Raw genomic sequence first — 288,358 nt, forward strand, 5'->3', positions numbered from 1 at the left:
GTCAGAGGGCCTTTGAAATTAATTAAAGGAAATTTGACAGCACCAAAGTCGGAGATCTCACACTTAGATTATGTATTGGAGGTAAGGGAGAAATTAAATTGGGTAGGGGAGTTAGCCACACAGGACTTAGAGGGCACAGTATAGAATGAAACAGGTGGCAGATCAAAGCTCTGAGACTCAGACTTTTTCCCAAGGGGATAACGTGTTAGTACTGTTAGGAGTGATAGGTGATCCCTTCAAATCCAGGTTTAGTCGCCCCTATCAAATTAAGGAAAAGCTGAGTCAGGTAAACTCAGATTAAAGTTATCGGTATGTTAGGTAATGTGTTTAAAGAATAGACAAAAAATGAAGCCATCTTTGCATTATGATAGTTCATTTCTTTCTTAAGGAGGGAGGTGCTATGAAGAAGTGGGTGTGCTGTACTTTAAGAGAGCTAAAAGCTAGCAGAACTACCTAACAGCACCAAGTGTTCTGAACAAAATTTAATATAATATGTTGTCTGGCTGCAAGGGTAGCTGGTTGCCTGGAGACAAAAACAAATTTGAATTAGGCCAATCAATTTAAATTATACCCAAAAAAATACCAAACTCCAATCAAGATTGAATTTAGTATTTTGACAATCTTAAAAACCAATGTCACAATCCAATGCTTTGGGGTATAAATCCAGGGAAAATTGAACAGTTGAAGGAGAACTGCCATGCCACCAGCATGTAGAGACTGCCCACGAAATAGCTCTCTCTTAACAGTACCTTTAACGATCAGAGACTTGTTAAATAGAAATCCCTAAGAAGGAAAGAAGACCAAGGATGAGAAGATTTGATGTCTGGCTGGTTTTGAAAACTTGAATTTTTGGTAAACCTTAATCTGGGGTGGGGGGAGTTATCGGACTAGCATTGTAGAGGGTGAAGGTAAAAGATAGGTTAGAGGAAGGAGTTGTAAATAGTTGTTAGTTAATTATTCTCTGTTAAACCTTAAGAAGTAAAGTTGTTAATTTTTTCTTTAAATAAGCTCTTGTCCTCTCAAATTTTCACAGATTACTGCACAGGATAAATCTTTTCTGTGTTGCTGGTTCAAATTAAGCAGGAGGGTTTACCCCGTGACATAACAGTAAGATGTTCCAAAGGCTGTTGCTCTGATGTGCTTGGGTCACTGATCATGCACAGTTGCCTCTGGGGTCTTGCAGACACAGCTTGCTGAGGAATACAACCTTGAGATGTTCTCAATCACTCTTTCAAAAGAACAAATCGGTTTCACCCTGAAGCGATTTAAAGAATTTTCTTATCAGTAATGGGAGAGGTCAGCTCTGCACCTTGTTCATTACACGTTTCCCTCAGACTCAACGTGTTCTTAGCTTCTCTCCAAGTCAACTAGATAAAACAAAAATCTCTCCAAATAACATCCCCAAGTAGAGTATATATCAAAGCAAGCAGTCATGTGATATACAGGAAACCGTGTTTGGGGTAAAAAAGGTCCCAGTGACCTTTTAAAGAAACTATTTGGGAATGCCCACAAAATTTGGGGCGGCACGGTGGCTCAGTGGTTTGCTGTGTTGCCTCACAGCACCAGGGACCTGAGTTCGCTTCTAGCCTCGGGCAACTGTCTGTGTGGAGTTTGCACATTCTCCCCATGTATGTATGAGTTTCCTCTGATTTCCTCCCACAGTCCAAAGATGTGTAGGTCAGATGAATTGGCTAAATTGCCAATAGTGTTAGGTGCATCAGTCAGAGGGAAATGGGTCTGGGTGGGTAAGTCTTCAGAGGGCCGGTGTGAACTTGTTGGGCCGAAGGGTCTGTTTCTACACTGTAGGGAATCTAATCTAAATTCCCCTTTCAATTATCCTTCATTACCTAAGTCCTTCTTACAACATTAATTTTAAAACATTTATGTAACAGCAAAGATTTGCAGCCTTCATCTTTCTGTTGATCACATCAACTGCAGCCTTTGCCTGTGTGAGACCTCTCCTGTCCCTTTCTGTGCAAGAGTATGGAGAGCAAAAGCATGTCCACTGTTAGCATAGCTGTTCCTGCCTTTGTTTTCAGATGTGAATGCTTTGTACCTTTCTCCCACTAAGTCTCAAACTGCATTCCCTTGTCTCATCATTAACCTGGTCATCCTGGCTTGTTGATGAGCAGAAATTGAAGCAGACAACGTGACTCTCTTCATTCCTCCATTTTGTGTTGAATTAAAGAGATGGGTATAAACATAATAGTCGAATAAAACTTTATTTGTGTATTTGTAAGGGCATCAATTGGCATGGAGTGGGAAGGCCATCCCTGAGCGTTCTGTCTAGAATGAATTGTGCCAAAGACAGAGAGATGATTGGATCCTCACCCAGCACACCCCCAAGTTGATTAAATCTCTCATCCACTTCCAAACCTATCTTACGCATAGGGCATTGAGTTCTACACCATGTTTTAGGAAAATAGATAACAGTGTTATGTTGGCACTACTGATTGAATGGTTGCCTTTGAATGGGGAGGCATTATGTACAATCTCCATTGCAGATTCTGAGCATGCAATCCAATGACACCTGTACAGTACAGAGAAAAAAAGTGCTACCTTTTGAATATAACTGTTTCATAAGCAGATGTAAACAATTGCAAATCTGCCTTCTATGTGAACATTGTTCTCGCAATCATCATTACCAAAATTAATCATTTATCTGTCTGTTTTGTAGGAAAGAGTGCCTGGCTAATTTGTCTACACAGAACTGTATTAGCACCTTGAAGCACCAAATATCAAATAAAGTGCTTTGATATGTAGTAAGGTAGAGGATACATGTTGGCTTGTATAAATTGAAGTCTTTATTTATTTACTATATATTGGTTCCTCTTGGACTCTATACAGAGAGTAAAGCAATTTGAGTCAGCCTTTGTTATGCATTTGCAACTTCAGCATAAAATGGAAAGCAAAGAATGATTGATATGCACTGTAAACCTGTTTTACTAGTTCCTTTGGGAACTGCTGAGGCATTTGAAATGTTTTTTTGATGATGTGGGTTGACTTGCCAGAACAAGGAATGAATAGAGTGCCCAACCTGCATTTGTCCCTAACTTCCCAACATGTCCAAGTCTGCATATTCCGGGTAGTGACAGTATAGCAGGGAGGTGGCCACAAAACCACCTGCAATGTTCGTTTGCATAAACTGGGTGGGCTACTGCACTATCAATTATGCTTCTTGAGGGTGGATGTATCATTCCTGATGAGAAACCACCCATCATGTTGGATCTAGTAAACCAATACTAAAGCCCACTTTGGAAAGGTGATAAAAGAGCAGAGAGCTGTCTTTTTAATAGGATTGGTAAAAATGGTCACTTTTTTCTATCTATGAGAATCTATTACAAAGGTATGTGACACACATACACACACACAAACCACATAGAACATTTGCTCAGTCCGAACAAATGCATAAAATTAGTCCGTAGGAATATTAACTCTGATTCCTCTCCACAGATGCTGCCAGAAATGTTGAACTTTTCTAGCGATTTCTGTTTTTGTTTCTGATTTACAGCTTTCACAGTTCTTTCAGTTTTTTTCATCTCATTTCATGCTGCATGGGTAATGATTCTTCAGTGGATGAAGCCTCATCTCTTCCAGTGGAAACAGTTTGCATAACAAAGATCTTTCTCAGTTGAGTTAGGACAAAGCACAAATCTTGGAGGTTTGGCCTAGCAGGGGAGTGTAGCTATATCATCTCGCTTAGACCGGCAGAGCGGTCCTCTTTGAGGGGGTCATCCTCTGCAACCGAGTGCTGAGCTTCAGGAGGGACACACATGGAGCTGTGAGGGAAGGGGGACGCCCACCTAGCCAGCCAGATCAGCCGAATCAACTGTAGCGATCAAAAGAGTGACAGATGTCGCAGTCAGACCGGGTATTTTAGGTGCTGGAGGTGATTTCCTCGAATTCCAGGAGCAGCAATTACTGTTTTATATGCTGTTGCATTGTTTTGGAACTTTGGAAAATAAAAATCAAAACAACAGCAGTTTTAAAAGGGAGAAGAGCAGACAAAGGAAGCAAATGGTGAGGATGGAATGAGCTGCCAGAGGAAGTGGTGGAGGCTGGAACAATTGCAACATTTAAGAGGCATTTGGATGGGTATATGAATAGGCAGGGTTTGGAGGGATATGGGCCGGATGCTGGCAGGTGGGAGTAGATTGGGTTGGGATATCTGTTCGGCATGGACGGGTTGGACCGAAGGGTCTGTTTCTGTGCTGCACATCTCTATGACCCTAAAGCACAAGGCGTTTAGTATGCTTTCCTTTATTGGTCAGAGTATTGAGTACAGGAGTTGGGAGGTCATGTTGCGGCTGTACAGGACATTGGTTAGGCCACTGTTGGAATATTGCGTGCAATTCTGGTCTCCTTCCTATCGAAAAGATGTTGTGAAACTTGAAAGGGTTCAGAAAAGATTTACAAGGATGTTGCCAGGGCTGGAGGATTTGTGCTATAGGGAGAGGCTGTACAGGCTGGGGCTGATTTCCCTAGAGGCTGATGGGTGACCTTATAGAGGTTTACAAAATTATGACTGGCATGGATAGGGTAAATAGACAAAGTCTTTTTCCTGGGGTCGGGGAGTCCAGAACTAGAGGGCATAGGTTTATGGTGAGAGGGGAAAAATATAAAAGAGACCTAAGGGGAAACTTTTTCACACCGAGGGTGGTACGTGTATGGAATGAGCTGCCAGAGGATGTGGTGGAGGCTGGTACAATTGCAACATTTAAGAGGCATTTGGATGGGTATATGAATAGGAAGGGTTTGGAGGGATATGGGCCGGGTGCTGGCAGGTGGGACTAGATTGGGTTGGGATAGCTGGTCAGCATGAACAAGTTGGACCGAAGGGTCTGTTTCTGTGGTGTACATCTCTATGACTCTGACTTCAAATTGCTGCAAAAATGTCTATTATTTATCATTCTTCTATTACACTGTAACTTGCATGTTTTGCTCTTCAAAGTTTGTGCGAAGATTTATAGCTCGGGTGCTCGTTGTTGTGGTTCTGTTCGCCGAGCTGGGAATTTGTGTTGCAGACGTTTCGTCCCCTGTCTAGGTGATATCCTCAGTGCTTGGGAGCCTCCTGTGAAGCGCTTCTGTGATCTTTCCTCCGGCATTTATAGTGGTTTGTCTCTGCCGCTTCCAGTTGTCAGTTCCAGCTGTCCGCTGCAGTGGCTGGTATATTGGGTCCAGGTCAATGTGCTTGTTGATAGAATCTGTGGATGAGTGTCATGCCTCTAGGAATTCCCTGGCTGTTCTCTGTTTGGCTTGTCCTATAATAGTAGTGTTGTCCCAGTCGAACTCATGTTGCTTGTCATCTGCGTGTGTGGCTACTAAGGATAGCTGGTCGTGTCGTTTCGTGGCTAGTTGGTGTTCATGGATGCGGATCGTTAGCTGTCTTCCTGTTTGTCCTATGTAGTGTTTTGTGCAGTCCTTGCATGGGATTTTGTACACTACATTAGTTTTGCTCATGCTGGTATCGGGTCCTTTTTCCTGGTGAGTTGTCTGAGTGTGGCTGTTGGTTTGTGTGCTGTTATGAGTCCTAGTGGTCGTAGTAGTCTGGCTGTCATTTCAGAGATGTTCTTGATGTATGGTAACGTGGCTAGTCCTTTGGGTTGTGGCATGTCCTCGTTCCGTTGTCTTTCCCTTAGGCATCTGTTGATGAAATTGCAGGGGTATCCGTTTTTGGCGGGAAAGTGAGGTCTGCAGATGCTGGAGATCAGAGCTGGAAATGTGTTGCTGGAAAAGCGCAGCAGGTCAGGCAGCATCCAGGGAACAGGAGAATCGACGTTTCGGGCATAAGCCCTTCTTCAGGAATCCGTTTTTGGCAAATACATTGTAGAGGTGTTCTTCTTCCTCTTTTTGCAGTTCTGGTGTACTGCAGTGTGTTATGGCACTTTTGAACAGTGTCTTGATGCAACTTCTTTTGTGTGTGTTGGGGTGGTTGCTTTCATAGTTCAGGACTTGGTCTGTGTGTGTAGTTTTCCTGTATACCTTTTGCACTTCTTATGCACTTTATGCTGTGTAAAATTATATAGTTTGTGCTGTCCATGTAGCACCCTTGGTCCTGGAGGAAGGGAGAAGAGGAGGAACAACGTTAAGATGACAGCAGTGGGAACAGCATTCTCTTCACACCAAAGGACAGAGAGGATGAACATCAATAGCCAGATCCCAGGAGGTAATACCCACACTGCAGGGCTTTCTGGACATGACTGAACTGTGACTTTCTCAGTGGGGGGCTGCAGACATCTTTTGGAGAAGGTATTCTGCATAGGGGAGCAGAGTGAACACTGATTGCAAATTGGTACTCAAGGTACACACAGCCCTCAATCTCTTCTTCTCCTGCTCTTTCCAGGAATCTGCTTTTGGTATTGATAAAGCTTTACAATGTGCTGCCCACAGGTCCAGCTCCATCTTTGCTAAGGCTGCTATTAACATTCACTTTGCAATCACTAATGACCCAGTCAGACTAAGAAGTCGCTGTGGCTGGATTTCCAGTTGAGGGAGTCCTATAGCTGTTCTCCTGTTCCCTGGATGCTGCCTGACCTGCTGCGCTTTTCCAGCAACACATTTTCAGCTCCTATAGCGTACCCTTGTGGCAATCAGGGGCACTGCAGACAAACTGGGAGAGTTTGTCAACCAAATTGATGTGTTCCACATTGGGTTACAAAGTAGCTAGTCTTCTGGGACGTCCTATTGAAGTGTTTGTATCTGATCTGTGCAAACTGCACATGAACCACGAATCCCCCAGCATTCATGTAGTGTGCATTCATGCAGCGGCTAATGGACTGGTGCAGAGCCAACAACCTGTCTCTGAATGTGGAAAAAAAAACCAAAAGAGATGGTTGTTGACTTCAGGAGGGCATGGAGCCACCATTCTCCACTGGACATTGATAGCTTCCCCGTGAAGATCGTGAAGATCCACCTGGTCTTTTCCATCCACCTGGTGGAGAATCTCACCTGGACCCTCAACACCAGCTCCATAGCCAGGAAAGCCCAGCAGTGTCTCTACTTTCTGCACAGGTTGAGGAAAGCCCATCTCCCACCCCCATCCTCACCGCATTCTACAGAGGGCTCATTGAGAGTACCCTCAGCTGCTGCATCACTGCATGGCTCGAGAATTGCACCGTCTTGGATCATACAAACCCACATTGGATAGTGAGGACAGCTGAGAGGATCATCGGGGTCTCTCTTCTCTCCATTACAGATGTTTACACCACACGCTGCATCTGAAAGGCTAAGAGCATTGTGGAAGACCCCACACCCCCCTCACTCAAACTCTTCTCCCTCCTGCCATCTGGAAAAAGCATTCGGGCTCTCACGGCCAGACTGTGCAACAGTTTCTTCCCCCAGGCCATAAGGCTCCTTAACATTGTATGATCAGACTCTATTCCAACTGAAATCTTTGCATGACTTTGAATTGCTGCTACAAAAATGTATTATTAATTATCATTCTTTTATTTCACTCTAATTTGTGCACCATCGTGCCTGTTGTCTTGACGTGTCAGGAATTTCTGTGCTGTCTTGTGATTTTTGCGCTTCTTACGCACATTATGCCGCCCTGTGTATGATCGTGTAGTTTGTGCTGTCCATGTAGCACTCTCGGTCCTGGAGGAACAGTCTCATTTTTTTACTGTTTCAGTTGTAAATGGTAGAAGTGACATACAAAGCTATTCTTTACCTTCGACTGATGGTAAGCTGATAGACAGTCAGGTCTGTGCAAGAAAGCCATAAATGTGCCAAAATGGCTTCATTCTGTACCCAGTGAACATTTCCACAGATTTGCAAAGAAGTTGCACCTTGGGATAAGGAGGAAGCAGCAAGGTGGGAAATCCAACTGCTGTTGCCTAAGGAATGGTACAACAGGAGTATGGAAATGGTTATTGAGCAAGCCATTGGACTAAGGGAGATGTGGTTCAGCTGTCTGGGCTGATCTGGGAGCCCCCTTCATTACGCACTGGCAAGAGTGTCCCGAATGATGTCAGTGTGCTGTGCATTAGTCAATGTTGTACAACAGAGAGGACTGAAGAGACAGCAGGAAGATAATGATGAGTGTATGTGCAGAAGAAGAGGATGACCATAAGCAAGCACAGCTCAACATGCATGAGTCAGCAAGCTTAAGCATTATGATGCCCACCCCCCCCCTCCCCACCCCACACCCTCTCACCCCTCAGCCATAAGCAATATTATAGTCTGTTGGATCATTTACCTCAAGGTTGATGCTCATTTGTGGCATGTATGAAGAAACAATGGAGATGACTGGACAATGGGGACTTGAAATAAAGCTAATGATGTTTGATAAATACAGAAGTGCATGGTCTCATGAACAGTCATTTAAACCCTCAAACAATTTTCTTTGTACAACCTCAAATCTTTATCTACCTTCTTCCACCAATTCACTTTGGTGCAATTACCGTGGTTCGATCAGAGCCGCTGTTAGGCTGCTGAAGTCCCTGCTCCAGTTGCTCAAGTATATGTGGTGCGTGTCCTCTGGATTCCTGAGCCTAGGAAAGCCTCACCTTGGTTGACATGCAGGAACGTGCTCTCCCAGTCCTTGGCTGGCAACAAGATAAGATTCTCTACAAGAGGGAGGATGGAGTGAGGCCAGTGGAAGGATGACTCTGCTGAAGCTGCTTATGGTCCACCCCCATTGTACCCATTCCCCAGGCAGAGCCTCATACATTGCCTCTTGCTATGACTGCCCTGGCACTGCCTTGGTAGGCTCAGGAATCCAGAGGTCACTCACCACATATACTGATGATCATCTTTCCATTGCAGGTGATAACATGTCAATTTGAATGCACCCATATAGCGATGTGATCCAATTCTGTACTGAGTAATTGGGAGACCCATGTCCCTTAAATTCCAGTGCATAGGTAATTTGTTGATTTCCAAAGCCCTTTCCTCCACAGTACTCAGGATGGCAATGATAGGAGAAAGTGACACTTACCCCTTACCTCTCTCCCAGTTCTCTGCGTCTCCCTGGAGTTCAACCTCCTCTGGAGAGTTATGCATGTCAGGAATGGTTACTACAGAGAGGGAGGAATGACAACAGTAGTGGATGGTGAGTTTCACTGTTGGTTGTTTAATGAGGGTATGAGGAGATGTCTAGGGAAGCAGGAATGAGTGGAGTTACAAGTTGTGCTTGTCCGAGGACTCTTAATGCAGCATGAAGCTGATGGTGGCAGAGTGTGGAGATTGGCAATTGAAGTTGGCCCACTGCCCACCACTTCAGCCCCAGTGAGGTTGGGGAAGCACATTCCAGCTGCTCACTTCCTCCGTGACTTCCTGCCAGATCTTTTTGCCCCCTAGTGCTGACCTCCTCCTTCCATCCCCTGAATAGCATATCTCTCCTGTCCTGTAACAGGCAGCTATGCTGGAACCGAAGGGGGAGTGTGAACTTCCCACGACGGGCAATACACCAAGTCCCCTGCCTGGTCTCTGCCACTGAAAGTGGATGAATTTTAAACTCCACTTCAGTTCCTTTAAATAGACATTCTTTGATATGTGTAAGTTACCATCTTACACTGAACAGTTGCAAGACCCAGAAGCCGAATGCTAATACTGTGGCTGAGCTAAAGGGCCCACTCTAAATCTTTCAAGTTCCCGACCTACTGCCAGCCTTTGCTATTGTGGGCGGGTCTAAGTTTTCAATTTCACCCCTTTACCTATGCACCTGGACAGTTGATTGTGGAAGAGCCATGAAATGCTGGAAGAGCAGTTTCAATGGGATTTACATAATTGAGTTTCATTCACGGGTTTCCCAAAGTGTGGGTTTGTGAGCTTTTTCTCCTCCAAAACAGCAAGGGTAACTATGGGAACTGAGACTCCGCTGGAACAGTCCTCACACTGACTCGGAGGCTCCTTGCTTGCAAAATGATGGGTAACAAATTATATCACTGTCTCATCTCTAACACATTGCAGGATACACGTATTCCCAGAATATCATGTGGCTTCTGGCTTTCTACTGCCCCTTTCCGAGACACCTGCCCTTAATCTCCCAGTGAGGTTACTCTGCCCCAAACCCCATGCCCAGGCCCAAGCCCAAGCCTGTGTTATTTCAGCCCTGAGTGTCGCTTCTGCCCTGCATCCCACTTGGAAATGGGAGGCCACTTGGTGAGAATCACCCTGGCCATCCTGGGAAAGCACCTCACCCCCATCATGCTCTTCTTTCACAGCTCATAATTTCCCCCTTGCTGCACAACCCATCTCCCAACCTCCTTTTTCAAAAAACCCTTTCGACTGCACAATGACACCCCCTGTCCCATCACAACACTCCCTCTCATTTTCACAACATCTTCCTCTGCACTCTCACAATTGATAGATAGACTCCTGGCCAGTTGAAGTAGAAACATTCCTCTGTCTCCTACATTCACATCTCCTCTTCATAAGACCATCCTCCCACACACATAATTTAGCCCCTTTACCCTACACTCATAATTCCACCCTTTCCGCCTCACACCCCTACTCACATAACAAAATGCCTCCCCCTCACAACCCCCACTCTCATAACATCAGCCCCTCCACCTCACATTCCCTCACTCTCAAAAATTCACCCTCTCCCTCTCACACATCCCCACTCTCATAGCATCATCCCCTTGCCCTCACAACCCTCTCAAAACATCACACCCTCCCCCTCACATGCTCCCAACTCTCATAACATCACACCCTTCCCTCCCCTCACCCACCACCCTCATAGTATCACCCTCTCCCCCTCACATCCCACTCACCCTGATAACATCATCCCTGAACCTCACACCCCCACCCTCATGGCATTAACCCATACCCCTCACACCCTCATAACATAATCCCCTTCCACCCCCTCATCCCCCACCCTCATAACATCACCCCCTTCTCCTCACATCCCACCCACCCTCATAACATCAACCCCTCCCCCTCACACCCTACCACCCTCATAACATCACCCCCTCCCCCTCACATCCCACCCTCCCGCATAAAATCAACCCCTCCTCCTTACACGCCCTCACCCTTATAACACCACCCCTCCCCCTCAAACTCCCCCACCCTCAAAACATCAACCCTTCCCTCTCACACTACCACATCCTCTTAACATCAACCCCTCCCCATCACACCCCACCACCCTCATAACATCAACCCCTCCCCCTCACATTCCCCCACTCTCATAACACCACTCTTCCCCTTCACATCCCACCAGCCATCATAACATCAACCCCTCCTCCTCACACCCCCTCACCCTTGTAACACCACCCCTCCCCTCAAACTCCCCAACCCTTCTAACATCAACCCCTCCCCCTCACAACCCCCCACTCTCATAACATCAACCCCTCCCCCTCACACGCCCTCACTCTCGTAATACCACCCCTCCCCTCAAATACCCCCAACCTTCCTAACATCAACCCCTCCCCCTCGCACCTCCTCCCATCCTTCATAACATTACCCCTCCTCCTCACATTCCCCCCACTCTCATTACATCACACCTTCCCCTTCACAACACCTCCTGCTCCTTCACTGTCACTACTCCATCCTCTCTGCCTCATGAACCCCATGCCATTCTCATAACTCCATCCCTTCCCCCCACAACGAGCTCCCCCGCCCCTCCACCTTCTTTTATTCTGGGGCCAAAGCAAACTTCATGCTTCAAAATTGGCTCCATGGGAAAAAAATGTTTTGAAACAGTAGCACAGTTATTTCTTGTAGTTAGCTGTCCCTACAATCATAAGCATTTTCATAAACATTTTAATGACAGATTGGAATCAAATGAGTTACTGAGAGCAGAGATTTCCTCAGTATTAAACTGGAAAAGTCCTGTTTAGTTAACTTGATATGAAACATGAAGATATCCATCTTGGTTGTAAACATATGCAGTCTGAAAGGAACCCTACAGTTTTACTTGTCAGGCACATCGTTCAATGAGATTAATCAGCATCACAACCACAGTTATTTTCTTCTTCCATCATTGAATATCAGGTTTAATCTAGTGACATTCCTAATCATTTGACCATTACAGTGTAACCAGTACCAGACATTCGGGAAACAGACCAGTTTGAATATATTATGGTCCCCTCTAGATAAGATAGAACAAATGTCTTTAAATAGTTTGTAGACTACAGTCAATAATATCTTGACTTGGGTGATGCAATTTTAATGCCTATGCAGTAAGGTGTATTGTTGACACTGTCTTTCACTGTTCACTAACATGAGTAGTTGCACCTTCCACAGACATGTGTTATAACATGCCCAAACAGGTTGACCAAAAAACTAACCAAAAACCACCTACAAACTGAACCCACCACCAGAGATATATTTCGCTCCCCACCCCTATCCACTTTCCATAAAGACCGTTCCCTCCACAACTCCCTCATCAGGTCCATACACCCCCACCAACCCACCCTCCCCTCCTGGCACTGTCCCCTGCCACCGCAGGAATTGCAAAACCTGCGCCCACATCCCTACCACCCCCCCCACCACCATCACCCCTGCCCCATCACTGTCCAAGGCCCCAGAGGAGTCTTCCACATCCATCAAAGTTTCACCTGTGCTTCCATATGTCATTTACTGTATCCGTTGCTCCCAATGCGGTCTCCTCTACATTGGGGCGATAGGATGCCGACTTGCAGAGCGCTTTAGAGAACATCTCTGGGATACCCGCACCAACCAACTTCACCACTGCATGGCTGATCACTTCAACTCCCCCTCCCACAGCACCAAGAACATGCAGGTCCTGGGCCTCCTCCATCGCCACTCCCTTACCACCTGACGCCTGAGGAAGAACGCCTCATCTTCTGCCTTGGGACCCTCCAACCCCATGGCATCAATATGGATTTCACCAGTTTCCACATTTTCCCTCCCCCTACTTTATCCCAGTTTCAACCCTCCAACTCATCATTACCCTCATGACCTATCCTACCTGTCCATCTTCCTTTCCACCTATGCGCTCCACCCTCCCCCCGACCTATCACCGTTACCCCCACCTTCAGCTATCTAGTGCACTCTGAGCTACCTTCTCCCCAGCCCCAACCCCCTCCCATTTATCTGTCCACACCCGAGGCTCCCAGCCTCATTCCTGATGGAGGGCCTTTGCCCGAAACATCGATTTTCCTGCTCCTTGGATGCTGCCTGACTTGCTGTGCTTTTACAGCACCACTCTCTTGACTCTAATCTCCAGCATCTGCAGTCCTCACTTTTGCCAAAAACTAACTTGTTTCGCTGTAGGCAGCACACTTCCTGTCCTGGCTGGATGTAGATTAGATTAGATTACAGTGTGGAAACAGGCCCTTCGGCCCAACAAGTTCACACTGACCCGCCGAAGCGAAACCCACCCATACCCCTACATTTACCCCTTACCTAACACTACGGGCAATTTAGTATGGCCAATTCACCTGATCCTGCACATCTTTGGACTGTGGAGGAAACCGGAGCACCCGGAGGAAACCCACGCAGACACGGGGAGAACGTGCAAACTCCACACAGTCAGTCGCCTGAGGCGGGAATTGAACCCGGGTCTCTGGCGCTGTGAGGCAGCAGTGCTAACCACTGTGCCACCGTGCCGCCCACACGGTAGACCCTGCACAGTCCATAACTTTCAAAAGATACCCAAAAAATGGTTCTAATGAATGTTCAATTGGCATGGCCGCTGAGATTCAAAAAGTCCTTGGCAATCTTAACAAAATCTTACATCCGGTAATCCAGCCTAGTAAGCAAAGGTGAATAAAAGACTTCCTTGGTGGATACAACACAACATCAGGTTACACATACACACAGGAGCACACACACTCTTACATACTCACGCACTCACACAGACCCTCTCCCATATACGTGCTCTCTCAGACACACACTGTCACACAAACACACACACACATATACACACACACACACACACATACACCTCCACCCCACGCCCCACGTATGTGCATACCCTCTCACAGACATACTCCATCACACCCACACACACTCTATCAAGTGCACATGCGCACACATGCACACACGGACACGCACACAAGCACTATATCTCTCTCTTTCTCTCTCTCTCTCTCTCCCCCCCCCTTTCAGGCATGCACACATGCATATAAGTCGATGGGGTGAATTTGCAATTGCAGATTTGTATTTGCAGACACATTCTGTTTTTTTTTCAAAAGGCACACAATCTGTAGGCAGTCAATATATTTTATAATCCATGTGACATTTTATAAACTCTCACTTTGGAAATAGTCTGACTCAAGATTGGAATACATACAGACTCTAACATCACCTTTAATGCATTGCCTGTGCTGAGATGTCAACTTTTTTTATAAAACCTTAAGTTAAGAATTCTAACAGATTTGTCAGGCACGACCTCCACTTACTAAATCCATGTTGACTTGTTCTAATCCGACCCTGCACTTCCAAGAACTTAGAAATTTCATTCTTAACAATGGATTCCAGAAATTTACCTACAACCGAAGTTATGCTAATCGGCCTATAATTTTCCATATTTTGTCTTGATCTTTTCTTGAACAAGGGGGTTACAACTGTGATTTTGCAATCATCTGGGACTTTCCCCAACTCCAGTGACTTGAAAGATTACAACCAACGCCTCCGCTATTTCTTCAGCCACCTCCCTCAGAACTCTGGATGTAGCCCATCTGGGCCAGGAGATTTATCAATTTTTAGACCCTTTAGCTTATCAAGTACTTTCTACTTTGTTATGGCCATCATCCTCAACTCTGCCCCTTGACTCTTCATAATTGTTGGGATATTACTCACGTCTTCCACTATGAAATATTTATTAAGTTCTTAGCTATTTCCTTATCTCCCATCACTAGCCTTCCTGCATCAGTTTGGAGTGGCCCAATCTCTACTTTTGCCTCTCGTTTGTTTCTTATGTATTGAAAGAAATTTTTAGTATCATTTCTAATATTGCTGACTAGCCTACCTTCATATTTGATCCTCTCCTCCTTATTCTCTCTTTGTTATCCTCCGTTTGTTTTTGTAATCTTCCCAATCTTCTGATTTCCCAGTTCTCTGGGCCACTTAATAAGCTCTCTCTTCTTCTTTGATAGATTTCCTGACCCCCTTTGTCAGCCATGGCTGTGTACTCCACCCCCCTGGGGTAATCTTTTTTTTCAATGGGATGAACCTCTGTACTGTATCCTCAATTACACCCAGAAACTCCTGCCATTGTTGCTCTACTGTCTTCCCCACTAGGCTCTGCTTCCAGTCGATTTTCATCAGTTCCTCTCTCTTGCCCAATAACTACCTTTATTTAACTGTAACACAATTAAATCTGATTTTGCCTCTCTCTTTCGAACTGCAGACTGAACTGTACCATATTACGATCGTTGCCACCTAAGTATTCCCTGACTTTGAGATCTTTTATAAAGTCTGGCTCATTACATAACACTGTTCAGAATAGCCTGCTCCCTTGTGGGCTCTATCACAAGCTGTTCCAAAAAGTCATCCTGTAAGCATTCCATGATTTCCCTTTCTTTAGATCCACCGGAAACATAATTCACCCAGTCCATTTGCATATTGAAGTCCCCCATGATCACCGTGACCTTGCCTTTCTGACATGCCCTATCTATTTCCTGGTACATCTTGTACCCCTGGTCCTGACCACTATTGGGAGGTCTGTACATAACTCCCATTATGGTTTTTTTGCCTTTGTGGTTCCACCCTCACAGATTCCACATCATCTGACCCAATATCATTTAATGCTGTAGATTTAATTTTATTCTTAACTAAGTGGGCAACCCCGTCCTCTCTGCCCACCTCCTTATCTTTTTGATAAGTTCTTTGTCAGAATGGCAGCTGGTGACAAGTGGAGTCCCGCAGCTGGTGACAAGTCGGTGTGTTGGGCTGCAGCTGTTCACTTTATATATTAATGATCTGGACAAAGAGACTGGGGTATTCTGGCAAAGTTCGCCGCTGATACAAAGTTAGGTGGACAGGCAGGTAGTGCTGAAGGTGGGGAGGCTGCAGAAAGATTTAGACAGTATATGAAAATGGTCCAGGAAATGGCTGATGAAATTCAATGTGAGCAAATGCGAAGTCTTCCACTTTGGGGAAAAAAGAATACAGGCATGGACTATTTTCTAAACTGTGAGAAAATTCATAAAGCCAAAGTACAAAGAGATCTGGGAGTGCTAGACCAGGATTCTCTAAAGGTTGACTTGCAGGTCGAGTCCGTGGTTAAGAAAGCAAATGTAATGTTGTCATTTATCTCAAGAGGGTTGGAATGTAAAAGCAGTGATGTGCTACTGAGACTTTATAAAGCTCTGGTTAGGCCCCATTTAGAATACTGTGTCCAGTTTGCGCCCCACACCTCAGGAAGGATGTACTAGCACTGGAGCATGTCCAGTGGAGATTCACATGGATGATCCCTGGAATGGTAAGCCTAACGTAGGATGAATGGCTAAAGACCCTGGGATTGTATTCCCTACAGTTTAGAAGGTTGAGGGGAGATCTAATAGAAACTTACAAGATAATGCATGGCTTAGAAAGGGTGGATGCTGGGAAATTGTTTCCGTCAGGCAGGGATACTAGGACCTGTGGACACAGCCTTAGAATTAGAGGGGGTCAATTTAGAATGGAAATGAGGAGACATAGTGGCGAATGTTGTGCCCCTGTTCAAAAAAGGGAATAGGGATAACCCCGGGAATTACAGGCCAGTTAGTCTTACTTCGGTGGTAGGTAAAGTAATGGAAAGGGTACTGAGGGATAGGATTTATGAGTATCTGGAAAGGCACTGCTTGATTAGGGACAGCCAGCACGGATTTGTGAAGGGTCGGTCTTGCCTTACAAGTCTGATTGAATTCTTTGAGGAGGTGACCAAGCATGTGGATGAGGGTAGAGCAGTGGATGTAGTATACATGGATTTTAGTAAGGCATTTGATAAGATTCCCCATGGTAGGCTTATGCGGAAAGTCAGGAGGCATGGGATAGAGGGAAATTTGGCCAAGTAGATAGAAAACTGGCTAACCGGTCGAAGTCAGAGAGTGGTGGTAGATGGTAAATATTCAGCCTGGAGCCCAGTTACAAGTGGAGTTCTGCAGGGATCAGTTCTGGGTCCTCTGCTGTTCGTAATTTTTATTAATGACTTGGATGAGGGAGTCGAAGGGTGGGTCAGTAAATTTGCAGATGATACAAAGATTGGTGGAGTTGTGGATAGTGAGGAGGGCTCTTGTCGGCTGCAAAGGGACTTGGATATGATGCAGAGCTGGGCTGAGGAGTGGCAGATGGAGTTCAACCCTGCAAATTGTGAGGTTGTCCATTTTGGAAAGACAAGTAAGAATGCGGAATACAGGGTTAACGGTAGGGTTCTTAGTGTGGTGGAGGAACAGAGGGATCTTGGGGTCTATGTTCATAGGTCTTTAAAAGTTGCCACTCAGGTGGATAGAGCTTGTAAGAAGGCCTATGGTGTATTAGCGTTCATTAGCAGAGGGATTGAATTCAAGAGTCATGAAGTGATGTTGCAACTGTACAGGACTTTGGTTAGGCCACATTTGGAGTAGTGTGTGCAGTTCTGGTCGCCTCACTTCAGGAAAGATGTGGAAGCTTTGGAGAGGGTGCAGAGAAGATTTACCAGGATGTTGCCTGGAATGGAGAATAGGTCATACGAGGATAGGTTGAGAGTGCTAGGCCTTTTCCCATTGGAACGGCGAAGGATGAGGGGTGACTTGATAGAGGTTTATAAGATGATCAGAGGAATAGATAGAGTAGACAGTCAGAAACTTTTTCCCCGGGTACAACAGTGTTACAAGGGGACATAAATTTAAGGTGAAGGGTGGAAGGTATAGGGGAGATGTCAGGGGTGGGTTCTTTACCCAGAGAGTGGTGGGGGCATGGAATGCGCTGCCTGTGGGAGTGGTAGAGTCAGAATCTTTGGTGACCTTTAAGCGGCAATTGGATAGGTACATGGATGGGTGCTTAAGCTAGGACAAATGTTCGGCACAACATCGTGGGCCGAAGGGCCTGTTCTGTGCTGTATTGTTCTATGTTCTATGTTCTATGTTCTAGTCTGTATGGTTGTGTTGGACCATATGTTCTATTTCTTCAGCCAGAGAGTGGTGGGCCTGTGAAATTCATTGTCACGGAACGTATTGGAGGTCGGGACGTTAAATGTCTTCAAGGCAGAGATTGATAAATTCTTAATCTTACAAGGAATTAATGGATACGGGGAGGGTGCGAGTAAGTGGCATTGAAATGCCCATCAGCCATGATTGAATGGCGGAATGGACGCGATGGGCCAAATGGCCTGACTTCCACTCCTATTTCTTATGGTCTTACCTTGGGAATGTGGCTTGAAAGAAGTTTTGGGATTCACATATTAATGAATCAAAACCTGTAACCCATTGTAAAAGATGAAAGTCTTGTCAGCAATCGAGGTTTGTCCAATATATTGCATCAGTTGTATGGCACTATAATCTTTTACTATAAATTCTGTGCCTATGATCCTGCCCCACTAGTACCTGACGAAGGAGGAGCGCTCTGAAAGCTAGTACTTCCAAATAAATCTGTTGAACAAGAACCTAGTGTTGTGTGATTTTTATTTTGTCCACCCCAGTCCAACACCGGCACCTTCACATCTTAGCAGAGATGAGCACTGGAACAAAATTAAACAGCGATGATGAACTAAAGCTGCAAACGTCACTGACCTTCACTCTCCGACACTTTAGAAATGATCTAAAGACTTCGCAACCAGATTAATTCAATGGCAAGAGCAATTTAAAAGGGGATCGGTGCCCCTAATGTATCCTTTTAAAAAGGGGTAATCAGCAATGGGTTTAAAGGAGCGTGCCCAAAATAAGTCAATGACAAAGGGTTAACATTAATAAAGGAGAGAAACTCCAATTGAAAAGGAGAACGTGAGAGCAAATGATGGTCGAAGGAGGCCAAATTAAAAAGGTGTACCGAGGGGGATTAAAAATGAGAAGGGAGCATTAGAGAGTAACAAAATCCATAAAGTAACTCAACAAATTTCTTTTAAAATTAAATTAAAAAGTGGCAGAGGAGACCAGACTAAGGAGCAATCAAGGTGTAAAGTATGATAGGAGGATATTTATGAATGAGAAAGCCATGTGCAATAAGCAGCTGCTGATCGGTATCCGGAAGAGTTCTGCATTAGAGAACAAGGTACAGATATTTACATACTCAAACAGAAAGGACAGATGTAGATAATGAACAGATTGGTAATTGGATCATCACATGACAATAAACTGGCTAGGCTAATGCTAGACTTTGCACAATGATGGTAAAGCAGAATTAGATTGCAGCTAAATATCATTGATTCCTCACTAGTATGAGCAAATCCCTGGGCATTTTTCCCAGTGCTACCTCATCCCAAATTATTCCATCCAGTGCAATGCAAATTCAGGTTCACTTCAGTGCCACACAGCTCAAACTATCTCCAAGAAAATCCATTCTCTGGCACTACCTTATTAAATTCTAAGCATCTACCTCCAACACACAGCTTGTATGTCACTCTGCTGCAGTTTAAAAGCAGTAAGCCCTAAGTATAGACTAAAATCACTAAATCATGCACAATAATAGGGGTGGCAGAATTCAATAATATAGTGCCTGTAATAATCTCAGGATACTTGCTAATAATAATTGAGTTTGACTTATTTTGGCCACGTTAAATCAATAACCCTTATTTCAATTGCTGTAAAAAATATTATGAAACAGCATATCCTCTGATCACTGTGAGAAATGCAACACTAAATCTGCTAGTGATAAATAAAAAGCAATGAATTGGCAGTGAGCAGTGAACACAAATACATTCGCATTTATCCATGAAAATACTTTACGGGTTTTTGAACTGCTCTTTATTAGAGATAGCAGCACCATCTACAGACCATCTGCTACCTGTGTTAACAGGATAAGCAATAATATTGCCTTAACCAAACAGATTAGAGCAATATTATTTGCTGTGCAGCCTGAACCAAGAAGTGCCGGTTAGCGAAATTAATTCAATGTCACGCTATGATGGAATGTAAAATAAAGAGGATAGGAAGATTAAATTACGGGAGATAAAATAGAAAATAAATCAAATTAAACCTCCAGTAATAATCAAAATCTGAGGGGATGAGCATTTAGACTTGTCCATTAATTTTCAGTGCCAGAGAAGTTATTTGGTGCTAATTACGATAATCACACCATTAAAAGTTGACTGAAAATGGCATTGATAAGGGCCATCTTTTCTGTTCAGTTTCATGTGTATATTTATCAAGTATATATAGCAACTTCTTGTCATTCCTTGTACTTCAAAAGAGAGCCTCTTGGCAAGATACATTTCTCACACGATCTTTGGAGGGAAAGGCAGCCAAGATAGAAGAGTGTTGGTTGTGAGATTGCATAGTTCTGTCTATATCATGAAGTTTCCACAGTTTCGCTTGCAATTAGTTTTTTGTTTGTCCCTCATCTTTGTGTTTGTCTGAAACTGCTCCTGATATGCTCTCTGGATTCCTCATGGAACCAGGATTGATCCACGTGAGGAATACATCAGGAATTCTAAGGATGTTGATGGCCCACAGTGCCTCGTGGATGGACAATTTTGAGTTCTAGATCTATTCTGAATCCATTTGTCATTCATCAGAGTAATAGTACTATCCAGCACAGTGGAGGGTACCTTCAGAGTGAAGTCACAAAGTAATGCAAATTTAATGTGCTTTCCATATAGGGTAGTCGGTTTGGTATTGTCTGGCTTTTTGTTGCTATGGATGCCATTTTGGTCCCAAAGTAGCACACGCACCTCACATGTGATCTTCTGGTGTCAGAAACGCTGAATGACATTTTGAGGAAATCAGCAGTGTGGGAGGTGAGTGTACATTGGAAGTGTGCAGAGTTAGCAGATAGTGGCATCAGTCAGTGTGTAAAACTGATTTGGCACCAGGGCTTTATAGGCCTGAAAAACAAAACAAGTGCCTCCTAGCACATACACTAACCATGTGTTCCAAGCAACAGCTTCTCCCTCCAACCTCGCCAGTCAACATTATTAAAGTGATCATCAACCACTCTCAGGTTAGCTGCTAAATCATTTTCATTCACAGGATATGAGCATCTCTAATTACGCAGAGGGCAGTTAAGAGTCAACAACATTGCTGTGAGTTTAGAGTCATACATAAGAGTGATTTGGATACTTAGATATAGTTGGTAAAGTTCACTGGAGGTACTGCAGCACACAGAGCGACCTTGCTCTTGACTTTAAAGTGTTGGTCAAATCATTTACTCTGAGGCATGAATAGTATAGTTGCCATTCGTCTTGACCCACAGGGCAAGACAGAAATGGAACTGAGGCAGCATGAAGATCACAAACTGCTTACTAAGGGAAGGAAGAGGAGAGGAAAGAATTACTTCATCAGACAGGATCTTCTCTTATCACAACATAAGCCCAGAGCAACATGTGCATCAGTTCTGTTTTACAAAGGTGGTGCTGACAGCAATCTGCCATCACTTATAAATTTGGAAGAATGAGACATCAGCAGAATGTGCAATGATGAGTGTATATAATGATGGTGTCAGTGACAAATCAATAACTGAGAGACAATGATGGAGAAATACAACTGTTCTGGCAGCATCTGTGGTGAGGAAATCATTGTTAACATTTTGACCAATACCCACACTTTTTCAAAGTTTCTAAGGAATGACATTGGACTTGAAACATTAACTCTGTTTATTTCTCCACAGGCATGCTGCCAGACCTGCAGAGTTTCCCCAGCACATTCTGTTTTTATTTAAGATCACCAGTGTAACCAGTATTTTGGTTTAGTTATGTAGAGGCATCTGGAAGGAACCATAAGTTCTACTAGAGACTCAGAGAATATGTGCATCCATAATTTTGTAAATAAAGAGTTTTAAGAAAGCACCTTGGATATAAGAAGCAATAATTGGGAGATTCCATATAAAGGCAAGTCACAATAGGCTTACCAGGTCATAGGGCTGCTTTCTCGTTAACCTGAGGGTACCACACCTCAGATGAGGTTGAGAAGGACCTCAGCCACTGCAGGAATTGAACCCAGACTGCTAGTGTCACTCTACATTGAAAAACAGCCAACTGAGCTAAACTGATCTTCATGTACCTGATAAAACAATAGGCAAACCTTTAATCTCAGAGGAGGGTGAGGATGATACTCGAAGTGTAAAACTGACCATGCCCTTAAAGTTTATCGCACTGAGATCCTTCCAGGCTGGAGTAGTTTGCTGGTCATTGTTGTGTCAGAGAAGTGGCTGAGATTCCTTGTGCCAGGAGAGAGGAGGATGTCTTCTGTCAGATCAGATTGCATCATTGTAATAAACAGGCAGCACAAAACCTGCGTTAAATTGAACGGGCACAGGTTAATTGCCATCCTTACACTAGTATTCATTATCGGGCCTTATCCAAATTTTTCATAGTCCTTTATCCTCTTTGAGTTTCTTTGGGCTTAATTTATTTTGTATTTGATCTAGGCTTTTTATTCCGCAGATCACCAGATTCTGTTTTCCATAGTTCTGGTCAGACTCCACCATTAATCGAGTTCAACAAAGCCTTCATTCTCTCCTTTATATTATTGACTAATCTACTTTTCTCTACAGTATTTTGATGCAAACAATTTTTCCCCTGCATTGGACAATATTCAAGATTCCTTTGATACTTTGAAACTTTATAGTTAAAGTTTAAATGAATGTGAAAAAAAAACAATGCACAACCATTGGCATAAGAGACAAGATGTTACTGTCAAAACTAATTGTTTTGCAATTTGGAATTAAACAAGTTAATCATTACTTATTTTCTTTTCACCAAAGTCTGAGTAGTGCTTAAGTAAATAGTCACTTCTGCTCAGAATGTATTGAACTGGATGAAACTGGCTGTATGTCAGGTGATTGCGTGAGTTTGTTTTTTAAAATATATGTGGCAGTCATTTGGAAGGGAGAGGAATCGGTTTTCCCTGTGAACTGCGACTGATGCCATGTTTTGTTGCATGTTATTGATTGTGGAATTCAGTGCTAGTTTAACAATGCCATATTTAGTCACTAGTTGCCAGGTTGTCTGAAATTGGGTATGTATTCTAAAAAGATTGTTTCACTATATAGTTGGTCTTCCACTCTGTAAACTGTTGCAACAACAGAATTACTCAAATAAACGTGGATGAAATCTAATGTTGTTTTGCTGCCATTTTTCTGTTCCTTGTTCATGTTATAGATCTTAATAACTGAAAATCTATTCCCACAGGATTGTATTTCTTTTCATAATTGTGCCCATGAAGCTATTCTGCCTATATATACGAGACAGCTGATCATATTCTATTGTCCAGGTACCAATGTACTTTGCAACAGAGGTCTGTGAATAGCATGGAAGATTGAGGGATGATTTAATTGAAGAGATTAGAGTGCTAAAAGGATTCAGGTAGATGTAGGAAAACTATTTTCTCTGGTGGGTGTGTTGAGATGAAGGAGTGTAATAAACAAAAGGAAAGTCATAAAACACCTTTCGTGCAAAGGCTAGTCGAAATCTGAAATTATTTGCCCCAAGAGACTTTGATGACTGGATCAGATCAAGCTGGATCAGATCATAACCAGCAAAAACTGAGGATCAGTAGATTTTTATTAAAGCAAATTACTGCAGATGCTGGAGGTCTGAAATAAAAACAGAAATGACTCTCAACAGCACTTGTGGAGAGAGAAACAGAGTTAACTTTTTCACTCCAGAATGACCCTTCTTCGGAACTCATTTCCGGAACTAAGTTCCAAAAAGAGTCATGTTGAACCCAAAACTTTAACTCTGTTTCCTTCTCCAGACCTGTTGAGTTTCTCCAGCAGTTTCTATTTATATATTAATAGATTGTTATTAGGTAAGTGGATGAACAAATTTGGAGCTAACGTAGGTTAATGATGGACAGGCCAGCCATAATTTATTTGATTGGTGGAACAGAACTGGAGAGGCTAAATGGCCTCTTTCCACATGACTGAAGGATGACGATTCCTGAGCAGGCTTTCTTTGCTTACTAATGGCACTACTATTAATGTTACTGCGGCTCAATTAAAATAATGACCTATTTGTGATTCTAATATTACATATTAGATCTTTCCAATCTTCAAAATTAAGCATCAACACATTCACAGGACACCCTTATTTGGTCTTTCTTCAAATGAAAGGAAATAAAGTTCCCAGAACTCAAAGAATCATCTTTCTCAATCACGTTTAGGAAGCCAATATTTATTAAGCTAAACGATCAAAACGAATCGAAAGGATGACATTTTTTGACAAACACTGAAGACTAATTTTCTTAAAATATATAATTCTGACATTAATCTAAATTTTCCAATTGGTTATCTTTGATTTATGGAAATCAAGTGGTCATAACCAGCAAACAAAATGTAAAAATGCATTATACCAAATTATGTGCCTTTAGTTTTCCATCTAATGCTCTTCAGTTTTGTTTTGAGACTTGTAAGAACGTGAGGTCACCATAATGACATTTATATGTACACACAAATTCCCCTGGCCTCTGCCAATTTAACAGTTAATTACCCCTTACCTACATGAACTGGCTGCTTTGTATGTGTTGCCTACTTTTACTTTTCCCTCTCAGGTATTCAGGAAACATTACTCAGCATTTCTCTTTCTTGATCTTTCCATGATATTGGGGAAAGAAAAAACAAGTTCCTCAGTGTGAGTTATCTTTTGGGATCACCCTTCATTCTTTTTTACAAGGAGGAATGCTAGAAATAGCCCTGTCCATCTACCTACACCCTGTCACATATGCAGGGACAGCTCTACCTGCCATGCACCATCAACCTGGCACTGTCTATAGCTCACTTCCTCTTCCTCATGCGTCTTTACAGGCATGTTGGAACATTCCCCTGTAGGGAAAGTCTCCTGCACTGACAGGGCAGAACAGCAGGTTTGAACTTGGGCTGTACAATGCCCCGAGTGCCACAGCCCTGTGGAGAACCCAAACACAAACCAATGCTGAGTAGAAAGCTTCTGTCAATGTCCTGACTGAAAAGGCACTACCGTGTCTTTTGTGTTGCAAATGTGATTATTGAGAAGCCTGTGATGGCGAGCACACTCAAAGCTGATATGATGCATGACCTGTCACTGAGAACAAATAGGTCAAAGTGGTACTGGGATCTTAATTTCTTCGAGATGAACTACCATGAATTTTCAGATGAATTGCTGGGATAGAGTCAGTCAGAGTACTGTGCTCTGTGTTTTTGGAGGGGATTTGCTAAATTTTGGGATTTTCAAAGTGGTAACGTCCAGAATCTAAATAAGGAAATCAGGCAAGTTGCTTGGACTGTGAGTAATGCTTCACTGCTGGGGGTTATAGATGTAGTTCCTGTTAGGCTGCAACCTGAAATGGAAATAGGGTAGAAGCAGGAGAGAGGGGAGCAGTGCACTGGGGACATAGACACTCATTAGAAGGTGATACTAAAGGGTCTAAGAAGAACTTTTCCATCTCCACCTCCATCAAGTGTTACATCCGAGGCTCCTGCATTTCAATAGGAAGCAGTCACTGATAATGCCAGCTGCACATTAGGGTGAAGGTGGCTCTGTCAAGGTTACCATTGTCCCTAATTCCTACTCCATTGAATCTTTCTTGACAACATTAGCAACACTTCATAGTTCAACGTCCATCACTGTGCCAAGGAGGTGGGCAGAAGCTTCGTGTATCAGAAGAAACTTAATTGTCCTCTCACTGAACTTTAGAGGGCAGGAGAAATGAGCAGATGGCATTGCCAGGCTGGTAGGATTCTGAATTGTTCAACTGACAACATGCATGTGACTCTGGAGACCCCATCTGTTACTGAGATGCTGCTGGTTAACCATGAGGGCTACCACTCCATCAAGGCCCAGCTGAGGGAGAAGAGGTTTCAAACACAGAAGCAGGGATGTGTTGTTTTAATTGTACAGGGCCTTAGTGAGGCCACACCTAGAATATTATGTGCAGGTCTGGTCTCCTTTTCTGAGGAAGGATGCTCTTACTCTCGAGGGAGAGCAGCGAAGGTTTACCAGGCTGATTCCAGGGATGGCGGGACTGATGTATGAGGAGAGATTGACTCGGTCAGAATTGCTTTTACTGGGGTTCGGACGAGTGCGGGGGGAGGTGACATAGATTCTTAAAAAATTCTAACAGGACTAAACAGGATAGATGCAGGGAGGATGTACCAATGGCGGGTGTGTCCAGAAGCAAGGGTCACAGTCTAAGGATTCAAGGTGGACCAGTTATGGCGGAGATGAGGAGATACCTCTTCACCTAAAGAGTGGTGCACCTGTGAAATTCATTACCATAGGAAGTAGTTGATGCCAAAACATTGAATGTATGCAAGGGGCAGCTATATATAGCACTTGGGGCAAATGGGACCAAAGGTTATGGGGAGAAAGCAGGATTAGGTAATTGAGTTGGATAAGCAGCCACGATCGTGATGAATGGCAGAGCAGGCTCAAAGGACAGAATGGCCTCCTTCTGTTCCCATCTTCTACTTGTCTATGATTCAAGTTGAACTGATCCTTTCAGTGAACATCAGTTATCCTGGCAGCAGCTACTATGTCTTTATCCTGCAGCTTTTTGGGGAAATGGATTTGTAAGAGTACTATATTCTGTGTCTTGTTAAGTCATGCAACCTCTGTTTTCCATTAAAGGAGAGCCTATACATGGAACAACAGCAGACAGTCATACCCACCATCCTTAAGCCACCACAACAACCAAATGCACCCATGTGCACAATTCTAATCTGTCATCAGAACATTCAAGGACATTGTGCCGTCGGGATCCTTATAGAGCGAACTGTCATGATCCTGAAGCAATATTCTGCTGCATGGACCTTTTGTGGCATAATACATCGCCAAGTGTATGGTGGTCTGCTGTGAAGCCACAGGCCCTGCTATCAGGTTTTCCAAAGCCATCTTGGAAGGAAGAGGGGTGGGAGGCAATGGGACACCTCCATTTTGGATGAATTATCTGTGGCCCAATACTCATATTCTGGTCCCCACATTGCAGTTGTTCCACAATTTCCTATCTTTCAATCCATCTTTACATCACAACATCCAGTTGGTCATATTCCTGAAATAAAAGCCGTCATAAACTTTCCACTTGATGATTTATTCCTGTGCTGCAGTGGAGCCTGAGACTGTGAGCTCCAGACGCTGTAAGGCTATTGGGTCCACAAGTGTTGTTTTGCAGTTGGCCACCCGCCTTCCACACTCCAAATTCCACGCGAAGCCTGGCATTGAACTGAAGCAGACTTCCTGTGAGAGTTGCGAGAGGATGCCTGGAAGCAATATCAAGCCAACATACATCTTGGTGCACAGCTCATCATCGTTCTCATTTAGGGCAATGTATCAAAGACTCTTCATCCTCTGTGGCACAATGTATCTACAACAATGCCCTCTGGTGAGCTGGCACACGAATGTTCTTTCCTCTTGTGGCTTGCTTGTGCTCAGTGTCCCACTATGTGCTGACCTTGACTCTGTACCATCCTCTAAATGCAATGCCCAGGACCCGAGCTTGTGGCTGTGCAGATGGTGCTCATCTTACAAATCAGAGTTGTGATCTGGCTTTTACCCTTCAAGATGAGGCAGCAGGGCTTGCCCAGAGAGCAGGCCTTGAGTCAAAACCAGAAATTGCTGTAGAAATGCAGTGGGTCTGGGGCATCTGTGGGCAGAAAGCAGAGTTAATGTTTCAAGTCCGTGACCCTTCTTCAGAACACAGAGTAGAGTTAGATGATCTGAAAGCACAATTTCAGAAGGGGAAGGTTGGAGTTAGACAAAGAACATGATATATCAAGTGTGAGAGGACTATGGTCACATACCTGCAGCTTGCGTCCTCTGGTAGATACTAAAATGAGGGCATCCTGGAATTTGAGATAAGGTGGTGAGAGGTGGTCACTCTGAATGATACACTGCCATAAGTCCCTCAAAACTCATGTGCAACATGGTCTTCTTGTGAAGGTGCAGTCAAAGCCTATCCCTCATCGGATTCTCTGCTGCGCTCTGTTGTTATGGCCCACCTTGTCCTGCCAGAATGATAGAGAGAAGAGGAATGTCAGTAATTGTATTGTGTTTAGGTGATGTACCTGTCATATCCAAATAGGTGAATCAGCATAGGGAGGCTGATAGCATGTCGTATGTGTGTGATGGTGCAGTGGAGTGGTTAAATGTTGGGCATGGATCCTGACTGCTACATATTGCTGATGGGTGAGTGATGGGATTGTGCTGCATCGAGCAGTGTGAGAGGCTGGTGGTGTGGTGATAAGGGAGTGTCACTGTCCTTGGTCGCTTGTGTGAACAGGGTATTTCAGCCTGTAGCCAGGTCCTTTCAGCTTGAATCACAGAGCTGACTTCCTCTGTCAGCATGAACATAGCGTCCTTGCTGCTTTCCATCTCTATCAATAATGTCTGCAACACCAGAGTAAACCTGGGAACCCTCTCTCTTGCCTGTTAATCCATTTTTTGAGCTTTTATTTCCAGTTCCTGGGGTGAGAGGGTTTCTAATAAAGACATGTTGACCCCATATCCATTGGAATTTAAAAGCGTGAAAGGTGAACTTATTGAAACATGGACAATCCTGAGATGACTTGACAGGGCAGATGTCGAAAGACCATTGACCCTATGGGAGAGACGAGAACTAGGGAACACCTTTAAAAATTAGAGAAGATGTAGATGAGGACAATTTGTTTCTCTCAGGGGGTCATCAGTCTGTGGACTTTTCATCCCCGAGATCAACCTTTTTGCTGAGTTGAATATATACAGAGGAACCTCGATTATCCGAATATCAAATATTCAAATATTGGATTATCCAAAGGGGATCTCAAGGTCCCGATAGAAACACTACTTCAAAGAGCTGTTTCAACCCTGATTACATCTTTTGTTTACAGGTATAATGATTAAAAACAAACTCTGTTCACTGAAATGCTGGCGTCTCTAAATGGCTGACCCCCTGTTGTCTCTCTTCCCCACCCCCACACTTTTCCTGGAGTTCTACACAGGGGTGAACCCTAAACCCCCCTTCCCCAGGTAATCTCTCCAACATTATCCTGTACAGGGCAAAGGTGGAACCTGTCAAAAAGTTGCAGTAAAAAAGGTGTGTCTGTGTGTGTGTGTGTGTGGCGCTATTTGGAGACTTACCCTACAAAGGCAGCAGCAGCCTTACTGTTGGTGTACAGTCTGGCTGCCCCAGTGGGGCGGGAGGGGGGTGTTGCAGGGTGACCGGGGGTGCGGGTCAGCCGGAGGGCAGGTTGGAGATGGACAGGGTTGGGGGGTGGGCGGTGTACGGGTAGATGGAGCTTGGGGTGTGGGGTTGGGGTTGCAGGCAGGGGGTGGGAGTGGGGGCTCGTGCATGGTGAGCAGGGAGCAGACTTCACAGAAAACTCCAAGCCCCAGAGGAAATCTATTAACCAAATAATCGATTATCCGAATGAAATAGTGCCTGCCCATCTTGTTCGGATAATCGAGGTTCCTCTGTACTTGTTGGACAAAGGAAACAATGGGTCTAGAGAGTAGAGAGGAAAACAAAGGCCACAATCAGATCAACCATGGTCAGTCAAATGGTGGAGCAGGTTTAAGGGGCTGGATAACTTGCCTCTGCTCTGAATACATATATTGGTTTGTTAGTTTATGTTGCTTGAATAAAGCTTCTCTTTAAAAAGGTCAGGCTGCCTTAAAGAGGCCCAGATAGGAGTGGGACATACTGGCCTTTCAAGCTGCTGGTCTCCTATTGAGTGTATAGCCAGTCTGTAATACTGAGCTGAATGCTGGATTAATTCAATGAGCAGCTGGCACTACCTTTGAGTGTTGCCTGGATTGATGGCGCCAGACACACAGCAATCACATATCATGATTCGTTTATCCACTTTTACCCTCCACTGTCTCTGGTCCTACTTCATTTTACACCACATCTATTCTGTCACTTGACAACAGACTTAGTTTCTGATTTCCATGTATGTGCTGCCAACTATTAACTTTTTTCAAGAATGTTTTGCTCCCAAATTTATTTTGTAAAGGCTGAAAAAGACATTAAAAGAGATTATTTACTCCCACATATGGCCACTTACTTCCAACATCTCCATCACTTTAAATTGACTTGGTATCCCTTGTGAGCAGCAATTTGTGTTTCTGACTTCCTTCCCTTTACCACCCCCACCACATACCCCATTCAGAGTGCCCAATGTCAGTTCCACCATAGACTTGGGGCACATTCACATTAAAGCCATCAAACCAGGCAGATTAACAGTTTGAGGCCTACAATAACATTTCTTTGGAAATCCCATCCCATTTATGCAGGGGTGTGGTTTTATAGTAGTAATGTCACTAGACCGACAAATCCACAGGCCTAGTCTAACAGCCTATGTTCAAACGCCATGATGGAATTTGGATTCAATTAATAAATCTGGAATTATGAAATAGTCTTTGTCATGTAATCGTGAAATCATTGTTGTAAAAATCTGCTTGGTTTAGGGTTGGAAATCTGCCATCCTTACATGGTTTGTCCTACTCTAAATTCACACCACTGTTGTCACCTCTGAAATTACTTGGCTAGCCACTCAGTTTTACCGGATTGTTGTAGCGCCTAAAAAATAACAAAGGATCTTTAACAGTGATGGCAGGCCTGCTACATTACAAAGCATCTACATGTACATGTCCATTAGCCTTTTTCAATATTATGCCTTTTTGAAGTTCTTCCTTGTGTCTGCTGCAACAGAACTCATGTACAACCTTATTACCTGTACTATCATTTCATTCACCCTGACTAATCACATGAAACACTGAACGTTTTAGCAGCCCTACCCAGAACTAGACTGCTGGCATTCCCAATATTCTCATTTTGTCCTCATTCACATTGTAGTGTCTTCCTGGATGATCTCCTACCCCCTCTGAGGGAAGACAATCTCCTCCTGTCCACTTTCTGCAGCAAGTCCTCCAGTGCTGTGGCCTATTGCATTGCTTTCCAAGGTTCATCTTGCTCATTAACTTCACTTGCACCATTTCCAGCCCTTTCTGCAGCCAGAACACACCTCACCTTTGAGAGATGCAGGCTATCTTTAAGTTCTACAGGCTATCTTTCAGCACTGCAAGAAGCAATAGTGTCCCAAAAACTCACACCTTCTGCTCAGTGTGTAATCACCGTTTAGCACTGGGCTACAGACTGTCATCATTAGAATTAGTGGGCACAACAAAACATTTGTGTTGTGAGCAGCCAAGGGTTCACCGTGCTGGTTTTTGGGGCAATATTTGATTTTGCATCTGTTAACTCTGTCACCCAGTATTTCACTTAAGTAGTTGTAGTGCTGGCTAGAGATTTGTCAGGAGTGGGACTCTTACTGATGTCCCTTTTTAACAACTGAAGGGAAATGAAGTCAATTGTAGAAACCTAATTATTGCTTTATTTAAGTTCAGTTTAAACACCACAAGTTAAAGATTAAACCTGGGATTTTCTGGTCCACAGAACCATGTCTCTAGATTTATGCACCAACCAAGAGAGCTATTAAATCAACTTGAACACATGAAAGTCCAATAATGAAAGTCTTATAATATGGGAAAATGTATGGGAGGTTCCTGATATTATTCAAAACTTACCTTTTTATGGTAAGGTTTATCAATTACAGTTATTTAAGCGTCACACAGTATGCATGCTTATCGAGAGATTTTTTTTGCAAATACATTAAGACAATTTTAATGACGTCTAGAAATATTCTGTTTAAGTATTCATAGCATAAAACATCTGAGGAGTTAGGTACTGGCTCACTTCCCAGAATGTAATTGCAATCCTGGTTACACATTCATTCTAACTCATGCTCTGTTAAATTGCAATGCTGACTCAGTTAGTATGTATTTATCAGCCATCATGATGAGATGCCACAAACATGTTATTGAGCTTTATGTTTAAAAGTCACTCATGCTGCTTCTTGCTTCAGGAACAAAGACTAAAAATTAAATTGTTTATGGCAAGAACAGGCTTCAAACTGCAAGCACTTCAAACATGAATATTCTTTTTTATCTTTCTCAATTTTGTCCCATCCTCTCAGGATATCGTAGCTGGAGGGATGGTTTCCATGGGCACAAACAGCCAAGTTGCTATTTCTTCACGTGTGATCCCATATCAGAAACATTTGCAAGCCACCAGAACTCAATTGAGAAACTGGATGGACCATCTGGCATCAACTTAAACACCGGAAATTACAATGGCAAACCCATCTCCACTGGTCCTGCCAAAATTAGGAAAACTGTTGCACTGACTAGTCAAGGAAGATGCTGCTCTAGTCATACTCAAGGGTCATATCTTACAGTGTTCCAGACGTCTTCATCACCGTCTGTGGTATGCCCAGGCCCAGCAGCTGGGCAGATCGAGAAGCAATGGCAGCACAGTGCTTTACAGTCAGGAGGGAGTTACCCTGGGAGTCTTTAACATTAACAGTGGAGCCCAAAGAGTCTTGTGGCATCAGGACAAATATAAACAAGGAAAACCCTTGCTGATTATCCCCTATCTCTCACCTTGAGAGATGAATCAGTTCTCTTCCACATTGAACCCCCACTTGAAAGAGATACTGACTGAGGTAAGAGCACAGAACATACTCTGGATGGGTAACTTCAATGTCTACCATCAAAGGTGGCTTAGCAGCAAGTGCACTGTACTTTCATTTCCATCATCCAATTCATTAATACATCTTGTAAACAGGTGTGGCCCCAACACTGATCCCTGTGACACTATTAATTACAGGTTGCTACCTAGAAAATGCCCCACTTCTCCCAGCTCTCTGTTTTCTATTAGTTAGCCAATCCCAAATGCATGTAAATATATTACCTCCAACACTATGGGCTTTTATCTTATGAAGTAATCTTATTACAAAACCTATCAAACACCTTTTGGAAATCCAAATATATTAAACTACAGCTTCCTTTTTTTTATCTATCCTGTTTGTTACCTCCTCAAAGAACTCTCACAAATTTGTTAGACACGATTTCCCTTCATGAAGCCATGTTGACTCCGCTGATTATATTATGTATTTCTAAATGCTCTGTTATTACATCCTTAATAACAGCCCTTAACGTTTTCCCAATGACAGACGTTGAGCTAACTGACCTATAGTTGTATGTTTTTGTTACCCTCTTTATGTGAATAAGAGTGTTACATTGGCAGTTTTCCAATCTTCTGTGATTTTTGCAGAATGCAAGGTTTCTTGTAAGATTACTACCCGTCCATCTACCATCTCGATAGCTACTTTCTTTAATATCCCAGGATGCTGCCCATTAGGTCCATAGCATTATTGGCTTATAGCCCTATTCATTTTCCGAGTATCTACTCATAAAATCATAGAACATAGAACAATACAGCACAGAACAGGCCCTTCTGCCCACGATGTTGTGCCGAACATTTGACCTAGCTTAAGCACCCATCCATGTACCTATCCAATTGCCGCTTAAAGGTCGCCAATGATTCTGACTCTGCCACTCCTAAAGGCAGCGCATTCCATGCCCCCACCACTCTCTGGGTAAAGAACCTACCCCTGACATCTCCCCTTTACCTTCCACCCTTCACCTTAAATTTATGTCCCCTTGTAACACTCTGTTGTACCCGGGGAAAAAGTTTCTGACTGTCTACTCTATCTATTCCTCTGATCATCTTATAAACCTCTATCAAGTCACCCCTCATCCTTCGCCGTTCCAATGAGAAAAGGCCTAGCACTCTCAACCTATCCTCGTAAGACCTATTCTCCATTCCAGGCAACATCCTGGTAAATCTTCTCTGCACCCTCTCCAAAGCTTCCACATCTTTCCTAAAGTGAGGCGACCAGAACTGCACACAGTACTCCAAATGTGGCCTAACCAAAGTCCTGTACAGTTGCAACATCACTTCACGACTCTTGAATTCAATCCCTCTCATAGAGTCCTTACAGTGTGGAAACAGGCTATTTGACCCAACAGTCCACACGGATTCTCTGAAGAGTAACCCACCCAGATCCATTCCCTTACCCTATTACTCTACACTTCCCCTGACTAATGCACCTAACCTACACATCCCTGATCACTATGGGCAATTTAGCATGGCCAATTCACCCGACCTGTACATCTTTGGACTGTGGGAGGAAACCGGAGCAAACCCACACAGACTTGGGGAGAATGTGCAAACTCCATACAGTCAATCGCTGGACGCTGGAATCAAACACGGGTCCCTAGCGCTGTGAGGCAGCAGTGCTAACCACTGAGTCAAGGTGGCTCTATTCTTTTCTCTACTGATAGCTGCTGTACCTATTTCCTACCCATCACCTTTTCCCCCTTGATTATTTTGTATTTTTGGAATGTTATTAGTCCTATTATGAAGATAGCTGCAAAGAATTTATTCAACTCGCTGACATTTCCTGGTTCCTTATTATTTTTTCCTGAACCTCATTGTCTAAGGGGCCTTTGTTTACTTTGACCTCTCTCCTCTTTGTTATACTTTTAAAGAAGTTCTTAACCTTTTTTTTAATCTTACTAGCAAGTTTTCGGTCAAGGTTCATTTTCTCCTGTCTACATGAGGACACTGGTTATGTAATGTTTCAAGTGAAACCCATCCCACTGGAATCGCTCCTACCTACTCTAGTACTGGTGCAGGTGCCCCATGTGTTGAAACTCATTCCTCACACACTAAAGATTAATCCACACATTTAGCTTTATTTATCCTATGCCAGTTTATTCATGGCTGTGGTCATTAACCAGAGAGTATTACCGTGTAGGTAATGCTTTTTAATTTAGCTTCTAACTAAATCTTTTAGCAGAACCTCATTCCTTGTTCTATCACTGTCATTGGTACCCATGTGGATGACAACAACTGATCTCTCCTCTCCCATTACAACAACTTCTCCAGCACCTGGTATTGGTCAGGCGACACAGCCATTTTGACCCCTGCTCATGGTGCAGAGAACAGTATTGATCACCTTGATTATATTGCCTGCTACCACTACTACATTGCTATATCTTTCCACCACTTGAATGGCTGTCTGTACCAATTTGCCAAGGCTAAAACATGCATCCTCCCTTCTGTCCCCATTCTCATCTATACACCTCACAACTGGTAGACAATTGTAAGGGTCAAAGCTCCTTGAACACCATCCTCAGGAGATTGACCTGCAGTCACACCTTCCTATCTCTGATCAAAAGCCAAATTGGAATTGCCTAGAGCAAACTGTCCACGTGATGCTCTCCCTCCCTGTTGTGATGCAAAGTCTACTGCTTGGAATCCAGTTTCTCAACTCAAAACTGACGTTCCTTGAGCTACAACCATCTACTACAGATGGTTTTGCTCTGAATCACCTTGGTTCCCAGTAGCTCCCACATGCTGCAGCAGGGACATACCCCCGGTCTGAAATCATTATCACACTTTAATGAATTAATTACTGTCGTACCTTGGTCATAACACGTGAAGAAACCTTCACTCTTAACACAATTATAATAATTCTTTTCCTTCATTAAAACAAGTTATTTTAAGAAAGAGAAAAAAAGACTGAAGACATAAGCACAAACTAAAGCCCTTACTTTTACTTTAAAGACTAGAAATACTAAAAGAAGCCATACATCCCCTTTTCTTCCTCGGCTTAATATTTTGATGCATTCAACTCCAGTATTCTATTGTAAGTTGCATTCTCAAGTGCTAAGTTACACTAGCCTGGCTACTTATATATACTTACAACACAAAAAAGGGAGTCACATAATAGGGATCTAGTTTCAGCTGGTTCGTCATTCAATTTTCTTTTCACTGGGATCCTTGAAATGAAAAACCTTTTTAAGGCTAGCAACTACAAGTTGTACGCTGTCGATTTCAGTTTAATTCTGACAATAAACTAAATTAAATTAGGTTTGTACATTATAAAAGCTTAGGCTTTATCATCAACAATTCATATTCTGCTGCCAACATTGGCCAGAAACTGGTCCAGACCAGCAATGCAAATAAAATGGCTACACGAGCAGTTTTTGAGACAAGGATATCGTTGGTGAGTAACGTATTGTCTGTCTCCCCACTGCTTGTCCACCGCTAACAAAGTACAAGTCAAGAACTTGATGGAATACTCACCATTTGCCTGGGAGCAGCTCCAACAACTCTCAAGAAGTTCACTGCCATTCAAGAAAAAGCTGTCCATTCAATATGCCAGTCCATCCACTACTTTCAGCATCCATTTTCTTACCCACTGATGCACAATGGTAGCAATGTGTACTGGCTACAAGGTTCACTGCAGGAACTTATCTAGGGTCCTCCAATTCATCCACCTAGAACATCAAGGGAAAAAGGTACATGCAAATGCTACCACACGTGGCATTATTATCAAGTTCAAAATGCTGAATGATTGGACTTCATTGCTTAGATTAGGTAGAAATAAAGAAATGATACTATGGTATAGTTGTGTATGTGATTTGATTCAGTATTTATAACACACGATTGTTATTCAAGTCCAATATATAAAATGCTATAAAGAGAAGCAAAATTCTGTTAAATTATTTGCTGTTACTGTGTAACAAGCATATCAACATTTCAATTTACGCTGGCTTCACAAAGCAAAGCAAACCATTCAGCTCAGATGATTTGTGCCAATATTCGCCATTCTCCCATGAATGGATTAAACCTACCCTTTAAGTATGCCAACACTCTCAATTTCAACAACTCCAGGTAGTAGCAAGTACCAGATAACAGTATGACAACAGAATTCTTTAAAGAGATTCCATCCTTTCGTTGTTTGATATGTTAGTGTCTCTGATATTTAGGTTCCCTCGTTCTTCACCCATACACAAATAGAAACAGCTTTTTCACATCATCCCAAACAAAACCCCTTCAAGTTTATATCAGATTTCTTCTGCTTGAGAAAAGATCTGCAGCTCAATCATTTCTCCCATTCTGGTAATATCCTTATAAATCTTTTCTGTGCTTTCTTCAATATTTCACTGATTAACAAAATGAGAACTATGCACATTGCTCCAAACTACTATTAGCTCCTTCACTAGGACATATTGCTATCCAGTTGCACTATACTGTTCTAATTGTATCAGTGCTGAAGTCCTAAAGAAGGGTTACACCTGAAACATCGACTTCTACACCTCTTGATGTTGCATGGCTTGCTATTTTCTTCTAGCCTCCTGCTTGACGACTTAATCATATCAGTGAGCAGGCAGACCCTTCTATTCACAGTAATAGTTAAGCAATGCCCAGTTGCTAAGTGAACAGAAGCCTGTTGCTGAGCAGGCATAAGTGAACTCAGAGAAAAAGGCAGAGTGGGTGCTCCCAGGGTAACTACAATAATGAATCTGCCTCACAAACGGCTTACAGCAAGAATTCATTTCCCAGCATTAAGAGGAACATACTATATCATAAGATCATTCATTTCAAAATGACTCCAGCAGAATTTGCAAAGAATTTTGTTTTCAATTAATTGCTGCTACAAGAGTTTATTTTAAACACCAATTGTCTTCTTTCCCCCAGTAGGGGGTGACAGGAATGCAGCCACAGAACATTAGGAAGCCAGAGGAGATGACCTGCTTATTTTCTTTTGATGGCTATAAACAAGCTGAGCCTGGAAAAGCAAAGTCTGGCGCTAGAGTCTGCACAAGCCGTTGTCCACTTCTAGTGTGGAATGAATTAATTTCTCCTCAGGCCCGGTTGGCAGGGCTGCCATCTGGCTTGGAGCGGTGTTGGTGAATTCCTGCTCACACATTGTGCCACTTGCATCGATCATCATCTCGCGCTCCTCACTCGTCATGATTGAGGTTGTGGGTTTTCATTTCTCTTTTGACAGCATCCTTGAGTCAGAGTTTTGGTGAGCCTGCTGGTCTCTTGGCAAGGACTACCTGCCTGCCTGTACGGGTATATCCCTGGGGAATGTGGTTATCATCCGTCTTGTACATTTGCCTAAGCTAGCAAAGATTTCTTTGCTTGAATAGTGTTAGAATGATTTTTGAGTTATGCCTCACAGTTGCTATGACAGTACACCTTCATGAGACGTGCTCACGATATTATCAACGTGTCATCGAATGTGATCTGAGGGTTTACAGGTCTCATATTCCATCTTATCTTGGGATCAATTATGGCATGAGCTGAAAATGTGTTGCTGGAAAAGCGCAGCAGGTCAGGCAGCATCCAAGGAGCAGGAGAATCGACGTTTCGGGCATAAGCCCTTCTTCAGGAATGAGGAAAATGTGTCCAGCAGGCTCAGATAAAAGGTAGGGAGGAGGAACTTGGGGGAGGGGTGTTGGAAACGCGATAGGTGGAAGGAGGTCAAGGTGAGGGTGATAGGCCAGAGTGGGGGTGGGGGCGGAGAAGTCAGGAAGAAGATTGCAGATTAGGAAGGCGGTGCTGAGTTCGAGGGATTTGACTGAGACAAGGTGGGGGGAGAGGAAATGAGGAAACTGAAGAAATCTGAGTTTATCCCCTGTGGTTGGAGGGTTCCTAGGCGGAAGATGAGGCACTCTTCCTCCAACTGTCGTGTTGCTATGGTCTGGCGATGGAGGAGTTCAAGGACCTGCATGTCCTTGGTGGAGTGGGAGGGGGAGTTGAAGTGTTTAACCACAGGGTGGTTGGGTTGGTTGGTCCGGGTGTCCCAGAGGAGTTCTCTGAAATGTTCCGCAAGTAGGTGGCCTGTCTCCCCAATTCAGAGGAGGCCACATCGGGTGCAGTGGATGCAATAAATGATGTGTGCGGAGGTGCAGGTGAATTTGTGGCGGATATGGAAGGATCCCTTGGGGCCTTGGAGGGAAATAAGGGGGGAGGTGTGGGCGCAAGTTTTGCATTTCTTGCGGTTGCAGGGGAAGGTGCCGGGAGTGGAGGTTGGGTTGGTGGGGGGTGTGGATCTGACGAGGGAGTCACGGAGGGAGTGGTCTTTTCAGAACACTGATAGGGGAGGGGAGGGAAATATATCCGTGGTGGTGGGGTCCGTTTGGAGGTGGCGGAAATGACGGCGGATGATACACTGTATATGGAGGTTGGTGGGGTGGTAAGTGAGGACCAGTGGGGTTCTGTCCTGGTGGCGGTTGGAGGGGCGGGGCTCAAGGGCGGAGGAGCGGGAAGTGGAGGAGATGGGGTGGAGGGCATCATCGATCACGTCTGGGGGGAACTTGCAGTCTTTGAAGAAGGAGGCCATCTGGGTTGTACGGTATTGGAACTGGTCCTCCTGGGAGCAGATGCGGCGAAGACGAAGGAATTGGGAATATGGGATGGCGTTTTTGCAGGGGGCAGGGTGGGAGGAGGTGTAATCTAGGTAGCTGTGGGAGTCGGTCGGTTTATAGTAAATGTCCGTGTTGATTCGGTCGCCCAAGATAGAAATGGAAAGGTCTAGGAAGGGGAGGGAGGAGTCTGAGACGGTCCAGGTGAACATGAGGTTGGGGTGGAAGGTATTGGTAAAGTGGATGAACTGTTCAACCTCCTCATGGGAGCACGAGGCAGCGCCGATACAGTCATTGATGTAGCGAAGGAAAAGGTGGGGGGTGGTGCCAGTGCAGCTGCGGAAGATGGACTGTTCCACATATCCTACGAAGAGGCAGGCATAGCTGGGGCCCATGCGGGTGCCCATGGCTACTCCTTTGGTTTGGAGGAAGTGGGAGGATTGGAAAGAGAAGTTGTTCAGGGTGAGGACCAGTTCAGTCAGTCGAAGGAAGGTGTCAGTAGAAGGGTACTGGTTGGTTCGGCGGGAAAGGAAGAAGCGGAGGGCTTTGAGTCCTTCGTGATGGGGGATGGAGGTGTACAGGGACTGGATGTCCATGGTGAAAATAAGGCGTTGGGGAACGGGGAAGCGAAAATCATGGAGGAGGTGGAGGGCGTGGGTGGGGTCCCGAACGTAGGTGTGGAGTTCTTGGACTAAGGGGACAGGACCGTGTCGAGGAATGCAGAGATGAGTTCGGTGGGGCAGGTGCAGGCTGAGACAATGGGTTGGCCGGGGCAGTCAGGTTTGTGGATTTTGGGCAGGAGGTAGAAACGGGCGGTGCGGGGTTGTGGGACTATGAGATTGGAGGCGGTAGATGGGAGATCCCCCGAGGTGATGAGGTTATGGACGGTCTGGGAGATGATGGTTTGGTGGTGGGAGGTGGGGTCATGGTCAAGGGGGCAGTAGGAGGAGGTGTCCACGAGCTGGCGATTAGCCTCTGCGGTGTAAAGGTCAGTGCACCAAACTACTACCGCGCCTCCCTAGTCTGCCGGTTTGATAGTGAGATTGGGGTTGGAATGGAGGGAGTGGAGGGCTGCACGTTACAAGGGTGAGAGGTTGGAGTGGGTGAGAGGGGTGGAGAAGTTGAGGTGGTTAATGTCGCGGCGGCAGTTGGCTATGAAGAGATCGAGGGCGGGTAAGAGGCCAGCACGAGGTGTCCAGGTGGATGGGGTGTGTTGGAGGTGGGAGAAGGGGTCGTCAGAGGGTGGGCGAGAATCCTGTTTGAAGAAGTAGGCACGGAGGCGAAGGCGGCGGAAGAATTGTTCAATGTCACGCCGCGTGTTGAACCCGTTAATCCGGGAGCGTAGGGGAATGAAGGTGAGGCCTCTGCTGTGGCATGCCAAGCCTACTCTATTGAAACATAACAGATTAATGTTAGCCTGCCTGTGCATGTAATGCTTATACATAATAGTCAGTTGTAATAATAGTGAATTGTAATAATTTTTGGATTCTTCAATACTGCAATATCCACACCTAGTTTCTTGTGTTACATGGAATAACATAAGAATTGCTGGGTGCAAAAGACCCCACTGTATGCAAAACCTGTAAACGACTTTGCCTTTTAATGTGATGCCAAGGCCATGTCATATCATTCAGGATGGAAGGTGTTTAAGCCTTGCTTTTAGTAGCTGTAAGTTGCTCAAAACTTCACCGCCATTCAACAACATACTGAGAATACAGACCTTATATATGCATCGTGGTCTGCAGCTCAATTTGTTACTTTTCTATCCCACTTTAAACAGCAACTTCCAATCATTCATAGACATAATACGTTCATTTTCCCATGAAGCCTCACCTTGATAGCAGAGAGGAAACGCACACACTGTTATCAATATAAATCTTGCAACTCTAACCATTGTTCTTGCTGCTCAGTGAAGAATAACATGATTAGCACGATATGCATTGGGTACTGTTAGTGAAGCTTCCAATATGTTTGGAATATTTAAAATTGTTCAATTATTAACATTTCTCATTCACAATTCTGACAGTGGTTCAATTGACAGCAGTAGGTGAACTTAGCTCTCGGGAAATAAAGGCTGTGTGTTGGAAACTCGGGCAGTGGTTTTTACCAGTTCCTACATCAAATACAAAAGACTTTTTTCTGCACTCAAAATCCTGATATTTTTTCAGTACTCCAGTTACACACAGACTCTGTCTGAGTGGGCCTGGAGCCCTCAGGTATGCGAACAGCAGGATGCAAAATTGTGTGTGTTCTGGTGGACAGAACATACTCCTTTTCCCTCATAAAAGCGAACACCATAGATTTCTTGAGCTTTTATTGAACAACCTCCAGCATTGCCTTTAAAGGTCACCAATTAAGCTGCTTAATACCTGGTACAACTGCATGGAGCAAATTCTATACAGTATTGGGTGGCACAGTGGCTCAGTGGTTAACCCTGCTACCACACAGTGCCAGGGACCTGGGTTTGATTTCAACCTTGGGTGACTGTCTGTGTGGAGTTTGCACATTCTCCTCATGACTGCGTGGGCTTCCTCCAGGTGCTCCAGTTTCCTCCCAACATCCAAAGATGTGCAGGTTAGGAGGATTAGCCATGTTAAATTGCCCCATGGTGTTCAGGGATGTGTAGGTTTGATGCATTAGTTAGGGAAATGGGCCTGGGTGGGTTACTCTTTGGAGAGTTGGTGTAGGCTTTTTGGGCCAAATGGCCTGCTTCTGAACTGTAGGGATTCTATTAACACCTAGTCACATGTTCAGGGTTTATAAGTGGAAAGCACCCATGGTTTTCATTTTGAGGAACCTCTACCTCCTGTTTGAGGAAGGTGTCCTGGACAACTGAATGGTGCCAATTGGAATGTGGAGCACCCTCAGCCACATTGGGTGAGGCAGACCGCAACTTAACACTGGAAGGTTTTAGCCCACTTTTAAATAGATGGATTTCTCTTCAGAATAGATGGGTTTTAAACAGCAATCCTTCAATCATTAACACATCAGGGTCAATTTTAATTCCATCAGGATGGGGTGGGGGTTGGGTGATTAACTTGTGTAAAAGCCCCAGCAGATCGGTAATTATAATAGAAATGAAGTCCCATGCTCAAATGCTATTGTCATTTAGATTCAGTGACACTAACATGGATTTTCCAGGACTTGGGGAATCTCTCAACTAAAGCAGCAGCGTTGCCGAATCCAGCAGTGCCCGTGGGCCAGGAGGAGCAGCGATGCTCCACACCCCACCACCACCACTCCCCCAATCCCAACGTTCCTTATTTTGTGATGTCTTATCCACAATCTCTTTCCCCCTGACCCATTGGTCTCCGTTTTGCTGTGAAACTTCCATCCATGCTGTCCATCAGGCTCCGTACCCCTCAGACTGCCACAAGCCTGATTGCCTAAGGACAGTCCGTAGTGATTCTGAGCCACAGCTTTGACCTTTCTCTCCCTCTCAGCTGGCCAACCTTCCAGCTGGCTGGCTGCCCGGACAACAATGAAGAAAAAGATTTTTGCTCCTGATAGATTTCAGTGTTCCTAGTATTTGTGGCTTCTGAAAGCAATATCCCAGCTCCCTCCCCACGCCCCTGTAAATATTGAAACCAACATGTTTACAGTGCACTGATGAACAAGTATGATTCCCATTACCTTCAATACACAGATATTGTAATATCTTTCTAAATTTCTAATATACAGAATAGTAAAAAAAAAGCCATTTTGAAATAATTGCTACAAAGACAGATCAGAAAGCAGCAGCTGTAACAATAGATCACAGTAAATGGAGCTGGCATAGGTACAACTTTATTATCTTTTCCTGCTGCCATTTATAGACTAGTGGCGCATCCGTCAGGAAGAGTTAGCAGACAGCAGTTACAACAAGTCAGTGTCGTAAAAATCAGGAAAAAGTATTACCAAGTCACCGGTAGGTCATGCATTAAAGTTTAATGGCTCCAGCAAACCCAGACCTGTAACATTATGATCACTGTGTGAGCTACTGAGAAAGGATGGGAAATGTCGGGACAGTTTTTGAATAATTTATTTCATAACACTTCTTAATGTCAGTGATTTACATTTTTGATTATCCAGTAATTCCTCCTGAATGTTATAGCTAAAGGTGCAGTAGCTTACAAAGATCTGACAGCTCACTTTAGCAGGTTTGGTGAAGAAATGCAATATATTTATTTTCTACAATCTGAGACAAATTCTGCCTAATATGAAACAAATTGCCGATATAGCATTAGTGTCAAGGTAACCATTCTTGATCTGTACTTTCTTGGGAAGGTCTTCTGACTTTTTTTAAGAGCCAGTCCATCACTCCAAACACTATGAAAGAGCATATAATTAAATTATCACTTCCGTTGTTTTACGTGCTAACTAGGGTCAAGAGTGTGGCACTAGAAAAGCACAGCAGGTCAGGCATTATCCGAGGAGCAGGAGAATCGACATTGTTTGGCATATGATTGTTGAGGCAGCATCATGCGGGGGAGTGTAAAAATGTTAATATGTTCCTCATTCCTTCTTTCTGTAGAAGGTCAGGTGTGGAACTCTCTGAGTCAGTTTTCTCAATTCGATGGTATGGGATTCATAATATCGCAACCGTTAGAATATTCCTTTAAAATCCTTATCCTTGGTCGAACAGGAACTTTCTGAGAATTCTTGCCTCTCTTGGAACACTGAGGTTTCAACCATGGAGAATATTTGTCTTTTGTCGCTAGACAAATTCAAATTGATACGTTCTCCCTTCACTCACTAATCTTATTTACTATTGAATCAATAGCAGTAATTTTTTGGGTTTTATTGCAAATAGATGCCCCAAGGGAATATAAACATTTTGTTGCAGGGCTATTATTCTCACACATCACTACAATTTACTGCAATATTTCTTAACTTCAAAGCATACCTGTCATCAATCGCATTCACTTTGATTAAAGGTCCAACTTATTCTTGTTTCTTGATAATCATCCAATTGAAATATTTCATTAACCCATGTACTGAAGTCTTTGGAATCTGATATAATAAGTGAACAGTCTGCACAGTTATATTCTGAAAAATCTTGCAGATACCATGATACTGCTGCAACATGTTGGAATATTTCCCGGATGTTGTGTCTGCTTTGGTCTTAAATCTGTGGAATGATAGTTTAAATCACAAACGAAACAGATATCTCAAAGGTAGAGTGCCTGATGGCTCTCTGACAATCATTGCAAATGTTTCCAGGAAAACATAAAATTCTGAATCATAGTTGACTTTGCCATCAGTCTTGTTGAATAGAATAGCAAGTGATAAAATAGTTACTTTCATATGTCTTTATCTGACTTCCATCTCCCTCAGCTGGTAAAGAAATCAACTCCTCACCAACACCTCGAATCCATATTTTCCCTGAGATTAAATTAGGTTTTAATTCTTCCTGTTTTCAATTTTAAAGGTTATGGCATGATGAAGAGTTGTTATTTACAACAACATTTTTGTGAACATTTAGTTGATGGTTGTGGGTATTAACTCAAGATATGTACTACATTCACATGTTGTTGAATCCTGACAAATATAGCTCACAAACTTGAAATAATTTCAGTGAGACAATCCCACTTACAATGAAATTCTGTCTTGTCCAAGACTCTACAATTCAAAGCAATCAGGTTCTAATCATTTACAACAATATGCCCCAAACCAACTGAAATCTGTTGAAGAACTGTTGAAAATCTAGAAACATTCCATTCAGGATAAAGGTATGGTATGTCTCAGGGTGCAGTGTATGCCTCAAGTGGTATTCCAGGGAGCTCCTGATCCTGGAGGGGATGCAGCAAGGTAGATGCAAAACACACAAATAGAAAATCTCAACTTCAAAGAAGTGGTGAATATAGACTGTAAAAGCGCACTTGCCTTCCATGTCTGCCTAAATCTACCATTCAACTTGAGGAACATTCTGGATTGTTCCCCTCGGCTGAGTTAAGCCATTTGGCATTAACCTGATCCTCATTAGATTATACATAACCGACTGTGTGAATAAATTAACCATTACAAAGGAGGCACCAGAATGGTGATTTTATCTTTGGACAAATAACCCAGAGCCACAGGCTAATGGTCTAGGATCATGAGTTCAAATCCCATTGCAGCAGATGGTAAAATTTGAATTGAATGAAAAAAATGTGGAAATTAAAAGCTAATCAAATGATGACCAGGTCACCATTGCAGATTATTGGAAAACCTTTATAAATTGTTTATTAATGTCTTTAAGTGAATGAAATTTGTATTTCTTATAGCTGTCCTCTGAAACGGCCTAGCAAGGTACTCAGTTACACAAACCGCTACAAAGTCTAAGGTAAGAAATAAACTGGATGGACCATCTCAACTCTCGAGCGAAGACTGGAAATAACAGTGGCAAACTCAGCCTTGATAACCCTGAGAAGTCCTCCTTACTAACACCTGAGAGCTGGTGCCCAATTTGTAAGGGCTGTCTCATAGAGTAGACAAGAAACAGCCTGTTACTCATGGAATCATGAATTAGAGAAAACATCCCAGCCATCCCCATCACTGTCCCTGGCTACCTCCTGATCCAGTGATGTGACAGATCCACATTGGTACAAAAAGAGTGGCCTTCAGAGTCTTAAACACTGCCTCCTAACAGCACAAAGTCTTATAGCATCAGGTCAAACATGGATAAGGAATCCTCCTGCTGATTATCACCTTCTGACCTGTTCTCATTCTCCTCAATGTTGAAAACCCACTTGGAGGAATCACTGAGAGTAACAAGGGGTCAAAATGAAATCTGAATGGGTGAACATCAAAGTCCAATAGTGTTTCAGCAAGTCTACCACTGACTGAGCTGGATAAGTCCTAAAGGTCACTGCAGTAATACTGGGAGGGAGTTCTCAAGGATATAATGGTTTAGAGAAGATAAGGGAGAAAGATGTGAGTCCATGGCTAGAGGGTGGGGGAGGGAGGTATTTCTTGACTTGTGGCCAAGAGTGAGGGATGAGGGGACAGAGGAAGGGATGTGGCACTGAGAGAAATGTTTGTTTATGAGGTCAAAGTTTGAGACCCCCTCGATGATCAGCAAGATTTAAAAGAATTCATTTGGGGGTTGTGGATGTCACTGGCTCAGCCAGTGTTTATTGTCCATCCCTTGAGAAGGTGGTGGTGAGCTGTCTTCCTTAATTATTGCCCCCCATGTAGTGTAGGGATACCCATAATGCTATTAGTGAGGGAGTTCCAGCATTTTGACCGAGCGACATTGTTATCTATTTCCAAGTCAGGAGAAGCCTTGAAGGGAAACCTGCAGGAGCTGATACTCCCATGTATCTGGTGCCCTTGCCTGTCTAAGTAGTAGAGTCATAGAGTCATAGAGACGTACAGCATGGAAACAGACCCTTCAGTCCAACCCGTCCATGCCGACCAGATATCCCAACCCAATCTAGTCCCACCTGCCAGCACCCGGCCCATATCCCTCCAAACCCTTCCTATTCATATACCCATCCAAATGGCTCTTAAATGTTGCAATTGTACCATCCTCTGGCAGCACATTCCATACACATACCACCCTCTGCATGAAAAAGTTGCCCCATATGTCTCTTTTATATTTTTCGCCTCTCACCCTAAACCTATGCCCTCTAGTTCTGGACTCTCTGACCCCAGGGAAAAGACTGTCTATTTATCCTATCCATGCTCCTCATAATTTTGTAAACCTCTATAAGGTCACCCCTCAGCCTCCGACACTCCAGGGAAAACAGCCCCAGCCTGTTCAGCCTCTCCCTATAGCTCAAATCCTCCAAACCTGGCAACATCCTTGAACATGTTTTCTGAACCCGTTCAAGTTTCACAACATCTTTCCAATAGGAAGGAGACCAGAATTGCATGAAATATTCCAACAGTGGCCTAACCAATGTCCTGTACAGCCGCAACATGACCTCCCAACTCCTACACTCAATACTCTGACTAATAAAGGAAAGCATACCAAGCACCTTCTTCACTATCCTATCTACCTGCGACTCCACTTTCAAGGAGCTATGAACCTGCACTCCAAGGTCTCTTTGTTTAGCAACATTCCCAAGGACCTTACCATTAAGTGTATAAGTCCTGCTAAGATTTGCTTTCCCAAAATGCAGCACCTCGCATTTATCTGAATTAAATTCCATCTGCCACTTCTCAGCCCATTGACCCATTTGGTCCAGATCCTGTTGTAATCTGAGGTAACCATCTTCGCTGTCCACTACACCATCAATTTTGGTGTCATCTGCAAACTTATTAACTGTACCTCTTATGCTCGCATCCAAATCATTTATGTAAATAACAAAAAGTAGAAGACCCAGCACTGATCCTTGTGGCACTCCACTGGTCACAGGCCTCCAGTCTCATAAACAACCCTCCACCACCACTCTCTGTCTTCTACCTTTGAGCCAGTTCTGTATCCAAATGGCTAGTTCTCCCTGTATTCCATGAGATCTAACCTTGCTAATCAGTCTCCCATGGGGAACCTTGTCAAACACCTTACTGAAGTCCATATAGATCACATCTACTGCTCTGCCCTCATCAATCTTCTTTGTTACTTCATCAAAAAACTCAATCAAGTTTGTGAGACATGATTTCTCACGCACAAAGTCATGTTGACTATCCCGAATCAGTCCTTGCCTTTCCAAATACATGTATATCCTGTCCCTCAGGATTCCCTCCAACAACTTACCCACCATTGACACCAGGCTCACTGGTCTATAGTTCCCTGGCTTGTTTTTACCGCCCTTCTTAAACAGTGGCATCACATTTGCCAACTCCAGTCTTCTGGCACCTCACATGTGACTATCGATGATACAAATATCTCAGCAAGAGGTCCAGCAATCACTTCTCTAGCTTCCCACAGAGTTCTTGGGTACACCTGATCAGGTCCTGGGGATTTATCCACCTTTAACCGTTTCAAGACATCCAGCACTTCCTCTTCTGTAATCTGGACATATTGCAAGATGTCACCATCTATTTCCCTGCAGTCTATATCTTCCATATCCTTTTCCACAGTAAATACTGATGCAAAATATTCATTTAGTATCTCCCCCATTTTCTGTGGCTCCACACAAAGGCCACCTTACTGATCTTTGAGGGGCCCTATTCTCTCCCTAATTACCCTTTTGTACTTAATGTATTTGTAAAAACCCTTTGGATTCTCCTTAATTCTATTTACCGAAGCTATCTCATGTCCCCGTTTTGCCCTCCTGATTTCCCTCTTAAGTATACTCCTACTTTCTTTATACTCTTCTAAGGATTCACTCGATCTATCCTGTCTGTACCTGATGAATGCTTCCTTCTTTTTCTTAACCAAGCCCTCAATTTCTTTAGTCATCCAGCATTCCCTATACCTACCAGCCTTCCCTTTCACCCTGACAGGAATATACTTTCTCTGGATTCTTGTTATCTCATTTCTGAAGGCTTCCCATTTTCCAGCCGTCCCTTTACCTGCGAACATCTGCCTCTAATCAGCTTTTGAAAGTTCTTGCCCAATACTGTGAAAAATGGCCTTTATCCAATTTAGAACTTCAACTTTTCGATGTGATCTATCCTTTTCCATCACTATTTTGAAACGAATAAAATTACGGTTACTGGCCCCAAAGTGCTCCCCCACTGACACCTCAATCACCTGCCCTGCCTTATTTCTCAAGAGTAGGTCAAGTTTTGCACCTTCTCTAGCAGATACATCCACATACTGAATCAGAAAATTGTCTTGTACGCACTTAAGAAATTCCTCTCCATCTAAACCTTTAACACTATGGCAGTCCCAGTTGATGTTTGGAAAGTTAAAATCCCCTACCATAACTACCCTATTATTCTTACAGATAGCTGAGATCTCCTTACAAGTTTGTTTCTCTATTTCCCTCTAACTATTGGGGTGGTTTATAATACAATCCCAATAAGGTGATCATCCCTTTCTTATTTCTCAGTTCCACCCAAATAACTTCCCTGGATGTATTTCCCTCAGCACAGCTGTAATGCTATCCCTTATCAAAAATGCCACTCCCCCTCCTCTTTTGCCTCCCTTTCTATCCTTCCTGTAGCATTTGTATCCTGGAACATTCAGCTGCCAGTCCTGCCCATCCCTGAGCCATGTCTCTGTAATTGCTATGATATCCCAGTCCCATGTTCCTAACCATGCCCTGAGTTCATCTGCCTTCCCTGTTAGACCCCTTGCATTGAAATAAATGCAGTTTAACTTATTAGTCCTGCCTTGTCCCTGCCTGCCCTGACTGTTTGACTCGCTTCTGTTCTCAACTGTACTAGTCTCAGATTGATCTCTTTCCTCACTGTCTCCCTGGGTCCCACCCCCCACCTTACTAGTTTAAATCCTCCCAAGCAGTTCTAGCAAATTTCCCTGCCAGTACATTAGTCCCCTTCCAATTTAGGTGCAATCCGTCCTTCTTGTACAGGTCACTTCTACCCCAAAAGAGATTCCAATGATCCAAAAATGTGAATCCCATACACCAGCTCCTCAGCCATACATTCATCTGCTCTATCCTCCTATTCCTGCCCTCACTAGCTCATAGCACTGGGAGTAATCCAGATATTACTACCCTAGAGGACCTCCCTTTTAAAATTCTACCTAACTCTCTGTAATCTCCCTTCAGAATCTCAACTTTTTCCCTTCCTTTTTTGTTGGTTCCAATGTGGAAAATGACCTCTTTGCTGGCCTCTCTCCCCCGTGAGAACATTCTGCACCCTCTCTGAGACATCCTTGATCCTGGCACCAGAGAAACAACACACCATTCTGCTTTTCCTCTGCTGGCCACAGAAATCTCTGTCTGTACCTCGGACTACAGAATCCGCTAACACAATTGATCTCTTGGAAGTTGACGTACCCCTCGTTGCATTAGAGCCAGTCTCAATACCAGAAACTTGGCTGTTCGTGCTACGTTCCTCTGAGAATCCATCACCCCTACATTTTCCAAAACAGCATACCTGTTTGAAATGGGCATATCCACAAAAGACTCCTACACTAGCTGCCTACCTCTCTTACCCTTCCTGGAGTTAACCCATCTATGTGACTGTATCTGAGACTTTCCCCCCTTCCTATAACTGCCATCCATCACATACTGTTGCTGTTGCAAATTCCTCATCGCTTCTATCGGTCTCTCCAACCGATCCACTCGATTTGATAAGATTCGCAGCCAACAGCATTTATGGCACATATAATCCGCAGTAACCCTTAAAGTCTGTTTAAACTCCCCCATCTGACAAGAAGTACATATCACTGCAAAGGCCATTTTTGCTCCTTCACAATCTACAGACGCAGAAAATAACACCGTCTTATTCCTCTACAAAACACTGCACCAGGTTAAATTAATAGCTATGGCTTATATTTTAAGTTTAATCAAGAGACTTATCTCCAAAAACATATAATCAAGAAAGAATCCACTGTACCCACTACTGCAGCCTTTCTCTTGGACAGACTTAAAACAACAATTAACTTATCTGATTCTGTTTGTGAAGTTCGCCCAAACTGGTTCCTCCAAGATTAGTTGTGAAATTCACTGTTTGTTAATATTCCCAGATGCACTCCGATGTCCAGTGACACATAAATTCAAAAACAGCAAAGGCGGTAACTGCGCAGGTTCTCTCTCTCTCTCTCTCCTGCACTGTCCTCACCATTTGCTTCCTTTGTCTGTTCTTCTCCCTTTTAAAATTTCTGTTGTTTTGACTTTTTTTTTCCAAAGTTACAAAACAATGCAACAGCATATAAAACAGTAATTGTTGCTCCTGGAATTCGAGGAAATCACCTCCAGCACCTAAAATACCTCAAAAAAAGGAGCAGCTCTCACAGCCTGAAATTCTTCCCGTCCTCCATCTTGGATTACCCAGAATCCGGGCTGTGAGTTTTGAAGGTGCTTTCAGAGGAGCCTCTCCTTATGTCGTGATCACATCAAATCTATCATTCCCACCTCCTTCTCATCCTTGCCTCCTCTGTCCCTGCAAGCTACTTGCTAATCTCCAATCTCTCTTTTTGCTGGAAAGTGCTAGAAGGTTTTTTTTGACAATTCCCAAATCTATCCCCACATTTATATGATTGGATTTCTGCACTTGCTTCAGCTTTCAAGCATCCCTAATCAATCACAGTGTTGCTAACTGTGACTGTGCTAAACGTGAGCTGTTCATTCCTCTCAACATCTTTGACATGACCAAACCATCTTCTCCCAGCATTTTTACTTCATTATCCAACCGAGTAGAACTGTTTCTGTCTGGTATCAAACTTATCATTTATCCAAGCATAGCCAGAGAATTAACAGCGATGGTCTCTTGTTACTCGAGAACTGTGATTTATGGTGTGTGTCCCGGTGCTTTATCTCCGGCTTCCTCTGCATACTGGCACCTTAGGGCATTATCCAACATTGTGTCAGATTCCAGCTGAAAGTTAATAACACTTAATTCCAACTCATAACCACTTCTCTCAAGTGCTGTCCTGCCTCTGCATAGTTCCATTCTTCTTTGCTAATGTGTAGAATTAAAAAGCTAATTAAATGGTGACCATTGTTGATTATTAAAAAATCTAATCCTGGGTGAACCATGCTGTGGTTTTGTAGCTGCCGCATCTAAACAGAGAAATGTAGACAAACTATGGAGGTTTTCACTCTCTCAGTTGGTATGTAACCTTACACAGTATACCTTGCAAGAGAATGCCCTGAATCCTGGTAGCTGCCTACTTTTAGCATGCACTATCTTGGCTTCTCGTGACTGCCCTTCTCTACATCTTCACCCTTGGCAGGGACTGCAATGGTTTTGGTGTTGGAGGGTGTAGCCTTATGCAAGCTCTGCTCAGCTGGACAAGAATGATGCATCCTGGGAGTCTTCATGGAAATGGAGAATTATTGGAGAGCATGGGGCTCAGTGGTTAGCACTGCTGCCTCACAGCACCATGGACCCAGGATCCATTCCACCCTCGGGCCATTGTCTGTGCAGAGTTTGCACATTCTCCCTGTGTCTGCACAGATTTCCTCCAGGAGCTCTGATTTCCTGCCACAGTCCAAAGATGGGCAGATTGAGCGGATTGGCCATGGGAAATTGCCTGTAGTATCCAGGGATGTGCAGGCTAGTTGGATTTTAGCCATTGGAAATGCAGAATTACAGGGATTGGGGTGGGTCTGGGAGAGATGCCCTTTGGACTTCACTCTTTGGAGGATTAGTGTGGACTTGATGGGCTGAATGCCCAGCTTCCACACTGTAAGGATTCTACAATTGAGAAGCAGCATCCAAACACACTGATCATAATTAGGGAGGGCATGAAGGAATCTGCCTCAATCCTGCCAGGTCTGATAACATAGCTCATTCAGGTGATCATGTCCTTCCATGGGTGGAGTGGTCAACATCATGTGACATCGAATGAGCCCATGCAAGTCCTGACCATGGTGATAGGTGCCAGTATGTCTGTCAACTTAAACAGGTTGACAAGGAGTTTTCTTTGGCATAACCAGGCTACATTGATCAAACAGAGGTATTCTCCAGCACAGGGCTAGAAGTTAAGGCTGTGAGAGGGATGATGGCAAAGAGATCATCAAACTGGAGACTTCACTCTAATGCTGCCCACTCCATTGTGCTGATGCTGGAGGAGCAATCCTTGATTAGGCCTCATGGGCTGCATGACCCAAAGGATGTTATCGAACAGCTGGGATGACAGTGACCTGTTTCTACCTCTGCATAAGCCAAAGTGGTTGAACCATGTAGAAATTTATAGGAAAAAAAGGTTTTGAAGTTACGCAAGGCTATGCAAATGGACATATGAGAAAACATTGTGCTGCTCAATTTCTGTCCTTTATATAACTGATGTAAAGATTACTCCTTTGCATCTTTAAGCTCATTCAATAAGTTAACAAGGACCAATTGAGTTGTAATTGGTTGTGTATAGCGCTCCTCAGTTGTGGGAAGCATGAACTGGGGGTGTGGGGAGGTACAGTGACAAATAAATGTGCTTGCAATATGGATCCATCGGTGCATCTGGAGTGAACCTTGCACCCAGAGCATTGCAAGCAGCAACGTGCATAGGAGCATGCTTCAGTATCTATCTCTGATGCACCTTCTTCCTCCTCCCAACATTCTTCTAGGAGGCTGCAGATGGCTACCACCATCTGTCTTAATAAGCTGAGCCTCCTGAGATACTATAGCTTGGATCATGTCAAGGAAACAGTACCTCGACCTGAGGACCTGGGGAGTGCCTCCAGTGAGCTACAACCTTTTTTACTAATGCTCTCTCTCTCTCTCTCCTCAGCAGCTACTGTTCCATGCCCAAGAGGCTCCTGTTGCTGCTCCAGAACACCTTCCTCCTCAGTTGATGTCCAGTGAATGTTCAACAAATTGACAATCAATCCTGGTATGATAGAACAAAGGTCCTAAGCAAACTGTCAGCAAAAGCATTGTGAACAGGTGAGAAAGCAACTATAAGTACTGAGCTGAAATTGGCATGTTTACCAAAAGTTGATACAATCTCCTCAAAGTTTACTCTGGACTTGCCTTGCCTTCATGGAGGAGTTTCAGGAAGTTTGGGGAATGTGGGAACCTGACTTTAAAGTCAAACATCTGGTTAAGCAGCATTTTAATTGAGAAAATTACCACTCTGGTCTCCTGATCATAGATTTATCCTTCTCAATTGGTACAGCAGAGTTCATGGTGTTGTCTCAATCTGAGATATGCAAGATTATTCCTGGGAAATCTGTATGGTGAACCTCCAACTTTCATCACAGTAGTTCATCCAATATTGATTCTCTCTGTGTAGCATTAACTTTGCTTCCATTCTCAGGAACTTAACTCCAGCATGCTGAATAATTCACCTATCTCTGGCTATTGGTGTTCTTCAGACTTTGAGCTCCCAAATGCTTCCTTTTCATCATTTTTGTGACTTCTCAACTTCTCTCCCCTTTCCCCATTTATTTCTACATTGGCTCATTGGAGTGATTTGGATTACAGCAAAGATCCTTGGTGACAATGCTGTCAGTATAACAAGGTTGTTTTGTCCTTGGGGTTTTTTCAAGAGAGGTTATAAAGGCAGAGTTGCTGAAATGGCTGGTTTAACAATGGCAGAGGAGTGGCCAGCTCTCCCAGTTCAGGTTTTTTTTCTAGTTTGCTTTAGTTGTAGCAGAAGCTGCTGCAGTTCGAAAAGGTTCCATGTTTCACCAGATGATCCCTGGCTGACGTTTCTCTCTGAAACCTCCCTGCCTGTAAGAACCTATGTTTGACTTTTGCCACAGGATGTGATTATGGGATGTTACGGGAATCGGAACAGCTCATTAGTTAAGTTGCTGTATCGAGTCAGTTATGTTTTCCAAGAGTTAAGTTATTCTAAATTCTGCTTCCTTTTGTTCGTATTTCAACTGTGGGGTGTAAATAAGTTCTGTTTTGCTTAAAGCTGAGTGGTTTGACGAGCTGCATCACACCTGGAATATCCACTTCACATCTGCCATTAAAGCAAGAAAAGGTTAGGGTCTGGGCTACCTTCTTAAAATATTGTGAATTGGGGTCTGGCATGGTCCATAACACCTTGCTTGTTAATACTACCTTAGGTACATACTGAAGATTAATAATAAACATATTTTTAGTTTCTTGAGAAAAACCAGGTTGTTCATTAGGTTGTAACATCTTTTACGTTGACTGTTAATGGTATTGGTCAGCTTGTTAAGGACATGTCGACTCCTGCTCATGACAAACGTTGCTGCTTCTATCCTCTTTCAGTGTAAGCCACTAGGGATTCTGGGTAATCCAAGATGGAGGACGGGAAGAATTTCTGGCTGTGAGAGCTGCTCCTTTTTTTGAGGCATTTTAGGTGTTGGAGGTGATTTCCTCGAATTCCAAGAGCAGCAATTCCTGTTTTATATGCTGTTGCATTGTTTTGGAACTTTGGAAAAAAAAAGTCAAAACAACAGCAGTTTAAAAGGGAGAAGAACAGACAAAGGAAGCACATGGTGAGGACAGTGCAGGAGGGAGAGAGGGAGAGAACCTACAGTTACCACCTTTGCTGTTTGAATTCGTGTATCGCTGGTCATTGGAGTGCATCTGGGAAAATTAACAAACGGTGAAATTCACAACTAATCTTGGAGGAACTGTTGGGCGAAGTTCACAGCACAGAATCAGATAAGTTAATTGTTGTTTTAAGTCTGTCCAATAGAAAGGCTGCAGTAGTGGGTACAGTGGATTCTTTCTTGATTATATGTTTTTGGAGATAAGTCTCTTGATTAAACTTAAAATATAAGCCATAGCTATTAATTTAACCTGGGGCAGTGTTTGTAGAGGAACAAGACGGTGTTATTTTCTGGGTCTGTTGATGATGAAGGAGCAAAAATGGCCTTTGCAGTGATATGTACTTCTTGTCAGATGGGGGAGTTTAAGGGTTACTGCGGATTATATCTGCCATAAATACTGTTGGATGCGAATCTGGTCAGATCAAGTGGATCGGTTGGAGAGACAGATAGAAGCGATGAGGAATTTGTAACAGCTACAATATGTGATGGATGGCATTTATAGAAGGGGGGAAGTCTCAGATACAGTTACATAGATGGGTTAACTTCAGGAAAGGTAAGAGAGGTAGGCAGCTAGTGCAGGAGTCTTTTGTGGATATACCCATTTCAAACAGGTCTGCTGTTTTGGAAAACGTAGGGGGTGATGGATTCTCAGGGGATCGTAGCACGAACAGCCAAGTTTCTGGTATTGAGACTGGCTCTAATGCAACGAGGGGTATGTTGGCTTCCAAGAGATCAATTGTGTTAGCGGATTCTGTAGTCCGAGGTATAGACAGACGTTTCTTTGGCCAGCAGAGAAAAAGCAGAATGGTGTGTTGTTTCCCTGGTGCCAGGATCAAGGATGTCTCAGAGAGGGTGCAGAATGTTCTCACGGGGGAGAGGGGCCAGCAGGAGGTTATTGTCCACATTGGAACCAATGACATTGGAAGGGAAAAGGTTAAGACTCTGAAGGGAGATTACAGAGAGTTAGGTAGAATTTTAAAAAGGTCCTCAAGGGTAGTAATATCTGGATTACTCCCAGTGCTACGAGCTAGTGAGGGCAGGAATAGGAGGATAGAGCAGATGAATGCATGGCTGAGAAGCTGGTGTATGGGAGAAGGATTCACATTTTTGGATCATTGGAATCTCTTTTGGGGTAGAAGTGACCTGTACAAGAAGGATGGATTGCACCTAAATTGGAAGGGGACTAATATACTGGCAGGGAAATTTGCTTGGGAGGATTTAAACTAGTAAGGTGGAGGGGGGGGGGGGGAGAGGTGGGACCCAGGGAGATAGTGAGGAAAGAGATCGATTTGAGACGGGTACAGCTGAGAACAGAAGTGAGTCAAACAGTCAGGGCAGGCAGGGACAAGGTAGGACTAATAAATTAAATTATATTTATTTCAATGCAAGGGGCCTAACAGGGAAGGCAGATGAACTCAGGGCATGGTTAGGAACATGGGACTGGGATATCATAGCAATAACAGAAACATGGCTCAGGGATGGGCAGGACTGGCAGCTGAATGTTCCAGGATACAAATGCTACAGGAAGGATTGAAAGGGAGGCAAAAGAGGAGGGGGAGTGGCATTTTTGATAAGGGATAACATTGCAGCTGTGCTGAGGGAGGATATTCCTGGAAATACATCCAGGGAAGTTATTTGGGTGGAATTGAGAAATAAGAAAGGGATGATCACCTTATTGGGATTGTATTATAGACCCCCCCAATAGTCAGAGGGAAATTGAGAAACAAACTTGTAAAGAGATCTCAGCTAACTGTAAGAATAATAGGATGATTATGGTATGGGATTTTAACTTTCCAAACATAGACTGGGACTGCCATAGTGTTAAAGGTTTAGATGGAGAGGAATTTCTTAAGTGTGTATAAGACAATTTTCTGATTCAGTATGTGGATGTACCTACTAGAGAAGGTGCAAAACTTGACCTACTCTTGAAAAATAAGGCAGGGCAGGTGACTGAGGTGTCAGTGAGGGAGCACTTTAGGGCCAGTGACCATAATTCTATTTGTTTTAAAATAGCGATGGAAAAGGATATACCAGACCTAAAAGTTGAAATTCTAAATTGGATAAAGGCCATTTTTCACAGTATTAGGCAAGAACTTTCAAAAGCTGATTGGAGGCAGATGTTCACAGGTAAAGGGACGGCTGGAAAATGGGAAGCCTTCAGAAATGAGATAACAAGAATCCAGAGAAAGTATATTCCTGTCAGGGTGAAAGGAAAGGCTGGTGGGTATAGGGAATGCTGGATGACTAAAGAAATTGAGGGTTTGGTTAAGAAAAAGAAGGAAGAATATGTCAGGTATAGACAGGATAGATTGAGTGAATCCTTAGAGTATAAAGGAAGTAGGAGTATAATAAGAGGGAAATCAGGAGGGCAAAACGGGGACATGAGATAACTTTGGCAAATAGAATTAAGGAGAATCCAAAGGGGTTTTACAAATATATTAAGGCCAAAAGGATAACTAGCGAGAGAATAGGGCCCCTCAAAAATCAGCAAGGCGTCCTTTGTGTGGAACCACAGAAAAGGGGGGGAGATACTAAATGAATATTTTGCATCAGTATTTACTGTGGAAAAGGATATGGAAGATATAGACTGTAGGGAAATAGATGGTGACATCTTGCAAAATGTCCAGATTACAGAGGAGGAAGTGCTGGATGTCTTGAAACGGTTAAAAGTGGATAAATCCCCAGGACCTGATCAGGTGTATCCCAGAACTCTGTGGGAAGCTAGAGAAGTGATTGCTGGGCCTCTTGCTGAAATATTTGTATCATCGATAGTCACAGGTGAGGTGCCGGAATACTGGTGGTTGGCAAACGTGGTGCCACTGTTTAAGAAGGATGGTAAAAACAAGCCAGGGAACTATAGACCAATGAGCCTGACCTCAGTGGTGGGCAAGTTGTTGGAGGGAATCCTGAGGGACAGGATGTACATGTATTTGGAAAGGCAAGGACTGATTCGGGATAGTCAACATGACTTTGTGCGTGAGAAATCATGTCTCACAAACTTGATTGAGTTTTTTGATGAAGTAACAAAGAAGATTGATGAGGGCAGAGCAGTAGATGTGATCTATATGGACTTCAGTAAGGCATTCGACAAGGTTCCTCATGGGAGACTGATTAGCAAGGTTAGATCTCATGGAATACAGGGAGGACTAGCCATTTGGATACAGAACTGGCTCAAAGGTAGAAGACAGAGGGTGGTGGTGGAGGGTTGTTTTTCAGACTGGAGGCCTGTGACCAGTGGAGTGCCACAAGGATCGGTGCTAGACCCTCTACTTTTTGTCATTTACATAAATGATTTGGATGCGAGCATAAGAGATACAGTTAATAAGTTTGCAGATGACACCAAAATTGGAGGTGTAGTGGACAGCAAAGAGGGTTACCTTAGATTACAACAGGATCTTGATCAGATGGGCCAATGGGCTGAAAAGTGGCAGATGGAGTTTAATTCAGATAAATGCGAGGTGCTGCATTTTGGGAAAGCAAATCTTAGCAGGACTTATACACTTAATGGTAAGGTCCTAGGGAGTGTTGCTGAACAAAGAGACCTTGGAGTGCAGGTTCATAGCTCCTTGAAAGTGGAGTCTCAGGTAGATAGGATAGTGAAGAAGGCATTTGGTATGCTTTCCTTTATTGGTCAAAGTATTGAGTACAGGAGTTGGGAGGTCATGTTGCGGCTGTACAGGACATTGGTTAGGCCACTGTTGGAATATTGCGTGCAATTCTGGTCTCCTTCCTATCGGAAAGATGTTGTGAAACTTGAAAGGGTTCAGAAAAGATTTACAAGGATGTTGCCAGGGTTGGAGGATCTGATCTATAGGGAGAGGCTGAACAGGCTGGGGCTGTTTTCCCTGGAGCGTCGGAGACTGAGGGGTGACCTTATAGAGGTTTACAAAATTATGACAGGCATGGATAGGATAAATAAACAAAGTCTTTTCCCTGGGGTCAGGGAGTCCAGAACTAGAGGGCATAGGTTTAGGGTGAGAGGGGAAAGATATAAAAGAGACCTAAGTGGTACGTATATGGAATGAGCTGCCAGAGGATGTGGTGGAGGCTGGTACAATTGCAACATTTAAGAGGCATTTGGATGGGTATATGAATAGGAATGGTTTGGAGGGATATGAGCTGGGTGCTGGCAGGTGGGACTAGATATCTGGTCGGCTTGGACGGGTTGGACCGAAGGGTCTGATTCCATGCTGTTCATCTGTATGACTCTATGACTCTACAGGACCTGCTTGATCAGGTGTGATGAGGAAAACCACTGCTGATCTAACTAGAACAGTATCACTTCTTAAAGACCCTGGGCTGTTGTGCCCACATCATCCTAATGGAAAGTGTTTATGGCAGTCCCTAGTGTGAACCCTATCAGACCCATTTACAACATATTCCCCAAGATTTTAGTTTATATATTAGTTTTTAAAAATTACATTTACTATTGCCCCTTCTTCCCCTAAATCTCTGGCTTTACAAGTTCAGATAATCCAGAGATTTCACTGCTCTCCCAGAACACCAGAGTGGGAAACCTACTAGCTTGTTGGGTGGAGAACCTTTTCCTTAACTCTCTGTCTGACAGACTGAGCTCTGCAGTTCCCTTTAAACTCTAGGCCCTTGAATTTCTTGGATTCCCTTCACAGAAGGTGTTCTCTGTGCTGACACAGGCAAGTATTTTGTTTCAGAATCCTGAATCACTGAAACAGGCAATTTCTTCCTTCTAATGTTTTAACTCATTGAACATTGGCCATTCTTTCTCAGTGGTGGCTTTCATGGAGTTGTATGAACCATATCTTCAGTCCATGTCGGTAGATTTTTATCCCAATCCATCTGTAGATTTGTATTGAAGGATGTAAACCCTTTACTTCATGCTCTATAAATAGGATCCATAGCCTCTGGATCTTTGAAGAATATTAGGTGACACAAGAGTTTGAAAATGCCGAGGGAGACACCAAGAGACTGATCCCTAGCTGGAGAGCCTGCAGCAAGGAGAACACCCTAAGGATGAGGGGCTGATTACTTAAGACCATTAGGAGAAATGTTTTCTCCCAGAGGCTTATGAATCTTTGGCATTTTCCATCTTAGAATGCTCCATCATTGAATATGATAGCAGCTGAGATTTAAGGAGCAGGCAGAACAGTAGACCAGGCAGCAGTGTATGACTTGATCACTTGAAATGGGGGAGCAGCTTTCAGGGACTTAGTGGCTTATTTCTGTTCCAATTCCTAATATTCTTGCTACAGAAGTCCTAGGATGAGGAATAGAAGATCACAGAACTAGCAGCAGAAGAGTGAATTGACTCCTCCTTTGTGATCCTCCATTAACCAGTGGCAAGTCCAAGAACATGTGTGCCCTCTTACCTGGTCCCGACACCACCCGAACTGTGCTGCTCCAGCTATATTTCACCTTCAGTGGAATAGTGTGTTTAAATTTCAGAGACTGTATGCTACTCCATAAAACTGGAGTTCATTACCACCTGAAACATAAACTTGCAGGTTTAGCATTGTTATGGGATCATCATGTGGTGCAAAAGAGCAGTGCAAGGTGCAGGAGTCAATATTCAGAAATGTGAGACAAGCTTTCGAATTTGATCATGCAACTGCTGTGCAGCCTGACAGATATGGCTTTGAGCAGGAGCTCCAGTCCGGGCCTAGTTGAGCAGCAAGTGATAGCTGAGATTGAGCTAACACGGGAGGTTGCTGAGTAAGGTGAGGGCCCATGGTGTTCGAGGTGAGCTACTGGCATGGATTGAGGCTTGGCTGTCTGACAGAAGGCAGAGAGTTGGGATAAAAGGTTCTTTTTCAGAATGGCAGCTGGTGACAAGTGGTTCCCGCAGGGTTCAGTGTTGGGGCCACAGCTGTTCACTTTATATATTAATGATCTGGATGAAGGGATTGGGGGCATTCTGGCGAAGTTCGCCAATGATATGAAGTTAGGCGGACAGGCAGGTAGTACTGAGGAGGTGGGGAGGCTGCAGAAAGATTTAGACAGTTGAGGAGACTGATCCAAGAAATGGCTGATGAAATTCAACGTGAGCAAATGCGAGGTCTTGCACTTTGGAAAAAAGAAAACAGGCATGGACTATTTTATAAACGGTGAGAAAATTCATAAAGCCAAAGTACAAAGGGATTTGGGAGTGCTAGTTGAGGATTCTCTAAAGGTTGACATGCAGGTTGAGTCCGTGGTTAAGAAAGCGAATGTAATGTTGTCATTTATCTCAAGAGGGTTGGAATGTAAAAGCAGCAACATGCTTCTGAGACTTTATAAAGCTCTGATTAGGCCCTATTTTGAATGCTATGTCTAGTTTTGGGCCCCACACCCCTGGAAGGACATACTGGCACTAGAGAGTGTCTAGCGGAGATTCACATAGATGATCCTTAGGATGGTAGGCCTAACATACGATGAACAGTTGAGGATCCTGGGATTGTATTCCTTAGAGTTTAGAAGGTTGAGGGGAGATCTAATAGAAACTTACAAGAGCTTTGACAAAGGGTCAGTTAGATTCGAAATTTCAGCTCTTTTCTTTCCTTACAGATGCTGCCAGACCTGCTGAGATTTTCCAGCATTTTCTCTTTTGGTTTCAGATTCCAGCATCCAGTAATTTGCTTTTATTTCTTACAAGATAATACATGGCTTAGAAAGGGTGGACCCTGGGAAATTATTTCCGTCAGGCGGGGATACTAGGACTTGTGGGCACAGCCTTAGAATTAGAGGGGGTCAATTTAGAACGGAAGTGAGGAGACAATTCTTCAGCCAGAGAGTAGTGGGCCTGTGGAATTCATTGCCACGGAGCGCAGTGGAGACGGGATGTTAAATGTCTTCAAGGTAGAGATTGATAAATTCTTAATCTCACAAGGAATTAATGGAGAGTGCAGGTAAGTGGCATTGAAATGCCAATCATCCATGAATGAATGGCGAAGTGGACTCGATGGGCTGAGTGGCCTTACTTCCACTTCTATTTCTTATGGTCTTATAGAGCCCAGAGCCTGAGGGTGAATGGCACTGTATTGACTTGCTTTTGAGAGGCAGGCTTGGCAGAGAGAGAGACTTGCACAAATCACGTTCTGGGCCTCAGCCGAATGGTTGCTGAAAATGGAGGGTTCCCTGAGACTCACCGTTATTCTCATCTGATGCCCCTTCACAACTTAACTCGGACTGACAGAGTTTACATATCCAACGGCAAAACTTGGAGATAGCCATTATTTAAAACTGAAAAAGGGGATAAATATTGAATTTTCGGGAGCAGCTGATCAGGAAAAGGCTGGAGAAGGTGGTGTAGGGATCCCAGACTGCTGATACTTTTCACTCTCTTGCTCTGACCTGCAGGACCTTCCATTTTTGAAATCCTGTGTGGCCTCCCACTTTGCCAACACTAAGGATTTGACTCTATCTCACTTCATTTATCCATGACTGATGGCCTCTCACTTAGCCGCAGAACATCTCTCCATCCACTCTGCTTTAAAATTAACTCCCTAACACATTATCTTTTTATCATGCTCTTCATTTCCCGAAGTACTTTTTACTTTCAAACTTCCCCTTCCTGCTGAATATCTATTCTTTTACACTCCTCAATGTAAAGCCCTTTGAGACACATGTAAACAGACACTCACACACACCCTTACAGAAACACACATTCTCACACTCACACATGCATCCTCTCAGAGACTTAGACCACTCTACACTCACGCACACACATATACACTCTCCCTCACAGACACTCACAATCCCCCACCCAAGACACACACACACACACACACTCCCACACACACACATGCACCCCCTCACAGATTGAGACACTCTACACTCACATACACATATATATATACCCTCTCTCTCACACTCACAACCCCCCAACCCAGACAGACAGACAGACACACACACACAGACACAAAGACCCACATTCACACATATACATATATTTTGTGGGGTGAATTAGTACTTGCAGAGTTACATTGTACTTTGCTCAAAAACTGCATGAATTCATGTAAAATTCTGTTATCTCACTTTTTAGATTAGAATCAATCTAAACATCATGGCATAGACAGAGAACACAGGGGGCTAACACCTTCAACATATTGTCTAACTAACGCCCATTGTTATAGCTAACCTGAGAATACAACTTTTTTTAAAAAAGGTTTTGTGATTTACACAGGAAAGGAGTGAAACTGTCATGGTATTCGAACAGATAAAAGACTTAACAGACAATCAGGGTATTTTTCAATGTATAATTTCAGTTACATCACACTGTAAATTCTTGCTATAAATTCTGTGCCTTACAATTGTGTCCTCCACAGCCACCTGATGAAGGAGCAGCGCTCCGAAAGCTAGTGCTTCCAATTAAACCTGTTGGACAATAACCTGGTGTTGTGTGATGTTTAACTTTGTACACCCCAGTTCAACACCGGCATCTCCAAATCAGAAATGCAAATTGTTATCAAAAGAGTGGCATGTCTGTACAATTCACTAAGCATCTATTATTCTCCATATGAATATGTTTTATTACATTAGTTCAAAATATTGCAGATGAAGATCATGTCAAAAAATTGCCATTAAAATCTTCACAGTTTATGGATGAGTATGTATAAAGTGAAGCATAAAGGTACTGCAATTGTGTGGCATAGGCTGCATAGACTAAAGGATCCTTACTTGTAATAATCATTGATATGTTTCTATTAACTACCAATATGGCATTCTGAAAAAACTCAGATTTGGAGATCATAATAGTCAATCCTTTGTAGATAAAGGTATTTAAATAATATATTAAACTGGATTATGTGGGTTAGGAGTTATCCCAAAAAGGAGGCAAATATTTCAGCCAATGGTGACTGTGGTGAGAGGGTGAATTTTCTTAATAAGTGTGGGACAGTACTTAACGTTTTTGAAACACTAGTGCAGAAATATTTCAGGTGCTGTAATATATTTTTTATGAAGAGCTCAGACCTGTTTGAGATTCAATAAGACACCAATGCTATTTTTAAACACCTACCAATCGATACTGAAATATGCTTAACAAAAGAGATTTTTATACTAGATTTCTTGGTTTCTTTAATGATTTATGAGTTAGGGGTCACTTGGCCTTGCACTTAGACCAATCTAGGAACTTCTTGCTTTAGTCAACTAAATCATAGACTCTCTAAAGTGTGGATATAGGTTATTCGGCCCATCAAGTCCACACCAGCCTTCTGAAGAGCATTCCATCCCAACTTACCCCATCCCTCTAACCCTGTATTTCCCACAGCTAATCCACCTAACCTGCACACCCTTGACACTATGGGCACGGTCAATCCAGCTAACATGTACATCTTTGGACTGTGGGAGGAAACTGGAGCACCCAGAGGAAATCCATGCAGACATGGGGAGAACATGCAAACTCCACACAGACAGTCGCCCAAGGCTGGAATTGAACCTGGGTCCCTGGCGTTGTGAGACAGCTGTGCTAACCACTGAGCCTTGTGCCACCCAAAACAGAAATCTCAATGCAATTTTGACAAAAACCTGATGTGTTTAAATTGAATGTAAAACAATCGCTAACTGTGAAAGGTCCTCTTGTATTCAGGTTGGAAAACTCAAGTGGCAACCCCACCTTCAGTAGTGTTTTTGTCAGAATATTTTTTTAAAAATTCATTCTCTGACTAGGCCAGCATTTCTTGCCAATCCCTAATTGCTCTTGAGTAGGTGATGATGAGCTGCCTTCTTAAAATGGCGATGTGGTGTCGGGATACCCACAGTGCTGTTCAGGAAGGAGTTCCAGGGTTTTAACCCACCAACTGAAGAAAGGATGCTACAGTTCCGTGTTTGAATAGTTTTGGCTTGAGAGAACTTGTGGGTAGCATTTAAATGGATCTGCTGCTCTTGTCTTTTGAGGTAATAGAGCCCATGGGTTTGGAAGTTGCTGTTGAAGGAGCACTGGTAGATTGTTGGAATGCATCTTTACACATTGTTGCCATTAGGTGGGGTGCCCATCAAGCAGAATGCTTTCATAGAATCATAGGGTCCCTACAGTGGGGAAATAGACCATTTGACGCATCAAGTCCACACTGACCCTAAGAAGAGTATCTCACCCAACCCCGTTCCCCTGCCCTATTGCTCTACATTTCCCATCACTAATGTACCTAACCTATGCATTCTTGAACACTATGGGTAATTTAGCATGGCCAATCTACCTAACCTGCATATCTTTGGACTGTGGGAGGAAACTGGAGCATCCAGAGGAAATCCATGAAGACACGGGGAGAATGTGTAAACTCCACAAAGACAGTTGCCTGAGACTGGAATCGAACCCGTGTCCCTGCCACTGTGAGGCAGCAGTGCTAACCACTGAGCCACTGTGCTGCCCAACATGTTTCTTTGTTCTGGATGGTATTGAAATTCTTGAGTATTGATGGATTTGCTCTCATCCAGAATACTCAATGATTTCACATGGTTAGTGAAGGGTCAAAGGTGGTGGATGGTACTAATGCACTAAGTTGGCATCAAGATATAAGGGCTAATGGGTCCTGGCAGACAGAACTAGGTTGCATGGGTAGGGCATGGAGACTTTGTAGAGACGAGGGGGTGTGAGTTGGGCATAAGGGTCAAAGGAATGTTTTCTGTTTCAGCCTTTTGAAGAGGAAAGATTCCCTTTTGGATTTGATCCCAGGACACCTTTCATGGAGGTAAAGCATTAGTGCTATAAAGGGCCATGGGAATGATTGAGGGCATATGGAGTTTGAGGAGCCATAGAAGGTGGATTGATTGGTCTGGGGTTGGGGAGGGGGTAACATTTGAGGGGCCATGGGGCTGGGTAGATGTTGATTGGCCTGGGGTGGGGGACGTTTGAGGGGCCATGGGGCTGAGTAGATGTTGATTGGTCTGGGGTTGGGGGGGTGATGTTTGAGGGTCCATGGGGCTGGGTAGATGTTGATTGGTCTGGGGTTGGGGGGTGATGTTTGAGGGTCCATGGGGCTGGGTAGATGTTGATTAGTCTGGGGTGGATGTTGGCGGGTGATTTTGAGGGGCCATGAGGCTGGGTAGATGTTGATTGGTCTGGGTAAGGGGGATGTTTGAGGGGCCATGAGGGTGGGTTAGTGTTGATTGGTCTGGGGTGGGGGGGGTGATGTTTGAGAGTCCATGGGGCTAAGTAGATGTTAATTGGTCTGGATTGGTGGGGGCAGGGAATGTTCGAGGCTCCATAGGGCTGAGTAGATGTTGATTGGTCTGGGGTTGGGGGGTTTGAGAGTCCATGGGGCTATGTGGATGTTGATTAGTCTGGGGTGGGCGTTGGAAGGTTACGTTTGAGGGGCCATGAGGGTGGGTAGATGTTGATTGGTCTGGGTAGGGGAGATGTTTGAGGGGCCATGAGGCTGGGTAGGTATTGATTAGTCTGGGGTGGGGGCAGGGAATGTTTGAGGCTCCATAGGGCTGAGTAGATGTTGATTGGTCTGGGTGGGTGGGTGGGGGAGATGTCTGAGGGCCCTGGGGCTGGGTAGATATTGATTGGTCTGGGGTGAGCAATGGTGTGACGTTGACGAAGGGTCATGAGGCTGGGTATGATGGGCACAGTGAGTTGGGGGCCTTGGCATGTGGGTTAGGGGCACAGGTAAATATAGATCGACTGTGGCCAGGACAGGTAGGTTGTGCTTATTTTTAAACTTTGAATACAGTCTCCAGGCAGTGTCTCCATAGGCTGGCCAGGCACGAGCAATGTCTTGGGTTCTTCCAAGGCTGCCTGGCCCAACTCCAAACCCAGCCCTCAACACTACCCTACTGAAAACTGGAAATGTCAGTGCCCATTCTTTGTGGAAACAGGATTTCTCCCAAGTCTGACCCCTGACCCAGGAACAAAAGCCAGGCCATATGTGAAACTACCCAAAGATATTCACAGCCCAGAGATACTGAGGAGAGGTACCTGAATATGTTAGTAGCAGTGTTAGCCTTCAGCATAGAATAAAGCATTGTCCAGCAGGAATCTCTCTCACACAGTGAGTAAAAAAGAAACGCCAAAGTAAGAGGCACAGGAATTTACTATCCAGACGTCTACAGGTTTATGAAAGCTGTTGGCTATTTACTCAGACAAATGATTGCAAACCATCTGTCATCGGTGCTTACTGGGGCCAATGTGTTTATCTTGTAAATATCTGAATCATTTTCAAGTTTCCAAGGACTAATTAGTATTGTCATTAATTTTTTTAACTAAATTGCTAATTACTTTGTATGAAAACCATGAGTAGGAGAAAACACACAGGAAACTCAATGCAACCAATAACAGTATCTTGTACATCTAATTCCAGACTGACTGAGATCATTTAATTGCAGGCATTGCTTTTGTAAGTCCCTCCAGTAAATGCAATTATAAGTGTTGCTGTTCTGTTTCGTTTCCTGTTTTGACAGATGATGTTGAACAACAGGCACCGCAGTTTGTCATTCGATTGCATTCTGATAGCCCAGCATCACCTTCTCAAGGGCAATTAGGGATTGGCAATAAATGCTGGCCGAGCCAGAATTTGAATTGGCCTTTTTTTTTGACATCCAGATGCTCCCTTGTGTAATCACCAGCTCCAACCAAGCTGATCTAAAGCCTGTAAAATTTCAGCATCACAGTCTCCCTGGAACCAACCACCCCTTTCCTGTTTAATTTTTGTTTTCTCTTATCCAGTTTTAAGGATACAACATTCAATCTTGGACGTTCCTATTTATTTGCTACTTTAACTATTCTTGTTTTATGTCATCCACCACACTGCTGAGCAGGCAGATGACCTGCTCCCAGGCCTCTGTTTATGGGGATGGTCACAAGACTGACCATTAGGTGGACAATCCCAGTTTAGAGTCACTTTCCTGCCTATGCCACAGCTTGACAGCAGCCTGTTAGTGAGGACTCTTTTTCCTGGAATGCTTTCCCTACCTTTGAGGAACACAGCTGATCGTTCCTTGCTGGGAGTGAGTGGGTGGATGGAGGCCTTTCTATTAGCTGTTTCTAGAAACATACAGAGTAGAAGTGGTCCATTCAGGCCTTCGAGCCACTACACAATGAGCACTACTCTGATCTCTAACCCAGCTCGATTTATCTATCCTGGTTTCACCTTCCTTAATACCAATTCAACAAAAATCCATTCATCTCATAGAAGATAGGAGCGGGAGTCGACTATTCAAGCCGTCAAACCTATTCGTTATTCAATAAGATCATGGCTGGTCATTAAATACCCTAATCCTGCCCTTTCCCTCTTATCTTTGATCCCTTTTTGGAACTTTTAACTTTGACAGTGTTTTGACAAAGTTCCAGTTGTCTACTACCCAGAAATGCTTTCTCACATCACCCCTGAACAGTTTAATTCTAAGTATACATTTATATCCCTTTGTTTTGGACCCCATCACTAGAGTTTCTTTCTATCTACCCTATCAAATCCTTTAATAACCTCAATTGTTCAAAGAAATACAGTCTGTTCTTGACTTCAACCCTTTTAGCTCCAGTATCATTTCAATGAATCCATCTTGGACACATCCAGTGCAGTAATGTCTGGATCTGAATGCAATACTTGGGGTGCAGTCAGATTAGAGCTTTATACAATTGATGTAACCTCCTGTCTTTGTGCTCCATCCAACTTTAGATTCTAAACTCATTCATTAGCTGTTTAAATGACTTTTTCTCAACCTGATTATTGGTGTATAATGATATCCCCCCAGGTCTTTCTGCTGATCCATAGCTCCTAGCTTGTTCACTACCACCTTCTCCAGGGTAACTAAGAATGGAGAAGACATGCTGACATAACCAGGTGTGCTCACATCTCATGAATGAATAAAAGGCTGTTCTTGGTGCCACCTGCTTTACAGGTGTCAATAAAAGCTGGACAGACTTTAGACTAACATGGCAAACTGCATTTGTTGCAGATCTTATTACTTTGGTGTGCTTTTCTGACTACACCTAAAGAACGTAATGGTTCTTGGCCTGCCACTATGTCTTCTTATTTGCAATGTCCCTGGAATAATGCATGAATGGTATGGTTCTTTCTGTTGCCTTTCTTCCTGAAGGCTTTAATTGGTGTGGAGGTGGCCACAAATTCAATGAACCTCTCTGACCGTTTCTCTTCAGAAAAATCTTACCCGTGTCCTTTGCTGTGGCATCTCCTGATAAACTGGTCAATAAGCTCTTCAGGGCGCTGACTGAATAAGGTGGGTTAATTTTTACCTTGAGCTGGCCTTTTGAGACCTTTCTAGATTTTCCCTAGCCTGTCTGTTTTGTGGCAAGTATTTGTTCTGTGAAGCCCATCTTTGTCAATGTTAGCAAGATTCTGAGAGTTTTTTTTTGGGATCATCTAGCATTTAATCTGGAAGATAAAACTGCAAATGTTTGCACAGTTGTAATTCAGTAACAGTATCATTGGATGCCTAGCCCATAATAAGTTTTTTTAGATTAGATTCCCTACAGTATGGAAATAGGCCATTTTGGCCCAACAAGTCCACATCGACCCTCCAAAGAGTGACCCACGCAGACACATTTCCCTACATTTATCCCTGACTAATGCACCTAACACTACAGGCAATTTAGCATGGCCAATTGACCTAACCTACACATCTTTGGATTGTGAAAGGAAACCAGAGCAAACCCACACAGATATGGGCAAAATGTGGAAACTCCACACAGACAGTTACCCGAGGCAGAAATGGAACCTGGGTCCCTGGCACTGGGAGGCAGTAGTGCTAACCACTGTACCACCCCCCAGTGTATCAGTGGTTGGCACTGCTGCATGTTATCTTACATGTTTCTTTCCAGATCTTTGTCTTTTTTTCCCCAAAGTCGAGTGTAGTACAGTGTTTGTTTATTTCTTTTACTGGTTTTGTTTCTCCCACTTTTATGAATTTATTTTTGTATCAGCTTCTTGCTGTTGCTCCTTTACTGGACTCCAGTTCCTTTGATGATTGATGTTTTGAGAACCAGAGGCTGGTAGTTGCAGCTTTCAGCTTCCAGCTGGCTTTTGCACCAAATAAGGAGCAATGATTCCTTTTTAACTTTTGGCATTGATTTGCAGAAAAAAAACAGTGAATTCAATAGAGCTCTGGAGAGAGGTAAGCCTTCTTTGTGCATAACACTGATTCTTTACTGTTCTCAAAGCAGTATTTCCTTTTAGCTGAACAATGTTTTTACAACTTTATGGCTGCCTTTATTTTAAAATGGAATTTGAACTGCAGAATCTTCAATAGATTTTTTTTAAAAAAGATAGATAACTTACTGAGTAGCCTTTAACTTTGCACATACTTTAGCACTTTTCTATATTAATGCACTGTTAAAAAAATACTGTCCAGTCGGTTCTGCTATACCACGGCAGCTCCGTTTTTGTGCAAACCTGTGTTGTAAGAAAATCGTGTTACAGCAGCGCTAATTAAACTAACGAGGCTAGAATCACGTTATAACCAATACACGCTTTAAAAGTTCGCACTTTAGAAACAGTGTCCCCAATTCACTTAACCTACACATCTTTGGATTGTGAGAGGAAACCAGAGCAAACCCACACAGATATGGGCAAAATGTGCAAACTCCACACAGTCACCCAAGGCTGACTGAATAAGGGGAGTTGGGATCTGTTAATTTTTACCTTGAGCTTGTTATAGCGAATTCACATTAATGAAAGGCACATTATAGCGGAATGATCTTTATTTGAAAGAACTTAAGCAAAAGTGAGGCCTGCAGATGCTGGAGATTAGAGTCGAGAGTGTGGTGCTGGAAAAGTACAACAGGTCAGGCAGCATCCGAAGAGCAGGAGAATTGACGTTTCGGGCAAAGGCCCTTCATCAGGAATGAGACTGGGAGCCTTGGGGGTAGAGAGATAAATGGGAGGGTGCTTGGGCTGGGGGGAGGGTAGCTGAGAGTGCAATAGGTGGATGGAGGTGGGGGTAAAGGTGATAGGTCGGAGAGGAGGGTGGAGCAGATAGGTGGGAAAATGGACAGATAGGAGGGCGGTGCTGAGCTGGAAGGTTGGAACTGGGTTGGGGGGGGGAGGGGGTGAAAATGAGGGAACGATGAACTCCACATTGATGCTGTGTGGTTGGAGGTTCCCGAGTCGGAAGATGAGGCATTCTTCCTCCAGCCATTGGGTGGTTAGGGAGCGGCGATGGATGCAGCCCAGGACCTGCATGTCCTTGGCAGAGTGGGAGGGGGAGTTGAAATGTTTGGCGATGGGGCACTGGGGTTGATTGGTGCAGGTGTCCTGGAGATGTTCCCTGAAGAACTGTGCGAGGAGGCATCCAATCTCCCCAATGTATAGGAGACCGCATCGGGAGCAACAGATACAGGAAATTAGGTGTGTGGATGTGCAGGTAAAACTCTGATGGATGTGGAAGGCTCCTTTGGGGCCTTGGACAGAGGTGAGGGGGAAGGTGTGGGCACAGGTTTTGCAATTCCTGCGGTGGCAAGGGAAGGTGAAAGGAGGGGAGGGTGGGTTGGTGGGGGTGTGTGGACTTGACCAGGTAGTCATGAAGGGAATGGTCTTTATGGTAAGTGCATAAGATTGGGGGGGGGGAAATATATCTCTGGTGCAGGGGTCAGTTTGTAGTTGACGGAAATGTCGGCGGATGAGGCGGTTTATGCAGAGGTTGGTGGGGTGGAAGGTGAGGACTAGGGGCGTTCTCTCCTTGTTGCGTGATGGAGGGTTGGGGTTCGGGGGCGGAGGTGTGGGAAGTGGATGAGATGCGCTGGAGAGCATCATCAACCACGTGGGAGGGGAAATCGCAGTCTCTAAAGAAGGAGGCCATCTGGTGTGTTCTGTGGTGGAACTGGCCCTCCTGGGAGCAGATGCGGCAGAAGCGGAGGAAATGGGAATAAGGGATAGTATTTTTTTTACAGGAGGTGGAGTTGGGGGAGGTGTAGTCCAGGTAGCTGTGGGAGTCGGTGCATTTGTAGAAGATGTCAGTGTTGAGTCGGTCATCGTTGATGGAGATGGAGAGGGAGAGGTCCAGGAAGGGGAGAGAGGTGTCAGAGATAGTCTAGGTGAATTTAAGGTCGGGGTGGAATGAGTTGGTGAAGGTGAAGAACTGATCAACCTCCTCGTGGGAGCACGAGGTGGTGCCGATACAGTCATCAATGTAGCAGAGGAAAAGGTGGGGAATGGTGCCCGTGTAACTATGGAAGATGGACTGTTCCACGTAACTGACAAAGAGACAGGCATAGCTGGGGGTGCCCATGACTACCCCTTTGGTCTGAAGTAAGTGGGAGGATTCAAAGGAGAAATTGTTGAGGGTGAGGACCAGTTCAACCAACCGAATGAATGTGTCAGTGGGAGGGTACTGGTGGGGACATTGGGAGAGGACGAAACGGAGGAGTTGGAGGCCCTCGTGATGGTGGATGGAGGTGTATCGGGACTGTATGTCCATGGTGAAGATGAAGTATTGGAGGCCAGGGAAGCTAATGTCTTGGAGGAGTTGGAGGGCGTGGGTGGTGTCCCAAACATATGTGGAGAGTTCCTGGACCGGGGGAATAGAACAGTGTCAAGATATGTGGAGGTGAGTTCGGTGTGGCAGGAGCAGGCCGAGATGAAGGGTTGGCCTGGGTAGTTGGGCTTGTGGATCTTGGGTAGGAGGTAGAACTGGGTGGTGTGGGATTCCAGGACTATGAGGTTGGAAGCTGTAGGTGGGAGATCCCCTGAGGTGATGAGGTTGTGGATGGTCTGGGAAATGACAGTTTGGCTAATTTGTTAGCTAATTTGTTTCTGATTAAAATGTCTTCTTGCTCATCAATATCTGAATGATGGATCTGTATAGATGTCTTTATTCACAGAAGCTGACTTCTTTGAGTCCCAGGAATGCTGTCTATATGATCCTTAATTAGTTTTCCAAAACCCTACCACCCAGATCTGAGTCTTTTCTTCATATGCAGTCACTGTTACGAATAACAACATGGGTTTGATCTCTAGCAGTGTATCTTTACTGTTTTGGTAATGCTTGTGTTATCCCTCACAACTTGAGAAATTAGGCATGGATAATGTGGTATTGAAAGGTCTAACAGATTTTTTTTAAACATAAGTGCCTGGGCTTTTGGAAGGAGTGGGTGCAGAAAAGTTTTACCAGGACTGGAGGGTTTGTGATATAGTGAGAGGCTGAATACACTGGGGATTTTTTTCTCTGGAGCATCAGAAGCTGAGGGGTAACTTTATAAAATCATGAGAGGCACGGATAGGTTGAATAGCCAAAGTCTTTTTTTCTAAGGTGTGGGAGTCCAAAACTAGAGATCGTAGGTTCAAAAAGGGAAAGATTTAAAAAGAACCCGAGAGGTAACTTTTTCTCGTAGAGTGTGGTATGTATGGAATGAGCTGCCAGAGGAAGTGGTGGAGGTGGTACAATCACAACATTTAAAAGGCATCTAGATGAGGAGGGTTTGGAGGGATAGGAGTCAAAATGGGACTAGATCAGATTGGAATGTCTTGTCAGTACAGATGAGTTATACCAAAGAGTATTTTTCCATCCTTACGACTCTACTCCAAGTAGCATATCATTTTTCAAGTGATCTCCAATAAGATGGAATCAGAGACCTTTACACCATTAGTTCATATTATGGTACACTGAAGCCACCACAAGCATTTTTCTTAAGGGTATACTGACATACCAACTATAAGACAGAACATCCCATGTGTTTTCCCATTCCATCGGTCTGTCCATATCTTCAATGCCTATCATCATCCTTGCAGTTCATAAAATATCTCCACGTTCTGTGCCATTTGCAAACTTTAACAATTATGCCTTGTACCCACACCTGAGTCATTGATATAGAGCAACAAAAAACAATGTTCTTACACCAACCCTGGGAACCCCTTTCCTCGCCCAAAAGCGACTATTGCCGCTCAGACTACTGTCGCCTCACAACTTTGTTTCCATGTCGCCATTATCTCTTTTATTCCATGGGTTTGAATTTTGATGACAAGTAAATTATGTGCAAATTTAGCAAACACCTTACACATTGCATTAACCACATTATCTTCACCAACAATTTTTGATTTCATCAGAAGTCTCAAATAAATTATTTGATCGTGATTCACGTTTTCTAAACCAAAATTGTCCTTTCTTAACCATTCCAATTGCCTGCTAAATTTACTCTGGATTAGCTATATCAGAAGCTATCTTCCCAGATTATGCTGACAAACCTGTTGTTGGTAGGTTTACCTAGTTTTTGGGATATTCTGATATTGTGAAGCCTCAGTATCCTATTAAAAGGCACATCCTGACAGCTGGGGTAAAAAAAAATCTACACTTAATCATTCTCTATTTCCTATTTCCAAATCAATCCCTTACTCATTTCAGAAGATCACCTCCAACATAAATGGTTTTACTTCAGTGAAGACCTGGTCTTATCAGCCAGGATACAGATCGCTGCAGTGTGATTGGGTTGAACATAAGGACAAGCCAAAATTGGCTAGAATTCTTACTAGTGTTAAAAATACCGATGTTGAACACTAGGTGGCACACCTCATCATCCATTTCCTCTGTCGCTATTTCGGGGAAATGTTGACAATGAGCACTAGATGGCCTTCACAGACTAGACTTTGTACCCAGCTTATCAAGAAGCTGCAGCTGGAAGAGGCAGGGACTGAGCTTATGCACCTGACCCACATGAACACTTTTATTTTTGGAAACCAACAGACAAGCAGAATTAGGGCAGGATGATACATTTTGGTGAAGGCTAGTTTTTCCTGATTGCACATTTTAAAGGGAAGTGCTGACCATAAGTGTGGAGCTCAGTCCTTGGTATTACAAATAAAGCATTTGGCGGAGATGACAAAGGTCTGTGGATGTGAGTGAATTATATTTTAGAAAGAGTCAGTGCCATGAAAAGTGGAGGGTGGGTGCTGAGGGCAGAAACTGAACAACACACACAAGATTCAGCCACCATTCCAAGCTTACAGAATTTTTATATAAACGGATTGTCTCATACAAATAGTAAGCTCCAATCTAAGGGGTTGTACATTCAGTTAGCACATACTGTAGCTGAGATACAGCCCTTCCAACTCATCAGCTGCATTGGAAATTTGATGGTTTAACATGGATAACCAAAGCCCCAGTGGGAATGGTGGAAGCCACAAGTTCTGGTGCTATTGCAGTCTCCTGGTTAGGTCAATGGAGTGGCATTACCTACACTGGCAGGTCGAGTTGGGAAGGAACTGTTAGGGAACAAACTGTTTGAGACACTGCACCGAATATTTTAGTTTTCCCTCGGTTCTTCACTAGGAGATCGAGTCTCAATTTCCAGAGACTCCAGGATAGAACACTGTTCATAAACTATTAGCGAGAACCTAGCCATCTGCTCCATAAACTCAAGCACAACTCTGTTTAATATAGCTCATAGCTCTTAATGATTACTTTACTCTGTTCGCCGAGCTGGGAATTGGTGTTGCAGACGTTTCGTCCCCTGTCTAGGTGACATCGTCAGTGCTTGGGAGCCTCCTGAGAAGCGCTTCTGTGATCTTTTCTCTGGCATTTATAGTGGTTTGAATCTGCCGCTTCCGGTTGTCTGTTCCAGCTGTCTGCTGCAGTGGCTGGTATATTGGGTCCAGATTGATGTGCTTATGATTGAATCAGTGGATGAGTGCCATGCCTCTAGGAATTCCCTGGCTGTTCTCTGTTTGGCTTGTCCTATAATAGTAGTGTTGTCCCAGTCAAACTCATGTTGCTTGTCATCTGCGTGTGTGGCTACTAAGGATAGCTGGTCGTGTCGTTTCGTGGCTAGTTGGTGTTCATGGATGTGGATCGTTAGCTGTCTTCCTGTTTGTCCTATGTAGTGTTTTGTGCAGTCCTTGCAAAAAGAGGAAGAAGAACACCTCTACAATGTATTCGGCAAAAACGGATACCCCTGCAATTTCATCAACAGATGCCTAAGGGAAAGACAACGGAATGAGGACATGCCACACCCAAAGGACTGGCCACTTTACCATACATCAAGAACATTTCTGAACTCACAGCCAGACTACTACGACCACTAGGACTCCTAACAGCACACAAACCAACAGCCACTCTCAGACAACAACTCACCAGAACGAAGGACCCGATACCCAGCATGAGCAAAACCAATGTAGTGTACAAAATCCCATGCAAGGACTGCACAAAACACTATACAGGACAAACAGGAAGACAGCTAACGATCCGCATTCATGAACATCAACTAGCCACGAAACGACACGACCAGCTATCCTTAGTAGCCACATACGCAGATGACAAGTAACATGAGTTTGACTGGGACAACACTACTATTATAGGACAAGCCAAACAGAGAACAGCCAGGGAATTCCTAGAGGCATGGCACTCATCCACAGATTCAATCAATAAGCACATCGACCTGGACCCAATATACCGACCACTGCAATGGACAGCTGGAACTGACAACCGAAGGGGCAGGTACAAACCAGAATAAATGCCGGAGGAAAGATCACAGAAGCGCTTCACAGGAGGCTTCCAAGCACTGGGGATGTCACCTAGACAGGGGACAAAACGTCTGCAACACAAATTCCCAGCTCGGCGAACAGAACCACAACAACGAGCACCCGAGCTACAAATCTTCTCACAAACTTTGATTACTTTACTCATTCTACATTTTGGTTCCCAAGACGGTTGGAAAGGGTTGGTCTTAGCATAATGTATAGATCAGAAAAAAAAAATCAAGATCCATTGAATGATCAGCTATTGGAGGTAGGCATGAATGGGAACAGATTTAAACTTCATAAACAAGCCACTATGCATTCACCTCCCAAAACCTATAGAAACAGGACTGGTTTGTGAACAGTATTTACAAGCAGCACTAATATTAAAGATGAAAAAGACACACTGCTCAATGCCCCCTAAACTCTCAAAAATGTCAGACAGGTAAAGCAAGCATTGTATGACTTTGGAAATCTCCACCTCAGAAAGTGGTGGGAGATATTTTTTTAATGCAGATGTTGATCGATTCCCTGGTTTGCTGAGAATCTAAGAATACTGGGGGTGGAAGGGAATGGAAAATTCAGAACACAAACAATTTAGCCATGATTGTATTGAATGGTACGGCTGCCGAATGGCTGCTTTCTGCACCTATTTTGTTAGTTTCTGGATAACTATTCCCCCACAGGATACCTTTGTGCTCTGTATCCGTACGGTGAGCAAATGGCTGATTTACAAAATTGTTGATAAGGCCCACCTCAGTGCAAGATATGTAGGTAACGCTTACCATAGACATCAGTGAGGTAACCAACTGCCACGTTCTCAACTAGGATGTAGAGAAAAGGCAGTGTATTCGAGCTGTTCCATCATCACCTCTGGAGTTTAAAACTGCCCAGTCTACCTCAAAATACTCTGGAAAGGCAAAGTATCCCAAAACATTTCAGCAACAATTTCAAGAATATTTGAAGTGCAAACTCTCCTCAACAAGCCTGAATTTAAAAAAAATTATTAACCTATTTTTCTTAATCAAACGCCTCTAGAGCAGGTGGGACTTGAACCCAGATCTCTCAGTGCATGGGGGTAGGGATATTACCACTGTGCCACAGAAGTGCCCTCAACTAACCTGTATTTTGCTCCATACTTTTTTCAATTAAATTCACATTTTGCATTCTGCTATGGGATTTAAACCCTCAGCTCCAGAATATTAGCCTGACATTCCAGATTATTAGCCCAGTGACACTATCATTACCTCACCATCTCCTGGAGGATGGAGGATTCCTGGTGAAGGGCTTTTGCCCAAAACGTCAATTTTCCTGCTCCTTGGGTGCTGTCTGACCGGGTGTGCTTTTCCAGCACCACACTAATCTCGACTCAGTTTGGGGTGCCTATCGTTCACTGTCGCTTTCACCATCACAGCATCGTGGCTAATCGGAGTTATTTGCCACCCAATTAACATCTTTCTCTCCTGTAAAATGAACTGCGATGGCTTGATATTTGTGTTTGTCCTGATGAGTCCAAGATCTAAATCTTCAGCAACACTGTTATCAGCCCCTAGCTTTTCTGTTTTAATAAGCCTGTAAGGTCAACACTTCCTCCATGGATTAACACCAGTGTTCTGCAAGGCTGTATACTCAGCCCCTTCCTATACTCCTTGTACACTCCTCACTGTGTGGCCAAATTCTGCTCTAACTCCATTTACAAGCATCTTGGAGCCACCACATAGCAAGTTGAAATTTACATTCTCATTCACGGATATCTCAGTTACTGAGACGGAAAGAACAACCCTTTCATCGCAGTCCTAAAACAGCAACCCCTCATTTTAAAACATTGTCCCCGAGTTCTGCACTCACCCACAAGAGGAGACATCATTTCCATTTTGTCCAGCTGATTCAGAACCTTATATACCGCAATGACATCATCTGTCACTCTCCTAAACTGCAATGGAAGCAAGCTCAGTCTCTCCAACCTGCTGAGTGCAGGTATCAATCTAGTTCTTAGGCCTAAAGGAATCAAAGAGTACGGGTAGAAAGCAGGAACAGAGTACCATGTTGGATGATCAGCCTTGATCAGATTGAATGGCAGAGCAGCTCAAATGGCTGAATGGACTATTTAGAGACATAGAGACGTACAGCACGGAAACAGACTCTTCGGCCCAATTTGTCCATGCCAACCAGATATCCCAGAATCTCGTTCCACCTGCCAGCACCCAGCCCATATCCCTCCAAACCCTTCCTATTCATAAACCATCCAGATGCCTTTTAGATGTTGCAAATGTACTAGCCTCCACCACTTCCTCTAGCAGCTCATTCCACACACACATGACCCTCTGCGTGAAAAAGTTGCCCCTCAGGTCTTTTTTCTATCTTTCCCCTCTCATCCTAAACCTATGCCCTCTACTTCTGGACTCACCCACCCCAGGGAAAAGACTTTGTCTATTTACCCTATCCAGGCCCCTCATAATTTTGTAAACCTCTATAAGGTCACCCCTCAGCCTCCGACACTCCAAGGAAAACAGCCTCAGCCTTTTCAACCTCTCTCTGTAGCTCAAATCCTCCAACCCTGGCAACATCCTTTTTCTGAACCCTTTCAAGTTTCACAACATCTTTCCGATAGGAAGGAGACCAGAAGTACATGCAATATTCCAAAAGTGGCCTTTAACCAATATCCTGACCTCCCAACTTCTGTATGCAATACTCTGACCAATACAGCAAAGCATACCAAACGCCTTCTTCACTATCCTATCTACCTGGAACTCCACTTTCAAGGAGCTATGAACCTGCAGTCCAAGGTCTCTTTTTTCAGCAACACTCCCGAGGACCTTACCATTAAGTGCATAAGTCCTGCTAAGATTTGCTTTCTCATAATGCAGCACTTCACATTTATCTAAATTAAACTCCATCTGCAACTTTTTAGCCCATTGTCCCATCTGATCAAGATCCTATTCTAATCTGAGGTAACCTTCTTCGATGTCAACAACTCCTCCAATTTTGGTGTCATCTGCAAATTTACTTACTATTCCTCTTATGCTCATATCCAAATCATTTATATAAATGATGAAAAATGGTGGACCCAACACCGATCCTTGTGGCAATCCACTGGTCACAGGCCTCCAGTCTGAAAAACAACCCTCCACCACCACCACCACCACCCTCTGTCTTCTACTTTTGAGCCAGTTCTGTATCCAAATGGCAATTTCTCCTTGTATTCCATGAGATCTAACCTTGCTAATCAGTCTCCCATGGGGAACCTAGTCGAATGGCCTACTGAAGTCCACGAAGATCACATCTACCACTCTGCCCTCATCAATCCTGTTCATCACTTCTGCAAATAACTCAATCAAGTTGTGAGACATGATATCCCACGCACAAAGCTATGTTAACTATCCCTAATCAGTCCATACCTTTCCAAATACGGGTGCATCCCATCCCTCAGGATTCCCTCCAACAACTTGCCCACCACTGACATCAGGCTCACAGGTCTATAGTTCCCCGGATTGTCCTTACCACCTTTTTGAAACAGTGGCACGTTAGCCAACCTCCAGCCTTCCGGCACCTCACCTGTGACTATCGATGATACAAATATCACAGCAAAAGGCCCAGCAATCACTTTCCTAGCTTCCCACAGAGTTCTAGGGTACACCTGATCAGGTCCTGGGGATTTATCCACTTTTGTGTGTTTCAAGACATCCAGCACTCCCTCCTCTGTAATATGGACATTTTTCAAGATGTCACCATTTATTTCCCTACATTCTATATCTTCCATGCCCTTTTCCACAATAAACACTGATGCAAAATTTTACAATTATATATCACGGAAACAGATCCTTCTGTCCAACTCGCCCAAGCCGATTACACATCGCAATCTGACCTTGTCCCTATGCCAGCATTTGGCCCATATCCCTCTAAATCCTTCACATTCATATACCCATTCAGCTGCCTTTTAAACGTACCAGCCTCCACCAGTATCATTTGCAGCTCATTCCATAAATGCCCCACTCTCTGCGTGAAAAAGTTAGGTGCATCCACGAACCACCTTCAAAACATTTACATCCATCCTTAAATAAGATGTCCGAAACTGCACACAGTATTCTGGTTTTAGTGCCAATTCCACCACTGGGCAAAGATGACTTGAAGAATCTCGGAGCTGTTATATTTTGAGTGTTTGGATGAGGATAAGAATTGTAGCTCCTGCAAGGGACAGCCATTCATCTACCTCCTTGTCCAATCTTACTTCCCTAACAATTTTGTCAGTATTCACTGTGAAAGCAAACTTAAAGACTGAAGTCAACAAAACAAAATCAATAGGGAAAAGTTAGCAGGATCTGTTTGAACATTTTTATGTCATAGTGTTTCACTGCTGATCTCAGTATCCCTGAGCTCAGGTGGGGAAAGAATAGCCAGAGTTCTTGTTCCTCACTACTGTGCAATGATCAATGTTGGAAATTGTGGGCATGCATGATCAAACAGCCTATCACCATTTGCTAGGTACAAAGGATGCCCATGGAAACTCACACTAATATGAACCATGAGAAAGGAAACAAATAACATGAAACCAGCAAGTTAAAAGAGGATATTTTTACTCTTGTTAGTGCAAGCTCTCTTAAATAAAAATAAGTCTGCTGACTTTTACGGGCTAAAGCAATAAACTTGCTGTTTTACATGATAAAACAACATTTATAATACAGGCAAGGATATATAGCAATCTCATATGAAGTCAGTTGTCTTAAGAATGTATTGATCAATCAGATGTTCTTAAGTGAAGACTTAAGTAGGATCTACTGTTCATTAATATCCATGGCTCTTGTGATATTAAATCCATTGAACAGTTTACAATTGCAAATACCATAAGCCCCATAAGGCTGCACATTCGTAGAAAATACACAAATAGCCTCTATTGAATGGGCCTATTAACAACTATTGCAGAATGTAATGAAAATAAGCAAAGGACTCCTTCAAACAAATATTTTCATTAACAAAGTGCCTGCTAACTTGTCTTTACTGAGCTTATTTGTTGCAACTTATTTCTACGGAACAGTATGTGTGGTAGGGCATGCATCTTTAATGAAGTAAAATAAAATGGTGACTGGCTAGAATAAAGTCTTGTCAAAATCTAACTAACCACTGTAGGGTCAACAATGACATCAAGACTCCATCAACCACTCTACAGATGGCACCCTGACAAACCAGGAGGGTTCCAGGGTTTGATCACCAGTCTCAGTTGTATTAAATGATCTTGACGGGTGTAATGGTGCCCACTTGGGTTTGATACTCATTAGTTTCTGTTCCTGACTACCATTGATACCCAGTGAGTGTGTGCTGTGATTGATGATAATGCCAGAGGCTGCTTTGTACTCAGAAAACGGTCAACATTTTCAGGCAGTACAGCATGGTGGGAGGTGGACAGGGGATAAAATGGTTAAAACATGAATACACTGTTCTAGACATTCCTACTTATAACCTTTACAAACAATTGGTGATGAGGCAAGAAAAACATTCTGAATGCACCATCTCCAAGGATGAGTTGGTAAAGAGCTCTGCTCCCCACCACCACTGAGCTAATGAACTTAACTCTTGCTTCAGTAACTCCTTACTGGTTGGCCCACCAGACTTTATACTTGATTGTGTTTAGGTCTCCTTTATTGCTTTGTGTTGGATAAACTATCCAGTAATGATTGATATATTAGTCTTTGACTTTAGGGATGGTTGAGCAGGGTAAAAATGGACTGAAGCATTTCTCGTTGCTTGTCCTGGAGAAACTCCGTGTGGGGATTTTTTAAATCCAGCTTTTCTCAGCCCCTACTCTTCAGTTACATTCAATTTATAAAGTGCTTTCTATCAGAGGTATCCCATGTAAAATCCAACAGCACTTAAACAGGGAATCTTCTGCACTTTAAACTGCAGCATCAGAATGAGAAGAGCACAGCAAATCATCAAGCAGTGTCAACAGGAGAACCTGACTTCTTGTAAATGGAAACATCAGTGCTCTTGCCAACAACTTTTAAACACTTTTGTTACTAAATGTATGGCTCTCTCTGAAATTTGAATCAAGCTCCCTTTTATGTTGCTCTCACAGATCTATTGGTCCCATTCGTGTACCAGGTAATGCAAATCATGATACTGAGCCCAGGCAGCACTGGTCAAATTCTCAAAAGGTTAACAGCTCTGATATCTCCCAATGGAAGGTTTCTTTAGATACTGTTCAGTATTTTTAAATCAGAGAGTCAGCAGGCTTTTCTTTTCTCAATAGTCACGATTTACACAATAGATTTATCCAGATGAAATGCCTGTTTAAAGATGAAACTTAAAATTATTCTACAAATCACAAGCGTTAAAAAAAATCTACAAATTATAAGTCCAATGTGCAAATCATTGAAAACTATGAGAAAAATGAAGTACATGAGGAAATCTTGTGTAATTTTCAATGGGTAAAGGAAGGTGACTTGTGAAAGCATTTGGTCACAAAATGTTTCAATTGGGAAACACCAATTAGACTATTGTTTTGAAATACAAACTGAACTGTGAACACTGTTTTACAATGAAGACTTCATTATGTGTGGTTCATTCTTAACTGCCCTTTGGAATGGTCAAGTAAACTACACAGCTCAGGGACGGTTAGGGATGGGCAATAAATGCTGGCCTGATCAGCATCGCTCACATGCCAAGAAAGAACAAAAGAAATTAAACTATTCCGCTGCTTAACGTCCACTGCTCTGTTTCTCTGTAAATCTGTCAAAAACTGAAATTGCAGCAAAAACACAGAGCCAGAAAAAGCAATAACTGAGAATAATCTAATATGATTTGAGTCTGTGCACTGCAGAAATATGTCTGTGGTCTTTTGCTCTGCAAAGCTACAGATTCATGGAGTGTTAAGATGGGAGAAATGGCGAAACCAGGAATTTGTCTCTTTCTGTTGGTTTTGGCTGGGTTTTACATATACAGTAGTGCCTTGACATACGAAAAACCCCGTTCACGAACAAATCGGTTTATGAACAGGATTGTACGTAACTTTTGCTTCAACGTACGTACAAAATTCAAGGTACGAACGAAGGTACGAACGCAAAAAGCCCGTGTGCGACCACGTGGTTTCATTGTTCTGCTTTGCTATGCGCTTGTTGAATGCAAAAGCTCTCGGGCCCCGCGTGATCTCATTCAATTCGTCTTTGGCGCGTGCGCTGTGAACAGCTGTCCAAGCATTCTTACGCTATCCGAACAATGGGAAAAATTGATTCAGTTCGCGAACCGGGTCCCGGAATGGATTAAGTTCGCAAGTCGAGGCGCTACTGTATTACAAATTTGCTGTAGACATTAGGTGTTGCTGGTTTTAACAATGGTCCATACTTTGAATTCAACTTGTGTATCAGAAATCTTCTCCTTCAGTTTGACAAATTTAAAAACACTTCAACATCTAATAACTGGCACTGCAACAGTGACAGCTTGGCTGTGGTTGTGGGGGCTTTCCTTTATTGCGTCACTGCATTACTGGTTTTGCTGTTCTTAATGTCACACCACACTTTGTCTGCTCAACTCTCTGTTGTATGTTGGCGTCTCGGAACATCTGTGACCGAAGTCGAGAAAAATCCCCTCAGAGTCTGTACCCACTGATTCCAAAGTATTGTCTCCTGTGCTTTCAGGACTGGACGATGCCGCAGGTGTCATGGAAGGGCTACTCGATAACTTAAAGGCATCGTCTTGGTCACCTCTCGGGGCCTGAACGAGGAAACAATCCTGTTGCTGGCTGATGATGGGCTCACTCATCGTTTTGCACTGGAGAAGTTCATTAATGGTTCGTATGCTCGCTCGCTCTTGCTCTCCAGGCAAGTGATTCTGTGCTGCGGCGGCAGTGTTGACGGACATTGGGTCTACAATGGGGGTTGTGACGCAGGGACTGAGATTTAAATAGCCATCAGACTCAATGCAAGTTGTCATTTCTGATACGGAGTGCCTTCTGATACTTGTGCCATTGACCAGACTTCCTTCGCTTTCGTATTCTGCGACTGGGGTTAACATCGGATTGTTGTAGCTCTTGGAGCGCACCACTGGGTTCTTGGTCAGAATTTCATTTGACTTGGAACAGCGGGGAAGCAATCGTTTCTCTGCTGAAGAGAAATACACAATTGATTCTTTTAGCAACAACAACCTAAAAAAAATCAGCAATGTGGAAAACAAGGCCATTGCCAAGACTGAGATTGCAGAAGGAAAATAAACAGCAAACCTGACTACACACTCACTCAAGCTTACATAGTTGTGCCTTTTGAAACACATCATTACTGACAACCACAATGAATGAATGAATTCCAGTTCAAAACGGGAGAGGCTTCACAGAGCTCAGACTGTGGAACACACTTCAGGTTTCACTGAGGCATCTCTATGAAATCACACCTGTAGGTTTGGATGGAGCCTGGTCCAATGAAATAATAATTGCACTGAACAACAACGTTAAAGATTTTCATAAGAAATTTGCCATCTTTGGTATCATCACCAATTCACTTTTCCTTGGGCCTCCTCAAATCAGGTGCCAACTTTCAGTTTTTTTAAAAAAAGAAACAACATCCTATTTCTCTTTTCCCAAAACCTTGCTCTACTTGGTTGCTAAGTTATCCAGAAAACTTAACCTCCATTTCTTCTGTCCTTCCCACTGTAAAAACCCTTCCCATCCATTTTACAGTTAAGAATAATTCAATTGTAATATACAGCTAACAGTTAACATGACCTACCCATAACATCCCCGCTCTTAGTATTTTTATATGGAATTCACAAACTGTGCTCAATCAACTGTTTGTTTAACTAATCTTTGTAGACAGCTTTATTTTCCTAAACTTCCTTTTAATTGCTTTTTTACTTGTGCAAAAATTGTGGAGAGCAGCTCGAAAAGCACCAGATAGATTGAGGCCCACAAGGTAGGATTTGTTATGGAGCCTGTTGAGGGTGAGGCTACAGTGAGAGAAGGCACAGGAGATGAGAGACCGACTCTGAGGGAAGGAGGTAGAGGCGGAACACCTTGGAAGAGGAGTCTGATGACTTGAGTGACCACCAAGGCAGAACTGCTGGTCAGCATCTTGGCTCAGATAGGGAGTGGCCATCAGTCTGCTCAGATGGAAAAACAACCTGGGGCAGTACAGAAAACAAAAAAATTTGTGGTACAGAGCAACCTGCAGCTCAGAACATTTATTTGGGCAAGATCCGAGGCAAATGGTAATCAATGACAACTTAATGAGGATTGAATAAGGGCAGAAGGCAAGATAGGAAGAAACATACAAAATGTGGAGGGAAGCTTAGCTGACGGACAGCAGTCATTCTATTGAGAGTGGCGACAGAAACAACACAAGCCTAGAATAGATTGCTAGATCACTCTCGAATAGAAAATGCAATGTTGCCTGACATGAATAAATAAAATGATTTACGGATAGATACTGTCAAAATGTTCAAAAAGGACACAAATCAATGAAAAGGACATGATTAACATTTAAACCTAGCAGCAAGGTTACATTCAGACTTTCAGCCCTCGAGTCTAGAGTTGAATTCAACTTCATAAGAAAATTTTAAACTACAAACACCAATAAGGAAAACATATGCATTTTTTGAGGAAGGGTTAGGACCAAAGGATAATTTTATCTTTCTTAAGGTCACATACCTATCCATGAGAAGTCACCACAGTCTCAGAGGACTATAGGGCTGCTCTCTCATTACAGCGAGGGTCTGGTAATGAATTTAACCTGAGGGTCACCACAGCTCAGGAGTGGGACAAGGTTGATAAGTTGGGACTTGCACAGTTGCTGCGGGAATGAAACCAGAATGGTTGGTATTACTCTGCATCACAAACCATCCATTCTACCGACTGAGCTCACCAAGCCCCAACATACATATCACATGCACATACAGATCATTCTCAATCCTGACCATCCACACACTTCTGAAGTGTTGTGACCAAAGGAACCCAATCAACCTTGAGTTCAGGAAGTTGCAAAACACAGTGCAACACATATCCAAAGGACCAAGTATATTTAAAAATGTCAGGTCTAACATGCAGGAGCAATAGGTGGACTATTGGAAAGGGGACATCAGATGAGGCCTATGTTTGCTGAGTTTTGGAAGATGTCAGAGGCCAGATTACAGTAAGCAACACATGTCACATGTTTCACTATTAGCATTCTAACAGATTAGCATAACATAGAACGAGTTCCACCCAAAAGGTGTGTAACACCATCATGCCCTAATTGTTCAAAAAGCTATCAATATCCTTTATCCAGTGAACAGCCTTACACATATTTGGGATTTCTCTTCTAAACTTCATCTATTCCAATCATGTTCAATGAAACCTTTCTACAAATTACTTCACCCCCTCTCAATGATTTATAGTTTGTAATTAGTTATGAGAAATTAGTTCTGTATGTTCTTACCCAGAAGGCACGCGGAGTGTGTAGCTTGTTCATCCACCGTGTGCACTCCGTACGTTCCCAGGTATGGAGAAACCACCTTCTGTATCAGCAACTCGAGCCGGAGGTAATCCCCTGTCACACCCTTAGATTCGTGAACTCCCTGAAATAGAAGAAATCAGTTTACTAGCCTGCTCACGTTGTGAAGTTATCACTCACCATCCGAACTGGAGAGAGAGAGAGAGAGAGAGCGAGAGAGAGAGAGAGAGCGAGAGAGAGAGAGAGAGCGAGAGAGAGCGAGACAGCGAGAGAGAGCGAGACAGCGAGAGAGAGCGAGACAGAGAGAGAGAGCGAGACAGAGAGAGAGAGCGAGACAGAGAGAGAGAGCGCGAGACAGAGAGAGAGAGCGCGAGACAGAGAGAGAGAGAGCGAGACAGAGAGAGAGAGCGCGAGACAGAGAGAGAGAGCGCGAGACAGAGAGAGAGAGCGAGACAGAGAGAGAGAGAGTGAGACAGAGAGAGAGAGAGCGAGACAGAGAGAGAGAGAGCGAGACAGAGAGAGGGAGAGCGAGACAGAGGGAGAGCGAGACAGAGGGAGAGCGAGACAGAGGGAGAGCGAGACAGAGGGAGAGCGAGACAGAGGGAGAGCGAGACAGAGGGAGAGCGAGACAGAGGGAGAGCGAGACAGAGGGAGAGCGAGACAGAGGGAGAGCGAGACAGAGACACACAGAGAGGGAGGGACAGAGACACACAGAGAGGGAGGGACAGAGACACACACACACAGAGTGGGAGAGAGTGTGTGTGAAGGGGGGGACGAATGAGGAGGGAAAGAGGGAGAGGGAGAGGGGGAGAAGGACAGGATAGAGAGGGGAGAGAGAGAGAGGGCAAGGGGAAGACAGACGAGGGGAAAAAGAGAGTGGGGAGAGAAGGGGAAAGAGAGAAAGAGAGAGAGGGAGTGGGGAGAGAGAGGCGGGCAGAAGAGACAGAGAGGGAGGGGGAAAGAGAGTACTTGAAATGAGGCCTTCCACAGTGTATAATTAAGTTAGCTACTGTTCTTCGGACATTAGGAGAAGCTCATTGTACAAAAAGACTCTAGGCCTTCAAAAACAATGCTGTTTCATATTTCTGTACATATTTATCATAGCCACGTTCACACTGGGAATTCTCAATTTAATCCACGTTTCATCCAAAGAAAGTGAATGTCAGTTGCATATTTAAGTCGAAGACTGGAATTTGCAGCCACATACTCTACGCTTGTGATGTTTGAGGGCATATTTAATAAGGAGCCAGACATGTGGCTTATATTATTTTCACCTGTAATGGATTAGTCTGACTGAGATGGATGACAGCAACTCTCTGCAATGCTCAAAGACTGCAAGAGAAGGGTTTAGTATGGTCAGTTCTTTGCAATATTCATGAACAGTGCAGAAGGAAATACATCCTCAATGCAGGCTGTGCTTATAGTGGCTAAAGAAACTGAGGCAAAATGTGTCCAGTCACAACACAGAAAACTGCCACACTCTCACATCGGAGTAGCAGCTGACAAGAGGCTGAATAAAGTCAAATTAAGTTGTTAACATTTATGCGACTGCTATACAAAGAGTGCAATATCATTGTAAAGCCTCAATTCTATTTAAAAGCATCTACTTTTGTAAAACTCTAGTTTAGAAATACCGTGACAATGGGAGAAAAGTTACAATACATTGAAGGATTACAATAGCACCTCCAAGAATTGTAGTGTTTTAATTTGGAAGCAGCATGTCTAATAGGGTACAATTGACCATAATACAATTTCCGCTTTGCATTTCTGAAGAAGTCATATTAGACTTAAAACATTAATTCTGCTTTTCTTCCAAGGATGTGGCGATACCTGTCGAGTTTCTCTAGCATTCTGTGCTTGTTTATGGTGTATTTGAATGGATTTTCCCTATCTGTCTCTGGTGCATCATGTCAACACATATCTTTTTAGATTAGATTAGATTACTTACAGTGTGGAAACAGGCCCTTCGGCCCAACAAGTCCACACCGACCCTCCGAAGAGCAACCCACCCAGAACCCATTCCCCCACATTTACCCCTTCACCTAACACTACGGGCAATTTAGCATGGCCAATTCACCTAACCTGCACATTTTTTGGACTGTGGGAGGAAACCGGAGCACCCGGAGGAAACCCACGCAGACACAGGGAGAACATGCAAACTCCACACAGACAGTTGCCTGAGGCGGGAATTGAACCCGGGGTCTCTGGCACTGTGAGGCAGCAGTGCTAACCACTGTCCTTTACATCTGTAGCTCACACAGTAAATCTATATCTTTCATCATTTCTTTATGTTTGCATTTTTCAGTTTAGACGCCAGTGAACATTCACAGAGTTTGCAGAGTGAAACATTGTACCAGTTTCCCATTAAATTGCACAATCTCTCTTCCATATTGAAATGTCCTGCATGTACAGGAGAAAGCATATTTTAGATTGTGGGTCCATTTTTGATATGCAGAAGTAGTTTTACATTTGGGCCATTAACAGAGGTCAGCACTGTGGGCAAAAGTTGGCAAACAGTTGGCACTTATGAAAACTGAACTTCCAAACAGCCAAAGAACAAGCTGCTATAAATTCGACTGGTAAATAAATTGAGAGTTGCTCTGCTAAGTAGTTTATAAATATTTTTCTAATGATATTATGCAGTTTTAAAATGATCAGGGCATAGTGATAGAATCTTTCTCCTTTGAAATCAGTCTCCAAATCTAGCATTCTGGGGCCAAATTTAACATAACTCACATAAATTTCAAATGAGCCTCACAGACATATCCAAACTGTAGGTCCAGATACCTCACGTGTTTTTTTGAACTTCTGGAACATTTCCAACATAAGCCATCCTTGACGCCTGAATAATGGCTCTTTGTCGCTTCATGAAAATTACAACATTGAAAATTACTTGCACAAGTTTCACTGAGCGCTGCAAACCTTACAAAACTGGATAAACTAATTTCATGCAATTTCATTTCAGTGAGACCATCTTCAATCTCAGGCACACAGCTGAAATCCTCATTCCTTACAGTAGATGTACCCTTTGTGCGGGCGCAAACGTGACAAAGAATGACATTGGTGATCGTTTTTCTGAATCTCCTCCCACTTTCTCAGTCCAGACATCAAAAACACAACTGATTTTATTGCATCAGAATTCAAGATGGCTTTTAAAAAGAAACTTTGATTACTCAAAATGTTGAGGGAGTCCAATTGCAAATCTTAAGAAAACTAGAGTCTAGATATATTTGCGACAGAACATTACACAAGTTAAGCTTTTGTTTTGTCTCCTGCAAAAACCAGACACCAAAGAAACAAACCCCGTCATATCTGATCTCTACAACAGATGAGAATGAAGATCTTATAAATCATGAGAGTTTTTAAGTCACAACTAACCACTAGCTACTGGCTTCTAGACAGTAACCACACTTCGTTGGCACCTTGTTTGACAGAGTCTTCAGCTTGAAATGGCTCTCTTGACTTCAAACATGAATATCATTCATCATGCCAACTGACATAGTAATGAAAAGGAAGGACAGCACTTTTTCTTTACAATTACTTTAAGTACAGCCTCAGTGGCACTTTGCAAATGATGGTCCTACTCTACTGGAATATTTTCATTCATACAATTCTCCTCAGGAATACTGTACTCTCTCCTATTGCTGTAAAGCTTTAGAACCATAACTGACAAAATTGTGAAGTAACCAAACAGTAATTGAATTGAAATAGGAACTGGCTCCTTTACAGGTCAAGAGGACAATTATCCTCCAGTATGTGTGTTGTACACCAAAATGTCAGGAAAGCAGCTGCTGAAATCTCAGTGGCTCAATTTGTAACTGGCATTATATATTAGCTAAGAAAGCAAAGAAAACAGACTAACTGCCCCTGTTGTATTAGATACACTGAGAAAATTGAAGAAAAAAAAGAGAATTACTGAGAAACTCAGCAAGTCTGGCAGCATCTGCAGAGAGAGAAGCAGAGTTAGCATTTCATGTTTGATATGAATTCCTCAGAGGTTCTCAAGCATTTCCTGTGCTTGTTTCAGATTTCCAGCAGCTGCAGTATTTTGCTTTTATATTGAGAAAATAGTTGCTTTAACTAAACTCTAGGTGCATTTGTGGAAACCATTGATCGTGCTGATATTCTGAAAGACTAGTGGGAAGTTGTCATACGGCAGTGTACAGAAACTGTGAACAGCCAACTTAAACTTTAAGGTCACACAGAAACTGCCCATGAAGGTTGCTGTTTAAATTATCGCGAGCTTACCCAAGTATACTTATATCACGAAGTGTATTTCGTTTTTACAGTAGGTACATCTCACAAACAAAGGAGCACACTGATTAACAGTATAGTGTGATACAAGATAAAGAAAATCCTTGAATAGAGATGACATTTTGAAATCAGTAACTTTACTGATTACCCTTCATTTATGTAAACAAGTGTTTACTTATTCACTCTGAGTTACACATCACATCTTGCTTTAACAGTTCAATAAGTGTATCCATTAAGTAGCTCAACCACAGAGAAGAAGGAATGTTTAATCTCAGACATGTGCTGGAGTCAGTTCATTTCTGCTGTGACAGAGAGGGGTCAATGCAGTTAGCCTCAGAACAGAACAGTGCATTGCAATTGAGCTTGATAATGTATTTTATCCAGGTTTCAACTCACTTTTTCCCATTTGCTTATCATTTCTAAGGATCAAAACGATCAACATATTTGGCCCCCAATCCTGTCCCACTCTCTGTAATAGTTTAACACCGCAATTGCATTTATATACCGACCTGGTATGTTAATAACTTTCCCATTCTTCCTATGCATCCTGCTGTTTTTTTTCCCTCTCACACTGACTTATAGTATGCACTTTTCTCTGATGTTTTTTTTTTCAGGTTTTGTTTATTTTAGTAGTTAGCGATCTGTTGTCCTCATCCATGTATAAAGCAAAGAGGAATTCACCGTTTTCTCATTTGACGGAGGAAGGAATGTAAATGGACTGAGTAGGCAGAGCTGACAGAGGAACAATATTGTGGCAGAGGAAAATTATTGTGATCTGGTCTCCACAACTGCACACTGAACTGGAGAAAACAGCTAAGGGAAAATCAATGCTACAGAAAATTTGGGTAGAATTGAAAGCTGCAACTGAGTCAACATCTCAATAATTAGGAGGCGCTGAAATATTCTGTTTCGTTGAAAAGGAGTTTTGCACCTTTTTTAGTTGAGTATAACCCAGTACAAGCAAAGCCATTTGGCTCATCTGAAACAATTGATGCTATTAAACATGGCTTTGTTCCCAGGATGGCTAACTGTGGAATGGACATTGATTGCATGAATAATACATCAGTCACTTTATCAAGTGTTTCAAATACAGATAGCTATCGTGCTGAATTTTCAATTTTGGGACAGATCCTGACGCCAGAATTGTTTCTGGCTTCTGATCCTTTATCGTGCTGATGTCTGACAAAATTTCAAGGTGGTCGAAGGACAGTCAGTTGACACAAATGCCACCCACTAATGGACGGCCGACATGTGCCAATGCTAAAGGGCCAATAGGAAAGCTTCAGCAGTGGATGATTAGCAGCCTTCCTGGAGTGGAAGCTCCTGATGTAGGTAGCAGAAAGGAAAAAAAAGAGCCTCAGGAAAGAGCTAATCCATGCAGATTTTTGAAAAATACATTCATGGAATATAGGGATCATTGGCTAAGCCAGCATTTTTTTGCTTATTCCTAATTGCTCTGGAGGTGCTGGTGGTGAGCTTGAACTGCTGCAGTCCTTGGGGTGCCCACAGCGCTGTTAGAGATTCATTGATACGGACGGATTTTCAAAATGTTCAAATGAGACATTGCCTGACCTACACTGTGGAGGGGAAACCCTTTCACAAGTAACCTGTAGCTGACTGTAATGGTCTCATGGTATTTTCATCAGACTGTTAATTCAGAGACCCAGATAACATTCTGGGGACCTGGGTTCAAATCCCACTATGGCAGATAGTGGGATCTGAACTCAATCAAAATCTGGAATTAAGAGTCTAATGATGACCACAAATCCAATGCTGATTGTCAGAAAGACCTATCTCTTCACTTTAGGGAACGCAACAGTCATCCTTACACAGTCTGGCCAATGTGTGACTTCAAACCAGCAGTGATGTGGTTGACTCTTAACTGCCCTTTGCGCAATTAAGGGATGGGTAATAAATGCTGGCCTGGCCAGCGATGCCCACGTCTATTGAATGATTAAAAAAAAGACTTGCCCGTTAACTATTGTGGGTGGGTGGGTGTGCTAATATTACAGATTTAGAGCTGGCCTCTTGCTGGCCAACCTAATTATCCACCAGGAAGTTATCTTCATTCATTGCTGTGGCTCAGATGCAGCAAAACTGAAAAATGCTGATTATTTCTGTTTGAAATGTGATTGATCCTCAATTTTCTCAACTTACTCTGTCCTGAAATTGTTGTCCTTATTTTAGTTTTCCATAACTTGAATTGGCCTGGATGTGTGCAGAGTGTTTATAAGGCTTAAATGCTCATGCTCCCAATGAAAATTGTGGATAATCAGCACTCGGGTGGTAATCCTGCAGCTCTCAGGTTTAGCAAGCCCATGTTCTGATAAACAACAATTAGGATCAAAATGGTGTGTTAAAAACAGCCTTTCAAACAGATGTGTCCTATTAGCACAGCACCAATTAGTATCTTGATCCTTTGGCCAAAATAATTCTCTCCAGATTGAAATAGAGAGGAGAAAAAACATTAATTAACAATGAATATTTTGTTTCATATTGACATATCAAATAGTCACCAGTGATGAGGTAGTGAAATGCATTGTTTTCCACTTTAACACAACAGCCTCAGTTTTAAAATGCTGTTTATATTGAGAGCCTTACATTTCTTCTACATGGAAGCTAAATGGATATTTAATGTGCATGCCCTTTGGTACCTCACACTCTTTGCACCATAGAGACTGTTGCAAAGACTTTTCCAGCGTAGGAAGGCTTTGTACATAAAGAAAGGAAAGCTGGACTGCAGAGACAAAATAAAGTGCTAACAAAACCCAATTCCCCTGGCTGCACACAATGGCTCCTGTGTGAGAGAGAACAGTCAGGGGCCTGCAAATATTCCGAAATCTCTGCCAAGCTCCCTCAGAGACTAATTTTCAGAGCACCATGAACTCCAGCTCAAAGGCACTGCTGACTTTTGCCTGCTCAACACTATATTGACTGGGGGTGAGGGCACAGAACCAAAGTATGAATATCATAGGTGAAATTTTAAATCCAATTCTGTAGTCCATGATTAACAAGTTATGCCTCTAGCTCAGTGTCACTCTCATAAATCCCACGTTTTACACTTCAGACAGTAATCACACCTCAGAGATCTATGGTATGGGTTTTTCTGGGCCTATATTTGTTTGAAACTACGGAAATCAAGAAAGGGGAGTCTGTAAATTAAAACAAGGGCAGACCATCCCTTGAGCCTTCTCAAAAGATCAAGGCTATTCCGAGTGCTGCCTACAATCTATTTTCCCTTGCAAAGCAAAAGATTGACCAAACACAGTCTTAAAAGTACAAAGTGACCCGGACTCCACTCCTCTCTTGGAGAGGTAGTTCCATAGACTCACGACCCTGAGAAACAAAAATCACCTACATCTTAAGCAGGAGATAAAAAACAATTGCTAGAAAAACAGAGCTAACGTTCAGAGGCCGGTGTGACTCTGCAGTGGAACTTTGGTAATGTATGCAGAAGCTGAGCTCCAACTCCCAGTTCCAAAGAAGAGTAATACAGTTTTCAAAACATTGACTTGGTTTATCTCTTCACAGATACTGCCAGGGCTGCTGAGTTTCTCAGCACATTGTTTTTATTTCAGATCTCCAGCAGTTTGCTTTTATTTAAATCGAGACTTTTGGTTTTTAAAACAGTAAGCTCTAACTTTAATCTCTTAAAAGGGGAAACATCAATTCAGCTTCCACTTTATCAAGCCTCTCAGGTTTCAATAAGGTCATTCCTCATTCTTCTAATGAACAACAATGGAGACAGGTCCAACTGTCCAACCTTTCCCCTTATGATAATCCAAACATCACAGAATCAGTTAACTGAACCACTTCTAACACAATGATGTATTTTCTCAAAGACCAATATTGTACAAAGTGTTCCAGTTCCATGTCACCAATTCTGTTTAATTGATGCAAAAATCTATTTTTTAAAATTCCAATCCTCTTGCAATAAACACCAACATTCCAGTAGCCTAATTACTTGCTTCATCTGCAAACTAACATTAGCATTTGTGTACAAGCCTATCTGATCCCTCTGTACCATAGGATTCTGCAATCTCTCTCCAGTTAAGTAGTATCCTTTCTTTCTACTCTTCCTGCCAAAACAGACAAGTTCACATTTCCCCCACGTTATATTCCATCTGTTATTTTTGTGCCCACTCACTTAACCTATTTGTAATCCTTTGTATATGCCTTGTGTTCTCTTCACAACTTTCTCATCTTTCTGTCATCAGAAAATAGAATTATAATAAAATATGGTCCCTTTATCCAAGTCATTGATGCAGATTACCAGGTTTCCAGCAACAATGCTGACACCAAGCAAGGTATTTTTAAGTATACTCAAAGAACAGGAAGGAAAATGCACTAATTACTTTTTTTAAACAGTGAAGGATTAAGTTTATAGAAAACAAATGATTTGACATACACATTAGAAGTTGCAACATCGCAAACTTTAAAAAAACATCAGAACTGAAAAAGATTACATTACATGGATGTAAAAATAGCTTTTCCCATGCTATGGAGATTAGATTAGATTCCTTACAGTGTGGAAACAGGCCCTTCAGCCCATCAAGTCCACACCGATCCTCCGAAGAGCAATCCACCTAGACCCATTCCCCTACATTTACCCCTGACTAATCCACCTAATACTATGGGCAATTTAGCATGGCCAATTCACCTAACCTGCACATCTTTGGACTGTGGGAGGAAACCAGAGCACCCGGAGGAATCCCACGCAGACGTGGGGAGAATTGCCCGAGGTGGGAACTGAACCGGGTCCCTGCTGCTGTGAGGCAGCAGTGCTAACCACTGAGACACTGTGCCACCCCTAATTTGTTTGTCACAATTTTGTGCATGATTTAAAAGATTGGTGACTTTGAAGCAATGGTAGTTTATAAGGATTTAACAATGATCTTTACGGAATAGATTAGAATTATAACAGCAACTTCCAGATTTCCAGGTTTAACTTGCATGTCAGATTCCAGACATTGCAGTCAACTTCAGAAGTTATTATGGCAAAAGCTGATAGTTTCACAGTCATGTGTATTACAAAATTTACTTCACATCTTCTGCGTGAATAGTAAAAATATCGACTTCACTGGAGCCTCTTAGAAACCACTGAACAGAAAGTATCATATGAGGTACAGCTGTGCAATTGTACTAACTGCAATCTTCCTGTCACCTTGGACTAACAGGATGTATGTGTGTGTGTGAGTAAAGAGGCAAAGGTCTCTTGAGGTCACCATTAAGACGGAATGAAACAATGAAGTGCGCATGAAGCAGTGCAGTAGTTTAACCGACCACTGGGATATAACACAATGGCAGCAATTCACTCCAGTTTATTACTGTACTATGTTTAAGTATACAGACCAGTAGAAAGCTGAGGACACAAGCAAACAATCTGTTCCCAATCTTCTGTAATTGCTCTTTCAAGGTGGGAAAAACATGCCAGTAGTGAAGGCAGTTTGCTAGCAATCTTTGACAGCCCTGTACTGGCTGTACACATGAAAACACTAGCCCTTGAGAAACAGCAAGCCAGAGGTTAGTACATCACAACAATGTGAAATTCATTCAAATTGCTTTTCTTCCTCTCTGCATTATGCAAGAAAAGTTGCTCCCCACCGTCCAACCGTGCTGATGTGCTGCTTCTTTGCCAGTGTTAGCACCATGTTGGGACTTACACCTGATAGAAAGTTTGTTTATATGGTAAGTTCAGCTCTGTTTATTGCTTGACTCTTGTTTGGGCACTGAACTTGTTCAGTCTCTCTGGGAGGGAGACACTTCATTGAACAGTCAGGTAAACCTTAGGTTTCTTAAGCAAATTCTAACAGTTCACCAATGGGAACCCAGGGATGAGCAGATTTCTGAAATTTTTCTGAGTGTTCCTGTAAATATTTTAATCAAAACATATGATGCATCTGGGGTAGGCAGGATTGAACCCAAACCTTTTACCCCAGAGGTAGGGACACGACGTATGCTTCAAGAGCTTGAATCAATCAATCAATCAGAGCTACACATGAACCGACAAGCTTTTGATACTAAACACTCCTGCACACTACTGTAACCTTTCCCACAATAGTAGTGCTGTTTTACTTAGACAAAACAAGGCCCAGTTGCAATATACCATTAATATAACTTAGCGATACCAAAACACAAACCATTCTGCTACAAATCTCAACAGGATTCTCATCTGATAAACCAAAAGGTACTGAGTTCAACATTCCAGAAAGATCAAAAGTTCAAAGAACTTTTCCCAAACTTTGAAGTTCAAAGAACACTTTTACCTCCATCCAGTCTGTGACTCATCCACACCACTCCGTTCCCCCCTCCCCCTGAGACGTCTAGACCTCCGAGACAAGCACTTAGCCAACATCCACATTCAAAACTGAAGTTAACAATGTGCCATTATATCACAGTGAAATCTTCTATGCCTTCAAGTGGAGACATATCTCTAAAACTATTTCATCTCAATCCTCACAGGAAAGCCTCAAAACCCCAGGGGAATGTAAGAAAGGATGCAAACCTGGCAAAATAGGACTTTACCTTAGTTTCTGATATTAGCTCTTGGAGAATTGTGTTGCCTGAGGCCAGGAAAATAGTCTGCATTGTCTGGGATGAAATTAAGACAACTTGAAATCCAAGGATAGAATACATTTATAACCCCTAAATGGTAAATAAATAATCCCCCCAGGATACCTACTTTCACAAATGCACTGAGTGCACACAGTGAGTGGCTGCCATTTTAAAGGTTTATTAAGATTGACTGAAACTGTTGTAATACTGGGTGAGTGGATTCTGTGAAGAACTGTCCACCAGTTCCGGGGGAAATAACAATCCACCATCTCAGAGTTATCTGATGAAATTCCAATGATTCTGTAGGTAAATTCATGTGGCAAGATATTGAGCTCTAAGATGGAAAAGCATCAGGAATAGCTTCCATTGTGTACCAAGCTCGTGTAGTGATACCAGGCAATACAATGAGCTCAGTGCTCCAGAGAAAGAGAAGGAACCAGGATCTTCACACCAATGATATCCAATAAAGTCTGCTGGTTGGGGCAGGCTGTGTCCTGAAAAGTCCTTCCCACATTAATGCCAGAGGATGACCAATTAGCAATCAACTAGCTTGGTAGTGGTACATTTTACACTCATCACCTATCGGAAGGTTGGATTGGTGAGACAAGAACAGAAAGTGAGGTTAACTTAAACATGCTTTGTGAGTTGCAGAAATTCTTTGCTTACTCAGCAGAATTTGCTTGCTCCCAATCTGAAGTCTTTGCTGCCTTGTATTGGAATCATTCTCTGCGGTTTAGAGGTTAGAATCCCCTAAACAGGAAAAAAGTCAATAGCTAACAATAAATCATCCCAGTTCTTCCACTGACGGAAAGTTGTTGATTTTGGTTATTCAGTGATTACGTGTGATGCAGAATGTGAAGAGTGACTATAGACTGTTAAAATAAGCAGATTGAGGGGATTAGGATGGATGTAACATTCAAGCCACACAAAAGGCATTTAAGACAGCTAATTTCTCAACTCATTTCCTTATGATGACCCTTAGAACTGCTGCCAACAACACAGCTCAGTCAGTGGGATTGCATGGCAAACATTAACAAATACTGGTGGAATTCCCACTGTTCACATTTCACGGTGCGTACCCACATCACTGATGTAGACTCCGTGCAATCCTACAATTATTTCAGTGTGAACCTAAAGCAGAAAGAGAACTCTTTACAGACAACCTGGTCAAAAAGGTGAATGAAGTAAAATCAAAGTGTTCAATCAATGACTGAGTAATTTAGATGACACAGTATCATTACATGAGTACAACGCAATCACTCAGGCTCAAAAGTAAACAGTAGAATGTAAAAGTAACAGAAGAACGTAGAACAGTACAGGAACAGGCCCTTCAACCTGTCATATCAGTGCTGACCATGGTGCCATTCTAAACTAATCTCTCTGCCTGCACATAGTCTGTATTGCTTTATTTCCTGCTTGTTCATGTGTCTGTCTGAATGCTTCTTAAACTTTGCTATCGTATCTGTTTGTACATCCTCCCCTTGCAGTGTGTGCCAGGAACCTACCACCTCTATATAAAAAAAAACTTACCCCCTCACTTTAAACCTAGTATTTGACATTATCACCCTGGGAAAAAGGCTGTGAGTATGCACTCTATCTATGCCTCTCATAATTTTATAAACTTCTATTGGGTCGCCCACAGCCTCCAACATTCTAGAGAAAACAATCCAAGTTTGACCAATCGCTCCTTTATAGCTAACACCATCCAATCCAGCCAAAACCCTGGTAAACCGCATTTGCACCCTCTCCACAGCCTCCACATCTTTCCTGTACGTTGATTTATTTGAAAAGATCACAATTTCTCCAGTTTCAACTAGCACACTAGACAGACATTAAAGATCTCAACATGAATCCCACCCACTGGTGAGAGAACCTAACTGGTCAATGCAGGACCTTGCCCAGGATTTAGGATCCGGGGGGGTGTGGGGTGTGTGAAATCACACGTTCTTCATTGTTGGATGCCTGGATTCAGGTGAGGGAGAATGTATGGGGAGAGAGCAAGAAGGTTGCAGGGAAAAAACAGACTTTCACTGCACCTTGCTGTTCCTCATGCCAGGTCCCTCACAGAACTCTTGGCAATGAGTAACTACCCCTGAGGCTTAGGCCACTGGCACCTGCAGTCAGAGTCATACGGCACGGTGGCACAGTGCTTAGCACTGCTGCCTCACAGCGCCCGAGACCCGGGATCAATTCCCGCCTCAGGCGACTGGCTGTGTGGAGTTTGCACGTTCTCCCCGTGTCTGTGTGGGTTTCCTCCGGGTGCTCCGGTTTCCTCCCACAGTCCAAAAAATGTGCAGGTCAGGTGAATTGGCCATGCTAAATTGCCCGTAGTGTTAGGTAAGGGGTAGATGTAGGGGTATGGGTGGGTTGCGCTTTGGCGGGTCGGTGTGGACTTGTTGGGCTGAAGGGCCTGTAATGTAAGCATAGAAACAGACTCTTCGGTCCAACTAGTCCACACTGACCATAATCCCAGACTAAACTAGCCCCACCTGCCTGCTCCTGGCCCACAATCCTCCAAATATTTCTTATTCATGTATTTATCTAGATGTCTTTTAAATATTGGAACTGTACCTACATCCATCTCACTTCCTCTGGTAATTCATTCCATACATGAACCAATGTATGTAAAGAATTTGCCCCTCATGTCTTTTTAAAATCTTTCTCCTTTCACCTTAAAATATATACCCCTGGTCTTGAAATTATCTCCCCCCCCCGCCACCCCGGCTGGGAAAAGACACCTACTATTCCTCTTATTTAGACTCATGATTTTATAAACCTCTATAAGGTCACCCCTGAACCTTCTACACTCATGTGCAAAAAGTCCCAGCCTCCCCGCCATAACTCAAACTCTCTATTTCCAGCAACATCCTGGTAAGTCATTTTTGAACCCTCTCCAGCTTAATAATAATCCAGCTGATAACAGGGCAACCAGAATCGGACACAGTACTCCAGACAAGGTCTTAGCAACGTCCTGTACAGCCTCAACATAATGTCCCAAGTCCTATGCTCAAAGGTCTGAGCATGTAGGGATGTGGAGAGAAGGAGTACCACAGTAACCCAGCGACAAAGGAGGAACAGTAAGATATTTCCAAATCAGGATGGTGTGGGGCTTGGAAAGAAAATCTCATACACGTTTTTGCCCTTGTCCTTCTAAGTGATATAACTTATAAGTTGGAAGGTGATACCTAAGGAGCCTTGGCGAGTTGCCAGCATGTAGTAGATCTTACACCTTTCTGCCACTGCGCATCAGTGATGGTGTGAATGTTGAATGTGGTAGTGAATGGGGCGTCAATCAAGCAGGCCGCTTTTTCCAGGATGGTTTTGAACTTCAAGCATTGTTGGAACTGCACCCAAAAAGGGAAGTGAGGATTATTTCATCACGTTCCTGACTTCTGTCCTGTAGTTGCTGGATAGGCTTTGGGGTAAAGGTGGCGAGTTACTTGCTGCAGAATTCCTTGCTTCTGATTTTTGCTCAGTAGCCATAGTACTTCCATGGTTAGTTCTGCTCAATGGAAACACCCAAGCTGATAGTGGGGGAATTCAGCAATGGTAGTGCCATTTAACGTAGAGGGAAGATGGTTAGATTGTTTCTTGTTAGTGATGATTATTACTCACCAAAAGTGTTACCTGCCACCTTTCAGCCCAAACCTAGATATTGTCCAAACCTTATTGCATTGGGATATGGACTGCTTCAGTATCTGAGGAATTTTGAATGGTGCTGAACATCATGCGATCATTGACAAACATCCAGACCTCTGATCTTACAATGTAGAGAAGGTCATTGAGGAAGCAGCTGAAGGTGGCTGGGCCTAGTACACTGATAAACTCCTGCAGAGATTTCTTTGGAAATACAATTAGAGGAAACAACCAAGAAAAGATACCTTGTGTAAAATCAATGCCAGGCATTCACAGTCTCTCAAAATGTGTATTGAAATTTGGAGTTATGAAAGAGCCTGCACTTTGAGACTGACCTCAGTTTGACTGTGACACTAAAGGTGGGATCTTCCTCTCTCAGTGGAGAGGAAAGAGGTGCAAAGGGTCAGTGGGTAGCATCAAGGGGTTGCCCAGATCTGTTAAGTTCCAACAAACCACACAAAGGGCTTTCTAAATGCGGCAAAACTGAAAGGAAGTGGCATTTTAAAAACAGCATTAAACACACTACCCAGCTTCTCCAAATCAGCACAAAGACTTTGCTGTATACCATTGCTGGTTTAACCCTCTCCCATTTTCCCAAATTTCATGTCATAACAAAACGTCGTTCCTATTCACAATTTTGTTTTGGTTACTCGTCAAAGTAGCAGGTCTATTACCAAGACAGAATGAAAAGAAACCGCTAACCTAGTAATGATTAACTAATTTCTAACTTTGTTTTGCCTGTGCACTCTATTTATTGAAGTACTATTTGCATAAATGTGAAAACAAGTGACTAATACAGATTTGTGAGAGTACAGGCAGACTCTGGGTCATGAGCAAGTTCCATTCGAGTCTATTCACAAGTTGATTTAGAGTCAGATTGTCAATCAGCAAGAAAACAGATCCTTCGGTCCAACTCTTTCACGCCAACCAAATTAAACTAGTCCCACACCCCTCAATACGCTTCTTATTCATGTACTTATCCAAACATTTTTTAAATGTTGTAACTGTACCCACATCCACCACTTCCTCTGGCAGTTCATTCCACATTCGAACCACTCTCTGCTTAAAAAAGTTGCCCCTCAGATCTTTTTTAAATCTTTCTCCTCTCACCTAAAAACTATGGCCTCTAGTTGTGAACTTGCCCACCTGAGGGGAAAGACCTTTGCCACTCACCTTATCTATGCCCTTCATGATTTTATAAACATCTATAAAGTTACCTCTCAATCCCCTATGCTCCAGTGAAAGATGTCTGACCCTATTTGTACACAAGTCGCAATACAATGTGGGACAATATAAAATAGGCATTCATACGTTGGAGCTTTACAATTTATACTTATAGACTCCTACATGGGATCGCATTCGTATGTATGAATGTTCATAAGTAGGACTTTAATAAAGTCAGAGTCCCCCTATAAAGGGAAAGCCTACAGATCATGCCCTCTCTGCAGACACCGAATCCCAAGCTGCACACCTTACCAATATCAGTTCCAGAGTTTCCTTCTGAAACATATCCAACTTTCAGTGCAACATTAAGAGGTTGTGACTCAAATTGATTTATCAATTTAACTTGAAAGGCACATATTTTTGAAGGAAATATCACCTGAAAACTGCACTTCTAGAAAAACAGAACATTTGTAATAATTCAACAGAAAATGGCACAATCTTTGCATTAAGTTATTGTATTATTCATTCACATGATGAGCATGTTGCTGGTTAGGCCAGCATTTATTGCCCATATCTAATTGCCCAGAGGGCAGTTAAGAATCAACTACATTGCTGTGGGTCTGGAGTCACATGTAGGCCAGACCAGGTAAGGACAGCAATTTCTCTCTCTAAAGGACATGAGTGAACCAGATGTGTTTTTCTGACAATTGACAATGGATTCATGGTCACCATGAGATTCTTAACTCCAGATCTTTATTGAATTCAAATTCCACCATCTGCTGTGACAGGATTCAAACCTGGAGCCTCAGCAGATTACCTGGGTCTCTGGATTAACAGTCCAGTGATAATACCACGAGACCATTGTCTCCCCTTGTCCATTCACACATGGATATACTTGTAAATAGGGACATTTTGCTAAAACTATACAAGGCACTAAGCAGACCACACCTGGAATACCGTGAAGAGTTTTGGTCCCCCCATTTAAGGGAAGATATATTGGCATTGAAGGCAGCCAACCAATGATCCAAAGTATGAAAGGATTTTCTTATGAAGAGGGGCTGAGTAGGTTAGGCCTGCACTAACAGGAGTTTAGAAGGAGAATGTGAAACAAGAAATACTCTCAGGCGGCTTGACAGGGTCGCTGTGGAGAGATTGATGTCCTTTGTGGGAGAGGATAAGAACTGAGAGCAATATCGCAGAGTAAGGGGTTGCCCAGTTATGATGGATAGGAGGGGGAATTTCTTCTCTCAGAAGACAGTGAACTTTTAGGAACAGTGGACAATAGAGTCCGAGTCATTGGGTATTTTCAATTTCTTACTTCTGCTCCTATGTCTCATCCCTACTTTCATTGTTCAATCCCTCAACTGTAACTTTATCCGTGGGATTCACTTACTTTTCTATTGTTTCTCTCTACCAAAGATCACTATCTTGCAGTTACTAATGCCACCACCGGTTACCATCTGTGTAATCCTCCACACACCCCAGTTCTTCCATCCTCTGTCCTCATGTGCCTAACAAAACTTTTTGGTCATCCTCTTCTTTCTCCTCCCCACATCCCACATTCTTTGCACCCACCACCATAGCCTCCCTTCACCAACTCCAACACCATGTGTGCTCCAGTCCAACTTACAGCTCACCAGCCTCTGACTCAGTGCACAGGGCCGATGGCACAATCATTTACAGTCATAGAGTCAGAGAGATGTACAACACGGAAACAGACCCTTTGGTCCAACCTGTCCATGCCGACCAGATATTCCAACCCAATCTAGTCCCACCTGCCAGCACCCAGACCATATCCCTCCAAACCCTTTCTATTCATATACCCATTCAAATGTCTTTTAAATGTTGTAATTGTACCAGCCTCCACCAGTTTCTCTGGAAGCTCATTCCATACACGTACAACCCTCTGTGTGAAAAAGTTGCCCCTTAGGTCTCTTTTATATCTTTCCCCTCTCACCCTAAACCTATGCCCTCTAGTTCTAGACTCCCCGACCCCAGGGAAAAGATTTTGTCCAATTATCCTATCCATGCCCCTCATAATTAATAAACCTCACTAAGGTCATCCCTCAGCCTCCGACGCTCCAGGGAAAACAGCCTCAGCCTATTCAACCTCTCCCTATAGCTCCAACCCTGGCAACATCCTTGTAAATCTTTTCTGAACCCTTTCAAGTTTCACAACATCCTTCTGATCGGAAGGAGACCAGAATTGCATGCAATACTCCAACAGTGGTCTAACCAATGTCCTGTAAAGCTGCAACATGACTCCCAACTCCTGTACTCAATTCTCTGATCAATAAAGGAAAGCATACCAAACGCCTTCTTCACTGTCCTATCTTCCTGCGATTCCACTTTCAAGTACCTGCACTCCAAGATCTCTTTGTTCAGCAACACTTTACCCTCAGAAAAGTACAAACAGCCACATTATTAATCTACTACTCGCCTTTTCAGTTGAATTATAAATTTACAGCACTTGCACTAAAATACAGAAGGAAATATCAAAGTACTTGCACAACAGGGCTGGCTTCCTCATTGCTAGCCTGAAAAATGAAGATTTATATGCTGCGCTGCAGTCTGTTAGATGGTGCTGGATAGCTAAAAATCATCTTTCCTATTGCCAAAGTGCTCAGGAAGGAATTATCTTTAAAGCTGGAAGAAATGATTGATGGAAGTGCCCTTTTTAACAAAAAAGAAGAGATGAGCAATCCAAAGAGTGGCTCCAACTTTGGAATGGGTGCGTCTATTGACCCACAGTCAGTGGTGAAAATGTGGTTGAGAAATCCAAAATCTAGGATTTCTTCCAACACTGTATGAGCTTTAATTCACAGTGTGCCTTTTCATCAGAAGGATCCCTGCCTGAATGCCAGCCTATTTGAAAGGCTTGGTTCCATCAGGTGGGGACTGTGCAAACTGGGTACGGATATCATTGAGCTAGAGGTTCTGTTTCTTAAAGGGGGGTCGGTCGGTGATTGGGGCTTCCAGTTGAGTGGGGGGAGCTGAAACCAGTGATGTCCACAGGACTAGATGAGAAGCAGTCAGAGCAAAACTTAAGCAGAGGCTTAATTGTTAGTGAAGGGTTCCACATAGCAAGAAAGGATCATTGATTAACCCATCAATGAAGGACAACATAGCAACACAAACCCCTTGAATCTCAAAACAAATGCAAAGCAACAAGAGTATACCAGTGAATGAACACTGAGTACAGAAGCCATTATATAAACGCTGTCTTGGAAAGACATCAAATGTTTACAGAAATGTTATGAAATTTTAAGTCAAATATTAGTTATGAAGTCAACAAGAGGAATGAATTGGGAGTGAACTGTCACCTTGTATCACTGTACACAGTAACCCTAGCACTCTCTGGTCAATAATGTTTGACAATAAATACATTCAGAAAGCATGAATGACACTGAAGCATTTTAAACGATACTCTTCTCCACTCTCTTCTTGGGCAGTAGATATAAACATCTGTCCACACATACGAACAGATACAAGAACAGCTTCTTCCCTGCTGTTACAAGACTTTTGAATGGACCTCTCCAATATTAATGTTGACCTCTCTCCCTGCACCTTCTCAGCAGCTATAACACTCTCTCCTACACTCTATTCTGTTACCCTGAGGCACTGTATAGTATGATCTGCCTGGAAGGCACACAAAGCAACACTTTTCACTGTTATATGTGTTAGCAACAAATCAAAGCAAAACATTTTATAACATGCATACAATAGCCCACACTGCAGTAAAATCTATTTGGATGGAAAATTCAGCAAAATCTTACTGACCTTTTCCCCACATTTGAATGCATGTATATGCTAAAATGTTTGACAGAATTTTGAGGAGGTTTCACTGCCTTTAAATTTTCATATCCATCAATATTTCCTCATAATAAATATAAATTAGTTAAAATGTCGGCATCTTTTAAAGTCAAATTTAGTAAGAAATTTAAAACAGTAACTATTGGGGAAAGTGATTACGTTTGAAAAGTTTCATTCATTATTTATAATAAAGTGTACATAGTTAAGCTCCTTCATAGTATTATAATTATTTTATAAACAAACTTTGGATGAGGGAGAAGGGGGAGAGATAGAGAGAGAGGGTGGAAGGGGGGGGGGGTAGAAAGAGGAAGGGGGGCAGGAGAGACAGTCCTGACAGCATCAAGTTCAAATTAAGCCTGGAGCTATTCACATGTGGAGGCAGTCATTTGGATGGCCATCTTTGCATATATGCTAATCAGCCCCTTAAGAACAGACTTCTGTTCCGTGATCTACAAATAAAATTAAAAATACTCATTACTCCTGATAAAGGGGCAAAAATGCATCATAGGGGAGAGGGATAAAATTACGCAATTTTCAAGATAATATCACACAGTGTCTTTACCCTGACGATTTAGGAGATGAAGATGGTGATAAATGGTACTGAAATCTGGTCCTCCAGTACACCACTAACAATGTCTCTAAATAGCAAGTATGGTGCAGCTTTCTGATGACAGGAGGGATCATTTATCATTTATATAAAGTCACCATAGTCCTGCTAGACCAAAGGGCTGCTCTCTCATTAGAGGGAGGTTTAACCTGAGGGTCACCACACTTCAGGAAAGGGGGAAGTCGGAGAAGGAGAATCCTTCATGATAACCTCAGCCAGTGTGGGAATTGAACCCACGCTGTTAGCAGTATTCCACACTACAAACCACATGTCCAACCAGCTGAGCCTACCAACACAGCACATTACATCGGAGGCCACTACCGAGTGAGAACAAAACACACTAGAAATTACTGCGTGTAGGGCAGCATCAGTGGGGAGAGACACCAAGCTAACATCTCAAACTTAGATGACTCCTTCTCAGAGCTTGGGAAGAGCAGTTACCATACGACACTGTGATGCATCCAGATAGGATCTCTTCTATGGTGCATCTGTAAAAATTGCTCAGAGTCCTTATGGACATGCCAAATTTGCTTAGCCTCCTGAGGAAGTAGAGATGTTGTTGAGCCTTCTTGACCATCGCATCGACGTGGGTGGACCAGGACATATTGTTGGTGATCATCACTCCCAGAAACTTAATGCTGTCGAATACCTCTGCCTCAGCAGCATCGATACACACAGGAGCATGCCCTCCATTCCGCTTCTTGAAGTCAATGAGATGCTCCTCCTCCATTTTGCTGATGTTGGTTGAGAGATGGTGTAAAGACAACAATGTCATTAAGCAATCTCTTTCTTGTATTCTGTCTTGTCGTTGTTTGATATTCAACCTACAAGAGTGGCATCATCAGCAGACTGGTAAATGGAGTTGGGATGGAATTCGGCCACACAGTCATGAGTGCCTACATAGTACAGTAGGAGGCGAAGTACACAGCCTGGCAGGGCACCGGTGTTGAGGATTATGGTGTCATCTATTCTTATGGATTGCAGTCTATGGGTAAGGAAATCAAGGGTCCAGTTAGTGGGGGGGGGGGGGGGCAGAGACCTAGGTTTCAGATTTGAGATGAGTTTGTTTGGAATTATGAAGGCGGAACTCTAGTCAATAACTAAGAGGCTGATGTAGTATCCTTGTTATTCAGATGTTCCAGGGATGAGTGTAGGCCTAGAGAGATGGCGTCTGTTGTGGACCTGTTGTACCGGTAGGCAAATTGCAAACGATCAAAGCAATTTGATAGGCTGGAATTAATATGAGCCATTATTAACCACTTCGTAATTACGGAGGTCAGGTGGTAGTCATTGAGGCGCGCTGCATAATTTTTCTTTGGCATCAGGATGATGGTGGTCTTCTTGAAGCAGGTGGGGACTTCAGGTCGCAATAAGGTGAGATTAAAGATATCTGTGAAAACTCCCGCCAGCAGAGACGCAGAAGATCTGACTGCACGGCCGGGGATTCCATCTGGGTCAGTCGCTTTGCACGAGTTCACTCTCAGGATTCATCATGCATTTATAGTAAACAATAATTAGGATGGGGTAGCTGGAAGGCAGACAGGGAAGAGGCTTCAGCTACATCAGCAGGACGAAATCGGCTGCAACTGCTGTGTGTTGGCCTCTTTCCCGTCTACACTGAGCAGCTGACAGCTCAACTGGGCTCTGACCCAATTTCCATACTCGCTCCAACTCAGCTTAAAAATGTCAATGGGAATTTCCTGCTGAGATGAAGGAAGACAAGCTCAGGCAAGCAAGAACAAGCCTCACATTGATCAAAGCTATTAATAAATAATAAGGTTCTGCCAGCATTTTAAAGGTGACCTTAAAAACTGTTTGCTTCTCCATAACGTGAGACTTTTATTCCATTTTCAACAAAAAGAACAAACACCTGCAACAAGAGCAAAAATTTTCATTCATGCTTAAATCTCTCCCGCTTGGGATACTAGATGATTAAAAGATAAGGAGGCACAGTAAATTCTCTCACGTGAACATGCTGCTCCAACTCACTTGTCCAATTCCATTGCTTGTTTTAGTCAGAGATAAGAGGAGCAAAACGTTTATCAAAAACAGAGGAAATCAGCAGCTCACAGAATTCAAACACAAAATGATAGTTTTCGATGAGACCAAACCATACCAGTACTTGTGTCAGAGCTTCTACGGCTTAAAGAACCCTGAAGTTTGGACCAGCTGATTAAATGGAAAAATAGAAATGTGTGCTGTCCACCCCCAACTCGTACGGATGCTGATTGTTATCAAGACTTACACGAAGAATGACCACTTGAATAGAAAGGTATGAAATTTAGGAATTCACTTTAAATTCCTCTGTGGGGCTGAGTAAGTTCCCAGTGACTTACAGAATGAGTTGACATATTACGCGTTTTACTCCACCTAATGAATTCCAAATGGCTGACAGCAGGATTAAGCAGTGAATGGATATGTGACTGAAAATAGGCTAGCAAACTAAAGGTTTAAATTATGCAACTTTTGCACAGTTGGTGCATATAAATTCAGTCAAACACTCAAACATCAATCCAAAGACCACAGAGACCATATTAATACCAACCAAGGGCAAATTCAATCTTTGACTCCAGAAAAGAATTATTTTAAAACCTGATTTCCAATTCCACCTTTTGAGTGTGTGAAAGTGATCAGAGTTTGGAATGTTCAACGTAGAGGTACATATTTTCCAAACATCCTGGAATTGTTAAATTGCATCCGTCTGAAGTATTTTCTATTTCGGTCTTCTGGCCTCAGCAGTCTGCACAATACACTGATTGCCTGTCAAGCAGGAAAGATGTATCCCCTGATACATCAAGTCGGGGAAGAAAATCAAATCAAGACCTATCAACTGGACACTAGCTTCGGGTCTGTTCAGTGCGACAGATCAGTTGCCTAACTTCTTCAGTTCAATTGGGTCATATCTGCAAGACCGAGCCAAAAAGAACAAATATTAACTTTCAAAATAAAGTGCAACAACCTCCTTTAAGTATAATTAGTAGGTACATAAAACAGGACATGGAATAAAAATCTGATATCTCTGAGAGAAATCCAAAGGCTCAGCTATAATTCTCATTTCCGCCGAAAACAAATAGATACTTTATTTTGCAGCTACCTCTTTGGTCAACATCCCCTTCACCCGCCACCTCCCCCAGCACTTTGAATCAGTGTCTACCCCTAGAGGATGGAAGTAAGGCCCAATGCTTTAACACTTTATTTTGGACTCATCTCATTTTCTTGGACTCAACTAGTAACATTTTCATTTCTCAGTGGAGTAAACAAATCTTGTAATTATGCAGCGACTGTCATGAAGTCAACCAAAAACATTTTAGATCCAATTGTATCCTTTTGAAGATTAGTCCCTTATGTCATGCAGTAAATGCAAGCAGCCAGTTTGCACACAATGTCCTACAAACAATGACACATGAAAGAAGTGAAACTATCACTGTATTCTAACAGATGAAAGGCTTAACAGACAATCAATTCTTCAATGTATAATTTCAGTTACATCACACTGCAAATTTTTGCTATAAATTCTGTGTTACGATCGGGCCCTCTACAATCACCTGATGAAGGGGCGTCGCTCCGAAAGCTAGTGTGCTTCCAATTAAACCTGTTGGACTATAACCTGGTGTTGTGTGATTTTTAACTTCCTACAAACAATAATATGATAGTGACCAAAGAATCTAACATGGGTACTTACAAACACATGAATTGGTAACAGAAGTGAATCATTTGCCTCTATAAATCTGTGCTGCTATTCAATTAAATCAGGGTCGATCTACAGTTCACAATGCCATCCAATCCCGATAATAATGGATTTCCCTGCCAATGAGAATCTACCCACACCTCCATCCTAAAAAATATTCTATGGCCTCCACCTTCACCATTTTCTGAGGCAGAGTGTTCAAAGATCACACAGCTCAGGGGGAAGAACAAACCTTCATCTCTGCTCTAAAAGGGTGACTCCTAATGTTGAAACAGAGGGTTAAGGTTAGAGAGCATGGTTAGAAGATGGGCAGGAAACTCATGGTTAGGAGATGGGCAGGAGTGGGCGGCACGGTGGCACAGTGGTTAGCACTGTTGCCTCACAGCGCCAGAGACCCGGGTTAATTTCCCGCCTCAGGCGACTGACTGTGTGGAGTTTGCACGTTCTCCCCGTGTCTGCGTGGGTTTCCTCCGGGTGCTCCGGTTTCCTCCCACAGTCCAAAGATGTGCAGGGCCAGGTGAATTGACCATACTAAATTGCCCGCAGTGTTAGGTAAGGGGCAAATGTAGGGGTATGGGTGGGTTTCGCTTCGGCGGGTCGGTGTGGACTTGTTGGGCCGAAGGGCCTGTTTCCACAACGTAATGTAATCTAATCTAATCAATGTGCATTAATCCCTAGTTTTGGTTCATCTACAAGTGTAAACATCCTTTCCACATTCACCTGGTCAATACCATTCAGGATCTTGTACATTTAATCAAAATCACCCCTCACCCTTCCAAACGCCACTGAGAACAAGCCCAGCCTGTGCCATCTTTCTTCAAAACATCTAATTGAATTCAGGTATCAACCTGGTAAATCTCCTGTGAAACACCTCCAATGTCTTGACATTAGTCCTTAAGTAAGGAGACCAAAATAGTGCGATTATGACAAAGTTAAAAATCACACAACACCAGGTTATAGTCCAACAGGTAGCTACCTGATGAAGGAGCAGCGCTCCGAAAGCTAATGTTTCCAAATAAACCTGTTGGGCAATAACCTGGTGTTGTGTGATTTTTAACTTTGTCCACTCAGTCCAACACCAGCTCCTCCAAATCAGACTATGAGAGGCACTCTCACCAAGCACAACATCCTTACTTTAATGTTCAATACCTCTCATAATAAAGAACTAGCCTTCACAATCACTTGCTGTACACTTGCACTAGAGTATCTAGATCCCACTGCACCTCAGAATTTTGAAGTCATTCTCAGTCTAGACAATACCTTGCTTGTTTATTCTTCCTATCAAACAGCTTGACATTTGTCCCAGATTATACTGCTTACTCATGTCACCTATCATGTTGCCATCTGCACACACTTTTGCACCTATCCTTAAATCATCTGCAAATTTAGCCACATGTCTTCAATCCCCTCATTTAAGTCAGTGATATAAATCATAACAAACTGGAGGTTCAGCACAGACCCCTGCAAAATTCCACTTGTCACATTTTGCCAATCAGACAAAAACCAAGTAACTCACACTGTTTCCTGCCAGCCAATCTCCTAAACCATGCTAGCACATTATCCCTTACATGTTGAACTGCTACTTTGCCCAATAAGCTTCGATGTGGAGCCTTGTCAAATCCATTCTGGAAATCCAAGTACAGTACATAAAGGGCAGCCCCTTATCAACAGTGTATGAATGATTTTATTTTCTCTTGTATTTTATAGCAATATAATAAAATACAGTGAAAAATTGTCAATTGTCACCATGACTTGGGGCAATTTCAAATAATTTAAGAATAAAGGGGAAAAAAAAGAAAGATATAGCTTAAAGAGAGTTCTTTTGGAATATTGCGTGCAATTCTGGTCTCCTTCCTATCGGAAGGATGTTATGAAACTTGAAAGGGTTCAGAAAAGATTTACAAGGATGTTGCCAAGGTTGGAGGATTTGATCTATAGGGAGAGGCTGAATAGGCTGGGGCTGTTTTCCCTGGAGCATAAGAGGCTGAGGGGTGACCTCATAGCGACTTGTAAAATCATGAAGGGCATTGATAGGGTAAGCAGGCATGGTCTTTTCCCCGAGGTGGGGGAGTCTAGAACCAGAGGACATAGGTTTAGGGTAAGAAGGGAAAATTATAAAAGGAACCTAAGGGGCAACTTGTTCATGCAGAGGGTGGTGCATGTATGGAATGAGCTGCCAGAGGAAGTGGTGGAAGCTGGTACAATTACAATATTTTTGATTAGATTAGATTAATTACAGTGTGGAAACAGACCCTTAAAAGACATCTGAATATGAATAGGAAGGGTTTAGGAAGATATGGTTCAAGTGCTGGCAAATGGGACTAGATTAGGTTGGGATATCTGATCGGCATGATGAGTTGGACCGAAGGGTCTGTTTCCGTGCTGTACATCTTTATGACTCTATGATCAGCGCTGAACCAGCTCATTGCCATTACCAATGCCTGTGCTGCCAACCTTTCCTCCACTGCTTTCATCCCCGTCTACACTGGACCCAACCAATAAAGTTGCCCATGTTGAGCTGACCTCTTTTGCCGCTGGGTTGATACCCCTCTGCCACTACCTGACAAACCCATGTCAGAGTAGAATCTCTCGCTGCCCATCTTGCCACCACCTCACTGACGCCAACACCGGACCCAACCAATGACCAAGTCACCGATCCTCATGCGCCACCTTTCACTGGTGGGCCTATCTTGCCACCATCAGCCTTCACTGATGTAGCAGCCACTGATTGCGATATCAGGTCCTGAGCATCGGAAAGTCAGATGGATCTCACCTTGGGGACTGCGCACTGGGCCCGCCCTCCGTCCGTATGCTGGACTCTCGCAGCCACCAATATCATCTGAGCTAGAGACAGGAGGTAAGTAAAGGTAAGGAGAACAAAACAAAAAGAGAAAAGGAAAGCAGTTGGAATGGATGAGCTCAGGCTCTGGAGCCCTCCTCTGCCGACATCTTGTTTGTAAAAGTGCTACTTTTAAAGAATTCAAATCAATTTGTTAAACAGAATTTATCTTTCACAAAACTGGAAGCAAAATTCAATCCTACTGTGGTCACCACTACCTTGAGGTGACTTCACTCTGAAGTTGTTCATCAATCTCTCACATTACACAACGCTGAAATCCTGTGTAGATGTTCAGTTCCAGAATATGCTGATTTAAAACTCGGAGACAGATTCTGAACGAGGCCTCACACCTACAATCAGTGTCTAATCTGAGATGTCACCTCTTGTATCTCTGCCTGATTGAAGTTCAGAAAGTTAGGTAGACACTGATAAAACTTTGAATTATCTCGGGGCAGTGACTTGAAACAGATTCTGAATTTGCATCTCAATCAATTGAAACTTGTGGGGGTGGGAAAGGGGTCTGAGAGATAAAAAGGAGGGTGGGAGGAGGGGGAAGGTAGCTGGGAAGGCGATAGCAGATGCAGGCAGGGGTGATAGTGATAGGTCAGAAGGGAGGGTAGAGTGGATAGGAGGGAAGGAAGATGGACAGGTAGGACAAGTCAAGAGGGCGGTATCAAGTTGGAGGGTGCATCTGGCATGAGGTGGGGGATGGAGAGATGAGGAAACTAGAGAAGTCAATATTGGTGACAAATGGCTCCATTTCGGAATGGCAGGCAGTGACCGGTGGGGTACCGCAGGGATCAGTGCTGGGACCGCAGCCTTTTACAATATACATTAATGATATAGAAGATGGTATTAGTAATAACATTAGCAAATTTGCTGATGATACTAAGCTGGGTGGCAGGGTGAAATGTGAGGAGGATGTTAGGAGATTACAGGGTGACCTGGACAGGTTAGGTGAGTGGTCAGATGCATGGCAGATGCAGTTTAATGTGGATAAATGTATGGTTATCCACTTTGGTGGCAAGAACAGGAAGGCAAATTACAACCTAAATGGAATCAATTTAGGTAAAGGGGCAGTACAAAGAGATCTGAGTGTTCTTGTACACCAGTCAATGAAGGTAAGCATGCAGGTACAGCAGGTAGTGAAGAAGGCTAATAGCATGCTGGCCTTCATAACAAGAGGGATTGAGTATAGAAGCAAAGAGGTTCTTCTGCAGCTGTACAGGGCCCTGGTGAGACTACACCTGGAGTATTGTGTGCAGTTCTGGTCTCCAAATTTGAGGAAAGACATTCTGGCTATTGAGGGAGTGCAGCGTAGGTTCACGAGGTCAATTCTTGGAATGGCACGACTACATTACCCTGCAGAACTGGAGCGACTGGATGAGTTTAGAAGACTGAGAGGGGATCTGATTGAGACATAAAAGATTATTAAAGGATTGGACACTCTGGAGGCAGGAAACATGTTTCCGCTGATGGGTGAGTGCCGAACCAGAGGACACAGCTTAAAAATACGGGGTAGACCATTTAGGACTGAGATGAGGAGAAACTTCTTCACCCAGAGAGTGGTGGCTGTGTGGAATGCTCTGCTCCAAAGGGCAATGGAGGCCCAGTTTCTGGATTCATTTAAGAAAGAGTTGGATAGAGCTGTCAAGGATAGTGGAATCAAGGGTTATGGAGATAAGGCAGGAACAGGATACTGATGAAGGATGATCAGCCATGATCATATTGAATGGCGGTGCAGGCTTGAAGGGCAGAATGGCCTACTCCCGCACCTATTGTCTATCAATTCATTTCCATAAACAGAAGTTGCTCAGCTCTGAGGAAGGGTCAGAAATGTGTTGCTGGAAAAGCGCAGCACGTCAGGCAGCATCTAGGGAACAGGAGAATCGACGTTTCGGGCATTAGCCCTTCTTCAGGAAGGGCTAATGCCCGAAACGTCGATTCTCCTGTTCCCTAGATGCTGCCTGACCTGCTGCGCTTTTCCAGCAACACATTTCCATCTCTGATCTCCAGCATCTGCAGACCTCACTTTCTCCTCTGAGGAAGGGTCACCAGACCCAAAACGTTAACTCTGATTTCTCTGCACAGATGCTGCCAGATCTGCTGAGCTTTTTCAGCAACTTCTGATTTTGTTTCTGTTTTACAGCCTCCACAGTTCTTCTGGTTTTTATCAATCCACGTACTTTGTTTTGAATGATACATGCACACACATATAGAGCCTTTAGGACTTTGGTTTTGCTATCTTTGCAGCATCTAATCTTGATTATCAATACATTGTTAGCTATCCTCTGTTCTTTCCTACCGTTCCCCAAACTTCATTTTCCACAACACTATTTCGTTCTCCTGCCTCAAAGCTATCCCTTGATTGGTTACATTTACCCACACTTGAGCCCTCATTTTCCTGGCCTCGTTTATTTTAGTCCTCTTTACTTCCCTAGTTATGTGGCTCATAAGAACACCAGTCCAAGCCTGGTTCAGGCGGAGACCATGGCAACGATGTAGATCCTATTTTCCTCAATATTGGTGCCAACTCTATGAGCAGACACCCAATTCTCCCACACCAGCCTTTCAACTACAAACTCACTGCTCTCATCTTAATATCTGCCAATATGCAAGTGACTCTGGTAGCAATCCAAGAACGATAACCTCTGAGGTTCTGCTTTGTAACTTAGCCTGAAACTTATAGTAGTACCTTGGCAGCACCTCTTTCCTATATCTACCAATGTTTTTGGTACCAACTTGGACCATAACCACTTGATCCTAAAATTCCCACTTTAAGTTCTTCTCCAGAACGGATATTCTACATTCTGTCACCGTGCAGCCATTTGGACACTCTTTACTGCAGAGAACAGTGTCAATGCTTTCACTATACTGTTTCCTATTACATCTACATTCCTTCGTGCACCCTACTCTGGACTATTTTGACAGTGGTAGTGGAGGAGAGGTAAACATCAAATCTCTGCTCTTCCAAAGAGGTGCCACATCATCTTTCATGTCCAGGGAACGATCATTTGCCCTGTCCAATCAGACAATGACACCATTCTAGTTTCTTCAAAATTCATGGGACGTACATGGACAGGAACAAAATCAGGACACTGGGCCCTTTAGGCCTGGTCCTCCATTTGGTAAGGTCATTTTGGATTTGTGTAGGTGTTGGATTCCACATTCAGATCAACCTCTCCCCCATCCCCCCACCCCCTGCCCACCATCACCAAATTAAACTTTGATTCTTGTTAGATAAGGAATCAATCCAAAATATTTAAGTCACCTACCTCCACTACCTTGAGGCAGTTTCAAAGTTGCACAACCCTCAAAAATTCTCACCAACCCCTCCTGTTTTATTTGACAACACTATTGCCTCCTTTTTCTGGACTCACCCCTCAAGACACAGAAAGCAGCTCAGGCCAAAACGTGGAATGTTTTCATGAAAGAGGTGGATAGTTTTAGATCAGAGGGCTAAAGGGATCAAAGTGCATGGGGAGAAAGTGGGAACGGGATACGGAGTTGGATGATCAGCCATGATCATACTGAGCGGCAGGCAATGCTCAAAGGGCTGAATAGCCTACTCCTGTACCTATTTTCTATGTTCTATGAAATAATTTCCAGAATCCTATGTACTCGTATCAAGTCACCCTGTCTTCTATTCTCCAACGGAAGCAAAGACCACCTTTGTCTAACCTTTCGTTGTAAAGTCAACGTCGCATTCTAGTTATCAATTCAGTCAACTTCCTCTGAACTGCCTCCAATACACTGACATCCTTCCTTAAATAAAGGAGATTAAAGCTGCATACAGAATTCGAGAAGACTTCAGTATGGTCCTTCTAGATGACGTCTTGAATTTGATAATTGCTGCCGAGCTATTTCACTTTGATCACAATGAGGGTTTTAAATATCTATCTTGGTTTTTCAGCTAAACACCAAAACCATACACTCTGTGGAGGTATGAACTTTATAATACATGTAGTGAAGGCCATTACAAACTGAACATAAGTCTAAACCTGGAAAACTGAATAAACATTCAGTGGGCTAATGAGTATCTTTAGAGATAACATATATTGGATAAGTTATTGATATCTCTGTCTATTCCAATTGACATGATATGGATTACCAACGTTTCTAGTTTTTATTATGTTGATACATGCCATAATAACTACTGAAAGTTACAAAGCGAGGCCTTGCGAGGTAATGATTGAAACAATAACAAATGCCTTTCCTAGTCATTGTTGGCATGTGGAGACAAAACGATTCCACAGTAATGGGCTTGAACTTAACAGCAGCCCTAACCTATTTAAATTTTAAACAGGTTTGTTAATGTGTTTCAGTTGGACAGATAGAGTAGAAAAGAAAAAGGATGGTCCAAGTAACTATAGAGTAAGGGAACTCTGACACCGGGATTAAGTTTAAGAAAGTGATTTTTAAAGGAATGCATTTCAACTTCAGAAATATTAATGCACAAGACTGCAATCTAAGCCATAGATGGTTGCTGAAATGTAAAAATAACCATCCAAATGTAAGAGGAACTTAGAAATGCAACTCCGTGGTTAAAAAAAAGTCTTGAGTTCCAAAGAAGAACCAGGTGCTCTCACAAAGTTTCCAGTTGATGTGGTTTCTGCAGTTGTATGTCTTTACTTAGACTAAACTCAACACAAATTCATAGGGTTCCTTTAACCAGAAACTCCAGGAGAGATCAAAAGTATTTTAAACCACAATATTAACTCCAGAGCGCTGAACATATTTTCTCAAGATATAGAGGAACCACAGCTCCACCCAAACCCCAAATGACCTTTGACTGTATTTAATGCAGGGATGCTGGTCTTCTCGATTGTTAGCTTTCAAGTCAAAAACTCTTCCCCGTGAAAACAAACCACCCACTCAGCAGGGCCTAACACAGCAACAAACGGCATATTTACTATGACCATTCCAGAAACCACAACGTCTGAAGCAATTACTTGATATAGTCTTCATGAAGAAACTTCTCTAAACATCAGTCCAAGTTACATTTTTGAAAAAAAGAAGTGTAAGTCAAAGAGCTGAATGGAGCAAATTGGCTATTGACCTATAATTAGGTTGGGATAGCTAGTCGGCATGGAAGAGTTGGACCAAAGGGTCTGTCTCCATGTTGTACATCTCTATGACTCTATGACCACATTGATAAATGTGAAATGTGATATGAGTCCAATTGGTTTAGTTCCACCTTGAATAGGGCAAAGAGAGCTCTTCTGTAATTGCTTGAGACTTTCCCTGCCATCAAACTATGTAACAAATTAATAAAGAGAAATACACAGTTCATTTTACAACTACAGGAGGTCATTTCATAGCCAATTTATTAAGTGCAGTTATTGCTTTGATGTAGAACTTGCAGCACTCAATTTCCAACACAGCAATCACTCACAAACAGCAAATGAGATAATGATCTGATTATCTATTTTATTGAAGTTGTTTGGGAACTAACTATTGGGACAGTCACCTGAAAAATCCCTCTGTTGTTCTTCAAATGTCCTGAATGAACTTTAAATGGATGAGCAAGTCTTGGAGCAAAATAATCAGCAGCAAGCAACGTCTGTAACCTATGAACAAGCACTAAAATAAAATGCAATTACTTTCAGCCACAAGCTTTCAATTAAGATTTTACTCCCTCTCTACGACCGCATTCCATGTCACTCTTCCTAGTCACTGAGTAGTGAACATGGAATCATTTTAATGACATTTCAGCACATCACTGCCACAATGATGCTTTCATACCAGCCAAAAAATGGTTTGCAAATTAGTCATAAGTTTTAAAAGCTAAACAGGAAAACCTTAGTATTCATCACTTCAGTTTCTCTTTATTCACCATTCTGGTCACATATAAGGTGTCCAATAAGGGAACTATTTGATCAATCCAGGCATCACCGGTCCACCTGATGGTGGTGGAAGTGAGAGCTGGGACAGATACATTTGCCTTTGCGCTGTTCTCTTTTGGTCACACACATTCTGTGGCTGGCAAATCGGAAGTCAAGGTTGTTCAACCTTCAACTAAAATGCAGCTACTGTATTGGCTGAGTTTACATCCATCATGACAGGGTTGTCACGATTGGGATAAAAAGTCTGAAAGCTTCTATAAATGTGGAGAAGTGGGCTTGAACTCCAACAGCAACCCAAAACTTAATTTAAAATTTAACCATATTTAAATCAAGAAAATGATCATAAAGTTAGAGATAGATTTTGAACCTAGCTGTAGGTAGAGGCCCCAAACACATTTAACGTGTTAAAATTAACATGTTGGGACTTACACTACCAAAGGTGGTGGGACTTTCAACAACCTTTGATAGGGAGCATGAACCCACGGCGGTGCTGGAAAAGCGCAGCAGTTCAGGCAGCATCTGAGAAGCAGGAAAATCGACATTTTGGGCAAAAGCCCTTCATCAAGGCTTTTGCCCGAAACGTTGATTTTCCTGCAACTCGGATGCTGCCTGAACTGCTATGCTTTTCCACCACCACTCTAATCTAGACTCTGGTTTCCAGCATCTGCAGTCATTGTTTTTACCTAGCATGAACTCATGGACAGATTCACATTATTGTGGGTAATTTGAGGAGTAGGGACTCTCTCAAAACTGCTGTTTGGTCATTTACATTAGCCTTGTGAAAGCTACACAACCAGTCATTTACTACTTTGAACCTTCCTCTCTGAAACTCAGGATGTCTGCACATCTCAGATACTCAGTCCTTTTCATGTAAATCATATACAACACATTAAAGATTAAATGAAAAGCGCAGCATATTCAAGGATCCATTTGTATTTCTGCAATCGTGAACACAAATACTATTCATGTGCATCACTTGCAAAGTCAGCAGTATTTTTCCAATGGGAATCATGTTTTCACACCTACCTCATACCACACGACCTGGCAGAAGAAAACAACTGTGTGGTAACAAGTCAAAGGTTAACGCTCGTGCCTTGTGCCCACGCTGCACTGATGCTTTACATCCAATATAGGACATAAGCAATTAGCAAGGCAAACAGTATATTACGTTCATCGCGAGAGGATTTGAGTTCAGAAGTAGGAATGTCTCATTGCAGTTAGACATGACCTTGGTGAGATCAGACCTGTAATATTGCACACAGCTTTGATCTCCTAAGAACAGATATATGTGCCACAGAGGGAGTGCAGTGGAGATTCATTACGCGGAGCTGAAAATGTGTTGCTGGAAAAGCGCAGCAGGTCAGGCAGCATCCAGGGAACAGGAGAATCGACGTTTCGGGCATAAGCCCTTCTTCAGAATTCATTACGCTGAAACCAGGGATGGCAGGACTGTCCTCTGGAGGAGAGAGATTGGTTTGCCCGGATCTGTACTCACTAGAGTTTAGGAGAATGAAACAGGACCTGATTGAAACATAAAATTCTAACCAAGATAGAAAGACCAGATACAGAGAGGATGCTCCCAATGCTGTAGAGTCGAGACACAGGGAAACAGTCTGAGGATGTGGGGTAGGCCATTTAGAACTCAGTCACTTCGCTCTCACTTTCCACAAATGATATCCTTCTTTCCTTTCCACAAAGTAATTACGCTCACAGCTCTCTGCTTGTTCTCTCTCAAAACTGGAATTAAGAGTCTAATGATGAGCATGAATCCATTGCTGACTGTTGGAAAATCCCACCTGGTTCACTAAGGTACTTTAGAGAAGGAAACTGCTAGCCTTACTTGGTCTGGCCTACATGTGACTCCACACCAACAACAATATGGTTGACTCTTAACTGCCTTCTGGGCAATTAGGGATGGGCATTTAAATGCTGGTCCAGTCAGCAATACTTTCATCCCATGAATTAATTTAAATAAAACAACGAAGGTATTACCCAACTTGGATAGAGAGTGAGATTTGTTGGGTAGTGACAGTGACCCCCAGTGACTAGGACCTTGTTGGTCATTTCCAGTGTGTGCCCTGCTGGTTCACTGGAAAGGAGGCTTTATTCCAGATGCAAGTGTCAGCAGTGACTTGTTACAACAGTCTGTGCATCCTGACACACTGGAGCTCAGGGACGATAGAAGAGTGACTGCTTGCCTGCGGACTGCATTGTGGGATCATGCTTCTTTCTAGGTGGTTCTTGATGGCCTTCCCATCCATCTTGGGGAGGGCAATTTGGCTGGTGCTGCTGCTGGACCGGTTATTGGTGATGGCACGGCCTCAGTAGCAGTGAAAGCTGAAGCTGTGCAAGCTGTCTGACTGTCATACTGAATTCTGGCAGCAGAGGAGTACAGCCAAAGTAAGTGAAGTACTGGACAGATCAAGTGTTTTCCAAGAAGTTAACAATCATCTGTCATGCAATGATTGCACTCTCCGACTGACGTGCTTTGAACAGCAGCGTCTCACCTGGCTAGCGCTGGGGATCCTCAACATAACTGACCAAAGCCTTCAGAGCTAGTCAGTTTCACTGGAGGAATACTTCCTGCTATGTACCTGCCTCCGTGATCCAGATGAAGCACAATTACAGTGTGGAAGCTGTGTGCTTCCAAAGAAGAAGGACTTCATGATTGAAAAGCCTCAGAGTTAACTTTTTAAATCACTTCAATTCTCTTTCCATCCCAGACCTATAAGGTTTCTTCTATTCGGAACCCACTGCAAAGAAGAGGAGAAGTAAGCAGAATGATGCTGCTATCTCAATCAGCTAGCTTTTTCACCTCTTTCCCATCCTGCATTCACTGGAACCTGTCTCCTTTTACCAGAGATAATTCGACCCGTGTCTGAAACAGAGAAATGTACTTTTCCTTGGACCAGAACAAAATATTTCCAGCAATACGAGGTCTGTATTAAGTTAGAACTTTTACGTTATTCTATAACTCGCAGTCATAGAGTCATAGAGATATACACAGCACGAAAACAGAGCCTTCTGTCCAACCCGTCCATGCTGACTAGATATGCCAACCCAATCTAGTCTCACCTGCCTGCACCAGGCCCATATCCCTCCAAACCCTTCCTATTTATATGTCCATCAAATGCCTTTTAAATGTTGCAATTGTACCAGCCTCCACCACTTCCTCTGGCAGCCCATTCCACACACACACCACCCTCTGTATGAAAAAGCTGCCCCTTAGGTCTCTTTTGTACTTTTTCCCTCTCACCCTAAACCTATGCCCTCTAGTTCTGGACTCATCCACCCCACCTCTATAAGGTTGAACAGCCCCAGCCTGTTCAACCTCTCCCTTTAGGCAACATCCTTGTAAACCTTTTCTGAGCCCTTTCAACCTTTACAACATCCTTCTGATAGGAAGGAGACCAGAATTGCATGCAATATTCCATAAGTGGCCTAACCAATGTCCTGTACAGCTGCAACATGACCTCCCAACTCCTGTACTCAATACTCTGACCAATAAAGGAAAGCATACCAAACACCTTCTTCACTATCCTATCTACCTGCGACTCCACTTTCAAGGAGCTATGAACCTGCACTCCAAGGTCTCTTTGTTCAGCAACACTCCCTAGACCTCACCATTATTCTTTATTCTTGTATTTAAATCTTGTTTGTGCTTTGCACAATAGCATGTTGACCGACATTAGTTCACATACAAAGTATTAACCCAAAGCACCTCATGATTTCAAGGGAACATGTTAATTCTGCTCTCACTCTACACAGTTTCAAATAATGTCAGCCACAGTCAATCTTGAACCAAAGTCATTTTTCTATCAATTCTTACTATGTACATAAACTGCCACAAAACAAGGTACTGACAGAGACATTCAACCTATATATTAAAAAAAATGCCAACAACTGAAACCTCAATTTCATACCCAGTAGGGAAACAACTTTCTTGTGTCTGTGCAAATGTGCAATGTACTCCTTTCCTTTTGTCGTTATTTTGAAAGGCAGCATTAATTTGGAATATACTCCTGTTCTGATAAAGGGGCTACACTTGGGACAGTCAACTCGTCTACATTATGTCTGATATATTGCTGGCTATTACAGCATCTGTTGGAATTCTACTTCATAAAAATTACATCCATAAATGACAAGGAGGGTTCCCAAAAGGTATTCCAGAATTCCATTATATATGAGCACACATTCTGATTTGGCCGATTGGTTACCAAAACTTAATTGCTTCAATAAAAACAGCGATGCTAATTCTTAGTTGGGCCACTTGCCAAGCAGATGCTGGAGATCAGAGCTGAAAATGTGTTGCTGGAACAGCGCAGCAGGTCAGGCAGCATCCAGGGAACAGGAGAATCGACGTTTCGGGCATAAGCCCTTCTTCAGGAATGAGGAAAGTGTGTCCAGCAGGCTAAGATAAAAGGTAGGGAGGAGGGACTTGGGGGAGAGGCGTTGGAAATGCGATAGGTGAAAAGAGGTCAAGGTGAGGGTGATAGGTCAGACTGGGTGGGGGCGGAGAGGTCAGGAAGAAGATTGCAGGTTAGGAAGGCGGTGCTGAGTTCAATGGATTTGACTGAGACAAGGTGGGGGGAGGGGAAATGAGGAAACTGGTGAAATCCGAGTTCATCCCTTGTGGTTTGGCGATGGAGGAGTCCAAAGACCTGCATATCCTTGGTGGAGTGGGAGGGGGAGTTGAAGTGTTGAGCCACAGGATGGTTGGGTTGGTTGGTCCGGGTGTCCCAGAGGTGTTCTCTGAAACGCTCCACAAGTAGGCGGCCTGTCTCCCCAATATAGAGGAGGCCACATCGGGTGCAGAGGATGCAATAGATGATGTGTGTGGAGGTGCAGGTGAATTTGTGGCAGATATGGAAGTTTCCTTTGGGGCCTTGGAGGGAGGTGAGGGGGGAGGTGTGGGCGCAAGTCTTGCACCTCCTGCGGTTGCAGGGGAAGGTGCCGGGAGTGGAGGTTGGGTTGGTGGGGGGTGTGGATCTGACGAGGGAGTCACGGAGGGAGTGGTCTTTACGGAATGCTGATAGGGGAGGGGAGGGAAATATATCCTTGGTGGTGGGGTCCGTTTGGAGGTGGCGGAAATGACGGTAGATGATACGCTGTAAATGGACTACAGCTACCTGGACTACTCCTCCTCCCAACCTGCCCCCTGTAAAAACGCCATCCCATTCTCCCAATTCCTTCGTCTCCGCCGCATCTGCTCCCAGGAGGACCAATTCCAAAAACGTACAACCCAGATGGCCTCCTTTTTCAAGGACCGCAATTTCCCCCCCCGACGTGGTCGAGGATGCCCTCCACCGCATCTCTTCCACTTCCCGCTCCTCCGCCCTTGAGCCCCGCCCCTCCAACCGCCACCAGGACAGAACCCCACTGGTCCTCACCTCCCACCCCACCAATCTCCATGTACACCCCACCAATCTCCATTCCTGACCTCTCCGCCCCCACCCCAGTCTGACCTATCACCCTCACCTTGACCTCTTTCCACCTATCGCATTTCCAAATCCCCTCCCCCATGTCCCTCCTCCCTACCTTTTATCTTAGCCTGCTGGACACACTTTCCTCATTCCTGAAGAAGGGCTTATGTCCAAAACGTCGATTCTCCTGTTCCCTGGATGCTGCCTGACCTGCTGCGCTGTTCCAGCAACACATTTTCAGCACTTGCCAAGCATAAGCTCTTGTTTTAATAAATTAAAAACACAGAAGCAAAATGAATAATCAAGTCAGGTATTTGTGCTCCGTTTGATTTTAGTGCAGTGTTAATTATTACAATCAGAGTGTTACAACACAGTGCTGATTTGATATTCCAGAAATTGCTTCATTCTAATTAGATTCAACGTAATGAGGCCATTGCACTGAACTAGATATTTGCAATGGAGCACTAAACTTCAAAAATAAATTGGAGCACGTTTACTTGAGAGTTTGTGCCATTAACACACATTGTTGTACAAAATTAACACTGTTTCAAATTACCGCCAACCTTGGGTTTGTCTTTAATTCAAACCATTGTGAATTGACTCTATAAATGTTCAGCTCCACATCACTCAGTTTTACCACATCCGCAGTTTAAAAAAAAAGGTTGCATGAGATAATTTAAACCACATGCTAATGTGCAAAAGGTCAGGGACAGAAGAATAACGAGTCTCATGATTCCTCCCCACACTCCTTTCCTATCAATTCAAAGACAGAGTTTACACCTACCTGCAATATAAGCAGCATCTGAATGAGTGAAGGAGGGACCCTTGCACGTGGCCGGGACAGAGCATCTTCTAGCTTTACGTTCAGCGTGATAACATTCCTGAAATGCAGCAGGGCTATCTGTCGAACGGTGGGTTCCTTTCCCTGTTAAATCAATTGAAAACAAAAGCATTAACAAAAAAAAGGGAGAGTTTATGGTTAAAAATAATAGAGGACTTTAATGCTCACAGCTGTATGAAAATCTGCAGAGTTATGGGTTAAATCATGACAGAAAGCATAGGAATCTACCATAGTAAACTACAGTGAAACTATATCACCAAACCTGCACAACATTGCCCTTGCAACATCTAATGAAAGTAAGTGGTGTCAATGATGCAAATTACAATTTTATATTTGAATCCGAGGTTGTCCATCTCCAATAAAATTTTACTGAAGTAATCATCAATCACACCCCATATTCCTTTATAGGTGTGGTTATCACTGGCAAGACCATCTCCAATTGCCTTATGGATATAACGAGTCGAACAGATCTCACTTTTCATTGTTAGAGTGTAAACCTAGGGTTGCAGATCCGGCAAGAGGTGCTGGTGAGTCTCCTAAAACCACTGTGTCATTGGTACACCCACAGAGTGTGGATGGGGAGGGAGTGTTAGGATTTTGATCCAGTAAAACAAGGAAAGGCAATCCATTCAGAGGTCAAGCTGGTGTGGGACTTTCAGAATGCAGTGTTCCTGGAGCCCTCGTCTTTCTAAGTGGTAAATTTTGACAGTTTTCAAGGTACTGTTGAAGAAGCCTTGGTGAGTTATTGTAATGCATCTCATAGATGGTACATGCTATTGCTACTGCGATGGTGCAGAGAGTCAATGCGTCAGGTTATACAGAGCCAATCAGGTTGCTTCTTCCTGGATTGTGTAGAGCTTCTTAAGTGCTGTCCACACAAATGCATATATTGCATCATACTCTTGACTTGTGCATTGTAGATGGTGAGCAGGCTTTGCGGTGTTAGGCAGAAAGTTACTTAAGACAAAATTCCCAGCTTCTGACCTGCTCTTGTATTTGTTTTTTATACAGCTGGTCCAGTTCAGTTTCTGGTCTTTAGTAACCCCAGGATGCTGACAGGAGGAGATTCACCAATGGTAATGGAACAAACATCAAATGGAGATGGCTTCCTGAGGCAGCCACTGCCTGGAATTTGTTTAGCACAAGTAGTACTTGCCAGTTATGAGTCCAAGCCTGAATATGCTCAGTCTTGCTGTATGCTTCAGTATCTGAGCTGTGAAGAACACAGTGCAGTCATTGGAAAATATCCTCAATTCTGACCTTACAAAGCTGGGAAGCTCACAGATGGAGCAGCTGAAGATGGTTATACCTAGGATACTGTATTAAGGTAGTCCGGGGGCTAAGAGATGTTCTGGGGCTAAAATGATTGGCCTCCAACAATCACAACTAGCTTCCATTGTATTAAGTACAACTCTAAACACTTTTCATAGATGGAAAGGTGTTCTTGCCAATTCCTACTGACTGATGCTACACCCAGTAAAATATGGCCTCCACATGAAGGTCAGACACTTTCACAAATTCAGCTGTAATAAAACATGGAGCAGAATGCTCTTTATTATATACTTCAGAAATGCATTTCAGTCTGCAAGTTTAAATTTGAGCTCATCCTTTTATAAATAAGAGAAAAGAACACATTGAATATAATTAATGTTCAATCTTAACATGTGGGTATTACTAACAAAGCCAGCAAATATTGCTCATCCCTAATAACCTTGTAAAGGTGGTAGAGAGTCTTCTTCTGGGAGCAGTTCGATACAGCTACGTGGGTTCTTAGATTACTTCAGAAAGCAGTTAAAAAGCAACTATACTAGTGCATGGTTAGAGGTACATATAGTCCAGACCAGCTTACTTCCTGCCATGAAGGACATTAAAGACACCAGCTGTGCCTTCACAACAGGATGAACACCTCCATGATCACTGTTAGTGAAGCCATCTTCTATTTGGAAGTTTTTATTAAAACTGAACTTAATTCAAAGAATAGATGTTCAAAACTCACTAACTGCTACTCAGGATTAGCCAAAAATCTCTAGATTAATACTGTTGATGCTGTTGCCTAAATTTACAACTTGATTCAAAGATAATTTAATTGTGTGTGCAATTCTGTTTGAAGTTTTAGCAAATCTCAGTATAATGACTGAGGAAATGGATGAATTTATATTCGTTAATGGCTACCCTGTCAAGTTGATGTCCGAGAAGAAGACTGCGTCAACATTAGTGCTAGCGATATCAGATAATTTGACGGAATTCCCTCTTGTAGCTGCTCAATTTCAGCTGCTCATTTGTTCAGAACTGATTCACTGGATCCTAAAGCGTCCCAAAATTGAACTGTGAATTATTTGATATTTTGTTAGGAACTACGAAAATGTTTTATTTGGGGAGTCCTACAAACTGTAGGATGCTGGACAAAGCATATTTTACAAAAGGTGCTCTAATTGTTTGTAGACTGATCTATATTTATTGCTTTAGGCATTATACATATAAGTTGTTGTGATGAACAGCACTGTTTCTGTGCAATACCTTATAAATTTCCTCATATTAATGCATGAGTATTTGCCTGAATGCTGTGTTGACGTTCTTATAGTGAGGGCAGGAGAATATGATGGTCAGGGCACACTATCCCACTTACGACATATAGCAAGAGGCAGGTTGGGGTTCATCAGAGATTCTGTCTGGCCAGTAATTGACAAAACTAATGGCATGAAAATCAAGTAAGGTTTGTAAAGAATGGACAAACCACTTCAACAGGTTGCTGGCCAGTAAGCATATAGAGTCACAGAGATGTACACCATGGAAAAAGACCCTTCGGTCCAACTCGTCCATGCTGACCAGATATCCTAAATTAATCTTGTCCCATTTACCAACAACTGGCCCATATCTCTCTAAACCCTTCCTATTCATACACCCATCCCGATGCCTTTTTAATGTTGCAATTGTTTCAGCCTCCACCACTTCCTCTGGCAGCTCATTCTATGCACGCATTACCCTCTGCGTAAAAACGTTGCCCCTTACATCCCTTTTAAATTTTTCTCCTAAACCTATGCCCTCTAGTTCTGGACTCCTCAGCCCACTGACCCATCTGATCGGGATCCCATTGCACTCTGAGGTAACCTTCTTCGCTGTCCACCACACCTCCAATCTTGGTGTCATCTGCAAACTCACTAATCATTTCTCCTCCAAACCAATAATTTATGTATGGAGATATCATCTGGAATTTTTTCCAAAAAGTTAACAATGCTCTCCCCTCCTTTAGGGCTGCTCATCCTGACCTCTTCCCAAGGTTGAAGTATCCTAACTAACAATGACAACAGTCCTTCACTCCCAACGACCAGGTTAGAATATGTTTTGTTTTCCATCTTTTAAAAAAAACTATGCTACAAAGTGTATTTTGTAGTTCAGGTGCTAGTACTCAAAAGGCACTGCAAGCCTCTTCACCCTCAGTGAGGCAAATTGGCTTGATGGTGCTCCTGGAATGGCATGCATACCCAATGAATAAAGATTACTAGAATTCACATTAATCATCTAGTCTCAAAAGAAATGAAAAGAAGGGCCTGTTTCCACGCTGTTAGTAATCTAATCTAATCTAATCTAAGTACTTCCCTTCCTCATCTATAGTGCACACATGCAACCCAATTAACTTACTCAAAGCAAGATATTCACAACACATTGCGCTAGCCTGAATCTATTTTCCTTCCATTCCTCCAAGCACAATGACAAAATGAAGGCAAACTTCATCTACCTCACATTTCTATCCAGATTGAACTCCTGTAGCTGTAGTATGCCCCTCCAGGACCACAAAACAAAAGGACACAGATAATCATAACACCTAAATTGCTAATGACAGAAATAGAATCCAGCAGACTTCAAGCCCCACAAATTCTGCTCCAAATTCAGACCTCCTCACAATCATATAGGGAGGGTTTACAACACAGCCTCCTGACTCACTGCATTCCAATGTTCTGAACTGTTCTGAGTGTAGAATTAAAAATAGCAGCCTCTCTCCTTTGGGATCCTAATTTCCTTTACCTACATAGTAAACAAAGTTGATTTCAAATAACAATGTTCCCGCAGACTAACTCATTGCCTTACCTGAGAAAGCAGAAAGGCTGATGGAAATGTGAAGCGAGCTATCTTTTTGGGCAATTCACTCCTGGTTGGGAGATTTGGCATAAATCCACCAGAGGCACTTCAGGTAGGACATCAAGAATTGCATAAATACACTCAACAAATGACTATACCAACTTGGCTCCATTAGTAGCGTTTGCACCTTTAAGAAATACTGGAACTCAAGCTCAGTCCAGTGTGATGCTGGATGAGTGCTTCATTGTCTCACCCTAAAGATTTCACTTCTGACAATCTCAACTGAGACACGTCGAGATGGAATGTAAAGATCCCAGGACTATTTGAGGAAAATCCCTGCTTGCCAACACTGCTTCATAATCCATGCCATCACCTTGTCACTGGACAAACAGTCCAAAATCTAGTCTAATGCTTAGGAGATATCCTTAAAGTACCACCATCACATTGAAACTCAATTAAATTGATTCATTAAGTCGATAAATAAATCTGGGATTGAAAATTTGTCTCTGTGATGGTTCCGTGAAATTATTGTCAATTGCTATAAAAGGCCAGCTGTTCCTATAAATACTTAGGACAAGAAATCTGTGTAACCTGGTCTTGCCTAAATGTGACTCCAGACCCACAGCAAGGTAGCTGTCTTGCAAGTTATTCAACTGTACTCAAGCTGTACAGGAAAAAGTCACAAGAATTGCAGTGGTTCAAGATGGTAGCTGCCACCATCTTCTCCAGGGAATTAGGGAGAGTAAATTAGTGCTGGCTAACCTACTGACAACCGCATCCCATGAATAGTTTTTTTTAAAAGAAAGAATGCAAGATTTCCTTTCTCTTGGATTTGTTTTTCTCTACTGCAAAGGATGTTAATTAGCCCATATTGGTGCTGAATTTTTTGAAAAATTGTTCAGGATATTGCTGAAAGAAAGTCATTTTGTCAAAGCTTTTGCTCTTGGACTCATGAGGACAGTTCACAAGAATACTAAATCAAAGCAATACATATATATTGTATGAGAGGACAGTACTTATTGATTAAAGAGTAGACCCATTGGTCGAAGAGATGCCTTACAGAATGATGATTGAACATTAACTGCTAAGCCTTATTTGAATTTCAGACAAGATACGGAGCCTTGATTGGTTCACTTTTCAGGGCAATGCCGTGACCAGAAAATGGCTGACACCTGTTTTGTGGCATTGAAACTGGCGCAGCACTGCGTAACACATTCTGTCTGTAAAGAACGGGGACTTGTATTTTATTATATGTCGCCTCCATGATGTGCCATTCTGTAACCCTATTTGACAATTCTAAATTGTCTGTCATAATAATTATTTGCACACTCAGGATTAAGTAGCAAAATGTTGCCCAACTGCAAAAAGCATTCTCAATGTTGTACAGTGTGCTGTGAGCATTTCATGCATTGGGTAGCCGGGTATAGTCAGTATCTTGCTTGTTGTGAATCGATGAGGGGCTAAGCTATTTGATATGATCATACAATCTTTGTGACGGACATCCTGCATATCTAGCATCACACTGACACTGAATTTCACATACCACATTATTCATTTGTGGGATAGCATAACTCGTTTATTTTAGCTCATTGGCACTATCCTATCATCATGAATTCCATTTGTGTTGCTAGTGGGCAGTAGCAGTGTGAAATAGTGCGAATCTGTTGCTCAAATCTTTGACACGGTGTAATCTGAGGTAGACTGCTCACATTTTAGGACAAGACATAATGAATGTGGGCCCATTCATGATTTTCCATGATACACAACAATAAATGCTACTGAAGAGTGCTCCAAAGCCAGTTTATGAACAATGGCTACCTGGATCAGGTTGGCAGATTGTATCCAACAGCATATCTGTTCAGCTGTTCGCAATAAGCAAGCTACTGATTACTAACCAGTTTGCACTTGTAAAACTCACAACAGTGTTTAGCATTAAATATAATTCTGCAATTGGACAATCTTTTTTTAATATAATACTAATTGTGAAAAGATTTATACACTGCTAACCAATTTTGATGTGTTTATAGTGTGGTGCATTTGCATGCACTAGAAGTTACATATAAATACATAGGGCCTTGATCTTTGCAGACAGAGAGATCATGAATACATACTCCACCTGATTCAACACAAAATACATAAATTTGTTGGTTCATTTCTCAGGGCAATGTCCTGACCAGAGTCAACCTGCCATGTTTAAAATGTATTTACAGTTTGGTAGTTAACAGTCAGTCATCACTAACAGGTAATTCTACACGACAACTCCTTTGCCAAACAGAGTCCACTGGTCAACCAATCATCCTATCATACAATTGTTCTAACAAGTACAAGACAAAATGCTTTGCCAAAATACTTTTTATCAGCAATATACAAGTTCAGTGTTATCAAATCAGCAGTTTTGCCCTACTCCTGTTCTGACCAAACAACCCCAATTTATTTCCAAAAAGTCCACTTCTATTTCCATTGTATAGGCTCTTACCAAATCTGTATCTTAAATGTCTGTTTTTGGAATTTCACCAATTAGTGTATCAATAAAAAAACTTGCCTTATTTCATGGCTGGCCCTTTGTCAATGAAAAATTAACTGAAAATAAACTGATTGTAGCCACAGGCATTGGGTTTTGTAGGCAAGAAACAAAGTAGTGTACCAGTTTCTGACTCTCAGACAACTGGAAAAGCACATGCTCTGTTCTAGGTAGGATCAGAAGGATGGCTACATTTTTGATACTCCAGATAAAATCTTTTTCCTGCAATGGTGTTCTTTTTGGTGATGCTATCTCCAAAGTAGTTTTGTGCCTCAGTGTGTTGATGGGAAAATGTGTGTGTGCAGACTAGAAGTTAAATGGCCAGTAATGCAGCCAAACCGAGACACCAACCATGAAAATAACTTGCTTAATTTAGTTAGAACAATATAGAAATGAGCAGATCAATACAAGCAAAAATAGATTGATGGAATACTTGAACTTAGCAAAACTTAGTAGATTTTATCTGCAATCCTCCTTTGCTTTATTGAAAAATAAAAATCAATTCATGAAACAATAATTTCCTACTCTAGTAAGTGATGCTCATGCGCCATAAAATTCTGAAATCAGATTTGACTCAAAACATTAACTGTTTCTCTTTCCACAGACACTGCCAAATCTGCTGAGTTTCTCCAGCACTCTCCACGTTTGCTCCATGCTCCATTTTCGATGCTGTCATTCTAATGTCAATAGCCCATGATTTCATGATGTTGACATTGTTATCAAGGCCAGGTCAGGCTTTTTCCCCACTCCGTGACATCTATTTTCATCTAGCAATTTTACATTTCTTGCACTCTTGGATCATGCTAAAATTAATTCATTTGCTGTAGTAGCAACCTGCTTCATGTGGGTTGATGTTTAAGCACATCTGAACCATCCAGAGTTACATTATTTGTTATTGAGTGGTTATCTGCCTCTGTTGAGAAGTAACCAGCATTATACTTATCAGCACCAGAAAGTAATCACCATTTCTCCCTTCTGTTTAAAGAGAGATGACTTAATACCATAAGAAATAGGAAAGGCAGTTTGGTCCCTCAAGTCTACTCTGGTATCCAGTAACATCATGGCTAACCTGACGTTCCTCACTGCTACTTTCCTGCTCTTTTCCCACAACCCTCAATTCCACCTGAACCTTAAATATACACAAGAACTCTGCCTCCACAGTATTTTGTGGCAAGCAGTTCCAAACACTCAGAGCCCTATGAGAGAAGAAATACCACTTTATCTCTAGCATAAATTGGTGCCTTTTTATTCTGAGACTATGGCCCCTGGTCCTAGACACACCCATGAGGGGAAAAGTCCTCTCGGCATTTACCCTGTCAAGCCCCTTAAGAATCCTATATGTTTCAATGAGATCACTCTCTTTTTCTAAACTCCAGTCAGTAGAGTCCCAACCTGTTCAATACTCCCTCGTAAGACAATTCCTTCATATGAGAGATGACCTTAGTGTACCTTCTCTGAACTGCCTCGAATGAAATGATATCTCCCCTTAAATAAAAACACTGATACTGCTATCAGTACTCCAGATGGGGTCTCCCCAGCACCTTTTACAGTTCCAATAAGACTTTCCTACTCTTATACTCCAATCTCTTGAAATAAGGGCCAACATTCCATTAGCCTTCCTGGTTACTTGCTGCCCGTGTGCTAGCTTTCTATGTTTCATGCACAAGTACCCTCACGTCACAGCTTTCTACAGTTTCTCTCCAGTTAAATAATAGCATTCTTCTGTTCCCCCTTCCAAACAGAACAACTTCACATTTTTCCCAGATTATACTCTATTTGCCAACTTTTTTTGCCCACTTAGTGAATCTATCAATATTTCTCTGCAAACTGTTTGTATCTTTCTCTAAACCTGCCTTTCCCCATATTTGTGTACATTCACTTTAAAACAAAACTAAATTGACAACACTGTTTTGGAAAAGAGTGGAATGAGGGGAGAAAGGGATATTTTATTAAGATGTTTCACAAATTAACCTACCTGGACAGGAAAAAATATTGCCTGGAGCATAGGAAGGATGTCACAAAAGAAAAAGTCCCAAATTTCAGCCACTGTATCAAGCAATTTCTGTCCTATATATTAACAAAAAAAAAGCATAATCTAAGACATAGAAAGGATTAAAAGTACAAAAAGGTTCTCATTGTTAATATATCTTTTGGCTTTAACATACTAAACAATAATATTTATCAATAGCATTAAACGACCAGTCTAAATATTATCCAGTTGCTGACCTATGCTAATTTACATAGGAACATAGAGAAACCAGAAGGCGGCCATTCGGCCCTTACAGCCTGCTTCATAATTCAGTCTGATCATGGCTGATCATCCAGCTCAGTATCCTGTTCCTACTTCCACCGCATAGCCTTTAATCCCCTTAGCATTAAGGACCATTTCTACAACACACCTTATTTTAACCAGCATCTTATGATCTGGTACTCTCAATAAAAACCAGTAAAAATGATATACTGTACCTCAAATACCAGATATTTACAGAATTATCATCAGTAGTCAGTTGAGGGTGCATATGAGAAGACTTTCTGCTGGTGAGTTTTATTTAAGGCAAAGTTGTCTTATTATTTAAGTGATTTATGTTGTAAATGAAATATAACTGTGATGCGTACATCCCCGCATTACGGTTCTATTACTTTGTGTGTGTTTTTATATTGATTATGTGGACCTCTTGATCAACTGGAATAGGTGATGAATCAGTACACTCCTGGTCCCAGATGTGCTGGGGTTAATAAAACTTTACTGTATCTCTTTCTTGAAAACAGTCAATGTTTTGGCCCCAACTACTTTCTATGGCAGAAAATTCCACCACTCTCTGGGTGAAGAAGTTTCTCTTTAACTCAGTCCTAAACAGTCTGGTAAACCTTCACTGCACCCCCTCCCTAACCAGAACATGCATCTTCAGATAAGACCAAGACTGTAGAGTATACCAGGTATTGTCTTATCAAAGCTCTATACAATTGTGGCAAGACATCCTTGCTCCTCTACTGGAATCCTCTTGCTATGAAGGCCATCGTACTATTGCCTTCTTCACCTCCTCTTGCGTCTGCATGTACTAGGGCATGCTGATGATCATGGCTGATCATCCAACTCAGTACCTGCTTCCTCCACATCCCTTTTAATCCCCTTAGCATTATGGACCATTTCTATAGCACACCTTGTTTTAACCAGCACCTTATGAACTGGCACTCTCAGTACGGTACATCTGTGTGTACTAGGGCATCCCAGTCTCATTGCACCATCTGCTTTGTATTGCATTTGCCCACTTACTCGACGTGCCCAAATCTCCACATCCTCCTGGAATTGTTCTAGAGTCTATAAAATTTTGGAAGATGGCCATCAAAATATCTGCCATTTCTAAGGCCACTTCTTAAAGTACTCTGGATGAAGATTATCAGGCCCTAGGGGTTTAATCCTATTAGTTTCCTCAATACCATTCTCCTACTAATATTAACTTATTTTAATTCCACCTTCCCATTAGGGCCTTATGTCCTCCCGTATTTTCTGGGATGTTATTTGTGTCTTCCTTTGTGAAGACAGAACAAAAGTATGCATTTACTTGCTCTACCATCACTTTATTCCCCAATATAAATTCCCACTTGCTTGAAGGCTCATTCAAATAATCACTAGAAATATGTAGACTTTTTCCTGTACTGGATACCGTCAGAGGACCAAGGGCCCAAGAGTATCAGCAGAAGTATATCAAAAGAATATATTTGGACAGTGTGTATGGAATGATATAGTTACATACTGCTGCATTTTTACTCTTGCCTTGGTTGTGATTTACCCAATTACACAGTGGCTCATGGAAAGGTTTGTGTAGGATATAGCTTTCAGAGGGTAGACAATGTAGTAGCTCAAGCTGTAGCATAATTAATTCTTCAATAAACAGCTCACAATTTGAACAATGAAGAGGGGAAAGAGGTATTAAGCTAGCAGCAACAGACCTAATCCATGCAGATCTCATTCCCAGTCAGATATAGAGAAATCTGAAACAAAAACAGAAATTGCTGGAGAAATTCAGTAGGTCTATGGAGAGAAAGCAGAGTTAACGTTTTGGGTCCAGTGACACTTCTTCAGAACTGATGGTAGCTGGAAGAGGTGATATATGTGCTGAAGGTTTGGCAGGTGGGGGGAAGAGGATAGAAATGTGCCATAGGTGGCTAGACCAGAGTTTCTCCAGCTATTTCTGCTTTTGTTTCAGATTTCCAGCATCCGCAGTTGACTGTTTTTTAAAAAATCTCAAGAAATAAGAAACTGCCATCTGCTTGGTTTTTGTGATGGGAGAAAGGGGTGCTGTACTACAGTAGTGTTGGTTTTCTATTGTAGGAGTGGAAAGGTCAAATTGCCACTTGGAAGTATCAAACTTAAACAGAGACTTGTTGTCAAAACCTTTCATCTTGCACTCATCAGGACAAACACTACAATGTCAAATTTCAAACAATCACAACAAATGGCACTATGGAAGAAGGACTGCAAATTGGTTGGCATTGTTTCCTGATTGACTAATGCATTTGCATAGAAGTAGCAACAGGGAATTATGGATTCTCCAAACTCCTGACTAATTCAAAAAAAAAGCACAAGACTTGAATGTAGTCCTCTTATTTACAAAGGAGGAGTCCATGCTTATAGATGCATGCTTCTGGCAGTCACATTATCAGCTAGACTGATCATCTCTCATTGATTGTTATGATCGGTGCTATCACATTCAGGATTGTTGAGCACGTGTTGCTTAATCACAGAACCAAGTGCCATGCTTCTTTGGTTGTTTCCAAGTGGCATGTAACCAGCCTTCATCAACAAAACCCAAAATAAAACATTAATATTAATGTGATTCTATAGTCTGCGAGCACTTCTTGAATATTCCAGAGTATGCAAAAAGCTTCACAAACAACTAATTTCAGGTAATTAAATCAAGCTTAAAACATGGCATGACCAGAGTCAAGTTGCCGACTAATCAACAACCCTTTTCTCCAAAAGAGTAAATTGTTGAGGCAGTTTGACATTTGGCTTTCTTGTATTTACCCTGATGAAACAAGCCGAAAAGCTTGACAACAGGTGTCTCTTCTCAACAATATTCAAGGTTCAGTTGGTTATGTACATTTTAATCAAATTAATATTTTTGCCAACAAGGGTGTAAGGACCTTTCATGTCTTCAATTTCACCTAAAACAGGAACATCAGCGCTATTCAAGATAAACAAAGGAAATCTAGTTTTGAAGACTTGTGAAGTGGCAGGTGGACATATTTTTCTGAAGATCTGCGTAATTTAACTTCGAAATGAAGCTGCAGTACTAATCCTCACCACGTAAAAAAAGATAGAATTGAGATGTAAGCAATTTAGACTGCTTTAGTAAGAAGGTTCATATTATAGAAAAACTCACTCGTTTTACTGGTTTAAAAGAAAGTTAGCCTCTACGCACCCTAAGAACCTTTTTATATTAGAGACACTGAAGATGGGGTTTTACAGCCTCTCAGGGAGAAGGGATGTAATGCTGGGAGTACATAAAACACTGACTAGGTCACAGCTGGAATTCTGTGCACCAGCCCAGGGAAGACACAATTATCCTGGGAGAGAGTACAGAGGATGCTGCCAAGGCTTGGAAATTGCTGCTACGAGCAAAGATTGGACTGGTTTAAAATTGTTTCCCTTAGAACTGAAGGTGCTGCGGATTGTCTTAATTGTTGTGTAGAAAAGCAACGAGGGGTCTAGACATACAGGACAGAACCTCTGGAGGTGTCATTCACTGGGGCGTGGAGCGATAACAACATAGATTTAAGGCGATTGGCAGAAGGATTAAAACTAGTCCACCCGGAGAGTGATGGGTGTCTGGAATTCACTGCTGGGATTGCTGGTGGATGTAGAAATACATTTGAAAAAGGTACCTGGTTCTGCGTCTGAAGTGCTGTAACCTGCAAGGTTCAGTCCAGAACCTGGAGCATTCAAATGGATAGCCTTTCCTTCCATTTTCTTGGCTGGTGCAGACACTTCTATGCTTCCTCCCAGATAGGGGCAGAGTGCCACATCAAGCCAGTTAATGACCTGATTGTCATAAAATGGCTGTGGGATGATTCAGTTGAACAGGAAAGACTTGTCCCTAACCTTTCAGCTGGGGACAAAGGGGATTCACAGTTTTCATATACCATTCAGGCACGGGGTTGCATAAGAGGCTAGTTTCCGAAGAGGTCACAGCATCATAATTCCTGAGTGATACCAGCATGAAACACAAATTGTTAGGAGAAAAGCCATCTTCTTACCTTCGTAAAACCGAATTTTGTCCCTCAAAATCACCATGCCTTTCGTAAGCAGCTGATTCTACGCAAGGAAACACAAAATAAAATAAAATTCAATACACTTGCAAACATCATTAGTGCAGTCAGGCTGCCTGTGAATAAAGTACCGACTGGAAAGATCAGGGATGGAATCAAAATTCTAGATCTATTCCACAACGTTGTGTGAATAGATACTGCAGAATTTTACGCCTGCAGCATTCAGATCATTCCAATGTGGATCACAGCAAAAGGGGGAATAACTATCAGGAACAAAACATATGAATAAATCAAAATGCACAGAAGGATATTTTCCCAATTAGCAGGAATCTGAACTGTGTAGCATGAGAGGCAGCAACTATGTGGTCCATGGTGCATCAACATACCTGAATTTTTGAAACTGCTGTCCTTAGTTTAATGTTGCAATCGATTGATCACTTAAGTTTACACAATGTTAATATGCACCTCAACTGTTAAATGGTTAAATCATTAACTCACACACAGGACCCTTCATGCATGAAGAAGAAAACTACACGCACAGTTCTTTATTTGTTATTGTGAGGTGTCATTACCAATTGACACAGGAGCAGCAGGCAGGTTTGTCAGAGGCAATAAGTTAACTGCCTCAAAAGGTTGGAAGAATTTACCAATACCAACTACACTCTGCTGCCTCTGGTCTGCACGTGCCCACATGTCTCCCTGGACAGAGTGACAGCTGTCTTGGACAGTCAGGTCCATCACACTCAGCTGGATATATGGACCAGCGTGCACTCCCTCAGCCCAACCATTGCTCCAATAGCAAGGCAAGAGGGGGACCAGGGACCTAGACCTGGAGAGTGCCCCTCCTCACAGAGAGACGGGACAGTGCCAGCAGCCACCCAGTCAGATGTAAAACTGCATAAGGTGCCCCAGAAGTCTCCTCTCAGGACACTTCACTTTGCCTGTCTATCTCCATCCTGCGTGGGATTCTGTGGCAGGTCAGGCTGAGGAGGCTGGACCTGCATCGAGGCAGGACACTCTTAATACTCTGGTCACTCAGGATTAAAGCTCAAAGGACCAACAGGTGCCAACAGGCAGGCTCACCTTAAGCTAGATACACACCCAGGCTCTGCACTGAGATGTAGCAGAAAGCGAAGGAAAAAGAAACCTTTCTGATGGAGCACTGATGGCAGGAGGTGACACTTTATTGTAAAGAGATCACCCTGTTTGTAAAACATACCTTCACTTTTCATCATCGGCTACCTGATCAAATTTTACTTTAGCTGAAAATACAAGAATGAAGGTCGAGAGACAAGCCATCCTTTGAGCCACGTTATTCTAAACTTGTCTCAATGACAGTTATCTCCTTAAGCGTCAACACCAGCATAAAGCATAGGATTGAAAGAGGGAGCATCAGATGTCTTCATTACTTCCATCCACTTATAATCTGAACCTTCATTCAACATCATGCAGCACCTAAAAAGATTAAATCAGTAGGCTGCACTTGTAATTGGGATTACATGGGGGATGCTGGCTTTTTACAAAAAGGAAATCTGCCATCCTCTCTGTCTGGCCCACATGTGACTCCAGACCCACCAAAATGAGGCAGACGTAACTGCACTCTGAAATAGCTGAGTAAGGCACTGAGTTCAATAGGATTAGATTCCCTACAGTGTGTAAACAGGCCCTTCAGCCCTACAAGTCTACACCGACCCTCTGAATAGTAACCCACTCAGACCCATTCCCCTTTGACTAAAGCACCTAACACTAAGAGCAATTTAGCATGGCCAATTCACCTGACCTGCACATCTTTGGAGTGTGGGTGGAGACCCACGCAGACACAGGGAGAATGTGCAAACTCAACACAGAGTCACCTGAGGTTGGATTCGAACCAGGGTCCCTAGCACTGTAAGACAGCAGCGCTAACTAGTGAGTCACTGTGCCACCCCCTGATCGATTAACATAGATAATAGGGACATGCAACAAATCATCACCTCTTCAATGCAGCAAGTATAATCAGAAGCAACAAAGGAAATTACACTAAATAAACATTTCAGCCTCAAATGGATATTGTGCCCAATTCTGGACAACAGGAAGGAATTGGATAGACATAGAAAAGATTCATTCCCAGCTACATTCCCCCCCAAACCTGTCCCATTTATCTCAATCCCCTGGCCCTCAAGCCTCATTCCTGATGAAGGTCTTATGCCCGAAACATCAATTCTCCTGCTGCCTGATTTGCTTTGCTTTTCCAGCACCACACTCTCGACTCTGATCTCCAGTATCTGCAGTCCTCACTTTCTCATAGAAAAGATTCAGGAGAAGTGGTCCAGGGAAAGAACTTCAGTGATGTGGACAGACTGGAGACAGTTCTTAGAGAAGTGAAGATTTGATCGAAGGTGTTTAAAAGTAATGAGGGGTCTGGACAGAGAAGGTATTGAGAAATGAGAGGTGGCATGAGGTAAAACTATTTTGTGCAGCGAGTGGTTAGGATGGGGGCCACACCGTGAGTAGAGTCAGATTGAATTCTGCCTTTTAAGAGAGAAAAAAGCTTGCAGGGATACAGGGAAAAGACAAAGGAGTGGGACTGGAGAAGTTGCTTTTGCAGAGCCAGCATAGATAGGATGGGCCAAATAGCTTATTTCTATGCTGTAACCATTCCATGATTCTTGAACATCAAACCATTAAACACGAATCAGATATCATGCTCCATTGTTAAACAAGCACTCAGCTGAAAATGCTGAACTCATTGAGATCCACTGGATCAATTAACACAGGTAACAACCAAAAGGAGAACTGTCACCTATATGAAGCTCATATTCGGCATGGGTTTTTTGTACAAGTATTGAGACAATGTAGCACAAAACCTAGGAGAGAAACATCTGTGATGCTGTTGCTTGACTTAACTAATCTCCATCAGTAACCATGGTTACGTTATACAGACCGTGCCAATTACTTAAGTGCTGCAGAAACTAAGACTGTCTGCAAAACTGTTTACAAAGACACCAGTCCTCAATTTGAAAAACATCTAGGTTAGGAATCTGATTAAAAAGGCAAAGTCCCAATTTAATGAAGAAATAAAGGAGCCTAATTTTACTTTCTTTGTGACTAAAGTTTAGAGGTGGGTGTGAAAGCAGGTTGCAAATTTTTCTGGAGTGTGGGTCAGCTTTTCCAGCATAATCACAATCCTCTTAGTTCACTACACGTAGTGAATAGGTAAAGTGCTAAATTTTACAGACGTTTTACCCTCCCCCCACCAGGATCTTCCAGGCTGCAACATCCAGAGGTACACTGAAAAGGCAGCCAGCCAACACACCACTCTCACCACCACAACATCAGTCAACCTCTGCTTCTCACTCCTGGTGCAATCAAGGATCGGCTAAAAAGCAGTGCCACACTTTAGTGCCATCTTCCGAGAGATTCTCCTGAAGACTGTAAAGTAGAGAAGGGATATTCTTCTCCCTCAACAATAGCAATACAAGGCCACACTGACTGATGTAAGCAGCCTGGTGGCTGCAGAGGTCAGTACCCACGGGTGACTCAAGGGAACCTGGCTCTCCTCCACATTTCCCTGGCCCCCAACACTTCATCTTCACCATGGACATCCAGTCCCTGTACACATCCATCCACCATGACAAAGGCCTCCAAGCCCTCCATTTCTTCCTCACGCCGACCCAACCAGTTCCCTTCCATTGACACTCTCATTTGATTGGCTGAACTGGTCCTCACCCTCAATAATTTCTCCTTCGAATCCTCCCATTTCCTCCAGACCAAAGGGGAAACCATGGGCACCTGCATGGGCCCTAGCTATGCCTGTCTCTTTTTCGGGTATGTGGAACAGTCCATTTTCCGCAGCTACACCGGTACCAACCCCCACGTTTTCCTCCGCTACATTGACGATTGTATCGGTGCCGCCTCGTGCTCCCATGAGGAGGTTGAACAGTTCATCAACTTCATGAACACATTCCACCCCGACCTCAAGTTCACCTGGACCATTTGGACACATCCCTCCCGTTCCTGGACCTCTCCATCTCCACCAACGGTGACTGAGTCAAAATGGACATCCACTCCAAACCCACCGACTCCCACAGCTACCTGGACTGTACCTCCTCCCACCCCCGTAAAAATGCTATCCCTTATTCATAATTCCTCCACCTCATCTGCTCCCAGGAGGACCAATTCCACCGTAGAACATCCCAAATGGCCTCCTCTTTCAAAGACCGCAACTTCTCCTCCCACTTAGTCGACAATGCCTCCAATGCATCTCCACCTCCACCTTGAACCCCACCCCTCCAATCACACCAAGGACAAAACACCTCAGTCCTCAACTTGCACCCCACCAACTTCCAGATACATCGCATCACCCTCTGCCATTTCCGCCACCTACAAACAGACCCCACCACCAGAGATGTATTTCCCTCCCTACCCCTACTACATTTTGGCGAGACCATTCCCTCCGTGCATCCCTTGTCAGGTCCACGCCCCCCACCAACCTACCCTCCTCTCCCGGCACCTTCCCTCCCACCCCAAAAGGTGCAAAACGTGCGCCCACATCTTTCCCCTCACTTCCGTCCAAAGGATCCCTCCACATCCAAACAGAAATTTACCTGTACTTCCACACGTGTCATCTACCGTGTCCATTGCATCTGATGTGATCGCCTCTACATCAGGGAGACAGGACGCCAACTTGCAATCATTTCAGAAACATCTCTGGGATACCACAATAACCAACCCTGCTGTCACATGGCTGAACACTTCAACTCCCCTTCCTACTCCACCAAGGACATGCAGGTCCTGGGTCTCCTCCATCACCAAACTCTAACCACCCAATGCCTGGAGGAAAAATGCCTCATCTTCCACCTTGGGACTTTCCAACCACGTGGGATCAATGTGGATTTCATCAGTTTCCCCATTTCCCCTCCCCCAACCTTATGCCAGTCCCAACCTTCCAACTTGTCACTGCCCTCTTGAATGGTCCTACCTGTCCATCTTCCTTCCCACCTACCCACTCCACCCTCCTCTCTGACCTATCACCTTCACCCCCAGCTACATCTACCCCTGTACTCTCAGCTACCTTCCCCCCCATACCCACCCTCTCCCATGGAGGGGGGGGGGGAATAGATATAGGACCGATGTCAGAGATAGTTTCTTTACTCAGAAAGTAGTAGGGGCATGGAATGCACTGCCTGCAATAGTAGTAGACTTGCCAACCTTAAGGACATTTAAATGGTCATTATATACACATATGGATGAAAATGGAATAGTGTAGGATAGATAGGCTTCAGATTGGTTCCACAGGTCAGCGCAACATTGAGGGCTGAAGGACCTGTATTCAATGCTTCAAGGTCCTGTGTGTGTGGAGTTAACATTGTAAGGTTGCCAACAGCAGAAGGCTAGGAGAAAGTGAGGACTGCAGATGCTGGTGATTAGAGTTGAGAATGTGCTGCTGGAAAAGCACAGCTGGTCAGTAGCATCCGAGGAACAGGAGAGATTGGATTAGATTCCCTACAGTATGGAAACAGGCCCTTTGGCCCAAGAAGTGCACACTGACCCTTCGAAGAATAACCCACCCAGACCCATTCCCCTGTATTTACCCCTGACTAATGCACCTAACACTATGGCCATCTCACCTAACCTGCACATCTTTGGACTGTGGGAGGAAACTGGAGCACTCGGAGGAAACCCATGCAGACACGGGAGAATGTGCAAACTCCACACTGTCAGTCGCCCGAGGCGGGCATCAAACCTGGGTCATTGGCACTATGAGGCAGCAGTGCTAACCACTGAGCTACCGTGCTGCTCATCATTTCAAGCATAAGAACCTTCCTGAAGAGCTTATGCTCAAAACATTGAACAAAAGCTGCTAATGAACAACTTATTACAGACAGCAATGATTTATATGTGTGTAGCATCTTCAATATAAGAAAACCTCATGATGCTGCACTTCGGATGCTGCCTGACTGGCTGTGCTTTTCCAACTGCAGAAGGCTGTCACACAGGAGCTTGGGTGCCAGCCATCTCCATCAGATGCCTCATGCGTTACCTTCATTGCAGCTCCAAATGTAACACCATTGGCACCACAATGGTACTGCCTCTCGTGTCTGACAGGGTTCACCCTAAAACCATAAAGAAGAGCTCCAGCACTCAGCAGCTCATGTACCGTTGGGTCCCTGAACTGTCTTCACAACCACATCGAACAACTCTTCAATGACTTGCACAAGACAAGGACAATCAGGAAAGCCTGGTTCTGTGTTCAATTCGGCCTGCCTGCCCCACTTGGGTTTGCTGGCAGTAGCCAAAGTTGGGCTTCACCCCAAACACCAATCACTTAATGCCAACAAACCAGAGCGCATATGATTGAGGGACCTAGTGAGGTGATCAATATGGAGAGGCTTCACTGCTGACAAGGTTTTGCAAATTAATACCTTAGATAAGGAGGAGCCAAATAACTGAAGATGTTTGTAATCACTGAAACCTCGGGAGGAAGCTGATCCCACCAGGTACGAGTGTGGTGCTGGAAAAGCACAGCAGGTCAGGCAGCATCCCAAGAAGCAGGAGGATGCGGCCTGACCTGCTGTGCTTTTCTTGTACCACACTCCCGACTCTAGTCTCCAGCATCTGCAGTCCTCACTTTCGCCCACCAGATACGAGCCTAACATATAGTTGAGTTTGTAAATATAAGCATTTCCCGTTTCTAGCTAACAAACTTATGCTCGTGAACAATTCCAGAGGACTGGTGCATTAACGAGTGTTTGTAGCACTTTAATGAATGGGAAACAGGTTCCAAATCATGAAGGATGGGAAAGCAGACCACCTTGAAAAACACAAACTTAACAACAAAACTGACTCACCATTGGGAAACCACATTTTTGTCTCCAGCCCAATTGAGTTTCCTACTCATCCTTCTAAAAGGACCTAGAAAATTCCACCTAAGATCACGCATCTGAGGATTGAGAGAGCAAGCACAGTTTTGCAATGGAATGAAGTACTGTTAACTGCTTGTGTGGAGCTGAAGAAATCCAACAATTCAGGAAGAAATCTTTACACTGTTTTCCATTCATTGGATTAACAGCTATTTTCATCGGCATTTACTGTTTACTACTTGTGTCCAGTTCTATCTAGCAACTGAAACAACAGAAATATACTGAGTTCAGGAACAGTGCTATGGTTCAGCAGTATCGATGCCATTTTCAACATTATCCTATGCAAAGAAATTAGCAACTTCTGCAATTAAGGTAAATAACATCAAATTACTTAACTAACAACAACAAAAAATACAAACACTGTTGTAATATCCATTGGGTTGAAACTGCTGTGTAATGTGAGTGTTTCAATGTTTCTGATACAGTTCTTTACTACTTTAACAAACATACAGCTTTACAAAGATCCATTTGGGATGTCCTTAGGATATATAAATGTATGTATGTTAGGTGTTCAATTGAAACTTTTTTAAAAAAAAGTATTCTTAGTTAAAATTCAGAACAGTTTTAGCTTCCCTAATTCACATATAACACATTATAAACCAGCCTTATACTTAGGTATTATGTGCCAGCTTAGCTCAATATATCTTAATTTGTAGGATGTTTGTATCCGAGACAGGATGGGAACCAAACCATTTAGCTGAAATACAAACATTTATCGGATAGTCAAACTTTGCATTATAAACACTCCTCTGAAGTGCCTCATGAGGTTTTCTTATATTGAAGATGCTACACACATATAAATCATTGCTGACTGTAATAAGTTGTTCATTAGCAGCTTTTGTTCAATTAAGTTATACTCAGTACTCATCAATCCCTCTTGATCAAATGAACGAGTTTGTCAAAAGCTTTCAAAGGAAGTCTAACCAGGTGACATCCATAGATGATAGGGAAAAAAAAAGAAACTACTACACAAGGAAGTACCTTGCATCATATCTGAATAGCAATCACAAACCTCAGATTCTACTGCATGAGGGACTAGCTAAGTTTTTCAATGACTGGGTGATTGCTACCATTCACCTGTCCTTTGACAATTTAAATTTGGTCGGTTGTTAAAGATAAATCAAGCATACCTTAATGTTATTCTAACAATCCTTTGGAAACAAGGATGATCATGCGAAAGCATGGAATCATAATCGCGGCTGAAACAAAGGGAGCAAGGCTCTCTGTTCACTAGGCATTTACCAAATTTACCAAGCTATCTGGGCCAGAAAAAAAGACAGTCTCTCTGGGCCACAGAGCAGCATGTAAAACAGAAGGCAAACATTTCCAGAGCACCAGAGCAAAGAAACACCTCAAATAAAGATTAACATCCAATGGTGCAAATTTAAAACAATAATAGTTTTGGGCCAATTATGGTCTACTTTCATATTTGTGGTTTTAGGCTTGCTAAGCCCAAACCCAGTGGCTAGATAGGGTCAGATGTTTTGAGATTCACTCTGTTGTTGATGAAAAATTAAACCAAAACTTTATTAACATCAATAGTTACTCCCACCACATGAGAATATTTAATATATATATATTTTCACTGTTCTGTTTACCTCTTAGGTATTTTCATGCAACACATTCAAAAATACTGAAAGGACACGGGTTGTCAATGATAGACATTTCCACTGAACAGTATGAAATTCAAAATTGATTCCTTTGCCCATTTTAATGACCATTATATTGACAGCATCCTGTTAGAAAAGAGGGCTATGTAAACCTACCAACAAGGTTAAAACAGCAGCAGCTGTGGAAATATCTGGAATGTGTAACCATTCATACCATTAAACATTCCAAAGCACTTCACAGTTGGGTGCAAGAAAAGTAATGAACTCGGAAAGAGGAATTAAGAGGAGTGAACGCTTGTTAAAGAGATGGGTTTTGAGATGCAGCAAGGGGGGAAAGTGAGGACTACAGATTCTGGAGCTCAGAGTCGGGAGTGTGGTGCTGGAAAAGCACAGCAGGTCAGGCAGCATCCGAGCAGCAGGAGAATCGATGTTTCAGGCAGAAGCCCTTCGTTAGGAATGAGGCCTGTGTGCCAGGGGACTGAGAGATAATGGGAGGGTGGTAGTGATGAACAGGTCCGGAGGGCGGTGCCCAGTTGGAGGCTTGGGACTGGGACAATGTGAGAGGGGGTTGGGGTGTGGAATGAGGAAGCTGTTGAAATCCACATTGATCCCGTGTGGTTGCAGGGTCCCAAGGCGGACTATGAGGCATTCCTCCTCCAGGCGTCAGATGGTGACAGTTTGGCGGCCCAGGACCTGCATGTCCTTGACGGAGTGGGATGGAGAGTTGAAGCATTCAGCCACAAGGTGGTGGGGCAGGTGTCCCAGAGATGTTCTCTGAAACAATGTCGAGGAGACCACACCAGGTGCAACGGATGCAGTAGATGACATTGGTGGAGGTACAGGTAAATTTCTGATGGATGTGGAACAATACCTTGGGGCCTTAGACGGAGGTGAGGGGAGTGGTGTGGGCCCAGATTTTGCACTTGCTGCGATGGCAGGGAAAGGTGCCAGGAGTGGGGTGTGGGCTGATCGGGGGTGTGGACCTGACGAGCGAGTCAGGAAGGTGGATAGGGGTGGGGAGCAAAATATATCTCCAGTGGTGGATCAATTTGGAGGTGATGGAAGTGGTAGAGGATGAGGAGCTGTATGCGGAGGTTGGTGGGGTGGAAGGTGAGGACCAGAGGGGGTTCTGTCCTTGTCGTGTTGGGAGGGTTGGGGTTCAAGAGTGGCGGTGCGTGAAGTGGAAGAGACGCGCTGGAGGGCATCGTCAACCATGTGGGAAGGGAAGTTGCAATCGTGGAAGAAGGAGGCCATCTGGGACTTTGAGGTGGAATTGGTCATCCTGGGAATAGATGCAGCTGAGGCGGAGGAATTGGGAATAAGGAATGGCATTTTTACAGGAGGTAGGATGGGAGGAGGTGTGGTCTAAGTAGTTGTGGGAGTCGGTGGGCTGTGTGGTTAGTCGGTCGCCAGAGAGGTCCAGGAAGGGAAGGGAGGTGTCCGAGATGGTCCAGGTGAATTTGAGGTCAGGTTGGAAAGTTTTGGTAAAGTTGATGAATTGTTCAACCTCCTCGTAGAAACACGAGGCGGCACCGATACAGTCATCTATGTAGCGGAGAAACAGATGGGGCTGGTGTTGGATTAACTACGGAAGATGGACTGTTCCACGTACCCGACAAACAGGCAGGTATAGCTGGGTCCCATGGCTACCCCTTTGGTTTGGAGGAAGAGGGAGGAATGAAAGGAGAAGTTGTTAAGGATGCAGACCAGTTCAGCAAGGCGGATGAGGTGGAAGGGTAATGGTTGGGACAGCGTGAGAGGAAGAAATGGAAGGGTTGGAGATCGATGTGTACAGCCACTGGATGTCCATGGTGAAGATGAGGCGTTAGGGGCCGGGGAAGCAAAAATCTTGGAGGAGGTGAAAGGCGTGGATACTGTCACGAACTTAGGTGGGGATTTTCTGGACTAAGGATAACAGGATGGTGTCAAGGTTGGAAGAGATGAGTTCGGTGGGACAGGCGCAAGCTGAGACAATGGGTCGTTTGGGGCAGTCAGGTTTGTGAATCTTAGGAAGGAGGTAGAATTGGACAGTGCAAGGTTCACCAACAATGAGATTGGAGGCTGTGGATGGGAGATGCCCAGAGGTTATGAGGTTGTGAATGGTCTGAGAGATGGTGGTTTGGTGATGGGAAGGGAGGTCGTGATCAAGGGGGCAATAGGAGGAGGTGTCTGCGAGTTGGCGCGTGGCTCCAGCAGTGTAGAGGTCAGTGCGCCAGACTGCTACTGTGCCCCCCATTGTCTGTGGGTTTCATAGTGAGGTTGGGGTTGGAACGAGGGAGTGGAGGGCTGCACATTGTGAGGGTGAGAGGTTGGAGTGGGTGAGGGTGAGATTCAGATGGAATTTTGAAACAGTAGGACAGAAATGAGTAAATTCTGTCACTAAAGATGGGTAAAGAGGGGGTGAATTTCATTGCTCTCTGTCTTTCACCCCCAATAGTCAGTAACAAAATACCAAGTCCGGAGACAGATTTCTGAAGAGAGAATTAGGTAAGGTCACAGTGGGATTTATAAAGGAGGACAAAGGATTTTAAATGCGATACATTGGAGAATTGCAGATCAACACAGGGCAGTAGAGAAGGATGTGCTGTGAGCAGGACAGCAGAAAGGATACAACAGCACCTTAGACATGATGGATTCTTTTGAAGGATGGCAGATGGGAGAACAATCAGCATGTTGTAATTCTTAGGTCTGGAAATGAAAGAATCAAGAGGTGAATGGCAGGAAAGAGATGAGTTTAAGAGTCCTGGGGGGGCAGGGAAAAAATATGAATTATGAAGATATGGGGACCCTGTGACAGGCTGGATATAAGTCTATAGCAGGCAATCATTATTCATGTAGCCTATGCTATAGTCAGTTCATGAACTCACTATGTAGTGAATTATCAATACCTATCCATGTTCCAACGCCCTGTAGTGTATATAATGTGGGGGAAAACTCCTGATAGTAGTAGTCATGGAAAACAGTGCAAGCTTTTTGACAGCATGTTCGGTATTGTGAAAATTGTATCCTTACCAGGTCATTCCTACTGGGCAGAAATGAACCAGGAAGAGGCGAAAAAGGTTGCTGTTCAATATGTTGTATTACAGGCCTGGACTTCTTCAGAATGCAACGATGCACTTGTCAAAGGAAGGTTGTTTTTACAGAGAATTTTTGAAAATAATGTACATTATCTAGAAGCTCTTCTCCCTCAATATCATCAATTTGGGAAATTCATGGTTCCTGAAATAATTTTCACTACAGCATTCATAATGAGACCTGGAGAACAGCTATACTTGCTCATATCCCCAGTGTCTCAGGTGAACTTTAATCTCTTTCTAAGTAGTCATCCTTAACATGTACAAAATATCATACCATGTACAGCATTAATCAACACAGATGCACAAGGAACAGTACAGCACAGAAAGAGGCCCTTCGGCCCACCAAGCCTACGCTGAAACACGATATCTTTCGAAACTAAAATCCTTTTGTCTCTATGTTGTCTGTATCCTTCTATTTCCTGTCTTTTCATGTATCTGTCAAGATGCCTCTTCAATGTTGCTATGTATCAGCTTTTATCACCACTTCTGGAGTGCATTCCGGTCACTTGCTACCCTCTGTGGGAAAAAAACTGCCTTTCACATCTCCTTTCACCACATCCCCTAGTAATTGACACTTCTACCCTGGAAAAAAAGACTCCCAACTATCTATTCTGTACATTCCTCTCATAATTTTGAATGGTTCTATACAACATCACTAAAATTTAAAAGATTCTTCAAAACCCTAGGTTTTAGGAGCAAGTTGCACTTTCTCCTCAGTCCCAGCTGGGAGTCCATACATGTGCTGCTAGTTTTCAATTTGTATTATTTGGTGCCAGAGATCAGTATTGTGGGTATTTAAAAAAACAAAACAATTGTCTCTCTAAATTAACAATTCAGCGTGGAGGCTATGGAAAAATACATGCTACTAACCTGAAGGTACTCAGTGAAAAATGATCCAAGTTCTGTTTTCAACAACTGTCTGCAGCAAGAGAGAACAAAAAAATCAAGATTAGAATCAAGTTGGACCAGTCTAAACTAGTTGTGCTCGGGCATGGATCCACAGCTCAAAACTGTCCTCAGCTAGCAAGCTCACCCAAAGGTCATAAAGAAGGATGGTGTGAGGAATTAAAAAAACATGAGATTGGCACTCAAAGTGGTGCTTTTCTACAATTATGACTAAGCTATATTGTATGGACAAAGTCAAGTGATCTTTATTTTGCTTCCAGTGATGATACATCTGACTTTAGGCATTGATGATTGTAACGTAGAAGGGTAATTTTAACCATACCTGCCAGGAAATACTCAGGATTTCAACACAGAATAAAACTGTCAACAAGCGTTGCATTCATTCGTGTCAGCTTCCTGATGGTCAAGGTCAAAATTCTACCATCCTTCCACGCCCCATCCTCAAGGGTATGAAGTGGAAAGAGTTTCCAAATCATGGTGAGTGGGAAACGCAAGTTGCTGGTTGTTCCCTCAGTTAAGTCATACATGGTTAAAAGAAAATGCATGAACTTAATCGAGATGAGAGTATAGCAGTCTCTGACTTGAGTTGTCTTGTTTTAAATCATTATCTCAATGTTTGAGGATATAATACTTGTGCACTTAGAGCTGGCATTTCCATTTTAGCATCATTTCATGCTGATATTGTTGCATGGCCTGCCATTTTGGATTGGCCTCTCCTGCTCTCCCATTCACTGGCAATCCTTCTCCTAGCTTTCCTCCCTGATCTTTACCCTCGTGACTCCTCTCACTTTTTCTTTGCTTCCAGCAAGGTTTTAGGACAGGGAAGCAGGAAGCAACAGGGAGCAGAAGGAGGAAGTGATGGGGAGAAGCATTCGTGAGCAGAAATATAAATAGTTAGCATAATTAGCATTTTAAAATGTTATTTCATTTACAAATATAGGAACTTGGGAATATGTTTTAATGATTTTTTATTCTGACAAAGAATGTCCTACTGAATTCAATTGCAGTCTTTACACTGGTTGCCATGGGAACATCAATTTGGCTTCATTTCGTTTTGAGTTGCACTTTTCCAGAACACAACTAGAACATTAAGGGAACAATATGGCCCTTGGAGCCTATTCTGCCATTTAATAAAATTATTAAAGATCTAAATTTTATACTGCTTTAAAAAATACAAAGATGAAAACAATAGACTAATGCAGGACAAAATCATTCAAAAGTATCTAAACACAAATGTATACAGAGAGCTCAGTAAACACACTATGATCAACAAAAAATGTAAGCTTCAGATGGTATTGATAAATCTCCTCGTGTCATTCTTATAGTTTCTTACTATGTTAACTCTGACTTGCAACTATCATATGAAATACTCCATGGTTTGTATTTACCATCAACAATCTTTTGTCTGCTTTCTAAATATTTCAGCTCAAGTATCAATCACTGGGGGAAAAATTCAAAGGAGATCAGTACTGCAGATATTTATTTACAAATAATTATAGCTGTTAATGATCCAATCTAGAGTGCAGGCTTGACAAGATTGTAAAGTTCAACAGAGTGCAACCTCATTGAATCGATTAGGCAGGACTTAAGTTATCTGACTTTAAACATCTCATAACAGTTGACCAGTGTTGTCATCATTACTATTTAAAGTTTAATACTTAAAAATACAGGTAGTAAAGCAAACTAATGTATTATTCATAGTTTGTAAGCTTCACTTTTCTTTGAACTAAAGGACAATGAGGTGTGGTTGTGAATCATACAGGCAAGAATATGCAGCTTCAACTAATGGTTAATAAGGATTTCACTGCTCCTAGTCAGGTTACGAGAGTGAACTGAAGTTAGTGTTATAAGTATTCATTGTTCCTCTCCTGATTGCTATTTTACAATCTGTACTGGAAATACAGCAGCGACAGACAGCCATCAACAGAAGAAAGATTCTGATTCAACTGTGACAAGTTGCTGTCAAACGGTCCACACAATACATGTTATCTGAGCTTGATTTTACTTTAAGTGTGACTTTAGATGGATTACTGAAGGAGTGCAGCTGCCTTGAGGGAATACTCAGGTAATATTAGAGAATTAAAACAGCTTAATGTACAAAGGTGTCATGAAAGGGATCTCCTTGCCTAGATTTCAAAGTAAGGTACCAAACAGCATTGATCCCATGAAACTGCTTGCTTCCTGATAAACAAGTGAATCAGTTACAAGGTATAGAGAATCATGAAAATAATTGTTACTGGAAGGGGAATGGTCAATTAAAGCACTATTACTTTGTCCCAGGTAAACTTACTATCTTTTCACATGCCATTGCTGGAGATTATATTGAATTACAGAAAGCATTACTTTTCAGCACCAAATAATTAGCTTCCCCACCAAAACAGAATTTTCCAAGCAACTGACTTATCAATGGATCAACTTATTTATAAGAAATGCTTATTTTCAGTCTGCTTTTTTACATCACGGAAGTTCAGTTGGACTGACCAGCATTTCAGCCAAGAAAGGTTAATCTCAAATACAGAAGTTCTGTACTTACTCACCTGACTCCTTCATTAAGACTATAGAGCTCATTATCAGGTAAACCCTTCCGCTGGAAGACAGCGATTACAGCATTCTGTATGCTGGAAAACAAAAGATTCAGCATTTGTTTAGACCAAATAAATAATACTGTCCAGTTAATATAGACCAATTAACCAGAACAATTTAATATAGTCATCCTTTTTACTCTGCTACTGCCTTTGACACAATGCAGTAACCAGTGATCAGTCAGATGCTTGCATTTCAAGTTAGCAGCACATTTTCCTAAATATTAAGTTTCAACCCAGGCACATCTTATAAATTATTTGTCCTCTTGTCTCCAATCAAATTAATTTAATTTTGGAGTGGCGCTCAGAAGTGGCAAAGCAGCTGCCAGTTGTGGGCTAAAGTGCAGTTAGTTTATTCTATTAATAAAACATCTGGTGGCTTCCATTAATAAATTTAAGAAGTTTATAAGTATTATTGTAAACCAATCAGGACATACAATAAAGGCAGATCTATCACTTTGGAAATAGCTTCTGAATATACTTCTAGAAACATCGATTAACAGTAAAGCCTAGCATTAAATTATCTTCTCAACTGTGCAACTTCTTAACATTAGCAGTTATAAACACTCACTCATTTAAAAAGATCTTACTATAAGACTAATAATAAAAACCTGCCTTCCCTAAGCAGATATCTGAGTTTCATACCATTATTCTACAGAGAACCTAAGTGAAAAGTGAGGACTGCAACCGTTGGAGACATTCAGTCGAAAAGTGTGGCACTGGAAAAGCACAGCCCATTAGGCAGCATTCGAGGAGCAGGAGGGTCGACATTTTGGACATAAGCTCTTCATCAGAAATGCCTGCTCCTCGAATACTGCCTGGCCTGTTGTGCTTTTCCAGTGCCACAATTTGACATAAAAACTAAGTACCCAACTGAGGACGCCTGAGCCTATTAGTCCCATATTTTAAAAGGATCCTTGTCTTTAATGTTATAGCTGTAGATGATGCCTGTGTTGTACAGTGTCCATAATTACAGCTTTATAGACTGTTTGTACAAATTGTTTTTGTTGATTTTCAAATTGGATGCTATTTTTGGACTTAAAACTCCTGGGTTATAACATCACGTGTTATGATATGCATGTTATAGTAAATATTCAATCACTTTGTTACAGATGTTGCCCTGTATATAAACAGTGTAGCTGACACCTCACCCTTTACGGTTTCCTCATTGTGGGTTGAGAATGAAGGATTTCTCTCAGGGTGGAATGAATTTTTCTTTCTGATGACTCCATATGAGGGTCTCCCAGCAGACTGGTTCTAATGTCCACCACTGGGGCCTACCCAGGCTAAATGAAATTTTCCTGAACTTTTTCCCAGAGTGCTCCAACACGGAGACTGCCTCTCCTGTCTCCAGCTACAGCAGGAGGCCACTGACAGCAGTGGCACTATGCTGCCAGCCGATTGGCTGAGTCCCATTGACAAGGCAACCTGGCAAAACCCAACCCAATATTGACATCAGTGGGTGCAAGTATATGTGGACCCCTGGGCCGTTTCTTGACAACTCGAAGTGAGTGGATGTTGGAAATCTAATGAAACACCCATCTTCTGTGCTGAGAACCAGTCTGCCCTTTTGAATTGACCATTCTTCAGTGAAGAATCAGAACGCATTCAAAACATTAACTGTTTCTCTCTCCAAAGATGCTGACGCCTTCACATGTCTTAATATTAAAACAGGCGCCCCGACAGGAGACTACACATTGATTTGAACGCAGAGTTCTGATCCATGTATATTAGCATGCAATGTAGAGGTAAGGTTTGAAATTAGAAGCGAGCGAGTGTACTTGTAAACACTGACAGTGAAGCTGTGCAAGGGGGGAGCGATGTCACTTGCAGCCTTTACCTGTTCCAGGTGGCGTTGGAGCCGGCGCGTCGCTGCTGGGTCCCCCGCTCGTCTAAAGCTGCTTGCTCGCTCTTGGCCAGGTCGCTGAGGCTGGGTGAACTCATGAACTTCGGTCTGCGGAAATTCCTCATGGTTAGTACACAGACTTAACCCCGAACAGCAAAGTGAAAAACAAAAAAAAAAGGTGGTGGGTAAGGAGAAGACGCTGCTTGGGCAAGTGAATGGCCTCAGGAGTCAACCGCACAGTGGGCGATAAAAATATAACAAAAAAAAACTCTGTGGAGCTAGCTTTCAAACAGAAACCGTCTCATACGTAACGGTGAATGTTTCAAGGGGTGACTTCTTTTTTTAAAAAAAAAGAACCACACAGATCAAACTCAGTGGTGACCACATTCCACAGACTCTAAGCAGTAACCTAGGGCAAGTTCAGGAGGAAACTATTCCACAGCTTTCTCTCTCTGTCTCACACACACAGAGACAGCAACTGGCCAGCGGATCTGACGCTGTGACTCCACCCTTACTGCTTTTTCCGAAGGGATTGCTTGAGGGGGGGGGGGGGGGAGGAGATGGGAAGAGAGTTCTCAGTATATTGGCAACAAGTTTATTATTTTCTTCCCCCAAAAAAAATCATTTACAGCCAGAAGAAATGCGAACAGTTTCGACAGTAGGGAAGTGTGAAATGCAACTGTGTGCGAATGTTTCTGTCGCACTTTCCATTCGAGAGAGAAGAGCTAAAAGAGATTTATTTTATGAGGACACTTTGCACCTTGTACAGAACAGTTTGATCATTAGCTCACTTCCTGCTTTGGAACAGATTGATCACAGCGTTTGAACTGATTGCTACAAATGCAGTTTTTTTAAAAAAAGTTTCCACTGACCCGTCACCGTTTAAGTATTAATTTTAAGTTAAAGAAGAAGCACACGGTGCATTTCAACCTCACACAGTAAACGCTTACAGTGGAAACAATGATTCAGATTTAGGCACGGGATTCAAATTGAATTAAAGTCACTTCCCATTCAGCCTCGGTTCAGTGGTTAGCACTCTCAGTTCTGAAACAGGAGATTGCTGTTTCATTTCCTCACTCCAGACACTCGAATACATGAACTGGCTTGACATTTCCGCGCAGGATTGACAAAATGCTGCGCTGACATTGTTGGGGATGCAGTGATATCAAGCAGGGACCCAAAGCTGATGTTATGCGCCAATTGTTCCATTCTCTCTACTTAGAGTGAGCGAGAAAGACCCGATGTTACTATCAAATGTCCCGCCAGAAATTTCTCTTAGTCGAAACCAGTAAAACAGTGATCTTAGTGGGCGGCACAGTGGTTAGCACTGCTGCCTCACAGCGCCAGAGACCCGGGTTCAATTCCCGCCTCAGGCGACTGACTGTGTGGAGTTTGCACATTTTCCCCGTGTCTGCGTGGGTTTCCTCCGGGTGCTCCGGTTTCCTCCCACAGTCCAAAGATGTGCAGGTCAGGTGAATTGGCCATGCCAATGTGTTAGGTAAGGGGTAAATGTAGGGGTATGGGTGGGTTGCGCTTCGGAGGGTTGGTGTGGACTTGTTGGGCCGAAGGGCCTGTTTCCACACTGTAAGTAATCTAATCTATGCAAGACTGGTTAATCCAGCCGAAGTGGCCTCTTGTGTACGAAAGTTTGTGATTAGACTTCAAAAGCTATTCTGGGAGTGACCTGCTAGGGAGAAAAACATTAATATACATACCAGTTTACCTTATTTTCAATGCTATAAAAAGCTTTTTGAGTGGGTTCAGTGGTTAGTACTGCTGCCTCACAGCACCGGGGACCCAAGTTCAATTCCAGCCTCGAGCAACTGTCTGTGTGGAGTCTGCACATTGTTCCAGTATCTGCATGCGTTTCCTTCCACAGTTCAAAGAGATGCAGATTTGGTGGATTGGCCCATGCTAAATTGCCCCATTGTGTCCAGGGCTGTGCAGGCTAGATGGGTTAGCCATGGCAAATGCAGGGTTTCAGGGGTGCTCTTTGGAGGGTCACTGCAGACTCGCTGCGCCAAATAGCGTCTTTCTGCACTGGAGGGAGTCTATGGTTCGAAGTGTAACAAAGGATGAAATAAGAAAGGTCACCCAGCTTGTTTATTTTGTAGACTGTGTGGAATAATAATAATAAACCCCCAAATTATCTTGAGAAAAGCTATCATACAGTGTAACAATACAGGGTGGGCCATTTGGGACTGAGTTCAGGAAAAATTTCTTCAACCTAGAGGATGATGAGCCTGTGAAACTCTCTGTCATAGAACACAGGTGACGCCAAAACATTGAATGTTTTCAAGAAGGAGTTAGATATAGTTCTTAAGGCTAATGGGACCAGAGGCGAGACGGGCAAAGCAGGAATGGATTACTACGTTGGATGATAAGCCAGGGTCATATTTAATGGTAGAGCACATTCAAAGATCTGATGGCCTATTGTTACCTCTATTTTCTATTTTACAAATCACACAACACCAGATTATAGTCCAACAGATTTAATTGGAAGCACTAGCTTTCGGAGCGCTGCTCCTTCATCAGGTGGTTGTGGAGTACACAGTTGTAAGACACATATTGTGTACTCCACAACCTCCTGATGAAGGAGTGTCGCTCCGAAAGCTAGTGCTTCCAATTAAACCTGTCGGACTTTAACCTGCTGTTGTGTGATTTGTAACTTTGTACACCACAGTCCCACACCGGCACCTCCAAATAATGTCTATTTTCTATGTTTCTATACAGCTCTTTACCTTTTCAATGTAAATGAACCAAAATTCCAATACGTCTATCTAACTTCCAGATGCTAATTTAGTAGCCATACCTGCATCTCAGAGCCAATTAGACAAGGGTTCAAGAATGAGTTCAGATATTTGAACATAGTAACAATGTTCTAAGTACTGAGAGACTGCTACATTGCCTGAAATGCTATTGTTTGCCGAAGACAAGGTGCCATCTGCTCTCTCACATGGACATAATTGTTTCCAAGGCCTGGTTTTGAGAAGAAACGTGGAAAATCTTCCGTGTCCCGACTGCTCGTTATCCCTCAATCAACATTACCAAAAACAGATTATCTGGCCATCATCACATAGCCGTTTGTGGGAATTTGCTGTTGGCTAATTGCTAATTGACTGCCACTTCTCCTACATTACAACAGTGACTACATATTAAGTGTTTCATTGACTATAAAGCCCTTTCAGACAACCTAAGGTCACGAATGATGCAAAAATACTGCAAGTCTTTATTCAAATTTGATTGTCACCATTCTTAATACAACAATTTCACATTAACAAAATCTCTGAACATATCCTTATAATCCTCAATTCTGTTTTCAATCATATATTCACACTATATTTTGCTATGGTGTCATTCTATTGATGAAACCGTTGTTGATTGTGGGAAAAACCCATTTGACTCACTAATGGTTCTTCAGGGAAGGAAATCTGCCATCCTCACACAGGATTTCAGACCCACAAGAATGTGGTTGACTCTCAACTGCACTTTGAAATGGCCAAGCAAATCACTCAGTTGTATCAATCAGCACAAAGTCTCAAGAAAGAAATGAAACCAGACGGACCATCTGGCAACGACCTTGGCACCAGAAAAGACAACAGCAGAAACAGCCCTGTCAACCCTGCACGAATCTCCCAACTAACATCTGGGGGCTAGTGCCAAAATTGGGAAAGCTGCCTCACAGACTAGTCAAGCAACAGCCTGACATAGTCATATTCACAGAATCATACCTTGCAGACAATGTCCCAGACAGCACCATCACCATCGCTGTCCCACTGGCAGGACTGACCCAGCACAGGTGACAGCACTGTGGGTATACAGTCAGGAGGGAGTTGATAAATCCCCAGGACCTAATCAGGTGTACCCTAGAACTCTGTGGGAAACTGTGGGAATTGATTGCTGATCCTCTTATTGAGATATTTGTATCATCAATAGTCACAGGTGAGGTGCTGGAAGACTGGAGGTTGGCTAAGGTAGTGCCACCATTTAGGAAAGGTGGTAAGGAAAGGCCAGGGAGCTATAGACTGGTGAGCCTGACATCAGTGGTGGGCAAGTTGTTGGTGGGAATCCTGAGGGACAAGATTTACATGTATTTGGAAATGCAAGGGCTGATTAGGGATGGTCAACATGGCTTTGTGTGTGGGAAATCATGTCTCACGACCTTGGTTGAGTTTTTTAAAGACGTAACAAAGAGGATTGATGAGGGCAGAGTGGTGGATATGATCTACATGGCCTTCAGTAAGGCATTCAACAAGATTCCTCATGGTGGACTAGTTAGCAAGGTTAGATCTCATGGAATACAGGGAGAACTAGCCATTTCAATATAGAACTGGCTCGAGGGTAGAAGACAGAGGGTGGTAGCGGAGGGTTGCTTTTTAGACTGGAGGCGGAGAGTTGTTTTTCAGACTGGAGGCCTGTGACCAGCAGTGTGCCACAAGGATTGGAGCTGCATCCACTGTTTTCATCATCTATATAAATGATTTGGATGTGAATATAGAATGTATAGTTAGTAAGTTTGCAGATGACACCAAAAATGGAGGTGTAGTGGACAGTGAAGAGGGTAACCTCAGATTACAACAAGATCTTGATCAGATGGGCCAATGGGCTGAGAAGTGGCAGATGAAGTTTAATTCAGATAAATGCGAGGTGCTGCATTTTGGGAAAACAAATCTTAGCAGGACTTATATACTTAATGGTAAGGTCCGAGGGAGTGTGGCTGGACAAAGAGACCTTGGATTGCAGGTTCATAGCTCCCTGAAAGTGGAGTCGCAGGTAGATAGGATAGTGAAGAAGGCGTTTGGTATGCTTTCCTTTATTGGTCAGAGTACTGAGTACAGGAATTGGGAGGTCATGTTGCAGCTGTACAGGACATTGGTAAGGCCATTTTTGAAATATTGTATGCTTTTCTGGTCTCCTTCCTATCGGAAGGACGTTGTGAAACCTGAAAGGGTTCAGAAAAGATTTACAAGGATGTTGCCAGGGTTGGAGGATTTGAGCTGAAGGGAGAGGTTGGTAAGGCTGGGCTGTTTCCCTGGAGCGTTGGAGAATGAGGGGTGAACCTTATAGAGGTTTATGAATTCATGAGGGGCATGAATAAGGTGAATAGACAAGGTCTTTTTCCTGGGGTGGGGGAGTCCAAAACTCGAAGGCATTGGTTTAAGGTGAGAGGGTAAAGATTTAAAAGGGACCCAAGGAATAGGTATTGAATGAGCTGCCAGAGGAAGTGGTGGAGGCGGGTACAATTACAACATCGAAAAGGCAGCTGAATGGGTATATGAACAGGAAATGTTTAGAAGGATATGGGCCGAGTGCTGGCAAGTGGAACTAGATTTATTTAGGATATCTAGTCGACATAGACAAGTTCGATCAAAGGTTCTCTTTCCATGCTGTACAGCTCTATACTCTATGGCTTTATTTCAAGATTGAGTTCTCTGTACTCAGGTGTAAACTGTCTTTCTGTATTCAGATTAAACGTAAATTCAGCACCACATTACAGCGCTACAATTCTTCAATCTAACTACCAACCTTTTACTCTAGCTGTTTAGTTTCTATTCATCAATCTACTTTAGGTTCATGCTGTTTGATCTTCCTGGATGCCTCCATTTTTCTAACAAGCCTCTTGTGAGAAGTTTTAATGAAAGGTTTCTCAAAATTCATATAATTGTGGCTTTGAATTCAGTGGGGACTTTGCCAGGGTCTCTGTCATGACCTTCAAGAAAAGCCTTCTCTGAAAAGCACCATGTGATGTTCAAAGATATTCCCAGTGTTCAGGTCGATATTTATCCACCGACCAACTTCATTAAGATAGATCATCTGCTCATTATCTCAATGCAGGCCATGAGAGTTTGCTGTGCATGAATTGGTTGCTTTATCTTCTTTATTACAGCAGTGAGTACACATCCTCAGTGCTGCACAGTTCTGCGGAGCGTCTTAAAGTCATGGGGGATGCTGTGTAATTTGGATTACTTATTCTTTAAATGATTTAATGGTATTTAAAGACAGTTTTAGGTGATGCAGCCACTTGCTATGAAATCTGACCATCTCTTCTTAAAAGTTTAGATGTTAGAACATGCAGTTATTATTAGATGATATCAACGGCCTTTGACACCTTGACCAGGAAGTTACCATTGTTTTGGAACCTATTTACAAATGGAATGTTGTTCACGTTAGCTACATCAAGCAGAGTGCTTACATTACTGTACTAGTAATCCAGAGACTTGAGCTAATGATATGGAGACATGTGTTCAAATTCCACCACAGCAGCTTGGACTTGAAGTTTCAACAAAAAACCTGATTCACTAACTTCCCTGAGGGCGTTAAAATGTCCATTATCCATGGTATTTAGGGATTCCGTGATCAAACTATTAAAAACATAGCTATATGAGGAAGTAGATACAGTGTATCTTAATTTGATATCATTTAATTCAAATTATGTTAACTTAAATGGAATTCATTCAAATATGTCTTCCATTAAAAATTTACTGTGAGAATTGAATTTGCTCATATAATATATTCGTGAATTCTTACTTTTTCTCCATATGGGTACTGACCAGTGAAATCTGTTGCTTACTTAGATTTTAACCTTACAGGGCCCTTTATACATTGCAAATCTTTCAGATGGAACAGTTTTCAATTCGAACGATATTGTTTTTGAAGCAGACGTTGTCAGACATTTATGGTTCATATTTAGAAATAGTTGGGGCTTTCCGAATTAGTTGGGATATTGGAATTTTCCCTCAAACTTTAGAAATTAATTCCAGGTAAAATTCAAAAACAGATCTTTTACTTGATACATGTTCTGAAGTAAAGACTGTGTAAATACGTTAGTAAAGCCTTTGACAAGGTTCCTTTGACTATCAGTAAAGTTAGGTCACATGGGATTCAGAGTGAGCTTGCCAATTCGATACATAATTGGCTTAATGGCAGGAGACAGAGAGTGATGATGGACTGGAGGCCTATCACCAGCGGTGTTCCATAGGGATTGGTGCAGGTTCACTTTTGTTTGTCGTTTATATAAATGACTTAGATGAGAATATAGAAGGTATGGTTAATATGTTTGCAGATGGTAGAGGTAGGTTCTTTATGCAGAGAGTTGTGAATGCATGGAATGCGTTGCTGTGGTGGTGGAAGCAGAATCATTGGGGACATTTAAGTGACTGCTGGACATGCACATGGATGGCAGTGAGTTGAGGGGTGTGTAGGTTAAGTTATTATATTTTACGTTAGGATTAAACCTCGACACAAAATCGTGGGCCAAAGGGCCTGTTCTGTGCTGTACTTTTCTATGTTCTATGTTACCAGGATTGGTGGTATAGTGGAAAATGAAGAAGGTTATCTAAGATTACAAAGAGATCTTGATCAATTGGGTCAGTGGGCTGAAGAGCAGCAGATGGAATTTAATTTGATAAGTGTGAGCTATTGCATTTTGGTAAAACAAACAAAAGCAAGACTTATACAATTAAAAGTAGGGCCTTGGGTAGTGTTGTAGAACATAGAGGCCTAGGGGTTCAGGTACATGATTCTTTGAAGTTTGCACCACATATAAATAGGCTGGTTAAGAAGGCATTTAGCATGCTTGCCTTCATTGCTCACACCTTTGAGTACAGGTCATTCTGCTATAACATGCGTTTTGTTAATGTAAAGTTGCTGTAATGCGCTTGGCGAATTGAGGACATGTGTTTCTAAAGCGCGATTTTTCTGTAATGCGGGCTTGCACAAGAACGCAACCATCACATTATAGAAGAACTACCTATATAGCAGCTGGGACATTATGTTGAGGTTGCACAGGACATTGGTGAGGCCTCTTATGAAGTACTGTGTCCAGTTCTGGTCTCCATATTATAGGAAGGATATTATTAAGCTGGAGAGGATTCAGAAGAGATTTACCAGGATGTTACCAGGAAGGAGGGTTTGAGGTATAAGGAGAGGCTGGGACTTTATTCATTGGACCGTAGGAAGTTGAGAAGTGACCCTATAGAGGTTTATAAAATCACGAAGGGTATAGATAAAGTGAATAGCAAGTGTCTTTGCCCGAGGATGGGAGATTTCAAAACTAGGGGGTATGTTTTTAAGGTGAGAGTTGAAAGATTTTAAAAAGACATTAGATTAGATTAGATTACAGTGTGGAAACAGGCCCTTCGGCCCAACAAGTCCACACCGACCGCCAAAGTGCAACCCACCCATACCCCTTACCTAACACTACGGGCAATTTAGCATGGCCAATTCACCTGACCGGCACATCTTTGGACTGTGGGAGGAAACCGGAGCACCTGGAGGAAACCCACACAGACACAGGGAGAACGTGCAAACTCCACACAGTCAGTCGCCTGAGGCGGGAATTGAACCTGGGTCTCTGGCGCTGTGAGGCAGCAGTGCTAACCACTGTACCACCGTGCCGCCCATTAGGAGCAATATTTTTGCACAGAGTGGTCTATGTATGGAATAAACGTCCAGAGGAAGTGGTGGATGCAGGTACAGTTACAACATTTAAACGACATTTCGATAAGTCCATGTATAAGGAATGTTTGGAGGGATATGGACTAAGCATAGGCAGGTGGGACTAGATTAGTTTGGGATTATGGTCGACTTGGACTGGTTGGACCGAAAGGTCTGTTTCCATGCTGTATGACTCTCTGAATTTCTGAAGTGCATGTTTATGTATCACCACAAAAGTCCTTTACAGAGACATCTCAAAGCACTTTGTGGTCAGTTAGTTACAATGAGTGTTATGTCGAAAAATACAACTGACAGTATGCACGTAGATGGATCCAAACAAACAGGAATTAGATAAGCAATTAATCTCCTATTGATATTAGTTCTGAGAGGCATGTTCACCAAGATGGTATATTCTGTCAATACTGTTGGGAAAGTTCTAATCTCTGCAAAGGAAGACACATTTTTGTTTACATTCCAAACCTTTGGCAAACACTGGACACCAATAAAGAAACAATAAGTGAGTTGTTATTAGATGCTAAACCATCAATTTAAATACACATTATGATATACTGTATTCTGAGGTTAAGCAAGATGCCTTTTTGACTGTAATTACTTGCCTGAAATAAGATCCTCTCACATCGTAAGGAAGAACACTCATTTCATAAAATGTGAATATTAAAATTTAATGTATAATCTTTTTAAAAGTTTATAAAGAGTATAAGACTTTATAAAATTTTTTTTAAATAAAAATATATATCAAGAAGCTGGAGAGTTTACAACTCTCAATATCCCTTGCAAAATAATCAAAGAGGCATTGGTCACCAACTGTTCTAATAGCATTGAATTTGAACAAATATCCATGATTTATTTGTGAGATCAAACTTGCTCCAATGGATTTTGTAATGCTCAACTTGCCATATACAACATGAAAACACCATCAGCACTGTGTGAGCTCATGGTCAGGGCAAAACGAGTTAACCCAATCAAGAAAGAGCATGCGTAAGCAACACCCAACCACATTCTGGAAGGATTAGATTAGATTAGATAACTTACAGTGTGGAAACAGGCCCTTCGGCCCAACAAGTCCACACCGACCCGCCGAAGCGTAACCCACCCATTCCCGTACATTTACCCCTAACACTACGGGCAATTTAGCATGGCCAATTCACCTGACGTGCACATCTTTGGACTGTGGGAGGAAACCGGAGCACCCGGAGGAAACCCACGCAGACACGGGGAGAACGTGCAAACTCCACACAGTCAGTCGCCTGAGTCGGGAATTGAACCCGGGTCTCTGGCGCTGTGAGGCAGCAGTGCTAACCACTGTGCCACCGTGCCGCCCACCAACAACAAGGAATATGAGGGCAGATCCTATGTGTGCCATTCTCTGCAATCATTCTGATGAAGTCAAAGTACCAGTCGCAACTGCCCGATAACAGTCTGAAGGCTGCACTAAGGTGGGCTGTGTCTGTTAAATTCAGGCTAGAACTCCGCTTTGGGAAATAGGAAGCAACAATAATTTGCACCATGAAAGGGTGATAACTGTTTATTTGCAAGTACATTTATTTGTACTGTGTGTAAGACATTTGTTGCTAAAGTTAGCTTCAACAGTATAATCACAGCCTCAGCTGTGGCTAGTTGTTGATTCCTATTGAACAATGACTAAATTTAGATAAAGGAGATAAGGCCTTTCTGATGTTCAGATGTAATTACAGTGACAGTATAGTAATATAATTTTGTTTTGTCAATACTCCTGTTAAAAAGTTTGAGGGGGAACATCATAATTTTTAAAAGAGATCTTATTGATAGTCAAATTTTAAGCTTTTTAAATTTGAAATGCTATGTGTTCATGGTGATATGTGAGGTGGTACATGCACAGTCAATGATCAGTCTTCACTAGGCTTATTGCTGCATGCTTATAATATTAATTCACTGGTTAAAGTTGGGCTGAGTTATTCTCCATTCCTCCCCAATTAAAATTATTAATGCTTGCTTTTCAACAAAAAAAATTGTAAAAGTGTTTAGAGAAACAAGGGGACAAAGCAATATATTAATGCTCGTCATAACTTTATTTTGTTGTTAAAAAGCAATCCTTCTGGTCAGGCGACTATAATGGGAAACAGTGCAATCGTTAATTTTCATGGTATGTTCTTGTTGCTTTTAGTTGTTAAGGTTATGAACATTAATGTAGTTAATTGCTTACTTGCACTTATTGTTCTGGTAGGTGCTGAAGCACTAGTTATTTGAATAATGCAGAGGGGAATGTTTTCATCAACTAAACATACACTAATGCAGTAAGTGCTTCTAGATTTTAACCCTTTCACTGGCCCATTGGCTATCATTTTTTTCCCATTCCAGGCAATTTTTCACTGGAAGAAAGACCTGTGGTAAACAGCACACATCCCATCTGGATGTCTCTTTACCTCCAGGCTGAGCAACAACATCATAAACAAGGAAGTTTGCCCAGGCTCTGCCTTAACAACCTGATTCATTTTGGATTTGAACATTTCTGTGGCATCCAGTTACTGAATAATTACACATTCAACATGTAGATAAAAAAACATGTTTCCACGGAAGAACCATTAATGAAGAATTTAAATTACAAAACTGTGGAACTTCGGGAAAAGTAGCCCACAGGTGCCCAACACCAGAAAAAAAAGTGTGTGCTTTTGTGAAAGGTTTCTAGCAGAAATGCAAATAGAAAATGTGGAGAAACTAAGGCCCTCTGGCAGCATCTCTGGGGAAAGAAACAGAATCAATGCTTCAATTCCAATATGACGTTTCTTTGCAACTCATACCGGACTGAAAAACATTAATTATATTCTTCTGAGCTTCTCTGGCATTCCCCAAGCGTGTTTCAGATTTCCCAAAATCCATCGTCTTTTACTTTTCTTTTCTAACTGTAGTGTTCAGTCTTAAAATGATATTCAGGTCATTTTTCTTTATCAAGTAACTAATTATTTAGTGTGTTTTAATGGAGGATTGGCTAGGCTAGCAAAGTACCTCAAACTGATACTTCCCCAATGAAAATGTAAGTGTGCCTTGAGGTAACAATGGCTGTGAATAAGGCTGGCTTTCCACCTACCCCACAATCTTTAGGCCGGTGTGAAGAGTTCGGGGGTGAGTGATAATGCCTGAAAGATTATACTGCACATGTCTCTGGCCAGAAGGGTAGGGATCTAGTTAGTGGCCCCCATTGTCCATCACTAGCACTCCCTCCACCACAAGTACTTAGTTCCTCCCAAACTCCAAGCCTTAAATTTCAAGGACTGCTTGTAGTCCACGTCTTGGCCACTGATGTTGTTGGAATGACAAAGCCGCTGACCAGTCCAGAATGACCGGCAGTTCTCTGAGCTGGAGCCTCTGCTCAAATAAGGGACGGAAATCCAATCTTCAGCCAATTAATGCTCTGTGGAACATGAAATAACTGTGTAGGGATTGCTTTGATTGGCAGGGATACATTCCCACTGACTCTGTGGGTGCAGGACTGGAAAGTCTACCATCCAAAAAATCCTATCGGAGCTGCTCTCTTTTAAATAGCCATTCATGGAAAAAATGCAGCTGTCTTCTGGAAGTAAAGTAGCTGACCTACATTTTTCTATACAGACAAACATTGTGAGGCTTGCAGATAAGGTGTAGGATTTAAACCCTTCAGGCTGTAACTTTTATAGCTCATTGTTCATAACAAGTTGCCTGCTTTAATGCCAGCATGTTGCCATTATAGCCTGCTGTTTTCTAGGAGCTAAGCTCCACACCGTAACATCTGTGAACACATAACCACTATACCTTTTTCTTTTAACAGCATGGCGTCTCCACCTCAGACTCTTGGATATTCTCTCTGGGCCCAGTCATATGTTAAGTGCAGTGCAGCTTGAAATTGGGGTCAGCAGCCCCGGTGACAAATGCTGTATGGAGCTTATAGAGCCATAGAGATGTACAGCACAGAATGAGACCATTCCATCCAACTCGTCCATGCCAACCAGCTATCTCAACCTAATCTAGTCCCATTTGGCAGCAATTGGCCCATATCACTCTAGACCCTTCCTATTCATGTTTAATCAAGAGTTATGAAAAGCCCCTCAAACAGCCTATAAACTAGCAAACTAATTTCTCCAAACAAATGTTTTCTGTCAGGCATCTCAAGAACACTTAGAATAAGTGGCTCACTGGGTAACATTTTAAGGTCACATTCGGTGGTAGTAATTGGCAAACTTCAGCCAATAAGGCAACATGAGATCCAACCGAGCACTGGATGATACAAGGTCTGCTCTGTGCTACTTCTAAGAAACAGTCAGTTTCCAGCTAGGATGCATTGGTGATGGCATGATACCTGGACCATGGGAGCACCCAGATCCGATGAGCAACTTGCCAGTCATGTTCAAGGGGCAGATGTCAGGCTAAAACTGGGAAGAAGAGATATTCAGATTCCATGCTGAGGCAGATGGTACATCAGGCCAGGGCCCATTGTGCAGGTTGGTTGGAAGATTGAAAAATTTTCCAGATCCGGTTTTAAATGGTCTTAATTTAGGGATCATTGACTGAGTCGATATAAATGAGCAAAATGTTGGAAATGCCTGTTTGGACCTAAACATCGCATAGGGCCTACATTTTTATATTTGGATTATTGGTCATCTTTGTTTCAGGAAGGCGGCATGCATGTTTACAGTTTCAGCTTAAATTTACCTCATGAACACCTTGGTTACTCGTGAGGTTTCTGAGGTGCACGCCAGTTCAGCCCATCATCTGGCCTGCAACCTCCTCCCTCCCTCTCCCACCCTCCCCGCCAAGCCCCAGCACCACCCCCTCAAACCCCAAGACCATCAGCTCCCTCTCACCAGTTTCTCAGATGAGACAGGGGAACAAATAGTGGAAAATCACACCCATGACATCACAAGAAAATGTAACAGTCATGCAAATAACAATCAGTATATTTACACAGGCAGGCAGTCTTTGTTCTTGTTGTTTATTCATTCACAGTGCTGACCTGAGGTAATCTGATATTTCGGGTAGATATGCAGTGCCTGATAAACATAAAGTTGTTTGTCATGTCACTATCCAATTTCAGGACGTTTGTTGGAAGATGGAAGTGCGATTTCCTTTCTAATCATTGTCTCTGTTGCCAACTTTAACCAGAGCAATGGTTTCATACTATGGTGGGCACACTTTATCATGTCACTATCTGTAACTTTTTTGAGAGGAAAGGATACTTTTTGGGTCTGTTTTCCATTTTGTTTGTCTTTTAGATTTTCTGTGTATCTATTTAGCTTGTAACTGGCAGACAAATCAAGCCCCTATACTCTCACAGCGGTTCAGATGATAGGAGGAAGGTTATTGGGCCCTTTTCTGCTTCATGGGATGACGCATTAACTTGAAAAATCAGACTTTATATTTAATATTTACAACCTTTGACAATTCAGCTGTACGTGGTGTTGTTTCAAGACCGTGACGTTCCAAATCATCATCACAGCTTTGTGCAAGTGTTATTTCTCTGGTCATGGTGTGTATTCTTGTTGCCTCAAGTACAGAAAAACCTGAGACTCGTACTTCACACAACAAACACGTTTTGAAATGAAAATAAATCATTGACATCACTTCAAAACATCCCATGTTATCAAGACAACGAGTAAAAGGACATAAAACTTTCTTCCGTTTCTATTAATGAAATGAAACTTGAAATCCCGTATCGAGATGTTGATAAATCTGTCCAATCTGCCAAACAACTTCATGAGTTATTCATTTAAGGGTAATGAAAATACTAAGACACATTATATTTAAACATTTCAAAATACCATGTCAGGTTTTGTCCATTATTGTAAGGGAGCCATAACTTACTTTGGATGTTTGTCCAAATTCTTAATAGCTGCTACCTTAAATGCACTACAAAAAGACTGCATTCAAATTATTGTCCAAGAGGAAAACAACAGTTCACATTAAGGGAACAAGTTACTTGATCTGCCCATCTAATTGGGGTCAACGGTGAGGAGCTAGTTCTCACCCAAGTAATGACCATCAGTACATAAATGGTCTGACATTCCTTGAGAAACGCACCATATTGAGGAACAAAAACAGAAATTGAAACAGCAAAAGCAGAAATTGACCTGTCCTTGGATCTGCCAAGCTTTTCCAGCAATTTCTGTTTTTGTTTCTGATTTCCAGCATCTACAATTCTTTCAGTTTTATTTGTCATATTAAGGAGGTCATTAAGTGCATCCACTGTCAGGACTGTAAGTGCTGCATATTGATTTCTTTAGTACTTTGGAACTTCAATGAGAACATTTGCTAATGAGGTCATTCTGATCAAAATACAGTTGGCACTGGTGACACCACTAAGCCAAAGGGAATTTCTTTCATCACATGAAGGAGGAAAAGAGGAAGATGAGAACAACTTTAGGAATAGAAGAAAAAGGTAGATCAGAGGCTTGTTAGAAGTTATTCCTTCCACATCTGCTTGTGTCAATTGACAAGTATCACTGACCCAGAACGTCTTAAATAGACTTTGCTAGCCATCAATGGTCTTAGAAGCAATGATCCCTCTAAGCTCTGCAACCACAAAGTGAACTAAACATGCCATGTATAAGTCAGGCTCTTTAAAATCTTGCTCATTTGTAGCCCTGCAAAAAAACTTTCAAACGTTTGAGCATATACTGAATCAGCTGTGTAGTACAAAAAAAACTAATGCTGCTCAGAAGTTGTACTTCCTCCTGGAAAACTATGGCGAAATATCAACCATGCACTGTAGACCTGCAGCCCATTTTCACTATGGTAGTGTTTTGAGCCAAAAAAAAGTGATGTTACATGGTGGGATTGTGCTCCCTTCAGGAGCTGGGTTTCTCAATTCTTTGTAAAGCATGTGTCTTCCAGTAACTCATCATGTGACCAAGTTGCCTGGAAGATAAACAATAGAAACATAAAGGTCAGTATGAAGTTCACTAATTTAGAGGGGGAAGTAACTGCTTGGAGGTGGCTGTATGTTTGAACAATTTGAGTTTAGAATAGAACAACCTGGCTACAGATCAGAGAGCATTTCTTTCCAGCTGAATTAATTTGAAATTATGGGTGTTGGCTTAAAGAATTAAACCAATTATTAACTGAAAGACTCCTAACAGTGATTTGGATTTCTTACAGAACAGAGAAAGAGAGTTCTGGATACAGGACTCAAAATTAAAGAACATTAGAACCAGGGAATTTCTGATCTGAGGTGGCTGCACGTTAGACCTTTCCAATGCCTGAATTAAACTGGGCGTCTATAGCTGTGGGATGGTTGGAGACGATGTGAAGGGACCATCTTGCTGGAAGTAAGCATAAGACCTGAAGATATCTCAGCCCTTCTATGAATCTTGAAACTCTACTAAGATTAAGTAGTTAGTTAATCTTTCAATTTCAGAATCGCATTTGATTTAAGATTATTGGGGTTCTAACTTAACATGGATGCAGATGGGAAGTTGTACGAAGAAGTTTGTTTTACAGTAGAAGTATCTGTGTTCTTTATTTGTTAATCTTTGACATAAAGAGTTGGACTGAAAGGGTCCGTTTCCATGCTGTACATCTCAATGACTCTCTAACTGATTATTTAAAATTGTGTGATTATTAGTTTGATTTTTGCGCATTATATACTTCTGATTTAAACTGTGAAGCTTGTAGCTTAATTTTTGCAGTGAATACCTGGGTTGTCAGATTCAGGCTCCACTAAGTTCATAACAATAGCAGTATGGTTTCTACCAATCCTCATCACTGTACTTTTTTTTAATATAAAACAAACTTTCCAGGTTTACAATTTGGAAGGGTTTCCATTCTATCAAAGTCCAATAAGTATTTCACACTACTTGTTGTTATCAGCCATTAAGGTCTGATACAAAACAACAATCCAGCCTCATGACTGAGGGTGTGTGATTCCAGTAAAATCAGATTCACATAGTCACAGAGTCATAGAGTTGTATAGCATGGAAACAAATCCTTCGGTCCAACTTATCCATGCCAACCAGATATCCCAACCCAATCTAGTCCCACCTGCCAGCACCCGGCCCATATCCCTCCAAACCCTTCCTTTTCATATACACATCCAGATGCCTTTTAAATGTTGCAATTGTACCAGCCTCCACCACATCCTCTGGCAGCTCATTCCACACACGTGCCATTCTCTGTGTGAAAAAGGGGCCCCTTAGGTCTCTTTTATATCTTTCCCCTTTCACCCTAAACCTATGTCCTCTAGTTCTGGACTCCCCGACCCCCAGGGAAAAGACTTTGTCTATTTATCCTATCCATGCCCCTCATAATTTTGTAAACCTCTATAAGGTCACCTCCTCCGCCTCCGGAGCTCCAGGGAGAACACCCCTAGAATATTCAGCCTCTCCCTGTAGCTCAAATCCTCTAACCCTGGCAACATCCTTGTAAATCTTTTCTGAACCCTTTCAAGTTTCACAACATCCTTCCGATAGGAAGGAGACCAGAACTGCATGCAATATTCCAAAAGTGGCCTAACCAATGTCCTCTATAGCCGCAACATGACCTCCCAAACCCTGTACTCAATACTCTGACCAATAAAGGAAAGCATACCAAATGCCTTCTTCACTATCCTATTTACCTACGACTCTACGTTCAAGAAGTTATGAACCTGCACTCCAAGGTCCCTTTGTTCAGCAACACTCCCTAGGACCTTAACATTACCATTAAGTGTACAAATCCTGCTAAGATTTGCTTTCCCAAAATGCAGCACCTCACATTTATCTGAATTACATTCCATTTGCCACTCCTCAGCCCATTGTAAACCATTATAAACTGAGGTAACCTTCTTCGCTTCCACTACACCTCCAATTTTGGTGTCATCTGCAAACTAACTAACTATACCTCCTATGTTCACATCCAAATCATCTATATGACAAAAAGTAATGGACCCAGCACCGATCACTACAAGAAGCTTCAGAGAAAAAAAGCAGGAATTTTCAAACTTATAGATGCCCAAATAATTTTTTTAGAGCTTAATAATTCAGCCCTGCACTTGACTCGAAAATGATTGGACTGAATTTTAGCAGAAATTAAAATGACAATTCTGGTGCGTTTTACAGAGGGTTTCTCTCCACAGGGCATACTGAGATTGCTCACACTGTATTCTGAAACTCCCCGCATTGGCTATACACTGCAGCCCAATGGCTCCCCACTCACTGTTTCTGCCCTCTCAGCAGAGTGAAGTCCTCACTATTGCCAGGATGTCCTGAGATTCTCAGCATTGGTGCCATCTTTAAAATACAGGTCAAGTGCTGTCAGTATGGAACTGTGCAGTTTATGTGAATTGACCTGGGCTGGGTAGAGGGAGGAAAATTAGCATTCACTTTGCTGAACGGGACCAGGAGGTCCTTGTGGATGAGGCTGTGCAGAGGAGGACCCTTCTCTTCCCTCAGGAGACAGAGGAGACCACCCCACCAGGCACGACCTACCTGGCTCAGTGCTGCCTTCACAGTACAGAGGAACGTGCAGCAATGCTGGAAGGTCACATACAGGCACTCTCCTCCAGAAATCTCCCTTCAGGACACTCCAGCATGGCCAAACCTTCCATCTCTACCCTGCCTGCTCACCACCCCCCCCCCCCCCCCCCACCCCGCACCTCTAGCTCTGTGCAAGTTCAAGGCCAGAAGGATGCACATATCTCTGGGCAGGACACACTCAGTATGTCTGAGCCCTCTAGATACAAACACTCCCGAGCTTGTCTGATGGTCTGCAACACAGAGTAGGCTGACATCTAGCAAGAGGGAAAGGAAGACCACTTTCCTTGGACACATTTGTGACACGTGTATGTCCTCACAGCTATCAATATATGGTCACTGTTTATCATCAGCTCTGTGAGCAAATGCCATTCTAACTGCAACGAGCAGAATAGGGGACAAAGATGACAACGGGGTACAAATCCTTAACACTTCAATAGGTCCCAGGTGTGAAGTGAGCGGCTCCTGGCACTACATAGAGGCAATGGGAAGTTGGGAGGTGACTGGCACTTTGGCATCTAAGGTAAATCACTCCAGACTTGAGTGCCACAGCCAGGAGTAGGATTGATTCCTGATGTAAATAATGTATTCGACATGATTGGAGCCAGGACCTGACCTCTGCGAAGAGGAAAGTAACATTTCTCACCCCACCCCTGATGGATCACCACTGACAACCTTGAGAAGCTGGATTAGAGTGGTGCTGGAAAAGCACAGCAGTTCAGGCAGCATCCGAGGAGCTGGGAAATCGACGTTTCAGGCAAAAACCCTTCATCAGGAATAGAGGCAGGTCTGCCTGCAGAGTGGAGAGATAAGTGAGAGGAGGGTGGGGGTGGGGGTGGGGAGAAAGTAGCATAGAGTACAACAGGTGAATGGGGGTGGGGATGAAGGTGATAGGTCAGAGAGGAGGGTAGGGGAAGGTAGCAAAGAGTACAATGGGTGAATGGGGATGGGGATGAAGGTGATAGGTCAGGGAGGAGGATGGGGTGGATAGGTGAAAAGGAAGATAGGAAGGTAGGACAAGTCATGGGGACAGTGCTGAGCTGGAAGTTTGGAACTGGGGTGAGGTGGGGGAAGGGGAAATGAGGAAACTGGTGAAGTCCACATTGATGCCATGGGGTTGAAGTGTTCCGAGGTGGAAGATGAGGCATTCTTCCTCCAGGTGTCGGGTGGTGAGGGAGTGGCGGTGATGGAGGCTCAGGACCTGCATGTCCTTGGCTGAGTGGGAGGGGGAGTTGAAATGTTGGGCCACAGGGCGGTGGAGTTGATTGGTGTGTATGTTCCAGAGATGTTCCCTAAAGCGCTCTGCTAGGAGGTGTCCAGTCTCCCCAATGTAGAGGAGACTGCATCGGGAGCAACAGATACAATAAGTGATATTGGTGGATGTGCAGGTAAAACTTTGATGGATGTGGAAGGCTCCTTTGGGGCCTTGGATGGAGATGAGGGAGGAGGTGTGGGCGCAGGTTTTGCAATTCCTGTGGTGGCAGGGGAAGGTGCCAGGACGGAAGGGTGAGTTGTTGGGGGGCGTGGACCTGACCAGGTAGTCACGGAGGGAACGGTCTTTGCGGAAGGCGGAAAGGGTTGGGGAGGGAAATATATTCCTGGTGGTGGGGTCCGTTTGGAGGTGGCGGAAATGTCAGCGGATGATTTGGTTTATGCAAAGGTGGTAGATTGGAGGGTGAGCACCAGGGGGGTTCTGTCCTTGTTACGGTTGGAGGGGTGGGGTCTGAGGACGGAGGTGCGGGATGTGGACAAGATGCGTTGGAGGGCATCTTTAACCATGTGGGAAGGGAAATTGCGGTCTCTAAAGAAGGAGGCCATCTGGTGTGTTCTGTTTTGGAACTGGTCATCCAGTTCCAAACTGGAGCAGATACAGTGGAGATGGAGGAATTGGGAATATGGGATGGAATTTTTGCAAGAGGTAGGGTGGGAAGAGGTGTAATCCAGGTAGCTGTGGGAGTCGGTGGGTTTGTAAAAAATGTCACTGTCAAGTCGGTCATCATTTATGGAGATGGAGAGGTCCAGGAAGGGGAGGGAGGTGTCAGAGATGGTCCAGGTAAATTTAAGGTCAGGGTGGAATGTGTTGGTGAAGTTAATGAATTGCTCAATCTCCTCACGGGAGCACGAGGTGGCGCCAATGCAGTCATCAATGTAGCGGAGGAAGATGTGGGGAGTGGTGCCAGTGTAACTGAGGAAGATGGACTGTTCTGTGTAGCCAACAAAGAGACAGGCATAGCTGGGGTCCATACAGGTGCCCATGGCTACTCCTTTGGTCTGGAGGAAGTGGGAGGATTCGAAGGAGAAATTGTGGAGGGTGAGGACCAGTTCAGCCAAACGAATGAGAGTGTCGGTGGAAGGGTACTGTTGGGGACATCGGGAGAGGAAGAAACGGAGGGCTTGGAGGCCCTGGTCATGGCGGATGGAGGTGTAGAGGGATTGGATATCCATGGTGAAGATGAGGCACTGGGGGTCGGGGAAACGGAAGTCTTGGAGGAGGTGGAGGGCATGGATGGTATCTCGAACGTATGTGGGGAGTTCCTGGATTAGGGGGGGATAGGACAGTGTCGAAGTAGGTGGAGATGAGTTCGGTGGGGCAGGAGCATGCTGAGACAATGGGTCGGCCATTGTGGTCAGGCTTGTGGATCTTGGGAAGGAGGTAGAATCGGGCGGTGCGGAGTTCCTGGACTATGAGGTTGGAAGCTGTGGGTGGGAGATCTCCTGAGGTGATGAGTTTCTGTATGGTCTGGGAGATGATGGTTTGGTGATGAGGGGTGGGGTCATGGTCGAGGGGGCGGTAGGAGGAGGTGTCTTCGAGTTGGCTTCTGGCTTCAACGGTATAGAGGTCAGTGCGCCAGACTACCACTGCACCCCCTTTATCCACTGGCTTGATGGTGAGGTCGGGATTGGAGCAGAGGGATTGGAGGGCTGCCCGTTGTGAGGGGGAGAGGTTGAAGTGGGGGAGGGGGGTAGACAGGTTGAGGCGGTTAATGTCCCGGCAGCAGTTGGAAATGAAGAGGTCGAGGGCAGGTAATAGGCCAGCGCGGGATGTCCAAGTGGATGAAGTGTGTTGGAGGTGGGCAAAGGGGTCCTCGGAAGGTGGGCGGGAGTCCTGATTGTGAAAGTAAGCGCGGAGGCGGCGGAAGAAGTGTTTGACGTCACGCCGTGTATTAAATCCATTGATGCGTGGATGGAGGGGGATGAAGGTGAGTCCTTTGCTGAGGACTGATCATTCGTCCTCAGTGAGGGGGAGGTCCGGAGAGATGGTGAAAACCCGGCAGGGCTGGGAGCTGGGACCTGGTCTGGGTGTGGAGCTGGGAGTGGGGGCGGAGCCTGTAACTGGAGTGGGAGTGGTGTTGGGGGAATGGGGGTGGAGTCATGAGCTTGGGTGGTGTTCCCCTCAGGGCTCTGGAGGGCAGGGGTGGTGACAGTGGGATCTGTGGGGGGACGTGTCAGCAGAATGCAGATGAGTGGTGTTGGTGGAGGCGGAAGTGGTGGCGAACACAGCAGTGGGGGGGAGGAAGTCACTGAGCATATAACATCTGCGATGATGTGAGGGGCGGAAGTGATGTCACATGTGGTGCATGATGAATTGTGAGGAGTGGAAGTGGCTGTGGAAGCGGCCATGGTGGGGGTGGAAGTGACGTCATCGATCACCATGGGGATTGTAGCTGCACTACTCGCATTGCTAAAGGCATCCGAGCAGTTCCAGAGGCCGGGGGAATCTTCTGGAATGTTTGAGGAGTGCTGGTTATGGAGGTGGGTAGATAAAAGCTGCGTGTCTGTGCTAAAAGAAACATTGTAAGACTAAAGTACGAGGAGCCTTTAAATTCTGACTGATGGGGTATAGCACTAAAAGGGCAAGAGCATGACAAGGTAGAGATTTTATGTGTGTGTGCTAATACAGCAACAAGAAGCCATGAAATTCATCAAGGCCGAATCCTAGAGATGAGTGCCTTTCCCTATGTACAAAGTGTCCTGGCAGCAGCATTTCAATGAAAGGTGCCAGTGCACTCTAAAGTATAGCGTTGGAGTGGAGGAGGGTGCTGTCAGTGGGTCAGAGACGTGCCATGTGGGAGTGGTAAGGCTGGTATATGCCATGTGTTGGAGATGGCTGGCCCAGATGGAGGATAAGCAAGGGGGGGGGGAAACTAGAGACACCAGGCCCCCACTCTGACTTTCACGTTGGGAAACACCCCCATCCAGTTTCTATCCAGTGCGGTGGGAGAATGGTTTAAAGCACCTTAATATGGTAAGATGTGCAGATAATTAGTCCATGCCAATCAATGTAAACAAGCCTCTCACTGGTGAGATTCTTCTCTTGCCATTCAACACTTGGTTGAAGAATGGGACTTAATGCTTTCAACGTCGAGAGTCTCATTACAGTGGATCTGACCTAATTTTCACAATTTCTTCACCAACGCCCATGTTGTTTAGGGGGTGGGCAAGATTCTACCTTAGTCTCATGTTGCTTTCTGTTTAAAATCAGACATGCTGAGGACCAGAAATATGTCCTTCCCTCCAGCATGAGAAACGTGCACACTAGAATCAAAGTAGACAGTTCTCCATTCATCTCACAACTGTGGTGGAGTTTATTGATATTTGGCTGAAATTGTTGTTTGCTACTCTTTACAAAAGGTATTAAAAAATAAAATGCTGCAGATGTTGGAAATCTGAAATAAAAACAAAATAACACAGGTCAAGACATGACTGTGGAAAAAGATAGATTTAACTCTGTTAGATCTAACAGTTCAGATCTAACTGTACAAAAAAAACTGTTGCTATCAACTTCAGAAATGTTAACTTTATTCCTGCTTCTCTCCACAGGAGCTGCCTGACCTATTTTACCAGCATTTTTGTTCTGGAAGGAATACACATTGGCAATAGCACTTACAATTATTTTGGATAATAAACTTTTAATAATAATTCTCGATTTAGTTTATTTTGCACACCTATTTCCCAACACAAAGATTGTTACGAACTGGATAAAATACAAAATGAAAGAAAATCGTCCTTCAAAAGACTTATGTAATGAGTTCTACTTCTCTTACTGCATCTCTATATTCAAAGGATCCACAAATATAAAAGCTATACAATTTTCTCCCTAGTCCTCAAGGTAATTGAAAAAAAAATCTCCAATACCAGTTACAAGGTGATCCTCCAGCTTCACAGAAGAGGAGATATAATAAATCCATGACTCATTAAATGGTTGAATCAGATTCTAAAAGCTGTACCTTGTTCTTGGTTAACTGCAGAATTTCCTGCTTAAGTCTTGCATCAAGACACATACTTCAGTCACTCTAAAACAACAATTCATGAAGCAATACTGACCAGCCAAAATGTACCAGACAGTGAGTCAGCAGGCAATTTCAGCAGATCATCCTGCCATTCATAACCATGGACTCAAACCAATCTCCAGAGTTATTTGCACACCTACCTCACTTACTTTCTTCACTACCCAGTGTTTATCAATGAATATTCTGCTTGAAAATGCATTACAATAAAATAAAATACCATTAAACCAAGCTGCCTGGTATGTTCTGTAAAATAAAACTTTACCAAATTTCAAAGGCCAATTACTTCTGTCTATTGTCAACTAAATAAGACAGCTTCCATTTCACAAGCCTTGTACATTTGCAAATGTACCGCCTTCTTGTGATTATGAGCATGACAGTGTATAAAAACATCGAAAGTTGATTTTGCAGCCAACACCCAACTTGAATGAAGACTTGAGGAATCACATCATTAAAGTGGCAGTGCCAATTTTGAAAGGCTCTTAGGTGGGTCCTTTGTCACTGCTAAACATGCAAAACAGCATCTACATTAAAAATCACAAGCCTGCTCATTGCAATCGCTTTTCCCCCAATCCTTCTTTTCAAAAATTACTGCTTACATAAAATGCAATTTTTTTTTACTTTGGAAGTTACTCAATCTTAATGTTGTGCACTCTGAACGAATTCAATCCTAAATCAAAGACAACTTACTTTTAATACTACGCTTCTCTGTTATAACCTAACTGAGAAGAGCTTTCTAAATTGTGTAAAATAAGCAGTTTTACAAGCTTCCTTACTGCTATGATTATTAGGCATATCCCTGTTGCACCTTTCGGATAACACATGCTAACATCTCTAATGGTTACAATACAGTTCAATGATGTTCACACTGCATTCACAAAATGATTAGCTTTTAGAAGGAGACCATTCAGCCCATTGCTCCTGCACTGACTCTATTATCTCGTCCAGCTCCAGTATCTAGTGCCAATCTCCTGGCTTTACCCAAAAATCCTGCACACAACTGCTTTCCAAAAACAAAACTCTAATACCCTCTTGAATGTCTCAATTGAACCTGTCTTCACCACATTTCTAGGCATTGCACTCCATGCCTTGACACCTTGCTGTGTGGAATAGGGATTGTAATAGTTTCAACATGCAGCTTCTTCAGTTCACCCAAAATGTCAACTTGTTAGAGCTTGCAGAATTACTGCTGTGTTTGTTAGGTTTATAAAGGCCTAAAGAAGCACATTCTGTAAATCTACAGTCTATTCTGACTATACTACACATTTTATAATCAATCTTTCCATGAAGGTTATCTGTGGTTGGAGGCCTCACCACCAGACTTCCTGCCTTCAACTGTCCCTCCTGAACTCTTCCCATTCATTGTCCCCCAATGTGTCCAAATTGCTGTTAAATACTTTGCTTTTTCTTTCAGAAGGAGGTACAGCACAACTGGATTCAGCAGGAACTAACACGAGGGGTACAGATGCACATGCATGTCCTGACCCCATGGAGATTAACTGGCCAATACTGATAAGTCAATGCTGATGCCTGGTTAGCAGTTCAGCTGAAATTGATGACAAAAGTTGGGTGCTGAGAAAGCAGGCCATTTTGACCTGGATACTGTTCAGTTTCTTGAGTGTTATTGGAGCTGCACAGATCCAAAGGGAATGAAAGTATTCCATCATATTCCTGACTTGTGCCTTGACATTGGTGCATCAGAATGTGAGTCTCTTGTTTGTGAGTATCCAGCTTCTGTCCTGTTCTTGTAGCTCAATTATTTAAATAGCTGGTCTCATTAAGTTTCTGGTCAGTGTATTAATTCCAGGATATTGATGCTCAGGGATTTAACAATGGTAATGCCATTGGATGTCAAAGAGAAATGGTTAGATTTCATCTTGTTGCGCATTACCACTTCTTGGCATACATGTGGCATGAAGTTTAGTTGCTACATATCAACCCAAGCTTGAACTTTACAATATTTGAATCAAGGTAGTAATGAGAACTGGAGCTGAGTGTTTTGGAGAAAGACAAACTGGGAACCTGGTTATTTCTGAGTGAAAGCTCCTTGATATCACTACCTACGGTGCTGTCTATCATGTTGCTGGTCATTTGCAAGACAGATGGAGCAGTAATTGACTAGACTGAACTTGTTTGGCACGTTATGGACAGGACATATGAGAACAATTTTCTACTTTGCTGGTTACAGGATAGTGAAACAGCTGTCCTGGAACACCCTGACTGGAGGTGTGACTTATTGTAGAGTACATGAGTCTTCAGCGGTACAGCTGAATGTTGACAGGGGCCTAGACTGTGCTTACTCAGTTTGCTAAACTTATTATGACACAAAATGAATTGAATTGGTAACAATTTCTGAGGGCCACAGCTGTTAGCAAAGATGAATCAGCCACTTGGCACTCCTGGGGTAAGGCGTCTGGAAATGCTTCAGATTGGTCATTTGCACTCATGTGATAGGCTGTAGCATTGTTGAGGATGACAATGTTTGTGGCACCTTCTCATCTGATTAGCTGTTTAATCGTCCACAACTATACACGGCTGGATATGGCAGAAGGGGAGATCTTTGATCCCTTAGTTTTTCTGTAACATATTACTTCCACTGTGGAGCATTCAACAGGTCTTGGATTGTAGCTTCATCAGGTTAGCATCTTCATTTTAGCTATGCCTGGGACAATGTTCCTGGTACGCTCTCCTACACTCTTTAGTGAACCAGGGCTGGTCCCCTGATTGGATGATAATGGCAGAAAAAGGGATTGTGGCTGCAGTTTGTGGCTGAAATTAATTTGATTCTTGTTGATGGCCCATAGCACATCATCTGGTCTAGTGCCCGGTTTTGTGCTGCTAAATCCATTCTGAATTGTTTCATTTAACATGGTGCTAGTGTCACATACTGAAATTAATGGGCTCCTGATCTCCTTCCTTCTCCTTCTCAGTTGCTTGTTGTACAGGTTGTGACAAAGTCAGTCACTCACAGTGGTCAGGTTGTGCATTATGCAACAATTCCTGCCAAATACTTTAAGAATTGACCAGAGTAGTCCCAGCAGCACAGGTGTCATTTCAACACACCAACGGTCTTGTCAATCACATTTTATCCAGCACTACGGTTTTCATTGTATGCATTTTGCACACGTGTGTGTGCGTTGTGGACCTGAGTTATCAACCATGTGATCAACAGATGGTCCATGTCATTTAGTAGTGTTTTCTTGTGTTGGCTTGAATGGTGCAGCAACCACTACAAATTCCTGAACATTATCCTATATAATGCACTGCCCCTCAACTTTCAATCATCAGGACCTACAGTAAAATCATAGTGACTGGTCAAACCTATAGTCCATCAATCAAGTACCTGGAAAGAGGTGCTTAGACTCTCTCCTAGGAAACACTGCAATTCGTTTGACAAAAATGACCAAAGACCTAATTAATCAAAAGTGTAATGCATTATTGGACCATTTCCCATATCTTGGGAGCCTCCTCTTGATTAAGGCAGAGATGGGAAGTTTCATCATCACCTTCAATTAGTCAGCTTCGTGTCTGGCCAACTGAAGAAGTGTATTTGCGTACCATGCTCTCAAACCTGAGACGAAGGTCATGGTTAAACAGACAGCACTGATACCTGTGCTCCCATAAGATTGGGCAACCTGACTGAACTATGGCAGATACCTCAATACACTGGAGAATCCCACCAGCAAGATCCTTGCCTTTGCATGATCATCCAAATCTGGTGGTACAAAAGGCAATCCAACAACAATGATTTACTCCTGGACAACTTGCCCAGCAGAGGAGATAATCTCTCAGAGACAGTTCCACTGGGCAGGAACATGTTGTCCAGATACCTGACAGCAGATTCCTGGAGTAACTGCTCTACATTGTAATCCAGTTGTGACAGTAGACTTCTAGGAGGACAGCAGAAAGATTTTAAGGATGTTCTCAGGGCATCCATGAGGAAGTCAAAGATCCCCACTGACTCACATAGCTCCTATTCTGACTGGGGACTTGTGTCAATGGCACCCTGCACCATGGGAAACCAGCAGTCTTAGCAAAGCCACATGCTCATTCCATCTGCTGGTTTCTGGCAAGATGAGAGTAAAATATACAGCATGCCCTCAGGGACCTCCGTTTGACAACAGTGGACAGCAAACAGCAACCTATTGCAACTAACTGCAGTTTCAGCCTGGAAGACGACAGATATATAAGTAAATATTCATGGCCACAGTCACCACCATAGTTAATGTGGCCTTATCCTGCTCAGAGATCGCAGTGGTGGCTACAGCAGATCGCACAGTGTTCATCACTGAGGTTCAGGTATAGAGAATGCTTGCTAAAGATCGGAGGTTAGATATGGCCTCCTGCTGAGAACTCTACACCTCCTCCCCCTCCTCACCCAACCAGCAGCTGCTCCTCTGCTCCTTGGCTCAATGCTCTAGTATTGCAAGGGGAATGTCAAACAATTCATCCTGTCCAGCAGCAATTGGTTTTTGCAGAAGTAAGCAGAAACTCTGACCCTACTACATTAAATCCTGTAGACTTTTGCAGCTTGAAAAAAATGTAGAAAGCAGGAAACGCTTAGAGAATTGTAACAACAGTCTAAAGAAAGTCAACAACAACTGTCCTATAAATGTTAATTATACCTTTAAGTAGCACAAATAGAAATTGTCCTCATTGTTGAACATGGGTTAAAAGATGATTTTAACAGGAACACTGAATTGGCATTTAATCAGCATTGCACTCTTACTAACATCATGATTTGCATTCTCTGCAAACATGTGATAGAGTTTAGCTGCACAGTGCTAACACTGTCATCAAAATGGCATCCAATGTGGTTTGTGGCAGACTGCACACATACACAATGCAAACTGTTTTGACCTGCACCCATAGCAGCCAAACAATGAAAACTAATGAACCCAACTTTGTGCACATTGGGAATTAGTATCCAGAAGAAATTTTGACATTGTTTTAATATGGATGGATATTGTAGCTTGGGCCATTTCTAGCATTTGACATGAACATTACTTAGTGTTTCACTCCTGCGTATTAACTGCATCATGTCATAATCCTAAAAACAGACTTCCAAGTTTATGTGAAGATCTGCTTGGAGACCAGAAACATTAAAGTATGAGTTTCAGGATTTGCGATGAGAACAAAGCCACAAAGGTCCACTGTTGTGAACAAGCAGAAGGGTTCACAACACGAAGATAAATCTATAACATGCATACGCACACACACAAATTGTAATCTAATATCAAGAAATAACATGATACAAACGTTGGTAACATACTGTGATCAAGTACCTCTCAGAGAACAAAAACAGCAAAGAGCTCTCAGCAAGACAGATCCTACAGATTGGGCAGCAATTCTGTCCACCATTCTGCCACCCCGCACTCCACCCCACACACACACTCAGACTTCCTAACAACAGCTCATGTTCTAGTCGATCATCTTGTTTTCATGGGATTATGCTTACCTGGTTTCCAGCAACTGAGCTCCAACACTTACAAACACACCTCCACGTTTTACAGACTTCCGACTTGACCAATCATATACTGCCCCTTTGGTTTCTTCACTCAGCGCTAGCTCCAACACATGGCTGCAGCTCCCAACCCCTAGGACTTCCCTGAGCACTCGTCACAAAGACAGCGGTTTCCTTCTGAGTAGCACAGCTTAACAGCAAAACCGCTTAACATGGAATCCACTTCTGTATGTTTCTCTCCCACACACTCTAATATTGACTGTTTCGTAATGCTTGAACTGTTCTGAGTGACCTATTAAAAACTTTACAAAAAGCCCTGCACTCATTCCTAGGCAATATTGAACATAACTAATTCTTTGCAATATTTAGCAAACGTAGGAACCCCCTGGAACTGGAACCCCCTGCATGTTGCAATGTTCACATATTTCTGGCTGCATTGGACAAATTGGATAGAATATTAAAAAGAATTTCATGAGATTTAAAATTATAGTTGGTTATAAATATTGTTCTTTAAGAATGTATCCTACGTGTTTTGTTCTAATTTATCAAAGCAAAGGTCAAAATGCCTTTCATCCAACTTCCCTAATATCTTTACATAAGAGACTGGATAAAATAATCTAGATTATCATGGAAGACATTATATTGGAAAATGAAGAGATTAGGTGAGAGGGAGAGAGAATGGGAATAATCAAATGATTAGTTTCGCAATTTTAAAGTTCTACAGTCTTAACAGTCATGTCAAAATAAAACCACTTCCCTCTTTATTGAAGAAGCACTTGACCTAGTTTAGAACGAGTGTTCCAGATGAAACTTAACAAATCATAATCATGGACCTGCAGTATAATTTTACATCACACTTAACCACACCTCTTCTAGGTAAAAATGTGCACTTATCATCTGAGCAATCATGGGGATAGTTAACAAATTTCATCCAGCATATTTCTGCCAATTCTTGGCAAGCAGTTTTCATATTAAATATTTTTAATATGTATTTAGATTTCAGCTCATTTTCAAATTTTCAGTTCAACACAAACTACTGTATATTTTCCTGCCAGCAAATTCTTTTGAACATCAAAGTAACATTTACAGAAAGCTTTAGTATGTTTCAAGGTTAAAGATGGCTAAACGTTCAAGCATCATGCTGAGAAACCTGGCTGTACTTAATTATCTGCAGACTAAATTCAGCTCAACACCCACAGTTGCAAAACAAAGGAACTTTCTGTAGTTGTGCAGTCTCATCAGAAACAGATAGTGGTGGAAGTCCAGACTGGGAGAATAACACGCAGTTTCCTGGGAACTCAACCCAATCACCACTCTACCAAGGAACAACGCTGGCCTTATCAAACCTCCTGAACTACACAGAAAATTCAATGTTTCTACCTGTTAGCAACGTGAAATATATGCCACAAATCAAGAAAGTGTGTAAACTTTGAAATTATCAAGTTAAGTATAAACAGTAAGTCATGTAACTCTAAAAATGTCAGTACAGTCTGCTATTGATAGGCCTTCAACTAAATGACATATTTCCTTTCTCTTCTACTTCAGTTTACACCGTATGTAGTGTTTGGAAATGGTGTGAACTTGCAGCAAAAACATACTTCATCGAATCATAGAAGCATCTCCACTCTACATCAGATTTGCAAGCTACTACCAATCCCTTCGATTCAGCATACCAGACATTGTTACAGAGCCTTTGGGGACAACCAGATGTTGGATCTCACTCCTTCGAAATCCTGAGCTGTTCTACCCACAAGTATATGTGACAAAATGAAAGTGGGTGATGCTAAGGCAATCATCATTATTAACTCTTTCAGCATCATTATTCTTCTCACAAATCTATCATTCAACACTTCTCTGCAATACATTTCATCTGCCTGCGTTTCCACCTGTTCCACCAGTCTGTCCTTTTGAAGTCGATCACCATCCACCTTACATTTCACAATACTTCTAGGTCTTGTGTCACCCACAAATTTTGAAGTTGTGCCCTACCCAAGTGGTAGATCATTAATATAGATGAAGGAAAGGCATAATCCTGCTATTGATGCTAGGTGACTCCACTGTTTATCTTCTTCCAGTCTGAAAACAACCACTTACCTCTACTCTCCTGTTTTCTGTAAATCAGCCAACTTCAATCCCAAGCCTCTGTCCCTTCTATTCTATGTGTTCTAATTTTATGACAAGCCAATATGTGCAACTTAATCAAAAACCTTTTCCAAGTCCATGTACATTACATCAACTGCATTAGTCTTATCAACCTCATTAAAAACTCTAATCTAATTAGTCAAAAGTAATTTAACCTTAACGAATTCAGACTGGCTTTCCTTAATTAATCCATATTTGTCAAAACGATTCTTCATTTTGTGCAGTGTTTTTGCTTCTAAATGCTTTCCCACCATTAAAGGCTATCGTCCTTTCTATAGTGATGTTGTCCTTTCAAAATTGTTTGTACAAGGCAGATTTTTAACATTTGTAATTTCCTAGTCCTCTGGCACCACCCCTGAATCAAAGGAAGTTTGGAAGAATATGGCCAGTGCCTCAGCTATTTCCACCTTAATTTCCCCAGAAGCTTAGAATTCGTCTGATGTTGGAAAGCTACTGAATTGTTTGTACCACAGTGTCATCAGAATAGGGAACAAATAGAGATATGCTGAGACCCATTTTTTTTTAAAAGCCTGCATTAACAACCCCTCTCCAACCCTTACCTGAGCAATGGCCAGAATAACCATGAAGAAATTCTTTTTTCAATTGGTTACAAAGATTGCTCTGATCATGTCACAGGTGTGAAAAGCAATGTTTGTTGCAAACAAGCAGGATACATTTGACCAGTTTGCCACGGAATGGAAAAAGGTCAACAACAGGAAATTCTAAAGTGTGATTCTAACACATTTCTCCATTGTACAGTAAGAATTAATTACAACACTTGTGGCTATCCAGTAGATTATGAAATTAACTAAGTTGTCTAAGTATGGAAAATTCTCAGAGTCTATGTTCATGTTTTTGCTTGCAGAGATAATGGGCTTCATGATCCTTTTTGCCATTTTGATTTTGGACAGTTGTGAGCTTCTCCATGGTTAAAAATAAACAGGCTGCTGACATTCACAACTCAAACTTCAAGGATAGTTCTTTTGAAGAGTAACAAAAGACCTAGCAACCGTCAGCTGCTCTGGAAGCTCATGACAGGTAAAGGTATCTCTGAAGGACAGCAGTAAAGTGGAGGGAAATGACCAATAGTAAGAATTAATTATTTCTCTGCAACCTTTAACCCATGGAATGCTATAACCAAAATGCTCATTTTAGCAGGTCTCCATTTAGTGGGTAAGTCAACAATGCCTCGTGTTCCACCAAAAAAGACTTTAAAAGATTACCTTAAGCATTTCAATGAGATAACCAGCTTGATCTAATGTCCTGTATGACAGAAAAAACTGATTTTGGAGCCTGTGTTTAGTCCACATGGGGCTACATTTTAAGAATGAGGATCAAATAAACAGGAAAAAGTATTCAGGCTTATGGGGCTAAAGAAGGAGAATGGCACTATCTCATAAATACTCATTCAGAGAACTCAGCTTAACTCAATGCACCAAACAGTTTCCTTTTGCACCATACAAATTCTGTGAATCTGTGACCATTTACTCTGAGTAGGGGCAACTGTCATGGTGTATCAGTGTTCCTCAGAAGGAGCAAGGCAGTAGGATAATTAATGGTTGGCAGCACAACATGCAAGCGGTGGTAACGAAATCTAGACTAACCTGCACTTTTCTAGTCCTATTTTCTGCATCCTCTTGTGGCTGTGACATTGTATTCTGCATTCTGTTCTGCGACCCTGATACACCCTTTATTGTATGATCTGCCTGTATAGCATGCAAAACAACACTTTTCACTGTATCTCAGCACATGTGACAATAATAAATCAAGACGTCAATATTAGGTGTTGATGAGATTAGAGAGCACAGTTTGTCCACATAGATAATAATTATAAGCCATTTGAAGATGGATGCCTTTTTAATTTTTAACATTTCTCAGTCCACAATGTCTGACTGAAGGAAAATTGAGGGAGGAGCAGGAAGAACTGCACTCTCTTCAGCGAACAAGCCCTCTGGTCCTGGTGGAGAGGTCTCAGGGACAATGCTCAATTAGAAACCTATATGGACTCCATCATCAGCACACAACAGCTGAAAGGCAGTGAGAGGAGACAGCCACTGCGGTGAGCAGGGAAGGTGACCATTGAGGAACTTGGATCCGGTGTAGTAAGAGGTGTTTTTGTCATTCTCCATAACAGCCAGCAGACACAGTGGGGACACTGTGTCAGTTTAATACATGTGCATGTAACTTAAAGGATGTCTCTGGGGTTTGGTCTTTCACAATCAGGAATGTCTTATTAAAATTGGATTGTCTTCAGCTAAAGGCAGACCTTACCATATTTTACTGGCAACATGATAAGCAGCTTTCAGGCACCTTTGTGAAGTGTGGAGTGGGAGCAGTGAATTTGAAAACCTGGCTATAAATCGGTTTAAAGCAAAATTCAAAATTGGTCATTAAACTTATGGGGTATTTAGGTGTGTTGGATTGGAAATCAGGCAGGAGAAAGTGAGGACTGCGGATGCTGGAGGTCACAGTCAAGTGTGTGGTGCTGGAAAAGCACAGCAGGTCAGGCAGCATCTGAGGAGCGGGAAAGTCAACGTTTCGGACAGAAGCCCTTAATCAGGGCTTCATAAGCCCTTTCCTGATGAAGGGCTTATGCCTGAAACATTGATTCTCCTGCTCCTCGGATGCTGCCTGATCTGCTGTGCTTTTCCAGCACCACACTTTCGACTTGGAAATCAGGGAGAATGGATCAAATGTCATTTTGCAACCACAATCTTAGTTGGAAACTATTAGCCCCTTTGCTATTCAGGGAAAAGACGCAGCAGCTTCCAAAACCGAAATGGAGGGTTTGCAAAGTCTAATTGGACAGCTGAATTGGTTGCGTACGCAAATGTGGCTGGATGCCAGTTTTGAAATCTGAGAGTTGAGTACATTTATGAAAGATCCCAAGGTGGATATTATTTGAGCAAACAAAAAAACATTGAAAATATTAAAAATGGAGCATTGTGTTTTGAAATTTTAATTATTGAGAGATTCCCATGTAACTTATTGATTTTTAGCGATGCTTCTTATATAAATGTCTGTGATGGGCTCTCCATTTCTGGGAGGAATATAACTCATCTTGTGGGAAAGAGTAGTAAATGTTGACCTTTAGCTAAGGAAGCTAAAATGATCAGAAGAGTAGCAAAATTATCTCAGTGGTGGAAACGCTCGTTGTTGATGAGACAGTAATGTGATGTTTTTCTTCATGAAAATATTGAAAGAAGTTATGAAAAAGGACTCAGTGCTATTATTGACAATAATCACTTCAGAATAACTTGCACACAGTGAATGAGAAAGGACTTAATCTGTGTTCTTTCATCTGCTATTGTTTGCTTCTTGTATTTTAATAAGTAGCAAACTCACTCCTTTGTCTACCCACAAAAGCTCTTTAAAAGGCCCTCCGCTTCTTCCTCTCCACCTGACCCACCCAGTCCTCCTCCACCCGACACTCTCATTTGATTGGCACAGCTGGTCCTTAGGAGGGAAAGTGAGAACTGCAAATGCTGCAGTCAGAGTCGAAGAGTGTTGTGCTGGAAAAGCACAACCAACCAGGCAGCATCCCAGGAGCAGGAGAATCGATCAGGAGCAGGAATTCTGATGAAGAGCTTATGCTCGAAACATCAATTCTCCTGCTGCTCTGATGCTGCCTGCCCTGCCTGCACTTTTCCAACACCACGCTCTTCGACTCTGATCTCCAGCATCTGCAGTCCTCACTTTCTCCCAGTTGATTATAACCTTACTGCGAAGCCTCTTCCAAGGATACCTACCTTGAAGAAGTTCTCCTCCAACAGATCTGGTCCTTACCATTAACAACCTCTCCTTTCAATCCTCCCATTTCTGACAAGCCAGAGGGGTGGCTATGGTCACCTGTATGGGTCCCAGCTATGCCTGCCTCTTTGTAGGATATATGGAACAGTCCCTCTTCCACAGCTACACTGGCATCATCCTCCACCTTTTCCTCCGCTACATCGATGACTGTATCAGCACTGCCTCATGCTCCCGTGAGGAGTTCAAACAGTTCATCCACCACACCAACTCCTTCCACCCTGATCTCAAGTTCACCTGGACCATCTCCAACACCTCCCTTCCCTTCCTGGACCTCTCCAGTGGCCGACTCAACACCAACATCTACTTCAAACTCACTGACTCCCACAGCTACATGGACTACACCTCTTTTCAAAATGTATAAAAATGTGATCCCCTACTCCCTATTCCTCTGCCAGATCTGCTCTGAGGAGGAGTGATTCCATTCCAGGACAGCCCAGATGTCCTCCTACTTCAAGGATCACAATTTCCCCTCTGCTGTGATCAACAATGCCCTCAATTGCGTCTCCTCCACTTCCTGCACCTCCACTCACAAACCCCACCTCCCCCAACCCCAACAAGGATAGAACCCCACAGGCCTTACATTTCACCCAACCAATCTCCAAATCATCCTCCTACATTCAGACCTCACCACCAAAAATATATTTTCCTCGCCACCCCTATTTGCATTCCATAGGAACTATTCCCTCTGTGACTCCCTCGTCAGGTCCACGCTCCCCACCAAACCCCTCCATTCCTGGCACCTTCTCTTGCCACCTTAACAGGTGGAAAACCTGCACCCACACCTGCCCCCTCACCTCCATCCAAGGCCCCAAGGAATCTGATAGGGATTTATTTGTATATCCTCCAATCTCATTTATTGCTCTTGATTCATCTCCTCCCCATTGGCGAGACCGAGCAGAAACACATGGAATGATTCAGGGAACATCTCTTGTGTCTATGCACCAACCAGCCCCACCTTCCTGTGGCCATTCACTTCAACTTCCCCTCCCACTCCCCTGAGGACATGATCATTCTGGGCCTCCTCCTGCTCAAGGCCACCTGCAAACCAAAGGAGGAACACCTTATCTTCTGCCTCGGGAGCCTAAAACTACATAGCCTCAACATCAACTTCTCCAGTTTCCAAATCTCCCCTTCCCCCCACCCCATCCCAGACCCGACTTTCTGACTCAGATGCGTCCTCTTGACCTGACCTGCCTCTCCATCTTCCCTCCAACCTACCTACTCCACACATTCCACCAACCGATCACCATCACCTCTTACCTCTGTCCACCTATTGCCATCCCATCTATCTTTCCCTTAGCCCCACTCCCCCCATTTATCTCTCAGCCCCCTTCCCTCTCCCCAGTCGTGAAGAAGGGTTTTCCCCGAAACATTGACTCTCCTGCTCCACAGCTGCTACCTGACCTGCTGTGCCTTTTCCAGCACCACACTTTATCAGCTCTTTTTAAAACATAAGATTGTTTGGTATGGAGAAAGGCATCCACAAGGGAAATGAACCATTTTATAATTAACCTTGTTGCAACCAACCCAAGGGGTGGGTGAATAAGAAGAGAAGCCAGTTTATCCATCCTCACCCAGAAACGTAATGGATTTGGGGTGTCTACTCCAAAATGGTCACAAATTGAGAAATGTCTCCCAGCAACTGGTGGAATTAACACTGTTAATTCAGTGAGTAGAAGGGGACAAGGATACAAGAGGGAGTATAATGGTTGGGTTGTATGGTAAAGCCAGTTTGGCCATTGTCGAAAGGAATGGCCTGCATTACACCATTCTCTCATTATGTGAAGGGCTACGTCTCACTAACTTCTTTCCCTTGCCAGCCGGGGCATCTCACCCCTCAGTCAGCAGTTGGAGGCAACTCACTTCCAAGCCCCTCGGTGGGAGTCCTCGTCTGTAGCACTTGTCCAAGTGATAATGGTTTCTCCCTGCAGAAATGCAGAGGTTGCATCTGAAGTCCGTTCCCAGCAGATCCCTGTACACCAGCAGGGCTGCTCCCCACACCGCCAAGTGATAGATTTCACTGACAGCAGCTACTCCCATGAACCATGCAAGAGCGAGACGTGACCAGTCGCTGGCAAAAAAAGGTGAATGCCAAGCTTGGGAAAGGGTCTTTCTGAATTGGGGCTCAGAAGCCATTTTGGCTAAGGCAAAAGACTGTTTGGTCCCCATAAAAGTTCAGGCTTGAGTCTTGATTTCAGAACACATTATTGGACCTTAGAGGCACTAGGAGACCATAATATTATCACTTAGCTTTCTTTTCTGCAAGTAAATCCTGTTTAAAAAGGCAACAATCTAAACTGTTATTGAGATATGGTAAATGTGTTTACAGAACACACATATTTTCAAGTCCAGGTCGCCTGTTATATAAAATGTGTTTATTTACAGTTGGATGTGAGTTGGCGTTTAAGGTCACAAGATTTAACTTCTGAAAATAGGTGCACTTTCAGGTCAATTATAGAACCTATTCCTCTTGGGATCCTCCCGATGCAATGTAAAGGGAGATTATTCTTCTATAGAGCAGTTGCATTTATATGTAACAGGTTTTCCAAAAATATTTTCTGCATCTGCAACAAGAAGACATTCTGTACACGATAGCAGATCTGTTGCTGTCTGGCTTGCTCGCAGAGACGGTGTGCTGTTTTTATCAGGCCAATATTCAATCATCTTCAGCACCATTCCCCACTCCTCCAATAATGAAAGTAACCCATAACAGGAGCAGGAATAAAATCCCAGTTTGGACTAACAAATAATTGGGAACAGTCGTGCCAATGCCTAACAAGTGATGGCCGTCATAAACAAGACAAAGGCGAGACCCCTCCTCATAACTGCCAATAGCCTAATCATAAGCAGCCTTTACCTTACCATTGGAGAGATGCTGATTTGTACCAGCCACGTTAACACCAATGCTATTAGATCGGGCAGGGTATTCGGGTAATAAGTGGTTTACATCCAGATTTTCTAAAGGATCTTCATATATGAGGCTCAAATTAGAATGGGTTTGTTATCAATTTTCTGGCTGGGTGCAGGGCATCAATTTTGAAGAAGCTGAATAGTGTCCAGGATGGGAGTAGTCTGACTGTTCAGCAGCTTACCAACTAAACTAGTATCCACCCCTCTAGCATACTCAGAATGGACCCCTGATGTGGTAGTGGTTCATCACTAAGTTACAGCACATGTACTGAAATCTTTAAAACTTGGTCAGCTCAGAAACCTAGAAATTAATGTGAGCTGCTGCCTGTTAACAGTTAGTTGCCAACCAAACAAAACAGAAAAACAATCCATCTTGTCTGGAGTAACTTTCTTCAAGGGGCTAAAGTACTCTGATATAAATCACCTCTTCAAAATCTATGAATGGGTGACTTCATCTTAAGGTGTAAACCATTCATTTCCCTCTGAACCTGAAGGTTAATAACACCAAATTGTCTGAAGCATTCTTACTAAATTTACAGATCACTGCAAGTTGAGCTCTGAAAGGGGTTCTCAATTATCCCAGTGTGTTCCTCAGGAACAAAGCAAATACATTGCAGTCAAACTCTACCCTGACATCACTGATGCAGAATGGAGCAATGATTAAAGAGCTGTCTTGCTATGACAAGTTATATCATACTACCTTTTTCTGATCCAATATAATTTATAGATCTTTCATTCCCTGACAAACCATACCAAACGATCATTGCTATAATGCTATAACAATTGTATAAACCTTGACCTTGTATACAAACTCTCATTTAAAACCGCTTTCTCTGACACACTTCAAAGTATTGTTCTTACACATGACTGTTGTGAATAAAGTTTGCAAGCTGTTCCTATCTTCAAGATTTTGCACTTTAGGGAATGGAATTGCGAAATGAAACAGTTTTGAGGAAAACATCTACGACAGATGGGAGAAGAGAAAGAAAAAGTGACAGACACATTGAGTGGCAGAGACGGAGAATGGGAGCTGGATGATGACACAGATCGAAAAACAGAGCCAGAGAAAGAAAGGGTAAAGACAGGAGATTGATTACACTATACAGGGAAATCAAATCGAAACAGCATTTTCAGCTGTATTTTTATGAGGTGTTGAACATTGGTTTTGGTGAACTTTATTACTGTACAATGCTGATATAAGGGTGACTCATCTATACTTTGATAATGCTCTTACAACAAGCCGTTCTGTTTACTTTATTTATTCAGCAAAAGCAAATCGCTGAAACCAAGTGATAGCCTCCTGATTTGTTGAGATTAAAGTGATTAATCTGCCCCTCAGTCTGTAGAGGGGCTACTCCTCAGTAATTTGTAGAATTGTCTGTGTCTCTCCACAAGCCTAAAAAGGATTTGTACCAAGGCCCCAGTGGTTGTATTGTTCTGAATCTGTTCAGTAAGGATAAATCTCACCAAGGTAGTTCAAAGTTTGCTATTTGACAGATGAAGTTTGTCATTAAGAACTTGTTAGTGACTTCCCATGTTTTCCATTCCTTGATCCAAGGGATGTCGGTTGGTGGAATCTTGCTCAGGAGGGTTGCTTCGGATGGGGATTTGGGATGGAAAGCAGGCAGTAGATGGATTGACAAGGTTATCACAGAGTTGTGTGAGATGCAGCATGTATGAATTTAACCAACTTGTGGGTTTTCATCAGTCAGTGGCTGTGTGGGAAAGGGATCTTTTTGAGGACAGGGAGCCAGGGGAGAGGTGTTTAGCAGAGGTATTGAGTTACAATACGCATTGTTGTCTTTAGCTGAGAATCCACAAGATATGTGTGTGAGAGATAACCTTTACTAGACAGGTATGCAGCACCCTGTTGCAAAGGAGGATAGGGCAAGTGCTAAGGTCCAGAATGTTGTGGCAACAGTACCCCAAGTAGATCACATAAGTTTGGTTAATGAGGTTGTTTCTGATTTTGATGTTTTGATCAGATGTTTAGACTGAAGTATACTGGGTTGGGATTATGCTTTCACCTTGGGTCATCTGTACAGATATGTGATTCATTTTTGCCACCTACATGGTCCAAGTGTAGGATATGGTGTACTGGATATGGTTTTGGAGAGATTTGGTGTAATAAGCCTTGACAGTCTGCCAACTTTGTAATGCCTTTGTTTGAGTCTGCTCAGTGCTGACCTCAAGCCGGTTCTACATACATACAAATGACCTGCCAGCAGCCACATTGCATAAACTCATCCATGTTGTGCCGTCCAAGCACCATGTCTTTGCATTTTGGATCACCTACTTCACTTATGAAGAATAGGATTGTCAGCACATCCTGATAGAGATGAGTGAACGTCTAGTTCACTGAATCCACCATCACCCCAACCACAGATTTGTAAGTACTCGTTTTCGTATACTGGTTAAAAAAAAGTTGAGTACTTAATTGTTTGTGCTTCAGTTATTTTAGTGCATTTTTTTCTTTCATTTCCAGTCCGCTTCTATAAGCAGACATTAAAAGTGAAATATCTGCACCTCTGCAAAACAGTTTGATCAAGACAAAGCCTCAGTGTAGGCAGGCAATAGAATGGCAGTGACATACTTAGGTCTAGGCTACAAGTATTTTGTTGTGCAGTAATTCAGACTATTAAAGAATCACTGAGACATTACAGTGCACGAGGAGGCCATTTTGCACATTGGGTCTGCACCAGCTCTCCTAATGAGCACTTCACTTTGTGCCAGGGCACTCTTGAAATATATCCTTATACTTGTCTCTTCCAAAGACAATACCGTGTTAGGAGGTTCACATAACAAATACACATTGTCATAAATGGAAACATAATGGAGCATAAATGTAACTGGATTTTAAATTTGGGGCTTCTAACACCCAGATTATAATAACATGCCATGCATAACACATTTTTTACATTTTGAGACACTGGTCATGTGTAGCTATAGTGCTGTAGTTAAAGACATGAATTTTCATATTCCAAACACATATGTATGTTGCTGTTCTTGCGTTTATGGTATTTCATTAATTTGCTCACTTTACAGCGGGGTAATTGCTTTAAAGAATTTGCTTTATTGTCAAAATTCTGCTTTTCCATCTCTGTGACTCTATAACTCTGGACAAATTTGTAAACATGTACAACTTGTTTAGTGTCAATATAATGGGGGGGTTATGGGTGTTTCAAATAGAAGCTTTCATTGGAATGTAAATTTAAGAGGATTTAAGTATTGTCTTGATCATGTTTCTAAGGAAATAAAAACTTGCATCTCTGAAATGTATCAAGAATGCAACTGATATTATTACAGAGAATGACAAAGCAAGATTTCACAAACAGCAAGAAATAAATGGATAGCTAGTCTGTTGTTGATGTTATTCATTGAGAAGGAAATATTTGGCCCAGGAAAATTTAGTGCTGTTCAAAAGTCCAATGTACAATTCAGAATACTGGAGCTCCATGATGCGGAAAGCTGTCCTCTGTGCCCCGTTCCAGACTCAGTGAATAACTTTCTTGGATATTGTGGTGATGATAAAATGTAATTTTTAAAAGCAGGCTGTATAATTGTGCCAGCATATTAGTTTTAGCTTTATCACATTCATAATGTCGTACCAAACATAACAAATTTGTACTTAACTGTACTTTCTGGACTTACTACACTATTTTTGTCGGAGAAAAAAACACATGAGGGTTGTCATGTAATTTATGAACTGAAGATTATGTTCAAAATGTTTCATGTGACAATGCTGCTCCTTTAATAAGGTTATGTCATAGAGTCATAGAGATGTACAGCATGGAAACAGACCCTTCGGTCCAACCTGTCCATGCCAACCAGATATCCCAACCCAATCTAGTCCCACCTGCCAGCACCCGGCCCATATCCCTCCAAACCCTTCCTATTCATATACCCATCCAAACGCCTCTTAAATGTTGCAATTGTACCAGCCCCCACCACTTCCTCTCATAGCTCATTCCATACACGTACCACCCTCTGCATGAAAAAGTTGCCCCTTAGGTCTCTTGAAGATCTTTCCCCTCTCACCCTCAACCTATGCCCTCTAGTTCTGGACTCCCCCACCCCAGGGAAAAGACTTTGTCTATTTATCCTATCCATACGCCTCATAATTTTATAAACTTCTATGAGGTCACCCCTCAGCCTCCGACGCTCCAGGGAAAACAGCCCCAGCCACTTCAGCCTCTCCCATCCTTTACCTTTTTTTGCAGAGAGGTCGTAAAATCAGCAATTCTGAAAAGTCTGGGTTTAACTACTTGGGAATGCTTTCAAGTTAAAAAAAAAACACTTGTACAATGAAAGGGCAGTGGCCAGTTCTCTCAGCTCAGCTTTTCTCTGGTTTGGTATGGGTTTAGCATGCAGTCAGTTGTGAAGCTACTGGACCCAAAGAAGCAGGTCCATGCTGATCCTCCCTCTCTCTGACATCTCTCCTGCAAGAACCTGCATTGGATGTTTCCTTATTTTTGCAAAGGAGTGTTTATGGGGATTGTTGCAAGTGTTTGGAACAGCATCATTAAATTGGGATAGTCTGTTGGGTTTTTGGAGAGGTTAAGTTATTATATATTCTGTTCTCTCTTGTTAGTGTTTCATTCGGTAATCTTACAAATAAATTCTGCTTTGTTTAAAACTAAGTGGTATGACCAGCTGCATCCCTCCTGGAATATCCACGTTACACCTGCTTAAAACAACTAGCAAAGTTAGGTCTGGGCTATCTTCTTGAAATTTTTTGAGGGGTCTGGTCCGGACCAAAACAGACTGGGGGCTCTTTGCGGGATTAGTTCTACAGTTCCAAATTGGGATTAGGGTTGCTGGACTCAAAGGCAGCGAGTGGCAGGTGTTAGCATTTTTTGTTCCGGGTGTTGATTTTGGTTGGTTTAAACAATGTTTGGGAAGGCAATGGATCTTTCAGTCACCAAGAGTTTTCTGGGGGTGGAAGAAGTGACCTTGGGGGTTTTACAAAAGGTGGTTAAGGCCAGGCTGCTGGAAATAGCAGGCAAGCTGGAGTTGGAGCTACCTCCATAAGGAAAGGAGAGATAATTACAGCAATAGCTCAGCATTTCAATTTTCTGGAAACACCATCAGAACCTTTAGAGATGGGTAAAGTTTAATTGAAAATAAAGCAGTTTGAGTTAGAGGCAAAAGACAAGGAAATGGCAACAGAAATGAAACAGTTTGAATTATCATTAAAAGCAGAGGAAGGAGAAAAGAACGAAAGGCCCGAGCAGAACAAAAAGGAAAAGAGAGAGATAGAGAGAGAGGAGAGCGAGAAAAGGAGAGAAAGGAAAGGAAGAAAGAAAGGGAGTTTGAACTTCAGAAATTGGCAGCTGGACAGAAAAGTCAGCTTCAAAGGATGGAGATGAAGGCTGAAGGTAAGCTTAGTGAGGATGAGCAAACCCATGGCCGCTCAAAGCCTGGTGAGGATCTGTTTAAATATATTCATGCATTGCCTAAATTTGATGAATAAGATTTGGAAGCCTTTTTCATCTCATTTGAAATAGTGGCTAAACAAATGCGGTGGCTGGTGACCATGTGGGTTTTGTTGATCCAACCGAAACATCTAGGTAGAGCTAGTGACGTATTTGCTTCACTATCACAGGAGGAATGTTGGGTATATGAGGAGGTGAAAAAAGCCAACTTAAGTGCATTTGAGCTTGTGCCAGAGGCCAACTGACAACATTTCAGGAATCTATGGATGGACCTGGGCAAACCTAAACTGAGTTTAAAAGGATCAAACACAGTAATTTTGACAGGTGTATAATGGCATTAAAAATAGAGCAAACCTATTACACTCTTAGAGAGACAATTATTATGGAGGAGTTAAAAAATTCACCTCCCAAAATAGTGAGAACTCATGTGGAAGAGCAGAGAGTTAAAATGGCAAGATTAGCAGCTGAAATGGCTGATGATTATGAGCTGGTCCATAAATCAAAGTTTGGCTTCCAGAATCAATTTCAATCCGTGAGGGATAGAAATTGGGGAAAAGAGAAATTCTCGCGTGGAAAAAGAAAGATAGATCTCGGTGAAGATCATAAGGATGACTTAGGACTTGGTAAAAAGGAAACCTATGAAGCGGAAAGAGAAGTTAAAAAGTTTCGGTGTTTTCACTACAATAAAGCAGGCCACTTGAAATCACAGTATTGGTGGGTTAGAAAGAACACTGGGAAGCCAGCTGTAGAAAAACAGGATAAGCCAGTGAATTCTGTTGGAGTAGTAATGGAAAGCACAGTGGAGGCTAGAAAGTTGCATCAGAATGTACAGGCTGGTTGGAGGTTGTTTAAGAAGAAAGTGCCAGATCTTCTTAAACCATACAATCTGTGAAGGTAAAGTTTATTTGCACAGGCCAAGAGCTGCAGGTAAAGAAGTTACAATATTAAGAGATACAGGATCCTCTCAATCTTTGATGTTGAAAGATGAGGAGATACGTATGTCTGAAAGACCACTGCCAGCAAAGGGACTAGTAATGGGAATTCATGGTGAGGCAAGTAGTGCTCAATTATGTAAAGTGAGGTTAGAGTGTTCAGTGAAGAGTGGAGACGTTGTGGTACGAGTACTGGACAGACTCTCAGCTCCAGGAATACAATTTGTCCCTGCTAACGACATAGCTGGTTCACAGGTAGGAGTGCTGCTCACTGTGGTTGAAAAGCCAGTGGAAACTCAGGCAACTGAATTATTGCAGGACACATATCCTGGGATTTTTACAGACTGTGTGGTAACAAGGTCACAAAGTCACCAGTTGAAATAGGAGAGATCAAAGAGAACAGATAAGAAAGTGGAATTAGCAGAGACCCTGTTGGATTAAATGGTTGGGACAAGCTAGGAGCAGATAGATGACAAAGCAGACATCTTCAGCTCAGATAAATTAACTGAGTTACAGAAGAAACATGAAAAATATAAGCAATTGTATCAAATGGCTTACATGGAGAAAGAATCCCAATGTATCCTTGAATGCTACTATCTTAAAAATGATGTCTTAATGAGGATATAGAGACCATCACATATTCAGGCAGATGAGAAATGGTCAGAAGTTCATCAAGTCATACTGCCCGTGGATTATAGAATGGAGATGTTGCGAGTGGTGCACGAGCTACTTCTAGGGCGTTATCTAGGAATGAGAAAAGCTCAAGCTAAAATACAAAAACATTTTTACTGGCCTGGACTGCACAAGGATATAGCTGAATTTTGCCAGATATCTCATACATGTCAGGTAATTGGAAAACCACAAGCAGCAATAAAACCCGTGCCTTTAATACCTATTCCTACACTTGAGGAATCTTTCACAAGAGTCTTAATTAATTGTGTATGACCCCTAACTTAAACAAAAAGTAGGAATCAGTATTTGTTAACAATAATGGATGTGCCCACTAGATTTCCAAAGGTCATCCATTACGCAATATCACAGCTAAAACGATTGTACAGGAGTTACTCAAATTTTTCACTAGATATGGATTATCCACAGAAATACAATCAGAACAAGGGTCAAACTTCACATCAAAGTTATAGATAGCTTAGGAATAAAACAATTCAAATCTACAGTGTACCATCCTGCATTGCAGGGAGCGCTAGACATTAAAGACGATGTTGAGGGCTTATAGTCAAGATTATCCAGATGTTGGGATAAGGGAATTCCATTTGTACTTATTGTGATCAGAGATGCACCAAACAAATCAACCAAATTCAGTCCATTTTAATTAGTTTTTGGGCATGAAGAGAGAGGATCATGAAAATTTATTCAGGAGAAATTAGTATGTCAGAATTCGGAGACTACATTTTTGGACTGTGCATCAGATTTTACAGAACGATTAAAAGAACGGGAAAGTTGTCTAGACAGCATTTAAAAGTATCACAGCATACAATGAAATAGGAAGCAGACAAGAAATCAAAAACTCACAATTTTGGTATTGGGGATGAGGTGTTAATGTTACTTCCATTGAAAGCAAAGCTTAGTGGACCTTATCAAATTGAAAGGAAATTGAGTGAGGTGAACTACTTGATAAGGACTCCAGACAGAAAGAAATCTCGCAGAGTGTGTCATGTGAATACGCTCAAAGGGTATTTTGTCATGGAAGGAAAGCCAAAGGAAACTGTGTTATTGGTTACAACACAGAGTGAAGAACCAAGTTCCGAGGATTCTGAATTGGACATTCCTCAAATTACATTGTTCAATGAGGAAGTTGTCATAATGTGGGATAAATTATTGAGTTACCTTCCAGAGGAAAATCAAAATGACCTGAAAGAGTTAATACTGTCACATGGAGAGATATGTGGAAATAAACTGGAAAGTACTAACTAATTATGCATGAAGTAGATGTTGGAAATGCTGTTCCAATTAAACAACATCCTTCTAGGCATAACTCTCTAAAGTTGGCACAGGTTCAAAAGGAGATGGAACGAATGTTCCAAGATGACATAATCAAAGTGAGTTACAATGACTGGAGCTCACCCATAATAATGGTACCAAAACCAGATGATACCCAACAGTTATGTGTGGACTACTGCAAAGTCACTGCAGTTACAAAGTCTGATGCATATCTGATTCTGCATTTGGAAGACTGTGTTGAATAGGTGGGACAAGCAACTTATATTTCTAAGTTGGACTTGCTCAGAGGATACTGGCAGGTACCTTTGTCAGAAAGAGCAAAGACAATTTTGGCTTTCATATTGGCGAATGGACAGTATCAGTTTTAAGTCATGCCGTTCGGTACGAAAAAATGTGCCAGCTACATTTCAGAGACTAACCAATAAAGTCATTTCCAGATTACCCAACTGTGTAGTTTATATTGATGACCTGGTGATTTTTAGTCACACATGGAGGGAACATATGCAACATTTATCCAAATTGTTTAGTCAACTTCAGGAGGCAGGCTTGGTGATAAACCTGGCTAAAAGTTAATTTGCCAAAGCCCAAGTCACCTTCCTGGGCCATATTATTGGACATAGACAAATGGTCCCAAGGGATGCAAAAAAAGGTAATTTCCCATACCATCAACAAAAGAGCAGTACTTCAATTCCTGGGATTGAATGGAATTTATTGAAAATTTGTGCCAAAATTTAGCAGTGTGGCTGCTCAACTCACTGAATTGCTAAAGAAAGGCAATATTAGTGAGTTTTGAGAAGATTTTTAGCTCAGGTTGAGGTTCTGGATGTAGGTTTGCTTGCTGAGCTGGAAGGTTCATTTCCAGACATTTCATCACCCTACTAGGTAACATCTTCAGTGGGCCTCAGGTGAAGCAGTGTACATGATTCCTGCTTTCTATTTATATGTTTGGGTTTCTTTGGGTTGGTAATGTTATTTCTTGCGGTGATGTCATTTCCTGATAGATGGGGTCTAACTTGTTGTGTTTGTTGATAGAGTTCCGGTTGGAATGCCATGCTTATCGAAATCCTCGTGCGTGTCTCTGTTTGGCTTGTCCTAAGATGGATGTGTTGTCCCAGTCAAAGTGGTGTCCTTCCTTATCTGTCTGTCAGGATACTAGTGAGAGAGGGTCATGTCTTTTTGTGACTAGTTGATGTTCATGTATCCTGGTGGCTAGTTTTCTGCCTGTTTGTCCAATGTAGTGTTTCTTACAGTTCTTGCACAGAATTTTGCAAATAACATTAGTTTTGCTTGTTGTCTGTATAGGGTCTTTCAGGTTAATTATCGCTGTTTTAGTGTGTTGGTGGGTTTGTAGGCTACCATGATGCCAAGGGGTCTGAGTAGTCTGGCAGTCATTTCTGAGATGTCTTTGATGTAGAGGAGAGTGGCTAATGTTTCTGGATGTGTTTTGTCTGCTTGTTTCAGTGGATAGTGGATTGTTAGAAAGCATTTGACAGCCTGAAAGCTGTGTTAACCACTGCTCTGGTATTAGTCACACCTAATTATGCAAAGCCATTCAAGGTGGCTGTCGATGCAAGTGATGTAGGTGCCAGTGTGGTGCTCTTGCAAGAAGACGATGAGAAGATAGAAAGACCTATCGGGTATTTCTCCAGGAAATTGAACACTCATCAGCAGAAATATTCAACAGTTGAGAAGGAGACTTTGAGCTTGGCATTGGCATTGCAACATTTCAATGCTTATGTTACCAGTCATGTATCTGAGACAGTCATACACACTGGTCATAACCCATTGAAGTTTGTGGAGAAATTTAAGGTCAAAAATGCCAGACTGTTTAGATGGAGCATGTTGTTACAGCCATTCAATTTGAAAATTGCGCATGTGGCAGGATGAGAAAATGTGATTGCTGCTGCATTGTTGAGACTTGAATGAGAAACGTAGGCATTCAGTGACAGAATTACAACAGTCTGGGACAAAATGTAGTAGTGCATGTTTGCATGATTATAGTCAATGTATTGTTTATCTGTCCTGTAATGTACTAACAAGTTAAGATTAAGGGGTTTTAAAATGAAGCCATCTTTGGATATTAATAATATAACTACTTGAGAAAGCTTTCAAGTTTAAAAAAATCACTTGTACTATGAAAGGGGAATGGCCAGTTCTCCCAGCTCAGCTTTTCTCTAGTTTGGTTTGGTTGGAGCAGTCAGTCAATTGAGAAGCTGCTGGATCCAAAGAAGCAAGTCTATGCTGATCCTTCCTCTGTCTGACATCTCTCCTGCATTTTTGATAAGGGATGGCATTACAGCTGTGCTGAGGGAGGATATTCCCAGGAATACATCCAGGGAAGTTATTTGGGTGGAACTGAGAAATAAGAAAGGGATGAACACCTTATTGGGATTGTATTATAGACCCCCTAATAATCAGAGGGTAATTGAGAAACAAACTTGTAAGGAGATCTCAGCTATCTGTAAGAATAATAGGATAGTTATGGTAGGGGATTTTAACTTTCCAAACATCGACTGGGACTGTCATAGTGTTAAAGGTTTAGATGGAGAGGAATTTCTTAAGTGTGTACAAGACAATTTTCTGATTCAGTATGTACCTACTAGAGAAGGTGCAAAACTTGACCTACTCTTGGGAAATAAGGCAGGGCAGGTGACTGAGGTGTCAGTGGGGAGCACTTTGGGGCCAGCGACCATAATTCTATTTGTTTTAAAATAGTGATGGAAAAGGATAAACCAGATCTAAAAGTTGAAGTTCTAAATTGGATAAAGGCCAATTTTGACGGTATTAGGCAAGAACTTTCAGAAGCTGATTTGAGGCAGATGTTCACAGGGAAAGGGATGGCTGGAAAATGGGAAGCCTTCAGAAATGAGATAACAAGAATCGAGAGAAAGTATATTCCTGTCAGGGTGAAAGGGAAGGCTGGTAGGTATAGGGAATGCTGGATGACTAAAGAAATTGAGGGTTTGGTTCAGGTATAGACAGGATAAATCGAGTGAATCCTTAAAAGAGTACAAAGAAAGTAGGAGTATACTTAAGAGGGAAATAGGAGGGCAAAAAGGGACATGAGATAGCTTTCGCAAATAGAATTAAGGAGAATCCAAAGGGATTTCACAAATATATTAAGGACAAAAGGGTAACTAGGGAGAGAATAAGGCCCCTCAAAGATCAGCAATGCCGCCTTTGCGTGGAGCCACAGAAAAGGGGGGGAGATACTAAATGAATATTTTGCATCAGTATTTACTGTGGAAAAGAATATGGAAGATATAGACTGCAGGGAAATAGATGGTGACATCTTGCAAAATGTCCAGATTACAGAAGAGGAAGTGCTGGATGTCTTGAAAAGGTTAAAAGTGGATAAATCACCAGGACCTGATCAGGTGTACCGGAGAACTCTGTGGGAAGCTAGAGAAGTGATTGCTGGTCCTCTTGCTGAGATATTTGTATCATCGATAGTCACAGGTGAGGTGCCGGAAGACTGGAGGTTGGAAAATGTGGTGCCACTGTATAAGAAGGGCGGTAAAGACAAGCCAGGGAACCATAGACTGGTGAGCCTGACCTCAGTGGTGGGACAGGATGTACATGTATTTGGAATGACAAGGACTGATTAGGGATAGTCAACATGGCTTTGTGCGTGGGAAATCATGTCTCACAAACTTGATTGAGTTTTTTGAAGAAGTAACAAAGAAGATTGATGAGGGCAGAGCAGTAGATGTGATCTATATGGACTTCAGTAAGGCATTCGACAAGGTTCCCCACTGAAGACTGATTAGCAAGGTTAGATCTCATGGAATACAGGGAGAACTAGCCATTTGGATACAGAACTGGCTCAAAGGTAGAAGACAGAGGGTGGTGGTGGAGGGTTGTTTTTCAGACTGGAGGCCTGTGACCAGTGGAGTGCCACAAGGATCGGTGCTGGGCCCTCTACTTTTTGTCATTTACATAAATGATTTGGATGCGAGCATAAGAGGTACAGCTAGTAAGTTTGCAGATGACACCAAAATTGGAGGTGTAGTGGATAGCGAAGAGGGTTACCTCAGATTACAACAGGATCTGGACCAGATGGGCCAATGGGCTGAGAAGTGGCAGATGGAGTTTAATTCAGATAAATGCGAGGTGCTGCATTTCGGGAAAGCAAATCTTAGCAGGACTTATACACTTAATGGTAAGGTCCGAGGGAGTGTTGCTGAATAAAGAGACCTTGGAGTGTAGGTTCATAGCTCCTTGAAAGTGGAGTCGCAGGTAGATAGGATAGTGAAGAAGGCGTTTGGTATGCTTTCCTTTATTGGTCAGAGTATTGAGTACAGGAGTTGGGAGGTCATGTTGCGGCTGTACAGGACATTGGTTAGGCCACTGTTGGAATATTGCGAGCAATTCTGGTCTCCTTCCTATCAAAAAGACGTTGTGAAACTTGAAAGGGTTCAGAAAAGATTTACAAGGATGTTCCAGGGTTGGAGGATCTGACCGACAGGGAGAGGCTGTACAGGCTGGGGCTTTTTTCCCTGGAGCGTCGGAGGCTGAGGGGTGACCTTATAGAGGTTTACAAAATTATGAGGGGCAAGGATAGGATAAATAGACAAAGTATTTTACCTGGGGTGGGGGAGTCCAGAACTAGAGGGCATAGGTTGAGGGTGAGAGGGGAAAGATATAAAAGAGACCTAAGGGGCAACTTTTTCACACAGAGGGTGGTACGTGCATGGAATGAGCTGTCAGAGGATGTGGTGGAGGCTGGTACAATTGCAACATTTAAGAGACATTTGGATGGGTATATGAATAGGAAGGGTTTGGAGGGATATGGACCTGGTGCTTCCAGGTGGGACTAGATTGGGTTGGGATATTTGGTTGGCGTGGATGGGTTGGACCGAAGGTTCTGTTTCCTTGCTGTACATCTCTATGACTCTAACCTGTGTTGGATCTTTCCTTTTTCTTTGCCAAGGGATATTTTTGGGGACTGTCGCAAGTGTTTGGAACAGCATCATTGAGTTGGGATAGTCTGTTGGGTTTTCGGAGAGGGTTAATTTATTATATATTCTGTTCTCTTTTGTCTGTGTTTCATTTGGTAATCTTGCAAATAAATTCTGTTTTGGTTAAAACCAAGTGGTTGGGCCAACTGCATTACGCTGGAATATCTGAATTACACCTGCTTAAAACAACTAGCAAAGTTAGTGTCCAGGCTACTTTCTTGAAATATTTTGAGGGGGCCTGGCCTGGTCCATAACATTCCTAAATGCCTCCTTTTAATATTCTGTTGCACGTTACATTCAGCAAATATGTAGGTAACCCCATTCATAAAATCAGGGCAACCCAAAGTGCTTTAATATCCCACAAAGGACTTCTGAAGTGTAGAAAATGCACCTGCCAATTGCAGATTGCAAGCCCCACAATTAGCAATGAGATAATGACAGTATATTGAGTTTGAGTAATGTCAATGGAGGATTAAATATTACCCAGTGCATTGAAAAAAGCCATAAACTTCCTCAAAATGGTACAAAGGATATTTTATGTTCACTGCGGACAGCAGATTGGGATTTAGTTTAATGTGTCTTTCAAACAACCTGAAGGGTTACACCCGAGGTGTTGACTTCTCCACCTCCTGATCCTGCCTGGCTTGGTGTGTTCTACCAGCCTCCTACTGGTCTACCTGGGATTCCAGCACCTGCGGCTTTTTTTTGGCTCTATTCAAATGACCAGGCTGTCATAAGTGCAGCTACTCAAGACTGTTAGCTTCAACTTAGTGTTGCCAACTAGCAACACTAGTTGTTATGAAGCTCATAAAGTTATTGAGGCCATTGTTCCCTAATGGGCAAAGTATAATCTAACCTATAAATTTACTCTGCCTTCATTATTATCAATTGGAACGATATTTGTGCTTATGAAAGCAGATTATCAGTGCCAATAAAAAAAACGAACAATTGTAATGAGTCAGTGGTCCAGTGCTCCCAGATAATAAACAGTATGATGCAGAACAAAAATCTTTACTCTCAATAATTTAAGAGATGTGCAAAAGAAGGAAGGGTGATGTGAGAAACAAAACAAAACTGAACCTTTTTCAATGCACTGGAAACACAGACAGATTCAGTGAGACATTCTAGACAGCATTGGATGGTTATTGCAATAGAAATGGTGTGCAAGGTGAGGTGCAAGGGAGGCGCTGGGTAATGATGCTCCTTGGAAGAGGCGGTGTGGAGACGATGGGCCGAATTGCCTCCTTCAGTAATACCTCTGTCATTTTAAGCCACCACCTCGGAACACTGCCCCCTGCTGTATTAATGGTCACAGAGCAGCCCATCCTTGTGCTCTCCGACCGACTCTCAGTGTCGCGTTTACTTAAAAGAGCCCTGCACTCACCCAGAGCTGGCTCCATATTAACCAGATCTCCCCTATTCTCCTCCAGCTTCCCTCTCCTAGCCTGCTGCCCAGAAACGAGACCTTACTCGAGGTTGGCTCGGATGTGAACTCATGAGAAAGGTTAATCTGCTGTACCACCCAGTCCCCCTGGATTCACAGACCCTTCAGTGCGATGAAAGTAAGTGCTGTGGGAAACACGGGGAATGAAACAAGGTCAAAACAGAAACAAACGCATACGGACTTTTTTAAACATTCAGCTCCGACCATGGGGACCGATCTTTCAAATAAACTTCACCCCACCCCAACCAAAAGGGGTGGACAGTAAAACAGGTTCATTATCCAGCACTTATGCAAATGGAAAACTGCATTCCGATGCATTTGACACAATACTGCGGTGCCAGGGCAAGAGCTGAGATTGTCCCCAAAAAAAATCTAATCCCAAATATTCCAGCTTTAAATTCATCCAGGACATGGGTCCTGGGTGCTGGGGAGGGGAGATGAAAGCCCTCCAACAGAACCTAATCATCCCAGCCTTTTATCCTTGACACCTCCCCGAGCGTCCACTGTGAGATTCCCGAGCACTCGTTTTCAGCAAAGCAGCGATTTGTTAGTGGCGGGGCGGGCGGGGGGATAAAATACAGCGTGTCCGCCGACAACATGATCCAATGTTTCACCTACCGTAACTTCCAGCCGCTGCAGACAGCAGCAGCGAGTTACCAACAGCAACAGTCATCAGCGGCTCCTGCAGCCCACTACAAAGATGGGATTCATCCAGCGAGTGTTAATTCACCAACTCCGTCAGTTTCACCACCATCAAGGAAGCAAATCCATCCGGGAGAGAGGGGTTTCCCTCAACGTCCGCTTATACGAGAACAGTTCTGTCTTGTCCCTGCATTTGAATGACTCTCCATTCCTCCCTCCTTCTGGCTGGTTTTGCAGCCGTCCGGCTAGTGTGAAGATGTTTTGAAAGCGGGAGGGGAGAGCGGTAGGGGTTTTCAGTGCTAACTGCAAACTGCACTGAAGTGTGGCCAGGAGAGGAGATTTCAAGGCAACATCCGCCCCAAACCACAGCGGCATACAACACAACTGGTACGTCAGAACGAAAGGCCAAGATATGAATGTGATTAGCTTTCTACAGCTTCGTTTTCTCTTGTCTTTTAATGCCATAAAGGCTCTGCTCATCTAGCTCTTATTATTGTATTCGTGACGGCAGGGGTGTTCACAAAGGGGGGGGTGGGGGTTTGTGAATTTGCCATCTACCCTAGGGTGCAGCTTTTATTTAGCAGAATCTCATTGTGTTTGTAAATGGAGTTTAACACTGTCATTTTGTCACTTTAGCAACTTGTCTTTCTGCTACACTTTAATGCCCTCAAGCTCCCCAGGATTGACACCGACACCAGCACAAAGCCAGTCAACGAAGGGGCTGAGTAACCAACACATCTTTGTCAAAGAGGTGGGATTTCTGGAATTCTTGGAAGGTTGAGAGAGAGCTACAGAAAGATTTAGTGGACAGAAATCCAGTATTCAGGAACTGGACCTATGAAGATGTAGCTGCCAGTGGTAGTTTGAGTCCAGGAGTATCTACAAGAAGGCAAATATGGAGGAAGGCAGAGTTCTCAAAAGGTTTCAGAGATAGAAGGGATTTCAGAGATGGGTGGATCTGATGGATGCCAGGAGGAACTTGAAGAGGAAGATATAATTTTCAAATAAGGCATTAGAGGAGTACATGATGAATGGGGCTTGAAATGAGTTAAGATGCAACAGCAGATGTTTGGATTAACTTGGATTTCTGGAAGTGGGAAGACATTGGGATAGTCTTGAGGTAATAAATACACAACTGAGGGTTTCATAGTAGATGAGCTGAGGCAGGTGCAGAGATGGGCAATGACATGGAGAGGCGGTGGCGAGATGGAGTTGGGTGTTTTCAGTGGAGATTTTGAACCTGCCGTATCTTTAGATAATGTCAGTGAGTAATGGCAGCATAGAGAAGAGAAATTGGTGGCAGCCAAGGATAGATCTTTGGTGGAATCCACAGATAATGGTGAAGATCCACATAGAAAAGCTACTGTGGGCTATTTGGCAATCTTTGAATGGATAAGAGTAGGGCCATCTCAGGGCAGTACCAATCAGTACTTTTTTGTTTATTCTTTCATGGGAAAAAATTCTTTCATTTGGGGCAGCACGGTGGCTCAGTGGTTAGCACTGCTGCCACACAGCACCAGAGACCGATTCCATCTTCAGATGACTGTGTGGTGTATGTATATTCTCCTCTTGTCAGTGTGGCTTTCCACCTCAGTCCAAAGAAATGCCGATTAGGTGGATTGGCCAATGCTACATTACCTAGAGTGAGTCAGGTAGATTAGCTCTGGGAATAGCAGGGTTACGGGGATAAGGTGGGTCTGGGTGGGATACCATTTGGAGGGTCAGTGTCAACTTGCTGGATCGAATGGCCTGCTTCCACATTGTAAGGATTCTATGATTCTGTGGAGATGATGTAATTGACAAGGCCAGCTTTTGTTGCCCTTGAACTGAGCGCCTGTGAGACGATATTTGATGGCATGATGAGTAAACCACATTGCTCTAGGTCTGGAGCCACATGTAAGGTAAGGATGACAGATTTCATTCCCTAAAGGCATAAATCAACCAGATGGGTTTTTACACTATTCAGCAATTATTGTGATGATCACCATCACCTAGGCTGCTTTATATTCAAGGTTTCCTAATTGAATTGAAATACCACCATGCACTAGCTGCTATGAGTCAAGGGTAGGGTCAGTGTTCTCAAAGAGTTTTAGAGCGGGAAGGATTTCAAAGATGCTAGAAGTGAGACCATGGTGGAATTTGAACAAGAAAATAAGAATTTGTGAAAATTGCATTTTACCAGAATGGGATTTGAACTCATATCCAAAGAGGATTAGCCTGGATCCTTAGATTACTAAAGTAGTGACACTACCACTACACCACCACCGAGGAAAGATGTTATAGGAAGACACTCTGGTCAACTACATCAAATGTTGCACATAGGGCAGGAAGGATAACGATGATTCATGGTAGCAGTGTCAGAGGATTTCATTTGTGATTTCGCTTTGGGTTATGTCAATGCTTTGGCAGTGGTGGGAACTGATTGGAGAGTTTCATTGTTGACATGTTTAAGCATGGTGTTGTGGGTAAATGGGTATGGAATAGGAGGCAACAGCTTGGTAGGAAGGAGAGGTTGGAGATGGGACAGTTGCTTACAAAACATAGAGGAGTCAAGGGATGAAGGCAGGGAGGAGAGAGGACCTGAGGAGAGGGAACTGTTTCTAAAATTAGCCAGCATAGAGGCCAGCAGGAGAAGTTGAGTCATTAGCGGTTTGGCACTGGGATAGGGAGAAGAGAGTGGGTCTTTCTAACGTGATGAGCTCCAAGAATGTGTGTGAGAATGTGTGACATATGTTAGGAAATTAGGTGAGTTTGAATTAGTAGGGAAAAGGTCAGGACAACAGAGGCTGGATAGGTGCTCTCAGTCTGAGAGAACATAATATCTATAAGCATCATGTACTTGGCATCGAAGATGAAAGCAGATGGTGAAAAGGAGATTTACATATACAATCAATGTTAGAATGCTATTGCGTGAGAGTCATTCTTCAAAACCTTCACTGCCTGTGTGCTAAAGAAGTTTCATGTTTCCCTGACTGCAAGTTGCCAATCCTCATGACCTCAGCAGGGTTTAAGGTTGGTTGTGAATGATCATGTACAGTTTTGGCAGTGGACAGTAGAACCCAATATTGTTTGATGTCTTCTGGCAAGGTTGTGTGATAACTGGCTAGACTAGTTATTCACCAGGTAAACATACATGCCACATGTTATTGGGAATTAGACTTAGCATCAGGAACAGAAAGACGCAGCACTGTGAAGTGACTGACATGACTGAAGAATCTACATTAGCAACCCTAAAAGACCTTTGAATCATTTTGAAAGACTTTTGAAAGATGGATACTTCACAAATGAAAAAGATGTCTCTTAAAGCTTTACCTAATAGCAGCTAGGTATCATTCAAATGTCCACTTCCATGCTTGGGCCATCCTTCATTGGTGAGTGGGAGCAAGAACAGTTTTCAGCCGGGAAAGAACTCAAAACGGTCAAACTAAAATGACATTAATTGACACCTGTTTGCAGGGATATATGGAGGACATGAGGATACAGGACAATTGAAAATCCTATTACTATCAGTGGTTTTAATTCAGTTTGGCACCTCTTTCACCTGTCATAGAACAAGCAGCAAGATGAACATCACTCCAAAGATTTAATGATTCTGATTATTTAAAACTGCAGCAATGAAACATTACTCTCTTTATCCCTTCTCGTTTCACAAAATTATCTCCAGTAATTCTGTTGTAAGTATCCACACCGATAAATAAATGTGAAATAATGAATACTTTAGAAAATCAGCAAACCTATCATTTTGTTACTCACAAATCAGAGTCGTTTGTTAACTATTGATAATTTGAGGCTGTAATTAATGGTGAGTGTGAATAGTATCCAGAGCAGATGATTGAACTGATAAACAGCATTGTACTCGGAAGTGCTTTGTTTGAAAAGTCAACTTGCACAATGAAAACCAAATGAGTCCATCAGTTTATTTTTATGACTCTCGATAAATGTTTCAATGTTTAGAGCTGTTGACCTATTCCATAGGTATGCAATGAAATGGTGCACCCAGTGTACCTTTTAACAATCTCCTAGATATTAAGGAGAGACACCACGACCTGCATAACTTAGAAACCTTAACTTAAAAAGCATTTGCAAAATAGAGATCATGTGGCTTATATTGGAATAATCTTCCTTGTAAGAGTTTTGTGTGTACCTTTGCTTGTGGCTCTTTGATCTTACTGAAACTTGTTGGTTGTCCAGTGCAAAGAGTTGACCTCAACCAAGTGTTGCAGACTGGCACATTCCAAAGTCCAGGACTATGTGCTGAGGGATGCACTAAAGCTGCCACCAAGGAACAATGGGGAAAGCTATAAGGTCTTTCTCCCAAAATAAAATGATGGACTGTTACATTTCGAGACTCCCACATTACCTAAATGGGAATGTAAATAGTTTCCTTTCATGACCAGAAAACATCTTTTTGCTGCAACTGGATTGAAGCTATAATGAGGAATGTCAAAATTCCACTGTATATTCTGCAAAGTCTGTACAGACCTGTTTTGTACTTGTTGTATTTACTTATAGATAATTTATCAATAAAGTATACTTTTGAAGTAAAGAAACACTAGGGAGGATTCAGTGCCTGTAGTCAGTGCACCATAATGATATGCCTGTAAGAAGTTAGAAAACACATGGGATATAAAGATAACATTTATTTCACCAAGTGCACATAGATTTTATATAAATTGCTTCCTCACAGTTTCTACTCTTCCCATTTAATTTCCAAAATAAACTAATACAACTTAAACCTCAAAGATAAGCAAAATAGTGTAATTTTTCAAATTTGTTGGGGAATGGAAATATTACAATTTGTAAAAACGTTTCTCCAAAAGTTTTGTGTGGCTAAGAGTATGTTATTTACAAGGTGGGTGAAGAATTACTTGTAACCTGATGCCCTGATTGCTACGTATAGCTCAATAATCATAAGTAGAGAAACTGTACATGAAGGAGTGCTGGACCAAACTAGTGAAGTGGTGGTTCCATATTTGAGATAGAGAGAAAGGAAAAGAGAGGGCATGAAGTTTATCAAGTTAAAGCCAAAGACTGAAAGCAGGCTTGAGAAGTTGAGAGATAAAGGATGATGGAAAGAGAGAGACCATTTGGGATAGGAGAGAGAGGTTATGGGGGAAAAGGCAGGTCATGAACTAATGAGAGGAGTTGTGTGGGTGGTGGAGGGAGACTAAGGGAAGCATAGGGATTCTGCACAGTGAAGGGCTGAGGCACTGTGAATGAGTGAAACAGTGCAAGATAGACTGCGTTAGAAAGTCTGAGGGAGAATTGTGCAGTACACGAGGGAATAAGGTGGCTAAAATTGAGGATTATAGTTATTACATGTGGCAAACAGGGTTATCATTTTTTATGGTGAGATAGAAACTAGAAAAATGCATTAGAAAATGAATAAAAAGGCAGAGTACCAGACATAATGAGAAAGTAGAAGAAATGTAAAAGGACAGAGCTCACATTGAAATTTTTGAAAGACATTTCTAAAGTCTTTTTGGACTTTGGATAGTACTTTTTGGGAGATGGAATGACATTGAGAGGTGTGAGTGAACAAAGAGGTCTCGATATTGTGAGAGATGGAAATTTCTTCATAAGGAGTTGTTGAGCATGATCACATGGAATATTTGACACATAGACTGACAGATTTAAGGGAAAAAATTAATAAGTAGAAGTTTACCAAAGCCTGCTTCCTTTATTATTATTATGTTTTCATCACACTTTATTGTAATTACGTTCAAATTTGTTGCAGCCATAGATTCAGAAGAAAAACAATTAATTAATTGGTTTAATTTGTTTCTGGTAAATTTTTTCCAATATATTAGCCACTATATATTGGTCACCAAGTGCACATATCATAAACCATTGCTTTCCCATTGTTCTATTACTGTAACATTTAAATGTATCAAGTATCACAACAAAGCTTTCTTGAATATGACATTGGATCCTATTGCACAATGGTAGTGTTCCTTCCTCTGGATTAGAAGGCTGAGCTCCATATCTCATCTGCCTGAGAGATGTGTCATCACACGCCTGAAAAGACACCACCTTCATAAGAGATTCAAACTTGCCATAGCAATTGCTGCTAGGGGCTCATTGTGGACAATTGCATTTAGAAATGCCTCTAGGTACTCACTGAAGAGGTTTCAGTATTTGTTGTCTTGCAGTTGTCCTGCTGTGAGGGAACATGGCATTGCTGTCAATTTCAAATGTTAGGGGTACTGAACATGTTATATTTACTGCTATTGACTTTGTGTGCAGGATCTCTGCATCTGAAACACATCAGGAAATTGACGCACGTTGTCTAAAGTTCACCAACACATGACCAACACATATTCCACAAGTTCTTTGAGAATTCCACCTAAAAGGAGTCTGTACTATGCTACTCCACCTTTAGAGATACTTTTAATCAAACTATTCCAACAGGTTATAACTTCCCTTTGAAGCTGAGAGGATTTGAAGCTGGGACACAATCACTGTGCCATAAGGTTCCCAAACTTTTACCCAGAGTTCTGGATTATTGGTCCAGTGTCACGTCCCCCTGCTCCACCTTATTGAAGTCTTCAAGAGAAAGAGAGTGACTGGTCATGGACAACTTGCCAGGTGTCTTACTCTGTCTGAATGAGAAATGAAAAAATGACACGAGGCCAGGTAGAGCAACATCAACTGCAGCAGAAGACAGGGACAAGAGATGAAGTAAGTAAGTTGGCATTCTTCCACTCTTTCCTGAGTTTAATACTAATTTGAATAAAGGAACCTCTACACCCAGGCCAACAAGCTTGCATTCAGGCAGTTGTACACCATCTACTTTAGTCATCTGCCATGTGACAACGAGGACCCCATATACCTTCACAGGAAAAGTGAGAGATGTCCATATATATTGCTTCATGAAAATTTGGTCTAATTAGCATTTGAGTGCTCAACCTGTAGGTTTCTGGTTTAACACATGCAAGAAGACTCAAGTTATTGTAATCAGCAATTTGGAGCAAAATTACGTGCTTGAGCAGAGTTTCAAACAGACATATTTTACAAACACGGTTCTTCCTTAGTCCTTGTTTCACCCTTTGGTCAAAATTTCCTCCAATTATTTCAGATGTGTCAAGAGTTCTACCTTGGCCAATGTGGGATTTTACGCTGATTTACAATCAACGAATAGCCAATAGAGAAACCTCGGAATTGAGTTTCAGTCATACTGTTAGATATTTTTATGTAAAATAAAAAATTAAATCAGTAGTTTTTGGTAACTAAGAGGTTAACAGCTCTTGCAATGTTTGAAGTAATTTTCCCATCCCCAGCTGCGTAAACAAACTCAATCAGGCACTGATGAAGTGCGGACAAGTGTCTGACGTTAAAATATGTTCAATTTACACCCATGGTACCAAGTAGATCCATCGATAAGCTTCATTCTGAGAACATTCTAATTGACCTTGACAGATAAAACGAACATGTTCTACCATTTTATGGACATGAGGAAATGAGAATGTGTCTCCATTTGATAGATTGTAGTATATGCTTAAGTGCATTAAATATTCCTGCAGGAGAAGGAGAAAGTTTTGAGATATTAGTTAATGTAACATTGCAAACCTACAGATTAAAGTTCTTAATGCAAGTGAGGGTCAAAGGAAACTGAATTGTAAACTTTCACGGAAATGTATAAATAATTTATATAATTGAAAGTGAAAAGATATGTATAAAAATGTAGCTGCAGTGTGGCTAAGGTCACCAGAGAAAGGTTGGTAATATGATGTTGAAGTGGTTGCTTAAGTGACATGTCAGTGAGGCAAAGCTGTACAATAGCCTAGAACAGAGCAAAATCTCTTCATGGGACGTTTCCATTTTAGAATTTGGTATTTCTTGGAATCTTTGTGATAATTTGTTTTCTTAACACGTAGCAACCTACTAATCAAAGAAATGCTGACAAACAGTTTTAAAGAAGCTAACAGGACAAGAAAAACTGTACAACCTAAAATAGCCTTGATTAAAGGCACATGACCAAGACTACTGCATCATTAACGTGGAAGTTAAAATCCTCTTTCTGACACTGAATTTTGGGGTTTTATTAGAAATCAGAAACCCAACATCCTGCGGCATAACATAAAAAAAAGAAATATTAGGAATGGGAAAAGAACTTAGTTATGACTTAACCAGCATCTATACCCAAATGTTATTATACAGACAATTTTGAACTAAAGTGCAACAAATATAGTCAAGACATTTTTGAAAGTGGAAGAAAATTCTGATATTACGAAATACAATGTTGGAAATTTCTAGGAATTTTTATTGTGATGTATGATCTCTGGAGTGAGCAATAACTCTGAAAGGTAAATTCGAGCTGAAAGAATGACTTGTCAACATTCCATGTTTTAAAACTTTTACTGTTACAAATGACTGGAAAAGCACTGTTGACTAAACATTATGTTCTTTTTATCAGTAATTTACACTTTAAGTCACAGATAAAGCTTGCCTATTTAACTTTGAATATGAACAGAAATCTTCCACTATGATTATATGTTATGCTGTCCCTTAAATGGACACTTCATCCTCTGGAACCTGTCTAAAATTAGTCTTCTCAATTTCTGATGGCTTGCTTCCTTTTCACTTTCCCAGTCAGAAATCAATTTCACTGAGTGTAATACTAAATATTCCTTCCCTGTCACCGAAAGTAGGTAAATCTTTCCTACTCCTTTAAATCCTCATGAACTGTTGGCTTTAATTTTAGTTTGGCTAAGTGTCAACTTAATTGATTTTAATGAGAGTTTTCACTGTGAGCTCAGGTGAGATATTCCACTGTATCTTAAAAATTCACCTCATTAGGTATTTAACCTGCCCCACGGCCTTCCTTCACACCCAATTCCAGCCCCACTAGCTACATTTGGGACAGTTCAGCACTGGTGGGATATCCTAGAATGGACTGGCATCCTTGGTGCTGGTACCAAGACAAGCACTGATAGCCCAGACATGTTATGCATGGTTCCTGACATTTGCTCAGCATATTGGCACCCCGCTTTGTGGGGGAGGGACCTGGAGGTCCTGGTGGACAGAATAATGCAGACAGAGGATTTTGTCTTACCCCAGGATTGGTAGAGGACATCACAGCACTAGACCTTGCCAGCCTGGTCAGTGCATCCTCGGAGGTGGTGGAGGAATGGACACCGATGTAGGAAGGGGTCAATGTCCTTCTCTGCTCCACCTGTATAAGTGCCGCCATCTTGTTTCTGATACCTCACACCCACCCACTGTCTCTGCTGCTGTTCTTACCTCCCAAAAAAGGCTCATGCTCCACTACTCACACTATTGCTGCAACCCCTTCTCTCACTCCCTGTCACTCACTGCAATCCCCAACCACACTAACCCTACATGCCCTCTGTGCTCCCAATTCATTTACTTGGGACACCGCCCCACCTGTAGTAACAGTACCAGCTTTGCCACCCACTTCCATCTGCCTCTCTCATTTCAGGAAAAGATTCACAAAAAAGGAAAAAAGACAGTGGTGAGCTGCCTGACATCTGCTTTTCCCCTGTTATGTGGAGTGAATTCTGACTGTGAATGCCCCAAGTGGCTGACAGACCCTTTCTAAAGAAGGCTCCCCCTACTGTGGGACCCCCAATTGAAGGCTATCCATTGTGACTTGATGGAGGCACACTGATAACCGCGACCAGCTTCCTGGCTTTGTGTCTGCGCTAAATAGCAAAGCAATACAGCCCTACTGTCAGCCTAGTCTCTCTGGCTGAGGGCGCAAAGCGGAAAAAGGCAAGGCGTGGCAAAGCAGTGATGCTACAAGCATCCAGATAGGCTCATATTGAGTGAGTACTATGGTGGTAAAAGGACAATTTGGAGATGCAACCGGTCCGCAATGTTCTTTCTAAGCTGTGCACTTGCATCTGCTTCAAGGTTCTATGCACGGTGATTGGTGTCAGCATGGCATTTGCAGCATTGACTTCCAGTTACATAAGTCATTGCAGCACATGGACCTCTGAAAACTACAGGGAATGCTGCTGTCCAGTGCATGAACTAGGTGCATGTCCTTGATTGCAGTAACCTTGCTGTAGCATCACAATGATAGTTACCAATGCACTCTGAGGAGCAGCATTGAAGTTCAGGAAGTGTCCTGTAAGTGGATTGAAGTGTGATGTGCAGGTTCTTAGAGGCTTTCCCTGAGATGTTGGGATCCTGGTGTCCATCATAGAACTCCTCTGGAGCAAATGGTGATCTGATATCGACAAGTACCTACAGTGACTTCCAGGTTCAGAGTCAGAAATCGCACAACACCAGGTTGCAGTCCAACAGATTTATTTGAAACCACAAGCTTTCGGAGAGTAGCCACTTCGTCAGGTGTAGTCAGTGTTCAGAATTCTAATTGTCTAGTTTGTTTGTGTTGTGTGGTATGATGGGAAGCTGTGTGTGAATGGCATGAGCTGTATGATTAATTAGGTCATTAGCAAGCAATAAAATCCCCTCAATGGCAACTTTGCAATCCATAATGAGAATCTTGCCTCAATACCGAGAATTTAGTTCAAAGGGTGCAGTAAGTCGTCCCGGCTTGCCAGACTTGTCATGTAATTCTGCTATCATTCTCACTATAACCAATATCAGTTCGACTCCTATAAGATTCTGCCCTGTCTCTTCAATCTGAATGCGAGTATAGTGAAGAGCAACATTTTTCTACTTAAAGTGTTCTTTACTTCTCGGACAACATCACTTCACACCCCAACAAAACTGCAGCTATCTATTGAGTTGTAGATATTTAATATTAAACATTAAACATTAAAACTGATCTCAGAAATGATTTATTTTACCCTCTTCCCCTTGGTATTGTAAAGCACATTAGATTTATATCGAGATATAAATGCTAATTAAATATCTAATCTCAGAAGTAAATGGATTAACAGCATAGCTGTTTCTAACCCTACACCTATAATACCTGTATGGGATTTCAGGAGACTCAGAGTGTACACATCGCATACCAACAGGCCACTACTAATATCCTGAAACATAAATATATTGCACCTTCTGAACATTCTTTTGATCTCCACCAATCAGAGCACGGAGACTTGCTGTCAAGCAGACTGCAGACCCCGGTCATAAAACTGCTGCCCACATATAATAATCTCACTGACCAAATGATACATGAGAAAACTATAAACCTAAAAATGCTAACACTTCCTGTACCTTGCATTTTGAAAAATATTGTGATTCAGCATTTGGAACAAGAAAAATATTTTCAATGACTCTGCAGTTGTTACAAGTTACCATTGAATCCAGATTTTTGCAGCATCTGAAGGAAACATTCAGGGAGTAACTATGCAGAGGCTGTAGCTTCTATTGGAACAACACCAAGATCTTTGATGAGTCTCTTCTTTCTCCTTGTAAGCATCAGCCATTAGGAGCACTGTACCTCTGAATCGGAAAGTTGTGGGTCTCGGTCCCAAATGAGAGTGGAGTCTTGTGGAGGTGAAGGCGTCTTGGCAGTGACAGGTCTTTCCCCATGATCAAAGACCTTTCAGTGAAAACCACATCCACTGACAGCTAGCAGTCCTTCTCTATTCGGGGTGGGCCACTGAGGTGGTGCTGGCTGCTCCTAGGATTGAAGTGGGACCCAAAGACAAGACATCAATAGCAGATAGCAGACTGCCGGGTGAGTGTTGCTGAGATGGGGAAAGGATTCAGCAGCAAACAACAGGGTTGGATTTTAACAGCCTACACAGAGCCCCCCTCCCACCCACACCGCCCCCTTCATAATCTCTCGATCGGTCGCTGAGTGCCTTTGAAGGAGGGGCCCCTCTTCTGAGAGCCTGCAAACAAGTACTCTCCCCACCCCATCTCAGTGTGTGCTGGGCTCACAACAAAACTGGAGGTGTTCATTGCCCACATTAACTCCTCAGCATTGGGGTGGGAAGGACAATTCTGGGCCTTGCCACCATGGACTTAATTGGGGTGGAATCTGGAGTGTGCTTCCTTCCCGTAATGGCCTCTGCCACCAACTTGCCCTGTGGAAGGACACAAGATACTGTCGTAGGAGCTGAGCATTGAACACTCTAGGCTGACAGTATAATACAGCACTGAGGGGGTGAATTACTGCTTGAAGTGACGACTTTCAGATGAAGATGATAAAACGTTACGACATGGGGTAAACCCACCTGACTAATTTAAACTAGCAACACAGAAAAGATTTATCCCGTGCAGTAATCTGTGAAAATCCGTGTGGTGAAAGGGTTAAAATTGTGTCCCAATACTTGTGTGAATCTAACCGAAAATGGAAGGTGTCGCTTAGTCCCGTGTGAATCTTGTTATACACCTTCCCGTGTGAATCTTCTTATCTGTATGTAACCAGAATGGAATGTGTTTTTTAGCCTTGCTCTGCTGTTCACATGAATGTTTATATCTGGAAAAGAGTATATCAGCTGGAAAAGTCTCCAGTTCGGGGAGTCTGCTACGGGGTTACGTTTAACCGCCGAGCGTGGGTTGTTGGCAACCGCTCTACGAGAACTGACGGCTCCCAGTTCCGGTAACATGTAGAGTGAGTATAAGCCAGACCCAGGAGTCTGCTACGGGGTTACGTTTAACCGCCGAGCGTGGGTTGTTGGCAACCGCTCTACGAGAACTGACGGCTCCCAGTTCCGGTAACATGTAGAGTGAGTATAAGCCAGACCCGGGAGTCTGCTCCGGGGTTACGTTTAACCGCCGAGCGTGGGTTGTTGGCAACCGCTCTACGAGAACTGACGGCTCCCAGTTTTGGTAACATGTAGAGTGAGTATAAGCCAGACCCGTTGTAAGTACGAGACTGGTTGTGGGGACACTGCGGGGAATAAAACTATATTCTAGCAGACTCGCCTCTTGGCTGTTTGTTCTGTGTCAGACTACTTTCCTGCGAGCCTGGTCCTTGACCTTGAGAATTTTTTAAAACATGTTGGCGTAGCCGGCAGGATCAATCGCAATTGAGGAAAGATTTTGATACAGAACAATGTTTTGGAAAAAGGCTAAGAAACCAGAGGAACAAACTGTGGAGGTCCTGACCGTCCCGGGATGGCATGGGCCGTGGCATGGCGTGGCAGTTTGTTTGAGAAATGGTGGGGGGCGACCGGAGGACTGGGAGGCCGAGGGCGTAGGAACCCCAGGGTCGCTGCTGTCCACCCTTGAGAGGATCCCAGTCCTGCCGAAGAACCCATTGCCTGGGGTACAGCGGAGGATGTGGGCCTGTGCGGCGGCTTGTAGACAACAGTCAGACAAGCGCCAAAAAGCTGAAGCAGAATTAGCCCTCCTGAAACATGAGCAGGGACTCAGTTCGGGAGATGCCTCTATGTTGAGGCAGGAAATTATGAAGTTAAAAGCTGAATTGACAGCATTAACTGAACTAGCAGGACGAACTATTATGTATTTGTCTGCTAAGAAACGGAAAGAGAAAAGGAAGGTCCCTCGAACCCCGGACCCGGTACAAGTACGGGCGTTTGTAGCCCAGTTAAATAACGGGGATCGGTGGGATATCGATCATTGGGATGGGAACATTTGGGGAGATTTAGATGATCAGTACGAAGAGGACCCACCCGTACTCCAAGCTAAACCAGTGGTTAGGAGAAAGCAGGTTCAGAGACGTCTCCCAGTGCAACGGGAGGTAATGTTAGATGAGAAAGGAAACCCTATACGGAATGAACAAGGGGAGGCAATTATGCATGAATTACCGCGGGCTCAGCCTCCCGCAGAATTCTCTGAATTAACGGAAGACTTCACTACCGATGAGGTGCTGTTTATCACCCAGAAAACCCGACGTAATCCTGGGGAGCCGTTAGAGCTATGGCTAATTCGGCTCCTCGAGGAAGGGGGGCAACAAGTGCAGGTAGACTATCAGGATGCTCCCAAGTTTGGTGGATTAGCAAAGGATGCTGCCATAGACCTGGGGTACCGCAACCAAGCCAAGGATATGGTAATAGATCGCAGTATGGGGACCCTATTTGGGATGTATGCCAGGGCAGTGGCCGAACAGTATCCCTTCCCGTCCGATTGGCCCCCCTTGGAAGGAACTTGGACAACGATTAAGGAAGGGGTTCAGAGGCTAACCCGTTTGTGTGTGCGGGATGCCCTGTTGCTGGGAGTGCTGGACGAGGTAGATAACACAAATGTTAGTAGACAGACTAGAGACCATCTAGTGAAGACTGCCCCCCCCCATTATAAACCACTGTTATTAACCATAATGTTGAGTGGACGGGGAGAAACCCTAGGAGATGCCCGTAGTATGATGAGGGAGATGGGTGGTTTGGGGGATTGGGGACCCACAACCCGTGCTTCTCAGGGGGGCACGGAGGGGCGTCGCCCTGAGGCTCGGGCAGGGGGAAAAGTAAACCCTAATCAAGGAAGTAACCAAGGCCCCTCACGGCGTGCTTTGTGGCAAGCTTTGATACGGGCGCAGGTCCCAGCATCGGAGATTGATGGCCTACCTACACCGGAATTAAAAGACTTATGCAGACGAAAGGGACTGAAGGTGTCCCGGGTAGAGACGGAGTCCCGACCCACTATGGAAGACCTAGTGGAATTACTAACACAAAAATGTCAGACACGGGGTCCGGTTGTTAATGAGCCTCGAAGGGGTAGAACTTCCACTTCCCAGCGGTGGGAATCCTCGGAGGACGAGGAGGAGGAGGAGGTACGGCCTCCCCTCCGAGAGTGTTATAAAGTGGATAGGCGTGGCCGGAAACCTAGTAAGAAAGGCAAGAACAAAGAAGGGCGAGGCAAACGTCTTTACCCAGTGCTGTCTGGGGAAGATGAATGGGAGGAACAATAGGAATCGGGCCAAGCCCCAAGGGTTTGCCCACGAACGAGCCAATGGTCAGCAGACGACATTCGACCTCATGTATCATTGACTATCTATTGGCGCAAATCCGTCCAAACCGTTATGGCTCTAGTGGACACAGGGGCGGAGGCCACCTTAATCTATGGGACGCCCCATAAGTTTAAAGGAACCCCAGTCACGCTGGTTGGGCTGGGAGGTAATCTGATTGAAGGAAGAACAGTACAATTGCCCCTAAAGATAGGTACAATGCCCATTAAAACTTATTCAATTATCATTACACCGGTTAGAGAATGGATCCTGGGAATGGACATTCTGGCCGGTTTAACACTTCACCTCCAACAAGGGAAGTTTGAATTTGGAATCACGAAAATGGCTTTGCGCTGTAGGACGGTGTTAGTGGGAAAGGTTAAGATGGACCCCTTCCCCATCCCGATCGCCGATCGCGTAATAAGCCTTAGACAGTATAGGATTCCCGGCGGACATAAAGAAATATCCGCCACAATTAAGGATTATTTGGAAGCGGGAGTGCTTAGGACATGCACCACGGCGTGGAATAACCCCTTATGGCCCGTACATAAAGCCGATGGGTCATGGCGGATGACGGTAGATTATCGGCAACTAAACCGTCACACTCCGGCCTTGACGGCAGCGGTCCCGGATGCCGTCACTATTATAGGACGAATCCAACATCATCCAGGGGTGTGGTACGGAGTAATTGATTTGGCTAATGCCTTCTTCACAATTCCTATTCCCGAAGATAGGCAGGAACAGTTCGCATTCACTTTGGAGGGTAGACAATTCACGTTCACACGACTGCCCCAAGGATATCTGCATAGCCCTACTATCTGCCACCGGATAGTTGCAGAACACTTGGCTGCCTTTAAAGTGCCTGACGAAGTGATGATCTCGCACTATATTGACGATATGATGATACAGGGGACAAGTCAGAAGCAGGTTCAGGAATTGTTGGACCAACTGGTTCAACATATGCGAGGATATGGGTGGGAGATCAACCCAGCCAAAATCCAGGGTCCCTCACAAACGGTAAAATTCTTAGGAATCGTGTGGAACAAGGGGGAAAGGGAAATCACTGCGAAAGCTAAAAATAAGATTCAGGTCTTTGCCGTCCCTCACACCCAGAAGGACGTGCAGCAATTTATTGGGTTATTCGGATTCTGGAGACAGCATATTCCCCATTTAGGACAAATTTTAAAACCTTTGTATCGAGTTACGAGGAAAAAGGCAGCGTTCGAATGGACGGAGGTCCATCAAACTGCATTTGAAATGGCCAAGCAAGCGATACAGCAAGCTGTGTCCTTGGGAAAGATACAGTCAGGACCTGTAGAACTGCAAGTCTCAGCACAGGGGGATTATGCCAATTGGAGCTTATGGCAAAAACAGGAAAGGACCCGTAAGCCACTGGGATTTTGGTCCCGAAAATTACCCCCGGCAGGGGAACGGTATACCCCCTTTGAGAAACAGTTATTAGCATGCTACTGGGGCTTGGTGGAAACCGAAGCCCTGACCATTGGACATGAAGTGATCATGAGAACAGCTATCCCTATTCTTCCGTGGGTACTTAGTGACCCCACTACCCACCGAATAGGAACTGCCCAAGAGAGCAGCATCATTAAATGGAAATGGTATGTGTCGGAGAGAGTGCGGACTGGACAGAAAGGAGTGTCAGTCCTACATGAGCAAGTGGCGGAGGCCCCTGAGGAAGGGGAAAAGCGGTTTGAGGTGATTGAATACAAGGAATCACCCGTTAAGATGGGAAAACGGTATGATGAACTGACCCCGGATGAACAAGCCACGGCTTGGTTCGTAGATGGGTCAGCCCAATGGAAAGCGGGACAGCGTAGATGGAAAGCTGCCGCCTTTAACCCAAAACAAGGCACTACCCTAGAAGAATTAGGGGAGGGAAAAAGTAGTCAGTGGGCAGAATTAAAAGCAGTGCATATGGTAGTCATGCAAGCAGGGGTCATGGGAGTTTGTTTGTTCTCTGACTCGTGGTCAGTGGTTAACGGCATGACACAATGGATGCCAACTTGGCAGGCCAATCAGTGGATGATCCAGAATAGGGAAGTGTGGGGTAAACAGTTATGGGAGGATATATGGGAGAAAGCTCAATACCTGGTCATATACATCACCCACGTAGATGCCCATACCTCTCGAAATGATGTGGAAGCTCTACATAACCGATATGTGGATGGTATCGTCCGAACCATGATGGTGCAAAGGGGCAACTCAGTGGACCTAGCTAGATGGGCACACCTTAAGGCTGGGCACTGGGGAGTGCAAGGAACCTTGCACTGGGCTCGAGACCGAGGAATAGATCTTATGGTAGATGATGTTAAGACTGCAGTAAACCAGTGTGAGCAGTGTCAACATCAGCGGCAGGGAGTGCCCCAACACATGATGGGACATATCCATCGGGGGGATGGTCCGGGACAGAGCTGGCAAATGGACTTTGTGGGTCCCTTACCCTCCTCACAAGGATGTAACCACATATGTACAGCTGTGGACACTATGTCTGGGGTTTTGGTAGCCCATCCCTGTCGTCACAACAATCAACAGGCTACCTTGCGATGTTTAGATTTGATTGAACAATTCTATGGATTGCCCATACAGGTCCAGAGTGACAATGGCTCCCATTTCACAGGAAGGGCGGTAAAGCAATGGTGTCACGATAACCACGTGGAATGGGTTTATCATGTACCCTATCACCCACAAGCTGCGGGACTTATAGAACGAATGAATGGGCTTCTGAAGTCCTCACTACGAAAAGCAGGAGGTTGCAATGACTTAACGGGTTGGAGGAAGCAACTAATTCGGGTGGTGAAACAAATTAATAACCGCCCATTAGGAAATGGGGTAACACCCTTGAATAGGATGATACGAGTATGTGATACCCCAAAGACTCAGCCTATTAAAATGTGGAAGTTCGCTGAGGAAGCTGATATTCCCGTAAGGGCCACGCCGGCTTCGGCTGGACTGGACCTACGAGCACTAACTGCCCAGACTTTGATCCAACAGAAACCTACGGTGATTAAGACCGGGTTAGGGTTGATTTGTCCCCCTGGAACCTATGGGCATATCCTCCCGCGGTCGGGACTGTCACTAAAGGGGATTGATGTGATGGCAGGCGTAATTGACGCAGACTACCAAGGGGAGTTGGGGGTGATCCTGGTCAACATCACCGCTGAACCTTACGTGATACAGAAGGGGGACAGAATAGCGCAATTGGTCATTAAGCCATGTAACCTTACAACGGTGGAAGAGATGGGAGCTCCCGTTACGGTTACTGAGCGTGGGACGGGGGGATTTGGGTCTACTGACACTAAGGGGGCCAAGGTATGGGTGCGCCAGACGACCGGCCCCCCCAGGCCGGCCGAAATCATAGCACAGGGGAAGGACAGTCTGGTCACCATTATGTACCCCGGAGACCCGACCTGGGCAAACGTCCCGGCGAACCAGTGCTACTTACGTGAGACCTAAATAATGTTGTAATTGCTATGCACCCTCAGGCTGACCCTCCGCCTTGAACATGGGGTGGTCATGGGGATTGCGACTCCTATTGGCGATGTTCGCGATCGGATGGCCACTCCAGGGCATCGGTATCACGGCCTGGACGCTGGTACCGGTCGCCCGCCATGAGGTGCGGTGGGAGGCCAGTAGCCAGCGACGGACGCAGGACGACTTTACATGTGAACCCGGTCAGCAGTGCGTTGTTCTGACTCTCACCAGCGACTGTCAATTGTACACGTGTGCACAGTGCTACATGCGCCGGGATGGGGAAAAATATGACATATCGTTCATACCGCCTAATTGCACCCTGGTGGTAAATGCCCAAGTCAAGACGTGTTTGTGGGACCGACGCACCCAGACATGCGGGACAACGGGGACTCATTGGAGCGTCACAGCTCGGGGGGAAGATCTGTGGCTGCGCAATGCCACCGATATTCGGAATCGTCATCGATTCATGTGGTTAATAATGGTACTGCCCTCGACGAACGCCCCGTCTGTGGCGTTATTAAACCCCACGCGGGGCGGGCCAGCACCGAAGAGGGGTGCCACGGGGGGCGTGCGGTCGCATCGAACACAGTTGGCCCCTATTATGTCAACTTGTCAACAGATGGCCCGGGCGGTACTGCACACTGATGTTCATTGGCGGGTACAGTTGCCCCTCATACCCGAGTGTCATACCAAGAGGCGGCGACAAGCGTGGTACGACACCCTGCTGGGAGGCGCAGGAACTGTTATGGGTATCTCGAATGCCATTGACTCTGAGGTAACCCGTACTAAATTATCTAACACGGGACAGGCCACCTCACAAGGACTACATACTATTGGAAGGTGGATGCCATCCGTAATGATGACTCAAGGAGAGACAGCTGAAATAATGATACGATCTCTGCAATGGGAACTGGATGTCTGGGGCGCCACTCAGGAACTGTTTGAGAACATTACGGCTCAGTTAAATTGGACTGCCTGTCATATTCAAATGTTGCATGCTCAAATACAGAAAGAACGCTTTTTGCGTGTGGTAACATCCCCCAATGTACAAGCGTGGAGGGGAATATGGAATGTATCTGAGAAATTGTGGATGATAACCCATCCAGAGCGAACATGGTGTAACGCAACTATGTGTAACGGATACTGTGTTACCATGAATGTAACCCACACTGTTACGGTCTGTCGATATTATGTATTACCAGTGATTACATCTTCTGGATATTATTTTCTGAAGATAAGGGGACAGTGGTTTAGCCCAGATACCAATATTACCTATGATCTGTCCGCTTGTGAACAGACTGATCAGGGGAAAACTTGCCTACTGATGGACAGGTATCGGGACCCTTGCTTGACTAAGGGAACGGCCCTGTGCGAATGGACTGTTGAGACTCCAAGGGACATGATGTGGCAGATTGGGCCACACACGCTCTGTGTGGCTACCAATAATCCACATCCTATGCTTCCCTCAGCACCGTTCTCGGGATGCCTCTCAAATGTCTATCAGTGGCACTGGCAGAATCACACCTATTTGTTGACCACTTATAGCAGTGCTCGCCACTTTACCAAGGTGCAGTGGAAAGTGCTGAGGAATCCCTGGAACATTTCCCTGGATCGGTTTAAGCGGGCATTGGACCGATCCGAGGAGCTTAAGCAGATATTACGAAAGCATCAAACCAATGTCACCAAGGTTACGGTGTCTACCTTTATACATGGACAGGAGGTAGTACATGCTGCCCGTGTAGTGGACGTGGAGTCAGCTCATCATTGGTGGGACATATTGAGTGGTATGTCCTCCACTGCGGGGACATTCCTGTTCCCACCCTTGTCGATCCTGGTAGCGGTCCTGGTGATTTTAACATGCTGTAATGTCCTGACTTGCTCGTATATTTGGCGTCTACGTAGGCGCTTGTTAGAAAGAATACATATGGGCATAATGTAACACATGTATTGGGTCAAGCAGTGGAATGTGGTGTAAAATTATGTCCCAATACATGTGTGAATCATTATGCAACACATGTATTGGGCCAAGCAGTGGAATGTGGTGAAAGGGTTAAAATTGTGTCCCAATACATGTGTGAATCTAACCGAAAATGGAAGGTGTCGCTTAGTCCCGTGTGAATCTTGTTATACACCTTCCCGTGTGAATCTTCTTATCTGTATGTAACCAGAATGGAATGTGTTTTTTAGCCTTGCTCTGCTGTTCACATGAATGTTTATATCTGGAAAAGAGTATATCAGCTGGAAAAGTCTCCAGTTCGGGGAGTCTGCTACGGGGTTACGTTTAACCGCCGAGCGTGGGTTGTTGGCAACCGCTCTACGAGAACTGACGGCTCCCAGTTCCGGTAACATGTAGAGTGAGTATAAGCCAGACCCAGGAGTCTGCTACGGGGTTACGTTTAACCGCCGAGCGTGGGTTGTTGGCAACCGCTCTACGAGAACTGACGGCTCCCAGTTCCGGTAACATGTAGAGTGAGTATAAGCCAGACCCGGGAGTCTGCTCCGGGGTTACGTTTAACCGCCGAGCGTGGGTTGTTGGCAACCGCTCTACGAGAACTGACGGCTCCCAGTTTTGGTAACATGTAGAGTGAGTATAAGCCAGACCCGTTGTAAGTACGAGACTGGTTGTGGGGACACTGCGGGGAATAAAACTATATTCTAGCAGACTCGCCTCTTGGCTGTTTGTTCTGTGTCAGACTACTTTCCTGCGAGCCTGGTCCTTGACCTTGAGAATTTTTTAAAACAATCCGACAGGCCAAGAACTATTTAAAGTAAAAAATTAACAACTTTATTTCTTAAAATATAACAGAGAATGATTAACTAACAACTATTTACAACTCCTTCCTCTAACCTATCTTTTACTTTCCCTTCTATAATACTAGTCCAATAAAACCCCTGATTTAGATTTACTGAAAAGTTCTAATTTCGAAACCAGCCAGCGGTCGAATCGTCTTGTTGCAGATTTGTTCTCCAGGTCGGTGTTGATGTTTTTCTCTGTGCAAACTCCTTCTCCAGACAGGTACCTCTCCCAGAGTTCTCACTAGCAGTCTACAACATTTGGTCTTTTGGCAGTTCTCCCCTCAACTGTTCAATTTTCCATGGTCTTATACCCCGAAAGCATTGGATTGTGTCATTGGCTTTTAAGATTGTCAATATACTCAAGTCAAACTTGATTGGGATTTGTTTTTTTGGGGTATAATTTAAACTGCTTTTGTCTCCAGGCAACCAGCTACCCTAACTGCTAGGCGACATGTTACATTGTATCTTGTTCAGAACACTTGGTGCTGACTGCTAGTTCTGCTAGTTTTTAACTTGCTTCTTCATAACCAAAGCAATGTCGCATCTTTTGTATCAGAGGCTCTAGTCTGAAGAACTGGGATTTGCCTCTGATATTCCGGCCAACATTCTTCTCATAGATCAATATTGTTCTGATCACATTGTGGAAGCTGTGTTTGTGAACACACTTGGCTGCTTTTAAAGCACATCGTGACATCCCATGACCATGAAAGATGCTATATAAATGTAAGTTTTTCTCTTTTTCAAAGATTGGTTGATTTGGTACTTTATGTTGTACAAATGAACCATGAACTATTGGATTATTTCCCAGTGAGGAAGAAATAATGAAGGAAATTAATATTTGCTATTCACGTGTTAAGAGCTTTACACTTCATACCACATCCATGGGTTTCCCAAGCATCTGCAACTTCCCAGAGGCAAGCAAGATGAGAACCCAATTGAGGAGTGGAATTAATCTTAAGACAATACTGCAATAAATATTCAGTACTCGAAACTGCTTTCTTACCTGATGGTGGGAGGGGAATTCACAAAACCTCTGCTGAGAGCTTACTTCCTGTGCTGTTAAGACGTTTTCTCAATTTTAACTAAGCCTGGAGTGTTGCTGCCTTAGATTGGGCTCCGGTTGGGAATGTGACCATCAACAGCAACAATGGTGGCAGAGTCGAAGAGCTAGACACTAGAGAAAGCAGCAGCAAAGAAAGGACTGACATACTGTGGACTCACAGACAATACTGTCAGAGGAGGATGGCAGAGACTGGGTTTCCCTAACACATCAAAACAGCAGTGTTTTAGGAGGCCTCGCTGGTTGGGTCAGGTGGTGTCAGACATCTGCAGCATGTTGCTGGCTGGAGTGAGTGGTTACATGTGGTTGTCAGAAACATCCCAACCTTTTAGCTTGTGGATCCATCTAGGGCTCTGTCACAGACAAATCTCCCAGTACGCAGCATAACGATGCAGAAGACAGATAACTGATGGGATGTTTTTTTTCTCAGGACTAGCAATTACGTCACTTTTCCTATGATGATATTAGTCTGAATAGGTGGGTATTTACACTTAATACTTACATTGATTTTACTTGAGTGAAGGGTGCACTCGACAACGGACACTCTTCCATACACTCCAGAGAAACCAGGAGTACTGATCGACTGCGAGAGTGTTCCCTCCAACAATGTGCAGCCAAGGTGCAACTCTGAATAGATCTCTCTGCAAGCACGTGCCAGATTCCCCAGGAGCTGCCTTAATCCATTCACACAACACCAGGTTATAATCCAACGGGTTATTTGGAAGCATTAGCTTTTGGAGCGCTGCTCCTTCATCAGGTAGCTGTTATACAGCTTCTTAAGTCCCCTTTAAACTTCCTGCTCCTTAATTTAAATCAATGTCCCATAGTAACTGACCCTTTTTACTAAGGGGAGGGTTTATTGCTATTAACACATCTATGTCCCTCATAACTGTGTACACTTCGATTAAGTCCATCCTCAGCCTTCCGTGCTCTAAGGACAACAACTCTATTCTATATAGGTTCTCTCTATAGCTGAAACACTCCAGTCCATGTGACATCCTGTGAATCTTTTCTGCATCCCCTGCAGTGCAATCACATCCTCCCTGTAGTGGGGCGACCAGAACTGCACATAGTCCTCAAACTTGTGTAGAGACTAGTCTCTACATCACTGGCCTGACTACTGAAATGCTCGGGACAGCTATCCTCTGACATCCCAGTGCAGTACTACAGATGGAGTGCTGCATTGTCAGGAATAAGTACAGGATCTTCTGTTCTTGTTAATGGTGGGCAGGTGGTGGAAAAGATATTTAAAGTATGCCCCTGCACACCACTGCCTTTCTGCCTCAATCTGAACCAAGTGTTGAGCAGAATGGCCTAGGGCCCATCACTAACTGAGGCCTTTCAGTGTCTGTCAGTGAATGCTTAAAGGCCTCATCCTGCTTCTGGCATTGATCTGACTGCATGTGGCCTGCTGCATGTCATTGGTCCTCTCCTGGAGTGGTCAGTCCCTCCATTAAAGGCGTTGATGCCCAGTCAAGGGACTAGATCATTGGGAAGGCAAGTGCCTCCTGAGAACCACTCACTCTTTTGTCCTCTTCATGTGAGCCTCGCCCCATGAACACGACCCCACCCACCCTGTGACCTGAATCAACGTCAATCCTGGGATTCCGGGGGTGGGGGATTGGGAGATGGTGTGGCACGGATGCAGCCTTCTCAGTATCTCCAAAGGAAGATCCACCCGTGACTCTGCCACCACCTGATTGGTATTTGGTTTGGCAGATTTGACTCCCAAAACGTGGCATTGTGGGTCTCTGCAGCTCTCCAGCTGGTGGCACACCACCAACAGTGATCACTTGGATATGATCTAAATGCAATCCTTTCTTTTCAGTGGAGCTATTCACCTGGTGTCAGCTGAATGAAGAGGTTGTACCATCCTTTCGTCAGCATCTCAAGCATAAGACTCCTATCTCCTGAGCAAGAAGCATTACAGTGCAGCGGGTATTAAAAGAAAGGCTTGTGATTTGTTTTTGTTGCTGTAAAATCTCCAGGTTAAGAAAGAATTAAATTGCGAATCATTAACTCCTGAAAATCTATGTGTGTGTGTGATGGGCCATCTCTACTGCTGTGGAATTTCAAGCCACTCTGTTTCCATTAGAAGCATTGTATAGCTGTGTTGGATCTTTGATAATAGAGAGCTGAACATAGGAGTTGGGGGTCATGTTGCGGCTATAGAGGACATTGATTAGGCCACTGTTGGAATATTGCTTGCAATTCTGGTTTCCTTCCTATCGGAAAGATGTCGTGAAACTTGAAAGGGTTCAGAAAAGATTTACAAGGTTGTGCCAGGGTTGGAGCTATAGGGAGAGGTTGAATAGACTGGGGCTGTTTTCCCTGGAACGTTGGAGGCTGAGGGGTGACCTTATAGAGATTTATAACATCATGAGGGGCATGGATAGGGTAAATAGACAAGTCTTTTCCCTGGGGGCGGGGAGTCCAGAACTAGAGGGTGGGGTGGGAAAGATATAAAAGAGACCTAAGGGGCAACCTTTCACTAAGGGTGGTATGTATACGCAATGAGCTGCCAGAGAACATGGTGGAGGCTGGTGCGATTGCAGCATTTAGAAAGCATCTGAATGGGTATATGAACAGGAAGGGTTTGGAGGGATATGGGCCAGGTCCTGGCAGGTGAGACTAGATTGGGTTGGCATGGACGAGTTGAACAGAAGGGTCTGTTTCTGTGCTGTACATCTCTATGACTTCCCCAGGCAGCTCAAGAAAGAAGTGATGGAGGCTTGTACAATTGCAACATTTAAAAGGCATCTGGATGGGTATATGAATAGAAAAGGTTTGGAGGGTTATGGGCTGGGTGCTGGCAGGTGGGACTAGATTGAGTTGGGATATCTGGTTGGCAAGGACAAGTTGGACTGAAGGGTCTGTTTCCATGCTGTACATCTCTATGATTCTATGATATGAATAGGCACAAATTATACTGGAGAGCTGGAAATGAAGAACTTCAGCAGAATGTACGATGTTCAGGGCTCCATTCAGTGACCATTTGATCTGACTGTTCAGTCGTCAATTTGACCCTCGTCTCACTGCCTTTGTTGGACGCACTCTATGAGTGATGAGCCAATTCTTTCAGCATTGTTAATGATTTTGGACCTTGTCAGTACTGCACTGCCAAAAGATGAACAGCACTGGCTGCAGAATGTTGAGAGATGCGGAAGAGGGCAGAACAGGTGCTTCCTGTTTCATGGGAACCTAAGAATGTTCTTAGCCATGCGGTTAACAAAAGAATTCCAGGTTTTCCCTCCATGAACCCACAGTATAAGTGGCTTCACATTCAGAGGACCAAAGGCAGAGTGGTGCTCAGTCACTGTTGGGAATTTGTTTAGCAATGTAAATACAGGGAGTTTTTAACTCTGTTCACACTTAAACTCTGTCAAGCAACTGGACTCTTACTTACATCTGGTATTAGCCTGTGAACTAAGCAGACAGTATAGTACATGCAAGTGATAGAGGAAGAATGGGAATATTACAGTTTAAAAATGACTTCGTGTTTTCAAACATATTTCTGTGTACAAAGACAACCTTAAAAATTAATGGATCTCAACAGTTGGCATTAGATTTTTTTACATAATGTACACATAATCTGTTGATTTTATTTGTGTTTTTTAAGGAGAGGCTGAAGGATGGTGAGGGAACTACTCAGCTTTTGTATCCAGTGACATTATTGGGTGCTGCTAGTTTAAATACAGCATGGATGAGGCAAAGAGTGATGTTTGCTCAACATTGCTCCAGCCTCAACCCCATTACAGGATCTACTAACATGTGAATTGTGACATTTCCATTTCTCATAAGAATTTAAGATATAGGAGCAGGAGTAGGCCATTCAGCCCATTGAATCTGCTCTTATATTCAATGGGATTACGGCCAATCTGATAATTCTCAACTCCACTTTCCTGCCTTTCCATCATATCCTTTGATTCTTTCACTGACTAAAAATCTGTCCAGCTCAGCCTTGGATACACTTTATGACTCAGCCTCAATAGCCCTCTGTGGTAAAGAATTCCCCAGATTCATTACCCTCTGAAAGACAACAACCATGACTGGGGCTGGGAATGGATTGAGAAGCTGTTTTGATTTGCAATGTTGGTGCTCTGCAGAGTAAGGAAATTAAATGAGCACTTAATGTGAAATTGTTACTGCCTTTTAATGTACAAGCTTTTAAAGTTGAAGTACAATGATTTAATATCGTTTTTTGTTTTAGCTATGGCTCAAAATGTGCACCATTTTCTCTCCTGTTCTTGAAAATGCAGTCACAGGTAGAATGCTGGGCTTCATGTACACTGTGGATAGTTACAAACTATTGAACTGTAGGAGGCATTACGGTGCCCCTTCCATCAGGAGTCAGTGGGTAGTGAACAGGTAGGAAAACTCTGCCTGACTTCTCCCATCCACTCTCTTACTAGCTCGGGAATACCGCAGACAAGTGATAGAAGCAGAATAAAGACGAGCCAGCCAAACCAAGAATGGAAGCTGAGGCAGTATTGGGAGAAAATAAACAAGGCACCAGTGGAGAAAAGTATAGATAGTGCCGAACGTGGTCAGAAGAAGTTTGTACATTGTTGATGGAATACTGAAGGAAGAGGCTGTTTAGAAATATAGGGTGATTCCCGTATCCACGGAATCCATTTCCGTGCTTTCAGTTACCCGCGGTTTACCACAGCCCATTCCAGGGAACGTTCCAGAACCAGGGATCAGGAGGCTGCCGGGAAGGAGTGTTTCCCATTTAAATGAATGGGTTATATATTCCCACTCCTATCCGCAGTAGATCTTGCAATGTAACCCCCAGGGGTGCAGGGGGACTATTGTTTTACAGATGAATTGTGTTCGTCACACCAGCCTTCAAGTATGAAAATTATGGATAAACTGAGTTTACTTCTGGCTTAAACAGCCATGGCAAATGTAAAGGTCCGTAAAACACACAATGTTTCTCCACATAGTTACTCTTCTAGTGCAAAGGAACATTCTTATAACTCTGAACATGACCTTGGCTGAATTTCATAATTGGTAGCATGTGATGTTCAATTCATTCATTTTACTGCACAGAAAATCAAATGCTGGCAAGGACACAATTGAAAAATTCTGGCTTCAGCGCATAAACTTGAGAGACTGGAAGCATAGGGCAAACAATGGAGCTGTTATACTGCCTTAAAGCTCATTGAATGTAGTACAAAATATGTTGTACCTTCCAGAGCTCTCAGACTGACCAAGAAATTACCAAACACAACATAGACTGAGGGCTAAAAATCAATTATGTATGGGAAGCAAAAGTTGTTGGAGGACTGAATAAAGTTTCTTTTCAGACCACAAAACTCCAATTGAATTTATCAACTCTCTCCCAAGACAATAGACATGTCATCAAAGTCCTGGAGGGTGCTTGGAGTAAGACCTATGTATGAAATCAGGTTTTTCCTAAGATTTTTAAAGGTTTAGCTGACAACCTGTTATTATTAAGTAACTTTCTTGCAGAGAGTGTGATATGATTTTAGAACTGATATCAAAAAGGTGGGTTTGTCAGTGCCACACAGTCAGGCTGTAAGACAATGGGCTAATGTCTCAAGCTTTCTTTCAGCCAATTACTCCCTTAAAGAAAAGGCTTTTCAATATTAAGTGGTGGTGTTACCTGAGTCAATGACTCACTTCTGCCTTTGAAGTAACACGTGTTTTAGATTTCCACCCAGGCAGTCTGCTTTTAGTCAAATTTAAAATTATCACCAGCTCTTTAGTTAGTAACATCTCATAAACAAAGAATATAAAATGAAGGGAGTGAAAATCATGCTGGGTAATGATGTCAGAAAGAAGATAATTATGTAGAGTTTAGTGTTAGGTGTTAGCATGCAATGGGTAGTATGACATTAACCCCCTTGTAGATGCCCCTCTTGTTATTCAGTTCTCTGAAGTTTGTGGAACTGAATATTAGGTGGTCAACTTAACTGAAAGGCCAGTTTTATATATTCCCATTCTGCTGCCTTTCATGTCAAATTTCTATCCCAGAGTCTTATTAATAATAAAATAGAAATTTGACCCATTTTATGTGCTGTGAAAATTTAAATAAATCAATTGTATCTATACACAAAAGCATATGTTGGGTGGAATTTTAAAATATGTATACATTAGTCATTTGCGATCATTATGGCCAAGGATTGGATGAAATGGGATACTTTGCCACTTTAACACCATATCTTATTAAGCACTAAACACTCTTAATTAGATTCAAAATGTGAGCCACAGTGTCAAACTTCATGGAATTTTATTCCAATAATAAAGTTTAGTGTTTAAAGTGAACAGCTACTGCACCAGCTTGATGTGTCCATTTCTACCTTCACAGTTCAGGAATTCCGATGATCCCTTTGGATGCCATTATTAATCCATGGTACTTTGGTGCTGCAGATTGGGTGGTTCTGATCTAGATGGAAGTGGGGTTGCCTCCTACTAAATAGGACTCCTACACCTGGCAGAGACTTTTGATGAAAGGCAGTTCCCAACAGATGAAAGAAAGACCTTATGTATATGTAATGGCTTCTACATGCTTAGGACATTCCTCACGTCAAATGAATTTTGTTTTTGGAGTGTCGTAATAGTGGGTCTGGAGAAAAGTGGAACAGACAGCTTCAGCACAGCCATAGCCTGCAGACAGCATTGAGATAGGTGAACTAGTTAAGCAGTTAAATAGAGTTCAGAACTTTGGAAAAACTTGCCTTCCATTCTATAAAGTTTCCAGGGATTTTTGTTTTTAGTTTAGAATCAAAAAGGACCAAATTTAAACACAAAATGGCACCTTAGGCAATGGCAGTCCTTTTAGTTTTGTACTGGGCAGCATGGTGGCACAGCAGTTAGTGATGATGCCTTACATTGCCAGGGACCTGGGTTCAATTCCCAACCTTGGGTGACCACACTAGCCCCCCTCCCCCCACCCCACGTCTGCATGGGTTTTCTCTGGGTGCTCCAGTTTCTTCCTGCAGTCCGAAGATGTGCAGGTTAGGTGGAATGGCCATGCTAAATTGTCCCGGGGTGTGCAGGCTAGGTGGGTTAGCCATGGGAAATGTGGGGATAGGGTTGGTAGGATGCACCTTGGAGGGACAATGCAGACTCAATGGGCTGGATGGCCTCTATCTCCCTGTCGGAACTCTATGAAATCTCAGGCTAGATTATACAATGGCGCTTTATATCCAGTGGAGAGACTATTCCCACTAAGACAAGTCAGTAATGAACAAATTAAATGCTAACATATAGCATAAACAATCTCTATGCGTTAGCTCCATGACAATTCTGTTAGAGACGTTCAGATGTAAAAGCATGAAGTACAGCCCTGGTTGCTCAGGGGCAGTGGTTAAGTGACATTGCTTTGGTCCTGGTTGATTGCCAGCATTAAACACAGTCACGGTCTGATGTGAATTGTCATTCATCATCGTGCTTCCATGAAACATAAACAGGCCATTTATTGTTTTCACATTTCGTAAACAAAAATACAGATGATGCAATACAGACTAAGAGTATCTCAATTCATACCTAGTTCCAGAGTTGCTGCGTGTGTACTTCAGCTGGCCTTATTTCAGAAATGTAACATCATCACCCAGATCTGAGGAAGGGTCACTTGATCCAAAACAATGTCTCTGATTTCTCTCCATAGATGCTGCCAGACCTGCTGAGCTTTTCCAGCAATTTTCGTTTTAGTTTCTGAGTTCCAGCATCCGCAGTTGTTTCAATTTTTGTGTTGTCAAATCAGTCAGGTTTCCTTCTCTCATTAGTTCATTGTGATGACTGCTGGAAATTGCAGATCTTTGACAAGGATAGAATTATGTTTGGCACAGTGTTCTCATGGTTAAGTAGCTTGAAAGTGCTGGAGGAGTAGTCAGCACTGCTGCCTCACAGCACCAAGGTCCTGGGTTTGAATCGTGTAGAGTTTGTGTAGAGTTTGCACATTCTCCCTGTGTCTGCATGGGTTTCCTCCGGGTGCTCCGGTTTTCTCCTACAGTCTAAAGATGTGCAGGTCAGGTGAATTGGCCATGCTAAATTGCCCATAGTGTTCAAGGATATGTAGGTTAGGTGTATTAGTCACAGGTAAATGTAGGCGAGTGGGTCTAGGTGAGTTACTCTTCAGAGGGTTGGTTTTGACTTGTTGGGCCGAATGGCCTGTTTCTACACTGTAGGGAATCTAAAATTCTGGGTTTCATGTTGAAATAAATTGAGAAAAATCAATCTGAATGAGTGCTTTCACACTTCAATGAACTCAGTTACACCCAGAATGAATTAGGAATCGTACAATACCTGAGGCGAACTAGATGAGTCTTTTGACTATTTCTTCACAAGATTGTAGATTGTAGCCATGTAAATTCAAGGAAACAAATGAAAGGCTGATAGATCAGTTCATTTGGAGTTCTTCACATGGTCATTCAAACCTGGAAGAGGGAAAGAAGTAAGCAGACAATGACAATGCCCCTTCCCCAAGTCCCTCCTCCATACCTTTTATCTTAGCCTGCTTGGCACACCGTCCTCATTCCTGAAGAAGGGCTCATGCCCGAAACGTCGATTCTCCTGTTCGTTGGATGCTGCCTGACCTGCTGCGCTTTTCCAGCAACACATTTTTCAGCTCTGATCTCCAGCATCTGTAGTTCTCACTTTCTTCCACAAACATGCTGTAGTTCACTCCGACGATGCAAACCAAATACTGTTGTCTTGACTATAACAGTCCATGAGGATGTTGTGCACCCAGCTCACACTTACTGGAACCAGGGGTCAGCCAGCTCCTGTTTGCCTTGTAGCACCCAACATAACTGTGCTCTCTCATCCATGCTTCCTGTTTCCCAATGTTTACATCCTTCTCAGAAGACAATGGGTGTTCCCCTGGAGTTTCAGCATCTATTGTACCATCTCAGTGCCTGCTCCAGGGGTAGTGCAGAACACAGCAGGCCAGGGTGGTCTGTCCAGGTTGCACTGGCAGCCATTGTGTGCTCCAGTATGGCCCTGGTGGCAGAATGTGCCATCTTTGCGAAGGTGCCATGCTAGCTGAGTGATCAAAACATTACATCAAAATGGGGTGCCCCCTGCTCTCCGACCTCCTTCCCATCCCTGATTCACCGCACCACTCCATTTGCCATTCTATTCAGTACAGCCCATTGCCACACTGACATGATGTATGCAGCGATGTTCCCTTCATCCCATAGCTCCCTTGGAAATTCCCCAAACGGTGGGGCACTTTTACCCAGCATTTGCCTCCTTTTAAGTCATTGCCTCTATCTCCTACATCACTGAGATGCAAGCATAAGTGCAACATTTGAATTACAAACACTATACTCCACACGCAATGCACAAGGGTGAAGAAATGTTCGCAAATGAAATGTGGCTGGAGTTTGCAAGCTGGGGGCAGAACACCGTCAAGGATTGTCACAATGAAGATGCCATCATTTGGTTTGCATTGTGTGGCTGAACTGCAGCCTCTATTTGCCGTTTCAATATCCCAGTATCCAGCAAATGTTGCCTTTCAAAATGCCGCTGAATCCACCCACCCTGTGTATTGGCCCAGCCATTTCTCAGTTGTTTTCTGCATCAAGAGAGTGGCAAGGTATGTCTTGATGGACAGTATCAGCACTGGGCTCTGCCTGGTCACCAGGTACCCAGCCTCCCGTATCCACACACACCCCTCCCCTATGAGAGCCTCCATCTCCCTTTTACCTCACTGAATCCCAACAGCCTCTTTCCACCACATAGAGACCCACACATTGAAAGGCGGCGAACGTCAGAGAGAGTGCATGCAGCTGATGCCCTTGGATCATGCCCTGAGATGTTGCTTGTTCCTAAGCAACATGGGAAAATTCTTCAGAGCAAGCGACCAGCTGAATTCACCAGGTACTCACTTTGATTTCCAATTCAAGATTTCGCAAAGACAAGGTCATGTGATGCATTATGCTAGATAGGAGCCTGATAATAAATGAGGTAAGCTGGACTGTTAACAAGTTTTTTAACGAGCTATAACCCATTTTAATTGGCAACTTGCCGCTACCGAGGTGAAACCTGGCTGCTTGGCAATAGCATAAAAGATGGATTGAAATACTTCCAACGTAGAGATAGGCCTCGCTGTACTTCTCATCTGATTTGGCCATAAGACTCACTGCAGCTCGCATCGCTCAGAGCCCTATGAGGATCCCTCCATAATGTGGAACACTGACAAGCAAAGCATTGCAAGAGACACAGCAAGCTGTTCAATTAGCAGAGGAGGCATCCAAGAGGGAGATCCTGAACCTCAGCTTCCAACTATAACAGCACACCCTTCAAATCGCGGAACTTGGAAAGAGAGAACGATAGCACTGCGTTCTATCAGTAAATAAGCGAACTGCAGCGTATCCCAATGATTTACAGGAGGCCAACTACAAACTGCGAGAAATATTGGAGAGTTTAAAAGAGGAAACAGACAATGCAAGAAACTGAGCCGCGCCTGCACAGCAGGAAGCTGAAAATCTGGTGGGAAACAGGCACATGGAGCTGCTGAAAGAGCAACATATGCTGCAGAATTGTAGTTGCAGAGCTGGAGGAGCCAGGCAAGAGACATACTGTTGTGTGCTGCTTTAGCTCAGAAGAAATAGCAAAACATTTTACCTTGTAGCAATACTGTGAATATTGCCTTTTTTGAGAGAAGAAAACAACCCATAACTGACTCTGACGTTGTTCAGTTTTCTATCAAATTTGATGATTAAGTTTCCCCAATTTATATATAATGAGTTAATGATCAGAACAGTTGTATTAATATATTGAGGTTTATTTTAAAGAAAGATGTATGAAATAATTTATAAATAATTACAAATTAATTTTTACCAGAATGTATTTCCAGGATGCCATGTATTGCTGCATTTTAGTCATGTACCAAGCAACAATGTTTGAGTCCACACGTAACTCAGAGAACACCAAGGTATATACTTGATTAAGTTCCAGGTGTTGGCCTGAGGCTGCTCACACACAAGGACTGCAGCTTGTGAACTGAAGTTACCCAAGCCCCAGCTTGGGCTGGCTTCAACTGGTTCAGTTCCGAGGAATGATATAAAGGGTAAATTCTTATTTGGTGGAAGAGTAAGGAGGTAATACTACTGGTGTCCGTGGGTCAGAGCCGTAACAAAAAGACACAGGCTCAGCTGATGAGTCAGAACCTATGAAGAATAATGCACCACAGCTCAGGAACATGGGCGGCATGGTGGCTCAGTGGTTAGCACTGTTGCTTCACAGTGCCAGGGACCTGGGATTGATTCCAGCCTCGGGCAACTACCTGGCGTTTGCACATTCTCCCTGTGATTGCATGGGTTTCCTCCCACAATCCAAAAATGTGCAGGTTAGATGAATTGGCTGTGCTAAATTGCCCACAGTGTCCAGAGATGTGTAGGTTAGGTGCATTAGTTAGGGTAGGGCAATGGGTCTGGGGGATTACTGTTTGCAGGGTCAGGATGGACTTGTAGGGCTGAATGGCCTGTTTCCACACTGTATGGATTCTATGATAACATAAGGAAAAAGGATAAAACTGAAGGATTATGGGTGTACTAGCAGTGAACTCTTGAGGGGAATCATCATGAAATTGAGGAGCACACGTTTGGAAGCATGGAGATAACAACAAGGATTTGGGGAATTGCTTGGCCAACATGAGCTCCTGCTCTCGGGTATTAGCCGTTAAATTCTTTAACGTTATAGACATTTAATGGGTGTGCACATAGGTTTTAGCCTTGTATAAATTGCATGTCTTCTCTTAACCTTTTCTTAACCAAATGGTGTGAGTTGTATATCTGTTTTCATTAAACTAATAAGGTTAATGGTTAGTTGATACACTTTGATTCTTTTCCTCTTTGTGCTGAGTCAATAACTGTTCTCAACAGCAGTATTTTGAGTCTAAAAACATGACTACTTGAACTTTCGGAAACCAGAAGACGTAATGCTATAACAAGTGGCTGATTGATAAATGCTACTTTTCTATTTTTGCAAAACCCAAAACTGAACCTCTCAGCTCAGAATTGACAATGGGACACATGGGTGCTGACACTCATGGACAACGTCAGTGTCAATTAGTACAGGTCATTCTGTTATAACACACCTTTCATCAACGCAAATTCGCTGTAATGTGATTGACGAATTGGGGATGCTGTTTCTACACTGCAAACTTTTTAAAACATGTGTTGGCTGTAATGTGACTACAGCGCCAACACTTGAAGTGCTGTTTCTAAAGCGCAATTTTTCTATAATGCAGGGTTGCACAATAATGCAACCATTGCATTGTAGAAGAACTGACTGTACCTGTACCTGTATCTGAGGCCACAGGAGAAATGGACAATAAAAAGATCGGGGATTCAAATAAAGTGGGAATGGATTTTCTTTATTTTCTGAACGAGACACATATTCATAATTGTGCAGAAAGTGGAAACAGGATTTCAAATTTCAAAACTGTAAACTGCATCACAAAGTATTAAAAATGTACTTTCTGCCAATAATCAAGGTCTAAAAGAGCTAACTTTCTGATCAACAACCTACCATGGGTTGTTTAACTGGATACGTCACTGGATTCATTGTTATGTTTTGCTCAAAAAAGTAATGTTCAAATCCTGAAGTTGCTTGAATAAAAGAATTCTGACCCAATGCACTCGCAATTTCTTATCATCTCCTCCATCTTATTAATTTACATTGATGGAGAACACTGCAATCGTTCCTCTGGATCTGACGTGGTTAAGTACTGAAATGTGACAGCAAGACAAAACAAAAGGAAATGTTCAGCACTTCTTTGGCACAATCTCACATTTGAGCTGAAAATGTGTTGCTGGAAAAGCGCAGCAGGTCAGGCAGCATCCAAGGAGCAGGAGAATCGATGTTTCGGGCATGAGCCCTTCTTCAGGAATGAGGAAAGTGTGTCCTGCAGGCTAAGATAAAAGACAGGGAGGAGGGACTTGGGGGAGGGGCATTGGAAATGTGATAGGTGGAAGGAGGTCAAGGTGAGGGTGATAGGCCAGAGTGGGGGTGGGGGCGGAGAGGTCAGGAAGAAGATTGCAGGTTAGGAAGGCGGTGCTGAGTTTGAGGGATTTGACTGAGACAAGGTCGGGGGAGGGGAAATGAGGAAACTGGAGAAATCTGAGTTCATCCCTTGTGGTTGGAGAGTTCCGAGGCAGAAGATGAGGCGCTCTTCCTCCAACCGTCAAGTTGCTAAGGTCTGGCGATGGAGGAGTCCAAGGACCCGCATGTCTTTGGTGGAGTGGGAGGGGGAGTTGAAGTGTTGAGCCATGGGGTGGTTGGGTTGGTTGGTCCGGGTGAACCCAGAGGTGTTCTCTGAAACATTCCGCAAGTAGGCGGCCTGTCTCCCCAATGTAGAGGAGGCCACATCGGGTGCAGTGGATGCAGTCTCACATTTGCCTCATGTATTCTAGACTCTAAAATAGGACTTTGAAACAGAACAATTTTATGACATTTTTATCACGTACCTGTACATTTGCTATTAAAATGGAAGAAAGATTAGTCTTTAATAAAGCTAGTCCACTCTTATCCCTTGAGTGACCAACCTATCATAATTTCTTATGAATCCTTTATAAATTCAGATAATGTCAAATGTAGTTGTTATGTGTGATTGTAATGTTGCAGTTTACATCTCATCATACAGCACATCCTCTGCATGAAAAATGTACAAAGTTGGAAGGAGGATGTTACAGCCATGTTTCAAATTTTGAAGGAGCTCTTGTGGCACAGTGGGTTGTGTCCCTGCCTCTGAACCAGAAGGTCCTGGTTCAAATCCTTGATGGTTGAGGAAGGCACATTTAAAATGTAGCTGGTCAGGTTGAGGATCAACTACTATATCCTTCCAACATAGGCCATGCAAACAGAAAATGTAAGGGATCCATATGTTTAAATGTATGGGCTGCACATAAGAGCAACAAAAAGAGGGGAACATCATCACTGAGATCAGTCTACAACTCATTAATATAAACACTAACTACTAATTAGAATCCAGTAAAAATTCTAAACATATTCTGCAGGCAGAAACTAATTTTGGGAGAGATTGGATGTATCTGTTAATCTGACCTTGTGGTCACTGGCTATGTATGTTCTCATTACCTATAGATGTTGGATAGCCTTTCATCACTCTGTCTCCCTTTCACAGCTTGTCCAGCTGGCTTGAAACGTAGAGCTGTTCCATCTGTGTTTCCTACACAGCAGAATCACTCCAGCTTGTATACAGCAAACAAAAGGATTTTATTATAGGAAGAAAATACAGCAAGTTAATTGTTTCATTGTCTTCTTTCCCACGGGGAAGTGCCTGATCTCCACATGGAAACGTGTCCTCTGTGGAATGGTCTGAAATCAGGAGCTTACTGCACAGTATTCCCAGAGGCAGGCACAGCTTCCTCCTTGTGGTACAAGGATTCAAAACTTCCTGCAGGCAACCCTTAAAGAAAGGCTTCGATTGGGATTGTGATCCTTAACAGAATGTTAGTGAATAGCGCACAAGGACCTTTGTTTGTGTTTTGTAAAGTGGAGGCAGTGATGACATTTTGACAGGAATACCACCATCAAAGAAAATGATAAATTTCATGATAACGTAACGGACATTTTGACAATTGCTTCCTCCCTTATTTGAAAACAAGTCAAATCCATCTTGTTTTTTTTTTAGAAAAAGCTGTCAATAATACAGAAAATGGAAAAAGAAGAAACTAATTGTTTGGAGTAGGTCCTTTTTTAGGTTGGTTATTAACAAAAACAAACTGCTTTTTATAGCAAGTATCACTTTAAACACTCCAAACATCCAATGGTGGTAGAAGCATGTTGGGTTTGCAACTTGCGCAATGATACTTTGATCTCCTGAACGTGACCCCATCCACATGACTGAGGTTGGTTCAATTTAGACCATTCTAGGATATTGCTATGTTTATTTTCCAGCCCCCACACTACCTGTGGAACAGTACTAGTGGAGAAGGAAAATTAAGACTCCCACTGCATTACAAGTCTGAAGTCTGGTATGTTTGTTTACATGTACTGAGTTAACCATACTGGAATGGCTGAGACCACAGACTGCTTTTAAACTGGGACCTGCAATGCTAGTCACTCCCACATAGTTGGCAAACAGCGCAAATGGTAAACAAATACGTCTAATTTTATATGACTGTACATCTGTAATTAAAGAGCAACATCAAACACATGTTGTGAGTACACAACAACACAGACAGAATTAACAAACAAGATACAAAGCCAGAATAGTTTTCTCCCAGTCTACCAAGTATTTGTGGTTGATCTATAAACAAACAGAAAGGCATCAATCCCACTCTTACCAATACCACCTGCAAGTGAATCAGCTTGGCATATGCCACATCTGCTGCACATTTCTTACATAACTGAATGCAGGGCATCTATGAAGAAAGTGATTTAACTACAGTGCTTCAATTGACAGTGACAATTATTTATTAGGACTGAAGGTAGACTAAATACACATGAGTTCCTGCCCACTTGCATTCACTCCAAGATTGGATGTTAAGTGCTGAGGCTTGGAATTACATTTGAAATGAAAGAAACTCTAAAAGTCACTGAATTTCTCATGATTTTTCTCTGTATTCTGGCATCATCAAGACATTGCCACTTTTGAAAGAAAAATTAAGTAGCAGCCCTCCATACAACCTAACAGAAACATAACCAGAAACTGCTGAAGAAACTCAGCAGGTCTGACAGCATCTGTCAAAAGAGAAGTAGAGGCAATATTTTAGGTTGGGTATGACTTCTTCAGAACAAAATAACAATCTCAATCAAGATGGAGTTACTTATTCTTCTTTAGCCATTGTTTCCCGATGTTAGGTGTTGTTCCAATGACTTAAATGTTCACAAAAGGTCCCATTTGATAGGTTTGTTTGTGGGATTATTTCTTGCTGGTCTCCTCAGGATTAAGGTTTGTCACTGGGGGCTGTTTATGAGAGCTGCAGAGGATATCCATTAAATCTGTCTGATTAGGGAGGCACAGAAATGTGACCAGCCCAAGGAGCATGTGGTAAAGTTTGGGGAGCAATCTTAGATCAACTCTCGAATGATGTCCTGCTGTTGGGAAAACTTTATCAGCAGTGGGACCAGAATTTGGACATACAAGGGCCACTTCGAGCATTGGGCTGACCATTGATGGGCTCCCCTGCCATGTGAGGATGTCGCTGGCTAAATGTAAGGGATTTTCCTGCAGTAGCCTGGGGTTTGAAGGCTTTTTAACATAAAAAAGAGGGCTGCAGGCAGGCTGTGACTCCTGTGATATCCCTGGAGAAGATTACCTCCTTCCCCATCATCAGCACTCGGCCCAAAATGTTCAAAAGATTTTATTCTTCTCTCATCATGGGTTTAGTTTGGGAATATGTTCAGCATGGACAAGTTGGACCGAAGCATCTGTTTCCGTGCTGTATGACTCTACAACTCTGTAATGTGGACAAAAGGGAATCATTGCCCAGTCAGCTTAACATGACTGGTACGAAAATAATGCAATTCCCACGAAAAGGGTGAATGGAAAAATACTAAGAAATGTCAGAATTGAAATTCAGCAAGGATTTCAAAATCTTACCTGATGAATTTAACACTTTGAGGAAGTAACAGAGATTGTAATGGAAATGGATTGGATGGAATGAATCTGGATTTCAAAGGCCCTTCATAAGATTCATAAAAAGCTTATGGATAAAGTCCAAGAGTTTGGTATGGGTTGTGAACTAGTATGAAATCAGATAACAGATAGGAGTAAAGGGGGATAATTCAGTACAATAGATGATGGGATGTTGTGCTTCCAAAACAATCAGTGCTGGGTCTCTGCTTTTCACAATTTATATTAATGATTTGGACTTTAACGGATAATACCAAATTGGGAATGATAGTTTAGAGACGTTATGACTCACCTGGGGATTATTAATATTTACAAGGACTTTCGAATACCGTTTCAACCAGTGGAACCATGTCACAAGATTTCACTTCTTAGCAAAATAAACTTTGTTGTTTTATTTAATGATTTTACGCACAAATGCTATTAACTTAATATGGTTTGAACCTATATATTTTAAGCTACTTCCTTCAGAATTCTTTTAGATATATCAATGTTAAAATTATTTACCCCTGTAGGGAGACAAAGTCTTTTCCCTGGGGTCAGGAAGTCCAGAACTAGAGGGCATAGATTTAGGGTGAGAGGGAAAAGATATAAAAGAGACCTAAGGGGCAACATTTGGGTATATGAATAGGAAGGGTTTGGAGGGATATGGGCTGGGTGCTGGCAGGTGGGACTAGATTGGGTTGGGATATCTGGTCGGCATGGACGGGTTGGACCGAAGGGTCTGTTGCCATGCTGTACATCTCTATGACTCTATGACCACCTGAGATCTTGCTGCAGTCCTCTGGAGGTGTTTCCTCAGCTCTAGCTATTCTCAGAGGTAAAACTTTTACTTACCTTCATTTAAATGTGGAGGCCACTGTTCCTTTTCTGGTTATGTTTCCAATCCTTCCAAGTTAACCTACTGGTTACCTTCATCTGCATAAAACCCTGCAAAAAAGGCTGACAAAACATTTTCCCAGTAGCTTCAAACTGTGCAATCTTCCAGCTTCTGTCCCCCACAAAATTCGAATTGCAGTCCAGTTGTTTCTAGCTGCCATTTATTTCAGCTAACACAGTGAGGTGCAAATTATGTACAATCTAAACTGCAACTAAAAAGCTCCTTGGCAAACACACAAGACAGTTTGAAACCAGACAGCCTTCCAAAGCCCTGCCTGTCTCCATCATAATTTAGCTTGCTCTGGGATATCCTAAAGTTGATCTCCATTAAATTATTCCTCATTTACAAACGTTCCAGACAAGTAAGCCTGCCTGCTGTTTTGTAGCTCATTATCTTCTACTCTAACTCTATTAAACAAACATGAGTTACCTTTGAACTGCCACTTCTTTCCATATTCTGGCAATCTCTCAAGACAAGCATTTAATTACCCTCCCATTACAACTCGCTAAATTTCTGAAGACTTTTCCATGGGATGTGGGCATCACCGTTCAGGCCACCATTTATTGTTCATCCCTCGTTCATCATCCCTGAAGATCTTGGTGGTGAGTAGCCTTTTTGAACTGCTGCGGTCCATGTGCTGTAGTGATGCTCAGTGCTGTTACGGAGGGTGTTCCAGTACTTTTAATCAGTGACACTGAAGGAGCAGCAATAAAGTTCCATGACAGGATGGTGTGTGCCTTGGAGGGGAACATTAGGTGACAATGTTCCCATGCAACTGTTGTCCAGACTCTACTAGCTAGTAGAGGTCATGGGTTTGCAGCTTGCTGTTGAAGGAGTTTTGTTGAGTTATTGCAATGCCTCTTGTAGACAGCACACATTGCTGTCATTATATGTTTTCTCAACAAAAAAATCAATATTACCATTAACCACAATGTGGATATTTGCAACAAGAAGACTACAACAAATTGCAAGATAGCAGGAAGAATACAGAGGTCAGTAGTTACTTGGAAGGTACAAATTGAAATGGCTTTTAGTAAACAAGGGATCTCAGAGGAACAATTGATCAATCATAAAAGTTGCCCTACAGCATAACTTGACTATGTAAAACATTAACAAATAAAACACTGGGCATATTTCTAGAGGGACAGAATTTTTTATTAGTAGTAAAGTTATGTTCAACTTGTATCAAGACTTGTTTAGACTGAACTAAGAGAAATGTGCATCTAGTTCCGTTTGCCATTTTATAGAAAGGGTCTCAACATACTGGACAGGGTACAGAGAAAACTGACAAAGATGTTATCATGAAGCAGGAAAGGATTTCCTTTCTCAAAAAAAAAAGAGGGCTAAGGGATGACCACAGATAGAGATCTTTAAAATTGTAAAAGGTTTTGATAGAATGGATACAGAGGGAATGTCTGGAGGTCATCAAGATAAGATGGTTAGCAAGTAATCCAGTGGGAATGTAGAAGGAATGTATTTAGCCAATGATGGCGAGAATGTGGAACTTGCTGCCACAGGGAGTTGTTGAAGTGAACAGTTTTGGTGCATTTAGGGGAAGCTGGATGAGCACATGGTAAAGATGGGAATGCAGGGTTGCAATGATAGATTGCAGTGAAAGATGTAATTGGTATTTTATAACGGTTTTCCATAATTTTGATGCTTTTGCACACTTAAACCTTTGCTTATAAAGCCAAAATGACCCAATGTCATTTATAGCCTGCTGGATGTACCAAGTAAGTAATGAATGACCAAGTAGCTGTACCAGTTACCCCATAAAATGTCCAGTCCTCAAACTGTCAATTGTCCAATTGTACAGCTGCTACTAACCCTCCTTCCAGCTTGGATCCAGGAACATATGAACTGTGGCACTTATACCTGAAAGCCCTTCCTGATTTGGCTGAGTTGCAATCCCATTAATAATTGCCCTCCTCCACCTCATGTTCCTTTATGTTGGTTACCTATCTGCCCTCAACCCCCTCCCCATGGCCTGCTGCAGCCTACCTCCTACTCTGTATGATTTTTCCCATTCTCATTGTGTATCTGAGGAACTGTAGGCCACATTTGCAAGTAGATTGGCTGAGTCTGCAACTTACAGTGGGCCCAGTGCCACTTTGAAGGCAGTAAATGTGGCTGTGCTTCAATTTGAATGATAGGACTGTGCCAGCGTAATTTTCAACTCCAAAAAATATCTTTGTATTATTTGCTGGCACCGTCATTCCAGTGAATGCTGTCCTTGTCTGCTGGTGATGAAGGTGGGACCACTTTATATTCTAGCTTCAACAGCTCCTGTAATGCCCACTTTTGTTCAACAAAAGAGCAATCTGAAATCTTGGTTTATAACTTCTTTGCAAAATGTCATTAGATAGCAGAACAACAGCTTATTTCAGACAAACTTCGATTGCTTGCAAAGCACGAACCGAGGTCCAAGTAATCAGAATTGTGTTCCTTCCCCCCAGCTCAAAGACAGTGGAAGTCTTGGCTCTTGGCCGGTTTAGATTTCTTCCAAGTGGGAAAGGAAATCTGAAACTCTTCATATTGGAGCCAAGAGAAGATGCAGGACCAGCATAATAAAGCAAAGATTCTTACTTTACTGTTTATGTGAACTAGCAGGGTTGATATGATGTAAAAGAACACATAAATATTTGCAAAGTTACATGCAATAATCTTCATGTCAATGTCATATGAACTCTGCTCCTCTCTCTATTTGTGATATTCTGGATAGATTTCTCATTTTCATGTAATGTACTGATGTACCCCAACTAACTGATTCACAGAGTAACATAGCTTTTGTTGTGCTTTGAGAATGTTAGAATAATGTGTTAAAGCTCTTTCAAGTAGCACAGAACATGCCATGCAGTTTAAACAGGCCCTGCACATCTTATATTCTCTTTGCAAGGCAACACATGAATCTTAAAGTGACCACACAATGCAACAAAATGGCTTTAAGCAGCGAAGATAAACAAGAGGGACCATTGGCTCTCACCATTTCTGACTGAAATGTGAATAAGTCATATAGCAGTGTGGTTCTCTCTGAACCACCCTCTGAAGTGGACCCATTGAGAAGATGCAGGACCAGCAGAACAAAACAGATTTTCAAATTACTGTTCATTTTAAACTGGCAGGGGTCAGACCCTTAGTAAAGGGGGACTTTGGAAGGTCAGTTGTTTACGTAATGAATTTGGAGCATCCAGTGTCTAGGTCAGTTGTATCAAACTGCTACAAGATGTCTTGCCAGTTTATAATGAACTGTGAATTACAAATCTCTGCTTTATTATGCTGGTCCTGCATCCTTTCTTGGCTCCAGCAAGAAGAGTTTCAGATTTCTTTTTTGAAGCTTGTATCAAACATGCTGATATCATCCTACTCATCATCGATGTTCCCTCGAAGCTGAGCAGCCGCTCCGAGGGTCTGCGCATGTTGATTGGCATCCAATGCCGTGCCAAAGTATTCACTTCTGGTTTCTCCAGCTGTTGCTGCACATGAACCGCAAAGGTCTGCGCAGTGGTTAGAGAAATTAGCGGGACCCTAGCTCATCAGATCTTAGAGATGGTGGTACTATAAGTTTACAGTCACGGGGAGTGACCCTGGGAGTTTTCAGCATAACATTTCATATTATCAGGTCAGGCAGCGCAAGACAATCTCCTACCGAATGCCACTGACCTCCTGAAGGATGCATTTGCAAATGGGGCCTGGGACAGATGGTGAGAGACCAATAGAAAAGACATGATTTGGAGATGCCCTCACAAATGTGTTTATTGCGAATACATCGATTCTCAAGTAAGAGTGATCCTCTTTCTCTCTCTCTCTCTCTCACACACACACACCAACTATTAACGGTGAAGAAAGCCTTTACTGTGATGTGAGAGAGATGCTGGTTTGATGGTGATGTTTCACCATCCCCCCCAGATCTCCCCTTCACTGAAGATGAACAATCAGTCCTCAGTAAAGGCCTTACCTTCATCCCACTATGGTCCCAGAACCATGAGTTTGACATGCGTTGCGACATTGGATATTTCCTCCACCACCTCTGGGTTTACTTTTTCCATCAAGATTCCCGCCCACCCTCCAAGGACCCCTTCTCGCACCTCCAACACAACCTATCCACTTGCATACCCTGTGCTGCTCAATCTCTTCATTTCCAACTGCCGCCATGACATAGACTATCTCAACCTGTCCACCCTCTCCAACCTCTCACTCTCACAACACGCAGTCCTCCACTTCCTCCGCTATAACACCAGTATCACCAACAAACCAGCAAAGTACATCAATGACTGTATTGGCACTACCTGGTGCTCCCATGAGGAAGTTGAACAGTTCTTCAACTTCACAAACACCTTCTATCCCAACCTCAAGTTTACCTGGACCATCTCAGACACCTCCCTCCCCTTCGTGGACCTATCTGCTCCACCTCCCTTTCCGACCTATCACCTTCACCCCCACCTTTATCTACCTATTGCATTCCCAGCCACCTCCCCTACAGCCCCACCCCCTTTCCATTTATCTCTCAGCACCCCGGCCCTCAAGCGTCATTCCTGATGAAGGGCTTATGCCTGAAATGTCGATTCTCCTGCTTCTTAGATGCTGCTTGACCAGCTGCACTTTTCCAGCACCACACTCTATTGTGATGTACAGTACTACCACTGTGATAAATGGGATTGATTCAGAACACATTTAACAGCTCAAACTGGGTATCCAAACAACAATGTGGGGGCATCAGTAACAGCTGAATTGTATTTGATTACAATTTGCATCCTCATGGTCCAGCATACCTCTCACTCTATCAGATAGACGTAAAGTGTTTTCATACCTTCAGCTGTCACTACTAAGTGCATTATTGTAATGTAAATGTGTTCTTAATACAGTTATTAATTACATGGTAAGTTGACCCTTACATTGAACAATCTTACAAAATTTTCACACACATTACAATAATTTTCCAACAGGGAAAGTACTGTATTGTAGTGATAAAATTAGAAAGTGACCTGTCAACCTGTGTTGTCATCACTTTTACTGCAATTTTAATGGCTTTGGTTGATAAAGGAAACCTGATTTTGGCACCTGAGAAAAATCTCTCCACCTGCTCCCTTATATTGATCGGAAAACAATCATCTTCTGTTCTTTCCTTCCATAGTGTAGTATATTGTGTGGTCAACTGTGGTCATTATGTATGCCCGGCTCAGTTCCAAACATGATTGGGTTTCAGCACAGTAACTATTCCATTGATCTGAGAAAGAACAAATGTCCCAAGAAGTTGTATGTACTGTTTGTCCTTTTGCTGTTGTTTCTGGTTGGTTAACACAACTTAGGATTATAATTATTATAAGTTTCTCTTCACATGGTAGAAAGCATTTTCTCTCAGTGCTGATGACATGGATAGGTTTATATTTTCTCCAGGGGAAAACATTTTTCATTGATGCTGCATGGTATTTGAGGAGTGTACGGAGTACATACTGGGTGAGTGACATGAGGAAACACAGGGTAATCACAGTGACATGGTAGGGGGGGGAGGTCAGTGTGGGTGATGAAGGGTGATTAAGAATATCTGGGCACAGACATTTTGCATGAAGTGCAATGTGTGAACTGAGAGGTCATGTGGGGCATAAAGATGGCAGTCGACAGCATAGGGTTGCAGTTGTGATCGAAGGAAGCAAAAGTGAAGTTTAAGATGTTGGGATACAATATTGGAGAACTGAGGCAGGACCTTGAACAGGTCTGTGAATCATGCTAGACTATATGTGAACCCAGCCCTGGTGTGATAAGCCAGAAATGGCATGTAAGGTCACATAAAGCTGAGCTGTGTGCAGTGATCATAATGAAGTCAGCTACATAGACTTCATAGAATAGGAGTTCCCTGATTGGGGCTGTTAACCTGGTCCAATCAGGAAGCCCTGGCTGATAGATATAAACAGGAGTGTCAGAGGTTCTGCTCACTCTGAGAGCTGGCTGTGAGGAAACCAGATCAGTATGAAGCGCCATGCACATATAAATAAAGGGTGACTTAGTGACAGGATACTAGCCTCTGTGGAGTTACTCCAGTACACAGTTGGTGAGCTACAAATGTACATCAGTCAAGTTATACTGAGCCTAAAGGTAGATTCAGCCCAAAGTTTCCTTTTGTTAACTTTAAAATCCCCCACTCAAGGAAATGAAATTTTGTCACTAATTAATATATTGCATTTAAGCTTTAAATATCCTCCTATCAGACGTCATATGTCAACATATTAATACTTTCTTCACTGAAAGCTCATGCCTGAGAACTGCAAGGTGACTTTACAGATTTTAGTAAACAATTAGTAAGTTCAGTTTTTGGCACTTGTTCAGAGATCCTGATAGTTATGGTTTGAGTGCATGCGGTGTGGGTTGGGATGTCATTAGATTTCTAGTGCATTGGTAATAACCAATGCTGACAAAAAGTGTTTTCCCACATTATCCAGTTTTGTTTTTCACTCTTAAGAAAGAAGATATAGCAGTAAACCATGTGCCTATCCAGTCTGCTTAAGTATTAAATGATAATTCTCAAATCTATTTTCCTGCCTTATCCCCATAAACCTCGATTTCCTTAAATATCTGTCTGTCTCAGTCAGTGAGTATACTTAACGACCAGCCTCGATACCCTCTGCAGTAATGATTTCTGCAGATCCACTAACCTCAGAGAGAAAGATTCCTCAATATCTCTGTCTTAAATGGACAAGCCTTACTTTGAATTATGCCCTCTATCCTCTCCTGTTCTGTGTCTTCTATACCAGAGAACAATTGTGGGAGCCTCCAAGTATCATCTTAAAACATTCTTTAAGAACTGAACTAGGAAGAAGCTGAAAATGTGTTGCTGGAAAAGCGCAGCAAATCAGGCAGCATCCAAGGAACAGGAGAATCGACGTTTCGGGCATGCTGCCTGACCTGCTGCGCTTTTCCAGCAACACATTTTCAGCTCTGATCTCCAGCATCTGCAGTCCTCACTTTCTCCTGAACTAGGAAGAAGTATGTTATTATTGAAAGACATTATTTGCTTCCCTTTTTCAGTATGAATGGCCATGCCAAGACGGTGGAACTAAGTCTACAGAAGTTCAAGAGCACCAATGACCATGAAGTTATATGGTGCTGCAGAGGAAATGAGTTGCCTCTTTGTACATCATTGAGTTCAATCCCATTATGAGCTTTTTAGTGATACAGAAAAATGGAAAGGGCTTATCTTGGATAAATACTCCAAATGTGGCCATCAACAGGGGGGAAACTGATAGACAGTCTTACACAATACAAAGTACAGAGGAACCTCGGTTATCCAAAGGGGAGTATTTCGTTTGGTTAATCGAATTCTGGATAATCGAATGCTGGATAACATAGTTTAGCTGAGCTTCAGGACCCTGCGATCTTGCTGGATAATCCAAAATTTGGATAATCGGAGGCTGAATAACCGAGGTTCCTCTGTAAAGATACTAGTTTTGTTTTGTAAATATATTTATTAGCAATTTTTTTAAAAGTTTACAAACATATAAAATTATTGAAAAAAAACGATGAATAACAAATATCAGTATAATAAAATGAAAATAAACACAAATTACAATACAACTACTGTCTCCTAACTACTAACCTACCCTCTAACACAAACAAACCCTAACACTGTGCAAAGCAACACCAAAAAAAAGAAAAGAAAAAAAAACAAAATAAACCACAAAATACAGAACAGCTATGCTCAGTGCAAAGCTCCCAAACAGAGGAATGGGAGCATTGTATATATACCCGTATTAACTCAGGAGACCCCCTCCAGGGCCCAGGGCTTGACAAATCTAACCATCCTGCTTAAACAAACGCCCTAGTTAAGATAACTGACAAATCTATAGCTAAATAACTCAAGTAGGGCTGCCATGTCTTATAAAATGGTCTGTTGTGTGGTGCACCATGTTTGTAAAAAAGTCCAAGGGAATGTGCTCCATAATTAATTTCTGCCATCCCAGCAAGCCCAGCGGGTTCTCAGACACCCAATTCATCAGAATATTCTTCCATGCACAGTATGCAAGAATATTAAATAGTTTCTTCCCATGCCCGTCTAAAGATGGTAAATTCGGTAGACCTAAGAGGAGAGATATCAGGTCTACTTTGACTTCAGTCCTCAATACCCTCCCTATCTCTCCCCACAGCGCTCCAATAAACACTGGGCCTGTGGCATGTCCAGAAGCAATGGGTAAGAGTACCTACACTTATTTTACATTTGGGGCACACTGAAGATGCCCCTTTTTTAAACTTCGCCAGACTGTCTGGTGCCAGATGAGTCCTGTGCAGAAATTTTAACTGTGTAGCACATGTCCTATTACAGATTGAAATCTTTCACGTATTCTCTCATATGTTCTCCCATGTTTCAGAAGAGATCTCCACTCCCAGCTCTTCCTCCCAGACCTCACATAACCGGTTAATATCCTGCCAGGCCCTGCCACCCAGCAGGCGATAGAGGGCACTAACCAAAAGGGTGCTTGTGGAGCGTAGTAACAACCTCTGTGTATCGGGCTTATAGGGCTTAGTGAGAAATGTAGTCTTCTTCTGGATGAAATCCCTAACCTGAAAAAAACAGAAAAGGTCTCTGCTGGGTAACCCGTATTTGCAGCTCAGTTGCTCAAAAGACATCATAACCTCCCCCTCAAGCATGTCTCCCAAACTAGAAACTCCTCTCACTGCCCATAGTTTGAACCCTGAGTCCATCATCTCTGGACGGAACACTGGCATGCCAACTCTAGGTGTAAGTGGCGAAGTCTTGGATAAACAACCCTCACTCTGACACATCGCCCTCCATGCCTTGGCTGTACTAATGACAATGTGGTTCCGGCAGTGGTCCATAACTGTCCTCATCTTATCCATGAACAACAGGTTAATAAGAGGGCACTTTGTTTGGGGGGCCTCGATATCCAGCCATATTGAGTTTGGATCATTACCTACCCAATCGCAGACAAAGGACAGCAGGGAACTCAATTGATACCTCCTGATGTCTGGGAAATCAACTCCTCCCCCTCCATGAGGCAACTGCAATTTAGTAAGTTTGATGAGGTGCCACCCACGATGCCAGAACCAGACCACCCCATAAGCTTCCGCAGCGTTGACCTGGGAAACATTATAGGGAGCATATGAGAGATATTCGGCCCAGTCATGAAATTGGAAGGGCCTCCCATCTCTGGAGATCGCGCCTAATATTGTTGAGCAAGTGAGCAAAGTTAGTCCGAAATAACAGATCAAACTTGGGGGTAATAAAAATGCCTAGGTACCGGAACCCTGCCGGTGACCACTTAAAAGGGAACTTAGAGCCACCTTCAACTTCTGGCACATCCTTAAGGTTCCCCAAAGGCATAGCCTCTGATTTTGCAAAGTTAATCTTAAATCCTGAAATAGTCCCAAATGAATTGATACATTGTATCAAATCGGGTTCGATAAAAACAGAAGGACATCATCCGCATACAGTGTAATCTTGTGTGCCCTCGATCCCACTTCCGGAGTGGTTATGTGGACGTTCTGACGAATGACCTCTGCCAGCGACTTTATCACCAACATAAACAACAACGGTGAGAGGGGGCAGCCTTGCCGACTACCCTGACCAATCGTAAAATTCCCAGACTTCACCCCGTTGGTGATGACTGCGGCCAGAGGGTGGCGATATAAAACCTCTACCCACCTAGCAAAGACTCCCCCTAACCCATACTGTTCTAAGACATAAAAAAGATACGGCCATTCCACCCGGTCAAATGCTTTCTCTGCATCTAAGGAAATCACCAACTCCGAATCGATCGTTGCTGACAACCTTGGACCATATTCAACAACCTTCTAATATTAGAGGACCCATGACCCCTTGTAAAGCCTGTCTGGTCCTCTTTAATAATATGGGGCAACACCCTTTCCAATCTCAGCACCAGGATCTTGGACAGAATCTTGAAATTTGAATTTAATAGAGAGATGGGCCTGTATGAGTCACAATCCTCAGGAACCTTCCCCTTCTTAAGAATTAGGGAAATATTAGCTTCTCTCAAAGATGGTGGTAGGCGTTCATGCATATAGGAGTGATTGTACATCTCCAACATCAGCCCTGACAGAATCCCTATAAACTCCTTATAAAACTCACCCGGAAGACCATCAGGGCCAAGCGCTTTCCCACTCTGAAGTTGCCTAGCTACCCCCTGTATTTCCTGAACGGTCAAGGGGCATTAAGGAGAGAGGCCTGTGCCAAGGTTACCCCTGGGAGGTCCAGGTTCTTAAAAAAGATCTCCATTTTAGCCCTCCTGTCCTCGCAACCTTCAGACTGATACAATTCAGAGTAAAAGCTCCGAAAAGCCTCATTAATCTTTTTAGCATCGTATGTAAGGACCCCGGCGCTGTCTCTGATTGCAGTAATGGATTGGGAAACAGGCTTTTTCCTAGTCAGGTACACTAAATACTTCCCTGGCCTATCCCCACATTCGACAGTCTTTGTCTAGCAAAAGCAAGTTCTTTCTTTGCGATTTGTGACAGTATTGAATTCAAGGCAGCCCGAAGGGCCGTGATCCGCCGTAGCTTAGTCACTGAAGGCCGTGCAAAATGTGCCGCCTCGGCGGCTTTCAACTGCGTCTCAAGTAGACGCTGCTGTTCCTCCTTCTGTTGTTTCCGGCTAGCCGAATAGGAAATCGCTAAACCCCTAGCAAAGGCCTTAGCAGTCTCTACTAGCCATGCCTGAGTTGATAGTCAAGAATTCCTAAAACTCCTTCAAAACGTATTCCACAAATTTGGAATCCTTAAGGAGAAAAAGGTTCAAATGCCAGTGACACAAACCTAGCCCTTCACTCTTGGCCTTAATCTACTGCTGCGTGATCAGAGACAGCTATATTCCCAATTTTACAACCCATAATCGAATCCAGAAGGGCCGAGGGAGCCAGAAAGAGGTCAATCCTCATGTGACATTTATGTGGGTTTGAGAAAAGGTGAAGTCCCTGCCGGTAGGGTGAAGACATCTCCAAATATCCACCAGCCCCAACTCCTCACATATGCCAACCAGTGCTTGGCCTGCGAAGAAATAGTTGGGGGCCCACAAGGCATCCTGTCCACTGTTGGATCCAAAAGACAATTAAAATCCCCCCCCAATAATAATGTGCCGTGTTCCAAAATCACTCAATTTAGAGAAAGCACTAATCAAAAATTTTAGGGGATGTGCCGAAGGACAGTAGACATTTAAAATGCCATATTCCTCCCCATGTATCAGGGCTTTAAGTATCACAAACCATCCCTGTTCATCTTTCACCTGCTGCAATAAAGTGAACGGAAGTTTTTTCTGGATAAGTACCACCACTCCCCTACTTGTAGTAGTAAAGGATGAAAGGAATACCCGGTCATAACCCCCCTGTTGTAATTTCAGGTGTTCCCCATCATCAAGATGGGTTTCCTGCAACTAAGCGATATCAACCTTTTCCCTCTTAAGGCTAGAAAGCATTTTATTCCTTTTAACAGGCGAATGATTTCCCTTAATGTTCCAGGTGCACCATTTAATAAGACACTTAGCCATATCCCCTTTCAGATACCCATGAACCCCTCAGAGGGAGAACCCTGCTTACAAAGTGCCGAGCATAAGTAAATAAAGACTCATGGAATCAAAAAACTATATATACAAAAACTACACTACCATAACTATAAATAACCATTACTACCAAAAAACGACAAAGAAAACCAACTATAAAACCTTGAATAGAAGACTCTTTCCCCTGCCCATAGGGGGCACTCACCCTACCCATCCCCTCCTTCACAGATCCTTCAAACCCCGACTGTGCCCAAGCCTTAGGCCAGAGACAAAACATGGAGATGATCCTAAAATCAACAGAAAAAAGACCAAGTCAGGATGAGCACTCCACCCATCCCTGGCTTCATGTCACCCCTACTTGTGACTAAAAGAGAAACAGAACAAACAAAAAAAAGGGGAGAGACAACAAAGAACATCCACAAAATTTCCCATCAGAAAATCCAGTTATTAAAAAAAGGAACAACTTATTCCAAAGTCTTTTCCCCCCTTTCCAAAAAGGAAATTATTAGAGAGAAAAAAAGGAATAAAAAAAAGGGAAAACATGGGGAAAGATAGAAAAGAGAACAAACATTAACCATATTCTTCAGGCCAATCCATTTATTTTAAAGTGTCTACAAAGTTTTTAGCCTTATCCGCTGAGTCAAATGTATAAACTGAGTCCTCGTGGCTGAAATGGAGCACTGCGGGGTATCTCATGGAGTACTGGATGCCCAGGTTCCTCAGTCTCTTTTTAACTTCATCGAAGGACTTCCTCTTTCGAATTACAGCTGCAGAAAAATCCTGGAAAAACATGATTTTTGACCCCTTGTACAGCAGTGCCTGCGGATCTTTTCCCAGGGATCTGGAAGTTTTTATGACTTTTTGCTTGTCCTTATATGAATGGAAGTGCACTAGGACCGGGCGGGGGCACTGCACCAACCCTGACCTGTGAACTGTAACCCAATATGCCCTTTCAATCTGCAATCTGCTGGACTCAATGTGAAGGCCCAAAAACTTCAGCAGCCAGCTTTCAAAGAAGCTGACTGGCTGCTCACCTTCAGGGAGCCCGACAGTTCGGAAATCTATCCTCCGATCTCGATTTTCGAGGTCGTTGATATGGTCTCGCAAGGCCCGCATCTCTCGTTCCAGCATCTGGATCCGACTGGATGAGGACTCCATTGCAGCTTCCGAGGCCTTAGTTTGACCCTCCACCTCCTCCAGCCTCTCCCCGAGGCCCTGGATCTCCTGCTCGTGCTACTGCAGCATGGATGCCATAGGGTGGACCTGGGCACGAATCTCCCCACGGATCTCCTCAATCGCAGTCCCAACTTTCAAGGTAAGTCTCACCATCGCCACAGCCAATTCCTGTGAGTCTGTCAGGTCTCCGGGGCGGGGGGGTTCAGGAGAGGCTGCTGCTGCTGCTGCATTCTCTGGTGTGGTAGGTGCTGCAGGGGAGTGTCCTCCCTGCTGCTGTTTGCTTGCTCCTTTTCCCTTTGTTATCCTTCCCACTCCCAAATATTAACAAATATATGTTCTGTCAGGTTTTAAACTAATAATTCCACCACATAAATTGGCCAGGGATAGCAAAAAACACCGGTATGCCTTGGCTGTTAGGCAGAACTGTCCACAGCAGTTCTACAGAATCGCCGCCATCTTGCTGAGTCAAGATACTAGTTTTCACTTGTTATGATTTTCAGCTCCCTGAGAAGTGAGTTAGTTGTACAAATGAACAAAGGTTTTTTTTTCCTAATGGCTTTTCTAATCATATCATTTCCCTCTGTTGAGCTGAAAGCATTAAAAATGAATCAAAAATATTTAAGGTAGCTCTGGGAGTGAGGGAGGCATCAAGGTAGAAAGCTGCAATCTAGGAAATCATGTTACTTCCTGAGACCCTGATCCGCCACACTCCCTAACGTGAGTGCATTCAAAATGTGGCTCACATGTGGCAAACTTTGTGGTCAAATGGGGCAGAATCATAAAATGCACTTACCACTCGCCGGGTAAAATCAACTGGTTTGGATGTGGCAGAGTGGAGACTTAATGAAGGAAGGTGATGGCATAGCTGGTATCTGCTGCTTTCCTGCCTCTGCAGGAAGGCCCATGGTCTACATGCTCATAAATCTGCATATTGAGGCCCCGATATGGCTAACTAAGGATCATTCAACCAGCCACTGGGCGGGTCAGTTGCCATGTAGCATGCCTGGAAGCAGGAACAGGAGGATGCCTATTCGATGAGGTTAAGAGTCTGCAGCGGCTCAAGCAAAGGCACATTGCCTGCACTTTCCACTGAGCGCCTTCCTCCCTCCCTTCTCCATTGAACGCCCTACCCTACAATCTGTGCCCCACGTTTACCTTGCTCCAGGATCCAGCCACTTCAGGCTTGCTCCCTCCAGCAACCGCTGCTCATCTTTGATTGGCATCCTGTGGCAGGGGGATTTTTTTTGACCAATAGGGGCTCTAACTCCTGAGGATGTTCCTCAGATCTCAGTCACTGAGATCCTCATTTCAAGTGGAAGGGATTGTGAAGGATGGTCCCCACAATGCAGGTAAAATCCTGGGTGTCCGTGCATAATGTCTGTGAATATATAAATTTGATAAACTAATGGTTTTGTTTGAAGTTCCATCTCAGCCACATCATAAACTGTAAGGTTATCAGTGCAGTATTTAAACCATGCAATGTCACTGTGCAGCACTTTATAATAAGCTCTGAGATTAAATAAATTGAACTAAGTGCATGGGTTTGTACTTTAAATAATCATTATCAGTCACTTTCTCTGTCAGGTGGTCTCCATGTTCTTCTGTGTCTGGCTGAACAACACAAACCTTTTATTAGCAGCCTGAAGTTACAAACCAGTTGTCACACCAAACTAGACATGATCCACATTGTTCATCAATAATTCAAAAATTGCAATTCGATAAACAAAGACATGGTGCTTAGTAATGATGTATGTCTACTCTGTAAGTTCGAGATGTAGACACAGTTCACTTGTAATTGAAAAATGTTAAACTGCTTAAGAGATAGCTAAAAGGATTGTCATATCATGCTGGAGCAGTGAGGGAGCACCCATTCCACATCATTTCTCACCATTAGAAGAAGGACAGTTAGTTCATAGTGAAGAACTCTTCCCCAAACAGACCATCAGTGATAATATTAGATGGCATGATATTGAAGGTCGCAGAATATAACCTGGTCATTATCTAAGGCCCGAATCCTAATATTGTCCCAGTTTTTGTGTTCACTTTGGCCTTCTATCTGTCTGCTTAAAATTATAGAAGGCTACATATTCATGAGGCAGTGTGAGTGAGATTTTAGATACTGTGCACATCACTTTGTCATGGTTGTGTTGCTCCCCAAGTTTTCACTCATCCTGGTGAAATGCAGCAAAATCCCCATTTAGAGACAGATGAAATACAAGCTGTTCCGATAAAGACATTTCAGTACAACCAACAAGCAACATTGGCTCAAATTAGAGCCTTAAATATCTCTCAAATAGGAATGCAGCATCCATAATAGTGACTGTTATTGGACTGCACACAAGTACACACACCACATTACTGTGACAGTGATTGGACTGTGTGGGAGTACAAGATCCACAATAAGTTGACAGGGATTGAAATGAACTGGAATACATAATCCACTTTCCTATGACAATGATTCGACTGGATTGGTGAATCAGATTCACTGTGCTGTGACAGTGATTGGAGTGTATGGGAGTACAAGATCCACTAAACTGTGACAGTAATTAGACTGTACTGGTGTATAAGATTCATTATACTGTGAACAGTATAATCCTGTGTACAGGATTCACTGTACTGTGAGAGTGATCATATTACTTTGGTTTGTAGGATCCGCTATACTGGAATAGTGATTAATGTACTGAAGTATAAGTCGTATTGTACTCTGACAATGACCCATTGTATTGTGACATGCATTGGCATCCAGGTTTCCCTCTATGAAGACAGGAATGTGGCATTAAGTTAATCATGGTCCTGAATATTGTCGCTTTGCCATGTAACTGAACCAGTCACAACATTTACAGTCTATAAGTAGTATCAACCATTTCCCTACCTTGAGTCCAGTTGAGGTAACAGCACCAGATGGACATTACAAACTGTGTTCAATCACTGGATGACAGGGATTTGCTTCAATTTTTGTTTGTTTCAAGGGCTGTAGTTTGGAATGTGAAGAGGAATAGTTCTGTAATGTGATGAAATTTTACAAAGCTGTATGCAGTCTGCTTGTCAGTGCACACAGCAGGAAGTGCACTGCGCCTTGTCCTTCAAAGTCAACTCACCATTGCAGATTAAAGAGAACCACCTGCATATTATTTATAATAACTGAACCTAACAGTTTGTCCTTTAAAACTGAAACAAAAATCCTGCAAATATTGCCTCTCATTTACAGCAGGCTATGTTAAATCACACTCCATAATGGTGTTAAAGGCTATGTTAAATCCTCAGGCGACTGACTGTGTGGAGTTTGCACGTTCTCCCTGTGTCTGCGTGGGTTTCCTCCGGGTGCTCCGGTTTCCTCCCACAGTCCAAAGATGTGCAGGTCAGGTGAATTGGCCATGCTAAATTGCCCGTAGTGTTAGGTAAGGGTAAATGTAGGGGTATGGGTGGGTTGCGCTTCGGCGGGTCGGTATGGACTTGTTGGGCCGAAGGGCCTGTTTCCACACTGTAATGTAATCATTTGCTCCCTTAAATATAAGATGCTGGATGCACATATCATGCTATTTGATCACAATTTCCTTTTAGAGTTTCACTTAATCCATTGCTTTGCAAATTTTCTATAAATTCTTATTATAACTTGGTTATTTATGTGATAAAGCTTCCTTCCACTGAACACAGTGTGTAAAACATACAGGTGGCATCTTTGCAGCCACTGAACAACAAAAGAAATGGCGAGTGAGCTGGGAAAATCTGCAAGGTCTGCTCACTTCACAGCTTGGAGTATAAAACGTCAACACCATTATTGCCCATGCAATGCTGCTTTTCTTGGGGTATGTACATTTTGGAGGCCAAGGAAGACATTCTTACCCTGGCCACCAGACTTGCAATCTCCTACTGAAAGTCTGCCTTAAGCAGCATACATCGAAATCAGATTTAGAGTGAGAAAGATCCACGTATCCCATTTCCCTCATTGTTGGAGATTTCCCTGTCCCAGTGTTTTGAGCGCATTGTTTAAAATGACATTAGTACGATAGCTGAATGATCACATGATGGCTTTGTTTCTGATATTGCCCATGTGGGCTCATTGGAAGCATTCTAACTGGAAGGACGTTCATGGTTAGATGTGGAGGAGATTGGGATGGGTGAGAGGGAGTGAGGAGAAATGCTGTGTGCAATTGTGAGTGCTGTAGACTGTCAGCCTTGGGAGCTGGGTGCAGTGGTATAGACAGAGGGAGTGTGAGGTAGCAGAAGAAGATGGGGCATTCACCCTTGCAGCAGGTCATCTGTATTTTTACTGGTTGCTGGACATTCCTTCAAACTATCAACACCACATTGGCCCAACCAGGGATCAGGCCATTTTGGATCTGATACATTGTAATAAGGAATGAGGAAGGTTTAGCACATTATCTGAAAACAAAAGATTCCCTAGTGTACAGAAGCCATTTGAAGAAGTAAGCATTCAGTATAAGAGTGAGAACGTTGGATGAGTAATAACTGTGCTAAACTTAAATAAAGATAATTGCATAGTAATAAGGACAGAGTTGACTGGACTGAGAAAAGTGTTTAGCAGAGAAAAATGATGAACAATGGCAAATGTCTAAGAAAATAGGTCATAACTTACAGCAAAGATACATCTCAGTTTGGGGGAAAGATTCTTGGAAGAAACTAAACTGACTGCGGTTAATCAAGGAAGTTAAGACTAGAATCCCTACAGTGTGGAAACAGGCCCTTCAGCCCAACAAGTTCACACCGACCCTCTGAAGAGTAACCCACCCCCCTGCATTTACCCCTGACTAATGCACCTAACCTACACATCCCCAAACACAATGGGCAATTTAGCATAGCCAATTCACCTAACCTGCACATCTTTGGATTGTGGGAGGAAACTAGAGCATCTGGGGGAAACCCACGCAGACACAGGGAGAATGTGCAAACTCCACACAGACAGTTGCCTGAGCTGGAATAGAACCCAGGTCCCTGGTACAATGAGGCAGCAGTGTTAACCACCGAGCTACCATGCTGCCCCAAGGTGAGGTGGTTTAAGGAGAGGATTAAATTGAAAAAAGACATACCACATGGCAAAGATTAGTGATAAGCCAGAGAACTAGAAAGTTTTAAAAACCAACAAAAGATGAACAAAAAACGGGAGGAAATAACTAGAAAATGAGGCCAGGGAAGTAATCATGGGGGAACCAGGAAATGGCAGAGGAATTGAATAAATACTTTGCATCTGTCATCACAATAGAGGATACCAATAGCATTCCAAAATCTCTAAGTTGTTAAGGGGTAAAAGTGGGAGTGAGTAGAAAATAAACACAACACCATCACTTTGGAAAAAGTACTAGGGAAATTAATGGGGCGAAAGGCTGCTCCGTCTACTGGACCTGATGGGATGTATCCTTGGATATTACAGCAAGAATCCACAGAAATAATATATCCACGACTAGCAATTTTCCAAGAATCCTAAAACTCTGAAAAAGTCAAAGGGGATTTGAAAACCACCAATGTTGTTCCAAAAGGGAGGAAACAATAAATGGGTAACTGCAGGCCAGTTACATCTGTCACTGAAAAAAAAACATTAGTGTCTATTCTAAAGGATGTAATAGTGGAGCATTCACAAATCCCCAGAATGTAAACAAGCAGAGTCAGGATGGCTTCATGAAGATGTAATTCATAAATTTCTTAGAATTCTTTGAGGAGGTAACAAGCAAGGTAGATAAAGGGGAACTGGTAGATAAAATATATTTGGATTTTCTAAAGACCTTTGATAAGGTTCTGCATATAAGATATAATAAGACACCATGATTTTGAAGGTAATCATAAAATCATTATACAACCCCTACAGTGTGGAAACAGGCCATTTAGCCCAACAAGTCCACACTGACCCCCCAAAGAGTATCCCATCCAGACACATTCCCCTACATTTACCCCTGACTAATGCACCTCACTCACACATCCCTGAATACTATGGCCAATTCACCTAACCTGCACATCTTTGGATTGTGGGAGGAACCCACACAGACATGGGGAAAATGTGCAAACTCCACACAGACAGTAGCCTGAGACTGGAATCAAACCTGGGTCCCTGGTGTGGTGAGGCAGCAGAGCTAACCACTGAGCCACTGTGCAATTCACGAATATTTTAGTATGGAAAGAGGTTTAGTTAATTAATAGAAGACTGAGAGTTTGGATAAGGAAAGCAATTTCTATAGCAATCTGTAACTAGTCAAATGTCACAGGGATAAATGTTTGGGCCACATTTACTTACAACATAAATAACTTAGATGAGAAAAGTGAATGTACGATAGTCAAGTTTTGGGATGACATAAAAATAGGTAGAAAGGCAAGTAGGGATGGTGACAAAGAGTCGACAGAGGGACATAGACAGTTTAAGAGAGTTGCCAAAACCTTGGCAGATGAAATATAACGTGGGGAAATGTGAGGATTTGGCAGGAAGTACTGAATAGTATTTAAAGGGAGAAGGACTGCAGAAAGCTGCAGCAAAGAGTGATCTGTGTTGAATTACAAGAAGCTGCATACAGTTTCAGTGTGTAGGCAAATCCACTTTTCGGACGTTATTTTCAAAGGAACTGGGTATAAAACAGAGACGTCTTGCTAAAAGTACACCAGGCAATAGTCAGAAAATACCTAGAATGCTGTGAACAGTTTTGGTTCCCTTTTCTAAAGGAAGATATACTGGAGGCGGTCCAGAGAAGGTTCACTAGGTTGATCCTTTGCAGATAAGGGAACCTGACCAAGGTACAGGAAGGGAGAGGGCCCCTAGCAAGAGCTGACACTTTGAGCTGCTGGGGAAGTTAGGGTGCGTGCTAGCAGAGTCGTTCAGTAGATGATTCAGAATACCTCCTCCCACTGTGTCAAGCCCAGCTGATGTCATTGTGAAGGAACAACCACAACCACAACCATTGCCTTTTTCTCCCCCCAGAAAGTCGTGAATGCCTGCGCACCTCAGAATTACTTCAACCCAGGTTTCAGCAAATGCTCTTAGTCACACTGTTCCATTGCTATATTCACTGCAGTATACGTAAACCAACTTCCTGAGAAACCACTACCTGAGTTTGTGTCAGGGTCGGTGAATCAGCGTGTTTCCTGGCTATCTTTCTTATTTATACCATTCCAGGAAACTCTTGCTCAATGTTCATATAAAATCTACACATACCTAAAGATACCACAAGATGGCAGTCTGAGACCTTGTGTATTAACACAACCAGGGTGTGATTCTTTCCCAAATGCAAAACATGCAAAGTACAGACATTTCAAAATTGTGGCATTTACACATTTGCATTAAAAAAATTACAACTCTTTGGAGGGTCGGTGTGGACTGGTTGGGCTGAAGGGCCTGTTTCCACACTGTAAGTAATCTAATCTAAAATCCCTCCCTGGTCTAGGTGTGGTTGATTTTGTCACTGCATTAGGGCAGTCTAGTTAGCTCAGTAGCTGTGCCAAATTGCATAAGGATATGAATATTTTGTTATGAATCAATTGTGTACTCCCTTATCATTGTCTTGGAAGGCAATTGCAGAGGTGGAATGGCAAGTCAGTGTCTCACAACAACTGGATTATGCCGTAATTGCCATAAAGATCATTCAAGGAAAAACTGATTGTAGAGGCAACCCTCCATGATCTAATCTATTAGAAGTCCTTGAACAGCAAGGATAAATGCTCCGTCTCCTGTTCAGGAGTGGTGCACTCTGAGTCAGGGGCAAGTCCTCTGTAGGTAGTGATATCAGATGCAGACCTGTGTCAATGTGAGGCCAGTCCTCTGCAGAAAAGAACATCTTCGGACCTTCCAACAGAAAGTAGAAGTGTACAACTTTCAGCAAGGAAGTAAACATCTGGACCAGAATCCATAGGAGATTTCTGTGGTCTGTAGACTGGATGATAAATTGCTCAAAAGCAGGACATTCAACATATGCCATCTGCCCTCTTGTCTCAATCTCAGTCAAATAATTGGACAGTTAAGTATTGAGGGTTTGAGTCTACATTTGCTTTTCAACTCATTTTTGCAAAAGGTCATTCTGCAAATAATCTAATCATTATCAAAGGTTTGCTTTTTCATGATAGCCTTCTGCAGACTTAAACAAATATTTTCTTTCAAGAATTAGCTTTACAAAGATGAGATTATTATTCCTTAATTGTTGAAGAAGCTTTCCCTAGTAGTAGTAGTTCAGAATGAGCTTTGAGCTCTGAACATTTTAGAATATTTTCCCCCATTAAGGTACCTCCTCGTTGTTTCAATTACACTAGAAGTTTGACGTTCTCTGTACACACTACTTGTATAAATCTTCTGTAATCTTTTCTTTCTTAGTTTCTGAGGCCCCATAGTGCAGTGTGACTGTTAATAGCTGGACTTCACAGTCAGCAGTCCCTTTCAGGTTTTTAGCCTGGCCCAACTTTTGTTTCATTTTGATCAACTCAAATTCTTTTTGATACTTTTAACTTTCTTCACGTTGATTAAATGGACACTGCTTTCACTCATCATTCTGCTCCCAGTACCTCATCACTTCATACACCTCTTATTAGATTAGATTCCCTACAGTGTGTAAACAGGCCCTTCGGCTCAACAAGTCCACACCGACCCTCCGAAGAGTAACCCACCCGGACCCATTTCCCTCTGACTAATGCACCTCACACTATGGGCAATTTAGCATGGCCAATTCACCTGCCCCACACATCTTTGGACTGTGGGAGAAAACCCGCACAGACACAGGGAGAAGGTGCAAACTCCACACAGCAGTTGCCTGAAGCTGGAATCGAACCTGGTACTGTGAGGCAGCAGTGCTTACCACTGGGCCACCATGGCACCCAGGTGTCCCTAGCTCCCTAATATAGATGAGAAGGAAAGTCCCACTTGGAAGATTGATTTAACAATGAATCTTCCTTTCATTCATAAATTTATGGAAGAAAGGACAGGGAAATACTTTCTCAGGTTTCAGAAAAGTGATTAAAAAGTTGAAATGGCCAAAGGACTAATGGACTGTTATGCCAGAAAGTGCCCTGACCTGATAAAGCAATGGAGCATTAGTCTAGGCATCCAAAAGATCATTGGTAAGTTAAAACTGTGGTATTGACCTCGAAAGAGCTTGTTATGGAAATCTACCTGTGAAGGTTTGGATAGTAAAGATGAAGCCCAGTCAGACATTTGTTGAAATTGCCAGGAAGAAATAAGTTTTGGGATCAATGGTTTTGTCGTTGGAGCAAACATTGAAAATGTGAGGGGAATTATGACTGTGGAAAAATATAAGAATAGCAAACTGATAACAATTGTCTTATTTGGATGAGCTTCGGGTATCTAAAATCAAAGGAACAGCCGTTGTGGTAGATGCACATGATATTTTTCACAAACAGCGATGTGTTCATTATTTGTCAGAAGGAAATCAAGAAAGTAGCTGGAGAAATAGAACAGAAACTGTCTTTAGAATGAAAACCTCAGATAATCTAATCAATGGAAATGATTGTATGGAGAATAAAATAAACATGAGGGAACTAGTATATATTCATTAACATAAGTAAGGGCATCGAAAAGCAAATTGTTGGAAGAGGAACAAAAAATATTGAAAGGAACAGTAATCTGAAGAAAAGTGTACCTGTAAATGAAATAATTGTTAATTCAATGGCTCTGATGCAAGTGACTGGAATTTCCACAGGGAAACTAGTATCAGAACGAGAAACTCGGAAGAAACCCATTCAGTCTAGTCTTTTTACAGTGGGGATAGATAGGAACAGCAGAGATTATAAATTCCAGTGTGTTTTGAAGAAGGGTCACTGGACTTAAAATACAACTCCTCCTTCTCTCCACAGATACTGCCAAACCTCCTGAGTTTCTTCAGTAATTGCTGTTTTTGTGAGAGATTAGTTTTGAAAGGCAAGTCACTCTATTTTTTTTGACCAAGAATGAGCCTAAAGGGGTTATTATCCTGAATGATGCTGGCTTATTTCAGAACTTACTGTTAGTGAAGGTTTGGACTTTTCTTCAGAAAGTTCCATGAATCAAATTGCCTAACAGTAGGTGTTGATATACGATTGTACAAATTAAGGTTAAATTGTGCTCTGATGATGGGGTCTTGTGTGATTGGAATTATTCCAAAAAGTACCCCTCAAAATATAGGGGGGAAATCTTCCCAGTCCTGAATAATATGGGCTCTGGTGAAACATTTGAGAGAATCACACAATAAGTTGAGCAAGGTCCACCTTGACATCAGGAACGGCAAGTTACGTTTTCCAACAAAGTTCTGGGCATTGAGATGAGACTGTCACGAAGGAACAACAAGAGGCCTATTAATGGGGATTATTGTTCGCTATCATCCTTGTTATTCCTTAATCCCATTTCAATAACATCCACTCTCCTATTCTACCACCCACTGAATAGTACCCTGAGGGTTCCCGAGATGAATGTCGGAGCTGGAACCTGATGACTCCAGCTTGTTGTTTCTTCGTCCAGACACCATCTTGGAAACATGGCACTAGAATATCATGGCACATTCCATGGGCACCTCTTGTCCACAGACACTGGGTGTGACAGACATACCAGCCTCTCTGCCCCACCGTGGCTCATCTCCTATCCACTTACAGCACGGCTTCTGCATTTTAAGTTTCTGTTTGAAGTGCACCAATCCTTTTCATTAGAATGCCACTGTGAAGATACCTTGTGGGTCCGGGCTGGCATCCAGGTTGTACCTCAGGCCTGTTCACTCACTCTCACAGTACTCACTCACTTAGCACCTACCCGGCTGCTTACTGCACCCTTGCCTTGCCTTTTAGCCACGATGTGGAGGTGCCAGTGTTGGACTGGGATGGACAAAGTGAAAAATCACACAACATCAGGTTATGGTCCAACAAATTTATTTGGAAGGATAGGCTTTCAGAGCGCTGCTCCTTCATCAGGGAGCTAGTGGTTCCTTCCCCACTAGCTATCTGATGAAGGAACAGTGCTTCCTGGTGGTGTGTGATTTTTCACTTTGCCTTTTAATGTGTTTCCTCTTTAGCTGGTGCTACCTTGTGCATGACACTTCAGTCTTAACTTTCTTTTTGTTGGAGCACACACAAAATTAGAAAGCTTACCATGGTTGTTAGCAGTGATCTGTCAAAGGGGTGGACATGTTGCTGTATGTCCCATGCCATGTCGTTCTCACACTTGCACCACGTGCCAGTAGTGTGTGCGGTAAACTCATTGCATGTGCTTCACCCAAAAGGCTCTGTGTCTCGGTGTGAGAGCGCTGGTCCTCGATTGAGTCCAGGGAGCCACCCTTCAGTAAGGGACTGGCAGCTCAGTAAGTCAAGGACACCATCCAATACCAGTCCTGGAGAGTTCATCTGGTCATTCAGCTGTTCAGAGGCATGGGTGAGGACCCTCTCCTCTTGAGGAACGAGATGCTGAATTCAGGCGCTGACTTGACCTTTTTTGCCTTATTGCTGTTCTATCCTGCAATCAGAGACAGGTAGTGTCAGAGTGAGATGGCAGCAGGTGGCCCAGTAGGAAAGGTGTTGAGGTGTCCTAAGTGAGTGAATAGGCAGCACAGAGGCCATGGAAGGTCAGTGGGCTTGGGGGAGCTGGGTGGGTAAGAGCAGCTCAGGGAAGATGCTGTCTACCTGACGAAGGTGCAGCGCTCTGAAAGTTTGTACTCCCAGATAAAGCTGTTGGACCTGAACCTGGTGTTGTGTGATTTTTAACAGTGAGAGTAGTAGACTGTGGGAGCTGGGTGCAGGAGCAGAGACAGAGTTAAGTATGAATTAGCAGAGAGAGGATGATGGCACTTACCCTGGCAGAGCCCAGAAGGTCAATGACCTTCCTCCTGCACGGCTAGGCATTCCATCAGCCAGCAGAGACTGCGCTGACTCGGATCAGGCTGGCAGGATATGATGGCATGGCATCTTCTGCCAATCCTGGGGGGCAAGGACAGCAGTCTTCTGCACCACCCTGTCCACCAGGACACTGAGGTCCCTCTCCACAAAGCAATTCCCCCTTATCCACCACGTCCAGGACAAATGTCACAAACCGTGTCAGGACTAACAGTGCTTGGCTGAGTCCACAATAGCTTCTTAAAGATGCCATCAATACCAAGGATCCCAGGAAATCACAGCAGGAAGGAGTACCTCCAGCTATGGCAACAGAGAGAATTGGGCTGGTACCAGTCAGGAGAGGCAACATAAGGGCAGGGGACGTAGTTAATGCGGCAACTTTAGAACAATAGCACAATAGAACACATTAGGCTTTGTGGAGGGAAACACATCCATGAAACTCAATGAAATTAACACTTTGCCTTAACGTGGTACGTTCCAGCCCAGATACTATTCTGGGAAACATATAGTGAGGAGTATCCACCACCTGAGGAAGAGGACCCTAATTCCAAAAGTGTAGCTGTGATTGTAAACTCTTTGCTTATTTTAATTCAGCTGAGAAGAGAACTGGTCCAACTAGAATAGATGATATAAGGGCCACACAAAGGTCTGTCAAATTGCTCAATAAATTATTTCTGTGAAAAGGACTGAGACCACAAAATGACCTTGAAGAGTCAGTGACAGCTGACACCAAGCCAAGAGTGCTTGCCAATGTTGAAACCCATGATGCAACTGGAGGAGCTTAGTTAATTGGGAGTAACCATAAAGACTTTGAATTCTGGGTAATCCAAGATGGAGGACAGGAAACACTTGTGGCTGTAGGAGCTGCTCCTTTTTGAGATATTTTCAGTGTTGGAGCTGATTTCCTTGAATTCTTGGAGCAGTAATTACAGAATTATAAACTATTGCATTGTTTTGGAAGTTTGAAGAAAAGATGAAAACAGCAACACTTTCTGGATAGATATATGAATAGGAAAGGATCAGAGGGATATGGGCCAAATGCTGGCAAGTGAGACTAGATTAATTTAAGATATCTGATCGGCGTGGACGATTTGGACTGAAGGGTCTGTTTCAATGTTATACAGCTCTATGACTCTAAAACTCCAAAGAATTTGGAAGGATGCTGGTTGTGAACTACATGGGATACTACAAGTATTGGAAAGGAAAATCCAAGTCCTGAATAAGAAAGTCCTGGATATTGCTTGGAAATAATTAAATGAGGCATATTTGGTATGGAATCAGAACAAGGTGAAAGATCTCAAAATGTTCAGAGATCAAGCAGGGATACAACATTTATTGAACTACAAAAAGTGATTCAATAACATTCTTGGAAAAGCCAAAAAGCATTTTCATTGGGAATAGGAATGAGTTACTGGCATACAAGTAGGTTGTGTTGACTATATTATCTCAGTGTATGAAACTTCCTCAGATAAGTTCAGAAAAAAAGAATGTATTGGTGGAATGAACAGTAGATTGTAGACTTAACTGAATCTTTCTTTCCAGAATTAAAGGAAGGGTGAATGATATGGAATTCTCTGAGGACATTATGATCTTGGTGGGCAATGGAGAACTAGTGGATGTGGTCTAACTGGATTTCCAGAAGGCACCAAAAGAGGTAGCACAAAAAAAAGTCTACTGCATTAGATAAAGGTGCACAGCATTACGGGTAATGTGTTAGCATGGATAGAAGATTGGTTAACTAACAGAAAGTAAAGAGTGGGGATAAATGGGTGTTTTTCAGGTTGGCAATCAGTGGCTAGTAGTGTGCCTCAGGGATCAGTGTTGGGACTGTAACGGTTTACATGATTTAGAGTTGGGGACCAAGTGAAGTGTGTCAAAGTTTGCAGATGACACTGAGATGAGTGGTAGAGCAAAGTGTTCAGAGGACACTGAAAGTCTGCAGAGGGACATAGATAGATTAAGGGAGTGGGTAACAGTCTGGCAGATGGAGTGCCACGTTGGTAAATGTGAGGACATTCATTTTGGGAGGAATAACAGCAAAATAGACTATTATTTAAATCACGAAAAATTGCAGCATGCTGCTGTGCAGAGGGAGCTGGGTGTCCTTGTGCATGAATCACAGATGGTTGATTTGTAGGTGCAGCAGGGAATTGAGAAGACAAATGGAATATTGTCTAAAGGGATTGAGTTTAAAAGCAGGGCGGTTATGCTGCAGCTGTATAGGGTGCTGGTGAGGCCACACCGAGAGTACTGTGTGCAGTTTTGATCACCTTACTTGAGAAAGGAGATATTGTACTAGAGGGAGTGCAGAAGAGATTCACTAGGTTGATTCTGGAATTGAGAGGGTGGGCTTATTGAGTAGACTGAGACTGTACTGACTGGAATTTAGAAGAATGAGGAGGGATTGTACAGAAACATATACAATTATGAAGGGAATAGGTAAGATAGAAGCAGGGAAGTTGTTTCCACTGGCAGGTCCAACTAGAACTAGGGAGTATAGCCTCAAAATAAAGGGTGCAGATTTAAAACTGAGCTGAGGAGGAACTTCTTCACCCAGAGGGTCGTGAATCTGTGTGATGCCCTGCCCAGTGGAGCAGTTGAGGCTACCTCGTTGAATGTTTTTAAGGCAATTTTCAATAGAATTTTGAACACTGAAGGAATTAAGGTTTATGGTGAGAGGGCGGGTGACTGGAGCTGAGTCCACGCAAAGATCAGCCATGATCATACTGAATGGTGGAGCAGGCTCGGAGGGCCAGGCTGCCTACTCCTGCTCCTAGTTCTTATGTTAAAAATATGATATTAAGTCTCACTAATCCTCCTTGTTACATGTACTTGCTTTTTGTTTCAATGAGCTTTCATAACTTTTTAAATATGATATATGGAAGTTCGTAGATGAAATGTTACCTGTTCAACATGTCATAAGCTACTTGTTAGGATTTTATGATTCCTGATAATCCATATTGTTCCATTCACATTGGTTGTTTAGTTGCTTTTACAGCTTTGTAAACACAATATGTGCAAGTGTGTAAATGAAACTGAGATCAGTACAGTCTGTAATAAGACTACAGATTATCACAAAGGCTGGTTATAGCTTCAATGCCATTGGATGACAGAGTTGTTACTTCCTCTGGGTAGGGGAGTTGGCATTGGGTTGACGGAGGCTGTTGAACCCTTCAATCTGTAAACATTTTTTGGGTGGTCTGAAACCAACAATTTGTAAATTTCAACATTCAGTGCACTCTCCAAGAATTGTTGGTTGACTGCGTTCAATTCTGGATCAGTGGAGCACAGCAGTTCAGGCAGCATCCGACGAGCAGCAAAATCGCCGTTTCGGGCAAAAGCCCTTCATCAGGAATAAAGGCAGAGAGCCTGAAGCGTGGAGAGATAAGTTTGAGGAGGGTGGGGGCGTTCAATTCTGCCTAGCAACAGAGGCAGGACTTATTGCAAGTTTCTCAACAAAAGAACACTTCAGGACTCACTTTAAAGGAGCTCAAAGGCTTCAGGGTGTTGAGAAAGTCAGTGAGTTTACAAATAGAAGAGAGGCAAGGACAGAAGCAGACTCCTCGTTAGTAACATTGCTGTTAATTGTGCTGCTCACAACAACTGAACTACATGGACTTTGTGTGAAGGTGACATGGAGATTTGGCAGCTGTTGGGACTCAGAGTCATAGAGATGTACAGCACAGAGGAAGGCATCTGTCACAAATAATTCAGTACATCTTAGAGAAGTGGTTAAAAAGCTCACAAGCAATACTTCCTTGATACAAATGAACACTAAGGGGCAACTTTTTCACATAGAGGGTGGTGCGTGTATGGAATGAGCTGCCAGAGGAAGTGTAGAGGCTGGTACAATTATAGCATTTAAAAGGCATCCAGATGGTATATGAATAGGAAGGGTTTTGAGGGATATGGCTCAAAAGCTGACAAATGGGACTAGATCAATTTAGGATATCTGGTTCAACTGAAGGGTCTGTTTCCATGCTATACAGCTCTATGACTAATATTCTATGACAAGGAAAAATCTGGGTGCAGTTTTCCTCAGTGCATGTCCTCGGCACAATCATCTTCAGCTGCTTTAACAAGAACCTGCCCGCTGCCATAAGGTCATAAGTGGAGATGTTCACCAATGATTGCACAATGTTCAGCACCATCTGTGATTTCTCAGATATTGAACAGTCGATGTTCAATTGCAACAAGACCAAGATGACATCCAGGCCTGGGCTTGAAAACGACAAGTAACATTCACACCACACAAATGCTAGGCAATTACCATATCCAATAAGAGAAAATCTAACCACTGCCCTTTGACGTTCAATGGCATTACCATCACTGAATCCACCACCAGCAACATCTGTGGGTTAACATTGACCAGAAACTCAGCTGGACTCACCTTATAAATACAGTGGCTACCAGAGCAGGTCAGAGGCTGGGAATTAATAGTAAAGTGAGTAACTCACCACCTAACGCCCTAGGCTTTTCCATCATCCAAAAGTGGAATGAGTCAGCAGTATGCTGGAACACTCCACATTTGCCTGGATGAGTGCAGCTCCAACAACATTCAAGAAACTTGACACCATCCAGGATAAAGCAGCCCACTTGATTGGCATCACATCCACAAGCATTCACCCCTTCCATCACCAATGCTCAGTTGCAGCAGTGTGTACTATGCACAAGTTGCACTGCAGAAATTCATCAAAGTTCCCCTCCAAGTCACTCACCATCCTGACTTGGAGTTCCTTCACTATCCCTGGTCAAAATCCTGGGATTCCCTCCCTCAGGGCATTGTGGGTCAACCTAAAGTATGTGGACTGCAGCAGTTCAAGAAGGCAGCTCAGCACCACTTTCTCATGGGCAACTATGGACAGGCAATACATGCTGGCCACCCAGCGGTGCCCACATCCCTTGACAGAATTAAAAAGAAACTGGATTTATACCCGTGAATGTGTACTGGACTGCAGTTTTGAAGTCTAGGAGAGTTTAGACCGAGGAAAGTAGAGGGAATAAACAGAGAATGAAAGCAATCGTTGAAGAAGTCTATGATGGAAAGATTCTTGAGAGGGAGTTTCAAGGCCAGATTTGCTGAAGTGAAAAATTGCGATTCCTTGAGAAGTTCAATGAGATTTGACAACCGCAGTGTCATTTACATCTGTAGGCAGCTGCTGAGAAATCCATGGGCTCTGCCTTGATTGCATTAACTATTGGGTGTACATTGTGGGATGTTTGATCACACTCCATTCATGATCTTACCGAGGCTCTCTCCCGTGTCCCAACTAGACTCCAACTAGAGAGCCCCTGTGTGAGTCGTCCCCTATCAGATTAAAGGCTTTCTGTAATAAAGGATTTCCTGCCCAATATCCTCTGAGCAAAATCAATGTGTAATCGCATTGTTGAAAGAGAAAAGCCACCGTAAAACTTAGAAATCACTGTAAGCCCTGATGGACCTCTGATAAAAGTTGGGGAAAACACAATGTGTTACTGGGGGCAGAAGGCTCACTTATTAACGAAGGGAAGCTCATCACAGCAAATGGATAAACTGTTCATCATTCACTGTCTTGGTGAAGATGGCTGTGTTGCAGAGGTATGGTATCATCAGTATCATGGAGACCAGTAGCCATTTTAACAGCCATGTTTATTTTGGACCACTACTTCATCATCCAAAACTATGGAGTCTTATGATTTTATCATCTTCCTAAGAATCTTGGTTCATACATTTCTCTTCAGAAATAGAAGTTATGGTCTCTAAGCAAACCATAACATAAATTTGGCAGCCTGGTCTGGAATCGTAGCAGTTGAGAAAGGCACGAAATTGTCCAATGTAGGAAATGTGAATTTTTCTTGCAAAATGTGGGGAAAGTCCCCAGTTAGCAGTACAAAAAAAGAACATTACAATCTACCAGAATTAGAAGATTTAAAAGAAGGGAAATATATAGCATTGCTGTACTGCACCTTTTAAAAGCTTTAGGACAAGGAAAAGGGAACGGAATTACAGTTACAAAGGTTAATGTCTTCAAGGGAAAGATTACTGCAGAATTCATGAGCTTTAAACTAAGAATTAAAAATCACAACTTGGTTGGAGAAATAATACCACTGGTATCAGTTAGTATCATAGATGGGCAAAATAGAGCATTAGATTGGACATCTTAGAGAGAACATTTATTCAGATACAGAATTGCTTCAAGCTTAAACACTAAACTCAAGCTGAATGAGTAAATACTCTATTCTATTCAGATGGTCCTATAGCTGGGGATGTTATAAATCACAAAAACATAACAGATGATACAGATACTTTTGAAGAACTGGCTCTATAAGTATTTAATGATTAATCTGAAATCAAACACAAGTTTTTCAGAGTAAAATTGACCAAGAGTCCTGCTGATTTCATAGATGATTTCATTAGTGACTTCTACCAATTCATGGAAAACTATGCCTATGGAGCTTTGAAATCAGAATTTATAAACAACCAATTTGTTACTGGAATTATTGATGAATCATCAGATTGTTTACAGACCAATGACAATCTGACTTCTGCAAAAGATATTCAGGTTGTGTTGAAGCAGAAACAAGGAAGAAACACAGACAAATCCTGAGAAGAGAAAGATAACATTATTACAGGAACGCAACAGCACCAATCACTTTATAAGGTATAAACACACCAAAGTCACATATGACAAACCACCAGAAAGAACTGGGTGAACAGCTGATGCTCAGGGTCAGTGCCAGAGTTGAAAACATTGCAATGTACAGAGATGAAACAACATGGTCCAAGTGACATAATGTTCAAGCAATATTCCTTTTAAGATGCGTGACTAGACATGTAAGCAACCACTCCAAGACTCTACACAGGGTGAATCAGAACAACAATTGTTTCATTGTTTCCGATTTCAGAAATCATTGCTGTGCAAGGCCTTTGGGTGTCCAGGAAGTCAGAAAGAAAATAAGAGGGATGTTGCTCTCAAGATTAAAAGTATGTTGCAAGTAAAGCTGTAACACAAAGAGCAAGAGAGAATTAGGAATGTATCCATGATTTACATTAAACACTTCTTACTTTTGAACCTGCATGCAGGTCATGACTTCAACATTCTTGAGGTGGAAGAAGGCATTCAAACAGCAATAATGAAATGTCTTGTTTGACACCCTCATCCAATTTCCTCTGCACTAAAATTGACTGATGTCCCCTCTGGTAGTTCCAACAGGTCAAGGAAACCAAGTTATGCCAAATCAATCCAAAAGGAAGCCAATCATACGAAAACTAGTCCAGGAGCAAATTGTTGTCATCCAACCAGTCAAAGGGCAATCAATAAAAGATTTAATTGGGTTTCCAAGATTGATGGCTGAATTCAAAAAAAAGGAGAGAAACTTTTGAGATTACGTAAGTGAGCATTGGAAAATTGTTTCATACTGTCAACAGGAAGAAAATCAGTGACTGTACAGGGATGGTAGAAAAGTTTTATCCTCGCTGAAGAGCTTTCAGATGAGAAAAGTCAACAAAATTTGCAAGCAGACGCAAATATTGACAAGAATGCACACAAAACCCACTCAAGCTTGTAAGTAATTTTTAACTGAAGTTGTTCAGAGAGTCTGAAGAATAAATTGCCAAAGCAGACACGATTTTGGTCGTCAGATGATGAGACAACATGAATTCAAGAGGAACTATCAATTCTTCTGTTTTCCAAAACAGGATTATCACTATCAGTGTAAAAATAATTAATAATTAGCATTGTTCCTTGACTAGGGTTGAGATAATATCTGGGGCACCAGTACAGCAACTACAGGGGGCAAACGAAGACATCAAACCTAATTAACAAGTTGAAGTAAAGGGTCAATACAGATACAACCAACAGATTGCGAATAATCCGTGGCATGTGCCTCTGGCTGACGTTCCTGACTCTTAAACTTGCAAGAAGTGTGTCCAGCTGCAGCTCTTCTTTGACTGCATGATGGCTGTGGATGGACTCACTGTGGAGCATCCGCGATGATGAGGAGGTTGTGGATAGCACATTTAGTGAATTGGTCACACCGTGGATTAGAATTGCTGAGGGAGACAGTGAAGGGGTGATCAAAAGGCAGAGAAAGAGTAGGAAGGCAGTGTAGGTGTCCCCTGAGGTCATCTCCCTCCAAAACAGGTGCAGCGGGCACTGCTGTTTAGAAGGGTGGGAAAAAGATTCGTAGGGCCATAGTCACAGGGGATTTTATTGTGAGGGGAGTAGATAGGTGGTTCTGTGGCTGAAAACATGACTCCCGGATGGTATGTTGTCTCCCAGGTGCTCGGGTCAGGGATGTCACCGATCGGTTGCAGAACATTCTGAAAGGGGAGGGTGAACAGCCAGTCGTTGTGGTGCATATAGGCACCAATGATATAAGAAAAAAATAAGATGAAGTCCTGAAAGCAGAAATCAGGGAGCTATGAGAGAAGTTAAAGAGGAGGACCTCAAAGGTAGTGATCATGGGATTGCTACCAGTGTCATGTGCTAGCCAGGGTAGAAATGAAAGAATAGGCAGGATGAACACGTGACTTGAGGTTTGGTGTAGGAGGGAGGGGTTCGGATTTGTTGAACCTTGGGACTGGTTCTGGGGAAGGTGGGACTATTACAAATTGGATGGTCTACACTTGAATCTGACTGAAACTAATGTGCTTGGGGGAGTTGTTGCTACTGTTGTTGGGGAGGGTTTAAACTAATATGGCAGCGGGCTGGGAACCTGAAGAGAAGATTAGTAGACAGTGAGGTGGAAACTAGAGACTGTAAGAATCATGACGTTAGCATTACTAAAGGGAAGAGTAGGCAGCGATCAGATGAACACAAAAGAACTGGCGGCCTGAAGTGCATATAATTTAATGCAAGGAGTATGGTGGGTAAGGCAGATGAACTTAGGGCTTGGATTCGTGCCTGGGAGTATGATGTTATTGTGATGACAGAGACTTGGCTGAAGGAAGGGCATGATTGGCATCTAAATATTCCAGGATATAGAAGCTTCAGACAGGACAGGGAGGGAAGTAAAAGGGGGGAAGGAGTTGCAGGTCAGGGATGATATGACGGCTGTGCTAAAGGAGGACACTATGACGGGCTTGAGCAGTGAGGCATTATGGGTAGAGCTAAGAAATAAGAAGGGTGCAGTTGCATTGTTGGGGCTGTATTACAGGCATCCCAACAGTGAGTGTGAGGTAGAAGAACAAATAGGTAAACAGATCATGGAAAGCTGTAGAGGCAACAGGGTGGTGGTGATGGGAGATTTTAATTTTCCCAACATTGACTGGGATACACTTAGCATCAGAGGTCTGGATGGGGCAGAATTTGTAAGGAGCATCCAGGAAAGTTTTCCAGAGCTGTATGTCAATAGTCAGACAAGGGACGGGGCCATATTGGACCTGGTGTTGGGGAATGAGCCAGGCCAGGTGGTAGAAGTTGCAGTGGGGATTTCTTTGGGAATAGTGACCACAATTCTGTAAGTTTTAGAGTACTCGTAGAAAAGGGAAGAGTACTAAACTGGGCCAAGGCCAATTATATCAAAGTTTGGCAGGCGCTGGGAAATGTGGATTGGGAGCAGCTATTTAAAGGCAAGTCCACATTTGATATGTGGGAGGCTTTCAAAGATGGGTTGATAATAGTGCAGGATAGGCATGTCCCTTTGAAAACAAGGGATAGGAAAGGCAAGATTCATGAACTGTGTTTGACAGGAGAAATCGTGAGACTAGCCAAAAGAAAAAGGGAAGTGTACATAAGGTCCAGGCAGCTTAGAACAGAAAGGGCATTGGAGGAATATCAGGAGAATAGGACCAATCTTAAAAGAGGAATCAAGTCGGCTAAAAGGGATAATGAAATATCTTTAGCGAGCAGAATTAAGAGAATCTGAAGGCCTTTTATTCTTAAATAAGAAGCAAGAGGGTAACTAGAGAAAGGATTGGTCCACGAAAGGATAAGGAAGGAAGGTTGTGTGTCAAACCTGAGAAAATGGGTGAGATTCTCAATGATTACTTTGCATCAATGTTCACTGAGGAGAGGGACATGATGAATGTTGAGATTAGAGATAGAAGTTTGTTTACTCTGGATCACATTGATATAAGGAAGGAAGATGTGTTGGGTAGGCTAAAGGATGTTTAAGGGGACAAATCCTCAGGACTGGATGGGATCTATCCCAGGTTGTTGAGGGAGCCAAGAGGGGAAATAGCTGGGGCCCTGACAGATATCTTTATGACATCCTTAAATACAGGTGAGGTGCCGGAGGACTGGAGAGTTGTTTATGTTGTCCCCCTGTACAAGAAGGGTAGTAGGGATATTCTGGGTAACTACACACCAGTGAGCCTGTTGTCAGTGGTGGGAAAATTGCTGGAGAAGGTGCTGAGGAATAAAATCTATTTATATTTGGAAAAGAATGGGCTTATCAGTGATAGGCAACATGGTTTTGTGCGGGGGAGATCATGCCTTACCAAGTTAATAGAGTTCTTTGAGGAAATGACCAAGTTGATAGATTAAGGAAGGGCATTAGATGTCACATACATGGACTTTAGTAAGGCATTTGATAAGGTTTCCCATGGTAAACTAATGGAGAAAGTGAAGTCACATGGTGTGCAGGGTGTTCTAGCTAGGTTAAAGAACTCGTTGAGCAACAGGAGACAGAGAGTAGTAATTGAAGGGAGTTTCTCAAAATGCAGAAAGGTGTTCCATAGGGATCAGTGTTTGGGCCTTTGTTGTTTGTGATATACATAAATGATCTGGAAGAGGGCATTGTTGATCTGATGAATAAGTTTGCAGATGACATGAAGATTGGTGGAGCAGCAGAAAGCATAGGTGACTGTCAAAGATTACAGGAGAATATAGATAGACTGGAGAGTTGGGCACAGAAGTGGCAGATGGAATTCAATCCAGGCAAATGTGAGGTGATGCATTTTAGGAAGTCTAATTCTAGAGCAAACTATACTGTAAACAGAAGAGCCTTGGGAAATGTTGATGAGCAGAGAGATCTGGGAGTTCAGGTCCATTGTACCCTGAAGATGGCCGCACAGGTAGATAGAGTGGTCAAGAAGACATATGATATGTTTACCTTCATCAGACGGGGTACTGAGTAGAAGACCTGGCAGGCCATGTTAAAATTGTTCAAGACATTGGTTCGACTGCATTTAGAATATTGTGTACAGTTCTAGTCGTCACATTACCAAAAGGATGTGGACGCTTTGGAGGGGGTGCAGAGAAGGTTTACGAGGATGTTGCCTGGTATGGAAGGTGCTAGCCATGAAGAGAGATTAAGTAGATTAGGATTGTTTTCATTAGAAAAAAGGAGATTGAGGTCCACAAAATCATGAAGGATATTGACATGGTAGATAGAGATACACTTTCCCAGGGTGAGGGATTCAAAAATAAGAGCTCCCGTATTCAAGGTGAGAGGTGAAAAGTTTAAAGGAGATACACGGGGAAAGTGCTGTACACAGAGGGCGGTGGGTATCTGGAACACATTGCCAGCAGAGATAGTAGAGGCAGGCATGGTAGACACATTTAAGGTGCTTCTCGAAAGATGCATGAGTAGGCGGGGAACAGAGGAATACAGATGCTTTGGAATTGGGCGATAGGTTTAGACAGTGGATTTGGATCGGCTCAGGTTTGGAGGGCCGAAGAGCCTGTTCCTGGGCTGTAAATTTTCTTTGTTCTTTAAGATTTGCTTGCACATCTTGAAGATAATCTGAATGAATTCATGGAAGCCAGACCAACGTTCACAGATTCAGGACATAGTGTGAAAGAAGAAATTACCTGGGTCAGCAATCAAGGACAATACAAAGAAAAAACACTTGCCTAAGCAAACACAGCTTCTTCTTTCGTGAGATTAAAAGTCCCCGAGATGTTGAGAAGTAGCTAATTGATTCAGCTGAGTAATGTTCCTCTGTGAAAGAAATTCCAGTGATTAAAGGTTGTGTAAATAAATTATTGGCCAACACGAATGGCATCCTCCACAAAGTACATTCGGGAGAGAAAAAGGTCCTCTAGCACAGAGACAATTTGCAGATTCTGCAAAGTCAAGATTAAAGTTAACGACAACCTTTCTCAAGGCAAAGAACTTCCGTGTCTGAAGAGAACATGTTCTGGGAACATTATAAAACCTTCTGAAATTTGTGAAGTTAGAGACTTGGAGATTGGGCTGGGAGTTGGGTAGTGGTGAGGTGGGGGAACAGACACAGCAGTATTAGATGTAACTATATACATAAATGTACAAATGTTAGCAAAGGATAACCAAAAAATTAGGGTGAAGATGTGATATCGGTAATGGTTCTGAAAGGGTGGAATTTGGAGACTGTATTAAGCTCCACCTAATCTGATGTCATCATGATGGCTTGAGTAGAGATATCTTAGAATCTCCTCGACCTATATCCATGAGTCTACTCATAGTCTTAATAACAAAGTTTAATGAAGTAATGTAACATATTGAATTATGAAGCAATAAATGACATCTTGTTAAGATTCTCTCGTGGTTGGTCCTTTACCACTGAGAACCTTGTTAGGTTCTTAACTCAGACAAAGGGAGATAGCAGCTTTCTCTGTCCCCAAATACCACACATTGCCAACACTGACTAACCTTTCAGTAACCTTTTACAGTCCACTTTTGACACATCACAACTGAGCTTAGTAGAATGCTGTTTCTTCCGTTTAAAATTAATTCCTTGTCAATTGTTATGCTTTCCTATAAGTACTTTACATCTAGCTGAATTGCTGTAACACCAAGCAGTTTCCATGTGATGTTTTGCTTCTGTGCGTCTGTCTGCTGAGGTCTCACACTATTTCAAATAATGAAGCTTTATTAGAAGCTTTGTGGGAAGGTTATTTGTTGAACAACAAACAAAAATTTGTTGACATATGCAAGAAAGGTCACTTCTATTTAGTTACTTACTTGCACATCATTACATGTCAGAAACATGTTAACCAGGATTGCAATCCATAAAGTGTCATTTGCCACCCATCCAACTCCAAACAACCTCAGTTTCAAAGTTTTCATAGAAGAAGCTGGTAATAAAACTTGAAGACATATTTAGCCTGACTCTTTTTGATAAGCCATTCGAGGGATTAAAATCTGCCCTCTCCAGCGGACGTAGGAAGAGCAGGAGAGTTATCCCCAGTGTCCGAGCCAATATTTAACTTTCAACCAACTACACAAAAAAAACATTATCACATTCCTGTTTGTGGAAACTTGCTCTGTGGTCTCTTACAATAGTGATTCATTTCAAAAGTAACTTCATTGAATGTAAAGCACTTTAGGCTGTACCAAGGTCATGGATGGGGCTAGGTAAATTTAAGTGTTCCTGACCACTACCCTCTAAGCAATTAGAAATGGGGACTAAATGCTGGCCTGGCCAGTGACATCCACATTCCCTCAACAAGTGCAGAAAATATAAATACAACCAAACAGGTATGGGGGGAATGCTATGACCAATTTTTAAACTTTCTGTTCTTAAAGAGAATGTTTGTAAAAAGTGTATTACATATGCAGCTATTGGGGCGGCACAGTGGTGCAGTGGTTAGCACTGCTGCCTCCCAGCACCAGGGTCCCAGGTTCAGTTCCAGCCTCGGGTGACTGTCTGCGTGGAGTTTGCACATTCTCCCCGTGCCTGCGTGGGTTTCCTCTGGGTGCTCCGGCTTCCTCCCACAGTCCAAAGATGTGTGGGTCAGGCAAATTGGCCATGCTAAATCATCCATAGTGCTAGATGCATTAGTCAGAGGGGAAATGGGTCTGGGTGGGTTGCTCTTTGGAGGGTTAGTGTGGACTGGTTGGGCTGAAGGGCCTGTTTCCACACCATAGGGAATCTAATCTAATTGCTTCAGAAAATATGCTGTGATCATTCTCTCACTCTTAAATTTTAATTTCTTTTGGTACTTCCAGCTGTAGCGTCTTTACAATTGTTAGTCTGAAGAGAATATTCTTTTAACTGCATTTTAGTTTCTTTAAAGTTTAAATGCTGCATGATAGAATATATAATGGGGGTGGGGTGGGCGGGGAACAAAGAGAGTGCTGATCTTCAGTCTGTATCTGTATCGCAATTAAATTTTGTAAGCTGTAGGAATCCAAACATAACAACCTTACAGCTAAAAGTCATTCTGCAGCTTCTTATAATGATGCTTGTCCAAGCTATTAATGATGCAGTGGTCTCTGTGCTTTGTCAGACAGTGAAAGTGCTGAGACATCTGTCCTGTGATACCCTTATGGGAGATTTTCTACATAACAAAGATTCTGCTTCTATCTGTCTTTACTGTCAACGGTTGTTCCAAAGTTACTTAGCGTTTATTTTCTTCCTTTTCCAGTCTTATTGTTCAGATATTTTAATCAACCTGTTCAGACATCAGTCTGGTGTAGGTGGGACTTGAATGTTGGCCTCCCAACTCAGAAGTAGAGACAATACAAAAGACGCTCATCCAAATCAACTTGGTGGTTTTACTGGCCTTTAGTGTGATCACTTCTCCAATTTTCACAGCTTGTTTCTTGTAAAGTGGCCACACTTGCTGAATGAGGTTGAAGCAGTCTGTGGAGATGAGGAAGAATGGAGAAAGAAATCAAAATTGCTCTTCATGTTGCATGAAATGAGGATAACTTTCCAAGCACTCTGAATGTCAAATGTGGTTAAACTGATGACAAAGCGCAATTAGGGACAAAAGTCACTTACATTTGCTTTAAGTGCTCTACAGAGTTATACCAGTATAGAAGGTTGGATTTTGACCCACTGACCCTCTGTACATCAATCCCGTCAATCCTATTCTCTCATCTAACCCCATAGCACAGTAAGCCTATTACCCTCAAATATCTTTCCAATTTATTTTTGAACTCAAGTATTATCTCCAGTCTCACCACCTTTCTATGTTGACAGTTCCAGTTTGTTACCATTCACTGAATAAAAAAGAATCTTCATTTCCCTATTTGCATCTTTACAGCAACTATTGCTTAAAGCCTCAAATCTGTATTTCCCAATCTTTAAACCATGTGCTAATTGGAACAGATTTTCATTACTTACCTTACTTAAATTTGTTATAATCTCATAGACCTTTATCAAAGTCTTGGAAGCTAATTGTAGAGTGGCTCAACTCACGGCATAGCTCTTTCCTGTCACTAAAAATGGCAGGCCCCATAAACTCTTTAATGTTTCCAGTAATTCCTGGACCAATGTACTCACAACTGAAGTTGGTACCTTTGAAGTTCTTTTTTTAATCAATGAAACCACTTTGGAATCACTGGGATTTACTGAAAAACTAGACCTCTTTCCACCTTTGGTTAGAGACAAAAAGAAACTGCAGATACTGGAATCCAGGTTAGGCAAGCAGGAGGCTGGAAGAACACAGCAAGCCAGGCAGCACCAGGAGGAGTCAGTGTTTCCAGTGTAACCCTTCTTCAGGACTGGGAGTGGCCCCCTTTATCTGCAGCTTCCCTTACACCCACTCCCAGTCCTGAAGAAGGGTTTTACCCAAAAGGTTGACTTCTCCACCTCCTGATGCTGCCTGGCTTGCTGTGTTCTTCCAGCCTCCTGCTTGTCTACCTCTTTCCATCTTTGGGCAATTCTAAGTTACCTTGTGTCTGCTTCACACATATTCGTTGATACAGCAATTCTGTTGCATGTAAAAACCTAAGAGCTGGGAAATAAAGACAAACATCAGCTAGAGCTAGCTGAAAAAATAATTTCATTTTGTTGAACCAAGTTACGGCTATTATTATAATAGTTAAAACCTAACAGTAACTATTGTAAACAAAATATAACAAAAGTTTTGATAATGCTATGTTTAGACTTGAAGGACTTAAGATTGAGATAATCAGTGGATTGAATGGCCTCCCTTGTGCCAGAATGTCTCCACGACTGTAGGACTCTATTAGGGCAATGTTGTTAAAGTTAGAACTTTGAGATCTGTTATTACATATATTCCGATTGGTGAGAATAAGTTTGTGTAATATTTGAATGTTGACTGGTGACCATGCCCAGCAAGAAATATAACCTTCCATGTTTGATACACATTTGGAAGCATTTGCTATATACTTGATGGCCTGTGATTGTAAGCATTTGGATTCTGCACTCAGAAGTAGTAATTTGCCAAACTGTTTTTGATGGCTCTTAAATATCCCATGCTGAATTTATGGCCTATACCCACAGAATATGTAATTTATTCATGAAATACCAGATACCAGTCAATGTCTGCAT

The 288,358-nt window shown here is 42.9% G+C and overlaps 1 protein-coding gene across 4 annotated transcripts; it reads right to left on the minus strand.

The window, feature by feature from the left end:
- Positions 1 to 80,915: 80,915 nt before the first annotated feature.
- On the minus strand, positions 80,916 to 208,417 carry prr5b (proline rich 5b (renal)). Of its 4 annotated transcripts, none has more exons than XM_043709219.2 (9): positions 208,103 to 208,417; positions 155,222 to 155,335; positions 153,337 to 153,417; positions 150,764 to 150,812; positions 138,293 to 138,350; positions 134,007 to 134,098; positions 125,377 to 125,517; positions 86,753 to 86,891; positions 80,916 to 84,451 (listed from the first exon to the last, which is right to left on the minus strand). In XM_043709219.2, the coding sequence occupies exons 2-9, from the start codon at positions 155,323 to 155,325 to the stop codon at positions 83,856 to 83,858; spliced, it is 1,260 nt and encodes a 419-aa protein (XP_043565154.1). In that variant the 5' UTR covers positions 155,326 to 155,335; positions 208,103 to 208,417; the 3' UTR covers positions 80,916 to 83,855. The 4 variants fall into 4 exon arrangements, with proteins under 4 accessions (XP_043565154.1, XP_087853513.1, XP_043565153.1 ...); XM_087997387.1 differs by lacking the exon at positions 208,103 to 208,417 and adding an exon at positions 183,886 to 183,974; XM_043709218.2 differs by lacking the exon at positions 208,103 to 208,417 and having other exon boundaries at positions 80,916 to 84,448; positions 155,222 to 155,768.
- Between the last annotated feature and the right edge of the window lie 79,941 nt (positions 208,418 to 288,358).

This window comes from Chiloscyllium plagiosum, unplaced genomic scaffold (genome assembly GCF_037043375.1).
Source record: "Chiloscyllium plagiosum isolate Xiang-an unplaced genomic scaffold, Cpla_swu_hap1 HiC_scaffold_19, whole genome shotgun sequence".
Classification (NCBI taxonomy): domain Eukaryota; kingdom Metazoa; phylum Chordata; class Chondrichthyes; order Orectolobiformes; family Hemiscylliidae; genus Chiloscyllium; species Chiloscyllium plagiosum.

Bases quoted from the DNA above. Each gene is read 5' to 3' on its own strand.
- prr5b (XM_043709217.2), bottom strand. From the start codon at position 155,352: ATGAGGAATTTCCGCAGACCGAAGTTCATGAGTTCACCCAGCCTCAGC. The intron at 150,813-153,336 runs GTGAGTAAGTAC...CTCTTGCTGCAG, and splicing joins AGTCTTAATGAAGGAGTCAG to ACAGTTGTTGAAAACAGAAC. The intron at 86,892-125,376 runs GTAGGTGTAAAC...CTTCTATTTCAG, and splicing joins AGATGCTGCTTATATTGCAG to GGAGTTCACGAATCTAAGGG.